General features: G+C 39.0%; 5 protein-coding genes, 2 non-coding genes and 1 pseudogene across 14 annotated transcripts; 5 read left to right on the top strand and 3 right to left on the bottom strand.

Annotated features, from left to right (window-relative positions):
* The first annotated feature begins 4272 nt into the window (after positions 1-4272).
* Positions 4273-125651, top strand: RAB3GAP2 (RAB3 GTPase activating non-catalytic protein subunit 2). Of its 2 annotated transcripts, none has more exons than XM_003807179.5 (35): positions 4273-4546; positions 40269-40333; positions 60280-60403; positions 61314-61395; positions 63281-63328; positions 63407-63482; positions 63794-63895; positions 68273-68372; positions 71893-71991; positions 77869-78017; positions 78892-78971; positions 79102-79191; positions 80898-81037; positions 82984-83200; positions 83746-83889; positions 84120-84202; positions 84499-84563; positions 88579-88669; positions 90168-90295; positions 91394-91607; positions 91971-92068; positions 101571-101676; positions 102264-102424; positions 103193-103421; positions 106645-106818; positions 106921-107027; positions 109522-109588; positions 112037-112107; positions 114889-114924; positions 116436-116510; positions 116824-117042; positions 120264-120353; positions 120917-121138; positions 122561-122719; positions 122919-125651. In XM_003807179.5, the coding sequence occupies exons 1-35, from the start codon at positions 4432-4434 to the stop codon at positions 123072-123074; spliced, it is 4182 nt and encodes a 1393-aa protein (XP_003807227.1). In that variant the 5' UTR covers positions 4273-4431; the 3' UTR covers positions 123075-125651. The 2 variants fall into 2 exon arrangements, with proteins under 2 accessions (XP_003807227.1, XP_063453099.1); XM_063597029.1 differs by having other exon boundaries at positions 4278-4546; positions 60268-60403.
* On the top strand, positions 8788-13677 carry LOC103784190 (aurora kinase A-like; annotated as a pseudogene).
* LOC100991886 (oligosaccharyltransferase complex subunit OSTC) lies at positions 51822-52649 on the bottom strand. The gene has a single exon (XM_063597039.1). It carries the CDS (start codon positions 52598-52600, stop codon positions 52151-52153), a length of 450 nt encoding a protein of 149 aa, XP_063453109.1. The 5' UTR covers positions 52601-52649; the 3' UTR covers positions 51822-52150.
* Positions 73590-73720, top strand: LOC112438466 (small nucleolar RNA SNORA36 family). Its single transcript, XR_003026881.1, has one exon. It is a non-coding gene; the product is annotated as a small nucleolar RNA SNORA36 family (small nucleolar RNA).
* A 247-nt stretch (positions 125652-125898) lies between the features above and the next one.
* IARS2 (isoleucyl-tRNA synthetase 2, mitochondrial) lies at positions 125899-179646 on the bottom strand. Its single transcript, XM_003807180.5, has 23 exons — positions 179164-179646; positions 177426-177548; positions 173058-173217; positions 171424-171572; positions 171289-171338; positions 171097-171206; positions 170924-171014; positions 170139-170254; positions 167637-167806; positions 166543-166633; positions 162763-162914; positions 159552-159712; positions 148573-148675; positions 147040-147133; positions 139407-139515; positions 137029-137131; positions 135895-136020; positions 134798-134929; positions 133648-133754; positions 131976-132121; positions 130790-130980; positions 128274-128418; positions 125899-126444 (listed from the first exon to the last, which is right to left on the bottom strand). The coding sequence occupies exons 1-23, from the start codon at positions 179428-179430 to the stop codon at positions 126302-126304; spliced, it is 3039 nt and encodes a 1012-aa protein (XP_003807228.1). The 5' UTR covers positions 179431-179646; the 3' UTR covers positions 125899-126301.
* Positions 128425-130062, top strand: LOC117977169 (small ribosomal subunit protein uS8-like). Its single transcript, XM_034947165.3, has one exon. It carries the CDS (start codon positions 129591-129593, stop codon positions 129933-129935), a length of 345 nt encoding a protein of 114 aa, XP_034803056.1. The 5' UTR covers positions 128425-129590; the 3' UTR covers positions 129936-130062.
* On the bottom strand, positions 136674-136776 carry LOC112438694 (small nucleolar RNA U13). Its single transcript, XR_003027069.1, has one exon. It is a non-coding gene; the product is annotated as a small nucleolar RNA U13 (small nucleolar RNA).
* Positions 179647-183276: 3630 nt separating the features above from the next.
* On the top strand, positions 183277-217300 carry BPNT1 (3'(2'), 5'-bisphosphate nucleotidase 1). Of its 7 annotated transcripts, none has more exons than XM_008959236.4 (10): positions 183286-184028; positions 193879-194006; positions 199640-199744; positions 202547-202654; positions 205592-205640; positions 207636-207727; positions 208908-208952; positions 212064-212261; positions 215232-215337; positions 216033-217300. In XM_008959236.4, exons 2-10 carry the CDS (start codon positions 193887-193889, stop codon positions 216179-216181), a joined length of 972 nt encoding a protein of 323 aa, XP_008957484.1. In that variant the 5' UTR covers positions 183286-184028; positions 193879-193886; the 3' UTR covers positions 216182-217300. The 7 variants fall into 7 exon arrangements, with proteins under 7 accessions (XP_054963974.1, XP_008957484.1, XP_034803033.1 ...); XM_008959235.4 differs by having other exon boundaries at positions 183287-184018; XM_055107999.2 differs by lacking the exon at positions 202547-202654 and having other exon boundaries at positions 183277-184018.
* Positions 217301-224417: the final 7117 nt, after the last annotated feature.

Below are 224417 nucleotides of genomic sequence, written 5' to 3' on the forward strand. Positions count from 1 at the left end.
TATGGGCATGCACCACCAGGCCCAGACAATTTAATTTTAATTTTAATTTTGTGTGGAAATGGGGTCTCTCTATGTTGCCCAGACTGATCTCGAAATCTTGGCCTCATGCATTCCTCCCACCTCTTCCTTCCAAAGCACAGGGATTACAGGCATGAACCACTGTGCCCAGCCTCATCCTATTCTTGTTTGCCCCGAAGCCATTCCTCCTTTTACATTCTCTATCTTGGTTGCTGACATAACATTGCCACCTTTCCAATTCTTTGGACTGAACACTTGAACATCACCTTGGGTCATATTTTCCCTTCCCACACCTATATATCTAACTGTATACCAAAATTCTATTGATTCAGCCACCAGAGAGGCACTGCCTTTCCAATGTTATTACTTCTCGTTTAGAATATTGCTGTGACATCTAGAGGGGTCTATCTGCCTTCAGTCATCCCACATACTTCTACATCTTCTTCAAAATATCTTCAATTGGTTATACCTTGCACACAGAAAAAGACCAGACCATACTATGGTAACTGCCCAAGGGGTTCACCTTGCCCGCTACCTAGACAGAGCCAATTCATCAAGTCAGGGGAATTGCCAGAGAAAGAGTAATTCACGCAGAGCTGGTTGTGAGGGAGACCGGAGTTTTATTATTACTTAAATCAGTCTCCCTGAGCATTCGGGGAGCAGAATTTTTAAGGATAACTTGGTGGGTGGGGGAAAGCCAATGAGCCAGGAGTGCTGATTGGTCAGGGATGAAATCATAGGGAGTCGAAGCTGCCTTCTTGTGCTGGGTCAGTTCCTGGGTGGGGGCTACAAGGTCAGATGAGCCAGTTTATTGATTTGGGTGGTGCCAGCTGATCCATCAAGTGCAGGGTCTACAAAATAGTTCAAGCATTGATCTTAGGAGCAGTTTAGGGAGGGTCACACTCTCCAGCTGCATGACTCCTAAACCATAATTTTTAATCTTGTGGCTAATGTTAGTCCTACAAAGGCAATCTAGTCCCCGGGCAAGAAGGAGGTCTGCTTTGGGAAAAGGCTGTTACCGTCTTTGTTTAAACTGTAAACTAAGTTTCTCTCAAAGTTAGTTCAACTTATGCCCAAGAATGAACAAGGACAGCTTGGAGGTTAGAAGCAAGATGGAGTCGGTTAAGTAACATCTCTTTCACTGTCTCAGTCATAATTTTGCAAAGGCGGTTTCACTGTTTGGATTTTGAGGTTCTCTATAATCAAGAACCAATTTGTTTAATGCCTTTCCTACCTCTTCCACACTACTTCTTTTCCAAGGGACACCCCTAGGGATCTAAATTAATCTCTCCCTTATTTCTCCCACTGCCCTTTATCCAAAAGCCATCCATGGTACTCATCACACTCTGCTCTTAGAGCGTTTGTGTTTGTCTGCTTTTAAGTAGTGAATCTCTGGATCACTTGTCCTTATTGCCTTACTGTGCTTACTACAGTATCTTTAATGTAAAAAGCACTCCATAAATGTTTGTTGAATAATAATTGTAAATAGCCCTTGCTTCTGCTCACTCAATCTTCAATTCAAGGATGACCCTTAGCACAGCTATGAGGTAAGGCTTCAAGGACTCTCCACGCCCTTGCTATGTTCCCCTTACTTTCCCTTAGAGATGTCCAGTACCCTCACATTTTCTCCTGCTGACCCAAGCTTCTTACTAGGGTGCTTACACAGACCACTCCTTCTAAGCAATTCCAACTCCCAGAACTTGCCATTCCCAGTCTCTTACCAAAACCTACATATCCCTGGGATGAACTTTAGAGCCCAGCCTCTTCATTTTATAAACCAAGAAACTAAGTCCAAAAAAAGTGACATGAATTCCCCAAAGTCATGATTCCAAGTCCATTGCTCTTTCTCTCACATCTGCGTTTAGTGCCCATCCTGCAACTCAACCCCTTCGCTTCAAGCTGCTGCTAAGGATTGGCAAGGGGCTGCTGCTTATCTTCCTCAGTAACACATCTCTCTCTTAACAACAGTCATCTGTGCTCTGACTCACACTAATGGATACTGGAGGAAGTTCACATTGGTACCTGGACTCATCCTGTTGTTATTTTGGTCACAGTGCTTTTCCTACCTCCTGAACCCAGACCTCGGAGAGACACTGTCAATGCTGGGATATGTAAGGCCTGCACATTTTTGCAATGTGCTTTCTTATGACTGTGGAATAAGTGATATTCACTGTCTGATGCAATCCTCCCACATGCCGCAGAAACCATGGTAGCAGAACTCCAGAGGCATCCCCCCCTGTAGCATTACAACTTCCTGGGGGAAGAGTTCAGTTCATGAATGTGTTGTAATTTCTGTGAAGGGTATCTAAAGTCCTTAAAAACATCCATGAATGATCCTTTTCAACAGTACTTGGAAGGAAGTCAGGGACTTCACCATTAAAACTGAGCCAACACAGTAATGAAATTCAATGACCACCACAGGAGACATATGAATGCCTCAGGGAAGAACAAAGGCCAGCAAAATCAGCCAACAGCAGTTACTTCCACAAAATGCATTTACCTGAATAGGAACTTGAATGGTTTTCAAGGAATGACAGTCTCCTTCCAGAAAGTGTCATGTGTTTGTTATTCGTCCAGTAACACTAAGAATCTAAATTTAAATTTTAGTTTAGTTTGGGATTGGTGCTGGATTTTAGGGAATAATCTTATCAGGGCTGGATTATTCTAGTTAGTGATGATCTGAGGAAACACTGCATTTCTTCAGATGGAAGAAGGGAGCACTGGCAGCTTGCCTTTTCTGAAAGCTTTGATTACAGAAGTATAGGTCCCTGATGCTTAAAGGGACCTTACAGCACATCTGATTCAACTGCCTTTTATAGGTGAAGAACTGATTCCTGTTAACCTGATAACATAGAAATTGCCTATCCTATTTTGTGAAAATCATTCTACTCTAGAAGTAGGAAATAATGGAGTAGGAACCTGGGCACTAAATTATAGTTGTTATATTATTAGGACTAAGTGTGTATGTCCACGGGCCTGACAGAAATGAATGCTCTGGACCCCATCCACTTGCCTTCCATCTGTTCCTGTGCCCTTTCTTCGTACAAAGTGGATGGCCTCTTTAGGTTTCCTTTAGGAAATGTGTAAGTGCCTACAGGCCTTTGTGCTCACATTAAAATAATTTTTTTGTTTTTACTTTTTGGAAAAATAACTTAAAGTCTGCTCAGAGACAGCTCAATTTCTTTATTTTAAAAGTGGGATAAGACACACTATTTTTAGATGGCATTTGTGACTATCCAAATGAACAATGTAAAGTACTTTCAAAAATAGTGCTTTGTCAAAGAAACAAGTTATTCTATTTACTTTATGTACGCATTCCATTTATTTCTTCAGCAAATATGTATGAAGCACTTACTAGCATGATCACAATTTCAGTTAAATAGTTAAGTACAGTAGCCCCCCCTTTATCCATGGGTTCATTTTCCACATAATTATTCAATTTAATTATTAGTTATTGTTAATCTTTCACTGTGCCTAATTTATAAATTGAACTTTATCATATATATGTATAGGTAAAAACATAATACACATACATAGGTTTCAGTACTATCCATGGTTTGTGTCATCCACTGGGGATCTTAAAACATATCCCCTTGGATTAAAGGGAAATACTGTAATTAATTGCTTACTGCCTGTATCAGTCACTAGAATTCTAGCTTTCTGGGAAAAGGTACTTCTTCTCTTTTGTTCTCTAATGCTCAGCACCCTGCGTGGCTGGCATTTAAAAGACTAACAAATATTTGTTGAATGGATGGATGAATGCATGAATGAAAAACCAAATGAATAATGAAAACAAAAGTGTATAATACACTATAACACGTACTATATTGGGCTTGCGTAGTACTATGGGAATCTATAGTAGGAGCATTTAAAGCCAGCCTTGACGGGGCTAATCTCCGGAAGAGCAATTAATCTTTTCAAAATCCGACTCTTGCAGGATACGGTCCCCCACTGGCCTGCCACTAGTTTAAAACGAATTATTTTCTGTGAAACATCAGGATCGTGCCAATAGTAGGGCATCAATAAGACTGAATAAGTCAAAGGGCTGCGCGGACAAGTCCAATTAGAACACCTCTGGCTAAAAGCCAGAATGAATGAAAGGGTTCATGCCTCGGCGTAGACACAGAACTGGGACTGAAATATCTGCCCCAAGCCTCCACGTCGACTTTGGCTCCACCTGCAGCGGCGGCGCCGTAGTCACGTGACCCGGGCCCCCGCGCCCTAGGCGCCTGGGCCAGCCTGCGCCTGCGCAGTACTCGGAGACCGCGGACCCGTGTCAGTGACAGCTTCCGGTTTGGTTTCTCCGCCTTCTGCTTGGCTAGAGCTATTGGGGCTCGGTGGCGGCCGCAGTGGGGTGGAGGGGGCAGGGCGTGGTGAGGTAAGGTGAGTGCCGTAGTGGGGTTCCCTGGAGCCATGGCCTGCTCCATTGTCCAGTTCTGCTACTTCCAGGATCTCCAGGCCGCCCGGGACTTCCTCTTTCCTCACCTGCGGGAGGAGATCCTCAGCGGCGCCTTGCGGAGGGACCCCAGTAAGTGCCCCTCTGGCCTCACCCTTCCTTCCCTCGTCACCCGCGGCCTCTGCTCGGCGGGTTCGGGTCTCCTACTCGCTCTGCGCCGCCTGCCTCTGCCCTCTGGACCCCCAGTTCTCCCCGTGCCTCCCCTCCGCTCCGGGATGACACCCTGCCCACCTCGTCCTGAAGCCCCATTTGTGTTGTCTTCCTCTCGACCCAGCTTTTCTCCTTAGGCCCTCTGACCCCTGGCCAAAAACTGCGTCTTGTTTCCTCTCGCCTCTGCCTATCACCGCTTTCTCCCTCCCTCCCCCTACCCCCACACATTCCTAGCTTTCTCTCTGAGTATCTTCTCCGTCTCCCATCTTCAGCCTGGGGTCGTTCCCTGTTTCATGTTGCCTGCTCCGTGATCGCATCCTCCCCGTTCCTTGCCACATGTCAGCGCTCCACTCTGGTATTGCCCCAGCTCCCACTCTCTTCCATCCCGGAGACTGTGGCCTTCTGCCACCTCCCATTCCGAAAGTGTTGATCATCCCCCCACACTCTCCCTTCTTTCATCTGCATTTCCCCCATTCAGATTTTGAGAACAAATGGCTGACAAATGAGTGACTCTTGAGGTAAGACTCTCTCAAAGAAGGAAAATAACCTGTCAGGAAGTGAATGAGAATCTACATTAGGAACTAAAATTACAGTGACATAGCCAGGAAAGGTTAATTTGCTTTATTGGGATGAGAAGCCTTCCACCTATTTTTATCATCAAAGTGTTTAATAAGCCTTTCCCCAAGTAGTATAAAGTTGCAAGGCTGGTTTATTAGATACTATATAGGCTTTCGGAATTTCATACATTTCATTTTGAAAGGGTGTGCCTTGTGTTTTATTTTATTTTATTTTATTTTTGCATTTCCAACATGAAGCACATTTGGCTTTGTAGTACAGCGCTCTCACTTTGTGCTATACCGGAATGGTGATATAAAGCCCACTAAGCTCCTCTCCCTTTTTTAGAAAATTTAGAAGATATCAAATCGAACCCATCTGTGAATGATTGCATACCTTGTGCCAGTCATTGGTGCTACAAACCAAATAAGGTTGGTGGACCCTGCTGTAGGAACTTCTGGTTTACAGACAAATCATTAACTTCCATTCAGTGTGACTGAGATACATGAGGCATTTTCTTGAAGTGGTGATACTTAAGCCTACCTTTGAAGTACTAGTTAGAGGAGTAAAGGAGCAGTAATAGCATGTGCAGAGGAAGGGAGGCCTGAAATGGCATGGTATTTAGAGAACTAAGAAAAGCTGAATGGCTGGAGAGGAGGATGGGAGAGGAAGAGTTGGGGCAATGAGGCAGTAGTAGTAATAAGGAGCTAGACCATGAGAAGCCTTGTGAAAGTTGTGGCGTTTCTCTGAAAGTTTAAGTAGAGAAATGACATTGTCAGATTTGTACTTAATGTAATCAACAACATTTGTTGAAGACCTGTAATGTGCTCTGGTAGCAAAGTGGAGGAGAGATTGGAAGAAGGGAAATGGATTGGGAAGCTCTTCCAGTAATCCAAGCAAGAAATTATGTGAGCTTGAATTAAGAACCTTAGTAGGATGAAGATGAAGGACTAGATTAGAAAGACGTTAAGGAGTTAGAATCTGCAGGACCTTGTGAAGGTCTGGTGATGGGCATTGTAACTAGTAAGTGAGGGGGAGTTTAGGAAGTCTTTGGCTTGTGATTTGGGCAACTATATGTAATAAGAGAATGAAGGATACAGATTTTCAACCTTTTGCATTTTAAATGTTTACGGTATGTCCAAGTAAGGACATCTGGTTGAACACCAGATATAGATAGTCTAAACAGTAGGGAGTACTGGGCCAGAGATGTTAATTGGGGAGCTAACAGCAAAAAGTGTCAGTTCAGTCTCAAGGATTATGTATGTTGTGAAATGCACTGAGTACTAAAGCTGTAAGCTTAGAGGAGCACTGGTGTTTAAAAGTCAAGTAGAGGTTACTGGGAAGAAGACTGAGAAGGAGTAAAAGAAAGAGGAAAATCATGTGAGAGTAAGGCCCTCGGAGCTGAGGAAGGCGAGAACTTGATGAAGGTGAGGAATGGTCAGCAGTTTTGCAAATGCAGCAGGGGTCAGGTAAGAAAAGGATAGAAAAATGCTTATTGGTTTTGGGAAGGTGGAGGTAACTTGGACCTTAGGACAGTTTCAGTAGGATAGTGGAGGCAGAAAGCATAGTTATAGGATAAGGGGTTAAAAAGTGAAATATACTATTTCAAGGAGCTTGGCTGTGAAGGATAGCAGATGCAAGATTGTAGATAGGGAATGTAGAAAAAAGGAACAGATTTTCTTTATCCCTCTACCACTCTCCTGGTCCAGGCCACCATCTTTTCTCAACCTGGGCTATGATATGATATGTCTTCTTCTAGCAATTCTTCCTGCTTTTGCTCTTGGTTTCCTGTAATAATTCTCAACAGTAGTTACAGTGAGCTTTTAAGGCATAATTTAGATCACAACATTGCCTTTTTTTTTGAGATGAAGTCTCACTCTGTTGCCCAAGCTGGAGTGCAGTGGCATGATCTCGGCTTACTACAACCTCCACCTCCTGGGTTCAAGTAATTCTTCTGCCTCAGCCTCCTGAGTAGCTGGGACTACAGGCATGCGCCACCATGCCCGGCTAATGTTTGTATTTTTAGTAGAGATGGGGTTTCACTGTTGGCCAGGCTGGTCTTGAACTCCTGACCTTGCGATCCACCTGCCTTGGCCTCCCAAAGTGCTGGGATTACAGTCATGAGCCACCACACCCAGCCTAACATTGCCCTTTTAATAACACTCTATGGTTTTTGATTGCACTTAACGTAAAATCCAAAGTTCTTAAATGGTGTATAAGGCCCTTGAGACTCTGCTTCCTGCCATTTCTTGGACCTTATACACCTCTCCCCTTATTTCTTATGCTTCAGACGCTCTTTTTTGTTGTTAAACCAGCCAACCACATTTGTGGCTGAGGTTTTTGCCCTCACTGTTGTCTATGCCTTGGATGCTTTTTGCAGATCTTTGCATGCTAGTTGCATCTTGTCATTCAAGTCTCAGCTCAAATGTCAACCCAGGGCAGCCTTTTCTGACCACCTGATCTAGATCTAAAGTAGTCAATACAACCCCCTTGTTCCTACTTGTTATTCTCAATCATATCATCCTGTTTATTTTCATCATTATATTTCTACTGTCCAGTATGGTAACCTCTAGGCACATGTGGTTATTGAGCCTGTGAAATGTGGCCAGTGCAACTGAGGAACTGAATTTTTAAAATTCAAGTTAATTTTAATTAATTTAAATTTAAGTAGCCAAAGTGGCTAATGCCTATAATATAGTATGGCACAGTTATAGGTGCTAAAACTCAGGTACATACAGATTGAATACTTGTCCAAGTTACATAGGCAGTTGGGGATATAAATACACCCCAAACATCTAGATTAATTTGCACTATACCTATAGATTTATAAATATGGTTTAATGTATTTCTTTTCTAAATCAAATTCTTGAGTTTATGTATGTTGATATTATTGTGGCTATGATCATTTCATGTAGAAAATGAACAGAATGGACCTCTTCACCAGTGAGCCCCTTTGTAAAACCTGTACGGATGATCTCAGACTTATGATGGTTTGGCTTCCAATTTTTTAGCTTTACAGTAATGTGAAAGCAATGTGTACTTTGTAGAAACCATACTTCAAATTTTGCACTTTGATCTTTTCCAGAGCTAGTGATACAATGGGTAAGATACTCTTTTGTGATGGTGGGTAGCAGCAGCAAATATGAGAGACTGTACTCTACGGTATTCAAGAAGTACTGTATTCAAGAAATTACATGAGATATTTTCAACCCTTCATGATAAAATAGACTTTGTGTTAGAAGATTTTGCCCAACTATAGGCTAATGTAAGTGTTCTGAGCACTTTTAAGATAGTCTAGGCCAAGCCGTAATATAAAGAGTTTTGAACGTAAACTTTTGTACAGTGAAATTTTACAGAGAAAAAATGACATTAGCAGAGCAGGTAAATAGGACCTGACTTAAACTGCTGATGGTATTTGCCTTTGCTTTTCTTCACTTTGTTTATTAATGTTATAAATGTTTATTGGGAAGCAGAAATCATGAGATCATCTTAAATTTTTTTAGCTGATATAGTTGTAATTTCTTAACCCAGCTCATCTCTAGAGGATATGTAAAAACATAAAACACCTCAATTACTTGTGAATTATAGAGGTGTATCAGTTGGTTTAAAAGTGCTTTTATTGGGCTGAGCTCTTGGAAGACTCAGGTCCTTGGGTCATAGGCATCACGGACCAATCTGAAGAAAACTGCATTTCAGGGCCTGTTGAGGCTACAACTCCAGTTGGAGGTCCAAAACATGTTCTCGTGACTCAGCAATTTCCTTGTCAGAATCCATTACCTGCAAATAGTGGCCAGGCTCAGTGGGTCTTGTGTCCTTCAAATTCTTCCCAGCGTGTTCCTTTGCAAGCACAAAAGCTTGTCTCCAGTCACAAGCCAGTTCAGAATCAGAAGCAGAAGCAATTGCAGGCAACCAGTGTACCTCATCCTGCCTCCAGGCCACTGAATAACACCCAAAAGAGCAAGCAGTCCCCGCTGTCGGCACCTGAAAATAATCCTGAGGAGGAACTGGCATCAAAACAGAAAAATGAAGAATCAAAAAAGAGGCAATGGGCTTTGGAAGACCTTGAAATTGGTCGCCCTCCGGGTAAATGAAAGTTTGGTAATGTTTATTTGGCAAGAGAAAAACAAAGCAAGTTTATTCTGGCTCTTAAAGTGTTATTTAAAGCTCAGCTGGAGAAAGCAGGAGTGGAGCATCAACTCAGAAGAGAAGTAGAAATACAGTCCCACCTCCAACATCCTAATATAATCAGACTGTATGGTTATTTCCATGATGCCACCAGAGTCTACCTAATTCTGGAATATACACCACTTGAAACAAGCAATACAGAACTTCAGAAACTTTCAAAGTTTGATGAGCAGAGAACTGCTACTTATATCACAGAATTGGCAAGTGCCCTGTCTTCTTGTCATTCAAAAACAGTTATTCATAGAGACATTAAGCCAGAGAACTTACTTCTTGGATCAGCTGGAGAGCTTGAAATTGCAAATTTTGGGTGGTCAGAACATGCTCCATCTTCCAGGAGGACCACTCTCTGTGGCACCCTGGACTACCTGCCCCCTGAAATGATTGAAGGTCGGATACATGATGAGAAGGTGGATCTCTGGAGCCTTGGAGTTCTTTGCTGTGAATTTTTAGTTAGGAAGCCTCCTTTTGAGGCAAATACATACCAAGAGACCTACAAAAGAATATCACAGGTTGAGAATTCACATTCCCTGACTTTGTAACAGAGGGAGCCAGGGACCTCATTTCAAGACTGTTGAAGCATGATCCCAGCCAGAGGCCAATGCTCAGAGAAGTACTTGAATACCCCTGGAACACAGCAAATTCATCAAAACCATCAAATTGCCAAAACAAAGAATCAACTAGCAAGTATTCTTAGGAATCGTGCAGGGGGAGAAATCCTTGAGCCAGGGCTGCTGTATAACCTCTCAGGAACATGCTACCGAAATTTATTTTACCATTGACTGCTGCCCTCAATCTAGAACACTACAAGAAATATTTGTTTTACTGAGCAGGTGTGCCTTAACCTCCCTACTCAGAAAGCTCCACATCAATAAACATGACACTCTGAAGTGAAAGTAGCCACGAGAATTGTGCTACTTATACTGGTTCATAATCTGGAGGCAAGGTTCGACTGCAGCCACCCCATCAGTCTGTGCCAGGCATGGTGTCCTCCCAGGAGACAAATCCAGAGTCTGGCTGTGGGGAAAGTGACCACTTTGTCCTGACTCGATCGGTTAAGGAGCTATCCAATAACCTTCCAAGTACCTGAGTGAGTGTGTAACTTATTGGGTTGGCCAAGCCTGGTAAAGCTGTTGGACTGAGTATGTGATTCTTTTTAAGTAGGAAAATAAAGATATTTGTACAGACAAAAAAGTACTTTTATTTTACTGTGGACAGCTGCTAGAGATATAGTGATACCACTCTCTTCTATATTTGAATTATCAAAGTATGACTTTATATTACTTTGTATATTTAATTACAAAAGAAGACTGTCCTCTGTAGCTTTAAAAGATGCTGAACCCTACCCTTTCCCAATGTTTACATTAATGACAACTGTTAAATTTTGTTTTTATAAAGTAAATACTATCTACTTAAGACATGAAGTCTGGTCTTACTGCTTTGTGGCTTTTTTGTTTGTTTTGTTTTTGTTTTTTAGAGACAGGGCCTCACTCTGTCACCCAGGCCAGAGTGCAGTGGCATGATCATAGCTCACTGCAGCCTTAAACTCCTGGATTCAAGGGATCCTCCCACCTCAGTCTCCTGTGTTGCTAGGACTACAAGTATGCAGCACCATGCCCAGATAATTTTTTTGGTTTTTGTTGAGATAGGGTCTTGCTGTGTTGCCCAAGCTGGTCTTGAACTCCTGGGCTTAAGTGATCCTCCCACCTGGACTCTCAAAGTGCTAGAATTATAGGCATGATCCACTCTCCCTGGTTTATTACTTTGAAGTTGCAGGGATGGGTGGAGTATAGGTCCCCACTTTATGGGTCCCCATTTAACCTACAGTGACATAATTTCCAATGCCTAGACCAGAACTTTCTGAAATTTACAGTTGAGTTGGGCAAAAATATAAATAAATACATAAATAAATACATGAATAGAGAGGGAGAGCCAGAATAGTTGGAGATAATTTGGGTATTATAATATTGTGGATTTCTTGATTTACCTAATAGTAAAATAATTTCTTGTTGACATACTAAAAATGTAGAATAGTTTTCCTTCTTGCCTCTTTTACCAACCAGAATATAAAGCATGTAGGGAATTATGTTGAAATAATCAATTCATGTTTTTAAGCAATCTCTGAGAAAAATGTGCTTTATTTAGGATAACCTAAAATCATAGAATCACTTTGCATAATGGGCTATCACAAATGATATAAAATACTCTATTTTTTATATGTAGTAAAAATATTTTCTCTAGTTTGAGATCATACTAGGAGAGAAAATAATCTGAAAATAGAACATTTATAGAGATTTCAGAAAATATATAGAGCTACTGGGTTTCTTTAAAATTGGAAGAGGATCATACAGATAAAATTTTACCAGTGAGGAAATTGAGATTTGAGTGTTCTTCAATTTCTTCATTCAGGTAGTATTTATCGAGCATCTACTATGTTCTAAGCACAAAATGAGTTTAAAGATAAATAAAATAAGTTCCTCAAGCAATTTTCAGCTAATAAAAGAAGACACGTATGTGAAACGATTGTTAGAGGTGTTATGCTATGATATGGCACATGATGGGGGAGAATGAAGGAGTGTTGGTCTAGTCTATACAGGAAACCCAGAAAGTCTTCATATAGGAGGTGATATTTTCACATTAATAGTTTAAAGATGTCCATCAGATGGAGAGAAAATAGACAACAGATGTGAAACAGTATGGGATTCAGAAAGCTGCAAATAGTAAATTGTGGTGGGAGGGTGGGATGTGTTAATTGAAGAGGTTGGTGAAGGAGTTTAGATTTTATTCAGTAGCAGGGTCTTTAGATTGAAGTAAGAGTACCTTGGGATCATGGAAATTTATAAAAGGTTGCTTGGGAACAGATGATTTTAAGTAAATCATTTTCCACATGTACCTGTGAAAGTGCCTACTTTCTCACCCTGCCTTCTCCCACTTTATCTCTGACACGTTTGTAGTCTTATTATAGTAAGTTGCTTCAAGGTGTAAAAAAAACCTCCCCTTTAATCAAAGTGTTGTAAATTCCTCCATTTGTTTTATTATTAGTTTTCCAAATTTTACTTTTTGTTTAATTATCAAGATTTATGATATATTTATGTTGTTTTCCTCACTTATTTACATATAATAATTGTAATAACTCAAGCAAGAAGAAAAATGTTAATACTTAAGAGTCTTATCACAGGAAAATGTTTTCTTAATTCATATCCTTTTTTGCAGAGAAAGTTTTGTACTGATAATAATAAAAATCTGTCTTTATTAGAATAGCATTCTGTGGAGGAAGTAGAATAGACATAAGTATTCAAGGAGAATAAAGGACTTGTAAAAACTGTTGAGAAGGTCAGCATTTTTTTTTAATGGATGTCGGTGGATATCATTTCCCTATAGTGTTTAGAATCCACTAAGTTTTAAAAAGTAATAATAGTTTTATGTTTAAATGTACATGTTTATAGTATAACAGAAATTACACATTTTTTGCAAGAGATACATACTAAAAAATTCTTTTGGGGCATATATGAACAAAAAATTTGAAGGCCATTCTCCTGTAAGACTCAGTGATTCCCAGTCTTGTCTTTTCTTTTTTTTTGTTGGCATAATAGCATACATAAGAAAAATGAGATATGGACCCCAAACAGCTAAAACAATTTTGGAAAAGAAGAAAAAAGTTAGAAGATTCACACTTTCTGATGTCAAAGCATATTGCAAAGCTGTAATAACCCAAACTGTATGATACTGGCATAAAGACAAACAAACCAATGGAATGGAATAGATAGCTGATAAGTAAACCCTCACATATATGGTCAGGATGATCTTCAGCAAGTGTGCCAAGAGCATTCTTTGGGGGAAAAGACAGCTTCTTCAACATATGATGTTAGAGGAAATGGCTATCCATATGCAAAAGAATGAAATTGAATCCTTATCTTATACCATATACAAAAATTAAATAGGTTAAAGACCTAAATGCAGCACCTAACACTGTAAAACTTTAGAAGAAAACATAGGAGAAAAGCTTCATGACATTGGACTTGCATGCTTTTGGATATGACACCAAAAGCATAGGCAGCAGAAGTAAAAGTGGACAAATGGGGCTACACTAAGCTTAAAAACTTTGTGCATCAAAGGACACAATCAACAGTGTGAAAAGGCAGTTTTCAAAATGGGAGAAAATATTTGCAAATCATGTATCTGATATGGGATTAATATCCAGAATATATAAAGAATTCCTGCAACTCAATAACAACAACAAAAAATCAACCCTATTTAAAATGAGCAAAGGACTTAAGTAGACATTTCTTCAAGGATGATATACAGATGACCAAAAAGAATATGAAAAGATGCTCAACATCACTAATCTTCAGAGTGATGCAAACCAAAACATAATGAAATGTTACACCTATTAGAAATGGCTACTATCAAAAAAAAAGTATCAAGATATGGTGAGGATATGGAGAATTATAAACTTTTGTGCACTGTTGGTGGGATGATAAGATGATACAGCCACTATGGAAAAAATAAGAGTTCCTCAAAAAATTTTAAAAAAATTATATGCTCCAGCAATATCACTTCAAGGTGTATATACAGAAGAATTGAAAGCAGGGTCTTGAAGAGATGTTTGCACACCCATGTTCATAGACAGTTCACAGTAGCCAAGAGGTGGAAACAACCCAAATGCCCATCGGTGGATGAATGGATAAACAAAATGTGGTATTATACACACAATGGAATACTGTTTAGCCATTAAAATCCAGGAAATGTCACATGCTATAACATGAATGAACCTTGTTAAATTATGCTAAGTGAAATATTCCAGTCACAAAAAGACAACTACTATATGATTCCACTTACATGAGGAAGCTAAAGTAGTCATTTATAGAAACAAAAAATAGAATGGCGGTTACCAGAGGCTGAGGAAAGGGAGAACGGGAATTGTTTAATGATACAGAGTTTCAGATTTGCAAGATGAAGTTCTGGAGATCTTTTTTTTTTTCACAACAATGTGAGTAAACACTACTGAACTGTCCACTTAGAAATGGTTAAGATGATAAATTTTATGTTTTTTTGTTTGTTTGTTTGTTTGTTTTTTCTTGAGACAGAGTCTTGCTCTGTCGCCCAGGCTGGAGTGCAGTGGTGCGATCTCGGCTTACTGCAAGCTCCACCTCCCGGGTTCACGCCATTCTCCTCCCTCAGCCTCTCGAGTAGCTAGGACTACAGGTGCCTGCCACCATGCCTGGCTAATTTTTTTTTTTGTATTTTTAGTAGAAATGGGGTTTCACCGTGTTAGCCAGGATGGTCTCCATCTCCTGACCACGTGATCTGCCCGCCTTGGCCTCCCAAAGTGCTGGGATTACAGGTGTGAGCCACTGCGCCTGGCCTGTGTGTTTTTTTTTAACCAAAATACAAAATGTCAATCAATTAGATTAATAATAAATAGATTATTTGAAAACGCGACAAAGCTGCTTATGATGGAAAGTGACATAAGTTCCAATAGTTCCAGGCCCTACCTGACTGCTTTTACTGCTAAAAGGATCAATATCTTGGCTCACCTGTAACCCATTTACAGCATACTAAGAATCTCTGCTACGGGCAGAGGGCAGCCATTGATGGTTTTAAGTAAAAGTGTAGCAAAAATATTTTAAGATTTGAGTTTTAAACAGATATATTTGGTAGCTGTAAAGAGAATAGATTGGGCAGTTCAAAGCTAGAGGCAGGTGACCATTAGATAGATAGTTGTAGAAGTCCAAGTTAGAGCCCATAAAGGCAGAACTAAGGTAATAGCAATGGCAGTGGAGTTTGAGACTATTAGAATTTGAGCTGAGAAATAGGATAACCAGACAAATATTTTAGAGACATTTCTTTGTCAGCAAAGAGAAGAATGGATGGGAGTGATGGGTAAAGTGGAAGTGGAGTGACCAGTTAGGAGGCTATTGCAGTATTCCAAAAGAGGAGATTATCTTTTCCTTAGCATGGTTTTCCTAAGAGGTTATTTTATAGTATACACAGTGACAGTCCTGGAAGTATGACAAGTATTTTTGAATGAGTACTATGCTTAATACAATTTGGGACTATTGAGACCTTGAATGAAGAGTAAGTTGTTGAACCTTCCTCATAGAGAAGAATTCTTGAAACTCCTAGGTATCTGCTGTGACCATATCTTGCCTTTAAAAAAGAGACCAGAAATGGTCCCTTGAACATAGATTACTTTTCTTTGTACAATGTGAGTCTAAATCTCACATATAAGTTCCCCAGAAGAGAGAATCTCATCAGGTCAAGAGAGTAGACATTACTTACCACATTGCCCCCCCTTTTTTTTAAGGTATGTAAAATCAGACATAAAAACCACCACCTGGCTACTCATACTCTACCTTTCAGACGTTAAAACCTCAGTACTGTGCTGTCTAACGTGGTAGCCACTAGCCACATATGGCTATTTACATTTAAGTTTAAATCAATAGTAATTAAATTTTAAAAAATTCAGTTCCTCAGTCACAGTGGCTACATTTGAAGTGTTCAAGCCATATGTTGCTAGTGGCTACCATATTGAGCAGCACAGATACAGAATACTTCCATGATTACAGAAAGTCTTAGTAAGACTTTTTTCTTCTTCTTCTTCAACTTTTAAGTTCAGGGATGCATGTGCAGGATGTGCAGGTTTGTTATATATGTAAATGTGTGCCATGGTGGTTTGCTGCACAGATCACCCCATCACCCAGGTATTAAGCCCAGCATCCATTAGCTATTCTTCCTGATGTTCTCCCTCCCCCGACCACCCCAACAGGCCCCTGTGTGTTTTGTTCTCCCCCATGTGTCCATGTGTTCTCATCATTCAGCTCCCACTTATAAGTCAGAACATGTGGTGTCTGTTTTTCTATTCCTGCATTAGTTTGCTGAGGATAATGGCCTCCAACTCCATCCATGTCCCTGCAAAGGACATAATCTTGTTTCTTTTTATGGCTGTGTAGTATTCCATGGTGTATATATACCACATTTTTCCTTATCCAGTCTATCATTGATGGGCATTTAGGTTGATTTTGTGTCTTTACTATTGTATTGTGAATAGTGCTGCAGTGAACATATGTGGGCATGTATCTTTATAAAAGAATTATTTATATTGCTTTGGGTATATACCCAGTAATGGGATTGCTGGGCCAAAAGGTATTTCTGCCTCTACGTCTTTGAGGAATCACCACACTGTCTTCCACAATGGTTGAACTAATTTACACTCCCACCAACAGTGTAAAAGCATTCCTTTTTCTCTGCAACCTTGTCAGAATCTGTTGTTTTTTTGACCTTTTAACAATAGTCATTCTGACTGGCATAAGCATTTCTGTAATGATTAGTGATATTGAGCTTTTTTTCAATATGTTTTTTGGCTGCATGTATGTCTTCTTTTGAGAAGTGTCTGTTCATATCCTTTGCCCAGTTTATAATGTGGTTGCTTGTTTTTTCTTGTAAATTTGTTTAAGTTCCTTGTAGACTCTGGATATTAGACTTTTGTCAGATGGATAGATTGCAATAATTTTCTCCTGTAGATTATCAGTTCACTCTGACAATAGTTTCTTTTGCTGTGCAGAAGCTCTTTTGTTTAATTAGATCCCATTTGTCAATTTTTGCTTTTGTTGCAATTGCTTTTGGCGTTTTCATCATGAAATCTTTGCCCATGCCTATGTCCTGAATGGTATTGCTAGATTTTCTTCTAGGGTTTTTATAGTTTTGGGTTTTACCTTTAAGTCTTTAATCCATCTTGGGTTAAATTTTGTATATGTTGTAAGGAAGGGGTCCAGTTTCGATGATCTGCATATGGCTAGGCAGTAGTCCCATTTATTAAATTTATTAAATAAGGAGTCCTTCCCCCATTACTTGTTTTTGTCAGATTTGTCGAAGATCACATGATTGTAGGTAAGGGCCTTATTTCTGAGTTCTCTGTTCTGTTCCATTGGTGTATGTGTCTGTTCTTCTACCAGTACCATGCTGTTTTGGTTACTATAGCTTGCAGTATAGTTTGAAATAAGGTAGTGTGATGCCTCCAGCTATGTTCTTTTTGCTTAGAATTGTCTTGGCTATTTGGGCTCTTATTTGGTTCCATATGAATTTTAAAATAATTTTTTTTTTCTAATTCTGTGAAGAATGTCAGTGGTAGTTTAATGGGAATAGCATTGAATCCATAAATTACTTTGGGCAGTATGACCATTTTCACAATATTGATTCTTCCTATCCATGAGCATGGAATGTTTTTCCATTTATTTGTGTCCTCTCTGATTTTGAGCAATGGTTTGTAGTTCTCCTTGAAGAGGTCCTTCACTTCCCTTGTTAGCTGTGTTCCTAGGTATTTTATTCTTTTTGTAGCAGTCATGAATGGGAGTTCATTCATAATTTGGCTGCCTGTCTGTCGTAGAGTATAGGAATGCTTGTGATTTTTTGCACATTGATTTTGTATCCTGAGACTTTGCTGAAGTTGCTTATCAGCTTAAGAAGCCTTTGGGCTGAGATGATGGGGTTTTCTAGATATAGGATCATATCCTCTGCAAACAGAGACAATTTGACTCCTCTCTTCCTGTTTGAGAACCCTTTATTTCTTTCTCTTGCCTGATTGCCCTAGCCAGAACTTCCAATACTATGTTGAATAAGAGTGGTGAGAGAGGGCATCCTTGTCTTGTGCTGGTTTTCAAGGGAAATGCTTCCAGCTTTTGCCCATTCAGTATGATATTGGCTGTGGGTTTGTCATACAAGGCTCTTACTATTTTGAGGTATGTTCCTTCAATACCTAGTTTATTGAGAGTTTTTAACATGAAGGGATGTTGAATTTTATCAAAGGCCTTTTCTGCATCTATTAAGGTATTCATGTGGTTTTTTGTCTTTAGTTCTGTTTATGTGATAAATCACATTTATTGATTTGAATATGTTGAACCAACCTTGCATTCTGGGGATGAAGCCACCTTGATTGTGGTAGATAAGCATTTTGAGGTGATGCTGGATTCAATTTGCCGATATTTTATTGAGGATTTTTACATTGATGTTCATCAGGAATATTGGCCTGAAGTCTTTTTCTTTTGTTGTATCTCTGCCGGGTTTTGGTATCAAGATGATGCTGGTCTCATAGAATGAGGGAGGAGTCCCTCCTTTTCAATTTTTTGGAATAGTTTCAGTAGAAATGGTACCAGCTCTTCTTTGTACCTCTGGAAGAATTCCACTGTGAATCCATCTTGTCCTGGGCTTTCTTTTTGGTTGGTAGGGTATTTATTACAATTTCAGAACTCATTATTGGTCTGTTCAGAGATTCAGTTTCTTCCTAGTTGAGTCTTGGGAGGATGTATGTGTCTAGGAATTTATCCATTTTTTCTAGATTTTCTACCTTATTTCTCTGTGTTTATAAACACAGAGGTGTTTATAGTATTCTCTGAGGGTTGTTTGTATTTCTATGGGGTCAGTGGTGATATTCCCCTTATCATTTCATATTGTGTTTATTTGATTCTTCTTTTCTTCTTTATTAGTCTAGCTAGAGTTCTATCTATTTTATTAATTTTTTTAAAAAACCAGCTCGTGAATGCATTGATTTTTTTTGAAGGGCTTTTTGTGCCTCTATCTCCTTCAGTTCAGCTCTGATCTTGGTTATTTCTTGTCTTCTGCAAGCTTTGGGGTTTATTTACTCTTGGTTCTCTAGTTCTTTTTACTTGAGATGTTAGGTTGTTAAGTCGAGATCCTTCTAGCTTTTTGATGTGAGCATTTAGTGCTGTAAGTTTCCCTCTTAACACTGTTTTAGCTGCATCTCAGAGATTCTGGTACAGTGTCTCTTTGTTCTCATTAGATTCAAAGATCTTTTTGATTTCTGCTTTAATTTCATTGTTTACCCAAAAGTCACTCAGGAGCAGGTTGTTCAATTTCCTTCTGGTTGTGTGGTTTTGAGTGAATTTCTTTCTTTCTTTCTTTCTTTTGTTTTTTTTTTGAGATGGAGTCTTGCTCTGTCACCCAGGCTGAAGTGCAGTGGCATGATCTTCACTCACTGCAACCTCCACCTCCCAGGTTCAAGTGATTCTCCTGCCTCAGCCTCCCAAGTAGCTGGGACTACAGGCACATGCCACCACGCCCGGCTAATTTTTTGTATTTTTAGTAGAGACATGGTTTCACCATATTAGCCAGGATGGTCTTGATCTCCTGACCTCGTGATCCGCCCACCTCAGCCTCCCAAAATGCTGGGATTACAGGCATGAGCCACCACGCCCAGCCTTTTGAGTGAATTTCTTAATCTTGAATTCTAATTTGATTGTTCTGTGGTCTGAGAGACTGTTATTTCAGTTCTTTTGCATTTGCTGAGGAGTGTTTTACTTCTGATTATGTGATCAATTTTAGAGTAAGTGTCATGTGGTGGTGAGAAGAATGCATATGCAGTTGAATTTGAGTGGAGATTTCTGTAGATATCTATCAGGTCCACTTGTTTGAGAGCTGAGTTCAGGTCCTGAATATCTTTGTTAGTTTTCTGTCTCCATGATCTAATGTTGTCAGTTGGTGTTAAAATCTCCCACTATTACTGTGTGGGAGTCTAAGTCTCTTTGTAGGTCTCTAAGCACTTGCTTTGCGAATCTCAGTGCTCCTGTATTGGGTGCATATATATTTAAGATAGTTAACTCTTCTTTTTGAATTGAACCCTTTACCATTATGTAATGCCCTTCTTTGTCTTTTTAAATCTTTGTTGGCATGAAGTCTGTTTTGTAAGTCTGTTTTGTCAGAAACTAGGATTGCAACCCCTGCTTTTATTCTGTTTTCCATTTGCTTGGTAAATTTTCCTCCATCCTTTTATTTTGAGCCTATGTGTCTTTGCATGTGAGGTGGGTCCTTGAAGGTTTTGGCTCTTTATCCAGCTTGACATTCTATGTCTTTTAATTGAGGCATTTAGCCCATTTACATTTAAGGTTAGTATTGTTATGTGTGAATTTGATCCTGTCATCATGATGCTCGCTGGTTATTTTGCAGACTTGTTTATATGGTTGCTTCATAGTGTTACTGGTCTGTGTACTTCACTGTGTTTTCGTAGTTGTTGGTAATGGTTTTTTATTTTCATATTTAGTGCTTCCGTCAGGAGCTCTTGCAAGGCAGGCCTGGTGGTGACAAATTTCTTCAGCATTTGCCTATCGGAAAAGGATCTTATTTCTCCTTCATCTATGAAGCTTAGCTTAGCCGGTATGAAATTCTGGCCTGGAAATTCTTTTCTTTAAGAATGTTGAACATTGGCCCCCAGTTGAGAGATTTGCTGTTAGTCTAATGGGTTTCCCTTTGTAGGTGACCTGGCCTTTCTCTCTGGCTGTCCTTAACATTTTTTCTTTCATTTTGACCTTGGAGAATCTGATGATTATGTGTCTTGGGGTTGATCTTCTTGAGGAGTATCTTCCTGAGGCTCTTCGCATTTCCTGAGTTTGAATGTTGTCCTGTCTTGCTAGATTGGGGAAGTTCTCCTGGATGATATCCTGAACTATGTTTTCCAACTTGGTTCTGTTCTCTCCATCTCTTTCAGGTACCCCAATCAGTCATAGATTTGGTCTCTTTATGTGATCTCATATTTTCCAGAGGTTTTGTTCATTCCTTTTCATTTTCTTTCCCTCTATTCTTATCTGACTGTCTTATTTCAGAGAGATAGTCTTCAAGGTCTGAGATTCTTTCCTCCACTTGGTCTATTCTGCTATTGATACTTGTGATTGTATTGTGATCTTCTCATGTTGTATTTTTCAGCTCCATCAGGTCAGTTATCTTCCTCTCTAAACTGGCTGTTCTGGCTATCAGCTCCTGTATTGTTTGTTCATGATTCTTAGCTTCTTTGCATTGGGTTACAACATGCTTCTTTAGCTCACCAAAGTTTGTTGTTATCCACCTTCTGAAGCCAGCTTCTGTCAATTCAGCCATCTCCACCTCAGCCTGGTTCTGTGCGCTTGCTGGAGGGGTGCTGTAGTCATTTAGAGAAGAGGAACTCTGACTTTTTGAGTTTTCAGTGCTTTTGTATTGATTCTTTCTCATCTTTGGGGGCTATCTATCTTCAGTCTTTGAGGTTGCTGACCTCTGAATGAGGTTTTTGTGGGGTCTTTTTTGTTCATGTTGTTGTTGTTGTTTTCTGGTTTTCTTTTAACAGTCTGGCCACTCCACCATAGGGTTGCTGCAGTTTACTGGGGATCTACTCCAGACCCCAGTTGCCTCAGTTTCTCCTGTACCTAGAGGTATCACCAGTGAAGCCACAAAACAGCAAAGATGGCAGCCAGCTCCTTCCTCTGGAAGCTGCATTCTGGTGGAGTACTGACCTGTTGCTGGCCCGCATGTACCTGTAGGAGGTGGCTGGAGACCCCTGTTGGGAGGTCCCACCCAGTGAGGAGGAATGGGATCAGGGTCCCACCCCAAGAAGCAGTCTGGTCACAATCTGACAAGGCAGCTGTTCTGCATTGTTGGGGAACCTTCCTCGTAAACTGTCTATTCTCCACAGCCAGCAGGCTGGAGTGCCTGAGTCTACCGAACCACAAAGATGGTAGCCACCCCTCCGCCCCTGGGAACTTGGACCCATCTCAGGGAGATTCCAATCTGCCACCATTGGCTGGCTGGGATTCCAAGCCAGTGGGTCTTAATTTGTGAGGTGCCGTGGAAGTGGGGCCCACAAAACGATGCTGCTTGGCTCCCTGGAATCAGCCCCCTTCCTAGGGATATATACAGACAGATTTCCTGCCTTGCCAGCGATCGCAGCTGTAGTATGTAAAACTCATGGTTCTCTGTGTGTGCCTGAGTGGCTGCTCTGCCGAGACTCTACACAGCTCTGTGTATCAGACCCAAGGCCCTGGTGGTGTGGGCTCATGAGGAGATCTCCTGATCCATGGAAAGATCTATGCAAAGATCCATGGGAGAAGTGTGGTTTCCCAGGCGGGGTAGCACAATTCCTCACTGCTTCTCTTGGCTGGAGGTGACGGTTTCTTTGGCTCCATGCCCCTTCCAGGTGGGCTATCGCCCCCTCCACTCCCTCGTACTTTTCTTCGTTCTCTTTGGGTCAAGCTGTTTGTCCAGTCAGTCCCAGTGCAAGAACCTGGGTATCTCAGTTGAAGGTTCTGAATTCACTTGCCCCTTTTCATTCCTCTCCATAAGCGCCACAGACCACAGCTGCTTCTAATCGTCCATTTCAGGTCTGAGACTTCTTTCAGACTTTCTGTGCTCAATCAACACACACATACACACAAGCTAATTGGGAATTTTATTTATTTGTAATTTTATATTGTGATCTCATTTTTATAAAATGCATATCTGCAACCTTTGGAGTTTAATTATATATTATATAATATCTATATCTTTCCAAGTCATTTATAGTTTTCAGGTATATATAGCTCTAGCTTGTTTTTTTTCTTCATTTTCTCTTTTTTTTTTTTTTTTCTTTTTTTGAGAGAGGGTCTCAGCCTATCACCTAGGCTGTGCCATCATGGCTCACTGCTGCCTCCACCATCTGGGCTCAGTTGATCCTGCTGCAGCCTCAGCCTCCCCAAATAACTGGGACTACAGACATGTGCCACCATGTCCAGCTATTTTTTCTATTTATTTGTAGAGATGGGGATCTCACTATGTTGCCTAGGCTGGTCTCAAATTTGTGGGCTCAAGCAATCCCACCACCTCGGCTTTCCGTGCTGGGATTACAGGCATGAGCCACCGCACCCAGTCTATAGCATGTTCTTAATGGTTACATAATATTCCACTGAAGACTCCACTAGGCTCTATTTAATAATTGCCTGATCAATGAACATTTTAAAGGTTATTTCTGATATTTTTGCTGTAAGAACAGTGCTCCACTAAGCATCCTTATACATGTGGGTCACAATTGCCAAATTACTCTAAAAATTGGTTTTCAGGTTCAGTCCTATCTATGATAATCAGTGCCTATCTACACATACACTTATTATCATAATATGATCAGTGTCTTTGACTTTTGTTCTTCTAATAAATGAAAAATGGTATATCATGGCTTTAATTCATACGTCTTAAAATTGAGAAAAGTTGAGCATTTTCAATGTGTATCAGTCAAGTAGAGCTTGCTTTGTAAATTAACTGTTCACAGTTTTTGCTGACTTTTTAATTGTATCTTTAAACTTTTTCTATTGTTTTACAAAAGTTTATCATATCCTGTGTTTATATTTTGCAAATATTTATATAATCATATCTCTTAACCTTTGCCTTTTTAGCTTCTGTTTCATATTCTCCTTTGAAAGATCTTTCCAATCTTAAGCTTGTAAAACATTCTACTAGATTTTAATCTAAATCTAAATATCTTAATCTAAATATCACATTTGTGTGCATGTGTGTAAGTGTGAAATCGAAGGTGGAACCCTATCCTTATTTTATTGCAAATGGATATGCAATTGTTTTAACACAATTTATTAACTAATTCATCAACTTCCTACTAATTCGCGATGCTATTTTTACCATGTTAACTAGTCAGAAATACTTGCCTCCTTTTATGGCTTTTCTTCTGTTTCACTGATTTATTTGTCAGTTTCTGTCCATTTTAATGCTTAGTAGAGACAGTTTCTGCCAAAGTACTTGTATTACTCCATTCTCACACTGCTGTAAGGAAATAACCTGAGACTGGTAATTTATTAAAAAAAAGAGGTTTAATTGACTCACACTTCAGCATGCCTGAGGAGGCCTCAGGAAACACAGTCGTGGAGGAAGGGGAAGCAAACACATTCTTCTTCACATAGTGGCAAGAAGGAGAATGAGTGAGAGCAAAGTTGGGGGAGAGCCCCTTATAAAACCATCAGTTCTTGTGAGAACTCACTATCGTGAGAACAGCATGAAGGTAACCACCCCCATGATTCAATTACCTGCCACCAGGTCCCTCCACAACACATGGGGATTATCTGAAGTACAATTCAAGATGAGATTTGGGTGGGGACATGGCCAAACCATATCATTTTACCTGTCTCCTCCCAAATCTCATGTCCTCACATTTCAAAATACAATCATGTCCTTCCAACAGTCCCTCAGAGTCTTAACTTATTTTAGCATTAACTCAAATGTTCAAGTCCAAAGTATCATCTCAGACAAGGCAAGTCCCTTCCACCTATGAGCCTGTAGAATCAAAAGCAAGTTAGTTACTTCCTATATACAATGTGAGTACAGGCATGGGGTAAATACACCTTTTCCAAATGGGAGAAATTGACCAAAACAAAGGGGCTACAGGCCCCCTGTAAGTCCAAAATTCAATGGGGGCAGTCATTAAACCTTAAAGTTCCAAAATGATCTCTTTTGACTCCATGTCTCACGTCCATGTCACACTGATGCAAGAGGTGAGCTCCCAGAGCCTTGAGCAGCTCCCCCCCTGTGGCTTTGCAGGGTACAGCCTTCCTCCAGGCCTCCTTCATGGCTGATGTTGAGTGTCTGTGGCTTTTCCAGGTGCATGGTGCAAGCTGTCGGTGGATGTACTATTCTGGGTTCAGGAGAACAATGGCCCTCTTCTCACAGCTCCACAGTGCCCTAGTGGGGACTCTGTGTGGGGGCTTGCACCCCACATTTCCCTTCCACACTGCCCTAGCAGAGGTTCTCCATTAGGGTTCTGCCCCTGCAGCAAACTTCTGCTTGGACATCCAGGCATCTCCATACATCCTCAGAAATCTAGGCAGAGGTTCCTCAACCTCAGTTCTTGATTTCTATGCACCCACAGGCCCAACATCACATGTAAGCCGCCAAGGCTTGGGGCTTGCACCCTCTGAAGTAATGGCCTAAGCTATATGTTGACCCCTTTTAGCCATGGCTGGGACACAGCGCATCAAGTCCCAAGACTGCACAAAGCAGCAAGGCCCTGGGCCCACAAAACCATTATTTCCTCCTAGGCCTCCGGGCCTATGATGGGAGAGGCTGCCATGAAGATCTCTGACATGCGCTGGTGACATTTTCCCCATTGTCTTGGTGATTAACATTTGGATCCTCATTACTTATGCAAATTTCTGCAGCCTGCTTGAATTTCTCCTCAGGAATGGGTTTTTCTTTTCTATTGTATTGTCGGGCTGCAAATTGTTCAAACTTTTATGCTCTGCTTCCCTTTTAAACACAAGTTCCCATTCCAAACTATCTTTCTCAAGTTTAAAATTCCACCAACCTCTAGGGCAGGGGCAAAATGCTGCCAGTCTTTTTGCTAAAGTATAACAAGAGTGACCTTTTCTCTAGTTCCCAAGAAGTTTGTCATCTCCTTCCGAGAACACCTCAGCTTGGACTTCATTGTCCTTATCACTGTCACCATTTTGGTAAAAGCCATTCAACAAGTCTTTAGGGAGTTCCAAATTTGCCCACCTCTTCCTGTCTTCTGAGCCCCCCAAGTCTCTAGAAAGTTCCAAACTTTCCGACATTTTCCTGTCTTCTTCTGAGCCCTCTAAACTGTTCTAACCTCTGCCTGTTAACCAGTTCCAAAGTTGCTTCCACATTTTCAGGTATCCCTATGGCAGCACCCCACTTCCAGTACCAATTTACTGTATTAGTTTGTTCTCATGCTGCCATCAGGACATACCTGAGACTGGATAATTTATAAAGGAAAGAAGTTTAACTGACTCAGTTGAGCATGGCTGGGGAGGCCTCAGGAAATTACAGTCATGGCAGAAGGGGAAGCAAACATGTCCTTCTTCACATGGTGGCAGGAAGGAGAATGAGTGAGAGCAAAGTGGGGGAAAGCCCTTTACAAAACCATCAGATCTCGTGAGAACTCACTATGATGAGAACCTCCCCCATGATTCAATTACCTCCCACTGGGTCTCTCCCACGGCACATGGGGATTATGGGAACTACGATTCAAGATGAGATTTGGGTGGGGACACAAGCCATATCACTACTCTTCTTTCAAAAAAAGTCTTAGGGTTATTCTTATACATTTTTCTTCCCATTGAACTTTAGAATTTTCCAAAAAAAAAAAAAAAAAAAAAAAACCAAACCAAATTTATACTGGGATTTTAATGAGAATTGTTTTAAGTTTATATATTAATTTGGGAAGGATTGACATTTTCCCAAACTCTAGGTCTATTTCCCCAACCCCTACCCCTACCCCTAGCTTTATTGAAGTGTAATCGACAAATAAAAATGGTACATATTTAAGGTGTGCAACATGATGATTTGATATACATTATGAAATGATTGTTACAATCACCTTACATAGTTAATTTTTTTTTCTTTTGGTTGGGAGAACACTTAAGATCTACTCCCTTAGCTAATTTCAAGTACACAGTACAGTATTATCAGCCATATTTACCATGCTGTACATTAGGTCCTCGTAACTTCATCTTGTAACTGAAAACTTTTACCCTTTGACTGACATCTTATTTCTACTCTCTGCTTCTAGTAGTTTGATTTTTTTAGATTCCACTTATAAGTGAGATCATACAGTATTTGTCTAGATAGTTTTATTCATTTTTTTTGCATCTTTTAGCAAAGTTTTTTGCTTCTCATATAAATCTTACACTTCAATATATATCTGAGTGTCTAGTTACTTTATTAAATTTATGGTTGTGACCTGGATCTCATAACATTTTTATTTAAAATTTATTATTTTATTGGTTTTTGTTTACATTTAGTTCTCTTTATTAAGTCTAATTTTTCAAAGTTTCTAATTAATTTCTATTTTCATCTTTATTCATTTTTTTCATTTGTCTAAGATCTGTAGAAAAGTAATACTAAAAAAATTTCCAAGTGGTTCTTTTTAAAATTTTTTCATTTAGTTATCTTTTTATTGCTGATTGCTGTTTTGCTGTATTGTTATTGGACAGTATAGTCTGTATGTTTTCTGCTTAAAATTTCAACAGTTTGGGGGTACAGGTGATTTTTTTGTTACACGGATGAGTTCTTTAATGGTGAATTCTGAGATTTTTAGTGCACCCATCACCTGAGCAGTGTACACTGTACCCAATATGTAGTCTTTTGTCCCTCACCTCCCTCCCAACCTCCCCTTGTCGAGTCCTCAGAGTTCATTATATCACTCTGTATGTCTTTTTGTCCTTAGCTTCCACTTACAAGGGAGGACATGTGGTTTTTGCTTTTCCATTCCTGAGTTACTTCACTTAGAATAATGGCCTCCAGCTCCATCCAAGGTGCTGCAAAAGACATTATTTCATTCCTTAATATAGCTGAGTGATATTCTGTGGTGTATATATACCACATTTTCTTTATACACTTGTTGGTTGATGGGCACTTAGGTTGGTTCCATATCTTTGTAGTTGTGAATTGTGCTGCTATAAACATGTGTGTGCATGTGTCTTTTTCATATAATGGCTTCTTTTCCTTTGGGAGATACCCAGTAGTGGGACTGCTGGATCACCTGGTAGATCTACTTTTAGTTCTTTGAGGACTCTTCATACAGTTTTCCATAGAGGTTGTACTAATTTACATTCCCACCAGCAGTGTAAGAGTGTCCCTTTTACAACACATCCATGCCAACATCTATTGTTTTTTGACTTTTTAATTATGGTCATTCTTGCAGTAGTAAGGTGGTATTTCTTTGTGGTTTTAATTTGCATTTCCCTCATTATTAGTGATGTTGAGCAATTTTTATGTATTTGTTGGCTGTTTGTATATCTTCTTTAGAGAAATATCTATTCATGTTCTTTGCCCACTTTTTAATGAGTTTTTTTTTTTTTCTTGCTGATTTGTTTGAGTTCCTTGTAGATTCTGGATGCTAGTCCTTTGTCAGATGCATGGTTTTTGAATATTTTCTCCCACTCTGTGGGTTTTCTGTTTACTCTGATGATTATTTCTTTTGCTGTACAGAAGTTTTTTAATTTAAATAGGTCCCATTTATTTATTTTTGTTTTTGCTGCACTTGCTTTTGGGGTCTTAGGAATACTTTGCCTAAGCCAATATCCAGAAGAGTTTTTCCAATGTTATCTTCCGGGATTTTTATGGTTTCAGGTTTTAGATTTAAGTCTTTCATCTATCTTGAGTTGATTTTTTATGAGAGATGGGGATCCATTGTCATTCCGCTTTGCCAAAGATCAGTTGGCAGTAAATGTTTGGCTTTACTTCTGGGTTCTCTATTCTGTTCCAGTGGTCTAAGTGCCTATTTTTACATCAGTACCATGTTGTTTGGGTAACTATAGCCCTGTAGTATAATTTGAAGTCCTGTAATGCGATACCTCCAGATTTGTTCTTTTTGCTTAGTCTTGCTTTGGCTATGCGGGCTCTTTTTTTGTTCCATATGAATTTTAGGATTTTTTTTCTAGTTCTGTGAAAAAATGATGATGGTATTTTGATGGAAATTGCACTGAATGTGTAGATTGCTTTGGGCAGTATGATCATTTTCACAATATTGATTCTTCCCGTCCATGAGCATGGGATGTGTTTCCATTTGTTTGTGTCATCTGTGATTTCTTTCAGCAGCGTTTTGTAGTTTTCCTTGTAGAGATCTTCTGCCTTCTTGGTTAAGTATATTCCTAGGTGTTTTATTTTTTTGCAGCTGTTGTAAAAGTGATTGAGTTGCTGATTTGGTTCTCAGCTTGGTCATTGTTGGTGTATAGCAGTGCTACTGATTTGTGTACATTGATTTGGTAACTGTAGACTTTACTGAATTCACTTATCAGATCCAGGGGCCTTTTGGATGCATCTTTAGGATTTTTTGTACGATCATATCATCAGTGAACAGCAACACTTTTACTTCCTCTTTTCCAATTTGGATGGCCTTTATTTCTTTCTCTTGTCTGATTAGTCTGGTGAGGACTTCCAGTACTATGTTGAATAGAAGTGGTAAAAGTTGCCTTGTTCTAGTTCTCAGGGGAAATGCTTTCAACTTTTCCCATTCAATATGATGTTGGCTGTGGGTTTGTCATATATGGCTTTTATTACTTTAAGGTAGTCCCTTCTGTGCCTGTGTTTTCTGCTTTTGGGATGTTGTATCAAAGTTTGCTTTCTGGGTAGTAACCTAATTAATATTTGTAAATAGACTTTGGGCATAAGAAAAAACTATTTTCTGTAGGGGGCAAAGGTATTTTCTGTATAGCTCTATAGCTTTGATCTCCATAGCAGCACCTCATTGTATTGCTGTTTAACGTGTTATGCTAATAGAGACTGTGAGTGGGCTTAAAACGACCAGTGACAGCATCATACCAGATTCAAAAGACTATCTCAAATAACTGAGATGGCACTGAAGATGATGTACTCTGGAAAACAGTTGACTGAAAAAGTAGATGGAAGATGGCATCTGAGCTAGCCTGCGTGGGTCCGAATCCCAATTCTGCCACTTGTCAGTTGTGTGACCTTGAGCGAGTTATGTAATCTCCATTTGCTTCATAAATTTCATCTTTGAAATGGAAGTAACAGTAGTACATACCTCAGAGGGAAAGCTGTTGTGCTTAGAGCAATGCTTTGCGTGTAGTAAATACATGTGTTTATTATTATTTTTTTTTGCTTTTTTTTTTTTTTTTGAGACGGAGTCTTGCTCTGTCGCCCAGGCTGGAGTGCAGTGGCATGATCTCGGCTTACTGCAAGCTCTGCCTCCCAGGTTCACACCATTCTCCTGCCTCAGCCTCCCTGCCTCAGCCTCAGCTGGGACTACAGGCGCCTGCCACCACACCCGGCTAATTTTTTGTATTTTTAGTAGAGATGGGATTTCACCATGTTAGCCAGGATGGTCTCGATCTCCTGACCTTGTGATCCACCCCCCTTGGCCTCCCAAAGTGCTGGGATTACAGGCGTGAGCCACCGCGCCCAGCCTGTTATATCTTTTTTTTAAAAAAATAAAGGCTGATGTTGAAGGTGCATGTGGAAGGGTTTTGTTTCCTGAAAAATGAAAATGAATAAAAGCAAGAGTTCTAAGTCAGTGTATTTTCTGTCATTGGGATTTTGAACATTTTTATCTCTAAATTAATGTTATATTATGTGTAACAATTAAATGTCACATGTAGGCATTTGATTATGTCATCTAAGTGCCTGCATTTACAATGTATAGTATTCAGATTGCCCAAAAAACTTTGTATTTTTGGATCTTCTGTTTGGAAAAATAGATGATTACCTTATATTTGAAGTCACTTTTTCTCTACTCATTTAAAAAATAATGGTTCGTAAAGTTGTTTAGCAAGGTTGGAAACAGTTTGTAAAGTCAAAAAATCAGTATACAGTTTCATGTTACAAGGAAGTGCTTATAACTGCAAAAAAGTTAAAAACAATACCTGATACTAGAAGGTTGATTAAGTTATGCTACATTGACACAGTGGTATAATACGGAGCTGTGAAAGAATAATGGCTTGTATCTGTATTAATTGCACGGAATACCTTCATTTCAGCGTATGTGGCTAACTTTTTTCCCTAGTTTCCAGGTTTTTTTTTTGGTAATATCAGCCTGGTGTTGCATTTGTCTGTTGATGTCTCTATATTGTGCACTAAATTATACACCACTTTAGGCCAGGGAATGAGTAATATATTTCCTACATCCCCAGCATTGGTACACAGATGATTTGTAGTAGGAACTTAATAATGAACAAATGTCTGTTGTGTGTTGGATTGTGTCTGAGTTGGATGTTTGTCCTTGTTTTAGGAATGCTAACTATGAAATAAAACAATGATAAATATGCTATCTACATTTTTTTCTTTACTATGGAACCAAAATATTCCATGTTATCATGTGATATTGTTAAAATTATTATCAGACTTTCTCTGTGTGTACTTTGAAGAAAAACAGTAATAGCAAAATTAGGCTGGTTTAGGAAGGATTTAATTTAAATATAAGGAGATTTCTCAGGGACAGTACTCAAATAGTAGAGTAGGTTAAGGAAGGAAAATATAGAATTGGTTTCTCTAGAACATGCAGAAATTACCTTTAGTTAGCAATTTTTGCATACCTTTACCTACATTTCATAATGTTGCAACCTTCTTCACCTTTTTAGACATGCTTAACTTTTTCTGTTGCTTTGGATATAAAAAATAAATAATATATAAATATGAAGTTGTTAAAAAACAAAATTATAATAGACATGTACATTTTTAATGTATGTAATATAACCGTTTGGTAAGTGACTAAGTGACTAATATGAAATTTATTTTCAAATTAGTATTTCTTGCTAATATGAAATTTCATGCTAATATGAAATTGATTTTCCTATTTTCCATTTCCCTAGAAATGGAAAAAATTAATAATTCTGATGTATAGGAATATAAGAGGCAGCTTCTCTATTCTTTAGACTTTTCTTTTGTCTTTTAGCTTTGTACTGCTGGGTGATGCTTTTCTTGCCTTGGCCAAGTAGAGCCAAGTAAAATTTGCTGAATCCCCTAAATTATTTACAAGTCATAGCTTGTAGAGGTTCTTACTTTTTATAGAAGCAAGTACATTATCTCTGTTTTTTTCTCATCTCAGAAGAACGGAAATGAATTTACTTCTGTACTAAGATCTTTTATTAGACCACAGAAACGAAATTAAATTTTCCTTTTCCTAACATTTAATGTTTTCAGTTTCTCATTTAGTATTTGAACTTGACATACTCATATTGGAAAAAGCAAATACTGTCAAATCAATTGCCCACTTCTAGAATTCAATTTCCTTTCTAGCTTCAGGTTCTTGTTAAATGAAAAAAACATACACTCAGTTTATGAGGACAGACTGTTCAGAAGCTAATTAGGATAATGTATTTTGGGAATTAAATAGAGCTGTGGAAAGCAGAAGTTGAATTTCTTATTTAAGCTTCTGTTGTTAGAATAATTCATTGATTGGAAATACCCCTAAACAAGACATCTATAATTTTTTTGATGATTGATTAAAATATGTTTTCTGTATGGTTTGAAGGTTTCATTTATCAAATGAGAGACATAACAGGTTTTTCATACTAGTATAATCTAATCTCTTCAAGGAAAAAATTCTCTTCAGAAGGGAATTGTGGTTACATTTTACATTTTGAAGTCATTGGTTTTATTTATTCAGTCAAAACATTTAACTTGGTGAGGGTAAGAACAGGAGTTTATGGTTATGTTACCGATTATTCTAGATATTAATAGTTCAAATAGTCCTGTTCAATGATAGGTATAAAAAAAAAAGTTAAAGATTGAAAAGTCAGGTTACTAATCAATGAGGATGCAGTTGCTTTTTTGTTACTATTATTTGTAACTTTATCTCGCTCCTCTTTATTTCTCTTCATATCATGTAAGTTGGTTGGAGATCAGCTTATTAATCTTATTTAGAGAGAAGGTATGATTCAAGATGTGGTATAAACCAGAGTGAAAGAAAATTTCAGCAACTGAGGTGGACAAACAAAATATTTTAAGACGACAAATTTCTTGAAAGACCCAAATGAAATCTTTAATGCAATCTTTGATTTTCTGTGAATTTTAAGGAAAAAAATGGATGAGAATGTAAACAGAATAAATTTTAAAGGAAGTTCACCCCTTAAGAAGGGATTGAGGAAAAAAAAGATTAAAGATTTAAAACAAAGTAGAAATATCTTATATTCCCAGAAATGCTATTTTATCAAATTTTACAACAAATGAGCTGAGAAAGCTCAGTTACAAACATGAATCTGAAATATTTTCCTTATTGCTGGAATGCTGTCCTGATGTAATACAGTTGTAACATGGCCACTTTAGGAACAACATCTCCTAAACGTCTCCTATGGATGTGAATCGTAGCATGAAAGTAACAAGACCTGAGAAGCATTCTCATCATCTATTTTTAGATTTCTCCAGTAAGCAATATTTGCTATTCTTGAACTGTTTTTAGTGTAACCTGTTTTAGTCACTGTTGGCAAAAAGAATATTTGCATAATAGACTACAGACACAAGAATGATGTGGTGTTCTTTTTTTTTTTTTTTTTTTAAATCTTCAAAATGGCATGGTGTTTATTTGGGAACTCAATGGCTTTTATAATTATTTCTTCTAGCCCTACCATGAAATCAGGTTGTTGAAAGTCCCATGTAATTGAGCAAGTTGGTTTTCCATTATTGATGTAGGATGTTTTGTTAGTAATGATACAAATTTTGTTCTGAAATGTTGAAAAATACATTGTGTGTGCACGTGTGTGTGTGAAATAAAAAAATCCTTTAATGCATATCAAGCCATCTACTCTGAACTAGGTTTTTAGAAGATCTTCAGGTTTAATCAAATTCTGCCTCTTAGACTTGAATTCAAACAAAATACTATACTATTCCTATTATTTCATAATCAAAACTAAAGCTAAGAAATTGTGCTTTTTAATTATTTTTTCTCACTAATTAAAATGGGATGGAATAGAAAAAAATTATTAATATTGTAATGTTACATACAAAAGTTATTTGAAGGCCGGGTGCAGTGGCTCATGTCTGTAATCCCAGCACTTTGGGAGGCAGAGATGGGCAGTTCGCTTGAGCTTACAAGTTCAAGACCAACCTGGTCAACATGGTGAAACCCCGACTCTGCAAAAAATACAAAAATTTGCCGGACATGGTGGCATATGCCTGTAGTCCCAGCTACTTGGGAGGCTGAGGTAAGAGAACTGCTTGCGCCTGGGAGATAGAGCCTGCAGTGGGCCGGGATCACATCATTGCAGTCCACCCTGGGCAATAGAGCTAGACCTTGTCCCTCCCCTGAGCCCCACAAAAAAAAAGTTGTTTGAAAAAGATGGTTTGGATCCTGAATATAAAGTCTGTATATGTAAAGTTTATAAAACATAATCTTTTGTATTTGTTGTATTTCTTTTGAAATGCAAAAGGTTTAGAAACAACCACTGATTTGTTCATTATATTATAAAATGTTAATTTAAATACAGCTGCTTTTATGGGGGTATATGCGGAAGGATTTGAGTAAGAATGTCATTTTCAATTACTATTCATTTAGCAAATATTTATGAAGTACTTATGATACTTTTATGTATGTGTATGTGTGTGCACATACACAGGATACACGTTCTCTGCCCTCTAAGAGCCTAATAGTTGTGTAGACAGGGTGTACATTTATGTTAGATAAGTACATGTTAACTAACAATGCAGCAAATGACCCAAAACAGTATATAATTAAGTTCTGAATAAGAAACACAGTCAAATGCTGTAGTTTCACAAGAGGGAAAGATCATTGGTGGATGCAAGAAAACTTCATAGAGGATTAACCTTAGTTTGAAGAAGTTGGATTTGGAGAGGTAGAGTCACATGGGAAGCATTTAGTTGATGGGTGTAGGATAGGCAAAGGCAGAGAGTAAGAGAGAATGTTGTATTTGGAGAGTGGTAATTATAACAGCTATTAAGGGTGTCTATGTGCCAGGCACTGTAAAAGTGCTTTGCATATTTTAACTATAACAACTCTGTGAGATAGGTGCAGTTTTTAACTCCATTTTTGCTGAAGAGGAAGCCGAGACAGTAAGAAATTAAATAAATTGCCCAAGATCATATAACTCTTTAGAAGGTAAAACTGGGCAACCAATCCAGTGCAACCTGACAACTCAATTAAACCTGAGATTTAGTTGATGTTCTAGACTTGAGCTGTCTTATACTGTAGCCACTAGCCACATATAGTTTTGAGCACTTGGAATGTGACTAGGAAAAACTGAGATGTGCTCTACATGTAAAACACACATCACCAGCCTGGGCAAAATGGCAAGGCTTCATCTCTACAAAAAAAGAGAAAAAAAATTAGCCAGGCTTGGTGATGCACACCTGTAGTCCCAGCTACTTGGGAGGCCAAGGTGGGAGGATCACTTGAGCCTAGGAGATCGAGGCTGCAGTGAGCTATAATTGCACCACTGCACTCCAGTCTGGGTGACAGACCCCTTTTCAAAACTAAACTAAACTAAAAAAACACTCATCAGATTTTGAAGAGTGTATATGAAAAATGAATGTAAAATATCTCACCAATAATTTTGCATTGATTATGCATTGAAACAATATTCTGGTTGTATTCTGATCAACTATATTATTAAGGTTAATTTCACCTGTTGTTTTTTTTTTTTTACTTTTTAATATGGCTATTAGTTAATTTAAAATTACATAGGTAGCTCATGATATATTTCTATTAGACAGTGCTCTTCAAGATTGCATACCAGTGAATGAACAGTCCAACTGGAGTGAAAGAATAGAAGAGTGATGACAGGCAAAGGAAAACAATATTTAGGATTAAATTAGACCAGCACTTAGGTTTATCCTTGAGGTGATCCATGCATGCACCATCTGCCTCAAATTTTTAGGGTGGGAAAAGTTGTTAAATAGAGATTCCTGTATCGATTGCAGACCTCCTGAAACAGAATCTCTGAGAGTAGGGCCATCTCTAAAACTTCAGTCATCCCTAACTCATTATTTTAATTTCTTCATTGTAAAGGTTTTAAGGCCTACCCATCAAGGGGGTCTGCAGGAGAAACTATAACGCTGGTTTTATGAAGACAATTAATGTGAATGCTGTTTTCTTAATTTTCTGACCAATTTTGTTGGATTGGACTACAGTAAAACGAAAGACATAGGCAGTTGATAACAGTGTCATTTAAAGAATTGCTTTTTGGAGATTGGGTGGTTGCTACTTATTTAATAAATAGGGAAAGTAACAATTTAAATTGCCGTATAATTTGTAGTCTAGCCTTTCACGGAAATGAGAGCCACATAGCTCTGGCTATGGGATTTGGTGATTGGCGGAATATTTGGAATCTTTACACTGGATCTAGACTGTCCTAAAGAAGTTGGCTGTCCTGGTGTCCTTAATTCCATGATACCTTTTGTTAAACTGATTTGCCTTTTTAAGTTATACCAGAGCTTAGGGCTTTCAAATTATCCTGTCTTAAAAAAGATATTGATCTATTTATTCTTCTAAGAAACAATCATGGTGAGCCATTTTTAGCTTTTTTTGGAAGTAATTGATAATAAATTAGGCAAATCAGTCTTATTTCTTCATGATGACGTAGAGTTTGTGAACCTCAAGGCCTTATAGTAATATTCCATATTAACCTAAAACAGTGCATAGTTCTCAAAGTTATGTTGAACATTGCTTTGGCTACCTGCATTCTTGACCAATGATCAATTAAAAATTACTAATGATATTGATTAAAGAATACCATCCTTCTTAGAAAGGTTACCAGAAGGAAGTACCGTGCCTGAACAGAATTCTTTACATGAATGGCAATTTTATTAGACATTCATCAGCTATTTTCTCAATATATACCTTTTTTTTTTCTAAAGAATGTGCTTGACCTGCTTGCCTAACCCGAAGGCGTAAGAAATAACTTTGGTAAAGTGCTGGGATTCTAACACTTTTTAATAGCTGAAAATTGCTGTCCACTACCTCCTTGCAAATATTCTCAAATGATTTTCAATAGGACATAGGAGGCCACAAAAATTAAATCACTGGCACTGAGTAGAAATAGCCACAAGGGGCCGAGCGCAGTGGCTCATGCCTATAATCCCAGCACTTTGGGAGGCCGAGGTGGGCGGACCCCGAGTTCAGGAGTTTGAGACCATCCTGGCCAACATGGTGAAACCCCCGTCTCTACTACAAATACAAAAATTAGCTGGGTGTGGTGGCACATATCTGTAATCCCAGCTATTCGGGAAGCTGAGGCAGGAGACTCGCTTGAACCAGGGAGTTGGAGGTTGCAGTGAACCGAGATGGCACCACTGCACTCCAGCCTGGTGACAGAGCAAGACTCCATGTCAAAATAAATAAATAAAATAAAAAATAAAAAGAAATAGCCACAAGGGTATTGCCCCACTGGCAAAACGTTTCCCATTTTTAAGGTGACTATAATTTGGAATGCATTCTCTCATAGGATTATAAATAGGCTCAGTCTTCTAGAGCAACCTACAAAAAATATCTTAAACTTACCTGAATAATAGTGCTGTTTCACCTTCCTTTATCTTGACTTGGTTGGGAAAAATGTATTCCTATGATAATAGAAGATGCCCAATTAAATTCTCTTTCCTTTTTGTTGAAAGAAGCTTTCCAGTCAGGGGCATTGAGAATGGGTAAACCTTCATAAACCTAAATATCTTGTATAAAGTATTTCTCAAGGTCTTTCTTTTCTTGGAGGTTCTGAATTGTGGCATAGAGAGATACTGGATCTCTGCAGGGGTAGGAAATCCAAATTACTGCTGTCTTCTATTTGCTTATATGAGTCATTTGTGAATTGAGTCAGGTACTTTTTATACCAATATGGAGGAGAAATAACACACTTTCTATAGTTTATTTTATACACATTCAACTGAGGTTATGTACAGAAACTAAGCTCTTTGAAGGCTTATTTGCTTTTATATTTCCAGCACTTAGCACAGTTCCCAGAACATAAAAGATGTGTTTGTTGAATGCATGAATGATTACAGCCTTCCTGAAGAGTCTAAATTCTGCATGGTCTTTTCGAGATTGTGGTAATTTGATATATACATTATTTTTATAGCAATTTAAAAATTGAATCATGAACTTTACAGTAATAAGCTCTTTTAGATTCTTTGCTTTCTAATGTAAGAGATAATACATATTCTGAAACTTTAAATGGGATAGCCTTGTTGCCTGCCTTAAACCCACAATAAGACAATTGTTTCTGGTGCAATGGAAAAATTAGCAAAATAAAGAGATTGCTTAATTGAATTAAATTGCCAAAAAACAAACTAATTTTCCAAGTTAAAAATATCTCTAAATTGCAATATCAAGGGAATGTTTCTATTTTTAAATAAGAACCTTCTTACTTTTGGCCTTAACTGTAAACTCCACTTTTCCCTAATCTTACCCTTCATGAGGCATAGTAGGAGTACATATAGTCTAATACTTAGGAGCATGGGTTTTGGAACTCAGACCTGAACTCAAGCTGTACTCTGCCACTTACTCCTGTGTGATTTTGGTCGAACTACTTAAACTCTCCAAGAAATCTGTTTTCTCATTGTAAAATAGGGACAATAAAGGATCCTGTGATGTTTAAATGAACTAATAATGTCTATAAAGCATTTAGGCATACAGAAATGTTTAATACATGTTAGTTGTCATATACATTGCATCTTTCTGCCTCTTTCATTCATGTTGACTTTTTCCCCTAGCCTTTCTAGCTACTTTTTAAGGACTGAGTTTAAGTTAACTATTCATTATATTTTTTTTCCCATCTCTTACTTTCTCATCCAAGTTCCCATTAGTAGTCCATTACTGCACTCACCATATATTATGGTTCCGTGTTTGTCTGCCTTCTACAATAGATCATGAATTCTTCAAGGGCAAGGAGTATGTTTGTACTTTTCTCAGCTCCTACTACAGGATTTGCCACATGGTGTTTAATAGAGTATTTGTTAAATTGCTAATTGACTTGTATATGGAACTCTTCTATAAATTGTGCAATGTTAATCAGATGATAGTGCTATTTTAGGACTTAATATATACCTATTAGGAAGTAATTATTTGGCATTTAAGTACAGAAGATTAGACTGTTACTACAAAGCTAATTGAACAATGACTCCAAGTACTAGACTATAACAAATTCTTTAATCATCTGTATGTAATTGATTTCAGCAACCTTTAAAACCTTGTATATAAGTGAATCTATATGCTTCCTGCTGTAAGCCATCAGGATCAGTCCCATCTTTTAAACTGATTTCCCCCCAGAATTTTAAAGCTGATTGCTTAAATATAATATTTTATTTAGCTAAACCTTGACCAGCATTGAGAACTTGGTATGTGTCAGGCACTGAGGACTTTAGTATGCTATCTGGTGTAAGTCCTTACAACAACCCTACCAGATAGAGGTAGTCATGTTTTCCATGCCTTTATGATTAAAAACTAAAGTTTAGATGGGTAATTTGCACTAGGTCACAGAGACAGTAAGTGCTAGATCAGGATTTGAACAAGCATTCAATACTTTATACGTATTACCTCAAGGCCGGGCGTGGCGATCCACGCCTGTAATCCCAACACTTTGGGAGGCCAAGGTGGGTGGATCACTTGAGGTCAGGAGTTCAAGACCAGCCTGGCCAATATGGTGAAACCCTGTCTCTGATAAAAATACAAAAATCAGCCGGGCGTGGTGGCAGGTGCCTGTAGTCCCAGCTACTCCAGAGACTGAGGCAGGAGAATGGCTTGAAGGCGGGAGGCAGAGGTTGCAGTGAGCCAAGATTGCGCTATTGTACTCTAGCCTGGACAGCAGAGTGAGACTCCATCTCGAAAAAAACCAAAAAACAAAAAAAACACATACACTTTATATGTATTGCCTCAAATTAAATTTTTAAAGATGATAAAGTTCAAATAAAACTTAGGCAGCGTGATTCTGGGGCCTAAAGTTTTATTTGTACTTTATTAATGCATACAAAGTATCTCATGCTTGTCTCAGAGTAGTTGTTCAAAAATGATAGCTTTTTCTCTTCTGATAAATTAAAAGATGATTATGTAAAAACCAGTCACCTGGACCTTGTAAGGGAACATACTGTCCAAACCTATCTGGGCTTTTACATTCCTTGTTGCATTGTTGTTGACCGTCTTATTTTCCTCTGAGAGGACGATCCAACATATAAGAAATCATAGAATATCAGAAAAGGGTGCAGAATAGTAGGTTTGTCTTGTTTCAAAATTCAGTTTTATTTTCCATTGATGATTAGTCTTATCAAAAAGCAAGTTACTTTTTTAAGACATCTGTGAAATTTTAGGTGTTTTTTTTTATCACTGTGTATATTTGTCCAGTATCTTGAGTAATAAACATTTGTCATTTTTAGATTTTTAAAACGTCACCTTTGCAGCTTGATTTGAATGTGAATTAACTTGATGTCCAATATCTTAAGATCCAGATAACTCACACACAATTTTACTAATAACTTGCACACAATTTTGCTAATATATAAATTTAGAAATTCAGTAGGTCAAATATTTTCTGATTGTTATTACATATAGCAAAATCCTGGTATAACACAGTTTACCCTTATTTTCTTTCTTAATATCAGCATTATACAGGGGTCGGTTCTATGATGTTTAGAAAAAGTGCTTTAAAGATATTTAAAGCCCTGTATTTCATGCAAGCATTGTTCATCTTTTTAAAAACAGGTAAATCAACAGACTGGGAAGATGATGGTTGGGGAGCATGGGAAGAAAATGAACCACAAGAACCTGTAAGTCTTTACAAATATATGCATGTTTTTTGATAGTGGCATTTTCCTTTTGTAATGATGGTGACATATTTCAGTGTCAAGCTGACATTTTAAATTCGATGTCAAGAATATTTTTGTGCTTACTTATTAGTACTTAACTAGATACCTCTTCTTAAGGAACTTAATGACATTGTAGCTAAAGCGGGTGTCTTCGTTCACTTGGTGTTGCTATAACAGAATACCTGAGACTGGGTAGTTCATAATGAACAGAAATTGATTGGCTCACAGTTCTGGATGTTGGGAAGTCCAGGATCAGGGGCCAGCATCTGGCAAGAGCCTTCTTGCTGCATCATAATACGGTGAAGGTGATAGGACCAGAGGCTGGTGGAGAGGGTGGGAGGGAAGAAAACATGGGCCAATACTCCTCTTTTTATAACAAATTCACTCCCACAATAAGGAACCTACTCCCTCATTAACGTCCTTAATCTATTCACTCTGCTCTCATGATCTAATTACCTCTCATTAGGCCCCATTTCCCAACACTGTTGCATTGGGGATTAAACTTTCAACACATGTTTTTTGGGGGCACATTCAAACCATAGCAGTGGGCTAAATGGAGAATAATTGTTTTAGGATTCTTTATCTTTCATAAATTATTCTTTTATATTCTTTCACTATTCACTCAAATATTTGCTGTACCTACCATATTCTACGCATTTTTCCAGATGCTGGGAGTATAGCAAGGAACAAGGCAGACAAAGTTCCTATATATGTTAGTATATTTTCACATATGAGTAATAAAAAAATCTAACTTTAATTGGCTTAAATATGAAGAAAATTTATTCGCTTACATAGAAGGAAGTCCAAAGATAGAATGGAATCCTGGGTTGGTTGATCAGGCAATTCAAATATGTCAAGTTCTTTCATTCTGTCTACTTTGTATATGCAGTGTTGGCTTCATCCTAATGCCTGTTTCATTCACAGATGTAGTGTGGACAACATGTTTCTTCATTAACGGGTAGAGGGAGAAAAAGACTTGGGCTTTTCATGACTCTTTCAGGAATTAGGGAGCTACTTTCTTAGACGTCTCTAGCAAACTTTTCCTTATATCTTCTTGGCCAGGATTGGGCCACATGCTCATTTCTGAACTAATCACTGGCAAGGGATATGAGATATTCATTGTTGAATCATATTATTCCCTGGAGTTAGAGGATAAGAGGGTCAGCTTCTCCTGAGGCCCATGGCCACACGGAAGGAGTTGATACCTGAACAAAATCAGGATTTTTTTTTTTTAAGAAAGAAGAATGAATATTAGATAGGTCTTCTTACAGTCCTATTTCTAGGAGCTTACACTCTATGAGAGGGAGACATAAAAAAGAAAGATGGATGAAAAATAATTCAAATGGTAATGTGATAGCAAGTGACTGCTATAGATTGGGTGGTTAAGGAAGTCTTTTCAGAGGCTGTGACAGTTAAACTGAGATCTAAAAGGCAACAGGGAGTCAACAACATGAGAATCTGACAGGATTCTAGGCCAGGGCAGCAACTCATGCAAAGTCTCAAGGCAGGAATGGGCTTGAGAGTTTGAAGGGACATAAAGAAGGCCAGTGTGATGTAGCAGGACTGAGACTGTTCCAAGATGGGGCAGAGAAGAAAGCAGGCCAGATGTCAAGCTTTGTGAATTTGGTGTTTATTCTAAATGCAATGGAAAACCACACTTACCTGATTTCTGACTTTGACAGCTCACCTTGGCTGCTCTATGGAATAGGTTGAAATAGGGAGCAAAAGTAGAAGCAGGAAGACCAATTACAAGGCTGTTGCAGTAGCTTAGTTGAGAGATGATTGTGGCTTTGATTAAGGTGGTATTAGTGAAAATGAGAAATGGATGAATTCTGGATAATTTTCAGAGGTAATGATAAGACTTTCCAGTGAGCTGGTTATGAAGGATGAGAGGAAAGTGATAAATCAATAATAAATTCTTTGATCTGGGGTGTGGTGTGAAATAGATAAAACACGATTGTTGAAAGGTTGATATTCTCAAAAGGTGAGTAATAGATGCCATTCTCTTTACTTTTGTTAATATTTTTAAATATCCATAATAAGAAGTTTTTAAAAAACCCTGCCAGATATTTGGCTTGAATAACTGGAGGGATGTTGTGTCACACCCAGTTGGGGAGGATGAGGAAAAGAACAGCTTTGGCGGAGAAATCAGAGAGCATCATGTGCTAAGAAGTAGAGATATGCTCATGTAATAGAGATGTATGGAAAAACTCCATGAGGAGATTAAGAACAGGAAACCATTTCAGAAGACCTCTAGGAGAATTAGGATGTGTTGAATAGGATAAAATGCAGCTCAGGGAATTTGGTTACTGCAGCACCTCCGCGAACAACACCTGGTCCTCTTTCTAATGCTATGTCAAAATGGAGCCTCAGCTACTCTGCTTTTCCTAAGACTGACTGGTTGCTGCTTACTCAGGATTTAAACTATTGCATGGCTTTTGCTATGTCTCTTGTTTGTGGTTGTCTTAGATTATTTCTCCTTCTTTGTTTCACATTCAGAGCTCATGTGAAGATTTTACTGAGTCTGTGGATTACAACCTAATATAGGATATTTGGGGAGGGGGACATACTGTTTACACCAGGCCACTTCATGGGACATCAGCAGCTGTATTATTGCTGCCTCCTGGTCAGGCATTCATCAGCAGTTTAATTCGCTATGGCAAGAATGAGGAGGGGAGGGAAGGAAAGGAGGGGGTTTGTGTAAACAAGCTTGGAGATTCTTCATGATTCTAGGAAAGTAACCTTTCAGAAAGGGATGTGCTTGGAGAATTTCCCAGAAAGAGATAGTGTAAATGGCACTTACCTTACATGTGCTATTTGGTACACTTTTAGTATTTGCTTTCTGAAATCATGTAGCTAAGTTACCACTGTGAATAACGTAAGAGACTTCCAAGTAAGTTTGAGGTTTTCTGGAATAAACCTCACAGGCATTGCATACTAAAGTGGACACATGCATTTATAATTTCAGAAGAGGTTCCAGTGTGACAGTTATTATTACATATATAAAATAGTGCTGGTGCTGAGCTATAGTATAATATTTCAGACCCAGATGGCCACATCTTAATGAGCCCACTGATACATACTTGGCTTTTTCTGTAATGGATTTTTGTTAATATTTGTGAATGACATAGGCATTTGTGTGTGAGGCAAGTTGTCCTTAAAGATATCTACTAATTCTTCCCTGATAGTATTAATTGGGTTAGTTTAGTCATAATGTGCCACAGACTTGCTTTTTGGCTCATCTAAAATGTGCCTTCCTAAGGGTGTGCCGCTTTATGGCATTATAACCTAATGAGTAGAAAAGAAGGAAAATGTGCTATGCAATGGGGTCAGATAAGCAAGTAGGCCTGATATAAGGCTTTATAAATTTGGAATTTATTCTAAATATGATCAGAAACCACATTATCTGATTTCTGGTTTTTCAAGCTCACCTTGGCTGCTCTGTGGAATAGATGTAGTTAGTTTTCCTTGTATTTTTTTCTTAATTAGCTATATTATTCTTTTATTTTCTTCTTAATTAGCTGTATTTCTTATACTCATGAGGGTCGTGTGCCTCTTTATTTTGCAGTATTTCATTTTGATGTGCCACTGTTGCAGCTGATTCTGAGTGACGTGGACAATGATAGCATAGTTAGAATGCATAAGTGTTAACACATTTCCTTTATATCTGACCTGTAAAGCATGTCTTCTTTTTTCAGCAAGGATATACTAAATCTAGGGATAACCTAAATCGAGGGATCTCCAGGGATAAATGTAAGGATCTTTTAACCAATGTAGTTAAAAGCTGAAAGATGCTTCTACTCATTCTAAAAACACATAAAAATACTGACATGTAGAACATTTCTTCATTTGGATAAAATCGGAATATTTACAAATGGCCCTAATGGATGAGAGTAGCTTGGTGTTCTTTGTCTTGATAGATTTGCTCATACTGTGACTTGACAAACACAGCAAGTGAAAATTGTTGATAGACCTCATTCACAACCATTTTGGGTGTACCAATTATTTCTAGCTGTTCTTATTATCCATCTTTGAACCCCTGTACCTTGTCATGGGTCATGTGTACATGGTGAGGGAAAATGCATTTGGGTGACAGTAAAGGTAGGCAGGTACAATGAAGTTCAGAGGTTATCTAGTTGTTCAAGTTATCCTGGTTGTTCAACAGAGCCTCTTTGAATTTGGATCCTTTCCTTAAAAGACATCTTTGCTAAAGGAGACTGGTGGGTGGGAACAAAAACGGCACTATGGCCAGGGTAAGGACTGTGACCTCTCCCTTGAACAGCAGCATCAACCAGAACTTTCCATATATAGCACTATTATGAAGTTTTGCTGAGCAAAATGTTTTATACCAGGACTATTAGAAATCTACTCAGCTGAAGTAAGAGACTCTTATTTCTACTACCATCTATGATTATGAACAACTCCAGAACTGTAACCAGCTCCAGAGGCAAGAATTAGAATAAATTTGGGCAGATGTGTGAAATGTAAAAGTATATGCTCTAGTTGCCTAGTTAGAATGTAAAGGAGTGGAAAGAGAACCTTTTACTCTCTCTTATTAGGAACAGATACCAAGCTCAAAACCTACCTCCTCTGAGAGTCTGAGTCTTATCCACATTAAAGAAGGAACCAGGTTTGGAAGAAGTGGAATGTCTTGAAGTCAACTTACAGTGTGTCAAGGCATTATAATTATAAAAACAATTATAGAGGCCAGGCGCGGTGGCTCACGCCTGTAATCCCAGCACTTTGGAAGGCTGAGGCGGGCAGATCACTTGAGGTCAGGAGTACGAGACCAGCCTGGCCAACGTGGCAAAACCCTGTCTCTAACTAAAAATACAAAAATTAGCCAGGTGTGTTGGCACATGCCTGTAATCCCAGCTACTTTGGAGACTAAGGGAGGAGAACTGCTTGAACCCGGGAGGCGGATGTTGCAGTGAGCCGAGATTACACCACTGCACTCCAGCCTGAGCAACAGAGTAAGACTCTGTCTCCAAACAAACAGACAAACAAACAAAAAACAATTATAGGATTCTCCACCAGTTGCCATTGGTTTGAGGTTATTATAACCAGAAGAGGGTAAACTTTTCTTCTGCGTTAGTCGGGCGTTACAGAGATGGTGTGTTTTGCTCTTCAGGAGTGCTGCAGTAGTGTGTAGATAAGCCACAGGAGGGGAAGCAAAGAGGAAAGGAGCAGCAGCCACTGCCACAGAATGCTGACATGGAGGCCAACTGGCTGCTACTGAGTTCGGCAAAAACACTAAAAACTCCACAGTGCTTTTTATCTCCACGAGTGTGTTAGCTCTTTGAGAGTAGTTTCTTATTTTTATGGCAGAAAATGACTTTTATGTTCAGAGTGACAGTACTGGGATCTGGACAAGGCTTTTTTAGGAAAGGAGAAAGCCTCTTTTTTTCTGACTCTAGGTTGATTCTGATTCTGATTTATAGGTGTTAGCTATAATAATGGCTTAGTGAAGAAAGCATATTTTAATATACACTATCGGCCGTAGCCAACTATGTCCAAGGAAGTGTACATCTATGACACTGGTAGGCTTAGGAGCTTTAATAGTTTCTGTGACAGAAGACAAACATGTTTCTGTGACAGAAGACAAACATCTTTCTGCTATAGCTATTTCATGTCTGTATTCATCTGCTCAGGCTGCCATAACAGTGTACCACACGCTAGGTGACTTAAACAACAAAAAACTTATTTTTTCGCAGTTCTGGAGACTAGAAGTCTAAGATCAAGGTGCCATCGGGGCTGATTTCTGGTGAGACCTTTCTTCCTGGCTTGCAGACAACTGCTTTCTTGCTGTGTCCTCATTTGGCCTTTCTTCTATGTACACATGCTGGGAGGGAAAGAGTGAGTTCTGGTGTCTCTTCCTCTTATGAGGACACCAGTCCTATCCAACTCTTATGAGCTCATTTGCATTTAACCTAAATTACCTCCTTAAAGGCCCTATGTCCAACCAAGTACAGTCACTTTAGGGTTAAGGCATCAACATATGAATTGGGGTGGGGGCAAGGGGACACAAGTCAGTACATTGGCAAGTGTACTGAATTGGGCAAGTGACAAAAGTAAGGTTAAGGAATTTCAACTTCCCTATAAGTAAATACAATAAGAGACTGAAAAGGCAAGCAGAACAAGCTTTTAAAATGGATTGGGATAGAAGAAAGATGGATTGGGATAGAAGAAAGATGGATTGGGATAGAAGAAAGATGGATTGGGATAGAAGAAAAGGTAAAACAAAGATCTTCCTCTATACTAACTTGATTTTAAGTGACATGATGACAAGATAGTGGCTGGCTTGGGGACATTGGAAAAGAAGGTAGATCCATCTACTGACTGATGATCCTATAACAAATAGTAAATAGCTTTGCTGGTTGTTTTTTTTAAGAGTATTATAAAGGCTTTTAGTTGGTATCACAATTTTTTTTTTTGCTATGAGAAAGAAGTAATTAGAGGAGAATATTTTGTTCAGCCTTATGCTGTAAAGGGAATTGAGGCAGTTTGGGAAGAAGCTTGAAAGGCTTAATTTAATTTCATGGCAAGGCTGATTTAATGGACTTTCCTTCATTGGTGTATTAAGGCCAATGGTAGGAAGTATAGACTTGGGGATTTGCTCAATAGTAAATAGGTAGTGGTTAATAGGTGGTAAATGGGTAGTGGTTACTGGATCAGGAATCACAAGAAGGTTCTGGGTCAAGGTCTTCAGTTAAGGTAGGCAGCATGGAAAATTTCCATTCAAAAGAGTCTTTGAAATGTGCTCCATCTGTTTTACAGACACTGTTATAACAGTTTAGAGAAGCAATTATGATTTAGCCGATTAACAGGGAATAAAAGCATGCTGGTCAGATGGAGGCCCCAGAGAATTGTTTGTTTACAGGCTGAGAAGTGGAATATAGCACGACCTGATTGGAGATTCCTAGAACATTAATAATCTGGGATGATACTGGAAAATGTTTTGCCTTATTTCGTTATTTTCAGTAGACTCTCATGCCACCTGCCACACAGGGGACATGAGCATCAGACTGGCCAGAGGCGGAAGGAGAACACTTACACCATAAGGATATGCCCTAGGTTATCCTCTGAGGCTGGGCAAGGGTCTCCTCATTAGGCTGTTTCTTATTAGGACTTTGGACTTTGGATTGTTAGAAACACTCATTTTGCCGAAGATCTTCCTCTCTACATTAATACAAGCTTGGTCTAGCCTAGTGATTCTCAACCATGGGTGATTTTTGCCTCCTCAGTGGATATTTAGCAATGATTTGGCATCATCTAGAGACATTTTTGGCTTTCACAGCTTGAGGGAGGTGCATCTAGTGAGTAGAGGCCAATAATTCTGCTAAGCATCTTTCAATGCACAGAACAAAGGATTTTCTGGCCCCAGATGTCAATAGCACTGATATTGAGAGACCTTGGTTTATTTAGCCCATGGCTCTTAATGTAACCCTCCCAGTCTGTCTTTTTTGCCTTTTCCCCATTTTGTTCTCCAAAACTTCTTGACCTTCAGAGCATTTGATCTATAAGATCATTAATTTAATTTTAGTAGAGTTTGGTGAAGTGATTTGCTGTTGTGAAAAGTGCAGCTAAGTAATTGCCAGGAAACAAAAGTTAATTTAAGTTCTTCTTGGATCTTTGGCCAGAGCAACAAGTTGTCTAGGCTTGGTCTCTGTGGCATTATTTATGCCTAAATGCTTAAGCTCCATGTAGTCAGCTGCACCTTTTCCTTTCTCTTGTTTATAACTGTTAATTTTAGTTCAAATCTGCGCTCCTTAGGCATTCCTACAGAGTAGCTTCTGTTAAGTGAGTTTTGGTTTGGTGATTGGGGCCTCTGGTCTTCTACCAGGGATCTGGCTGGGTGGAGTGGGGAAAGGGAGCCTGGGACCTGACTACTGGTTAAACACACTTGCAACCAAGCCCCCTGCTTTTAGCCCCATCCATACCTTTACTTCTAGGGGGACCTGGTGCCAATTCCTAAGGCTGCTGGTGATTTTGCAATGCAACTAGGGCAGCTTCTCAGCTTTCTTCTCCATCAGTTTAGGAGTTAGCTTTCTAGGAACTGTAAACTCAGTGACCACCTGTTCCTTTGTTTTCTAGCTCTCACATTTTGTGCCTTTTCTCCTTGATTTTGTTCATTTGCTTTTTGGAGGAAAGTTTTTTTGTCCTTACTGGTTTTGCCTTTAAAAAAAATTCTTTTACTGTTGTTCTTAGTGGTGCTAGGGAGACTGAGAGTAAAATTCATGTGTTTAATTTACCCTGTTTACCTAGAGACCAAATATACTTTAATTTTACACATTATTCTACTCCTTGCTTTTTCTATTGAATGTAATTTGGAGGTTTTTCCATATATGTAAATTATTTCATTCTTTTCAAGGAATACTATTTTATTGTATAGCTGTACTGTGATTCATTTAATCACGCTTCTGCTGAAGGGCATCTAGTTTTCCTTTGCTCTTTTTCATTTCTTTTTTCCTATAATGAGCAATGCTGCAATAAGTACCTTTATGTCTGCCATTCATCTTTGGTTTCATGTTGGCACATAGTGTCATAATTGAGAGTCCGACTGCCTAAATTTCTGTCCCAACTCTGCCACTTACTAATTATGAAACCCTGGGCAAGTTATTTAACTTTTCTAAGTTCAGTTACCTCATTTCTAAAGTGATATTGATAACAATACCAAACTCATAGTATTGCCATGAGGATTAAATGATATATGCTTAGAATAGTACCTGGAGCATAGTAAGTGCTCAATAAATGTTAGCTAGCCTTATTCCATCAGAATAAATTCAAAAGATATATACATTTTCCTCTTTTTTTTTTTTTTTTTTTGAGATAGGGTCTTGCTTTGTCACCCAGGTTGGAGTGCAGTGGCACGATCATGGCTCACTTCAGCCTTGACCTCCCAGGCCTCTAATTTTTCAGTTTTTTTTTTTTTTACAGATGGGGTCTTACCATGTTGCACAGGCTGAATTTTACATTTTGACAGAAATTGTTGCATGGTGCTTCTAAAGGGCTACCCGATTTGTATTCCAAATAGCAGTGTATGAGAGTACCTTTCTTTACTTGTTGTTTACAGAAGTAAAAACAGCTCTGAGCCAGTTGCTTATTATCATTGGCTGTGTGCTATTGTTTTTTTTTTAAGTGAAATATTTCTCTCCACCCATGTTTTTAACAAATATTGTATTGGGAAACAAGACTGTGAGAGATGAATGCGCTTTTCTCTTGCTGTTCTCAGGTATTTGAAATTGTTGACTCCTAGTATGTTATCATACTTTAGTCTTTGCTAAACCAGATCAACGTAAAATGCCATTTCAGTGTTTTAATCTATATTTTAAATTCATGGGTAAAGTTTGTCATTCTTTCATATGTTTTTCACTTATAATTCTTTTGGGGAATGCATACCATTATCTTATTTTTTTTCTAAACTCCAATAGCAGTTTAAGGTTCATTGCACTTACTTTAGCTATTAAATCTATTCTGATTTATATTGAGTGAGAGTTATTTCTTATTTACTAGTATTGTTTATCCAACTAGATGATAGTTTCTGAGCAGGAATTTTTTTGTCACTTTCTTTTACTCCATGACACCTAGATTTAGTATGTAGTATTAAACAGCTGTGGTCAGACAAAGTGACATGTGCCTGCCTATAGTCCCACCTACTCAGGGGCTGAGGTGGGAGGATTGCTTGAGCCCAGGAGGTAGAGGCTGCAGTGAGCTGTGATTGCACCATTGCACTGCACTCCAGCCTGGGCGTCAGAGCGAGACCCTGACTCAAAAAAACAAAAACAAAACAAAGCAAATAAACAGTTGTTCAGGCAATAGAGAAGTATACTTTTTAGTTTTGGAGTTCCATTGTAATTGTTTATGAAATGAATTTTGTATGAGTAATAAAATGTATTTGACACATGTTTATTATAGAAAATTCAAGTATTACAGAAAAATACAAATAATAAAATAACCCATCCCTAACATCTAAAAATGATCATCATTATTAACTTTCAGGGGTTCTGCATGGCTCTACACAAATAAAGGGGTTTTTGGGGGTTTTTCTTTGGCACTATATGAATAGAAGGTTGAGTGGGCAGATGAATGGGCACAAAGAACATTTTATGAAAATGAGATCATATTATATATACAATTGAAGAATAAATGGCAGAATTAATCCTACTTGAATTGACAGTTGAAGTAAATAAGAGTTACTGAGTTAGAGTTAAGTTCCTCTAATGCTAGAAAGGTAATTTTTAAAATTGAGATTGAAGTTATAGTTTTTTTGTGATTAATTTATTTGTGAGAATTTTCCTTTGGGCCCCTTCAAATCAAATTTAGAAAGAGTTCATGCCTTTCCTTATGTTGAAAAGATCTCAAGATCTTTCATTTGAGAATTTTAGTCTCTGATCTGAAATGTGGCCTAGACTAGTACTTTTCATGCTATGTGTGAGAGAGCTCTAGGGTTCTACAGAGGTGCTGTGTAGCTTCCTCATTCGTGCTTTTATCTATTTCATATATTGAAATTTTGTAAAAAATTTTGTTTGGGAATACAAAGTTCTGCTATCTAAAAAAAGAAAGTTTGAAAAATATTGAGCATTTTATAGTTAGTAGCAGAATAGAAAAAAAAAGAAAAAATCCTTAGTAACTAGTAATATAGTGATGTTTACTTTCTTTTTGTGTTTCAAAATTGCTGAAGCACTATGTGTCTTGCTTTAAAAGTATAGATGAGTATTTTATTTCTATGGCTTAGGCAGTAAGCTGCTGAGAATTACAGAGAATGCTGACAGCCCTTAGATTACACTGGATCTTACTGGTACCACTAAAATGTGTAAATATCTGTGAAAGTTAGCACAATGACAGTAACAACATAAATTGCAAATGATGGACTTATCGTACTAAAGTTGAAAGCTTTGAAAAACTACTCCTGGCTACTTCAGTGACTACGTAAGTACTACAATAGCTGAAAAACCAAAAAACACTGGCCACTGTGTTTACCCAGTAATTACCAGTCCCTATAATGCCAGCTATAGTTGAAAGACTGATTTAATTACTACAGTTTTATTGTCTGCCTGCATTGTGTGCTTAAAATCAAAAGAAAGAAAATTTTTAAAGTAAAATATGCTCTATCCCATATAGAGTTGTTTAGAAAGAATTCCTTTTCATAATGCACATTAGTGGCTTCTGTATTTTTGTAGATTAAGAAAACTTTTTTACTGGTCTTTTTTTTTTTTTTTTTTTATTAGAAAAAGTATTTATTTCTGCTCCGTTCATACATCTTATTGTTCAGGAAACAGTTTTACATACATATCTGAAATAATCTACCATCACACACTCTAGTTAAAGGCAAAGCACCATAGGTAAAGCTGATCAGCTGTCCAGAGTTCTCAGCTGATGGAATCTTGCTTCTGGATTTTATGTTAATTTCTGAAAACCAGAAATGTCATCTCCAAAAAAGTTAAGAGGGTTGTAAAAAATAATCACTTTATTTGATATTATAGTTGTAGATATGGAATATATTTTAAGAAATGAAAAACTAAAAAGAAAATGCCACTCAACATCATTGGTATAGCAATAGGCCAGCAGGAAAAAAAATTCTGTGATAAACTTGTCTCTTTAATACCAAGAAGAAATTCTAGTCCAAGCTTCAATACGCTTCCTGTTTTTTCACTAGATATTTCTTTTACTGCTGCTCTTCATTCTTTTCCACATTTCATATTAGAGGATTGGTACAGCCTTTAAAACTTCATTGACAGGAGCAAATCCAGTATCCACTGATTTCATCTCAAAGGCACTCTAACCCATCAGATAGCCCGGCAGTTTCATTCTCATGAATACTCTAGCCATGAAAAAACTCAATAGGACACAGACGAATCCAATGAACAGAAGAAGGAATCTATTGAGTTTTGGGATATTTGGTGCATTCGATCGGTCCAGGATTATGAAACCTAAACCTCCCATTGTAAATAGGAAGCTGGATGCAAGTCCTTCCATAATATATTGTCCATTTACTCTGTAGGCCAAGAAAGCTACTGGCCTCTGATGTCCATGTTCATCAGTCATAGAACCGACACTTGGAGGTTCAACAATAACATCATAAATTATTCCTCCGGTGATGAGGAAGTAAGACACCACCACCAGAGCATACACAGTCATGGCCGACGGCATGTGCAACCAGGGCGGCTTCTTCAGCTTCAGGTTGGGACATTCGAGCACTAAGAACGGGACACGGTACAAAGTCTCCATGTTGGTAGCAGCAAGGGCCGTTCTCGGCCTCTACTGGTCTTAATTCAAAAAAAATTCTTGAAGTTTAGGCCATACTAAAATATAATTATAGATTCCCTCCCCTCAACAACTAGGATTATGTTTTATAGGTGCATTCATTCATTCATTCATTTTTGCCTTTATAAAAGCAAGTTTTATTGTTATTTACCATAGTAGTGTCAGAAAGAGGAATAGATTAGCTCAGTCCAACATGATTGGCAGCTGGCAAAATCTAGCGAAGCAGGTGTTCTGATTGCTTTAATTTGGGGGATTTAATTTGGTTGCTTTTAATACTTAGCCATCTAACACTTCAAACATAATGCAGAATAAATATTTCATCTCCTTCCTTTTTACTTTAATACCATACCCACCTCACTTCAATATGGAAATATCTTCATTAAATATGATTTCCAAAAGAACAAGTTCCCTGGAGAATATAGCCATGAGGACAGTGCATAAAAAGAAAAACTCAAAATAAAACTCTGTATGATAATTTTCTATTCTAAGGAAACAAAAGTTTCCAGTATATGAAGAAATAAACCCAGTCTCAGATGCACTAATATGTCTGTGAGAAGCGGTTGTGGTATAATAACTGAAAACTGCCAGCTATTTTCAAGATACTCAAGTGGTAATGGTGCACCTAGCCCAGCAGCAGCCCTCAGAAGAAGCCAGGGTGCTCTCTCCACGTAGGCCAGTGTGTTAGTCCATTTTCATGCTGCTGATAAAGACGTACCTGAGACTGGGCAATTTACAAAAGAAAGAGGTTTATTGGACTTACACTTCCACATGGCTGGGGAAGCCTCACAATCATGGTGGAAGGTGAAAGCCATGTCTCACATGGCAACAGACAAGAGAGGAGAGCTTGTGCAGGGAAACTCCCCTTTTTAAAACCATCGGAACTTATGAGACTCATTCACTATGAGAACAGGGCAGGAGAGACCCACCTCCATAATTCAGTTACCTCCCACCGGCTTCTTCCCACAACACGTGGGAATTGTGGGAATTACAATTCAAAATGAAATTTGAGTGGGGACACAGCCAAACCATATCAGCCAGGTACAAAAAATCCATCTTCAGCTTTTGCCTCCTTCTAAAGCTGTCCCATGGTTGGGCTGCACTGTCTTATCCACAAACGGGACAGAGGCCTTTTCAGCAGCAAGCTGGATCCTACTCGTGATGATGCACATGGACTGAGCCACTGGAATACCAGGTGGCACCAAGGACTTCTACCTATCAGTGTCAGCGGTCTGAGAGCCTGGACTTTTTCATAATTGCTGGAACTGGCCGGGCTATTTTGTGTGGATCTTCGGGGACTCCACTCACCTGTGTTCCAGGAGCGAGACTCTCTGAACACCCACTTCACAGTGGCAGGGAAGGGACGGGCTGGCTTTCAGAGCCATGGAGCTTAGCGCAGCCACCACGACGACGACGATGGGGGAGACTGCAGGCAAATTCAGTGTCAACTTTAGTAACAGGGTGGGGGAGGCAAGTTTTTGTGGAAAACCCAAGGTCCCTGGTGGAGCAACTTTAAGCAGTGAGGTGCTTTTTTTGTTTTACATTTCAGGCGTGCCTTGGGAAATTACCTTGTCAAATGATATTATTTTTGGATCACTAGCTTCAAGGGGGCAGTGTTAGAGGCTGTGGGCCCCATTATTGCTGGGGAAGTTTTCCAAAACCCTAATTAGTAGGCAAATGCCCTTATGACACAAAACAAAATGATGAGCTTGCATCTTGTCGGCCACTGAATGTGTGCCGATGCTCTATTAGGCTTCCCAGAACATTGTTATTTACAGCCCTATTTCTTGCCTGAGCTTTCTGGAACTGGCACTGGAAATCATATTTTGTTGTAAAACCTAATACTAGCTCATTGTGATCCAGCCTAGAGAGGGCATTTCCTAATCTCCACTATACCAATATTTTCATCAAGTTATTTGTGCTTAGACTTGAGACTTCCCTGAAAAATCTGGCACTGGAGTCACTTCAGATGGACTCACACTCTTTATTCTTGGTTTGTATTTCTGCAGCCCTTCTGGAGCAATACTGTGGCAGTGTTGTACAGGATACATTAAAGCAGAGAGAGAGAGATATGAGAACATCGAGGGTCTAGTCATTCTCATGGATTCTGACCCACAGGCCATTTCCTCATTCTTCCTCAGACCCCTGATTTTAGAAGTGAAGGACCAGAGTTCCTCTGTAAATTGTCCAGGGACTGTGTGAATGTATGTTGCTTTAAATGTATTATCTATAGTATTGGCATGGTTAGTGAAAATCCACTTATTCTTTCTAGAGCTTGATTTCTTTTCTGGAAAATGAGGAATTTCACTCAAATGATCCCTGTAGTTCCTTCTGTTTCTGTTTAAGATTGAATCATCCTGTCAGTTGGCTTCAAGAGGATTATGACATGTGTAAGAAGGAGATTGTTGATCTGTACAGACAAGCAGTTCTAGGATCTTTGCTTACATTGTCTTGCACTTAGTACTACAGTTTCTTAATTTGTAGATTTATTAAAAGAAATTTGATTTACCTGAGGATTTCTCCCATCCACACCTCCAGCAGTTTTCTGTTTTGAATTTGCTTCATAATATGGTAAAATTTACTCTGGCTGGGGGCAAAATATTATAGCTAAGCTTGTGGAGAAACAATACATTTTTACCTCTTTATAATTTTAAGGATATTATTTGGTTTGGATTATTGTCATTAGAGGCTTTTTGTCCTTGTATTGAATCTGATATGTTGAATACTGTGCCTTAGTCACAAAGAAGTTACTTTAGAATTACATGTGACCAGGAGCTTGCAGTTGCAATAGGTATACAGCTGCTCCCCCGTGTGGTTGTGGATCCAAAGAGCTTGTGGAGCTTGTGTTAAGAGCACAACACCATTGCATTTTGTGACAAGTTAGCATCATTCTTTTTTTTTTTTAATTATACTTTAAGTTCTAGGGTACATGTGCACCACGTGCAGGTTTGTTACATATGTATACATGTGCCATTTTGGTGTGCTGCACCCATTAACTCGTCATTTACATTAGATATATCTCCTAACGCTATCCCTCCCCTGACTCCACACCCCACGACAGGCCCCAGTGTGTGATGTTCCCCACCCTGTGTCCAAGTGTTCTCATTGTTCAATTCCCACCTATGAGTGAGAATGTGCGGTGTTTGGTTTTCTGTCCTTGCGATAGTTTGCTCAGAATGATGTGACAAGTTAGCATCATTCTTGAGAAGCACAACTAAAAGTTTAGATCTAGAATTTTATGGCACATCAAACTCTAATGATGATATAATAATATTATCGTATTTTCTAACCTATTTTTATAATATGTAATGCTCAGTTGTACATATCCAACTTTACCATGGCAAACTGGGAGGATATATTTTTAGTACCACAGTAACAGAGAAAGTTGGAGAAGTAGAAAGGACATAGAAAATAAACTGCAGTAAAGAATGATGGAAGATTTTGGCTTTTTGCTTCTTTATTCCCCCGTCTTCAGTGGATGAAACCGGAGTAAAACTTAATCCACATCAAGTTTTATTCTCAAGTTTCATGTAAATAAAAATGTACCTGTATAAGATGGCTAAGCAGGTTAGGGATATCATAATTGATTATGGAATCATTTTTCTGAATTTGCTTCCAAGCAAGTGACATCTATTTCCAATGCTTTTGTCATGGGTAGTCCTTTTGGGACAAAATTCATGTTTGCTTCTGAGATCACTTATAGTCCATTTGTTGGGGTAGCAGCAGCTTGATCATAATCTGACACCGAGTTTTAGGCCCAACTAAGAAGACTATGATACAGTGGTATTCTGTTCTTATATCTCTTTAACTTGTACTTACCATGAATATGTCAGCCAGAATCTTGAACTATTAAATCTTAGTATTACTTAAGAAAAAACATTACTAAGGACTGAATATACTAGCTTTAGGTTGATTGCTCATTGTTATACAGTTTCAGGTGTAAGAATAGATAATATATTATTTAAGAGATAGGGAATACTGTTATTTACTCCTATATTCTATTAGTGGACTGTGCTACATGTGGAGGTGAAAAGTAATATAAGCCGTAGGCTTTGCCAACCAGAGGGCATCTCATCTAGTGTGGGAGAAATGCAGTCACAGAATAAACAGGTAGCAGGGAGTAGTAAGACTTTTAATTGCAGTAAGTTTGAAAGAAGGTTAGGAGTCAGGATAGGATGGGTTTGCCACAGGAACTGGAACTTCTGATGGAAAAACAGAAAGGAGAGGGAAAGTATTTTTAAAGGAGTTCTTGAAGAAATACCTCAAGAATACTCTGGCTCACATATTCAAATACAGTGGTCATCTTGTAGCTCTAAATCGACTCAAAGAACTACAGAAAGATTAGGCCGGAATAAAGTGACAATACAGTAGTTCTTTTGGAGAAAAGGGTTTTCATTGAATATGATACTAGAGTCAAATCTCAAGTAAAGACAAGCTTCCAAAGAGCTAGTACAGCTACCCACAGAGATGAGCAGGGTGATAGAGTGGAAAGACCACCTGAATTAAGAATTAGGAAGCCTAGATTTTAGTTTGGGCTCTGACACTAATTCTATGGCTGGAACACATCCCTTAACCTCTCCGAGACTCCATTTTCTTTATTATAAAATTAGAATTTGGACCAGTTGGCCTCTAAATGTCTTCCATCTTTGACTCTTTGTCTTTTCTGTGCACATAAACATCAGATCTAATCCTTGTTAGTGGCATTATTTTGAAAATATGGGACGGAAACATAGGAACAATATTCTTTATGAAAAAAAAAGAAAAGCAACTTTTATAATATTTTTAGGATTTACTGATTAAACATAGTTTTGGAAGTGTGATAAGAGGAAGGAATCTATTTGTATAGATGCTCAATTATTAAAACAAATTTTTTTGAGAACATGCCCAAATAAGGGCTGTATTCCTTTCCTGAAGCATTATATTGATTCTTTTTTATTGCATTGAGATGGAGATTTTAGGATAAGAGTCAGAGACCAATCAAAGAGTTTTGGACCCTCCTAATTTCTTGTCAAAAGCAATGCCTAAATAATATTCCTATATAAGCTGTCCTCTTCTAAGCTCCTACCTGAAAGTGGATCTCTAATCACTTAGAAGGTCCTGTGCCTCACAGTTGGTATAATTGGAGTCTCAGTTGTTGGAGGAAACCATAGGGTAATGTTGTCCTCAGCTTACAGCAAGCCATCATGAGGAGTGATGTGTTGGGTAAACAAAGACTATCCTACAGCAGAAGTTGTGGAACCAGGGAAAAATTTAATTACAACTAAGTTTTACCTTCATAACTTTTATCTTTGGGGGATAATTTTCTAATTTATCTGTAGAAAAACAAACATTAAAAACAACAAGCTAGATACAGAATTCCTTAAGAAAAGTAGAGCTTTAATAAAATGAGATTTTGCCAATGTTATGTTCTCCCTATCTTTCGGGAGATGGTGCAGCCTCCTTAGCTTATTTTGCTTGAGAAAAAAGTTCCAAATCTGTTTGTTTCCTAATATCCCATTGCAAAAGAAAAATAATTGCTTGACTGTCCCAGACGTTTCAGGCTCATTTTGGGGTATTTCTAAAGATTCCCTGTAACCCATATTTTATTTGTGTTTTAAACATTTCTTTGATGGTATCCCAGCAAGAAATAATTTATTCCTGGAAATATAATACTACTGTAACATTTCTGACTAGGATGATTTTCTGTTTCTAAAATCTTTTAAATTTTATAATGCTTGTAATTATTACAAGTTTTTAAAAAGCATGAAATTATAATTTTTTTATAAAAGGAAATTAACCTGCATAGCTTTCCCCTCCCTTTCCCTCCCCTTTTGAATAATTGAATCTAAAAGACATTAGGTAGGGCTGAGTAAGGTAGGAGTCTACATGACATCAAACCCAGAAGCTGTAAGAGAATAGATGGATAATTTAGCCACATGACAATAAAAAATTTCTACATGGAAAAACTTAAGCCATCACAAATAGGAAAAACTATTTGCATCACTTATGTTCAAAGGGCCAATTTTGTTTTTCTTTTTGTATGTAAAGAGTGTATACAAAGCAATTAGAAAAAGAGCATCAACCCAACAGGAAATCTACAAAGGAAGGGAACAAACTATTCATAGAAAATTATGCAGTTTGTTCCTTTCCTTTATATAAAAATGAGAAATTTTCTTAAGTATATGAGAAAATGCCTAAATTCTCATTAATAAGAAAAATGTAGTTTAAAAGTATATTGAGATACTACATTTTACCTATTAAATTGACACAGAGATCCACCATTAAAATATTTTTTGAAATGCCTGTGAAAAAGCAAGCACTTTCAAAAATTGCTGATGGAATTACAAATTAATAAAACATGTGTGGGGCACAGTTTGGGAATATTCAGCAAATTTACTAATACACATTCCCTTTGACCCAGCAATTTTACTTCTGGGAATTTAGCTTACTGATACACTTCCACACAAACAGAGGAATTTATAAACATATTTATTGCAGCATAGTTGGTAACAGCAAAAGATGGTAAGCAATACAAATGTCCACACATATCGGGAACTGGTTAAATAAATTATAGTGCATCCATAAAATGGAATACTATGCAGACATTAAAAACAATAAAGAAACTTCATGTGGAAGTGGAATGAAGTCTAATGAATATGTTAAGAGAAAAAAGCAAAGTATAGAAGTATATATATATATAATGCTACTATTCTTGTAAGAAAAAGGGAGGAAAAGGGTAGTAAATGTGCATAAAGTATCTCTGGAAATACACATAAGAACTGATTGCATTGTCTCTAGAGTTAACAACTAGATGGCCAGAGTACAGGAGTATAAGAGATTTTTCAAAGAACACCTTTTTATAGCTGTTGAATTTTTAACCATGGGGATTTACCTATACAATACATAAACGTCTAATGAAAAAGAGAAAACACCTGTAGGCCAAATAAAAAGAAAGAAGCATAACATTATATCAGATGCTTTTATAGATCCTATAACCATAATAAACATCACATTTTTTTTCTTTGCTGTCTAGCTATCTCTTTGTAAATAGGATTATTCACTAAATTTCCTAATGCTGAATTCCCGGAGTGATTCCTATGTGACATTTTTTTTTTCTTCCTGAGACAGAGTCTCACTCTGTCGCCCAAGCTGGATTGTAGTGGTGCCATCTCAGCTCACTGTAACCTCTACCTCCTGGGTTCAAGTGATTCTCCTGCCTCAGCCTCCCGAGTAGCTGGGATTACAGGCACGCGCCGCCACACCTGGCTAATTTTTGTATTATTAGTAGAGATGGGATTTCACCATGTTGGCCAGGCTGGCCTCAAACTCCTGACCTCCTGTCCTCGGCTCTCCAAAGTGCTGGGATTACAGGTGTGCGCCACCATGCCTGGCCACTATGTGACATTCTTTTAATGCCTTGCTAGTTTATATTTGTTTATATTTAAATTTTTTGCATTAATATTCAAAACTGAAGATTTGTTTATAGTGGGTATTTTGTTTGTCAGCCATCTTTGGCATGTTTTGATAAGGAATATTATGAAACTGTATGAGAATTGGAAATATTTCCTTTTCTTTTTTTTCTTCCCTCTCACCCCTTGAGGCAGGCAAGCTGAGTTTGAATACTCTTGGTATTTTTGCATATGCAGTAATTGTAGTTTTACCCACAGGAAGAAGAAGGAAATACTTGCAAAACACAAAAAACTTCCTGGCTCCAAGATTGTGTTTTATCCTTATCTCCAACCAATGATCTTATGGTGATAGCTCGAGAGCAAAAAGCTGTATTTCTAGTGCGTGAGTATCCTATTATTTTCAGCGACCTTTATTTTGATACATTGGATAGAAGAGAAAATGGATTAGGTGAAAAGAATATAATGCTTTTTATTTATTTATTTATTTCTCTCTCTCTCTCTCTCTCTCTCTCTCTCCCTCTCCCCCCCAACTCCTCCTCCGCCCCCTCCCTCCCTCCCTCTCCATTTCCCTCTTTCTCCCCCTTCCATTCTGTTTGTTTTCTCCCTTTTTTCTTTCTTGGCTGTAGCTACCTTAGTGCTCTCCATATGGTACCTCAGGGGCAGTACTGTGCATTGCTCAATTCTTGCAAGTGACAGTCAGAGCTAAAAAGGTCATTGACCTTTTCTTAGTAACAATGTGAATGAGGTGATTTTCAACTCTAATTTGAAAACTCATAATATTATAGATTTCTGTTTGGGGCATAGCATTTTAACTCATAATTTTTTGTTGAAGATTAAAATTGAGGTTTTTTTCATATCTTATAGATCTCCAAACCTTACTGATCAAAGTAAGATTATGTGTAAAATGTGTCTAGAATGGTCTTACAAAGCAAAGTTACCCTCAAGTAGCAAAGATCTAGTAGAAAAATTTTCTCCGTCATCTGATGATAAAAGTAGTCTTAAACTAGGCAGGGTGGGCATAGGAGTTAATAACTTTATTCTACAAGAACTATGACAACATTATACAGGTTGAATTGGGGGAAGGAGAGGCTGAAGGCCAGGAGACTAGGTGTATTATAAGAATCTTATAAACATGTTTATCTTATATTTACCTATAAAAAAGACCCAAGTCAGTTAATACACAACTGTTAAATTTTGTAATCATATTCTAAGGGGAAAGAGCAAAATTTATAAATTACTCTTTTAGTGTATTATAGCTAAAATTATTTTATATGATATCTTAATTCTTACAGCAAAATGGAAATATAGTGATAAAGGAAAGGAAGAAATGCAATTTGCTGTTGGCTGGAGTGGTTCCTTAAATGTCGAAGAAGGGTAGGTGCCAGTTAATTTTTGTTTCTCTGTGTGTTACATGTATGTATGAAATTATTTGACTTGTAGGTGAATCTATTAAAAAGTTTCATTATTTGATTGGGTGCAGTGGTTCACATCTGTAATCCTAGCACTTTGGGAAGCCAAGGCAGGAAGATCATTTGAGCCCAGGAGTTCGAGACCACCCTGGGCAACATAGTAAGACTCTGTCTCTACAAAATTTTAAAAATTAGCTGGATGTGATGCGCACACCTGTAGTCCCAGCTACTCGGGAGGCTGAGGCAGGAGGATTGCTTGAACCCAGGAGTTTGAGGCTGCAGTGAGCTATGATCATGCCCTGCATTCCAGCCAGTGCAACAGAGTGACACCCTGTCTCTTAAAAAAAAATAATTTTTTAAAATAAGAAAGAAATTTCATTATTTGAAATGTTTAGTAAATGTATATGTATCCTAACTTTATAGGTTGTAGAGAATGATACAATCAGCAAATTTTATGTATCGTGTAATTATGTTTTTAAAAAATTCTGTTGGAAGATTTAAGGAAGAATTCAAAAAGAATCTCATAAAATCCTTTTTACATTTTGTCTTTTCCCTCTGTTCTCCATTACTAATTTTATTCATTGAAAAAGTCAAGGGCAATCATTGTCTTCTCTGCTTTGCTGATATTGGGCTTATACTTGAAGGGTACAGTACTACATTAATTCTTAAAACTCATAAACACTTAAGAAATGCAAGTTGGTACATTAGTTTCCTGCTGACCCAGTAAAGCTTTTGTAACCATGATATCCAGTATGGTGACATGATGGAGCTGCTAGCTTAGAACCTTGAGCCCAAAACTGGTTTTCAATTAAATCTTTATGACTCAAAACTGTCTGATCAGAATGAGTAAGAAAATCCTTCATACTTTGAATTCAGATAAAAGACAACCAAGTGGAAGTGCCTAGAACATGCCTGGAACATTGTAGATATTTGAAATATTCTCTATCATCAAAATAAATGGTAATATTTCTCCTTACACCATTTAGTCTAAGTGTTTTAAAGACATTTGATCTCTGTCAGAAATGCAAAGCAAACATAATACTTTAAAAACAGTGAACAAACACGAAGATGAATTTTGTTCATTGATTACCTAGTATGATGTATGGCATGGAAGTGTTTATAGTTTCTTGGATAAGCTGGTGATGATCCTCAGGTTTGACAGATTTAACAAAAGTCAGTGGGTAGGAGTTGTTTTGATTTTGAGACTTAGTTTCTGAGCTCCTGACAAATATTTCAAGTCTACATGTCAGAAAAAAAATATATCTTTTTTATATAACATCACACCTAACATGTGCTTAGAAATAGATGATCAGAGCAGTTTCTGCAAAATAGAAAAGAAAACCCAGTAAGTTGAAATACATAAGTTCCTAAGATAATGTACCCTGCAGAAATACAGTTTGCATGTAACGTGACTGGCAGTTCCTCAACCATTTGCCCAGCTCCTGATCTCAAACAAGAGGCAGGCTGAAGTTCTTAGCTGAAGCAGAGGAGAGAGAGAGAGATAGTAGGAAATGGCTGCGTGGGGATCATTTGAGCTTTGCTCAGTTGTGTATACAGTCAGTTGTGTAAGTAAAGTTTTGCTTTCTGTACTTTCATGCTTTTCATGACAATACAGAGTGAAAAATTCTGTTTTTTATTAACCTCAAATGCATGTGGCATTACATTTTGTGTGAATGAATTTTATGGACCTTACCAGTGGTGGAGTTTTACTGTATTTTTACTTATGCATCAAATAAAACTGGTTCACAGAAGTCATCTTCCAGTTATTATCCTTTAACATCCAATTATAGAGAAATAAAAGTAATTGGTAAGTTCAGTGGGTAAGCATATGATTTTGTTTTTGTTTTTAGGGAATGTGTAACCAGTGCTCTGTGTATCCCACTAGCAAGCCAAAAGAGGTAAGGATAAATAAGAGTTATCTGTTTTCTTTGCTTTGATTTATGAGTTGTTAAGATAATAAATTTTGTTTGTAACAGGAGTTCCACTGGGCGTCCTGACTGGACCTGCATTGTGGTGGGTTTTACTTCAGGTTATGTACGCTTCTACACTGAGGTGAGTTGAGTTTTCAACAGCTAGAAAACACTAGTTGACTGCAATATCTGGTTATGCATCACCTTTATACTGTTTGTGACTTTATTACCTGCTGCCTGAAAATGTGTAGTTGATTCTTTATGGGGGTAGAGGCCGGGATAGGCCGTGGCAAGTTCTGGTAGAAGATACAGAGAAGAGGAGCTGTATTCTGAAAAGAGTGTACCTGGTATCTCTGGAAAACTGTTGGGGAAATGGTACTCTTTGCCTGGCCATACCTGCTAAGGTATATTGGTAAGAAAACAAGCAGGGCCCTTCTCTGTGCTTCCTCCTAGAATGGTGTGCTCTTGCTTGCACAGCTTTTGAATGAGGACCCAGTACTTCAACTTAAATGCAGAACCTATGAAATACCACGACATCCCGGCGTGACTGAGCAGGTAGTGTAAAAAATTGTGTTCCAACAGTAACAGTGGCATTATTTTGAAGCAGTTTCTCTCCTCTTTTTTAGGTAGAAACTTAAAAGAGATCTTTGTCTTGTGGCACAGTTAGTTAGCTCTGCTATCATAGTCTAGAAATATAATCTATTTGTAGCTGAGTAAAGAATACCAGTCTTGCTTTTACTTATTTAATGAAATATTATATGTTTCATTCTACAACAAAGTAAAACTCTTTAGTTAGAAGCCAAGAAAATTTCTTATTTTTAGAATTTAATAATGGCAAGGCAAAAATATGATATTTTATAACCTTATATCTTGTTTTATTTGGATTTAGGTGCCAAAATTACCCAGAGTAAAAGAAAAAAAATTTGGCCTTCTTGTTACTAGTGATACTACCTTGTACTTAACTGTTTCTCAGAAAAGGGATTACTAAGCTTTTGTTCATAGTGGAAAATACATATATTCATTGAAGATTTCAACTGAGAAAATAATGCTGTTTAGTATCTAAGGCTCTAACTTCTTAGGTGCCTTGTAACATTTTGGTTGTCTTAGTCAAAAAATAATTGTAGGGCCATTTAAACCAATATGCTTTTATTTGTTTTGCAGAGTGCATAGTCAAAACTATGTAATATGCCTTCCCTTTGTTGTACTACTTGGCCTCCAAAAGATTTCAAGTGAACAGATGTATATACTGTATGCATTTGTTAATTTAATTTGCATGGGAGATGGACTGGAGCTGTGAAAGAATCTTAACTATCTAGTAAGAGAGACTAGGATTAAAATCTAATAATATCTATGGATGAATTAATCAGTAATATAAAGCAATACCTAATTTATTGGTAATTTATTTGGACAGAATACAGTCTGTACAAGCTTAGAGAAAGAGGAGTTCAATTTGGACCAGGAAAATAAGAAAATTTCATTGATGAGGCGAGATTTGCATTAAGCCTTGAATAATGGGTATAGAATTTAGGTAATAGAAAAGAGGGGAAAATGTTTCAGGTAATCAGGAGAAAATTTGAGAGAAGATTCGAATGTTGAACTATATATGCAACAACAAAGAAACTTATGTTATAAAGTAATGAGAAACTGTCAAATAAGCAGAGTGGCCAAATTTTGCATAAATTCAAAAGCCAAGTGAAAAATGAGAATTGATTCAGGAAATGAGAGAAACTCCTAAAGATTTATGAGAAGGAAGTGAAATAATCAAAGGAATATTGAAGATTTCTTTCTTCAGGATAAACTGGAATTAGGGAGGCTAGTTATCTGGTTTTTTAAGTCATCTGTAACAGATGTGGAGTGCTGGGAGCCAGGACTAATATGGTGTCTGGGAAGAGAGAAAGGACCAGTACAAAAATTGTTTTGGGGCCGGGCGCGGTGGCTGACACCTGTAATCCCAGCACTTTAGGAGCCCGAGGTGGGCGGATTGCCTGAGCTCAGGAGTTTGAGACCAGCCTGGGTAACACGGTGAAACCCTGTCTCTACTAAAATACAAAAAATTAGCCGGGCATGGCGGCATGCGCCTGTAGTCCCAGCAACTTGGAAGGCCGAGGCAGGAGAATTGCTTGAACCCGGGAGGCGGAGGTTGCAGTGAGCTAAGATCTTGCCACTACACTCCAGCCTGGGCGACAGAGCGAGACTCCGTCTCAAAAAAAAAAAAATTGTTTTGAAGAAGAAATTAATAGGACCTGGTTATTGTGTAGAGATGTACAATTTTTTTAAAATGAGCTAAAGATGTCTCTAAGATACTTATCCTGAGGAATGCCATTGTCAAAGTTGGAATAGGGGACTACATTGGCAGTAAATGTTATTAAATGAGGTTTTGCACATGTTGAGTTTGAGGCGATGGTAGGAAATAAAATCAAGTTACTGATATCATGTAATGATACAAAACTGTTGTATAGGCACAGAGACTAGATTGGACACGATGGTTGAAGTCATAGATAACGAATGAATTCTTTCAAGTAAAGAGTGTAGGAAAATAAAACTGCAGGCTGAAGACTTAAGTCTTAGTAACTAATAATACTCATCGTAAGGAGATAGGAGAAATTGAACTATTAAAGGAAACAAGGAACAGCTGGAAATCAAAGAAGATAATCTGTGAACTGAAAATAACTTTCCAGAGATGTTTTTCATTTTTCTAAAAATTGACTGGATGACGAAGCTTTTTAAAATACGTTAAATTTGGTCATGTCTGTAATACTCTTTTTTAGAACTGGTGGAAAAATATAACTAACATTTAAATATTTCCTTGCTATTTGCTGTACAAAGCAAGAAAATCATCTCAAAATTTTTATCAAGAAGGAAGTCTTTGTTGTTACTCTGTATGCTACGTTAAACAGCTCTGGATCTGACACGTCAATTTATATATCAAAAATATCTTCTATTTGCTTCTTTTTAATATACTCCCAGATTTGTCAGAGATCACAGAAGCACATTTCCTCTAATTCAGCTCTAGGAGCAATGAGTGTAGTACGGGTGACAGCAGGTCATTCGTTTCAGGAGAGGATTCGAAAGAGAGGAAAAATCTCCTGGAATTTCAAAGACATTTCTTTTGTATAATAGCTTCTGTAAAAAGATCTTCTCTGTCATCTAGCACAGTGTCTACAGATTTGGGGCCAATGGTGTTTGGATTAGTGTTTTCTTCAGGAAGACTACCTGGTTTTGGAGAAACTAACTTGCTAGTGATTAGGTCTTTTCTGTTTTCTAGCTCCCCAAAGTCAGTGAGGAGGCTCTCTCCCTGCTGCTGTGATCACTGGGCCATGCATGCTTAGTCTTGTGAACTTGTCATGTGAGAACACATGCCATGCCCCTTCCCCACTGGTTTATGCCCCTGTGGCCCTGAAGTCTTCTTTAAAAAGAGAAACAGCCTGACAGTCCAGTAGAAAAAGGAGCAAAGCAGATTTCAAGAGAAGAAATTGGCCCAAAAGCATATAAGAAAATTTTGAGCCTTAATAATAATCTAAGAACTATAAGAAAATACAATGAGATAACTTTTCACCTTTTGGATTGGCAAAGATAAAGATTAACAAACTTTTGATGACAATATAGAGAAACAGTCACTCTCATGTATTATTGGTGGAAATATAAGTTGATAGGTACTCTTTGAGGCAACTTAATATATATGAGAATGAAAATTGTGAATACTGTATGACCCAACAGACCCACTTGAAGGAATTTACACTAAAGTAATATCTTACTAACACGAAAAGATACAGACAGAAGAATGTTTATTGCAGTGATGTCTATAATGATGAAAATATGTTAATTCATAAATATTCTTTACTGCCTGTTATTTGCCCAGTTCATTTCTAATCCCTGAGGATTCATTGGTGTAACAGGCATACAAGGTTCCTGCTTTCATGGGGCTAACAGTTTGGGGATGGTGGAGGGAAACCAACAGTAAGCAGCTAGAGATATCAAGGTGATTCCAATCTCTGATAGGTGCTGTTAAGGAAGTCATGTTGATAAGATAGTAATGTGCTAAGAGAATAGGTATATTGTTTGAGATGGAGGTTCAGGAGCAGCCTCTCTGGGTAACTAACATTTGAACTGAAACCTGAATGACAGGAACAATTAGGCAGGTGAAGATCTGAGAGGAGAAGATCCAAGCACATGCAAAGGTCTGAGGGTAATGATGACCGCTCATATTTGCCAGATGTTGCAGCCATGGTTAATGAGTTCAGGTTTTATTCTAAATGCAGAAGAGAGTCATTGAAGAGTTTTAATCAGGAGATTGGTTTGATCTGCTATGTCTCACCAAGAGCACACTGGGTGTGTGGAGCATGGATTGTAGAGAGCAAGAGTGGAAGCAGGAGGCCAAACTGAATGTCCGTCAATATGAACTGGTTAAGTAAAATCGGGTACATATAATGAAAGACTGTGCAGCCACAACAAAAAATGATTTGTTCACTTATTGAAATGGAAAAATATCGCTGACATACTATTGAGTAGTAAAAAACATGTTAGGATACTATATGTGGTATAGCCTTATGCAAATGTGTATGAATATATTTGGGGATGTGTATTGAGACGTGTCTGGGATTTCAGGTGAGTTTTCTTCTGTTTTTACATACTGTTTGTATCTGTGCAATGAGTATATTTACTTTTTATGAAATTGTAATTCTTTATTTACTCTCAGCATCTTTGAGATAATTATTCACCATACACAAAAGGTTATATTTGAAAAGAATTTTAGGTATTTGGCAAAAAGGCACTCTGAAATTAATTTTTTATCTATTTTTACTGTTCTTCTGCCTGATATTGCTTTGGGTGTTGGGTGGTTATTTTACATTATTCGTGAAATTCAGTATGATAAAAAGTAGATACGCTTATTTGATTTATCTATTCAAGAACTTTTTTTTATTTCTTAAATAGAATGAAGAGTTGAGTATCTTATATCCAGCTGCCATTGTGACTATTGATGGATTTAGCCTTTTTCAATCTCTTCGTGCTTGTCGAAATCAGGTAGCAAAAGGTAATATTTTGGCAAGAAATATTTAACCTCTGTTAATGTTTGTTTTATTTAATTTCACCTGCTTATGGAATTAAGTATGTCTTCTAAATAAAAAAGGCCTTCGGAACTAGATTTATGGGAAAAACCTGCCTTCTGTAGAGAAAGGGGAGCATGTTGAGTAGATTGCTTAGTAAGGTAGAGACGAGCTAAAACATAAACACTCTTCACACATTGCCTTTGGAGAGTGTGGTCAGCACAGGAACACCGGGCTTTCTTCACGAATTCAGCAGTATGTCTTAGCTAGCTAGATTTGCAACCAACATTGACAACCAACCCTAGTATTGACAACCAACAATGGGGTAAAGAATTTAGTTGCATGTGGCTGAGGTACCAGATTTTCACTAGATCAGCAGCTGATCAAGGCCAGCATCCTAAAATCTGATGACTCTACATTGCTTCCATCCTCCCTGAGAATTAAGCTATGACTGTGTGCAAGGGAAATGCAAGATCCTACAGATATCACTGTAGGCAGGACCCAGCAGGGAGTCAACATGAGCTGCTTTTTGCTAACTCAGAACACTCAGAATGGAGAAAAGGTAGAGGCCTAAACTTAATATATATATGGGCAATGACATTATTTTGTGACTTAGGGATGAAAACTGCCCAAATAATCAAGAATTCTTACTTTTACTACCTATAGTTTACATTCTGATGTTGTTACATCTTTTGGAAGAGATATTTCATCAAATTCAACATGCCATTGATTGTAAGATACACTATTATTTTATGTACCACTAAGAAGAAAAACTATTGCCAGTGAAAGACACACCATCAATTTTCAGATCTCAATTTCAGAGTTGTGAAAATATGGAAGAGTCTTAAAATCAGTGAAAATACAATAGCAAAGACTTGGAACCAACCCAAATGTCCAACAACGATAGACTGGATTAAGAAAATATGGCACATACACACCATGGAATACTATGCAGCCATAAAAAATGATGAGTTCATGCCCTTTGTAGGGACATGGATGAAACTGGAAACCATCATTCTCAGCAAACTATCGCAAGGACAAAAAACCAAACACTGCATGTTCTCACTCATAGGTGGGAATTGAACAATGAGAACACATGGACACAGGAAGGGGAACATCACACTCTGGGGACTGTTGTGGGGTGGGGGGAGGGGGGAGGGATAGTATTAGGAGATATACCTAATGCTAAATGATTAGGTTAATGGGTGCAGCACACCAATATGGCACATGTATACATATGTAACAATCCTGCACATTGTGCACATGTACCCTAAAACTTAAAATATAATAAAAAAAAAAATCAGTGAAAATATTAGTAGCACTAACTTCCCCTTTTCTTCTGGGTTTGAGTAGAGGAGTCTTAATGGTCCCAAAACAAAGTTTAACTTTGGTGAAAAATTAAATGGCTGATAATACCAAATATAAAATAATTGTCTATTTCTAGTTTATTGAATTAATGGACTTCTTACCTACGGAAAATTGCCTTTTGATATATAGATTAATGAGTATTTTAAATGTTCTCAAGATAATGAAGCTTATGGTTGGCTAAATTTAAATAATTTAAAAGATTCTGAAAATAGGTATAAAAATTTAAACAAATTCTGACCTAGTAAAAAAGCATTTACTAGAAAAGAACCACATAGCCAAGACATCAGAATTTTTGCCAATCATACCAACCTGCTAAAAAAGACAGAGAAAAATTTTTGATTGCAATATGAGATGCTGGATTTAGACTAGGTTTAGAAACAATTTTATGAAGCAGTAAACATATCCTAATTAGCCTATGTTTTCAGGAAACCGTCTCAACCGTTTAGGAGTTAAACTTTGTTTTGGGGCCACTAAGTCTCTTCTACTCAATCCCAGAAGAAAAGGGGAAGTCAGCGCCACTACTCATATTTTCACTGATTATAAGACTTTTCCATATTTTAACAACTCTAAAATTGGGATCTGAAATTATTTCTAAATCTAGTTTAAATGCAGCATCTTATATTGCAATAAAAATTTTTTTCTGTCTTTGTTAGCAGGTTGATATGATTGGTAAAATAAGGAAGTCTTGGCTATGTGGTTCTTTTTTTACAATTGATTTAAATTTTTATACCTATTTTCATAATCTTTTAAATTATTTAAATTTAACCCACCATAAGCTTCATTATCTTGAGAACATTTAAAATACTCACCATTAATATATATGCCAAAAGGCAATTTCCTGTGGGTAAGAAGTTTATTAATAAACTAGAAATAGACAATAATTTTATAATTGGTATCATCAGCCATTTAATTTTTCACCATTTTTGAATTTCTGTTTGTTTGTTGTGTATAAGACCATAAAGCCATTTGTCTCCTAGGAAGTAAGGAATTAAGCCACTTAGTGCCCTTGGGTTGTAAGTTGCTATGAAAAGAGTTCTGGTTACTTAGCCATAAATTGTGATGTTTATTTCAGCATATAAGAAAATTATCTTTTCTTGGCCGTACTATCAATCTGCAATATTTAGAGGTTATATTTTTCCTTTATTATTATTTTTCACTTTCCTGAATAAACAGCCAGAACTCAGCAATATTCTAATATGTAGCATGGGAGTTTACTGATTTCATGGGATGTACATGAATCTATGGCAAGAGGTGTAACTGTTGCTTTTCCTTTTCTTACTCACTAGGTGAAGGGACTGAGGTTAAAGATTGGCATTTCATTCATTTTTTTTGACAGTGCTGTTGCTTTTTACATATCTTTCTATCAAGTCTGGCCTCAGTTACCTAGGTTAGAGACCTTGCTGTATGTGTGCTCTGCCAAGTATATCAGGTTTTTAGTTTTTCGATCAGTAAAGCACTGATTCCTATCCCTAGGATTTTATCTACTTTGTCAAGAGGGAGAAATTGCTTACTTGGCATCACATGCAGTTTGAATTCACTTTGTTTTTGTTTTGTTTTCTTTTGTTGTTTTCGAGACGGAGTCTCCCTCTCTTACCCGGGCTGGAGTGCAGTGGCGTGATCTCAGCTTACTGCAACCTCCACCTCCCAGGTTCAAGTGATTTTCCTGCCTCAGCCTCCTGAGTAGCTGGTACTGCAGGCATGTACCACCACGCCTGGCTCATTTTTGTATTTTTACTAGAAACGGGGTTTCACCATGTTGGCCAGGCTGATCTCAAACTCCTGACCTCAAGCGATCTGCCTGCCTCGGCCTCCCAAAGTGCTGGGATTACAGGCATGAGCCACCATGCCCGGCCTGAATTCCCTTTGACTTTTAGTAGTAGTCTAGGATTTTTAATAGTCTTCTTTAATTACTGGAGTGTTCCAGAGTCTTTTGTGACAGCCAACTTAGTCTTTTAAATGTTTGCATTTTACGTGCATTGTCTTGGTGTGAATAAATCTCACCTTATGCCTTGTTTTCATTACTTTGTGTCATTATTAGCTGAAATTTTAGAATAACAAATTAGTATGGTTTTAATGTTTTTTTGTAAAACTTCATTTTATCCATAATAAGTTTGGATTGTCTTATTTTATCTTTGGTAGCTGCAGCATCAGGCAATGAGAACATACAACCACCACCATTAGCTTATAAGAAATGGGGTCTACAAGATATTGACACTATTATTGATCATGCTAGTGTTGGTAAGTATTACTAATTCAAATTCTCTTGGAATTTACTTCTTATACTTTTTATTGAAGTATCTCATTTATTAGAAATGGACATTTATTCTTTATTTATTATTATTATTTTTTAAGATGGAGCTTTGCTCTGTCACCCAGGCAGGAGTGCAGTGGCATGATCTCAGCTCACTGCAACCTCCACCTTCCAGGATCAAGTGATCCTCCCACCTCAGCCTCCCAAGTAGCTGAGATTACAAGCATGCGCCACCCCGCCTGGCTAATTTTTGTATTTTTAATAGAGACGGGATTTCATCATGTTGGCTGGGTTGGTCTTGAACTCCTGACCTCACCCGCCTCAGCCTCCCAGAGTGCTGAGATTACAGGCGTGAGCCACTGCACCCGGCCAAAATTTATTCTTATGTGAAAAAATGCATTGCCTTTAGTGAGACATCTGGAAGTTAGTTCAGATTCAGATCATCATAGGTATATATCTTTAAAGCTGGGCATGATGGCTAACACCTGTAATCCCAGCACTTTGGGAGGCCAAGGTGGGTGGATCACATGAGGCCAGAAGTTCAAGATTAGCCCGACCCACATAGTGAAACCCCGTCTCTACTAAAAATACAAAAATTAGCCAGGTGTGGTGGTGCACACCTGTATTCCCAGCTACTTAGGAGGCTGAGGCAGGAGAATTGCCTGAACCCGGGAGGTGGAGGTTGCAGTGAGCCAAGATCACGCCACTGCACTCCAGCCTGGGTGACAGAGCGAGAATCTGTCTCAAGAAAGCAAAACAAAAACAAAAAGAAATGGTAGCAGTTTTAATAAAGATTTAATTATGCCCTCAGCCACAGTATTGTACAGTTTTAAGTCACTCACTGTTTGACTAATTTTTCTACAGACAAATTTGGTCTATATAATGACCATATAAATCAGTCTTAAAAATGTAACCTTGGTCAGGTGTGGTGGCTTGCACCTGTAATCTCAGCTACTCAGAAGGCTGAGGTAGGAGGATCTCTTGAGCCCAAGAGTTCAAGACCAACCTGGGCAATATAGCGAGACCCCATCGCTTAAAAAAAAAAGTAACCTTTAAACTAGTAAAATATAGATAAAAGCAGATTTCTTCTTGCAGCCACTATAAGAGAGCTTACTGTGTTAGGTACTGAGGGTATAGAGATGTAAAGACATGCTTCTCTGTTGTCTGAAAGTGTGAGTCTAGGAGCCTGGTTAGAAAAACACATGAGAATGGCTACAATACTACAACATAGTAATTGTAACAGACAAGGGGACCAGCTGTAGTGGGAGCAGAGGAGGACACACTTATTGTTTCTCCAGCACACCATACACTTTTATCCCTAGATCTATGTGCATGTGGGCTAGAATGCCTCCTCTGTGTTTGTTCACTTGGTCAAGTTCTACTCATTCTATGCAAACTGGACACTGGGAGAGAAAGAGCAAGGAGAAAAGGAAGGAGAGTGACTCTAAAGAGGCTAAGGATATCTGACACACAGGCCATCTTTCTATTTACTGCATAGCTCTTACATGGAATACTCTGTAATAAAAACCTATTGGTAAACATTTCAGTGTGTCTACTTTTTTGCTAGCATAAAAATGCTGCAAAATTCCAAAGTGTTAAGTTCAGTTCAGGGTAGCTTCCCTGCTCTGTTAATTAAACTTTGGAACATTGAAACTGGCTAGGGAAAATGATTGGATAGAAACTATTATTCTATTCATTTATCCCCAGCCTACAAAATGAAAAAAGTTACAATAAACTTTATTGTATGTACATCTTTATGTAGAGGTCTGGTTAATTTATTCAACAAATAAATGAGTACCTATTAATATTTGTGCTAGAAATACAAGATAGGACCCCACCCTGATAAAGCTTACGTTTTGGTGATGGGGAGACAAACAATAAACTAAATGAATGTCAAACTCTTAGTGGGCATCATGAAGAAAATAAGTAGGTTATGGTAGAGAGTAAAGGAAGAGGGTGCTTTAGGTAGACTAGTGAGGAAAGGCCTCTCCAAGGACATGACATTCAGACTGAGACTTGAAGGATGAGAAGGAGCCAGCTATGGAAAGAGGTGTAGGAAGAGCATTCTAGGTAGAGGAGCATCAGGGATATAGGCCTGGGAGCCTTGAAGACCTCAGAGTGTTCAAGAAACAGAAAGGGGGTTGGTGTGACTTGACTGTAAAGAGTGAGGGGAAAACAGGACAAGGTTAGGTTGGAGATGCAGACTGGGGTTAGATCACGTAGGGATAAGGAGATCCGATTTTATTCTAAATGCAGTGGATGTCACTGATGGATTCTAAGTAGGGGATTACATTTAAACATATCTCCCTGTTTGCTGGGTAGAGAGATGCTTGTAGAAGAAAGCAAGGAGACCAGTTATTGCAATAATTCACATAAGAGAGAATGATGGCTTTATGGTGGAGGCAGTGGAGTTGGAAGGAAGTAGACAGATTTGAGATACCTTTTGTACTTGCTCAGGGATGGTTTTGAGAAACAAGAGGAAGGAAAGAATTAAGGGTTTCTTAATTTTTAAGTTTGAGCAACGGGCTGGATGATGAGACTGTTTACTGAAATGAGACTAAGGAGGAGGAGAGGAAGAGATTTAAGGTAGGCAAATAAAGAGTTACGTTTTTACAGGTTAACTTCTGACACAGTTAAACATTCAAGTAGAGGTATCAAGTATACGAATTGGACATGAGAGTCAGAAGTTCAGGGAGGAAGCTGGGAATGTACATATAAATTTGAGAGGGAGTGGTTTACTGTGGAATGTTTCGTAGAGTTCAAGAAAAGAAGAAGGTCCATTGGATTTGACAACATGGAGTTATTTACTTACTGACTTTTGATATGAAAGTTACAGTAGAATGGTGAGGATGAAAGCCAAATTAATATAGTCTTAAGAATAAATATTTTCACCCCCTGCTGTCTAAAATCACAAACAAGGAGCATAAGAAATAGATTCCCAGTATCTCCATTTTTATGGAGTCCTGACCTCTTCCTGAAGCCTCATACTCATTTCTCCAGCTCCCTACTGAATAATTTATACCTAGATGTCAAACTTAACATATCCAAAATCGAATTCTTAATTTCCTCCTGTCAAACTTGCTCCTCCTTTTTTTTTCTACATCATCTTTCTTCTTCTGGTTGCTCCTTACCGTGACATTCAAGGCCCAACTTTATCTGGCTTATGGTACCTCTGACGCTGTCTCCTGTAGGGTTCCCCTCCCTGTTCATTGTGTTTCATCACGTAGATCTCCTTTGTGTTCCTCAGACACAGCAAGCATATTCCTACTCTAGAGCATTTAGAATTACTGCTCCCTCTGCCTGGAAAACTTTAGCTAGTCACATGGCTTTCTCCCTCTCTTCACTCAGGTCTCCTTATATATCACATTGTCAAAGAGGCCTTCTTTAGTCACTCTACTAGGCCTAGAAAATTATCCAATGAGTTTGACTTTATGGAAACTTATATTGAGAGGGACTTTGATGTCTTTCAAAGTGTGGGAAGGCCTCAGACGCTCAGGGAAAATTCTAAATGACAAGGTAATAATAACTCCAGAAAAAAAAGAATGCACAGCCAAGGAAATGTAATTACAGTAAGTAGCATGTCTCAGCAGTGAGTAATGCTTATATCATTCCTAATAATAAAAACAGTGAATTTAATAAAACGTTGAGATACAAATATTTTGGAAGGATATAGGGCGAGAAAGAGAGATGTAAATAAGCCATACCACCTTAAGTTAATGAAAAATAGTGCTAAAATCAGTGACTCGAAAGATAAAAGCCCCCTAAATTCAGTACCAATGTGTAGCAATATAAAGGGCAGAAAAACACTTTAAATACTACTATAGGAATGTGGTCAGCTGTAGACTGTGGGAAATTAGTCTCAAACAGCCTTGTTGCTTCAACAAATAGATTTCAAAGGATCGAGGATGGGAAGGAAGGGTTGAGGAGGTCAGAAGGATTTTGGACCAAGCTTTATGTCCATTTGTTTGTGGTTCTTACTTTGAAACCCACAGGTATTGTTTTTCTTAGCAATGATCAGCTATTTTGCTTCAAGAGCAGAGAATGCAGAAAGTTTAGGTCAACCAAGATTAAGATTTAGCCAGAGGAGTATGTGTGTAGGGGGAAACGAGTGTAGGGAGGTTGTGGATATTTGCAAGAAAGTGATGATGATGGAACACAAAGCTAAGCTGGATGGAAAGGGAAGTGATCCCAAGAGGTACTTGATAAATAGTGGAAAAAATAGTAGGATTAATTAGTTTAAACTCGAAATTGTGAAATTACTGCAGGGAGTTTCTGGAGTAATTGAGATGGAAAGCTAGGAGGTGGTGGTCTAAGTGTGGTAAGCTTGAAATCAAAATTACAAAGAATCTACAGTTGCTGATGACAGGATCTAAAGTGTGACATTGAAAATAGATGATTTAAGTTATAGGAAGGAAAACATCATTGGTAGCAAGGGTGGAAAGGACTGATCAGCCATTTCCTTACAATAAATTAGAATCCTTTAAAAAAATTGCATATCTATTGCAAAATTGTCCTCTGGATTACTGTGTAGTAATTTATACTCCCATGTATATTGCATGGGAGTTTAAAAAGAAGCTGTTTTAAAACTTAAATTTCAATTTATGTGCCATACAATTTGCCCTTTGATCGTGTTTTGGTGGAGTCAGGCAAAACTTAAGCAAATTTTGTAATGTAGTGAAAACATTTTGTATACTGAATCATGGATTCATTCATGACTATGAGACAGGTGTTCTGATCTTTTATAATGGTCTAGGAGGTGGGAGGGGAGTTTAAAAAATAGTCCAAGGATTTGTTTGATCACTTTAATTCCTATAAAGCCAGTGAATGGCTTGCATATGAACTCACTCAAAGAATTTCCTTTCCTAGGACACGTCTTAAGGACGAATGCATTTTTTGACAGTTTTCAGGCAAAGGGGAGGCAATACATGTATATGAAAATTAGTAAGGTCAGGCACAGCAGCACACGCCTATATTGGCTGGGCACAGTGGCTCACACCGGTAATCCCAGCACTTTGGGAGGCTGAGGCTGGAGGATCACCTGAGGTCAGGAGTTTGAGACCAGCCTGGCCAACATGGCAAAACTTCGTCTCTACTAAAAATACAAAAATTAGCTGGGCATGGTGGTGTGCGTCTGTAATCCCAGCCATTCGGGGAGGCTGAGGCAAGAGAATCGCTTGAACCTGGGAGGCAGAGGTTGCAGTGAGCTGAGATTGCACCATTGCACTCCAGCCTGGGCGACAGGGTGAGACGCCATCTCAAAAACTAAAAAAAAAAGAAGTGAATTGGTATTTGGGGATATAAGTGGACTGTATACTTCTGGTACCTCTGAGTTTCATATCTGTTCAAAAAATTAAATTTTGTTTTTATGATATTCTATAGATTATGGAAATTATAGATGGAAATTTTAATATTTATTATTATTATTTTTTTTTGAGATGGGGTCTCGCCCTGTTGCCCAGGCTGGAGTGCAGTTGGTGCGATCTCAGCTTACTGCAACCTCCACCTCCCAGGTTCAAGCAATTCTCCTGCCCCAGCCTCCCAAGTAGCTAAGATTACAGGCACCCACCACCATGCATGGCTAATTTTTGTATATTTAGTAGAGGCGGGGTTTCACCATGTTGGCCAGGCTGATTTCAGACTCTTGACCTCAAGTGATCCAACTGCCTTGGCTTCCGGAGTGCTGGGATTATAGGAGTGAGCCACCATGCCTGGCAGAATATTTTCTGATGTTGACTTTGTAGCTTTTAAAATGACTTTTGGTTATTAAATAAAACTAAACATTTAGCATCTTAGAATGGAACTGAAGTAAAAATGTAATGACCGAAATAACATTGTACATTCAAATCACTTTTTTTTTTTATTAGGTATTATGACTCTGTCCCCCTTTGATCAAATGAAGACTGCCTCCAATATAGGTGGATTTAATGCAGCAATTAAAAATAGTCCACCTGCCATGTCTCAGTATATCACTGTAGGGTCCAATCCATTTACTGGCTTCTTCTATGCTTTAGAGGTATGAGTTTTATCAATGATCATGAGTAAGGCTGCTCTTGATTTTACAATTTGTCTACAAATTGGATATGGTAACTTGCTTAGCCTTAGAAGATTAAGCAGTTTACATTTCTAAATTTCAATTGAAACTAAAATTAATCTCAACTAGCTTTCTTCTAAATTCTTTAGATTAACTGAAAAGGTACTACCATCAGTATAAAAGGAAATTCTTTGTTTCTGAAGCCCTGAGTTCTTTGATAGCTGAGATGTCTTTAAATATTGGTGCAATAGTCAGGAGCTCAGGCTTGTTAATGATGCCAGCCCACTAGGGATTTGAGTAAATGAGGAATTGTAAAGACAGAACAAGCTGCCAACTATACTTGTTATAAGTGGTGAAAATTGCTTCCTAAAATAGTGGAAAGTTGAGTGTTAGATTTGGCAGCTCTTGTTTCTCACTTAAAAAGCATGCTTCTCAGAATTGTCCAAAATATCTTTTTACTTTTATAAAAATGTGTGTGTGTATATGTGTGTGCATATATATATATATTTAAAGAGAGAAAGGAGCCAGTTATGTGTAGATGTGAAATCCGTAGTCCAGCTAGAATAATGTAATCTTAATGTCCTAGTTTAAAATTTATTTGAATGAAATTACAATTTAAAGAGAGAAATTCTAATGGTAAAATAGACTAATTGTGATTTTATTTTTAAACTATAGAGTTAAAACTTTTTCTCATATTACGCCTAAAATAAACTTTTTACTGTACTCTGAAAGAAGCTGAGTTGCTAGTCCAGCCTTTACAACTTTTCAAAGCATTTTAAAGTAAGCTTTATTTAGGAAGTATGTTTGTTTCTTTGTAAGCTACTAAGTTTTCTCTTTCAAATGTTCTGTTTTTCAGGGAAGCACACAACCATTATTATCCCATGTTGCACTAGCAGTTGCAAGTAAACTCACTTCTGCTTTATTTAATGCTGCCAGGTAATTACTTAACAATTAAAATAACAAATATCTCATTTGTATCTAGCTTGCTTTTAACTTATATTTTGATAGTTTGCACTTTAAAACCCTGGAAGCTCAGTTTTATATTCTAAGTTTTCTTTCTTTTCAGTGGTTGGCTTGGTTGGAAAAGTAAGCACGAAGAAGAAGCTGTCCAAAAGCAAAAGCCGAAGGTTGAGCCAGCTACCCCATTAGCTGTAAGGCAAGTCTGTCATGCTTCCCAAATTTTAGTCCTTTTAGAAAGGTACTGTTAAATGTATGGTCTTTCCGTGTGCTTGGTTGATTTGCTGATCTTGTCTTTGGAACTTCTGAAAGCCATTACAGTGGAATTTCTTTTCCCACTAGAATGTAAAACTCCATGTGAAGAGTGATTCTTACCTGTTTTGTTCACAGCTTTATCCCTGTTATATACTAGGTATTCAAGATGTATTTCTTGAGTGTGCTTTTTAACAAATAAACTTAGCTTAGTTGTAGGAGAATTAATTTAGTGATAGCTGTTAAATTTCTTTTAAAAGTTTAGATAGTTTGTTACTAAGTTGTATAAACTTTAAAAGTACTTAGTGATTTCTTTTTAAAAAAGTCATCCTAGTGGATTGCGGTGGCTCACGCCTGTAATCCTAGCACTTTGGGAGGCCTAGGTAGGCGGATCACTTGAGGTCAGGAGTTTGACACCAGCCTGCTCAACATGGTGAAACCTTGTCTCTACTAAAAATACAAAAATTAGTCAGGCATGATGGCATGTGCCTGTAATCCCAGCTACTCCGGTGGCTGAGGCAGGAGAATTGCTCAAACCCGGGAGGCAGAGGTTGCAGTGAGCCGAGATTGCACTGTTGCACTCCAGAGTGGGGGACAAGAGTGAAAAACTCCATCTCAAAAAAAAAAAAGTAAAAGCAGGAGTCCTGTATTCAGGCACTCTTTAAACAGACTCCTGTCCTGTGCTTCCTTGTTTACTTCAGTAGTGCTTTAGAATGTGTTAGTATATTGGTGAGTTTTTTTTGGTGGAGGGAGCATGATTTTTGTTGCTTTTTTTTTTCATTATTATTTTTTAGATAGAAGCATGTTTTCTAATGTTTGGTTTTGTTTTAAAATCATTTTTTATTACCTAATATAAAGTACCACCATGAAGGGAAATAGAACACCTCCTCTTTATGGATGTTCTTCACCTAAGAAGAGCCAACTAATTATTAAAATTTATCGAAGTATAGCTTCTAAGTTTTTTTTCATCTTTTTAAAAAATACATTGTAACATATCACGTTTCCTAATATCAAGAGTCAATAAATTAGTCACATGGCCCTGTGCCCTGTGCGTCTCTAATAGATGTAACAAAGGTTGGGCACCTTTGTTTCAGGGACTTTTCTCTAAATGAGCTTTCCTAGTTCTCTTTTAGTACTTCTTTACTTTTATTTTACTCACAATTCTAATGAGGTTGATTATAGAACAACAGAAGTTTAGAGATAACTATTTAGAAAAAGGAAGGTTTTTGCTTCAGGCAGATTGGTGTCAGCAGGATGTCATATCTTGCAAAAAAGAGAAAGATTAAGAAGAAGAATTTAAAATAGACAAAAGATGCCTGTGTGGGAGCATATTCTAAAATTTAGTTGATGGTGAGGACATTGTTTTCTGTGACATGCCTTTTAATCAAATATAGTTATACTTTATATTCTCTAAAGGTATAGGGTTGTGGGTATCTATTGAAAACCTACATAGGACTGTGGTTTTATTTCTTTTATGTATTTTATATTACAAATGTCAGTTGTGATTAATAAATTAACTATTAATCCAGGTAAAATTCATATTTCTTTATATAAAAACAGATTCAGCCTATTTCATTTATGCATTTCGTTATTCTGTTATATGTTTCTGAACTGGAATGTGATTTGAGCATTTTATTTGCTTTTAAATATCAGATTTGGACTTCCAGATTCTAGACGCCATGGTGAAAGCATATGTCTGTCTCCATGTAACACACTGGCAGCAGTAACAGATGATTTCGGCAGAGTTATTTTATTGGATGTAGCTAGAGGAATTGCAATACGCATGTGGAAAGGTACTTCTTACAAAAATCCAGAAAAACAATTAATTCACTTTTTACCCCAATAGTTGAGCAATGTTATCATCCTTCAGCTTCTGGTTGATAACTCTGTTTAATTCTTTATGTTTACATTTTCTTTTTTTGACATGAACTCAGATCAGCAACCACTTGATCCAGTAGTCAGTTGATACATCTTTTAGGTTTGATCACCTCATAGCCATGTTTAACCTTTGCCTTTTGCACTTTCTTTCAATTCTCACTGTTATTGTCAATTTCTGAGTTCAGTTTCTTGCCCCTGCTACATTTATTCCCCTTCACAAAGCCATTCTTGAGCCAAATGTTCTCCCCAAATCTATAATGCCAAGTCTTTCAGATTTAAGATAGCAAAACCCATCTTCACTGACTTGACTTTTATATCCATATGCTTGGGTCAATCCACCTGGTGTGTCAATAAGTATGTCACTTAGGAGTTTCCTTCAACTATTATTAACAGACCCGAGTAACAGACCACAGTATCTTCAGGAACCCAGTCTTCTTCCTTGTAGCTTCCCCACTCAAGGTTCTCATAGGCAGCCCTCTTATCTGCATTCCGGGAAGGAAGCAGAAAGGAAGAAGGCTTCTCCTGGCAACTGAGTCAATCTACTTTGAAGATATTCCCCGAAGTCCCTTCAACCATTATCTACATTAGCCAGGACTTAGTGACATGGCCTCATCTAACTATAAGGGAGACTTGAAAATATCTTTTCACTAGGCACATTGTGAATAATATCTCCCTGACTAAGAAAGAAGGGATGATTACATTATTTAGAATCATCTGGAATAGTAACATGTCAGCATAGACCACAATTTATGGTGCAATCTTGTCTATCCTGTAAAATGTGAGGAATAATGGATTGAGGTCATTCAATTACTCTGGACCAGATTGAAGCCACTATCACCTTCTTGCCAAAGAACTCCTGCAGTGATAGATAGAGGCAGTCTTTACCTACTACATGTCTCAGTATCTGTAGAAATAGTTTTAATACTGCAGATACATCATTTCTCCTTGGTGTTTGTCTTCTGAAACAATATCAAAGGTATGTTCTCAGCAAGACTTTTCTAAAATACGAAGACGAAGCTGTACTGACTGCTCCAAATCCACTATGGCAATCTTATTCCTTGCATCATTGCCTGTCTGCAGCTAGTACAGCCAGTTTTTCTTTCCATTGTGTCCTTGGAAAGAAGGATCAATTGCCTATGTGAGGGACCACCCTAAAATGGAAAATAGCATCAGCTACGTCTCCCATGCAAGAGCTTCCTCCCATCGTCCTGTAACCCATATTTTCTATCGGCATGTCACCAAAAGGCTTGTGTGGGAAGGGAAGGGAATGAGAGCAGGAGGGGTAATCAGGTGGCTTCAATTATATCTATAATATTTTCTCTTTTTTTTTTTTTTTAGAGAGTTTCGCTCTTGTTGCCCAGGCTGGAGTTCAATGGTGCGATCTGGGCTCACTGCAACCTCCACCTCCTGGGTTCAACTGATTCTCCTGCCTCAGCCTCCCAAGTAGCTGGGATTACAGGCATGCGCCGCCATGCCTAGCTAATTTTTTGTATTTAGTAGAGACAGGGTCTTACCATGTTGGTCAGGCTGGTCTCGAACTCCTGACCTCAGGTGATCCACCCGCCTCAGCTTCCCAAAGTGCTGGAATTACAGGCATGACCCACTGTGCCCAGCCAATATTTTCTTTTTAAAGAGAAAAACTGATCAGAAGTAAATATAGCAAAATACTAAGATTTGATAAGGCTGGGTGATAGACTGGTTATTATTTATTATCATTTTTTATTTAAGATATTCCACAATAAAAAATATACTTTTATAGCTTTTCTTACCCCACCCCCACCCCCACTATTCCAGAGTACTTCAGGAGGCTACTATGGAACCTAGATTAAGTAATTAACTTCCCTTTACCTCTGTCTCTAAGGGTACCGCGATGCACAAATTGGATGGATTCAAATTGTAGAGGACCTCCATGAAAGAGTGCCAGAAAAGGCGGATTTTTCCTCCTTTGGAAATTCTCAGGGTCCAAGTCGAGTAGCTCAATTCCTTGTGATCTATGCGCCAAGAAGGGGAATTTTAGAAGTGTGGAGCACACAGCAGGGACCTAGAGTAGGAGCTTTCAATGTGGGGAAGCACTGCAGGTAAGCTGCAAATGCTGGCATTGTGCTGGTTACAAAATGAAATATAGGAATGCTTTTATTAAAATAAAGCTTTTACTAAAGCTGCTTATTAGATTACAAGTTTGAGAATTACAATATTCTTTATTGTGGTTTTTCCGGTGAGTGCCTGGCATGTACTTAAGTATTTAATAACAAAAAAAAATTAAAAATGCCATGATAGACTGCTGAATTAAAGTTAGCTTGTTGCTAATGTTTGTCCCTTACTTATGCTGGGAAGGCTCAAAAGGAAAGGTTCCTTTTGCCCTAGTCATAAGTGAGGTGAATGCTTTGTTTGCCATTGAAACAGGGGCCTGATTGTGTTCATTTAATTTTTTAGAATCTTTCAACAAGGCAGAACTCTGCTGGTTGAGCCCTGCTTTACTTATGTATTTGCTATCAGTATTTAGTTGCCTTATTAATGCTCCTAAATTGATAATAATGTTGGGTTTCCTAGCTATAATAAAAGCACCTTTTGGCATTTCTCCTTGTTCTAATATTTTTACCATATTGGTATGTGATTTCTTTAGGCTGCTGTATCCTGGCTATAAAATAATGGGTTTAAATAATGTTACCAGTCAGAGTTGGCAGCCACAGACTTATCAGATCTGTCTGGTTGATCCAGTGTCTGGAAGTGTGAAAACAGTGAACGTTCCCTTCCATTTAGCACTGAGGTAAGGTGTGTCCAGTGTTGCTGATTGACGCTCCTCTGCTAACTTTTCCTAGTTCCTAGGTTTGTTGTACTCTCTTTTGTAGTTGCTATTTTGTTGTTTCCTTTGTCTTTAGACTGATATCTTTAAAGTTAAATAGGAAACATATAAAGGAAAAAAAAGTTGGAGTGTGTCAGAATTAGAAAGAAAATAATTTCACATTCTGTAATAATTTGTTATATTTATTGGTTTAGTGATAAGAAGAGTGAACGAGCCAAGGATATGCACCTAGTGAAGAAACTAGCAGCCTTACTGAAAACAAAATCTCCCAATCTTGGTAGGTATTCTCTCATACAAATAATAAAGCATGTTGTTCTATCATCTTTTAAATCAATAAAATATTCTGAATGGAGCAATCAAAATAATGCATGGATGAGCTTATTGGAATTGCTCTGTAAGGCTGAAGTGTGCCATCTAGAGGGTGTTATAATTCATAACAAGAAAACATTAATGTGAGAGAACCCAAAAATCCTTTAGACTCACTGATAGTACAGATATGTTCATTTTCTTTCAGAATAATGTTTCACTGTTATAAAAATTAAAATGTTACTTTGATCATTTTTTTCTTTATAGATTTGGTTGAAACAGAAATAAAGGAATTAATTCTTGATATTAAATACCCTGCAACCAAAAAACAAGTAAGTGTATATAATACACGAACTTTCCTGCTAGTAGCTATAATACATCCTTCTTAAGAAAATCTTTATTTTCCTATTTCCCCCAAACATGAGAGGCTGAAGTCTTCTTTTCACATTTTTATTGTTTATCCCTTTCTTTATTTTCAGGTAGAAGTTCCTGTTGTCTCTTTAAAAAAAAAAAAAAAAAAAAATTAATATTCATGCCTGTAACTGTAATCCTAGCACTTTGGGAGGCCGAGGCAGGGGGATCATGAGGTCAGTAGTTCGAGACCAGCCTGGCCAACATGGTGAAACCCCGTCTCTACTAAAAATACAAAAAAATTAGTTGGGTCAGTATTGGCGGGCGCCTATAATCCCAGCTACTCAGGAGCTGAGGCAGGAGAATCATTTGAACCTGGAAGGCGGAGGTTGCAGTGAGCTGAGATTGCACCATTGTACTCCAGCCTGGGCGACAGGGCGAGACTCTGTCTCAAAAAAAAAAAAAAAAAGTAATATTACCATACATCTGAGTGTGTTTTATATACACATACCTACACATCCCTACATTATATATATTATATATATATAATATATATAAAATAGTAAATATGTGTGTATGACCACCTACCTTAGGAAATAAAATCTTACCAGGAACTCTAAAGAGCCCTGAGTGTCCCCCCTCAGTCCCATTCCCTTCTCCCATCCCTAAGGTAACCGTAATTTAGAATTTTGTGGTTCTTTCTTTTTCTTTGCTTTATAGTTACGTCATTCCTGTGTGGCTCCTTTGAAACCTGTTGATGCATTTCCTGCCTTTTCAAACTTTATATAAATGCAGTCATGCCCTATGTCTTCTGTGACTTTAGTTTTTCCTTCAGGATTATGTTTCTGTGTCATTCATATTGGTGTATGTAGTTATAGTTATAATTGATTCATTTACTACGCCATACAAATTCTGCTCACTGACTAGAATTTATTTACACTCCTGTCAGTGAACAGTTAGGTTGTTTCCAGATTTTTGACATTACAAATGATGCTATGCTTATCCATGTACATATTTCCTCATTCACATATGCAAGAGTCTCTCTGGCGTTTATACCTAAGAGTGGAATTGCTAGGGTGTGAGCTTCTTCAACTGTGCTAGTTGATGGCAAATTGTTTCCCAAAATAGTTGTACTAATTTATATTCCCACCTGTTCTGTATGAGTCCCTGTTACTCCACAGCCTCAATATTCCATGGTATTGCCAGACCTTTACTTTTTGCCAGGCTCATGGTTATAATATGGTCACCACTGGTGATTTCTTTCACTCCCACTCCTCCTATCCAAACCCCTCATAATGCTATTCAAGTCCTAACTCCACAAATTCTTACATAATGCTTCGATCCCCATGGATAACTCTGAACTCCTACTCTACTTTCAATCAAAACTGGATAGTTAATGACTACTTATTTTCTAATTATTTCATGTATGTTAATCATAGCTCCCCTGACTTTTTTTTCTTTAGGTCTTTTAAGCTCCTTCAAGTAGGAACCTTACCAAATACTTGATTTTTATAATTCACAGCATCTAAAATAATGCTACTGTGAAAATGTAAGAAAAAACTGTATCACAGGTTTTTTCTTTTCTCTTACACAGTCACTCGACACTTCTGCCACTAGATGTAGGGGTTTTTTTTTTCCCACACACCAATCAATTTCTTTGGCAGATTCTCCAGCTAACACCAGCTGGTTATTCTCTAATTCAGTTCGATTCTGACACCATCTACCTGGAGATGGCATGAGATCATCACGACAGGTTAAGAGCTCAGTCCCACAAGACTTCTACCTACTTCAGGTACCAGTCACAAGTAGTTGGTTGTCAGCTATATTTCTGACTGACTAGCTATAAATTAGGGTTACTATGACCCCCTCTTTGCGGTTGATGAATTTGCTAGACCAGCTCACAGAACTCAGGGAAACATTTTACTTGAACGTTTACCCATTTATTATAAAGGATATTACAGAGGGTAGAGATCAACAGCCAAGTGGAAGAGATGCATAGAGTAAATGATATGGGAAGGGTTGCAGAGCTTCCATTCCCTCTCCTGGCAAGCCACTATTCAGGAACCTCTACACGTTCAGCTATCCAGAAGCTCTTCCAACCCTTGTCCTTTTGGGTGTTGATGGAAGCTTCATTATATAAGCATGATTGATTACATCATTGGCCATTGGTGATCAACTCAGTCTTCCAGCTCCTCTTGGCTCCCCAGAGGTCAGGGGTTGGGCTAAAAGTTTCAATCCTCAAATACATGGTTGGTTCCACTGGTAACCACCCCCTTATTCTGAAGCTCTCCAGGAGCCTGCCATGAGTGGCCTCATTAGAAAAAAAGAAGCTTCTATCACCCAGGAAATTACAGAGGTCTTAGAAGCTCCCCATCAGAAATGGGGGTCAAAGACCAAATGTTAGAACAAAAGGTTCTCCTAGCACCTCTGTCTACAAAGGGATTAAGAGCTCTGACTGATGAACTAGGACAGAGACCAAACACTAGAACAAAAGAAACTCCTAGCACCCCCATTGTTCAAGAAATTATAGGAACTCTGTGTCAGGTACTGGGGCCATAGACCAATATGTATATTTCTTATTATTTTATAGCTACATACATGGGAGAATTCAGTGAATAGTGATACATGGGAGAATTTAGTGAATAGTGATTTCTGTTGCAGTCCGTTTTTAAAACACTTTTTATTGAGTTATTGTAGAACAGAAAAGCCTTTGTGACTTTTAATTGTGTCTTCCATTCTACTGACAATGCTAATTGGCTCTCATTTTCCTCAGGGTGAAGTCTCCGTTATTAGAGATGACGTGATGATGACAAAGTGGGCATCTAGAGAGGCAGTTGAGAAATCTGTAGTAGAAAGGGTCATAACCCACACAGTTCTTCTCATTTTGATGCCATCTTTCTTCTTATCCTAAATCATAGAACAACAAAATTGGGAAACCAGCATAATGCAAAATGTCTTCTTGATTTTCTTTTTTTTTAATGGTACTTCTGAATCATGTATGAAGCTGTGAATTTTATTAAAAATGCTAGAAAACCCAGTAACAAAAGTTATAGGTCTTACAGGACTGACTAAAGGGAAGGAAGAAACCAGTTCAGGCTTTGGGAGACTGAATAATGGGGAAGAAAACAAGCTAGCTGCTAGCCTGTGTAATCATAGGCAGAACTGGAGCAGGTTACGCTTGTCCTGGGTTCTGGCCTCTTACAGTCACTTTCTTTATTGTTTCCTGGTAGTTACTTCATTATAGGCCTGACCAACATCTTGAGCCACCCTCTAAGCCCATTTCTCTTCCACAAACACACAGAGGTTATTGTGTTATGATCGGATATTTGTCTTATCCCACATTCTCAGCCTACTTTTTGAACTATTTAATCTCATTAATTAAAACCCAACTTAATGTGCTAATATGAAAGGATAAATATGACCTTTAACTTCTGATAGTTGCTACTTTAGGCATGAAGAGATATTTTGGGACTGGTTATGAAGAATCTTAAATATCTATGGGGGTGGGGAGAGGAGGTAGGGAAGGGTGGGTACTGTATTCATCTAGCAGGGCCTATAGATTCTGCCTGCCATGCACAAATGCAATAATTAAGGTATAACTAAGTTTTTGGCAGCTTTTGTTATTGACATGACAATAACCTCTGCTTTTCATTTATGCCTATATAGTATAGGCATATTCAAACTCTTCTTATTGGTAAATAGCTTTATCTTTGTTTCTGTTTTGATTTGGCTATTCTGTTAAGTAGCAGTTGCCTTCTAGTTGTTTTATTCTCAGCCTGGATTTTTGTCATTTATGTCATATTTGGCATGACATGAAGTTGATTGTATATTACTTAACAATGCAACTTGAGATTTAATATATGTACACTAAAACATCTTAAATATAGAGCTTCCCTTTGAAATTTGGGGTAGTGAAAGTTTGGGCATAAATATAAGATTTTAAAAACAAAATCACTGCCTTATAATTACTAGAACTGTTCAATATCTTTCTCCTAGGCTTTGGAAACCATTTTGGCAAGTGAACGTTTACCATTTTCTTGCCTTAGAAACATCACTCAGACTTTAATGGACACTTTAAAAAGTCAAGGTAATAGGGTTTGTACTGATTGGAGGTTATGTTCTTAACTCAAATTTTGTAACTCTGATTATAGAAAGCTATTGACTTTGTGATACCATCATGTTACTTTAATGTGGAAGTAATATAGATATAAGAAATGAAGAATCTTATTTATTCCCTATTTAATATATGTAGTTGATCTTCATCTAAGCTGTCTTTGAATGTATTGACTGTTATTGGGAAGTTGTTTTTAATTGTGAGGAAAGATGTCAGGATAGAATGATAAGTGGTTATTCTGATATAGCTTTGTATTAATGTTCTATCAGTGTATCAGTTTCCTATCAGTTTCCCTCATGAACAGAGTTAAGGACTTCCAGAATCACAATCAACAATCAGATTATTATTTCTGAATTTTCTGGTCATTTTTTGAAATTCAAAATTTGTCTGTACTATCACATTGTTCTTTAAAATCCATCAGTCCATCAAAATGTATTTGTCTGAAAAAGGATTACACTTGAAACTTGAAACTGTGGGGTTATAACACCATATTCCATCCAACTGAACTAGTAAAAATTCACTTTATTCTGAATTCCTAACATCAGTTAAATTGTGTGCAGTGGACTGATGTCATCTAGTTGTGACTTTTGTTTGTCATATTAATTATGTAAAACCAGCTTTGTGTTTTAGCTGTGTGTAAGCCAGCTTAAAGTAGCTTAATACACAAATTATAATTTGTTCTTTCAGGACTTCAAACATGCTAATTTTGAGACTCTTTTTCAACCTTTTTTTTTTAACAGATACATAAAACTGACATTGGCAAATAGTGAACTCCTTTAGCGTACACCACTTGTCAGAAATAAATCCCTCTTTTAAAAAGTGTGGTATACTTACAAAGCCCTCCCACCCCTCAAGGCGTTCACAACATCCCAAAATTTATTAAATGAAAAGTTATCTTCCACTGGCCTGGTAGTAAACCAAACACCATTGTTGGAGTTCCATAAAATCATCAGTTTCAAGTTCTACATAAACATAAGATTCCTAAAAACTTTAATCATTTTGTGTGGTCAGTTTTATTATGGCTATAAGAACTTGAACAATATTCCATGATACTGTATTTCAAATAAGATTTTGAGGGGATTATCAGTGTCTCCCTTTTTAAAGAATAAATATTTCTTTTATATTAGATATAAATATTCATACAGTATATGAATTATGTAGTCAGGGAAAATATTTTCAAAGGTATTTCCAGATAATTTCTTTAAATTTTAAGTATTAGATGAAGATATTTCCGCTTTCTTTTTTATCTCCCTACTTTTAGAGCATCTTATTTTATTTAAAAAGTTAGACATTTTGTCGTGACAGAAAAATTATTTTTGCTTTCAAAACCTGGTATAGCTTAAGCATCTCAGTATTTAATACATCAGAGCATCAGGGAATTATGTAATATTGAGAGATTTAATGAAAGAAAAGCCTGTTTATGAGTCTGTTAAATATATCTCATATATATACTTTTCCTTCTGCCTTTTAGAACTTGAGTCTGTTGATGAAGGATTGCTACAGTTTTGTGCCAATAAACTAAAACTGCTGCAACTCTATGAGTCTGTCAGTCAATTAAATTCCCTTGATTTTCATTTAGACACACCATTCTCTGATAATGTGAGTAATCCCACATTTTATATTATATAAAATAATCTCTCTGATTAGTTTTACTTTTTAAAATTAGTAGTAAAGAAGTAGAAAATTAAGAATTTTTTTAAAGCTTTAAAGGTATATTTTCCTTACCAAGCCCCCTACTAGCTCTCTGTGCTTTGCTGCTGTATTTATATTATTTATACAAGTGCTGAGATTATAGGCATAAGCCACTATGCCCAGCCATGATATGTTTTTGTACATATAGTATATAAAAATAGTTTGAAAGCCTAGCAGGTTGTATCCCTGAGAGCCACATACAGGACTTATATGTAGATACAATGAGAATATTTTTCTATGTTTTTATTTTATAGTGTTTATGCTGCTTTATAATTAAGCATTTCAATTCAATATTTAGTTTCCTCAGAATAGTAAGAGTTGCATTTGACACCCTTTTAAATTTTTTTCTGATTATACAGTAATACATGTTTATTAAAATTCTAGCATTTGCCAAGGCATAGTGGCTTGCACCTGTAACCTCAACACTTTGGGAAGCTGAGGTGCGAGGATCACTTGAGCCCAGGAGTTCAAGAGCAGCCTGGGCAACATAGTGGGACCCTGTCTCTAAAAAAAAAAAAATTTTAATTAGCTGGATGTGGTGGTGCACACTTGTGGTCCCGGCTACTCAGGTGGCTGAGGCAGGAGGATTGCTTGAGCCCAAGAAGTCAAGGCTGCAGTGAACCATGATTGTGCCAAGGCACTCTAGCCTGGGTAACAAAGTGAGACCCTGTCTTAAAAAAAAAAAATGCTAACATTCTAGAAGATAATAAAGTACCCTCAAGAAATATGCTAAAATGGTACTTTTAATACCATTTCTTTTAGTACCTACCTCTAGTACCATGTTTGGTTTGGTACCAAACATGCAGTGTTTCAAAATTATAGTTTACTTTATTTAAATAACCTCCTACTCATGAAACGTGATTTGTAAGTAAAGTTTTAAGCAGAATACATGATAGGTATTATATTAATTAAAAAGTCGACTTTTGCTTACAGCCTTGAATTTCAGTTCAGATAATGTGGGTGATAGATGTGGAATGTTGTTTTGTTTTGTTTTCTATTTTAAAGGACTTGGCTCTGTTACTAAGGCTTGATGAAAAAGAACTGCTTAAGCTCCAGGCATTACTAGAGAAATATAAGCAAGAGAACACCAGGACAAATGTTCGATTTTCTGATGATAAAGATGGTGTGTTGCCTGTAAAAACATTCTTGGAATATTTAGAATATGAAAAGGATGTGCTCAACATAAAGAAAATAAGTGAAGAGGAATATGTGGCTTTAGGTAGGTAAAATAATACGCTGGTCTTTGTATGCCTCTTCTTTTAGAAGAAAACATGGTAGGAATATATAGCATCTCAGAGATTCCATTTGTTTTGAAATTTAAATAATGAAAGGATTTAATGTACTGTATTTTTTGGCCAACAAAAGATACTCTGGTCAACAGGTTATATTAATGAGTATACTAAAGAGACAATATTGGATCATGATTTGCTTTCTGCTTTAATAAATCAAGCAAATTGAACCATTAATTTCTCTTCCTTCATAATGTTTTGTTTCTCTGGAATTCCAGATTGTGATTCAATAAGATTGTTAGTCCAAATGGTAAGTAGTCATTGATTAATGTGCTTTGTTTTTGTTCTACCAGGTAGTTTCTTTTTTTGGAAGTGTTTGCATGGAGAAAGCTCCACTGAGGATATGTGTCACACTTTGGAGTCAGCTGGTCTTAGCCCTCAGCTGTTGTTGGTAAGGTTTTTTTGGTTGCTGGATGCTGTTCTTCCTTGTGAATGTCACCCAGAAGTGTCAGTCTTCTTTTTTTTTTTAACTATTGTCTTTTAGGATATCACAGAATGTCCATGAAAACTTTCTAAAAATGATCAAAGAAAATTTTAATCACCATATTTAATAGAGTAATATTATTTATTTTTCTTATACCCTGTAATTTTTTTTTTTCTTTTACTTTGAGAGAGAGAGTCTTGCTCTGTCACCCAGGCTGGAGTACAGTGGTGTGATCATTGTTCACTGTGGCCCCAACCTCCTGGGCTCAAGCCATCCTCCCATCTCAGCCTCCTGAGTAGCTGAGACTGCTGGGCAATTTTTTTTTTTTACTTTTGTGGAGATGGGGGTCTCGCTATGTTGCCCAGCCTGTCTCAAACTCCTGGCCTGAAGCAATCCTCCCTGCATGACCGCTCAAAGCTTTTGGATTACAGACAAGAACCACCATGCCTGGCCAATTTTCTGTAAATGTTAACAAGCATATCGTATAGTTGGCCTAAAATAAGTTTAGAATCTGTATGCACCCATCTATATGCATGCATTTACAGTAGAATTGGATCATCAGTAAAAAATTGTCATGTTACAATGAAAAATATCTTAAAAACAAAATAAACTTCCCATAAAGCAATGTGGAATTGTTACCGAACATTTTCAGACTTTGAATATATATTATAATGTAATCTCTAATATACGAAATATAAAACAAAAGAATCATCCAAGGAGGAAATACAGCACTAAATTTTTGCCCTTTCTGAAAAAAACGAGGAAAGTTACCCCATCTTCCTTGTTCTTCTTTGTTATTACCTATCCCCTACACATGCATGCATACACAGTTCTCCCTCAGCACCCATGGAAGATTGGTTCCAGGAACCTCCCCCTCCATTACCAAAACCATGGATACAGAAGTTCCTGATAAAAAATGGTGTAATAAAAAATTAGCCAGGCATGGTGGCATGTCCCTGTATTCCCAGCTACTCAAGAGGCTGAGGCATGAGGATCCCTTGAATCAGGGAGGTCAAGGATGTGCTGATTGCACCTCTGCACTCCAGCCTAGGTGACAGAGTGAGACCCTGTCTCTAAAAAGCAAAAAAGTTAAAATGGTGTGGTATTTGCATGTAACCTATGCACATCTCCTGTATACCTTAAATCATATCTAGGTTACTTATAATACTTTCTGCAATGTAAATGTGTAAATTGTTAAAACTGTACCGTTGAGGGAATAATGACAAGAAAAAAGCCTGTACATGTTCAGTATAGATGGAACCGTCCATCTTTTTTTTTCTGAATATTTTTGACTCACAGTTGATTAAATCCACAGATGTGGAATGCATGGATACAGAGGGCCAACTGCATACTCTTTCACACACCCCCATTTACATGTTATATTTTGGCCAGGATTTGGGCATCCTACCTCTGTGAGCTTGTTGATGGTTTAATGTGTTGTTTTTATTATGTATGTGTCTGGTTTTGGTATCTGGGTAATGCTGGCCTCATAGAATGAGTTTGGAAGTATTCCCTCCTCTCCAATGTTGTGAAATAGTTTGAGTATAATTGATATTAGTTTTTCTTTGAATGTTTGAAAGAATTCAGCAGGAAATTCATCAGATCTGGGCTTTTCTGTGATGGGAGACTTTTTATGACTGCTTCCATCTCGTTACCCATTACTGGTTTGTTGAGGTTTTCTGTTTCTCTACTGCTGTTGGCATAAAGCTGTTCATAATAGTCTCTAATGATCCTTTGTATTTCTATGGTATCAATTGTAATGTTTTCTTTTTTGTCTCTGATTTTATTTATTTGAGTCTTTTCTCTTTGCTTCTTAGTCTAACTAAAGGTTTGTTGATTTTGTTTATCTTTTTTAATAAAAACTTTTTTTGTTGATCTTGTGTAATTTTTTTATTCTCAATTTCATTTATTTCTGCTTGATCTTTATTACTTCTTTTACTAATTTTTAGGTTGGTTCTTGCTTTTCTAGTTTCTTGAGGTGCATCGTTAGATTGTTTATTTGGAGTCTTTTTATTGCGGTGTTTATTACTATAGACTTCCCTCTTTTCTTTTTTTTTGAGACGGAGTCTCACTCTGTCACCAGGCTGGAGTGCAGTGGTGCGATCTCGGCTCACTGCAACTTCCGCCTCCTGGGTTCAAGCGATTCTCCTGCCTCAGCCTCCTGAGTAGCTGGGACTACAGGCATGCACCACCACACCCAGCTAATTTTTGTATTTTTAGTAGAGACGGGGTTTCACAATGTTGGCCAAGATGGTCTCGATCTCTTGACCTCGTGATCTGCCTGTCTCGGCCTCCCAAAGTGCTGGGATTACAGGCGTGAGCCACCGCACCCAGCCGACTTCCCTCTTAGCACTCCTTTTGCTGCATCCCATTGTTCTAGTATGTTGTATTTCCATTTTTATTTTTTCAAGAAATTTTTAAATTTTATTTTTAGTTGCTTCCTTGCCTCACTGGTTGTTCAGTAGCATGTCGTTTAATATCTGTATTTGTGCAGTTTCCAAAGTTCCTCTTGTTACTGATTTCTACTTTTATTCTGTTGTCAGATAAATACTTCATATGATTTTGACTTTTTAAAATTTGTTGAGAATTGTTTTGTGGCTAACATATGGTCTGTCCTGGAGAATGTTTTATGTGCTGATGAAAAGAATGTGTATTCTGCAGCAGCAAGTGAAATGTTCTATAAATGTCTATTAGGTCCATATTGTCTAGTATGTAGTTTAACTCTGATCTTTCTTTGTTGATGTTCTACCTGGAAGATCTGTCCATTCCTGAAAGTGAGGTTGAAGACCTCTGTTATTACTGTATTGAAGTCTGTCTCTCCCTTTAGATCTATTAATATTTGCTTTATATATTTGAGTGCTCCATTGTTGGGTGCATATATACTTACTATTGTTAGATCCTCTTGCTGAATTGACTCTTTTTTCATTGTATAATTACCATCTTTGTCTTCTTTTTTTTTTTTTTTTTTTTGAGACAGTCTCACTGTCGCCCAGGCGGGAGTGCAGTGTCATGATCTCGGCTCACTGCAACCTCTACCTCCCAGGTTCAAGTTATTCTCCTGCCTCAGCCTCCCCTTTATCTCTTTTTATAGTTTTCAACTTAAAGTCTATTCTGTCTGATATAGGTACAGCTTCTCCTGCTCTTTTTTGGTTTTCATTTTTATGGAATATCTTTTTCCATTCCTTCACTTTCAGTCTATGTTAGCCTTTATAGGTGAAGTGAGTTTCTTGTATGCAGTATACACTTTTATGTTGTTGAGTCACTCTATGTCTTTTTTTTATTATTATTATTCCTGGGCCTAAGCTATTATCTCCTCTCAGCCTTCCAGTCAGCCAGGACTATAGGTGCATATCACTGTGCCCAGCTCACTCTGTGTCTTTTAATTGGAGAATTTAGCCCACTTACATTCAGTGTTATTATTGATTGGTAAGGTCCTACTACTGCCATTTTGTTACTTGTTTATTAGTTGCTGTGTAACTCCTCCCTTTTTTCTGTCTTTTTTTTTTATAGTTAAGTGATTTTCTCTTGTAGTATGTTTCAATTCGCTGCTTTTGATTTTTGTGTATCTATTGTAGGCTTTGCACTGTGATTACCATGAGGCTTACAAAAAAAATCTAGTTACAACAAGTATTTAAAACTGATACCAACTTAACTTTGATCACAAAACAGCAAAACCAACAAACCATAAAAAGAAAACCTATACGCATTAACTCTCTTCTCCCCCCATTTTAGCATTTTTGATGTCATCATTTTATGTTATTGTCTCTTAACAAATTGTCAGTTTTTTGATAGTTTTTCTTTTAGTCTTCTTACTAAAGATATATGTGGTTTAAACACCGCGATTAGAATATTAGTATGACAATCACATTAGCATCATTTTCTTTCAGTTTGGAGAACTCCCTTTAGTGTCTAAGAAATCACACATTTCTTATAGGATAGGTCTGATAGCAGTAAATTCCCTCAGCTTTCGTTTGTCTCGGGAAATCTTTTATTTCCCTTTTTCATTTCTAAGGAATAACTTTGCCACGTACAGTATTTTTAGGTGGCAGTTTTTTTCCTTTAACACTCTGAACATACTGCCCCGCTCCCTCTTGGCCTGTAAGGTTTCTGCTGAGAAATCTGCTACCAAGCATATTGGATCTATCTTATATGTTATTTGCTTCTATTCTCCTGCTGTTTTCTAAATTCTCTCTTTGTCTTTGACCCTTATGAGTTTGTAAATTGGAGTATTCTTGTCTGAGTTAACTCGGATTGGTGACCCTTGACCTTCCTGTACCTGTATATTCTGGTTTGGAAAGTTTTCTGTTATTACTTATTTGAGTAAACGTTCTACTCCTTTGTCTTTCTCAGTTCTCTCTTTAACTCCAGTAACGCCAATATTTGCTCTTTTGATGTTCTTTTATAGATCCTATAGACCTTGTTCATTCCTTTTCATTCATTTCATTTCTTTCTTCTCCTCTGACTATGTATTTTCAAATAGTCTATCAACGAATTCACTGATTCTTTCTTCTGTTTGATCAATTCTGCTATTGATGCTCTATATTGCATTTTTAATTTTATTTATTTTTCAGCTCCGAGGTTTCTATTTGATTTTTTTCATTAGTATTTCAACCTTTTAAAAATTTCTCTGATAAATTTTTGAATAGATTGTGTGGGTTTTCTTAAAGTTTGTTGAGCTTCCATTTTGAATTCTTTGTCTGAGAGATCACACATCTCCCTCACTTTAGATTCTGTCTCTGGTGCCTTACTTTGTCCATTTGGTGAGGTCGTGTTTCCCTGAATGTTCTCGATGCTTGTGGTAGTACAATGGTATTGTGCATTGATATATTAGGTATGTACTTTAGTCTTCACAGTCTGGCTTTGTTTGTACTTGACCTTCCTCAGAGGGCCTTCCAGGGATTCTAAGCTGACTGACTTTCATGTTCCCTGAGCTTGTGACCACTGCAACACTTGACATCACTCTAAGCCCAGGCTTGCTGCAGGTCTCTCAAGAGCTCTGAAGTTTATGTGGCTTTCTATCCTTCATGGACTGCGGGAAGACCCAAGGAGGGTACTGAGGCTATTTGGGAATGCTGGCCAGGGACCTGGGTCCAGAAGACTGTCCTGGTGGCCCTGACAGGTATGCATCCCAGCAGGTCTCTGCACAGGTGGATGGGTCCCCAGCTGCAGTTAGAGGGGGTAGAAGTGAGACTGGACCTCTTTAGGATCTGTGTGAAAAGGAGGCTGGGGGGCCTGTTTTGTTGGCTCAGATGGTTATGTGTGTCGCCCAGCAGGTTCCTGCACAAGTGAGGTAATTCCTCAACTGCAACAGGAGGGGCTTGAGCTGAGACTGGGCCCTCTTGGGATCAGCTGTGGGAATGGAGGCTGGTGTGTCTCATGTTGGCTCAGAGAGGCATGTGTCTTCAGCAAGTTCCTGCACAGATAGGATAGTTCTCCAGCTGCAGTGAGGGGGCCCTGAGGGGGATCTGCTGTGAGATAGAGGTTGGTGAGCCTGTCAGGGAGGCTCTGAGTCCTGGGCTGAGAGATATGGGTGAGTCTGCCTCTGGGTCCTTATGCAAGCAACTCTGAGCTGGGACCTCAGCTAAGGAAGGTGAGGGCAGCACCACAAGGCTACTTTCCAGCCCACTGCTGAGACCAGTGCTAGCGGGCAGACTAGCCTTTCTGCCAGAACACTAGTGTGTACAGTTCCTTCTGGACCCCATGGCAAATGGTTTTGGTGGCAGGATCATGGGCAAACAGGGAAGTAGCCAAGCCCCTTGTGGGGACTGGGCTGTTTCTGGGCTTCAATCTGGAAGTCAGTTCAGGTGGACAGATCAACCACCTTATTGTGAGAGAATATAAGTAGGTTGCCTTCTATTCCGCCATCTTGGTGACCTCAAGGTTTCTGTTACTCAAAATCTATTATTTAGACATCATCTGGTTATATGTCAATATACAACATATTTATATGTGAGATAATGGTTAATATTTTAATATGTGAATTCATAATATAAATATCATATTATGAATAATGTAATGTGGCATTCTTTGTTGTGACTGTTAGAATATCTTATTTTGTATTTACTAGTTATGGAGGTAGTTACCTTTATACACTAGACTCTTCTCCTGTTATATGTGTCCATATATGTGTTTCTATGTGGTAACTTAATTTATCTCTGTATTCACTTCTTTATTTTTCTTCTTTCATCTTAATGTTTCCTGCAATTTAAAATATCTTTATATTGCTTATAAGTGATTCTACAATTATATCATTATGTTCTGATAGTTTCTTTGGCATCCTCTATTTTATACTGATCTCCTATATACAAACAAAAGCTTGACTGTTTGGAATTTTTAATGTTTATAGAAAACAGGAAAAACACACTCTAGGTTATAAACAGAGACTACCTGTAGGGTGGGAAATAGAAGGAGGTAACCTAGGGAGAAATAAGAAGCAAAGTTAAGCAGAGCAGGTTTTTTGTTTGTTTCAGAATTTTATTACAAGTGATGGTGGGTAGAGGAGAGGTTGGTTGGAGAGAAAAGTAGAATTCATAGTGTGAAGAGAGGTCCAAGGCATGGCATTTAATTTTTTTGGCTGCCTTAATATGAAATAACCTTCTGGCTGCCAATTTTGATGAGCATTTTGAAACTTTGTTGTTGATGGGGAAATGAACCAAGCTTTAAGAGACATTAAATCTATAGGTATGTTTAGAAATCTGGTATACCGGCCGGGCGCAGTGGCTCACGCCTGTAGTCCCAGCACTTTGGGAGGCCAAGGCGGGCTAATCACGAGGTCAGCAGTTCGAGACCAGCCTGACCAACATAGTGAAACCCGTCTCCACCTAAAAATACAAAAATTAGCCGGGCATGGTGGCTCGCGCCTGTAGTCCAAGCTACTCGAGAGGCTGAGGCACTTTGAACCTGGGAGGCGGAGGTTGTCGTGAGCCAAGATTGCACCACTGCACTCCAACCTAAATAACAGAGTGAGACTCCGTCTCAAAAAAAAACAAAAAAAGAAAAGAAAAGAAATCTGATGCACTTTAATAACAGGCCCAGGTCATACATTTTTGTATGTAAAATTTATCAAAGTGAATCTAGTGGCAATTTAACAGTGAGCCTAAAATATAAAATAAATTCTGCTCTCCCCCAAGATTTCTTTTTGGTTTGCTTCCCAGTATACATGCACATAAAACAGCGAGACAGAGTTATTTTTGATTGAGTATAGAATGTCTTTGTTAACTGTATAGGCAACCAATTTTTTCAGCCTACCTAGTGGTGAAAAGCATCAGGTTATGGAGGTTAAGGGGAAGTCTAGAAGAGAGGAAATTCCCCTGATAAATAAACTAAGGTCATTCTGAATTTTGTTGGTTAAACAGGATATTGGGTTGCAAGTGGAAGGAATGTGGTGTAATTATGATCCCATTGTTGTGACAGTGACTCCCCCTTATCCTCCCTCAAAAGTACGATATATGTATCTATACATATAAAGCTGTTAATGGCTTGGAGCATAGTAACCTTTATATAGCCATTAGCATTTATTGTTGTTAACATTGTCATTATTTATGAGCATGGAAGATATATTTGTTTTTTAAAAAAGGTTTCTAATGGGTACAAAAAATAGAATAAGACCTTCTATTTGATAGCACAACAGGGTGACTAGAGTCAGTAATAACTGTGCATCTTAAAATAGCTTAAAGAATGTAATTGGATTGTTTGCAACTCAATGGGTAAATGCTTGAGGGGATGGACACTCCATTCTTCATGATGTGCTTATTTCATGTTGCATGCCTGTATCAAAACATATCAAGTACCACATACAAATATACACCTACCTACTATGTACCCACAAAAAGTTTTTTAAAGGGTGTCTTTATGGGATGAGGTAAAAAGGGAGCTGGTATGAGGAGGCCCTTGGAAGGGAAATTAGACCAAAAAAGGAAAAAAAATAGAAGGCATTAAAGAGTGTGCGTGTGTGTGTGTGTATATATATATGTGGTTTCATAAGTGTAAAAATTAAGTGCATATATAAATTTATATGTACATGTATATATCCTCATACACATGTGAACATTTTTAAAGGGGGAGAAGAGAAAATACGCATGTTATTAATAGAATCAGGCAGGTTTATTTTCAAATTTTAGTTCTTTTTTTTAAATTTATTTGAGATCTGATAAACATGGATCCAATTTTAGTTCTTTTCTTTTCTTTTTTTTGAGACAGAGTCTCGCTCTGTAGCCCAGGCCAGAGTTCAGTGGCATGATCTCAGCTCACTGCAACCTCCGCCTCCTGGGTTCAAGTGATTCTCCTGCCTCAGCCTCCCAAGTAGCTGGGACTATAGGCACCTGCCACCCCGCCCGGCTAATTTTTTGTATTTTTAGTAGAGATGGGGTTTCACCACGTTAGCCAGGATGGTCTCAATCTCCTGACCTCGTGATCCGCCCGCCTCGGCCTCCCAAAGTGCTGGGATTACAGGCGTGTTAATTTTAGTTCTAACTCATTAACTGTAGTGCTGGACACGTTAGCTTTCCCGTATGAGCTTATTTCATCATTTCTGAAATCTGGATCATCATCCCTGCCACAGAAGTTATTAGGATAAAATGAGGTGATGTGCATGTCACGTACTTATCACAGCTCCTGGCCCTAAGTCGTCCTCATAAATTCACTTCTTTCATGTGCTTCTTCTCCTTCAACTCTTTACCCTCCTTAATTTTTGAAAACTATTTGAAATAATTCATTTAAACTAACAATCAGTCTTTTAACTTAGAGCTATCTTTCACATAAAAGTATTGCAGTATTATAATTAATCAAGGCCTTTCAGAGATACCAGTACTTACAGATGTAACACCATTTCATTAAACTTCATTATCCCAGAATTATCTGTGAACCAATTTTATAAATTTAAAAAAAATTTCAGCTTCAAGTAGGTATGCTGGTTTACAGCCATTTTAAAAGTCACTTATGTTGACTTAAGTTTTTTGGTTTAAAGTCTGTTTTTTCATAACTTATTAGTGATTTAAAAATTGGAGTTTGATACTTTTATGTACTTGCTCCTCACTGCCACGTCTGCAATACCTTTGTGCAGCCAAGGCAAGGCTAAGATCCACAGCTCCAGATCCTACCTCTCTCTCCAGTCAAAACCTACAGCCAAGTGGCACCTCGTTCATCAACAGCAAATCTATGCTCACATAGTAGTAACTCCTGTCTGGTAATATGCTCCTTAATAGAGATTTGGATTGGAAGGCAATGCTTAACCCAAAGAAGGTTTGGAAACAGTGAAGTTTAAATATACAACAGGTTATAGAGAATCTCCTAGGTAGACAAGGTACCTCATATTCCCTCTCAGATTACATGATACAGCAAGAAACCACTAATTTTTTCACCTCAAGAAGCTGCATCATCCATATGCATGCATCTGCTGTCTAGGAAAGTGTAAGATTTTGTCTATGCTAAATTTTTTTTTAGACTGAAAAAGATTTAAATTTGATTTCAGTCTCTGCTCCTGAGTGTTTGGCTTTCAAAGGAAAAGGATATTTTGGATAAACCACAGTCAATCTGCTGTCTTCATACCATGCTGTCCCTCCTGAGCAAGATGAAAGGTAAACAAAGTTTGTTGCTCTCATCAACAAAGTTTCATGTTTGAAATGTCACAAAAAGATGGGAGAGTGGATAGGATCCCTTAACAAAAGGAGTCTGTAGTGTACAAAACATTTCACCGTAGAGATTCTTTTATGTATTAATAGAATACTCTTAATGCATTTGACTTATGCTTTAATTTATGAAATTTTTTATTTTGTATAATCATAAAAAAATAACATGATTTGAACAATACATCTTAACTCAGTAAGGCAAATGGAATGGTCTTCAGGGAAGGCAATGTTTTTCTTGTTATTTTTTGTATGATTATCAGAACATTAATCTGTTAAAATATTCAACAGTTTTCAGTAATGATGAAATATTCCAAATAAGGATTTATAGTGATTCAGAACAAAGATGACTAAAAGAGCATAAATAAATGGAATAGAAATGTTCTGAATAAAATAGATTGTTAGACTTCCACTTCATTGAGAAATACAAAAACACATCAGTAGGGAACTTAGTTTTAACATTATGTTTAACATAAATGGTTAGTCCAAAAAATTGACAGGGTAACAGTTTATTTTTCTGTTTTCTCCTATCCCTATAGTGGCCATCGATGAGACCTGGGATTCTCAGTCTGTGTCCCCATGGTGGCAGCAGATGCGCACAGCCTGTATTCAGTCTGAGAACAATGGAGCCGCTCTGTTGTCTGCACATGTTGGGCATTCTGTTGCTGCACAGATATCAAACAACATGACAGAGAAAAAAGTAAGTGGGTAAAGGTATGGCTTTGATGTGTACACATCCAGTAGGCTAAGGGGATGCTTTCCTTTTCTGGGGTTTTTTGGGGGGTTTTTTGGAGTGGGGAGAGGGATGAGAGGTGCTCCCCTTAATTTGTTTATTGAGAATGATGCCGTGGATACTTGAATTTAGCAGTTGCCACATGGCAGTATCCTACTGTGTTTTTTTCTCATCTCTTGAGGACTCACATTTCCTTTACAGCTCATGGTGGATCAAATAATTTTTCCCAGGGGGTGTTAACGTTAATTTGGATGAGACACCTAAATAGGTCTGTGGAGATTCACTTAACATTGTCAGCCACTGTTGTTTATAGGCTAAATTTAATATTGCCTGCTTGAAATGTTCATTATGATGGAGAGAGATGAAATTTCAGATTGTTTTTTAGGTTGAAGAGTGCATTCTGAAGAAATATAAGTATTTTGATGGTACTGATAGACAAAACTTGGCCCTTGCCAAAGATGGCCCAGAAAACTTTGAAATGTATACTGGTTGAGTCAGGGCCATTAGTGCAGGACTCCTTATAAATATCTGAACTCACCATCCTTGCCCATGAGTCTCCAATCTACTCCTGACCCTCATGTTTCATCCAGCCAAGTAGTAATATTTGTGAAATAGCATGTATGTGTTGCTTTGTGATGTATCCTCAGTATCCATCAGCTTTCAAGTTAAAAGCTCATTCAAGTTAATATTGATTCAGAATCTTTGGCAGAGAATCACCAGTGCATTTTTTATTAGTTTTCCCAAACAGTTTTGGGTGCTGATTCAGAGGCCCTCACTGATTCCTGGGAGGCACTTTCTCTTGACACTGAGTACTGGAAACTCCTTCTGAAACAGCTGGAGGATTGTCTCATACTTCAGACTCTGCTTCACAGCAAAGGGAACACTCAGACCTCCAAAGTGTCATCACTGCAGGCTGAGCCACTTCCAAGGCTTTCTGTTAAAAAGTTATTAGAAGGAGGAAAAGGTAAGCTGAAGTTTATTTGAGCATTTGCATCCATTTTTTTTATGTTACGAGGGTTTCTTTTAATAGAAATGACGGAAAGAATAGAGAAAGAAAAATACACTCAGATTTAAAAATAACAATAACCTTCTATATACTACCTTTAAATTAATTTTCTCTAAAGTCTCATTTGGTCAGTTCCATGCTCAGGAACTGCTAGGTGCTTCCCTCTGCCTAAGAAAATTGGCAGTGATTCTCAAAGAGTGGTCAGAGGACCTCAGGAGTCCTCCTTTTTTCACCTACATGTCTATATGAGACCAGATTTTCCTCTTATACTTCAACCAAAACACAGAGCACAATAGATTGAATGTCAAAACTGATTGGAGAATCCAGATATAAACCAGGCATTACAGAGATTTGCAAATATGTAAAGTAGTGCCATGTTTCTCACCAAATATCCTTTTTTTTTTGCATTGGGAAATATAATTACTTTTTTTATTATTATACTTTAAGTTATGGGATACATATGCAGAACATGCAGGTTTGTTACATAGGTATACACATGCCATGGTGGTTTGCTGCACCCATCAACCTGTCATCTACATTAGGTATTTCTCCTAATGCTATCCCTTCCCTAGCCCCGCAATCCCCCACAGGCCCCAGTATGTGATGTTCCCCTCCCTGTGTCCATGTGTTCTCATTTTCAACTCCCACTTATGAGTGAGAACATGGGGTGTTTGGTTTTCTGTTCCTGTGTTAGTTTGCTGAGAATGACGGTTTCCAGCTTCATCCATGTCTCTGCAAAGGACATGAACTCATCTTTTTTTATGGCTGCATAGTATTCCATTGTGTATCTGTGCCACATTTTCTTTATCTGGTCTATCATTGATGGGCATTTGGGTTGGTTCCAAGTCTTTGCTATTATGAATAGTGCTGCAGTAAACATATGTGTGCATGTGTCTTTATAGAAGAATGATTTATAATCCTTCGGGTATATACCCAGTAATGGGATTGCTGGGTCAAATGTAATTATTTTCATAAAATACTAGCATGTAATCAGTTTATTTTAATTTCAAAATGGACTAATAAAATATTTTTTAATTTATCAGTTTTAATTTTTAGTACCATAAAGATTGACAGCTATAACTCATAAACCAAAGTTCTGTGGGGTTGCCAGTAATTTTAAGGGGATCATGAGACTAGTAAGTTCAAGAATTGCCTGAACAAAGCATAAACTCTTAAGCTTGCTCTCCAATAACTTTTGACTTTGAATCCAACTGATTTTTCTATTTCTTTCTCATTTGCTTCCTAGATTTTAGTTAAAATGAAGCATCCATGTGCTTCCCGTCTTAGATCTGGACCTATCCTCTTCCCTTTCCCTGCCTCTCTCACTCATGGATATCGAAATCTTACTTATCTTTCAAGGTCCAGCTCAAATGCTTCTCCTCCAGGAAACCTTTCATGATTCACTAACTGCAAATTTTCTCTTCTTCCTCCTAATATCCACAGAACGTTATTCCTCTGTTGTGAAGCATCACTTTCTACTGTCCTGGAATCATTTGGGTTCCTGTGCTTATATCTTGCAGGAACATAAACATCTTACATTTTTAGTTGTCTTTGGGGGCTCACACTTTTTATCAGCAGCTCTTTTAGGCATTTGATACTGGAAGGACTGTATATGAGGTTTATAAATACCCACATGTTTATAGATTTTTAGTTTACTTCTTTTCTCATTCTTTATAAAACTTGTGACCTTTTTCTTATTGTAAACTCACCACACTTCATGTTGCCACCTAGTGAAAGGGTAAGGATGCCATTTGAATATTAACCTAAGCAATGGAATCAGGGGCTTAATTCTGGAATGAGAATTTTCCAGTTATTTAGAAGCCAAACATAAGAAATTAGATCACCCAGCACACTGCTCACATTTATTTTCACTGATAATTGTGAATTTACTGTGAAGCATTCTTTTTGTGGAAAGGTTTTTATTTGAATCAAAAGATGAGGAAAGACTGAGAAAGTTTTGGTAAACAATAGAGTATAATTTGTTTTCGATAATAAACAGGACTTGTTAAATATCTGGAACGTTTTTCAGCATGTGTTTACAATTTTTTGTACTATATTGATGACTGAGACATGATATAATGCTGTTGATTAGCTATAGCTAAATTTGGCCCATAAATATTTCATATAGGCAAATTCGTTGATTATTAAAAGTAATAGGGCTGGGCATGGTGGCACATGCCTGTAATCCCAGCATTTTGGGACGCTGAGGCAGGTGGATCACCTGATGTCAAGAGTTTGCGACCAGCCTGACTAACATGGTGAAACCCTGTCTCTACTAAATACAAAAATTTAGCCGGGCATGGTGGCACATGCATGTAATCCAAGCTACTTGGGAGCCTGAGACAGGATAATCCCTTGTACCTGGGAGGCAGAGGGTGCAGTGAGCCAAGATTGCACCATTGCACCCCAGCCTGGACAATAGGAGCGAAACTCTGTCTCAAAAAAAAAAAAAAAAAAGGAATATTTACTGGTCACAGTGGCTCACGCCTGTAATCCTAGCACTTTGGGGGGCTGAGGCAGGCAGATCACCTGAGGTCAGGAGTTCGAGACCAGCCTCGCCAACATGGCGAAACCCCATCTCTACTAAAAATATAAAAAAATTACCTGGGTGTGGTGGGCGCCTGTAATCTCAGTTGCTCGGGAGGCTGAGGCAGGAAAATCACTTGAACCTGGGAGGCGGAGGTTGCAGTGAGCTGAGATCGCACCACCACACTCCAGCCTAAGCAACAAAGCATGACTCTGTCTCAAAAACAAACAAACAAAAAAGTAATATTATATTGGCCTTAGGAGCCTAGACAAATGTCATACTAACCAATCTATTTTCATTTATAATTTAAGTAAAAGTGTTTTAAGTATATATTAATTTTTTTTGTCTCTGGTAAAGTGTATTTTGAACTTAGAAAGCATATGGTTTATAGACATATGCATGTGCATTTATATTTATCTAATATTTTCTGAGAGTATAAGGATGCCCTGACATCGTAAATATCCCACTTGTTGCCCTCACAAGTTGCGTGGTAGGTAGGAACACTGCTGTAAATCTCATGGCTTTTTCGGGTCAGCTTCAGGCTGAGAAATGAATGTGGCACTTAGATCTCTTCGTAAGGAAATTGGCTCCCATTGGCAAACACTGCCCTGTGTGTTGTAAATTTTTATTTTCTTTCTTGTCTCCAAACTATAGGTGGCATTGCAGACAGTGTAGCCAAGTGGATATTTAAACAGGACTTCAGCCCTGAAGTATTAAAACTGGCTAATGAAGAAAGAGATGCAGAAAACCCAGATGAACCCAAAGAAGGTGTTAACAGAAGTTTCCTTGAGGTATCAGAGATGGAGATGGACTTAGGAGCCATACCAGGTGATACACAAATAATGAGAAATATGAAATCCAAATTGGAAAGATGTGGCCAAGTGTTCATTAAGGAAAAAAATAACATCACTGCTTTCTTCTGACTTTCAGACTTACTGCATTTAGCCTATGAGCAGTTTCCTTGTAGCCTTGAGCTCGATGTCTTGCATGCACATTGCTGCTGGGAGTATGTTGTTCAGTGGAATAAAGATCCAGAGGTAAGATTCTCGTTACCTCTTTCATGTTATTTCTGCTTCTGTGTTCATGCTATTCATATGTGGGGACTGTCTAATTAAATAGCTTATTATAAACACTGGCTTTTTCCCCGTTGTAATGCCTCTGTACTAACTAGGGTAGACCTTTTTCACATATTTCCTCTTACAGTCCTCCCAGTAAACCTGTGAAGTATAGATACTGTCAGTATCCCCACTCTAAAGAAGAAAATACTAGGGCTCAGAGAAGTTAAGTTTCTTCCCTGCAGACACACAGCTAAGTAAGTGTCAGGATTTAAGCATATGGTTCTCTTTATCTAAAACCAGTGTGCTTTGCCCTACTCCCTAGTTAGGTTGTGACAAGTATATTGTTTATTTCCTTCTGAATTCCTGCATGAAATGGCCCCAACCGAACACAATATTCTTAATATTATAGTCATCGTGATAAAAGTCAAGAGTGAAGGTCCTGAGATGAACCTAGTGTCTGATTGTTCAAATATGTATTTGTCTGTTACTTCTGTTTGCCTCAGAAGAACAAAGAGGCAGATCGTGCCCAGGTTTGACTGTAGTCCAAGGTTAGCCTTGCTGCCCTCTCAGCTCTCTGCTCAGGCTTCATTTTCTATTGCTTTTGGTAGCCACTGTTTCTACCAGGGCATTCACAGTCTAGAAGCAGCATATGGGGAAGGCCCCAAGCCTGGAGGAAGAAGGCAGTGATTTGGATCCCAGCTGAATTGCTGACAAGCTTCTGGCTCAAGAGAGCCACTGAATCTCTGGCCTGTTATTTTCTACCTCCTTCCACCTCCTTTTTAAAATGAAGGTGCCGTGATCAAATAAGATATAAAAACATATTGTAAATATTCCCCTTTGCCAATCAGTCCTTCACTTAGACCTCCTTAGTCAGTTCCCTGGTAAATTATTCCTCTCAAATCAAAATTCTTACCTTTATCGTCCTTATATGAGGTTGCACTATTGTAGAGAACTCTCACAGATGAACTAATTCATGCTAATATATTAATGGAAACGATACTCTTCCTTCCTCCAAAAAAACTGTAATCACTTAGATAGTAAAGGAAGACATTATGAAAGTAAGTGATTTAAATAAAGGAATAGTCTTTGATCAATTAAACCTTGACCAAAAAATGATTTTAGGACAGAGGAGTCCTCTTAATGCCCTTCAAATCACCCTCTTCAGTTGACTACAGCCTGAATGGCGATCATATTTAGGCTCTCTACTTAAATGTGTTACTTTTCCATTTTATTAAAAGGGAATGTTATGTCTAGAATGAGAAAATAATAATTTCTAAAATCTGAATTAATTTCAAATTCAAGTCTAAAAAAGTGGCATTTAAGAAGAAAATTCTGCTTTATAGTATTTGTTTATAAACCAAAGGCAGCTTGCAGAGGGGACATAGACAAAGCTGATGTCAAGCCCCATGGTTGCTGCATAGAGCTTGTAATCCTCATAGCACATGGTTTCTGAACTCTTCGTTTCAACGTTCTCCTAAAATGAGGGCTGTAATAGTAGTTATCTTGAAAGGTTATTGCATATTTTGAGAAAATGAATGCATAGTGCCTAACATTTTGACTAGTGTTATCAGTATCATTAGTATTGCTTACATTTAAAATAAGTTGTTGTTTTACTTGTTTGTTTTTCCCGTTAAGTATTCATCTTGCCCCATCCAACCAGTCTCAGCTCCACCATTTGACACACACAATTTTATAAGGCTCAAAACAATAAAATTACCTTCAGAGAAATTTCAACACAGTGTGTATTGGCAATGATGATATGTTTGATGATGATGTACAAGCTACAAAATTATTTAGCAGATATCTGAATTATTTAATCAGTGTTGTATACTGTATTTGAGTTTTAATATGTAAACTTCTTTGATTAGAAAGAGTTGAATTTCAAACATCCCATCTAATATTTCATATTTCCTTCCTGCTTTAATGTTTTTCTCTTTGGCACTTACCATTAACATACTAAATATAATATATTAACTTATCATGTTTATTGTATAGGTCCCTCACTAGAATTTAAACTCAGTGAAGGCAAGACTTGGGGTCTGTTTTGTTCATTATGGAATGCATCGTGCTTCAAATAGGGCTTGGTGCATACTAGATACTCAATAAATATTTGTTGAATGATGAATGAATGAATAGTATCTACAAAAGTAAGCTTATTGTTTTTAAATCTGTATGAAATTCAAGTATTTATTGGAGAGAACATTGCTATGATGTTCAAACCACAGCAAATTTGAATCCAGATGTTAGCCCATATGACCGAGGAGCTTCTGGGAATTAATTATTGTATAGGTAATGTGAGTTGAAGAGGGACAGTTTATCAAAAGTTATTTCTTACCCAATAATTTCATGTTATTATTGCAACATTCTTAGGTGGTTTTATGCAGAAATTTATGTAAGAAGTCTCCACTGATAATGGTAAAACCTATTAAATGATACCTCTTTTTCTTTCTCGTTTTTTCTCCCTGTATGTAAGGAAGCACGTTTTTTTGTTAGGTCAATAGAACACTTGAAGCACATATTTAATGCACATGTTCAAAATGGTAAGTAAACAGATGTTAGAAACATCACTGGTTGATCTAAAAGAGGCTTCCTGATTTAACAGGATGTGAATTTAAAGATTTACAACCTATTAAATTTTTATTTGATTATCCTGCAGCCTAACATATTACTGTGTATTGGCTGAGGTGCAAGGGTCTCTTGATCCCAGTAGTTCAAGGCTGCAGTGAGCTATGATCACACCACTGCATCCAGCCTGGGTGACAGAGTGAGACCCTGTCTCTAAAAAAAAAAAAAAAAAAAACAAAATACAAAACAAAAAAAAAAAACAGTACTGGCCATTTTAACTACTTGGAAAAGTGCTATTTATAAAGGGGCAAAACAACTGATAGTAATCACCACTTCTGTTCCCCAAGCTGACTACTATCCCTGAGTGTAATGAAGGCAGCTGTTCTGCATCTAGCTTTCCAAGGAAAGAGGGAATCAATGATAGATGCAGAACAGCTGCCTTCATTACACCCTTCACAGATAGTGAAGAGGGATGGATTTCTCAGGACTGTAATTCTTAATAGAAAATCTTGGTAGCCAAAAGCCTAGTAAGATTAGACTGTAGCAACTATCTTGTGCGTCTTATAATGGATGTGAATATTCTCCATTAGCTGCCTTGGCAACTACTGATGCCTCCTTGAAAAAATATTGAACTTGTAAACAGATTCCATTTAATAGATAGATGGGTTTCATTATAGGAATTGAGGATATCAGCACTAAGCTAGTTAGTAACCTTAGTAAATGATGAGACTTGGTGTTAGGCTGGGTAAGAGGAGCTATCACCTTATGTCTCTGTAATAAATTCTAGAGAAGCTATGTATTTTTCACCTCTATCACATGCTTGCAGGTGACACGAAATCCAGTTGCAGAAATTGTAAAATATCCCATTTTACTTGAAGAGAACTTGAAAATTACTTATTCATCTCTTAGATCCTACCTTCATCCAAAATATATATATACATGTATTTATATATTTACCTTGACTGATTTAGAAAATATCATGTTTAGATTATTCTATCTTTATTGATAAAATTAAGTTACTGCCGGGCGCAGTGGCTCACGCCTGTAATCCCAACACTTTGGGAGGCCGAGGCGGGCAGATCACGAGGTCAGGAGATCGAGACCATCCTGGCTAACATGGTGAAACCCTGTCTCTACTAAAAATATAAAAAATTAGCCAGGCGTGGTGGCAGGTGCCTGTAGTCCCAGCTACTCGGGAGGCTGAGGCAGGAGAATGGCCTGAACCCGGGAGGCGGAGCTTGCAGTGAGCAGAGATCGCTCCACTGCACTCCAGCCTGGGAGAGAGAGTGAGACTCCGTCTCAAAAAAAAAAAAAAAAAATTAAGTTACTAACTGACTTCAGACTAGTATTTCTTCAAGTCAGGCCTTTACCTATTTGTACCTTTACCCATCGAGTAGGGTTCCTGGCTTCTCATAGCCTGTGAGGGGCCTTACTCATAGACAGACTCAGCTACAAGGGTAGTAATAATAGCATGTGAAATGCCATGTTTACATTGCCTAATTGACAACTGTTTCAGAAATTTAATGTTAATGCCACAGCTCAATGAGTAGTGACAGGGTCTTGCTTTATTACCCCAGTTGGAGTATAGTGGCACACATAGCTCACAATAATCTTGAACTCCTGAGCTCAAGCTATGCTATCACCTCAGCCTCCGAGTGCGACTATAGCCATGTGCCACCATGCCTAATTTTTTAAACATTTTTTCATAGGGATGGGTTCTGGCCATGTTGCCCAGCCTGGTTTGTTTGTTTGTTTGTTTGTTTGTTATATATTTTGTTTTTAATACTTTTTTATATAACTACATACTTTAGTTTGTAGTTATATGTGAAAAAAATCAATTGGCAGACATTGGGATTGTTTCTAGTGTTTGGCTGTTGGGAATAAAACTGTTCCCAACAATCTTATACATATGTTCTGTATTCATTTCTCTAGTGTATATACTCAGCAGAATTGTCGGGTGATAGAGCAGACACATGTTTAGCTTCAGTAGCTACCACCCAGCAGTTTTCCCTGTGGTTTTACCAAATTATTATACCACCAGTAATGCATGAGTGTTCCATTTGTTCCATATCCTCACTAATACTTGGTATTATAATTTAAAAATTGTTCTTAGCCTTTTTGGTGGTTATGTAATGCTGTCTCACTGTGACATTGTATTTCTCTCATAACTAATGATGTGACTCTTTTCTTCATGCTTAGTGGCAATTTAGACATACTCTTATACAGCCTAGTTCTGATTTTTATTAAATCAGATTTTAAATGAAATTAAAGATTTCATGAACTTTATAAATATTACACAAGATATAAAAAATGAAATCAAAATAGACTATATAGTTTAATAAGCTTAAGAAAGACAGTAATTTATATGTAATAAAAGTGAGACTATATAAGCATTCTATTTACTACTTTTACTTGCTATCTAGGCATTGCACTGATGATGTGGAATACGTTCTTAGTTAAAAGATTTTCTGCTGCTACATACTTGATGGATAAGGTAAGGTAGTTTCATGTATTGACTTCTTATTTATTTGGTTCTCTTAATTGACTAATATTAGAAAGATTGTTCACATTAGGCTTTGTTAGACTATTTTTTAATTTGATAATTAGATTTTACTCATACTCGGTTAAATGTAATGCCCAGTACTGGCATTTTAATGACATAAAGAAGGACTCTAAATCCTCATAAAGAGACTAATACATTATAAAAGCCTCTTAACTAAAGAGATTAGGACTGGTAGTTGATTCAAGCAAGGATTTGCATTTTATTTTAAATTAAAGTGTACAAATTTACACTTACCAATCTTTGATGTAAGGCCAAGATATTTTCTTTGAATGGAGTTGATTGCATTCTCCTTTGGTTTTCTTGTGTAAACCTCACCCATAATGTATTGCCTATCATGGCTAGATCTTATTTTTTTAAAGTTGTTATGTAATCTGAGTCCAAAACCTTTAGATTTCTATAATTTTTATAGTTGTTACCTCTGTATCTAATCCAGAAGACCTAGGAGTTATTCTCCTCCATAAATCTTTGCAAAGCATTCAACATAGCATTCATGTGAATAACTCCCCCTTTTTTCTCATTCATATTTCATCAGTTATGGAATTAAGTTACATAATTACAGTGACATCTACAACCAGCATGAGTAGCTTTGGGAACAAGCATAACATATAAGCATAGAACTCAACTGGTGGGAGCAGAAGCTGCTAGCATGCCGACAGTACCAGCCTAGCCTCCAGCTGAGTGGCCAGGGGCACTAGTTAGTGTGTTTTACAGGCCACTCAACAATGTAGATTAGTGTAGCATCAGATGAGTGGATGCTAAGAGAATTACCACTGTAAAGATAACATATTCTTTTAAATGTATAGTCACAGTCATTCCTGCATCATGAATAGCACCACAGCCAAGACCCAACTTTAGGCCACTGCTCCCCTTGAAATTACTCTGTTTGATGTTATTGATAACATTTTTCTAGTTAAATCTAACCATTCTTTCCTCTGTGCTCATCTTCCTTGACTGAATAGCTTCTTTCTTGGAACTTGCATCTTTTGGCCTTTATGATGTTGTTCTCCTATTCAACTTCACCTCTTACCCCCTTGTCTTTCGAGAGAATAACAGTAAAATGTAATTTATGTGTGTTACAATTTGTAGTTTCACAGCATTCTCACATCCACAATCACTTTTGATCTTCACTACTTTGGGGCGAAAGCAGTCCTAAACCAGGAAGTAGGAAATTTGTGATTGGATAAGTCTTTATTATAATGTGTTATCTCTCATGTGCCAAGACTATGCTAGGTTCTGTGGTTGAACCAATGGAAGTTATGGTCCTGGCCCTCACCAGTTTGAACACCAGGTAAACAGACAATAGGGAGTGTTTGGAGCTCAGAAGAGGAGGAAATAAATAACAAAACAAGGGGAAGGCTTCTGACTTAAATTTTGGTGGATGCCTATATATATACCAGTAAAAAGTAGGTGAGAGGAAAGTGTATCCCAGCAGTCCTGGAGATATGAGGCAACTTGTTGGATTCAGAGAACTAGAAGTAGCTTAGGCTGGCTGGAACATAGGCTATATTAGAAGAAAAGAAAAGCTAAGATGAAGACATTCCTGTGCAGGCTGTGAATTTGGATTTTCTAGTAGTATGTGTAAGCTTAGCACAGGGTCTGGCACATGTGGTAAGGGCTCAGTAAATGGTAGCTATTATTTTATATTGAAGACACTGGGGCAGTTTTAAGCAGAGGAATTATATATTCAAATTTGTGTTTAAAAAGATGATTCTGGCAACAGACAAAATATCTTGGGACTGGGGTCAGCTGATCTTGGTTGTTCCAAGGCTGTTGCAGTAATCCCAGCAAGTGGTAGTGAGGTGACATTTTTCTCCAGTGTCTCCTGTGAGTTTACTCTCTTATCAAGTAGTATTTCTGAGGGCAGAACTTTTACCTCCCACTTATTACACTGTAGACATATACAGTAGAATCTTAATAAGTACTTATTGCGTAAGGAAATTTTTCTGGGCTAGGAATATAACTCCCATGTGCTTTAGAGTGGTTTTCCTTTCTTTCTATTTCAAACAATTGTGTCTTTATCAACACGCTGAATTCTTAGGTGTTCTTGATTAGTAGCCCTGAATTAGGCTCTGGGTTTTTTTTTTTAGTTTTTCTTTGGTAGGAGTGGGATGGAGTCTCACTCTGTTGCCCGGGCTGGAGTGCAGTGGCACAATCTTGGCTCACCGCAACCTCCACCTCCTGAGTTCAAGTGATTCCCCTGCCTCAGCCTCCCGAGTAACTAGGACTACAGGTGCATGCCACCATGCCCAGCTAATTTTGGTATTTTTAGTAGAGATGGGGTTTCACCATGTTGGCGAGGCTGGTCTCAAACTCCTGACCTCAAGTGGTCGGCCCACCTTGGCCTCCCAAGTGCTAGGATTACAGGCATGAACTACCACACCTGGCCCAGGCTCTGGGTTTTTAGGCAACACAGTTATTTGACTGTACAAAGTGAGGGCCAGATTTTTAGAGTTTTTACTTATTTAATAGTTCAGAAATATGTAATTTATATTTGAAAAGGATTATTCTTGAACCCAGTGTGAGATTAAGTTTCACCACCAATTTAGTTGCATCTACTGTTGGTAGAGCCAACAGCTAATTAATGAGGCTGTCGCATTTATTTATAGCTCCATTTACGGTTTTTAAATTCAGTTACTTTTTATTATTTGTGCCATAGTAATGTCTTTTTATTTAAATTATTAAATGTTACAACATTTTATCTTTTTATTTTAGGTTGGAAAATCACCAAAGGATAGGTTATGCCGAAGGGTAAGTGAATCTCCCATAGCTAGAATTATGGTTGTTAATTCCACACTTTTATGTAGTACTTTATTAACTGTATAGGTGAACTTTGCCTTTTATCATTGTGATGACGTATCAGAAGGAGATAAGAAAAATGAAAAGAGAATACTGCATTAAGGAAACTGGTCATGAACTATGGCCAATTTTAATTTACTTTTCCAGATTGTTAGATAGCATATTAAACTAGGTTTTTATAAGATGTTGTTCAGCTTTGAACTGTGAACAGGTTAACATGCTACCATTGCTGCATATTCCGATTAGACATTTATAATAGAAGCATCCAACATCAAATTGAAGCAGGTTCAAATGAAGTAGTTAATTTGATCTACCTATATATATGATATATATAATAACATAAGTATACAAATACAACATTAGTCTTAACTAATATTCTAATCCATGGATATGGGACTTGTATTTGACCCAAGAAATTAATAGTACTAGCTTCCATTGTTGAAGACTTTTTCTGATGTGTTCTTGAGAATGGTTGTATGACTAGAGTGTGTACGTGTGTGTGCATGCATGTGTGTGTGCATGTACCCACAAACACTGAATTATTTGCTTTGGGGATGTGAGGAAATTATAGATTGTTGGTTTTAAAAAGATTATATGGCAGGGCGCGGTGGCTCACGCCTGTAATCCTAGCACTTTGGAAAGGCGAGGCCGGTGGATCACCTGAGGTCAGGAGTTTGAGACCAGCCTGACCAATAAGGTGAAACCCCATCTCTACTAAAAATAGAAAAACTAGCCAGGCATGGTGGTGGGCGCCTGTAATCCCAGCTACTCAGAAGGCTGAGGCAGGATAATCGCTTGAACCTGGGAGGTGGAGGTTGCAGTGAGCCGAGATCGTGCCACTGTACTCCAGCCTGGGCAACAAGAATGAAACTCTGTCTCAAAAAAAAAAAAAAAAGATTATACACAAATGCAGTGGTCCCTTGGACAAGCCCTTTAAAGGAGTCATTGAGAATCGTCTCTTGCTCACAGCATCAATCTGGTATTTAGTTCTCAAGCTTGAGGATTCTAGTTTTGCTCAGAGGGTCGGGTTCAGTCTCTAAAAGACGCTCTGAAAGCAGACCAGGCTGTTTTCTTGGAGCTTTTCAGGTTAGATTCTCATGTGTGTATCTTCCATCTACCACGATTATTTGGCTACCAGATGCCTTAGCAAGCTGAACAGTGAGCTCAGAAGTGCCACCATCTATAGTAACTAATGAGGCTGTTTCTTTACAATACACAAAGAACACTACTTTTTAAAAGTCAATATTTATACCACTTTGTAAAGCTTGACTTTAAAATTGGTTGACAGTAAATCTAAAAGAAGGAACTTAAATATGCTAATGCCTTGACTTTCAAATTCTTGCCTGTCTATTCAGTGTGGAAAGTCAGCTGAACCAGTGTATTGTATCCTGGTTCTTGTTTGGCTGATAGTAACTATAGCAGTTTTCCTGCAGGGCCTAATTACGTTCCTTTTTAAAAAACAGGATGTGGGAATGAGTGACACAGCAATGACATCTTTCCTCGGCTCCTGTTTGGATCTTCTTCAGATCTTAATGGAGGTAAAACAGGTGTATTTTTCATTCTGAACTGCTCCTAAGATATTACATATTCTGCAAACCATTGCATTTAATAAACGACTATTTTAATGAGGTTGTTTTTCATTCATTCATTTCTAAATTTTGACTTGAGCCCAGCAGGTAGTGATGTTTTCTTATTAAATTCTTATTGAAATTAGACTTTGTGTTTTTTTATTACAATTTGGGACAGTGTGCAATATGAATTTGCACTCTGCTGCTAATAAACTCATTGGGATATTTGTAAGCTATTATTTTTCCATTACTGAACACAGTCCTCCATTCTCAAAACCCTTAGGCAGATGTTAGCAGGGATGAAATACAGGTGCCTGTGCTGGATACTGAGGATGCGTGGCTCTCCGTGGAAGGACCAATCTCCATAGTGGAACTGGCCCTGGAACAGAAGCACATCCACTACCCGCTGGTGGAGCACCACTCCATCCTGTGCTCCATCTTGTATGCAGTCATGAGGTTTTCTCTGAAGACCGTGAAGCCACTTTCACTTTTTGACAGTAAGGTAAGTACCTCACAGGATTTCAGAGCTATTTTGGAGTTGCAGGCTTAGCAGACACATGGATTTTCATATTTAATAGAAGCTGTCCAGTACTTTTGTGACTGGTATAATTTGGTGTGAGGTTCCAACTCCCTCATTCCCTGCTTGATTCCGTTCTTTTTATTTACCTTCTGTACTGCTCCCCTTGGAGTTTTGCCCTCTCAGCTGTCTGATCTTCTCATTCTCCATATTATTCCTGGACAGACTCATTTTCTCCCTCTTATATATCTCTAGGCCTGACCAATCCCTAGAGTTTGAGGCATTCATTTCTATTGAACTTCTCTCTTTGAGTGTCTTATAGGACTTCAGACACCTCATATCTAAAATATATCTGCAAACCAATACCCACATCCTGCCCCTAACCTAAATTTGCTGTTCCTTCTGAATTCCCTGACTTGGTTATTTTATTAACGATGTCATCATTTTTGCCCTGGCAAAAACTAGAAACTTTGAAGTTATCTCACCAATTCCTTACTTCAAGCCAATTTTCTTCATTGTAAATTCATTCTTGTAAATTCTGCCATAGATCATGCCTGTCCATTTCTCTCCATGACTATAACCCTAGTTCAGGCATAATCATCTTTCCCTCGGCTATTACAACAGCCCTTTCTTAATCACCCTGCCTCCAGTTTCTCTCTCTCCAGTCCCATGCTGCAAGAGCTGTCTTCCTAAGAGACAGGTTTAATTGTATTAGTTCTATACCTAAGATTTTTTTTGGCTCCTCTGCAGGATCAAGTCCAAAATTGTGAGTAGAATATGTTTTTACATATTCTATTGTAACCTTCACAGTCTAGCTGCAGTGGATAGTAAAATCCTTTCCTTCCCCATGCAGGTGTCAAATTTTGAGAGACAGGACAAACTGTTGGAGATAAAAACGTCAACATTATTACTTAGCTTTTTACTGATAGAAGCTGGGTTAGAGAACACAGCTTAGGCTTGTGGGAAAGTGGGTTTATTATTTCACCCTTAAATGAGAGACTCCCGGACAGTCGTGGTGGCTCACACCTGTAATCCCAGCACTTTGGGAAGCCAAGGTGGGCAGATCACTTGAGGTCAGGAGTTTGAGACCAGCCTGGCCAACATGGTGAAACCCTGTCACTAGTAAAAACACAAAAACTAGCCAGGCGTGGTGGTGTGTGCCTGTAGTTCCAGCTACTTGGGAGGCTGAGGCAGGATAATCGCTTGAACCTGGGAGGCAGAGGTTGCAGTGAGCCAAGATCACACCACTGCACTTCAGCCTGGGCCACAGAGTGAGACTCTGTCTCAAAAAAAAAAAAAAAGTATAGATTTTGAATGAGTTAGTATATCTTTGAGAATATAAGCGATAAGAGTACTTAAAAGTTAAAAAAGAGAAAGAAATACCAAAATAAAGTGCCCAGCTCAGTATTCCCATCAGAAAAGGCCTTTGTGAAACCAGAACACATCCAGAATTGGATTAGCACAATAATGTTTAGTTTCAACCCATGTCATGCCAAGACTACCTGAGACAGCTGGGTGACACTCATCTGCAGAGAGCTAGTATGGTTGAGTAGCTAGTGAAAACAATCCCGGTGCTACCATTTGCTAACTAGAATTATTTAGATTTTCTTACTCTCAGTTTTCTCATTCAGAAAGTAGCAGTGACTCTAGCGCCAGCCTCATGGTTGTTGTAAGGGTTCCTTGTATTCAACATGAAGTACTTAGCAGCATCTGGAATGTAGTAAATAATAAGTGGTGCTATTATAGATGCTATAGCTAGGACCACCAGGTGGGAACTATCGAGTAACAGATTGTGAGTGTATGCTAAATCTTTAAATACTTCTCTCAGTGATGTCCAAAATGTCATGGGTTGCCCTGGAAGTCCGGTTTTTCTTATCACTAAAGGATGAGTAGCTTTAATCTGCTTGGCAGTCACAACAGATGACCTAGAATCACAGATGATTAGGTATGGAAGGCACATTGGAAGATACCTAGGATGACCTGCTTGCAGAAGAAGAAACGGTAACCCAAGATTGTGGGTCATTTACCCAAGGCAACCTGGATGGAAGTGGTGAGCCTCGGACTAGACCCAGGTCTTTCAACTTAAAGGCCAATGTTCTTTGCTCTGTATTACATTTCCTTCCAAGGAACTTCTAAAATCCTGTTTCCTGATATTTTGTTTTTACTCTTTAGACACACATCTGTTCTTTTAAATAAGATGTTTTTAAACAATTCAACAAGTGTTTTTAAAAGGATTCAGAGGCTGGGCGCGGTGGCTCATGCCTGTAATCCCCAGCACTTTGGGAGGCTGAGGCGGGCAGATCACCTGAGGTCAGGAGTTTGAGACCTGTCTGGCCAATATGGTGAAAACCCTGTCTCTACTAAAAATACAAAAAAATTAGCCTTGGCGTGATAGTACGCGCCTGTAGTCCCAGCTACTTGGGAGGCTGAGGTGGGAGAATCGCTTGAACCAGGAAGGTGGAGGCTGCAGTGAGCTGAGATCACGCCACTGTACTCCAGCCTAGGCAACAGAGTGAGACTCTGTCTCAAAAAAAAAAAAAAAAAGGATTCAGGGTACATATATGTATTACTTAGCTATTACTGCAGAGTAAATCATCCCAAAACTTGGCTGAAAATAACAAATATTTATTATCTCACAGTTGTTGTGGGTCAGTAATCTGTGTTCTCCTTATCTAGGTGCCTCTGGCTTAGTCTCTCATGAGGCTGTAGTTAAGGTGCTGCATCTGAAAGCTCAACTGGGATGGGGACAGGGTGATTCACTTCTAAGCACAATTGTTGGCAAGATTCAGTTATGCCACATGTGCCTCTCCATACAGCAGCTCACAACACGGAACCTGGCTTCCTGCAGAACAAGTGAGAGTGAATATGAGTGCCTCAAGGCAGAAGAAGCAGTCTTTTGGAACGTGGTCTTGGAAGTAACATGTGTCACCTCTACCTGCTTCTGTTGCTAGAAGCAAGTCATCAGCCTCCATGCAAGGAGAGGAGACTATAGGAAACACGAATACCAGGAGGAGGGGATCACTGGGGTTCATCTTAAAGGCTGTCTACTAGATAATTGTTATAAAAATTAAATAATTCTAAAATCTTACTGTTCAAGGAGAAATAAAAATCAACCATAAGTTATTATTAAGTTTTAAACAAATCTTTCTCCCTCTCCCCCCTTAATAATCCACACTCATCAGTTTTCTTGCTCTCTTTCTTTTTAGGGAAAAAATGCATTTTTCAAAGACCTAACTTCAATTCAGTTATTACCTAGTGGGGAAATGGATCCAAATTTTATTTCTGTACGACAACAGGTAAATTATAGCTATTGGATTTTGTTTTTGTTTCTTGGAAAAAAAAAACATAAGGGAAAAATCTAGCTGGCTTTTGAAAAGAATGACCACTTTCTATCGCAAGGACAGAAAACCAAACAGCACATGTTCTCACTCATAGGTGGGAGTTGAACAATGAGAACACTTGGACACAGGGTGGGGAACATCACACACCAGGGCCTGTCATGGGGTGGGGGGAAGGGGGAGGGATAGCATTAGGAGATATACGTAATGTAAATGATGACTTAATGGGTGCAGCACACCAACATGGCACATGTATACATATGTAACAAACCTACACGTTGTGCACATGTACCCTAGAACTTAAAGTATAATAATAAAAAATAATAATAATATTTTAAAAAGACCAATTTCAAAGTATTCTTGAGAGCTAGTTGTTTAAATGATGTGTTCCTTTTTTGATAACTAAACAATTTAATGGAAAAGCCACTATAAGTGACAGAAAAGCTAACAATACTTTGGTTTAGGTATTTTAAAATGAAACAGTAACAATGCATTGCTCTATCTCTTTCTCCATTTTCAAGTTCTTATTGAAAGTTGTCAGTGCAGCTGTCCAGGCCCAACATTCAGCCACAAAGGTCAAAGATCCCACAGAAGAGGCCACACCCACTCCTTTTGGGAAAGACCAAGATTGGCCAGCTCTAGCTGTGGATTTAGCCCATCACCTTCAAGTTAGTGAAGATGTTGTTAGAAGGCATTATGTGGGGGAACTATACAACTATGGAGTTGACCACTTAGGAGAAGAGGTAATCATGACCCTTTGAATGTTAATTGGGCTCAAGTTATAAAATTGATAGTTGGAATAAAGAATCAGTTAAGTTTCCAATGAAGCCTTTTGCTCTTCCTTTTGTTAGAACATCTAGGTATAAAAATAGAACAATAGAATATTTTTTAAAACATAAAATTATAATCAAATAATTCCTACAGTGTGCCAGGCCTGCCCTACGCACAGGGATATAGCAGTAAACAAAACAGACAAGGTTCCTTCATCATGGACTTGATAGTCTGCTGGTAGGAGCAGAAAAGCATGCTAAATTTTGCATTGAATGATAGGTGCTATGAAGAAAATAAAGAGGGCCGGGTGTCGTGGCTCACACGTGTAATCCCAGCACTTTGGAAGGCTCAGGCGGCAGATCACTTGAGCCCAGAAGCTCGAGACCAATCTGGGCAATATAGCGAGACCCCGTCTCTAAAAAGGAAAAAAATATTTATTTTTAAATTGAAAAAAAAAATGAAACAGGATCATATGAATAAACAGGAGCCACTACAGTAGAGTGGTCAGAGAAGGTGACATTTGAACCGAGCCCCCAAGGAGAAGCAGCAGCCAGCTACTCAGAAACTGGGGGAACAGTGCTTGAGACAAGAATTACAAAGGCCCTGAGGTGGGGACTAGAATGACTAGGTCCAGGACTAGAAAGGCCGGTATGGCTGACCAAACATAGTAAGCAAGGAATAAAGAAGTATGGCATGAGGCAGGGAGGCTGGCCTGGGCCATGGCCCTATCCTAGGTCTCGGAGCCCATGGTTATTCTAAGTGTATTCAGAAGCCATTAGAGGGGCTGGGCGTGGTGGCTCACGCCTGTAATCCTAGCACTTTGGGAGGCCAAGGTGGGTGGATCACTTGAGGTCAGGAGTTCAAGACCAGCCTGGGCAACATGGTGAAACCCTGTCTCTACTGAAAATACAAAAAATTAGCTGGGCGTGGTGGCATGTGCCTGTAATCTCAGCTACTTGAGAGGCTGAAGCAGGAGAATCGCTTGAACCCAGGAGGTGGAGGCTGCAGTAAGCTGAGATTGCACCACTGCACTCCAGCTTGGGTGGCAGAGTGAGACTCCATCTCAAAAAACAACAAAAAAAAGCCATTAGAGGGTTTCAAATAGACATGACATGAAACTCCTTTTATTTGCCAAAAGTTTGAAAACAGCACACTGAGTAGCCACATTGAATTGAAAGATTAGGTGATGAGAGAAAAAAAAATTAACCAAGGAACAGAAATTTGGGTTTAAATGCTAAGTTTGATTTGGATTTATCTTTGATTGTATACAATCAAAAGATAAATGGCCACAGTTCAAAAATCAACTAGAATCTCTTCACTGGCAACCCCTTTCCTATAGAATAAACAAATCTGCTCACTCTGACTGTATTATTTCTCCATGTTCCTATCTTCAGGCCATTCTACAGGTTCATGACAAAGAGGTCCTTGCCTCTCAGCTGCTGGTGCTCACGGGGCAAAGGCTGGCTCATGCGCTTCTCCACACCCAGACAAAAGAAGGAATGGAGCTGCTTGCCAGACTTCCACCCACACTGTGTACTTGGCTGAAAGCAATGGTCAGTACAATAGAACGAGATCAGGCAAAAGGTCATTGGATGTTTTCTTGAGTGCCTGGTTAATAACAGTTATGAAGAAAATTTGACAAGTTTAATTCACCTAGTTACAAAGAAAAGCATTTTTATGTAATAACTCTTAAGTCAATAACAATTATTGTTTAGTTGTCTATAATAGGTTATTTTTGTGTCCCATTTGCAGGACCCCCAGGACCTTCAAAACACTGAAGTGCCAATTGCAACAACAGCTAAACTAGTAAATAAAGTAATTGAGCTTTTACCAGAAAAACATGGGCAATATGGTCTAGCCTTACACCTCATTGAAGCTGTGGAAGCCATATCTCTTCCTTCTTTATGACACTTACCTACTGGAAATAGTCTAAAATTATGATTATAACATGAAGTAGTGCATGGTTATTTTACATAGTAAGACCTGGAATTTTATGGGAAAAGTATGCCTTTTTTTTTCCTTTTGTAAAATAAATAAACGTATATACAACTTTTAAAAAGTGCAACCCTGGCTAAATTCCACTCCTTTGGTTAATACTGAAGATAAAATATAAACAAATGTCAACTCTGTTATAATTAATACAGATGTTTTACTGTTTATTTCTAATTCAAACACTTAAGTAGCTTTATTGTTAAACTTTGCTATTTAAAATTGGTTATAATTTAGATTATGTTCTTATAAGATTCTATATTTCCTATCTAAAATGTTGTTGTAATTCAATTTAAATGTGTTCATGTACAGTCTCCATCAGTAGCGTATAGAACACCCCACTCTCCTTTAGTAAATGTTGAGAAAATGCCTTTGTTGTCATGCTCCAAATCCCACACTGGGCTGCCACCTGGGAGTTCTGGATACCGAAAGGTTCCTTTCCCAGAGGTTCTGCTGTTGCCATCAGAGGAGGATGACCGTGCTTGAGGAGGAAGAATGGGTTCAAGATCATCATATTCATCAGAAGGGGACACTAAATAGAACCCTTAACCTGTTGTACTTGCCAAAATTGAGAATCAGAGATGTGTAAAATGCAGCAAATTAATTATAATATAAGTTAAGATTTGCTTTTTGCCAAGTTGCAAAGTTGTGTCCACATCAGGTCACTGTAAAAATGTATTATCTTGTAAAACTTATGTAAAAAAAAAAAAAAGGCAAAGATACTAAAAATTTTAAGTCCGACTTTATTTTTCCTACAAGTGTTTAGAAATGCTTCTGGGATTTGCTAATATTATCTGTCCTTGGGAACAGTATTGAAAAAACTGCTTAGTGGTATTACAGCTTTAGCAAACCTACCTCACAGCTGGGATGAGAGGATAAAATACAACTAATTTTGTACCCTATAGTGCCTAGAGCAGTCCAAGTGCTAAATAAATATTTACTGATTAAAACCAAACTATAGCTACTCGGGAGGCTGGAGGAGGATCGCTTGAGCCCAGGAGTTTGAGGCCATTCTGGGCAATATAGCAAGACCCTGTCTCGAAAAAAAAAAAAGAAAAAACCAAACTAACCAAAACTCTGTAAAAGAGTGCTTTGAGCTCTACAAATACCAAGTATTTATTATGGTATATTTTTAGAATGTAGCCATACAGTGTAATTATGGGTATCTGTCATGGATCACAATTATTATTCATAGTAAGTCATTGTGATACAGAAGTTTATTTCTTCACTTCCCCTTAAGAAGCCAACTATAGTAATCATGCAAAGTTGAGGAGTATGTCCTTCAGGGATATAAAAAGAAAAATCTGTTTTTAGAGCTAAAAGAGCACATCCAAACAAGAATTTAACTGGCTAAAATTTAGTAATTACTGTTAAGTAACTATCAAACTTGAAATCTTACAAGATAAATGGTTAAGATGTCTTGAGTATTTGGGATGGGGGCCTGTGAGTCTGATTGAGACATACATTTTACAGAGTAGCAGCACTGGAAAGGGCTAGTCCAACCTCCCAGCCTCTGCTTGGGTCTCCGCTGCCCCAGCCACACACATCCTAGAATTCTTGTAAACATATCTGGCTCTGTGTTAACAGTCACTTGTTATATGTGTTCTAAGAGATTAGTTCTTCCTGTGATTGTTCCAAGTACGCTGAAAGTAGTAGTATGAACTTAAGGAGGCTAGTCAAAGAAACTTGGAGTTATAGGTATTTTTAAAGAATAAATCCTCAATTCCATCATCACTTGGCGGGGAGGGGGCACTTATTAAGCATTTTAGATAATAAAACTGGTTAAGCTTACTCTGGTAGAACAGACAATCAAATCTGGGGATTGCTGAGAACAATAATAAGCTGAAGTATGGCTCACAGAATCCTAACACAATCATTAAGTCTCTAGTTAGATTTGTTATCCTAAAATTTTTCATAGAATTTTAAAATCGAATTCTGACTTGTACATTACAGGTTCTGTTTAGATGTAGAACTAGAGGGGCCAGGGTAAATGTAGATAAAGAGATGTATAGCACCATGCTTCTTAATGCTTCATACTTTTGCAAACAGAAAAAAAAGTTTTATTATAAAACTTCATCTATGGTCAAAGTAAACACTGTTACATTTAAATTGCTTTTTAAAAACAATTGCGATCTAAAAAGTCAAAAATCTGAAATTTAATAATATGAGACTTACACTGAATATAATGTTCATTTAGAAGTTGCTGTGGTCCACTTCATTTATAAGGAACAAATATTTTTACAGTACACTATAGCAACAGCAAAAGCCCTCTCTCACCCTGATAGGAATGGGTTTGCTGGGTGTCTAGAAGTTAGATTCCTGCTGAATAGAATTAGCCATCCTTAAAAGATTTTAATCCAATACTGAACTGTTTATAAAATGCTTTCTCTGTTGTAATGTACTGTAAGTAGTGAAATTCTGTATATACTGCTATTTTCTGTCTGTTCATTGTTGTGAACTTCTTATGTAATTAGTGAAATAAATTTTCAGCTTTCATGTTGTTTCCTAAACATTCATAAGTATAACTATTAAGAGATTTCTTCCTTTCTTGAGTAACAAATTTGGTGATTATATTCTTTCTAATCCAACCCCAAAAACTAGCTATTCTGAAAAGGTTGATGTTCACTAATGGGAAGAATGAAATGACCCTTCACCTCTTAAGGGAAACAGGCCTCCGCCATTCCCTTTCAAAACTATACTTCTTTTACTTGATACTCAAAACTTCTGCACCAAAATCAGTCAGTATTTTTCCAGAATGCCTTTATTTTCAGTATCATAGAATTTAAATACAGAGTCAAAAGGTTTATAAAATATAAAACATTTTCTGCTTGGCCGTATTTGAAGACAAGCTGAATACATATCTATGTTCTGAATAAGTCCACTATGGATATATATAGGAAGAGATATACATATATCCATCCACAGATACACACACACATATATATTTCTGCATGTATATATACATAATTCTTTCTATAGTTACAGGAAATACTTCTTCTATAATTCTGATTTTGACTCCCATCCTCCACCATTTACTTATCCACTCATTACCTAAATCTTGGCTTTCTTTCCTATATTGTAAATAATCCATCCAAACTTCTAGCCAGTACTGTCAGGAGGGTTCTTGCTCGAGTGAGCTGTTAATACTATTTTCCACTGACAACTTCTGCACATCGAGGACACAGTGTATCTGAAGACTCCGCTGTATACTTCCAACAACGAGGGCATTTTTCTTTCGTAGTCGGCATGACAATTACTTTATAGGAAGACTCTTCACGAATATCACCACCTATAAAAAAATACATGAAGAGTATTTCTGATAGGCATTCAACTTGTAACACTGTTTCTTAATTGGTTTAGCAGAGGCTTCTTTTTCAGTCTTTTGTCCTGCCAGACACTTCCCCGTTTGTCCCATTACATATATAGCCAAGATAATGGGATCATACAACTCAACAACTGAAGGGAGCTGAGGAATTAGAGACCCCGTGACTCTGAGATTAACTGACATCTCCCAAGTCACCGAGTTCTACATCTACTCAGGCAGAGCAGACTTTCTAGCTGTTAAATCTGGGTATAGTTCTGATGAATGACACTGCCTCTCCAGCTACATACTTGACTAAGAATTTTTAAAAGTCAAATTATAGTGACAACTACAGTGTCCTCACTCAAAATATCTCGTGGGACAAAAGGAACCAAAAATATCTCCACAGTTAATACTCTTAGACCTCAGATTGATAAAAATATAAAAGTAAATTATTTTCTAGTCATTGTACAAAGAGTATGTGAACATTACATGGCTGGGCATGGTGGCTCACGCCTGTAATCCCAGCATTTTGGGATGCCGAGGCGGGTGGATCACCTGAGGTCAGGAGTTCAAGACCAGCCTGGCCAACATGGTGAAACCCCATCTCTACTAGAAATACAAAAATTGGCCGGGTGTGGTGGCAGGCGCCTGTAATCCCAGCCACTTGGGAGGCTGAGGCAGGAGAATTGCTTGAATCTGGGAGGCAGAGGTTGCGGTAAACCAAGATTACGCCATTGCACTCCAGCCTGGGTGACAAGCGAAATTCCGTCTGAAAGAAAAAATTACACAAAGTAAATTAAGCCAGAACTTTTACTACACGGTCTATGCTGCCAAGCCGAAATTTGAACTGATGCCTGTAAGTTAGCTTCCCATCTCCTGGTACCCAAAAGCTATGAAAAACACAAGCAGCATAACCTTTGCCAAGATACCTGCTTTTTTTTTTTTTTTTGAGACGGAGTCTTGCTCTGTCGCCCAGGCTGGAGTGCAGTGGTGTGATCTCAGCTCACTGCAAGCTCCGCCTCCGGGGTTCACGCCATTCTCCCACCCCAGCCTCCCCAGCAGATGGGACTACAGGCACACGCCGCCACGCCTGGCTAATTTTTTTTTGTATTTTTAGTAGATTCGGGGTTTCACCGTGTTAGCCAGGATGGTCTCAATCTCCTGACCTCAGGATCCGCCCGCCTCGGCCTCCCAAAATGCTGGGATTACAGGCATGAGCCACCGTGCCCAGCCTATTTTTCTTTATTAATGCAACTCTACCGCTACCAATGAAGATGAACCAGATTGACTTTTAAAATCTTCTATAAAACAAGTATCGACAAAATGCTTGCTTATGAGATACCATTGTTAGAATGAGCTCAATAAAACTTCCTCCTTAACCCCTCGCAGGAATGGCTAAATATTTTAATCCGGGGTATACATAATAGGAAATTTTAGAATCAATACTGGGGAACAGTGGGCAGGACTGGGCCAGTACTGGGGTACTAAGTATCAAAGCAGGGGGACACAAAAGAGAAATGGGAGCAAGTCAGCCTAACATAAACTTCATATACAGTGACCATTATTTATTCAAAGGACAGAAAGAAAATCTCTCTCCCTCTTCTGTCCCTAGCCCTCAGTTCCCAAGATCATCAGGTAAGATAGTTTTAAGAGCGGGCTTAGAAACTTGGCAATTGTTTGTATTATTTCCATAGAAAGATGTATTCCAAGTATATATCTACCTTTAGAATAAACCCAGTCCACTGGAAAGTTGGAGATGACCTATAATTATTCAATTCTCCAGATGTTACTTGTTACTTTCACCTCCTTCTTACCTTCTAAGTTGATGAGGAATTTCCCTTTAAGCTCGATTACATCTGCAGTCATCTCTCGTGGTTCCTGAGCCAGTAAAGTTGACTCAGAAGCCATCATTAATTCATTCAACTGAGAGGTGCTGGAAGTCTCTTCAGACTGCAGCATCTGGAAGGAAGCATGTGAAAGTTACAGTTTATGTTAAATTTGTACCATAAACTGAGGTTATAAAAAGAAACACTATAAAATCTCACGTTTAGAGAGGAACCTTCTGGTATACCATTGCATCCTGAGCAAACATCACTAAATGTATCAATCCTAATTAGCATAAAAGGTTTTAACTAAATATTTCCATCAACAGTATTTATTGAGAATGCCAGGCACTTCACTTTGCTAGATCCTAAGATGTCTCTTATTTCTAATTGTCACATACATACACACACAAAAAACCTATATGGTGTTTATTATCCTCACTTTACAAATGAAGAAACAAGCAAAGAGAGGTTAACTTGCCCAAGATTCTCAACCCATAAGTGGTGGAACTGCAGGTCAAGCCCAGGTCTGTCAGCCTCAAAGCCTTTTTTTTTTTTTTTTTTTTCATGTATCATTGGGTGAGGGGCTAAAATACTATCTCAACAGGTACCTGCTTTTAGTAATGTATACTGATAGTGGCAATCTGAACAATACGCAGAACACTTATGAAGTAGACTGAATTTGTCTGATGAGCACATTTTTCTCTGTAATTTTGATCTTCAAAGTGAGTTTGTAAGCTAACCAACATAGACATTCCTTTAAAAATTAAAGCCCATGAGAAATAAGACACTCAAAGAGATTAATTTGGTTTTAACAAGTTTATGCAATTAGTAATGGATAGAACCAGGACTCCATCTTACAGCTACTTGGTATGATTCCTAAGAAAAATACATTCATGTTTTTGAAAATCCCAAAGTATTTTTTCCAATAAAATTGATCCAAACAAGCTGTTCTTCTTTTCAGTTCATTACTTAGAAAGACTGAAGTCAAAGGAAACACAGTATGTAGGAAAAAAGGCCAGGACTAGGCTGTGTTACCCTGGCTAGGTCACAGCTTCAGCAGTCCTCACTTCCTCACTTGTAAAATGAACAGCTTCCCAAGTTTTAAATTTTAAAATGGGAACATCTCATCTATTATACCTACTAGCTATTTCAAGCTCAAATCTTAATCATGCTAATTACATCATTAAAAATTTAAATTGAGCTTACCATACAAAATAAGATGGATGTCTTTTAGAAAACTGACACCAATAAAACTTTTAAAAAATAGCTCTTCCACCGTCTTTCTGCACCGCCACAGTGGTGCGCATGAATGTCCTGGCTGATGCTCTCAAGAGCATCAACAATGCCAAAAAGAGAGGCAAAAGCCAGGTGCTTATTAGGCCGTGCTCCAAAGTCATCGTCCGGTTTCTCACCGTGATGATGAAGCATGGTTACATTGGCAAATTTGAAATCACTGATGATCACAGAGCTGGGAAAATTGTTGTGAACCTCACAGGCAGGCTAAACAAGTGTGGAGAGATCAGCCCCAGATTTGATGTGCAACGCAAAGATCTAGAAAAATGGCAAAATAATCTGCTTCCATCCCGCCAGTTTGGTTTCATTGTACTGACAACCTCAGCTGGCATCATGGACCATGAAGAAGCAAGATGAAAACACACAGGAGGGAAAACCCTGGGATTCTTTTTCTAGGGATGTAATACATATATTTACAAATAAAATGCCTCGTGGAAAAAAAATTATATTCATTGCCAATTCTCTTCTTAAGCATTTAGACTGGAGAAAAATCACATCATTATGTTAAGCTATAAGCCAATCTGGCCAATCAACCCCTAAAAATCCCAAGCATAAAACTCTGATGGCCCTTCTAGAAATAAAAATAGGATAAATGCTTTGAAATATATGTGGTAACTTGCTGGAGAAAATGAATTTTCTCCAGATTTCACAAAATAAAAATGGAAACTCTTTTTGGGTTTGTTTTGAATCTGGTCCAGATGGATGAAATTCTCAGGAAACCTGACCCTTAATACAAAACTCCCATTTTTGATACATTCAAAGACGATTGCGATCAATTTATATGTCCCCTGTCTTCTAAATAGTCCTGAGGCCTTTTGTTTGAAACAGAACTTTATCTATTCCTTCCCTATCCCTACACAGTAACATGTACGTGTTACATGCACAGAACATGTTTTACAAGACATAGAAAAGAATATGGTGAAATAGGAAACAAAGAATCAGTGATGATATCAGGATTAGAAGACGGAAACCCTAATTTCTAAATTAATTTTTTTAGACACTTTTTTTTAAATGTGCATGACTTTGCTTAATTTATTAAAAGATATTTAAAAGTGAAAAAGTATGTGAAAAGGAACATAATAGAATAATTGCATAGTAAAGTTACACATAACCCAATGTTATTTGATTAATTTAGACACATTTTAAAAGCAAATTTCAGGCAAAACTCTATGATACTAACACCATTTCAAAAGGTACGTATTGCTGCATACCTCTATTATCTCAAAAAGCAGTCCAGGTTCTATCACAATGATAACCTTGTACTCAGCTGCATTTTTGCCAGGGATGCTTCTGAGAAATGAGTCTCGCATTGCACACGCACTCTCCACAGCTTCTTCCAACCCGGGCTTTTTCCAGATAGAACTAGTACTAATCCACCCAGTACGGAAAACACTCTTGGGCTCTTCAGAAGAACAAAAATAGTAAACTGCTTTATAAACATCCTAAACTGTATATGAAGCTCTAACCATTAAATAGTTACCATTAATGGGAAATAAGAATTGTTATTTATGGTAATCAAGTGATGAAATATTATGGATCCATCCTAATTATTTACAAAACATTTATATCAGCATTGGAAAATCTTTGTTACATTTAAACAAAAGAGAAAATATATAATAAGATCTCAAAGAAAAAAAGGATGCTTAGAAAAAAATATATAGAAATATCCCAATATTAACAGCTATCAGTAGTAACATTATAAGTGACTTCCCCCTCTTCCTACACTTCTATAGTTTCTAATTTTTATAAACTTAATACAATCAGAAGAAAACAACTAACATAAAACTCACTAAAAGCACTATATTTTGTTTTAATACAACCTAAAATATATTTCAGAACATTTTTTTTGAGAGTCTTGCTCTGTCACCCAGGCCGAAGTACAGTAGCATGATCTTGGCTCACTGCAACTTCCACCTCCCGAGTTCAAGCAATTCTCCTGCCTTAGCCTCCCAAGTAGCTGGGACTACAGGCACCCGCCACCACCATGCCCCGCTAATTTTTATATTTTTAGTAGAGATGGGGTTTCGCCATGTTGGCCTGGCTAATTTTGAACTCCTGACCTCAAGTGATCTGCCCACCTCAGCCTCCCAAAGTGCTGGGATTACAGGTGTGAGCCACCATGCCAGCCATTTCAGAACAGTTATAAAGGTATTTAAGAAAAAAGGTGATTTCTCGACACTGTCAAGCTGCTAATACATTTCAGAAAGCACAGAATTCTGAAATTTACCCTACTCCTCTACAAATAGGTGCAGAAACAAATACATGACCAAGACACACTGTGTCACACAGCAGTCACCGTAAATGGATAAGTGCCCCTTTTATGAAGCAGATAAAAGTAGAAGTTGCACCTTGATCAGGGATATTTCTCATTAAGAGAATAAATGAAGTATTCCTTACCTTTAATATAAGGTATGTGCTGGAACACCTCTTCAGCCAGGTGAGGAAGAATGGGAGCAAAAGAACGAACCATTACATCCAAAATTTCAACTAATGCAGTCTGACAAGAGCGTCGTTTGGGGTCATTTTCCTTTTCACAATAGAGCCTGAACAAGAACAACTTATTCAGCAGTTGACAATACTTTATACATTATGGTCACCTAGATGGGACCTGCCTCAGGTTGAGTTTATTCCTAGTGGCTAATCCTATGGCTCTAATCATCTTCTACTTAAAGAATACAATACACTCTCCTACAATTTTACTCCGTCCAGGTGTACCCACCTCCTTGAAAGCACTCATGGCTACGCTATCTCATTCTGTTTTTCAGGTGGATGACAACTAGAGTCTAGACTGCTGTATTAAAGGACTATGAATAAGTTAGTTGATGGTATTTAACATGTGGCTCCCACCCACTACGATGCTATTAGTGTTTTAAGGGAAGGAGTAGGAGTTATAATCCCTATGTGCAAGGTCCTTGGGGTGCTGACAGGCTGAGGATAACGCCTCAGACTGGACTCATTACCATAAAGGTAGGACCGTCACCTGCACACTGGAGCAACAGATGAAGACTTGGCATCAAGCCCTCTTCTACAAGGATACTGCTAATATTATACACTGTTACCATATAATTGCACATAAATATCTCTCTCTTCCCCTCAGGATTTGAGAACTCCTGAGAACAAGCATTATGTTCATCGTCTGATATTAGTAGTGATGATTTTTTGAACACTTTATCAAGCACAGCTTTAAGCACATTATTGCTTTTCCTTCTCAATCACGAGGTAAGTATTATTATACCCATTTTACAGATGAAGAAACAGATTACAGAATAAGCTGCCCCAAATCAGAAAGCTAGTAAGCGGGAGAGCAAACCTTTATACTCAGACTTGACTCCGGAACCCAATCTTTTTTTTTTTTTTTTTTTTTTTTTGAGACAGAGTATTGCTCTGTCGCCCAGGCTGAAGTGCAGTGGCACGATCTCAGCTCACTGCAAGCTCCGCCTCCCAGGTTCACGCCATTCTCCTGCCTCAGCCTCCCGAGTAGCTGGAACTACAGGCACCCGCCACCACGCCCAGCTAATTTTTTGTATTTTTAGTAGAGACGGGGTTTCACTGTGTTAGCCAGGATGGTCTCGATCTCCTGACCTCATGATCCACCCACCTCGGCCTCCCAAAGTGCTGGGATTACAGGCGTGAGCCACCGCGCCCGGCCCGGAACCCAATCTTAATAAATGCACAACACTGCCCATCTTGCTCATCACTGTATCCCTGACGGTTGCCAAACACAAGTAGACACTCAAAAAATACTTGTTGAGGTTTTGTTGTTGTTGTTTTTTGAGACGAGATCTTGCTCTGTCGCCCAGGCTGGAGTGCAGCAGCACAATCTCCGCTCATTGCAACCTCTGCCTCCCAAGTTCAAGCGATTCTCATGCCTCAGTCTCCTGAGTGACTCAGATTACAGGCATGTACCACCATGCCCGGCTAATTTTTGTATTTTGTATTTTGCCATACTGGTCTCAAACTCCTGGCCTCACGTCATCCACCCGCCTCGGCCTCCCAAAGTGCTGGGATTACAGGCGTGAGTCACCACACCTGGCCATTGTTAAGCATTTTAATATTTAGTCATACATACCTATCTTTGATTATACTGAAATAAAAGTTAGAGAGCTCTCTGGTATAAAACGTCCGTAACAGCCGAACAACTTTTCCAAAATCATATTGCTTGTATAATTCGGTAATCTAGGGAACAAAGCCAAAATAAATTTGGAAGCTGAGACAGGCAAATGAAAATGTAAGTCATCACAAGCAAAATATGCTCCTTTCAAAAATATGTTTCAATGAGACAAATACAAAACAGGCAATATGCAAGAACTCCTGGGAATCTTCCAAATGTCATTTCTGGATAACACATTTGACTACACTCAGAAAATACTATTTTACTCTGAGAACTACGAAAGGACATTAATTAAGGAAAGAATGAGATTGTAAATAACAAAATCACACCATTTTAACAACAGCAAACAGTGGACGTTACCAACAATTCATTAGTGTTCCTTCGTTTATGCCTCATTTATTTTTGATTTGGGCAAAATTGGTATGTACACCTCTGACTTAAGGATACACTAATGCAAACACATTTCCAATTATGAGAAAACACAATTTTTTTTTTTTAACACAGGGTCTCACTCTGTCAACCAGGCTGGAGTGCAGTGGCACAATCACAGCTCACTGCAGCCTCAAAACCATGGGCTCAAGCGATTCTCCTGCCTCAGCCTCCCAAGGAGCTGGGACTACATGCATTGGCTAACACGCCCGGCTAATTTTTAAAATTTTTCTAGAGATAGGTTCCTGCTCTGTTGCCCAGGCTGGTCTTGAACACCTGGCCTCAAGCAATCCTCCCACCTCGGCCTCCCAAAGTGGTAGGATTTATAGGTGTGAGTTTCCACGCCCAGCCACAAAACAGAAATTATTTAAGTCTATATGAAAATGAGTAAGTATCTTATGAGACAAATAGGATAGTCCATTTTGGTTATTTCTGTACTTTATTATGAGGAGCACGTGTGCAGATAAAGTATAACTCCACTTTATTCCTTCTTGTTAGAAAAATAGAACTAATCATGAGAGAAAAATCTGGTCCGAGGGGAAGTCTGGACATATTTCTCTTCAAGAGTGCTATAGTTACTATTTCCAGCAAGGTCTGTTCCACTCAGATAAAACTAAAATTTTAACCTACAATAGTGCTGATATTTCTAGTTTCCAAAAGTTTATTAATTTACATTTACCTTGTTTGCCAAATCCTGCAGTAAGTGTAGCATGTACTGGTCTATGACATACATATCGTTAACAGGGATGGAATCTGTTTCTGGGTTGAAATCAGCCACATTTCCCAAAAGAAAGCGAAGTGTATTCCTAAGCTATTCATAGGAAGAAAAAATATGCAGTTAAAAAAATCTAATGGTGCCTTCAATTTTCACTGAAAAGTTATTTTATTACTAACTCTTGTCATTTTCTTAGTGGGGTATTTTTATTATCATTCCAAGTAAGACTACAAATGTAAAAAAAATAAAAAACAAAAAGTACACAACAAACTCTTATTCCAATAGCCCAGTTATAGGAACAACCACTGGATTTTACGCCTAATGACTGAATTTTCATTATATTTCTTTATTACGTTGGGGCAAATCACCTTTCAGTAGCCCAGTTTATTCATGTGTGTGGGTCAGAATAATGTTATTTCACTTGCTTCACAATGAAATAAAGATACATGGAAAAATGTGAAAGGTTATTGAGTACATAAAAGTATACAAAATTAATATAATCTATACTATGCTATATTACATTTTATATATTAATAAAATATAAAGGATATTATATACAAATTATATAAAATTACTGGTATTACTACCAATGTTTTGAAACAAATAAATTTACACAGGAGTTTTTTGGTTTTTTTGAGACAAGGTCTTGCTCTGTCGCCAGGCTGGAGTCCAGTGGCACGATCTCGGCTCACTGCAACCTCCGCCTCCTGGGTTCAAGTGATTCTCCTGCCTCAGCCTCCCGAGTAGCTGGGACTACAGGCGCATGCCACCATGCCCAGCTAATTTTTATATTTTTAGTAGAGACGGGGTTTCACTATGTTGGCCAGGCTAGTCTCAAACTCCTGACCTCGTGATCCACCTGCCTCTGCCTCCAAAAGTGCTGGGATTACAGGCATGAGCCACCATGCCTGGCCAACACAGGAGATTCTTAAAATCTCACAATAAATGAAGAACTCGTTTTCATTCAGTTTTTTTCAGTTCCAAACAAAATGTGTCTCATTTTTTAAAACAATGATTTGACAAACTTGTCCTTTAGAAATAGGAAGAATAATAGTTCTAACCTTGCTAATATCATCTCTGGCAGCATTGAGCACGGATGGGCCAATTGCAACTTCGGTGAAGACATTGGAATCAGCTACCCACCAGCGAAGGACATCAGCACCATACGGAGGCTCTTTGCTTTGATCCTTTTCATTGAGAAAAAAATATATAAACACAATGGCTTTCAATTCCAATTAGCCAAACATATGTTTTAGGTAAAGCTCCTATTCAGATATTTTTGAGCACAATGTAAGTACAAACTATACTAGCACTGTAATGAAATGCGGGCTAACAATCTCAAATTAGACTGTTATCTAAAAACAAAACTGGAAAAAGAAAGAGCGTGCTCTGCAATCTTGTTCAATGCACAAATGCTCATACCTAATCTCTTCCCTGGTCATGTCTGTTTCCTCTATTACAGCTGGCGGTTAGACACACAGCAGTGCCAGGGAGGTCTCTATAATAAGGGAGGGGAAGAGGAAGGACTGCTTTTCCTTTCACTATTTCCTAGCAACTCTGTACACAAAACAATGAATGGTTACAGGATGTTAGGCGGGCAATAAAAAGCTACAGGAGTTAAAAAATAGAAAAAAACAGACAAATGATTTAATTCACAAAAGCAGCTCCAAAACCCCCCCCCAAATTATCAGCAACCTCAGATTTGATGTACATTTAGGACCTGCTTTAAAGTGTATAATTTTCAACAATATAATAATGAAATGCGCATTTTGAAGTTGCAATCTCATTTTTCATCATTTCCATTTAACTACACAATTACACTTTACACATTTTTTTTTCACTTCAGACAGCAATGTGCCAACACTGTAACAAGGTTAGAGGGAGGCACACCTCACACAATAGTGCGAAAACCCAATCATCACGCTTACGAATCACAAAAGGATCTACACATTTTAAAGGCTCTCAGACAATTAAAAAAGAAACAGCGTGGTTTGGGACCTAACTGGAGAGTCAGGCCTGAAATAAGTTAAAAGGACCACAATCCCAGCCTCTGCCTTCTTCATTACAATCATGTGTTATTTGAGAGTATAAAAGATAGTTTTTATTTTTACATTGAAGTAACTATATTAAGGGCTTTGGCTGCCAATTTAAGATCCTTAAAACGAAAATAAAATACATTTTAGAGAATCACCTACTTGTCCTCCATTAACGACAACATCAGGATGAATGACATTCCCAAGAGACTTGGACATCTTTTCTCCCTTTTCTCCAAGGGTAAATCCATGAACAATCACTGTCCTAAAGGGACAAATCAGCTATTTTAATGATAAACACAATTATAATTATCTTTTTGAAGATTAGGTAGAGCTTAAAAAGAGTATCTAAGTTTGACACAAAAATATGATTTTTCTTGACTGATTATGAATAAAACCTTTTCTTTTCTTTTCTTTTTTTTTTTTTGAGATGGAGTCTCACTCTTGTTGCCCAGGCTGCAGTGCAGTGGCATGATGTCGGCTCACTGCAACCTCCGCCTTCCAGGTTCAAGGGATTCTCCTACCTACGCCTGACCTCAGGGGATCCACCTAACTCGGCCTCCCAAAGTGCTGGAATTACAGGTATGAGCCACCCCGCCCGGCCGAAACCTTTCCTTAAAAGTCAAATTCGGCTGGGTGCAGTGGCTCACGCCTGTAATCCCAACACTCTGGGAGGCCAAGGCAGGCAGATCACTTGAGGCCAGAAGCTCGAGGCCAGCCTGGCCAACATGGTGAAACCCTGTCTCCACTAAAAATACAAAAATTAGCCGGGTATAGTGGCGTGTGCCAGTAGTCCCAGATACTTGGGAGGCTGAGGCATGAGAATCACTTGAACCCAGGAGGCGGAGATTGCAGTGAGCTGAGATCGTCCCACTGCACTCCAGCCTGGGCGACAGAGTAAGACTCCATCTCAAACAAAAAAAGTCATTCTTAGCTCATGTATCACAATAGTCAAACAGTTAACTCTCGACTTACACAAAGGAAAACTTTAGATATTTGCATCACTAAACAGATTATTTTCTGAGCTTCTGCTATGTACTGATTTTATCATTAAAACTAACCAGGTTAGAAAGAGCAAACTACAGAGACAGCAAGGAGATCAGTGGTTGCCAGGGGCCCTGGGGTGGGAGTGGAGATTAGCCACAAATAGGCATAAGAAAACTTTTTAGTGTGTTGGAAATGTTATAAAACCTATTGTGGTGATAGCGGAAAAACTATATAATTCACTAAAAAACAAAAATTTTTTTTTAATGAAAAAATAAAACCAGGAAAAAGTATGTCTTAAAAAGAGCAGATTATCATCTCAAAATTATTTTCAAAAGACAATTTGAAAAAAATAGGATCTGCCCTTTTACTGGTCTTTAAAACACATGTTAAGAAACAAAAACATGTAAAAGGGCCAGGAATGGGGGCTCACGCCTGTAATCCCAGCACTTTGGGAGGCTCAGGAGGGTGAATCCCTTGAGAGCAGGAGTTTGAGACCAGCCTCGCCAACATGGTGAAACCCCGTCTCTATTAAAAGTACAAAAATCAGCCGGGCATGGTGGCATGCGCCGTAATTCCAGCTACTTGAGAGGCTGAGGCAGGAGAATCGCTTGAACCCGGGAGGCAGAGGCTGCAGTGAGTCAAGATCACGCCACTGCACTCCAGCCTAGGCAATAGAGCAAGACTCCATCTCAAAAAAAAAGAAACATGTAAAATGTTCTGGGATGGGTTTTTATCCTAAGAGAGCCACAATCTTATGCTAAGCTATTTAGGAATCTTTCTGATTAGTACTTTCACCCACACGTTTGAAAAAGTAATTATGTGTACTAAATGAGAATACCTAATTTAATAAAATTCATGAAAGCAATGTTTCAGTTCACTAGCCACTGTGGATATTACAAATATAAAGGACATCTGCACTCAGGCTGTCTTCTCTCAACCTTGAATATCCTTCCCTACATTCCTCCTAGTCAAGTTTTACCATAGATCAAGATCTAGTTCTAGGCCAGGCATGGTGGCTCACGCCTATAATCCTACCACTTTGGGAGGCCAAGGCAGGAGGACTGCTTCAGGCCAGGAGTTTGGGACCAGCATGGGCAATGGGAGGAGAACGCATCTCTAAAAAAAATTAAAAATTAGCCAGGTGTGGTGGTGCATGTTTGTAGTCCCAGCTACTCAGGAGGCTGAAGCAGGAGGATTGCTTGAGCCAAGGGGACGGAGGCTGCAGCAAGCTCTGACCACACCATTGCACTCCAGCCTGGGTGACTGAATGAGATCCTTTCTCAAAAAAAAAAAAAAAACAACAAAAAAGAACTACATAAGTTCCCCCAACTACTCCAGTCAATGCTGACTTTTTCTTCAAAGAGTTATGATCTGCATCACACTCACAAGACACCTTGGTGTTGTCTCCTTTTTCCTTTCTCTTTTTTTACTTCAAATTCTTACAGGACACTGTAAGCAATCAAGAGTGGTGCCTTATCATCTCTGTAGTACTCAGCATAGTGCGTCACACACTGGCAGGTACTCAGCAGGTTGGTTCAGGCATAAATACTTACTTATAAGGTGCTCTCTTCCTTGCTGCCACACTTGTTAATAAGGATGACTGAAACCAACCCCCGAGCTGGTCTTTTCCTTCCAAGTACAAATCTGCTCTTTGGTCAGGACCTCAAAATTAAGTATTAAAAGAAAAAAAACCCAGAAATTTAAGTTAATTAAAATAGAAAAAGAAGATACTTATTAATAACAATTAGTGGGGAGGAAGGGAAGTAACTACAATAGAGAAAACTGACAGATGCCACCTTAACCAAGAAAGTGACCAAAGTTACACATCACCAGTAGTAATGGGACAGAGATGTATCACGTGACTTCTGAAATGATGTACTGAAATAAACACAGTATCCTTTCTGTGATATTCCTACCTAAAATGCATAACGTGGATCTAATCATGACAATGCATCCCACAAACTCAGAGAGACCATCTACAAAACAAACCTGTACTGCATGAATGTCAAGCAATGTCATGAAATGTCATGAAAGACACAGAACAAGAACTAGAGAGACATGACAGTTAAATGTGACATGTGATCTCAGATTAGATCTTGGGTCCTTTTTTTTTTTTCCTCTTTCCACCTAGGAATAAGTTCTATAGACAGTTAACAGTATGGAATCAATGTTAATTCCCTAATTTTGATATCTGTGTTGGTTATGTTAAGAGACTATCCATGTTTCGGGGAAATATATACTAAAATATTGAGATAAAAGATGCATCTTTTCCTCTACATATATATACATAGGATATATAAAGCAAATGTAGCAAAATGTTAATGTTAATGTTGGGAAATCTAGATGAAGAGCATGCTGTAATTCTTTATAATACTTTATGACTTTTCAAAATAAAAGGGTTTTCAAAAGAAAGTAACATGAGGTCGTTGATAAAGATTACATCTATATTTTAAATCTAAACTCACAACTCTCAAAGCCCCCATAATCCCTTTTATTTGTAAAATTATGATTTGTCCTTATGTCCTAAGACTGAAGATTTAGTGTTGTAATCTTCATGTAAGAAAGATCAACTGAGTGGAGGTGGGGAAACAAAATTTAAATAACTGAATCAAACCAGTTCAATTGCACCAATATTACTGAGCACTTGTTATATAGCAGGCATTGTGTTAGACCCTGGGGAAATCTGGACTCTGCCTTCTTGGAGCTGACACCTAGTAGGGTAGATTTTATGTTAAGCAAGAAATAACTGTGATGGGGCCGGGTGTAGTGTCTCATGCCTGTAATCCCAGCCCTTTGGGAGGTGGAGGCTGGCAAATCCTGAGGTCAGGAGTTCGAGACCAGCTTGACCAACATGGCGAAACCCCATCTCTAAAAACACGAAAATTATCTGGGCACGGTGGCGGGCACCTGTAATCCCAGCTACTTGGGAGGCTGAAGCAGGAGAATCACTTGAACCCAGGAGGTGGAGGTTACAGTGAGCAGAGATTGTGCCACTGCACTCTAGCCTGGGCGACAGAGTAAGAATCTGTCTCAAAAAAAAAAAGAAAAGAAATAACTATGATGGGTGTTACCAAGGGGAAAATAAAGAGTTTAATCTAGTCTGTGCAACCAGGAAAGTCTGAGATAATGTAAGAAGGTAAATGCATATGCAGTGAAAACAAATCTTTAGCTAGACTAAGAAAATAGAAAAGAAGATCCAAATAAACAAAATCAGAAATGAAAAAGGAGACATGGGGCTGGGCGCGGTGGCTCACGCCTGTAATCCCAGAACTTTGGGAGGCAGAGGCGGGTGGATCACGAGGTCAGGAGTTCAAGACCAGCCTGGCCAAGATGGTGAAACCCCATCTCTACTAAAAACGCAAACATTAGCCAGGCATGGTGGCGGGCACCTGTAACCCCAGCTACTTGGGAGGAAGGAGGCAGAGAACTGCTTGAACCTGGGAGGTGGAGTTTGCAGTGAGATGAGATCAGGCCACTGCACTCCAGTCTGGGCAACAGAGCAAGACTCCATCTCAAAAAAAAAAAAAGAGAGAGAGAGAAAGGTGACATACAACAGACAACAGAGAAATACAAAGGATCATCACAGACTACTATAAACAAATGTACACTAACACATAGGAAAACCTGGAGGAAATGGATAAACCCCTGGACACACACAACCTACCAAGATTAAACCGGGAAGAAATAGAACAGTAAGGAGTAACCGGACGGAATAAGTAACAAAAAATCTCCCAACAAAGAAAAGTCTAGGACCAGATGGCTTTACTGCTGAATTCTACCAAATATATAAAGAACAATAATTCTGCTCAAACTACTCCAGAGCATCGAAGAGGAGGAAACTCTTCTTAAATCACTGTACAAAGCCAGCATTACCCTGATACCAAAACCAGGCAAAGACACAACAAAAAAGAAAACTACAGGCCAGTATCTCTGTTGAACAAAGACACAAAAATCCTCAACAGGCCACTTGTGGTAGCTCATGCCTGTAATACCAACACTTTGGGAGGCCAAGGCAGGTGGATCATGAGGTCAGGAGATCGAGACCATCCTGGCTAACATGGTGAAACCCGTCTCTACTAAAAATACAAAAAATCAGCCAGGCGTGGTGGTGGATGCCTGTAGTCGCAGCTACTTGGGAGGCTGAGGCAGAAGAATTGCTTGAACCTAGGAGGCGGGGGTTGCAGTGAGCCGAGATCGTGCCATTGCACTCCAGCCTAGGCAACAGAGTGAGACTCCATCTCAAAAAAAAAAAAAAAAAAAAAATCAACGTGGCCAGGCATCGTGGCTCATGCCTGTAATCCCAGCACTTTGGGAGGCTGAGCAGCGCTGATCCCTTGAGGTCAGGAGTTCGAGACCAGCCTGGCCAACATGGTGAAACCCCCATCTCTATTAAAAATATAAAAATTGCTGGGCAGAGTGGCTCACGCCTGTAATCCCAGAACTTTGGGAGGCTTAGGCGGACAGATCGCCTGAGGTGGGGAGTTCGATTCCAGCCTGACCAACATGGAGAAACCCCGTCTCTACTAAAAATACAAAATTAGCTGGGCGTGATGGCACATGCCTGAAGTCACAGCTACTTGGGAAGCTGAGGCAGGAGAATCGCTTGAACCCGGGAGGTAGAGGTTGCAATGAGCCCAGGTCACGCCATTGCACTCCAGCCTGGGCAATAAGAGTGAAACTCTGTCTCAAAAAAATAAATAAATAAATAAAAATTAACCGGGTGTGGTGGCACATGACTATAATCCCAGTTACTCTGGAGGCTCAGGCAGGAGAATCACTAGAACTCGGGAGGCGGAGGTTGCAGTGAGCCGAGACTGTGCCACTTCACTACAGCAAGACTCTGTCTCAAATAAATAAATAAATAAATAAAGATTCAATGCAATTCCATGCAAAATACCAATGATATTCTTCACAGAAACAGAAAAATTCATATGGAAAATTCATAAGGCAACACAAAAGCCTCCCAAATAGTCAAAGCAATACTGAGCAAAAAGCACAAAGCTGGAGGCATCACACTGCCCAACTTCAAAATATACTGCAAAGTTACAGTAAAAACGCATGGTGTTGGTATAAAAACAGACACTTAGACCAATGGGACAGAATAGAGAACCCAGAAATAAATCTACCAGTTTATTGCCAACTGATTTCCAACAAAGGCACCAGGAACATACAGTGGGAAAAGGACACCCTCTTTAAGAAATGGTGCTGGAAAAACTGGCTATCCACGTGCAGAAGAATGAAAATAAACCCCTACCCCATCCCGGCTAACATGGTGAAACCTCGTCTCTACTAAAAATACAAAAAATTAGCCAGGCGTGGTGGTGGGTGCCTGTAGTCCCAGCTACTCGGGAGGCTGAGGCAGGAGAATGGTGTGAACCCAGGAGGCGGAGCTTGCAGTGAGCCAAGATCGTGCCACTGCACTCCAGCCTGGGCGACAGAGCGAGACTCTGTCTCAAAAAAAGAAAGAAAGAAAATAGACCCCTACCTCTCACCATATACAAAAATCAACTCAAAAGAGAGACTTAAATCTAAGGCCCCCAACTATGAAACTACTAGAGGAAAACACAGGAGAAATCCTCCAGGACATCGGTCTAGGCAAAAATATTATGGCTAAGACTTCAAAAGCACAAGTAAAGGAGCAAAAATAGACAAATGGAACTATATTAAGAAAAAGCTGCAGCACACAAAGGAAACAACACAGTGAAGAGACAACCTGTAGAATGGAAGAAAATCTTTGCAAACTATTTGTCTGACAAGAAACTGATATTCAGATTATAAAGGAATTCAAATAAAGAAACAGCAAAAACAAGAAACAACAAAAAAAATCTCATTACATAGTGGGCAAAGGGTCTGAACAGACATTTCTCAAAGGATGTCATATGAATGGACAACAGGTATATGAAAAAATGTTCAACATCACTAATCATCAGGGAAGTGCAAATCAAAACCACAGTGATATATCATCTTACCCCAGTTAGCCCAGAATGGCTATTATCAAAAAGAAAGTAACAAATGATGGCAAGGATGTGGAGAGAATGGAACTATTATACACTGTTGGTGGGAATGTAAATTAGTACAGACATTATAAAAAACATTATGGAGGTTTCTTTTCAAAAAACTAAAAACAGAACTACCATATGAGCCAGCAATCCCACTACTAGATATTTATGCAAAGGAAATAAAATCAGCGTATCCACAGGATACCTGCACTACTCACAATAGCCAAGATATGGAACCAGTCTAACTATCCATCAAAGATGAATGGATTAAAAAAATGTGATAAATATACACAATGGAATACTATTCAGCCATAAAAACGAATGAAATTCTGTCATCAGCAGCAACATGGATGGAACTGGAGGTCATGATGGTAAATGAAATAAGTCAAGCATAGAAAGACAAATACTCCATATTTTCACTCATATGTGGGAGCTAAAAAAGTTGATCTTATGGAGGTAGAAAGTAGAATGACAGTTACCAGACGCTGGGAAGGGTGAGAGGGAGGGATGAAGAGAGTTTGGTTAATGAGGATAGAAAAGGAGTTACATATACGGGATAAATTCTAGTGTTTAATACAGTAGGGTAAATATAGTAACCATTTATTGCATATTTCAAAATAACTAGAAGAGAAGACATAAAATGTTCCCACCACAAAGAAATGGTCAATGTTTGGGATGATAGATATCTTAAATACCCTCATTTGATCATTACATATTAAATGCACCTATCAAAACACTACACGTACTCAATAATATGTACAATTATTATGAATTAATTTAAAATTTTTCTGTTGCAGTGAAAAATATTTGGTTAAGAATATCACACTCTGGACGGGTGCGGTGGCTCACATCTGTAATCCTAGCACTTTGGGAGCTGAGGCAGATGGATTACTTGAGGCCAGGAGTTTGAGACCAGCCTGGCCAACACGGTGAAACCCCTTCTCTACTAAAAACACAAAAATTAGCTGGGCATGGTGGCACATGCCTGTAATCCCAGCTACTCAGGAGGCAGAGGCAGGAGAGTCACTTGAACTCAAGAGGCGGAGGCTGCAGTGAGCTGAGATCGCACCACTGCACTCCATCCTGGGCAACAGAGTGAGACACTGTCTCAAAAAAAAAAAAAAATCACACTCTAGAAATATTATGACTAAACTCTATCAGATAGATTTTAATGCCAGTTTTCATGGATTTTAACCCACTTGACAGCGCCAAATATAACGTGCACTTAACTGCACTGTAAAACCATTTCAGAAATTGAAAAGCAACAATGGTTGTAGCATTAATTCTCACAAAGCCTAAAGCAGTGAATACACTTTGAAATACACTATACCTCACTGTTTCACAATTGGCATACTCTTTTCTGAAATTCAGAATGCTGCCCAAAATGTGCCAGCAGGAAACCCTTCTTCCTACTACCTTAAGTAGTGGTATTGACCTGCATTTTCAATACATAGTCATGCATTGCTTAATAGAGATATGCTCTGAGAAATGTGTCCTTAGGTGATTTCATCATTGTGTGAACATCATAGAGTGTACTTACACAAACCTCAATGGGATAGCCTACTCTACACCTAGCCAACATGGCATAGTGTTTTTGCTTCTAGGCTACAAACCTGCACAGCATGTTACTATACTGAATACTGCAGGCAATGTCAGCACATGGTACGTATTTGTGTATCTAAACATATCTAAACACAGAAAAGGTACAGTAAAAATACAGTAGTCATCCCTTGATATATGCAGAGGATTGGTTCTAGGACCCACCAACCCCCCAGCCCCCCACCCCCATATGTACCAAAATCTGTGAATACTCAAGCCCCACAGTTGGCCCTGCTGAAACTGCATTTATGAAAAGTCGGCCCTCCCTTTCTATATGTGGGTTTCAAATCCAGAGAATACTGTATTTTCCATCTGCATTTCATTGAAAAAAATTGCATATAAGTAGACCTGTGCAGTCAGAACCCTGTTGTTCAGGAGTCGGATGTATTATCATCTTGTGGGGCCATCATCATGTATGCAGTCTGCTACTGACTGGAGTGTCATTATATAACACATGACTGTAATTTAGGGAAACCAAGTACCTAAACTTGCAGTATTTTCTCTCAAATATGCTGGGAGAAAAATTATGAAATACTAATTCTGAAAATCACTACAAAAAAATTATAAAAATATGTAACTTATATTTGGCCATTATTATTATGCACATTTTACTTGTAATAGAGAGTAAACATGAATTTATATGCATTTTGTTTTTCAAACTTCCTAAGCTGAAAGAAAGGCTTAAATGAAGGAAATAGATCCACCTACTAGGAATCCTGTTGTGCGATTCATAGACAAGCTACTTTTCCCACATACCCTTACTCCAGAAAGCAAACAGGGTCTCTCAGGCCAAAGCTGGCCCTTAGTAGGAGTGTGAGGAACTGTGTGATCCATCACTGCCTCCGTGACATCTCATTCCTGTCTCCAACTTCACAGTGATAACAAGCCTTGTTCTTCATTTGAACTCTATCTTTTCACTTAGTTGCCTTAAAAATATTTCTTCTGAAGCATCTAAACACATCCTCTAATATGTGCCTTCTCCTACTACTCCTTTCTAATTCCTGCCCAACGTCTCTCCTTTCTCTTTATCCAATCAGTCAAAAACATTCGCTAATTATCAGTAAGTATAAAGTTAGTCAGCTGTTTGTACAGAGAGGAGAAAAAGCCACAAAAAGCAATGTAGTATAGAAGATGAGAACTGAAAATCAGGGTACTTGCGTTCTAGTTTGACACTACTAAGCTATGTGACCATCACCTAATTTGGCTCTAAGTCAATTTCATTTTCTCTTCTGAAAAATGATGGGGTCAGACTATTTCAGTGACTTCCAAACTTTGTTTTACAAAACTGGGTGCCTTGGGGTTGCCAAGTGGCCAAGGAGAATGAACTGGTTGAAAGGAGGAAAAATATTCCCATTTTAAACTATTTTCTGTATTATAAATTCTAAATGAAATTTCATCTAGAAAAACAGAAAAAGGTTTAGAAATCATTGGATTAAGTAAACTCTTAAGGGTCCTTCGAGGTCTAAAATATAGCAGATCTCTAAATAAAGCACACACAGAAAAAGAGTTTGATTATAGATCCCTTCTAAATACCAATTCCATATTTTCAAAACTTCTTGATCGGCATGTATGTATTTTTAAGAATTACCTGGAAGAACATAAGACCATGAAGTTCCACTATCAAACCAGATGTCCAAAATATCCTGACCTGGCACATATTCCAAGGCATCAGGGCCACCAACCTAGTAAGATAACGCAAAAGCATGTCAGGTACACAAAGATCACAATATAGACAACAAATACTGTACCCCAAAAGTCTTCAGAAAATGAAATGCAACCATGAAGTTCACATTTTTAGATGAAATTTACAGTATTTTTAAGCATTTCACAGTTAACTTCAACTCCCTCCATTCACATTTAAAAGTATCTGTGGCCACTGAATTACATATTTACCAATGTAATATGAATTGGTTTTTATTTCCTTGAAATTAACTTTAAATTTGGATATTTTAATGTGTGATACAATCAGCTAACTCTACTACAGATCCTACAAAGGCCTGATGTACCATTAGGCACTGTTCTCTCACAGTAAATTACATGAGCTTAGTCAACCAAATCAGTCAACATCAATCAATCCCGGCCCTCAATGAGACAACAATTGACCCTCACATTCCACTACTTTATTAAATACTACACTTTTTGTTTTGTTTTGTTTTTGAGACAGAGTCTTACTCTGTTGCCCAGCCTGGAGTGCAATGGCGCGATCTCGGCTCACTGCAACCTCCGTCTCCTGGGTTCAAGTGATTCTCCTGCCTCGGCCTCCTGAGTAGCTGGGACTAAAGGCATGTTGTGTGGCTAACTTTTTCTTTTTCTTTTTCTTTTTTTTTTTTTTGAGACAGAGTTTCACTCTGTTGCCCAGGCTAGAGTGCAGTGGTGCGATCTCGGCTCACTGCAAGCTCCGCCTCCTGGGTTCAGGCCATTCTCCTGCCTCAGTCTCCCGAGTAGCTGGGACTACAGACGCCCACCATCGCACCCAGCTAATTTTTTGTATTTTTAGTAGAGGCGGGGTTTCACTGTATTAGCCAGGATGGTCCCGATCTCCTGACCTTGTGATCTGCCCGCCTCGGCCTCCCAAAGTGCTGGGATTACAGGTGTGCACCACTGCGCCCGACCTAATAATACCTTTGTTTTGCAGGGATGGGCTCTCACTCTGTCACCCAGGCTGCAGTGTAACTGGTGCAGTCTTGGCTCGCTGCAACCTGTCTTCCAGGCTCAAGCCATCCTCCCACCACAACCTCCCAAGTAGCTGGGACTACAGGCGCATGCCACAATGCTCTGCTAATTTTTATATTTTTTTTGTAGAGACAGGGTTTTGCCATATTGACCAGGCTGGTCTCAAACTCATGGACTCAAGCTATCTGCCTGCCTCAGCCTTTCAAAGTGCTAGGATTACAGGTGTAATCCATCACCTTACAGGTGTAAGGCCATCACGCCCAGCCTTAAATACTACACTTCTATAGTTAAACAAAATGTCTACTTTCACACTGCATTAGCTTCTAATTTACAGTAAATAAATTTGTTAACTTTACATAAGATAATTTTTTAACTCTCAAGAATTTCTCATGTTGTCATTAAGTCCTGTAATACATACAAAGGCTGTTAAATACAAACAGAAATTTACCTCAGATAAGACTTCTTTTGGAAGAAGTTGCTCAGGGGGAAGAGTCCACCAGATATCACTGCCGTGTTGTTCCACTAGTTTAACAATATGCTCAATGGTTTGGCTATTTCAGGGGGGAACATGGCAGAATTATTCAATTAACTATTGTGATGAATAACAAACATTTTAAAATTAAGAAATAGTGATTTATTTTCCTTTTTCCTCAAACCTTAGTTTGAAGAAAAAGCTGCTATCATTTTAAATTCAATATAAATAAAAAATTGATTATACATATCCTTAAAAAGAAAAAAAAAAAGGGCTTCTTCTGACTGCCCTGTTTCCGTTACTGATTTACCTATTTCTTACTAATCTATTTTCTATCCAGGTACTTATACTCAAAACCTTCTAATTATCTTTCCTCTTCTGATTTCTGCCTAAATTAAGCCAACACATTCTCTCAGTTCTACCTTTGAAAGATTACAGTGGTTCCCACTGACACTGTATCAGTCCAACCTCATTCCCTCAAAACTAAACTGATGCAATCAATGGTCTGAGAGTACTTCCTCCTACCCTCATCCCTTTACTTTACAAAACAGACCTTGAAATAGATGCATTCCTAAACTGCTTTTATCACACGAATTCTCTGCTTGAAAACTTTCCAGGACTCCCTCCCTGCTTACAGGCATCTGCACAAGATGCAATGCCACATTAGAGCAGAGACTGTGATGACAGATATCCAGGCTTATATTCTGACTGTCACTTTGTATTTATATGACCATGCACAAGTACTAAAACTTCTTTAAGACCTAGCTTTCCCTTCTGTTAAGAACAATCTAATTCATTGTTCAGAAACTATTGAACACCTCCTGTGTCCTGGGCACAGGCACTAGAGATACAGCAATTGGCAAAATACACAAGATCCCTCCCCTGGTGAAACTTAACATTGTAGTAATCCTAGACACTTCCCTCAGAACAACTACAAACTAAATGAGACTATACATGTAAAACTTAGTACAGCACCTAACACATGACAGAAAGCCAATCAACCCCTATCAAATAAATAACAGAACTGGTCGTATCTTTAGGAAGATATACAGTAATAAATTATTTAAAAATTAAACTCAGGGAAAAAAACTCATACTATAGTTTCTCACAAAAATAAAATATTTTTGATTTATTAGAATATTGAATTTATTATTGTAGCTTTGTTGCTATTACAGCTTCCTCTAGTTGCTTTTCATTTAGTCACAGTACATATAATGGCCAAGAGCATGGATCCTGCCAGCAGGGGGCTTTAGCTTAATTTCTGGCTCCACCACTTGAACCTGGGCAAGGCACTTAACATTTCTGTGCCTGTTTCCTCATTTGTAAAACACAAATAGTAACAGCATCATGAAGAGACTTCCTATGAATATTAACTGAGTTAATAAATATAAAACACATAGAACAATACCTGGCACATTTGAATAAATACTATGTAAGCATTATTCAAACTGATTATTTGACGTCAGGTCTGGGCCTGATAATTCACAGATAAATGAAGTGTTTACCAAAAATTGTTGTGGAAAGCAAAATCAAATGAGTATAAATTAAATATGCTCTACAGGCCAGGAGCAGTGGCTCACGCCTGTAATCCCAGCACTTTGGGAGGCCGAGGCGGGCGGATCACGAGGTCAGGAGATCGAGACCATCCTGGCTAACACGGTGAAACCCCATCTCTACTAAAAAAAATACAAAAAAATTAGCCGGGCATGGTGGCAGGCGCCTGTAGTCCCAGCTACCTGGGAGGCTGAGGCAGGAGAATGGCGTGAACCCGGGAGGCAGAGCTTGCAGTGAGCTGAGATCGCGCCACTGCACTCCAGCCTGGGTGACAGAGGGAGACTCCGTCTCAAAAAAAATAATAAATAAATAAATATGCTCTACAAATTTAAATTTGAAATACCTTATAAAAGCTGGATATCACTAAGTTGGTATTCTATGAAGGATAGATTTTAAAAGTATAATGTTACCATCATGTACTTTGAAGAACTTATAATGAGAAAGGAAAATGGGCATAAATGCATGTTTCTAAGACAGTGAATCATTTTAGATGGACTTTAACAGTAAAGATAAACTTTTATGTTATCAGACCATAAAAACCTTATGTAATAACTACCTAGTTATATGACAATAGTATTTAGTTACATATTACTATTTTATATAGTTTGTCCAGAACATTTTCAGTTAAGAAAATATGAATATGGTATAATAGAAAAATCTGAATAAATCTAAAGACCAAAAGAAAAAAAAAAACAAAAAGATTACAACCATAAAAGAGAGATACTAGTAAAGTACATTTACATGGACACATACGCACAATTACGGTTGATAACACTGTTCATACTAATGAAATTCTCATTAAAAAAGAATAATTCTAAAAATGGGTGTCATTTTGCCTTTTTTTTTTTTACAATGTTATCATTAGACTGGCAAGTTTAGGTAAAGAGTAAAATAAAACAGTAAAACAGCTTTAAATGTATTGGAAAAAGACATAAAAATAATATCGAAGTAAAAGTAAATGTCTCAAATTTCATATTAATTTAGCAAATACGGTAGAAATGTTAGGATAAAGAGTATTTTATGTATTTGTATGTATAAAAGATAAAGAGTATGTGTATGTATACAAAACCATGTATACATATACCACATATCTTTTTCGAAGCACTTTACAAGCACTTGCTAATTGGATTCACAGAAATACACAGTGGGTCTTGAGAAATGATTTGTTCTGCACCTTAGGGTTCCTTAAATTATGAGGCTAAGCAAGTAACAGTTAAAACCAGGGCTTGAATTTGTGTTTCCTAAATCATACATAGTTTGGTGTGCTGTTTTTACTTCTTTATTCTGCCTCTCTAACTCATCTATAAAGACAACACTGTAACTGAATTCACACTCTTACTCTCTGGAGTTTGCTAAGCAATGGCAGAAAGGCTCTTTTACCCAGGCATAGAGTGAAGACTGCGTATCAGAGATGAAGTGAGGAACTAGGCAGTCTCAGGAGATTAGTGTGTTGACACAGCAAGCACTAAGTCCAAAGACCAGACTCTAACTGTGACTTACTGGAAAATGACAGGAATAAATCATATTATTTTTTGAGTTTCAGTTTCTATAAACATTGGAAAAAGTGACGAAGAAGACTAGGCGAAAATTTTTATTCTTAAAAGTCCTAATAACTAAAGAAAGTGAGTAGCCTTATGACTATAGATGAAACATATCCATTTTATTTTATTTTAATTAATTAATTTTTTTGAGACAAGGTGTCACTCTGTGGCCCAAGCTGGATTGCAGTGGCATGATCATAGCTCACTTGAAGCCTTGAACTCCTGCATCAAGTAATCCTCCCGCCTCAGCCTCCTGAGTAGCTGGGACTACAGGCCCATGCCAACATGCCCTGCTTTTTTCCCCCCCCTCTAGAGATGGGAATCTTGCTTTGTTGCTCAGGCTGGTCTCAAACGCCTGGCCTCATGCAGTCCTCCAGCCTTAGCCTCCCAAAATGCTGAGATTATGGGTTGTGAGCCACCACACTCAGCTCCACATCCATATTTTAGAATCCTAAATTCAACTTTAATAAAACTAAGCTCTTTTTCATATTCTTGGCCTGTCACAGTGGCTCATGACTATAATCCTAGCACTTTGGGAGGCCAAGGCAGGAGGATCACTTGAGCCCAAGAGTTCAAGACCAGCCTGGGCAACATAGTAAAGACCCCACATCTATTTAAAAAAAAATAAAAATAACTTCTTTTTCATATTCCTAAATATCAGAAAATTCAATGACATTTTAAATGTTATTTAACTATATTCAAGTAACCTACTGAGCATATAACTAAAAGCATTAAGAAAGAAAGATTCCAATTTTGCTGTTGGCATGTTATTAAAGCAACCGTAAAATCCCACCAAGTTTAGTCAGACACCTCTAGTCTAAAATTCATTTTAATTGCTACATTTTTTATAACAACATTAGTAATTTACTTAGATATAGCACATATTTTAATATAAGAAATGCAATTTTGTGTTTTATACATACTTTATTTGCAAATTTAAAAAACTTTTTAAAAAACTGACAAATGTCTCTTAGTGAGGAGGAAAGGTTTTTTGTTTTTCTTTTAGCTTACCTAATTACACTTAGGAGAAACAACGTAACTACACATTAGCTACATCAATGAAAAGCAATCCTGCAATTATTTTTAAAAATCCAATTTCAAAAAGGCTATTGTAAATAAAACAACATACTTCAGATTTTTTTCCTTGTTACATAAGTATATGAATCAGAACAAAAGAAAAATTTGTTCAATGTATCCAAAAGAAACATGAAACATTTTTAAGGGAAGAAGCTTTATCTCAGTAAGAGAGCAAGTCTCACTAATATTTAGAGAGCAAGACTTCCTTCCTTACTTTATATTGTGAATTATGAAAACATCATGTTCTAAATAAAGTCTACTAAATGTACTTTAGTAAGCATTATGTTCTATAATTCAGTTCTATTATGAGATTCTAGATAAATTATTTGTATTTTTAAAACAATAAAGTTAATTTTAAAATGAGAGAGTAAAGAAAAACCCAACAAATACATGTTAATTAGCTAGATTTAGCCATTCCACAGTGCATACATATTTCAAAACATGTTGTACATAATATAAGCAATTTTTGTCAATTGAATAAATTAATTTTGGGCAGGCACGGTGGCTCACACCTGTAATCCTAGCACTTTGGAAGGCTGAGATAGGTGGATCATTTGAGCTAAGGACTTCAAGACCAGACTGGGCAACATGGCAAAACCTGGTCTCTACAAAAATACAAAAATTAGCCAGGTATGGTGGTGCATGACTATAGTCTCAGCTACTTGGGGGGTGCTGAGGCAGGAGGATCACTTGAACCCAGGAGGCAGAGGATGCAGTGAGCCGAGATTGCACCACTGCACTCCAGCCTGGCAACAGAGTGAGACTCCGTGAAAAAAGAAAAAAAAAAAGGCCGGGCGCAGTGGTTCACGCCTGTAATCCCAGCACTTTGGGAGGCCGAGGCGGGCGGATCACCTGAGGTGGGGAGTTCGAGACCAGCCTGACCTACATGAAGAAACCCCATCTCTACTAAATATACAAAAATCAGCCAGGCATAGTGGCGCAAGCCTGTAATCCCAGCTACTTGGGAGGCTGAAGAAGGAGAATCACTTGAACCTGGGAGGCAGAGGTTGCAGTTAGCCAAGATCCCACCATTGCACTCCAGCCTGGGGAACAAAAGCAAGACTCCATCTCAAAAAAAAAAAAAAAAAGTGTGACAGAGAGCTTTGAAAACAAAAATTGCAATAAAAATAAACAGACACATAGCCCACAAACTTGAGCTAGGTATAATGATGATAAAAACAAAGATAAATTTAATGTTCAAACAAAATCTAAAAAGATAATTTGAAAAAAGTATATAAAGTTAACTGTGAACAAGTGCTCAAAAGATACTCATTATAGAGATGTGACAAACATCTAACAAAATCCGAACATTGGATAAGTTATGTTCATTTGATTTTCATACACAAGGAACTAGGCAACCATTAAGAGCTAAGCTGACATTTTTAACAGGTGCATATTCATTCTTCTATAACTAATTAAATTACATCTTCTTTTGTATATCATTATGTTCCTTTATAAACAACTGTATTGGACATCTTATATACATATCTTCACACAAGACGTATTAGTCCTATTTCCTTTGGGTAAATACTTAGAAGTGGAATTTTTTTATAATGAAACCAAGATAATACTTAAAAGATTTTTTAAATAATTTTCTGTTTCCTAAAAAAATTTTTAAACAATTTTCTAACTATTTCCTTGTGATATTTAATATTCTTCAGAAAAAAATGCAGGAAAATTCCTAATTTGTCTGAAATTTAAGAATTCTACCTTCATTTCTTTAATATTGTATACTTAACACAAACTCATAGTTAACCTATAACCCAAAGATCAGTATAAATGACTGCTGATAAAAGTGGGTGAAACCACTTACCAGTATGTAATCTATATGCTTCCATCTTAATGCTTTATTTCATAAAGCAATAAATCCATCATAAAACCTTGTACTTTACTCAAAGGCCTTATCTCAACACATGCATTACGTGTCCCTTCTTAGGTTTCAATCAGTGAAAATCCACTAGGTAGCATGAGCAACTATGACATCAGCCAATCATTCTGAACTTCGATATCAACTGGAATAAGGCTTATTTAGCGTGTTATGGACATTAAGCAGCATTAAGATTACTAAAGCAACAAAGAAACGACTGCTGTCATCCCACTGCCTTCTGTGTTTTGCCTTTATAAGCAAAAATATTGAAGATTATTAAGACAACTTTTCTTCTGTAACTTACTGGAAGAAGAATGAGGTAAGAGGCTAAATGTTACACATTTGTTTACTAAATTTAATTCTAGAACAAAGTGAAATTTGGGAGGGGAAATTCTATTTTTAATTTAATCCTAGATTTATGTTTTAAAGCTGACAGAAAACCATTTTGAAGAAATTTTTCTTTATTTAATGAACATAAATTTTTTGAACAAAAGGTTTATTATTGTTAATTGAGAAAAAATTTGAGGTAGCTAAAGTTAACACTCAAATTATATTGGAAATTTCTTGGCTATTTTTACTAAATTTCTCATAATTTCCAGAAGTTAGGGGCTAAGTTTCACTATGTTAACTATAGCATTAATAGCATGAAAGTGATTATAACTGTTTGAAATGATGAAAGAAATTTAACCAACTTCTTTTCCTTCCCAGGTAGCCAGTGTTTCTAAATTTTATCTTTTTTATGCTAAAAATTATTTATTCTGTTTTTATTGACTAGTAACAGATTTCAACCTAAATTCTAATGGCATTATCTCACAGATTCAAAAAATGACCAATGACAGTAAAGTCAGAAATGGAATTATTTCTTGAGAAAATACAAATATGATCTAAAATGCAAATGACACTATTAATTCAAATCAAAATAAAACATCAGTGCTTCAAATCTACCAGTCCCTAAACTTATTTAGAACATGAATAAATCGAGACTTTCTTCTGTGAAACAAGTATACTTAAGAGATATCGTACAGCTCCCATGATGAGCAAAAGGAATCTCCTTATATGTTTAATGGTGTTATCAAGTGTAACAGCAACTCCATGTGGACTGTGTACCAATTTCCAGTGGAGATGCTGTTACTTTTGATGGTTACCAACTTGCTACAATATAAAGGTATAATAAAGAAAGACAGAAAATTGTGGTCACTTGGACTCTCATTTGATTCCAGCAGAAAAAAAGACTTTCAGCCTGTTTTATAAAATTAACAAATGATTAAGAATTAATATCAATTTTCTTAAATTCAAGTTTTGCAACACCAAAAAGATCCAATAATGGAAGAGGATTAAAGTCATCATTCAGAAATGGTATACGGGAAAATGACCTATGAATTGACAGACAATATAGCTGAGTTTGTCTGTCATTTCTTTAGGCCAATATTCTGTATGACTGTGCTACTTCAATATCAGAAATCGACTAACACCACGCAACCAACGCAATGGCAGGTACACAGAAGATAATCTGTAACACTACCATGTCAATGTATTGAGTAAATAAAACATAAATATACCTAATGAAAACTTGTTTGTGTTTTTCTGACAAAGCTCATATTTATTTAACCTAACTTACTGACTAGTCAACCTATGTACCATTTAATTATCAGGATGTATCAATTAAACCAGTTTGCTATATTTACTAATACAGACATATGATCCACCTCAGAGTCCAGAGGGCTATTCCACCAAGGAATCCCCACCCACCTCAATCACTTCAGTGAAATTCCCTAGACATCTTGCTCTCTAAATAATGAAAAGAAGAGTAGCTGGGCACAGTGGCTCACGCCTTTAATCCCAGCTCTTTGGGAGGATGAGGCGGGCGGATCACTTGAGGTCGGGAGTTTGAGACCAGCCTGACCAACATGGAGAAACCCCGTCTCTACTAAAAAATATATATATATATATAAAATTAGCCGGGTGTGGTGGCACATGCCTCTAATCCCAACTACTCAGGAGGCTGAGGCAGGAGAATCACTTGAACCTGGGAGGCGGAGATTGCAGTGAGCTGAGATCGTGCCACTACACTCCAGCCTAGGAAACAAGAGTGAAACTCCATCTCAAAAAAAAGAAGAAGAAGAAGAGGAGATAATGACATGGCTTATAAAACTTTCCAAAAAAAAAAAAAAAAAACAACTTTCCAGTGTGAAATTTTAAACAAATGTTTGTGGAAACTCGTCTCAGCTATAATCATTTTAATTCTTTTTCTTTTAAACTAAGTCTGAGGCTGGGCATGGTAGCTCATGCCTGTAATCTCAGCACTCTGGGAGGCAGAGGCAGATGGATCCTTTGTGGCCAGGAGTTCGAGACCAGCCTCGTCAACGTGGCAAGAGCCCATCTCTACTAAAAATACAAGAATTAGCCAGGTCAGTGGCACGTGCCTGTAGTCCCAGCTACTCAGGAGGCTGAGGAGTGAGAATCACTTGAACCTGGGAAGTGGAGGTTGTAGTGAGCCAAGATCACACCACTGCACTCCAGCCTGGGTGACAGAGTGAGACTGTATCAAAAATAAAATAAAATAAAATAAAATAACCTGAACTGGACAGAATTTACATTAATTCTTAATGTAAGTATTAAGATATTAGTAGTTTACATCTGACCAAGCTCTGTAAGAACAACACAGCAACAATATTTAGATTATTCCTAAAGTCTTACCTCAGCTCCAACTTATAATAATATTGAAATAGCTTTCCAATGACTTTCCAGTCTCTAGCCCCTCTACTTTCTTTTCCTAAAACATACTCTTACTCCTCAAGTCTACTTAAAAGTTTAAACTTCTTAATAGCATAATTTAGAAAAAATTCCATTCACCAAATTAAAAGAAATTGCTCAAAGAAAATGAAAATCTAGAATGTGTTCCTAAAAGCAATTATTAACATTCCCCTCTCCACATCTGTGAAAAACAGCAACAACACTCAAAGCCTCCCTAATATTACTAGAAGATAAACTAGCTAGACTATTATCTCATTAAAAACAGGGGCCATGTCAGTCTTGTTCACTGTAGCAACTAGCAGTTCCTAGCACTGACACGTACTAAGTGCTTAACAATGTGTTCTGTTTTGTTTCGTTCTGAAGAGACAGTGTCTTGCTCTGTCATCCAGGCTGGAGTGCATTGGCATGATCATAGCTCACTATAACCTCAAACTCCTGGACTTGAGCGATCCTCTTGCCTTAGCCTCCCAAGTCGCTGGGACTACAGGCCCACACTACCACACCAGCTAATTTTTAAATTTTTCTGTAGAGATGGGGTCTCACTGTAATCTTGAATGGCTGGCTTCAAGCAATCCTGCTGCCTTGGCCTCCCAAAGTGCTGGGATTACAGGCATGAGCCACTGTGCCCACATAACAATGTTTCTTAAGTGAATACATGAATAGCTCATCATCTATGGAATACTGTGCTTTACACCAAGTAGTTTGCATTTATTATTTAGTATTCATAACAGTCTACCTGCAACCATTGCTTTTCCTATTTTATAGAGGAGCCAGAGGCTAAGTAAATTCCTCAGTCTCACACACAGTGAATGGCAAAGCCTGGGTTCAAATTCAGTTGCCATTCTCCAAAGCTCACAGATTTCCAAGCAACTTGTCTTTTGAAAAGCACAAAAGGGAGCTGTTCGGGATAAAAGAATTATTCTAAGACACAATTATGATAGCGGCTGTAAAACTGAATAAATTTACTATAAATCACTTATAATAAATGAATTTTTCTTTTTTAATTTTTTTGAGATAAGAGTCTCGCTCTGTCACCCAGGCTGGAGTCCAGTGGCGCGATCTTGGCTCACTGCAACCTCTGCCTCCCAGGTTCAAGCAGTTCTCTGCCTGAGCCTTCGGAGTAGCTGAGATTACAGGCCCGCGCCACCATGCCTGGCTAATTTTTGTATTTTCGGTAGAGATGGGGTTTCACCATCTTGGCCAGGCTGGTCTTGAACTCCTTACCTCATGATCCACCAGCCTCGGCCTCCCAAAGGGCTGGGATTACAGGCGTGAGCCACCGCACCTGGCCATGAATTTTATAGTATGTAAAGTATGCCTTAATAAAGCTTAAGAATGAGGCTGATCTATTTGTAGTGATTTGGAATAAACCATAACACATAAAGTGAAAAAAATCTAGGCACAGAGCAGAAGATAGAGATACTCCCTTTTGTATAAACATATGTATGTGCTGACAGAGCAGAAGATAGAGATACTCCCTTTTGTATAAACATATGTATGTGCTGACAGAAGAATTCATTTTTTCTGGAAAGATTCAGAAACAGCTGTAAACAATGACTGCCTCAAAAAAAGGTTCTGGATACCTGGAGTAGGAAAAAGCCTACTTTTCAGTGTACAAGCTTTTCTACTATGAGTTGTTCACTATGTCCATCTATTACCTTTCCAACTCAAAAAAAAAAAAAAGGAAAAAACAAGAAAAACTGGGAATATAATGATCAGTGTAATCATGTGCATTTAACTATAATTTCTTAAATTTTAAGTATCTACACAATTACATAATCCCATTTCCACTGAAAAGGAAAGCAGACTCAGAATGTGAGAGTGATTCTCTTCATTCCTTTAGAAAAAATACATTTCAGGCTCCCCTGCTAAACACTGTCCATCTTTGGATCCATGATACCTTAATACAGCCCAATAAATTCTCATAGAAAAAAAGTCAGAGCCTTTACTTCTAAGTGTCAATATTTAAGAAAATCTAGTTTTTAATATTTTAACTGTATGATAGAATTGTTTTGAACTTATATTTTAGTCCCCAAAAAGACTATTTTAGCATATTTTATTTAACATATATAAACGGTTCTTAATCATCCACATTATTTTTCAATTTTTGAAGAAAAAATAATTCACTTTAAAACATTAAAAAATTTTAGAAAGCATTCTACCTGTTGATCAAGTATTCATCCTTTGTCTTATGATGAAACACAGGAATTGGAACACCCCAAACTCTTTGCCTTGATATACACCAATATGGCCGTTTGTCCATCATTTCAACCATGCCATTCAGTGCTGATCCAGGAATAAATTTCACCTTTTTTAACAATTCCTGCAATTAATTCATAAATCAAGTCTTGTGAGAGAAAGCAGAACAAGTATTCTAGAACAGTCAATTTTCCAAATGCATTTCTTTCTTTTGGATGTTTGTAGCCATTCACATACCTCCCTTACCCTCCCCTCAAAGAAACAACTAAAGAACTAAAAGATTTCAGAGCAAATAAGGCAAAGTAAAAATGGAGCCGCAAATAACTTAATAAATAATTCAGGAGCAGTGATAATATCAGGAGCATTGTTGCATTTTTTAACAATGTTACAAAAGATTTCATACCAATTTCTAATTTACACCAACCCTAGATCAAAACTGGTAATAAAAGCTTTCATAGAACTATTATACTTCACTAAACTATAGTTAAAATCAATTCAAACTTGATTTCCACCATTTTTTAAAATGCTTAAAAAATAAATTACTATCGTAGACTGCCAAAAAAAGATTGCGATATACCTAATTTTACATAATATAGTTTACAATATAGAAAACACTTTCTCAAAATAAGCCCAAGTATGTGATTCAAACCTGTAATCCCAGCATTTTGGGAGGCTGAGGTGGGAGGATCACTTGAGCCCAAGAGTTCAAGGTTGCAGTGAGCTATAAGCATGGCAGTGCACTCCAACTTGGGCGACAGAGCAAGAGCCTGTCTCTAAAATAAATCTCTCTCTCTCTCTCTCTCTCTCTATATATATATATATCGACAAATGGATAACAGTTACTTCCTCTCAAGAAAGCTCCCTTCCTCCATTCCCAAAATAAGGTTGAAAACTGCTACCATTTGATTTGTCAACTAGCAAAAGATTAATTGTATAGCAAAAATGTTTACTAATAGTCTCCAAAAAGGTCAAAATGTTAACTTCATTTTAAAAAATCTTTCTATCCATTAATAAAAGCATTTTTACATTTTCAAAGAAGGTTTAAATGGTTTCCTCACTCACCGTAACTACCAGAAGTCCCCTCCCCCAAAGCTCTCTGTAGCACCACCTATTGGCAGAATGGCAAAATCTCTACAAATCAATTTGATTAATACTATACTTGGTTTAAAAGTCTAAGAAATGTGAATATTGAATAGATATTTGATTTTGCTAAGGAATAACCATTACTTTTTAAAGGTGGTGATAATGGCATGGGAATTATGCTTTAAAGAGTTTGGCCGAGCGTGGTGGCTCACGTCTGTAATCCCAGCACTTTGGGAGGCCAAGGAGGGCGGATCACCTGAGCTCGGGAGTTCAAGACCAGCCTGGCCAACATGGAGAAACCCGTCTCTACCAAAAATACAAAAAAATTAGCCGGGCATGGTGGTGCATGCCTATAATCCCAGCTAATCAGAAGGCTTAGGCAGGGAATTGCTTGAACCCGGGAGGTGGAGGTTGCTGTGAGCCGAGATTGCATCATTGCACTCCAGCCTGGACAACGAGAGTGAAACTCCATCTCAAAAAAATAAATAAATAAATAAATACAGAGTTTATCTTTGGCTCACACCTGTAATCCCAGCACTCTGCGAGGCCAAAGCAGGCAGACTGCTTGAGCTCAGGAGTTCGACACCAACCGGGGCAATTTGACAAAACCCTATCTCTAGAAAAAATACAAAAATTAGCCAGATGTGGTGGCACAGGCCTGTAGTCCCAGTTACTCAGGAGGCTGACGTGGGAGGATAGGTTGAGTCCAGGAGGTGGAGGTTGCAGTGAGCTGAGATCACACCACTGCACTCCAGTCTGGGTGACAGAGCAAGACCCTGTTTCAAAAAAAAAAAAGGAGTTTATCTTTCAAATATATGTGCTAAAATATTGCCGGGACAATATATAATATGGAAGAAATAATGCCTGGAGTTTGCTTCAAAATAATCCAGTTGTTAAGGGGTAAAAATTGGGTGGTCGGAGGGGTGTAGATAAAAACAAAATTAACCAAAAGTTGATTATTGTTGAAACTGAGTGATGGGAATACGACAATACATTATCCTATTCTCACTACTTCTGCAAAGAACAATTTTTAACTTTACAAAAAAGTTAAAAAAAAAAAAACTTGGCTTAAATATATTGCGTCAGACTTAGACGTTCTACAACCAAAAATCGGTGCAGAGCTGCAATTTACAAATTTTAACATTGACAAATAAGGAAGAGAGGCTTTAAATGAAGAAAAAAACAAAATGCACTATATAATACAGTTGTCCACATTACACAAGTATAGAAAGTATAAACTGCTATAAAAAGCTTTGGCAAGGACCCCAAATTGCCAGGCCAATAAATGAACCAGCTAAATACAGTAGTATCTTTCAAACTGTAAAGCAAAATATCTATATATTCAACCTGGTTAACACATATATATTTAAGCTCTTTCATTAAATAGAATCAAGTTATGAGAGATGTTTACACACACACACACACACACTCACATATATATATATATATACACCCATATAGAAAGATACATATTAAATGAAAGGGCTCAAATATATATTAAGTATTTAAATACCAATTATAAGTATTTGTTAGCTCCAAAGCAACAACTTTGTATATTTTTCATATTGTTAGTTTTTCTTTTTAATATGCTTCCTTTGTAACCAGAACAGTAACTTTTTTAATTGATTGTAATTTCAATCTTAAGGAAGCAAAGGGTTTAAAAAAGTTTTACTGACTGCTTATTATGTATCAGACCATATTCTGGAAACTCGTATTTCCTTACTCCATGAGATACGCATTATTACCACTTTATACAGATGAGGAAACAGAGGCAGTGGCAGGTTAAACTAGGTAACACAGTTCTGTCCAAATTCTATGCAACTTTGACTACACTGGGCAAGAAAGTCTATCTACTAACAGTGTGATTTGGACAAATCACTCAACCTCTTTATGCCTCATTTCTCACACATGTATAATGAAAAAATGGAAGTCCAAGGTCCTTCCAGATCTAAAATTCTACAATGTTATGAAACTAAATCATAATAGCAGCAATCCTTATTACTCCTGAAACCCCACCTCAACCTCACATGCAGCCCCTTTATACTGAGGGAATGATATGCCCGACCCATTAAAACAGGATGCTTTTTATACCTTGGCTGCAGTCTTAATATCTGTGATGTTTATAAACCACTGCTTGCTGGCACGAATAACCACAGGTTTCTTGGTCCTCCAGTCATACGGATAGCTATGCACCAATTTCTCCTCTTTCAACAAATTCTTTGCAGTCTGAAGCATCTTTATAACTTTAAAAAAAAAAAACACCAAATTAGACATAATTAAAAAGTACTGTGAAAATCCTAAAAATGCTCTAAACTTCCAGAAAATACTAAATCTGCAGCAACAGGTGGCAATAAGAGTAGTCACCTTGCCAGCCACAGTGGCTCACACCTGTAATCCCAGCACTTTGGGAGGCCGAGGCGGGCAGATCACGAGGTCGGGAGTTCGAGACCAGTCTGACCAACATGGTGAAACCTCGTCTCTACTAAAAATACAAAAATCAGCCGCGCATGCTGGTGTGTGCCCATAATCCCAGCTACTCAGGAGGCTGAGGCAGGAGAATCGCTTGAACCTGGGAGGCAGAGGTTGCAGTGAGCCGAGATCGTGCCACTGCACTCCAGCCTGGGTGACAGAGCGAGACTCCGTCTCAAAAAATAAAATAGTCAACTTGGCTGGGCGTGGTTGCTCACGCCTGTAATCCCAACAGTTTGGGAGGCAGAGACGAGAGGATCACTTGAGGTCAGGAATTCAAGACCAGCCTGGCCTGCATGGTGAAACCCCATCTCTATTAAAAATACAAAAAAATTAGCAGGGCATAGTGGCGTGTGCCTGTAATCCCAGCTACTTGGGAGGCTGAGGTGGGAGAATCATTTGAACCTAAACTAAAGCGGAGGCTGCAGTGAACCGAGATTGCAGTGAACCGAGATTGCGCCACTGCACTCCAGCCTGGGCAACAAAGCGAGACTCTGTCTCACAAAAAAAAATAAAATAAAAAAGAGTAGTCACCTTCCAGGTATCAAAGGCATGCTCTGGGATTCTCCTGGCAAAAAAAAGCAGGGACTGTAAAATCTTAATCAGACTCCAAATTATGCCACTTCTACCTCTTTTCACGTCAAAGAAAAGATGAACAGATTCTATCTAGAATTCTACATTTGAAGTTTAGATCCATAATCTTTCATGCCATGAATCTTAAAATGGTCTCCAGGTAATCTGGAGGAAACCAGGTGTAGTGGGTTGAACTGTGTCCCCAAGAAGATCTAACCCCCAGCACTAGTGAATGTGACCTTACTTGGGAATCAGGCCTCTGCAGACGTAATCAAGTTTAGATGAGGCCACACTGCATGAGGGAGCACTGGTGTTCTTAGAGGAGGATAGAAAGAAGATTATGTTTTTGCCACTGATTCAGCCATGTGAAACTCATCCCATTACCCTTTTCTGGGTTTGAAGCTGCTGTCTCTAAAAGTGCCATCTCATTGTGCTTAGTATCAGTCAATGCTAGAGAAATCTTGAATAGCTTATGTACAAAACTTTTTAAAATTTTTGTATTATTTTGAAACTTTGCTTCTTTGGGTGGCACCCTGGCCACCCAATTTGACTGTGACAGCCCTCTACAGTCTGTGAGCCGGCAGATTTTTTTTTTTTTTGAGATGGAGTCTCGCTCTGTTGCCCAGGATGGAGTGCAATGGTGCAGTCTCAGCTCACTGCAACCTCTGTCTCCCAGGTTCAAGTGATTCTCTTGCCTCACCCTCCAGAGTAGCTGGGATTACAGGCACCTACCACCACACCTGGCTAATTTTTTGTATTTTTAGTAGAGACAGGGTTTCACCATGTTGGCCAGGCAGGTCTCGAACTCCTGACCTCGTGATCTGTCCGCTTCAGCCTCCCAAAGCGCTGGGATTACAGGGGTGAGCCACCGTGCCTGGCCGGGCTGGCAGTTTGCTGATCTTTTAAAGTTTCTTTCCCTACCCAATCCCCACTTTCCAATAAGGTTTCTGTAAAGTCTGTCAGGTGTACATCCTGCAGCATACTGGCTTAAAACGTACTGTCCTTTGATATAGTCTCTTTGGGGCCGATTGGGAGAAACAGAAATCAATAGTCCACCTGCTTTGATACTGAATATTGACAAGTGTCTTTTTGAAATAAAGAACCAGTCCCTCCAATAAAAAAAAAAAAAGAGGATTCACAGAGAGACATTTAAGACCTAAAGAAGGTGGCTGGGTACGGTGGCTCACACCTATAATCCCAACACTTTGGGAGGCCTAGGCAGGTGGATCACTTGGGGCTGGGAGTTTGAGACCAGCCTGGCCAACATGGTGAAACCCTGTCTCTATTAAAAATAAAAAATAGGCCGGGTGCGGTGGCTCATGCCTGTAAACCCAGCATTTTGGGAGGCCAAGGCAGGTGGATCACGAGGTCAGGAGATCGAGACCGTCCTGGCTAATATGGTGAAACCCCATCTCTACTAAAAATACAAAAAATTAGCTGGGCATGGTGGCAGGTGCCTGTAGTCCCAGCTACTCGAGAGACTGAGGCAGGAGAATGCATGAACCCGGGAGGCAGAGCTTGCAGTGAGCCAAGATCGTGCCACTGTACTCCAGCCTGGGCAACAGAGCGAGACTCCGTCTCAAAAAAAAAATAAAAATAAAAAATAAAAAAATTATGGCCTGACACAGTGAGGGCTCACGCCTGTAATTCCAGCACTTTGGGAGGCCAAGGTGGGCAGATCACCTGAGGTCAGGAGTTCAAGACCAGCCTGGCCAACATGGTGAAACCCCATCTCTACTAAAAATACAAAAATTAGCCAGGAGTAGTGGTGTGTATCCAGTAATCCCAGCTACTTGGGAGGCTGAGGCAAGAGAATTGCTTGAACCCAGGAGGCAGAGGTTGCAGTGAGCTGAGATCACACCACTGCACTCCAGCCTGGGCAACAAAGTGAGACTGTGTCTCAAAAAAAAAAAAATTAGCTGGGTGTGGTGGTGTATGCCTGTAATCCCATCTGCTCAGGAGGCTAAGGCACAAGAATCACTTGAACCCAGGACACAGAGGTGGCAGTGAGCTGAAAGCATGCCACTGCACATCAACCTGAGTGAGAAAGTGAGACTGTCTCGAAAAAACAAGTAAGATCTAAAGAAGGCCATGTGACAAGACAGGCAGAGAGTGGAGTAACGCAGTTATAAACCAAGGAATGCCAAGGATTTCCAGGAGCCACCAAAAGCTAGAAAGAGGCAAGTAAGGATTCTCCCATAAAACCTTCAGGAAAACATGGTCCTGCCAGTACGATGAATTTAGACTTCTAGCTTCCAGCACTTGAGAGAATAAATTTCTGTTGTTTCAAACCACCAAGTTTACGGTGATTTTTTACAGTAGCCCTAGAAAAGTAATATATCAGGTCTAATTAGCCTTAGTCTTAGTGTGGGCAAAGAAAGGTTTTCATAGCACCTGGTCTCTGAATCTGTAAAGAAAGACAGAAAGACAATTCAAGGCTGGAGGATTCCCAAGATTCTAATACATAAATCATGCCATATAGGTCAGTTATTTACAAGGGTTAAAAAGTGAGTAGGGAATGTGTAATTTACAGTCAACATCCAGCCCTGATCTTGATTGTATCCTTCCACAAAAGTAATACTGCTGATTATTATCTCCATAGCCCTAAAATAACTTCACTCCCTGTTGACTGCCCTGACTTGCTTAAATAAAGCAGCTTCAAAGCAAAAGATGAAAAAGTCCCAAACTCCATTTTAAAACATATGGCAAAACAAGACATAATTTATTTTTTTGTTTCTGTTAAAGTATAAGGAGGGAAAATAGGTAGCAAAGGTTACTGCTACCTACTTTTCAGAAAACATGTATGATATCAACAGATATGATGCTCACCCACATCAGTTCCCTCTTCAAGGACAGCCTTGTTTTGAAGTTCAGGACCTGCAACATCTGTGAAAACTCCATCTTCGTCCACTAAACAATCCTATAAAGTATCATTTTGAACAATTAAAATATCAAGACATTTTCTCTTATGACAATATCTGGCAAAACAATATATATAAAAACATCTCAGTATAGCCTGGTCTTTTTCTACATTGAAACTCTAGGTACTTGGCCGGGCGCGGCACTCAGGCCTATAATCCCAGCACTTTGGGAGGTCGAGGTGGGCAGATCACTTGAGGTCAGGAATTTGAGACTAGCCTGGCCAACATGGTGAAACCCACTTCCACTAAAAATACAAAAATTAGCCAGGCATGGTGGTGTGCACCTGTAGTCCCAGCTACTCGGGAGGCTGAGGCAGGAGAATCGCTTGAACCCTGGAGGTAGAGGTTGCAGTGAGCCGAGATCATACCACACCACTGCACTCCAGCCTGGGCGACAGAGCAAGACTCCCTCTCAAAAAAAAAAAAAGAAAAGAAAAGAAAAGAAAAGAAAAGGAAATAGGAATTTGTGAATTTTATACATTTAAATCACCAAAGCCAAAATGTGTTATTGAAGCATATACATAAACTTTAATAACAAAAGTAACAAAATATATTAAAACTTCTTTGAGTGGTCTCTATTGTTTCCAAATCTATGCCTATATACACAGTTGTTCCCTTTCTGACGCACCTTTTAACTAAACGGAAATACTTGCTAAGTAACTGAAGTATGTAAAGTAAATGTAGAAAGGACTGTTTAGCTAAAACAAACAGGCTTTTTCAGGGAATAAAAGTAATTTGTCTATGTGACTTGATACTAGAAAAAAAGTATTTTAAAAGTGCCCCATGATATATATTCTTCAATTCTAAAGTGCTAATTTTCTATTAATTCTGGGAAATCTTTTTCAATTAGTACGAATTAATGAAACTTTACTACACAAACCTGAGCATTTCACAATTATGATGACAAAAGTCATCATTTTTAAAAAATGAAGATGTTGGTTAGAATTTATCATTTCCTTTTATTAAGATGAATAATTAAAAATGATAAAAGAGGAACAGTACCATGGGGAGGTTGTGCTGAGACGCTACACCGTAGTCTTCCATACCATGAGCTGGGGCTGTGTGAACCAATCCTGTTCCTTTTGCCATGGTCACATGATTTGCAGGTAAAAGAGGAGAGGCTTTATCAGGAATTAATGGATGACTGCAAGTACCATTTTCCAAATCTATACCTGTGGGGAAAGAAAACCACTATTAAGAATCATTTTATATGGCAAATCTATCTCCTTAAGCTTAGCAATAGAGTATCAGGTTAAATGTGCAGAATCTAGAACAATACTGGCTAGGCTTAAATTCCAGCTTCCCCTTTAACTTGTTCTCTGACCTTCTATAATCTATAAAATGCAGATAATTATGGTTCCCACCTCAGAGGGTTTCTGTGAGAATAAACAGAGTTAATGTAGTTTAAGTGTTTTGATACTTACTGCATCTACCACTTAATATTCTCCCTCACCACCCTCTCAAAATGATCTCTAAGTAATTGATAAGAAATAATTCATTTTTTTCCGGAAAGAAAACCTACCCCATACAAATTACTTCATTTTTAGCTCTTCAACATTCCTACTACTTTAATAAGTAGTAGCTACGTGACACCAGCTTATTTTGACACGGATAATATATATACTCCTCCACAATATGGTGACTCAAATAGCAACTCAATAATTATCTGATAGTAAGAATTTGAAACAATTATGCTATCTAGACAAAAGATCTTTAAATTCAACCTTAACACTTTCAAAAATCTTGTGATTTTTAGCTTCTATGATAACGTATAACTTGACAATGAAGTCTTTAATATCCTCTGCATTTATAAAAGAGCAGGGGGCTGGGTGCAGTAGCTCATGTCTGTAATTGCAGCACTTTGGGAGGCTGAGGCAGGAAGATTGCTTGAGCCCAGGAGTTTGAAACAAGCCTGGGCAACACAGTGAGAGAGGGTGTGAAGTAAATTATTATCTTGGTTTTTATTTTTATTACCCTATTGCACCAAAGAGGACCAAATGGTCTTCAAAATTCTTAACTCCTTTCCTGCCTCTGACATAAAAATCTTTTTATTTTTGTTAAGGTTGTTTAAACTTCTCATTGGCTTGTATCTGAACTGATTAATTTAGAGGGCTTTCCTATTTAGCTAGGCAGTCTTTCTAGGCAGTTTTTGTATCTTTATTCATGTGATAGATTTTTTAGCAAGAAATTAAAAGATATATCATACCTAAGGATCAAAGATAATTTTAGCCCAGGCATGGTGGCTCACGTCTATAATCCTACCACTTCGGGAGGCAGAGGCAGGAGGAACACTTGAGCTCAGGAGTTCAAGATCTGCCTGGGCAACATAGTGAGACCTCATCTCTTTAAAAATAAAATAAAATAAAATAAAATAGAATTTTAGTCCAGGCACAGTGGCTCATGCCCGTAATCCCAGCACTTTGGAAGACCAAAGCAGGAGGATCACTTGAGGCCAGGAGTTCAAGACCAGCCTGGGCAATGTAGCAAGACCTCATCTCTACCAAAAAAATTAAAAATTATCCCAGCATGGTGGCACACACTTGTAGTCCCAGCTACTCAAGAGGCTGAGGCAGGAAGATCACTTGAGCCTAGGATCCAGAGGCTACAGTGAGCCAAGATGGCACCACTGCACTCCAGCCTGGGCAACAGAGCAAGACCACGTCTCAAAACAAAATGAAGAACAACAACAACAAAAAGCTAATTTTAAACTCCCCTAGACTTCCATAATTATATTTCAAAGCAGTCACTACCTCAAAAGTCCCAAATTATAGCTCACAAAGAATTATTTTGGGCTAGGCACAGTGGCTTACGCCTTTAATCCCAGCACTTTGGCAGGCCAAGGCAGGCAGATAACTTGAGCCCAGGAATTCCAGACCAGTCTGGGCTACACAACAAGAATTCATCTCTGTAAAATATTTTTTCAAAATTAGCTGGATGCAGTGGCATGTGCCTATAGTCCCAGCTACTTGGGTGGCCAGGGCAGGAAGATTGCTTGAGCCCGGGAGTTTGAGGCTGCAATGAGCTGACTGGACCACTGCATTCCAGCAATGGGCAACAGCATGAGACCCTGTCTCTTTAAAAAATAAAATAAAATAAAATTCCTTTGATAGAAGAACTGCTTTCTGAATAATTTTCAGAACTTATTCAATCCTTTATTAAAATTATGTATCGAAAAATAAGTATATGCATTTCCTTTCTTGCTACTTTTATTAAAACAGATAAAAACAATTTTAAAAATTAATTTTGCATAAAATTTTACCAAGTAACTACTGGATATTGCCAGAAATTAGTTTTATCTGTTGTACATTTATCAATATTCATATTTTTCTATACTCCTATCATGCTTAATGTATATTCTCCTTTAGTGTAATCAATGTAAAATGTATTCTAGAAAGGTAGAGGCTATATCTGTTTCAATTCAAAATATGCAGTTCAGCAAAGTAGTAAATTCAAGTCAGCCCAATACTTTGATGACTATGTTGTCAGATATCTAAAAATCTTCACCTGAAAGTGTTGAAATAGTCTCAAATGTTGTTTCCAAAGTAGAAGCAGCAGATGCTACTTTATCTGCCGCCAGTACGTAGAGGTCTCCAGACTTAGAACATTTCACGACAGCATACCTAACATAAAATTTTAGGAGAAATTACTAATAATGAAACAAGAAAAGCCACAGATATCATTTTAATTTTTAAATAATCATTTTAGAAAAAACTGACTTCAGGCCAGCGCGGTGGCTCATGTCTATAATCCCAGCACTTTGGGAGGCCAAGGCAGGTGGATCACCTGAGGTTGGGAGTTTGCAACCAGCCTCACCAACATAGAGAAACCCCATCTCTACTAAAAATACAAAATTAGCCTGGCGTGGTGGCGCATGCCTGTAATCCCATAATCCCAGCTACTCGGGAGGCTGAAGCAGGAAAATTGCTTGAACCCGGGAGGTGGAGGTTGTGGTGAGCCAAGATCATGCCACTGCACTCCAGCCTGGGCAACAAAAGGCAAAACTCGGTCTCCAAAAAAAAAAAGAAAAAAGAAAAAACTGACTTCAAGATCAAACTGTACTATTTTCAAAACACTTCGTAACTTATACTTCTATTTCATTTTCCCGAAAAGCTGGATAAGGTCATAAAAAGGATCACCTAAAGGTTAATAAAATCTATATGAATATAATAACTAAGTTATAATTCATTAAATTTTAAAATAATAAACAGGATAAAATAAATTCAAAATAATGTTAATAATGGAATAGATTCTATTTGTGTATAAAACAAAAAATGCAATAATATACCCACTTTGATTCAGGCATATAGCAAACAGCTTCATTGGCTGGAATCGTCCAAGGTTGTGTGGTCCAGACCAAAATACTAACAGGAGATGAACCATCTGTGAAAATACAATTGTAAATACGTTAGCAAATGGGATAATTCTATAACTTTGGTACACTCAAGCTATGAATAAATCTTACCTATAAGAGATGCCAATTTTGGAGAAGGCTTTAAGAGAGGAAATTTTACATATATTGAACGACTGACATGCTCAGGATTATATTCAAGTTCTGCTTCAGCCAATGCAGTCCTAAGGGTTAAAAATATTAAACATAAATACTTGGAAGCCTCACAAATTTCTCCCTTTTAATTACCGAAAAATGCATATATACCTAGATGACGGAGACCAAAACACAGGTTTGTAAGATCGATAAACCAAGCCCTATAAAAGACAAAAATATGATGTTAAAAGTAGAATCTTGTAACGCATACTAAAACCTACTCAAAGAGAAAAAATACTTCTTTACCTTATCATACATTTGGTAAAAAGTTCTCAACTGTTTGGCTTCATACTTCCCATCAAATGTATAGTAGCAATTATTCCAATCTGCCATTATTCCCCAACGAATAAATGCTGATTTCTGTTTCTCAATGGCTGCTTTAGCAAATGATCTAGCTAAAAAAAAGACGAAAAAAAGATTTAAAAAAACCAATGAATTTGAATTCTTAAACATGGTTTAGCACGTATCTCTCTAAATGCAAATGCTACAGACAGTTTAGAATGCAAATTTTTTTTTTTTTTTTGAGACACAGTCTCGCTGTCGCCCAGGCTAGAGTGCAGTGGCGCGAGTGGCACGATCTCGGCTCACTGCAAGCCTCTGCCTCCCGGGTTCATGCCATTCTCCTGCCTCAGCCTCCTGAGTAGCTCGGACTACAGGCGCCCGCCACCACGCCCAGCTAATTTTTTTGTAGTTTTAGTAGAGACGGGGTTTCACTGTGCTAGCCAGGATGGTCTGGATCTCCTGACCTCGTGATCTACCCGCCTCAGCCTCCCAAAGTGCTGGGATTACAGGCGTGAGCCACCGCGCCCGAGCACAAAATTTTTTTTTTTGAGATGGAGTCTTGCTCTGTTGCCCAGGCTGGAGTGCAGTGGCGGATCTCAGCTCACTGTAACCTCTGCCACACAGGTTCAAGCAATTCTCGTGCCTCAGCCTCCCAAGTAGCTGGGACTACAGGCGTGAGCCACCACACCTGGCTAATTATTTGGTATTTTTAGTAGAAACGGGGTTTTGCCATGTTGGCCAGGCTGGTCTCAAACTCCTGACCTTAGGTGATCGATCCACCTCCCTCAGCCTCCCAAAGTGCTAGGATTACAGGCGTGAGCCACTGTGCCCAGCCTATAAAAATTTTTTAATAGAAAAATAATTTGAAGGTCAACAGTGTTCAGAAGATACCTACAACAAATTCTAAAATTAACTGGAATTGCAAAAGTTAAAATTTTATTACTGTCTTCTGTATTTTCCAGACTTTATACAATGACCTCACATTTAGGACAAATAAACTGGAAAAATTATTCCTTATTGTTTCTTAATTTAAGAAAAGGTCAGATAACAATTTTCATTTCATTATACACAAAAAATTAATCAGAATATCAAATCTAAGCCAATGATAATACGTTTCACAAGGAAGTAAAAAAATCTTCACAGTTACATCCAAATGTACAATAGTATAACATATAAGAAAAAGAGAATCCTCCCTGGCCCAGTTGACTGAAGAAAAAGGATCAAATAAAAGATTAATGTAAAATATATGTATTTTAGAATTGAATTTTGGCTTTACACCTAAAATCAGTCAACAAGCCCCCTTGAGGAAAGTAGAAAAAAGAATTTACCAAAAAATAGTTTTATAAAATATGAACATTAAGAAACTGAGAATGCAATCAGAAATGCTCACAAAGTCTTTCCTTCAATATCCAAACATAAGTTCTTACAAAAATCAATGAAATAAAATCTGAATTTTCTGTGACAGAAAGGCGTTTCCAATAGATCTTATTATAAGCAAACCAAACCCAAACAAAAGGTTCCTTTGGTAAAGTTCTGACTATTCCAAGGACCTGAGTGTTTACAAATATCATTTTAAAACAGAAATACAGATTATTTACCTTTCTTTCTAATTTCCATAGCTGAAAGATTCTGAGCTTCTCTACCAAGTTCTGATAATACTTTTATTTCAATGGGCAACCCATGACAATCCCAGCCGGGCACAAAATGTATTTTGGAGCCATTCATCATATGGAATCGATTGGCTATGTCTTTCAAAATCTGCAAAGATAAAATGATAATTATCATTCATATATAAAACATTTGGCCTACAATTTATGTTCTTTTTTTTAAACTTAATACCATTTTTAAAACTGCAATTTGAAAGGAAACATATAAATTAACTCATAAAAAAACTATTGATACAAATAGTCTAATATTATTTATATTGAGCTAAGAAATATCATCAAACCATTGCAGAACTTACAGTGTACTCAGAGAATGGAATATTGTGGTTAACTCTGTCATTGACAAACCCTTACTAAAACAGTAGACCTCTTCATTAGGTATAGTTCTAGAATCAATTTACCTTTTTAAATTCATTTTAGATACTAGAGGGCAGCAGAGCCTTTTAAAAAATATATTACTATAGTTGAATGGGGGAATCAAAGGCAAAGGATAGATTTGGCTCCAAGCTCAATTTCCTTCTTCCCAAGAGGAAACAGTGCTCTGACCACTAGCCCAGTAGTCCAGAAAACAATTTCCTCCTTTCCATGCCTATCAAAAGTAGAAAAGATATTATTATATTCTCCTCCCATCCCTTCCCCCCTTTAAAAACTCTAATTTCAAACTGTTTACTAATGAACAGGAAGGAGCCTTGTGATCTGAGTGGTTGTCACATTAAAAAAAATTCATCTAGCTATACATACTTAAGACTGGTACACTTTACTCTGGGTATATTATTTAAACCAATCATCATATAAATAACCTCCTTTCTACTTATCTCTTTGGAAATTGTTTACTTATTTTTTTGTCTCTTCCCTGTAAAACTTAAACTCCATGAAATCAGAGAGCCCATCTGTCCTCTTCACCCATGAATTCCAGCCTTTCAAATGGTTTCTGGCACTAGTCTATAAATATTTATCAAATACATGAATACATGGATGCATATATGCTCTAAACAATGGTATCTTATATAGTAGCCACTGGCCACATGTGATTTTTGGTGCTAGTCCGAATTCAGATGTAATATAAATTATAAAATATATACCTGATTTCAAACATGTGTTACGAAAATGTGATATATCTCAAAAATGTTTTACATTGACTGTATGTTGAAATGATACTTTAGATATGTTGAGTTAAATGTAATATTAAAATTAATTTCACTTGTTTCTTTTCATTATTTTCTGGGGCCACTAGAAAAATTTTAACTTACCTATGTGGCACAAATTTATAGCTTGCATTATATTTCTTATATTTCTTTTTTTTTTTTTTTTTTTTTTTTTGAGACAGAGTCTTGCTCTGTCGCCCAAGCTGGAGAACAGTGGTGCAATCTCGGCTCACTGCAACCTCTGCCTCCCAGGTTCAAGTGATTCTCCTGCCTCAGCCTCCCAAGTTTACAGGCACATGCCACCGTGCCCAGCTAATTTTTTTGTATTTTCAGTAGAGAGGGGGTTTCACCATGTTGGTCAGGCTGGTCTCGAACTCCTGACCTGATGATCTGCCCGCCTCAGCCTCCCAAAGTGCTGGGATTACAGGCGTGACCCACCACGCCCAGCCGCTTGCATTGTATTTCTACTGAATAGTGTTGCTTTCAGTCATATGAACAGGATGAAATCAATCACTGGAACTAATAATTAACAGTGTACCTAATAAGGATTCTTTAATAATAAAATATAATATATGAAGCCTCTAGTGAAAAGAATAGTAGCAATATAATAGGAATATTTTATTAACTCCTCAGTATCAAACACCACCCTCCTTCTCCCCAAAAAAAAGTTCCTCCATACTTTTAAGAGTCATTTATCTCTGTTCCTTTCATTTTTCTAATATTCATGCATTGCTTTGTTTGAGGGATAAATATCTGAATGCCTACTATATGTCAAGAATTTTTCTAGGAACCTAGAATATGGTAGTAAACAAAAACGACAAGGTCTTTTTTCTTATGGAGGAACACAGAATGTATACCAATATATCACACACTATGGAGAAAAAAGCAAATTATAGGGTTAGAAAATGACATTTAGGGGCTGGGGGTGGTACCATTTTAGAGGGAAGTCAGGAGAGCCTGGTAAGATGACATTTGAACAGAATCTGAAAGAAATGAGGAGGTGATCCATGTGAATATTCTGGTTATGCATTCTAGGAAGAGGAGAAAGCAAGCAAGACTATAATTAGCATGTGTGAGGAAGAGCAAGAATTGGTCCTTCCCTAGTTCCAAAGTGCCCATGCTCTTTGCTAAGGGCTTCAAGAAGGTTTCTCTTCATGTGAGAGATAGTTTTGTAAGATGCCACTGTTTTGGCCGGGTGCAGTGGCTCACGCCTGTAATCCCAGCACTTTGGGAGGCCAAGGCGGGTGGATCATGAGGTCAGGAGATGGAGACCATCCTGGCTAACACGGTGAAACCACATCCCTACTAAAAAATAATACTAATAATACAAAAAATTAGCTGGGCATGGTGGCAGGCACCTGTGGTCCCAGCTACTCGGGAGGCTGAGGCAGGAGAATGGCGTGAACCCGGGAGACGGAGCTTGCAGTAAGCCGAGACTGCGCCACTGCACTCCAGCCTGGGTGACAGCGTGAGACTCTGTCTCAAAGAACAACAACAACAAAAGATGCCACTGTTTTTTAGGCAATTATTCCTTTGTCCTCAATCCACATGGAGCTGGCTCCCTCTGCTGCAGCTCCAAGAGTGAACACGTGATCCACTGTAGCCATTAACATATTCTATCCCCAAGTCTGCAATGACTGATTCAGAAATAGATGTGCGACCCAAATCAGGCCAATGAGATTCAATTCCAGGACTTTTATAAGAATTATTGGGGGCCAGATGTGGTGGCTCACGCCTGTAATCCCAGCACTTTGGGAGGCAGAGGCAGGCAGATCACGAGGTCAGGAGATCGAGACCATCCTGGCTAACACAGTGAAACCCCCTCTCTACTAAAAATACAAAAAATTAGCCGGGCGTGGTGGCAGGCCCCTGTAGTCCCACCTACTTGGGAGGCTGAGGCAGGAGAATCGCTTGAACCCGGGAAGCAGAGATTGCAGTGAGCCAAGATTGCACCACTGCACTCCAGTCCAGGCGACAGTACAAGACTCTGTCTCAAAAAAAAAAAAAAAAGAAAAAGAAAAAAGAACTGTTGGGAAAGAGAAGGTGGAATTATGTAAGCCTGAAACTACTGGGAAATGTGCTGGGGGTCTGGGGTGGGGCAGTCACTAAAGTAGCAAAGAGTGAGAGACAGAAACCAATTCTTAATTTTATGTGAATTCCTGATCCAGCTATGCAGGTGGCTAAAACTATCTGGACTCTACAGTAAAAAAGCCAGTAAATTCTCTCTCTTTGCTTAATCCAGTTAATGTTGGCTCTTCCATTCCTTGCAAAAGGGTTTGAAATAATAGAGTTTTATTCTGTATTTATATCATAAAACATGATTTTTTTTTTTTTTTGAGACGGAGTCTTGCTCTGTTGCCCAGGCTGGAGTGCAGTGGCGCAATCTCGGCTCACTGCAAGCTCCGCCTCCCGGGTTCACGCCATTCTCCTGCCTCAGCCTCCCGAGTAGCTGGGACTATAGGCTCCCGCCACCATGCGTGGCTAATTTTTTGTATTTTTAGTACAGACGGGGTTTCACCGTGTTAGCCAGGATGGTCTCTATCTCCTGACCTCGTGATCCGCCCGCCTCGGCCTCCCAAAGTGCTGGGATTACAGGCATGAGCCACTGCGCCTGGTCTCTTTAATAGCACTATTGACCCATTCAGTGACCAAATTCCTGGTTTTGAAACTACAGATGCCTAAGCCCACTTCCTCCCCAAAATTTCCACTGAAATCTACAAAAAATAAAGAACTGAAAAATGAGTGAACAGATTGTAGTATTAACATATTCTCTCAATGAAATTCTACTAAGCATTTTAAAAATAATGAATTATTGATATCTGTGGGCCAAGCACTGATTACAGGCATGAGCCATACCGCCCGGCCAAGACATACCTTTTTTTTGTCCACTGCTATTCCCAGATTCTAGAACAATGCCTCGCCCGATAATTATGCACTGAATAAGATGATGTTTACTAATATAACGTTAAGCTCAAAGCAAACAGCAGCAATGTTTTTTTCATGCAGTACTAAAATTGTATATTGCTTTCTATGAAAATGTTTTAGTTTTATGTGCAAATCTAAATTTACATAATTATCATATAATTAGAATACACATTTATAAAGAGTATTTACATAAACACTTTCTTTCAAGTGTCATAACCTAAATTATAGTTACCTTATTTAAAGCATGTCCAACATGAGGGTCACCGTTTGCATAAGGAGGTCCATCATGAAGGCAAAATTCTGTCTTTACTTTTCTTTCTCTTTGCCATGAATAAAGTTCTGAAAATCCACATTTCTGTTTAAAAAAAAAAAAGATATCTAAACATCATATAAATACATACTCCTGAGTCTAACCATAAATAACAGCCAACACTTGCTTATTTCCATTCCAATTCCATTCCAATCTATTCCATTCCAATCTACTCAACTCTGAAATACAAGGTGAGGTTTCTGAAATGCTTGTCAAAGTACGCATCTCTTAAAATCTTTCAGTAATGTCCCCATACACCTCAGATTGAAGTCTAAACTCTTTATATGATATGCAGCACCCTACAAAGGTTTAGTACCACTAAGTTCTCGGGCATTCTTTCATCACTCCCCATGCTTCACTCCTCACCCCCGACATGTTGAAGGACCTGCAGATTCCCGACACACATATTCTTGCTATTCTTTGGCGGCAATGCTTGCCATTCCCCAACTCTGGGAACAACATGCATGGCAGTCTCACTTCCCTTCCCTCACTTGCTGTATGATTTTGTCCAGGTTACTGTGCACTTATGGGCCTGCTTTCTTATCTGAAAAAAAAAAGTGTTAATATCCATCTTACAGGGCTGGTGTGAAGATTAAACGAGGAAACATTTGAAACTGTCACTCTTTCTGGCATACAGAAGGTATTGACTAAAAAACCTTTAAAAAATTAGATGAACTCTTATAACTGTCAGAATATTTAGGCTAAGTATATTTACTTAACCAATATTCCAAGAATATCAGGGATTTTTAAAGACTAGAATTACAGAAGCTAACGAGGAATCTCTGCTCTTAGAAAGTTCAGACTAGGCTGGGCGTAGTGGCTCAGGCCTGTAATCCCAGCACTTTGGGAGGCCGAGGCGGGAAGATCACTTGAGGTCAGGAGTTAGAGACCACCCTGGCCAACATGGTGAAACTCCATCTCTACTAAAAATATAAAAATTAGCCGGGCGTGGTGGTGCGCACCTGTAATCCCAGCGACTCGGGAGGCTAAGGCAGGAGAATTGCCTGAGCCCGGGAGGCGGAGGTTGTAGTGAGCTGAGATCGCGCCATTGCACTCCAGCCTGGGCGAGTTCAAACGAGTCATAATTCCAACTAGGGATCTAAAAGATCCAAGAAGTGGGCTTCAACTTCCCCTTCATTCATCATAATTGAGGTTTTTAAGGTTTTTTTTAAGGACGGGGGGGTGGGGGTGACTAGCCAATATGGTCTCGAACTCTTGGCTCAAGCGATTCTCCCGCCTTGGCCTTTCAAAGTTCTGGGATTACAGGCGTGAGCCACTGCGCCCAGCCTGGGTTTTTATTTACATGTGGACATGTGAATTTACTTTTTACAAGGCATTGGAAAAGTGCCCAAAGTCTATCTGTTTTGCCTACGGTAGACATGGGACATACGTGCGATACATGCTGGTAACTGGGCATCGCTAGTGACCCCTTAATGTCCCGCTCCAGAACCTGGTACAAAGGAGGGGCTCATCTAGAGATTTCTTCACTTAGGTTTTCAGCCCACAAAATCTGTGCGAAGCAGACGAATTCCACCAATCTGGTCACACCCCCGCCCACCCGCACCGGCGTGGAGCCTAGAGGTGTGGCGCCTGCGAGCGCCCGGTGCCCGCGGCCGGATCGGGCCTCTCTGGAGGCCCCGCGCCGAGGCGGGGCCCGTACCTGCTGGATCTCCAGCTCCGTGTCCGGCTGCTGGCGGCCCAGCAGCTTCATGGGGAAGCTCGTCTGCGGCAGCAGCACCGTGTCCCGGTATCTGCCACTATTCGAGTTCGGCTGGTGGTTACTGGCCCCGGAGACCGACCGCACCAGAAGCCTCTTCGTCGCCCCTTGCCATCCCGGGCTGCAGGGAAGGCGGGGCGTCCCCCACAAACTTCGGGCAGTGGCCAGGGCGGCCGCGCCCGGCCCGCGAGGGCGCAGCCCCCAACGCATGGTCGGGCAACCCCTGAGAGCGGGGTCCTCCGCTCCCGCCCCAGCTTGAAGGGGCAGGACCCCAGGAAACCAAGGGGAGCCGAGTAAGAGGGCGCACGCGCTCCGGGAGCGGAAGGGGCGGGGAGGGAGCGGCGGGTAGTGGGGGCGGGGCGGTGGGCACCGCCTTCCCGGAGTCCGCGGAGACTGAGCCACCTCCGGGTCCTCCCTGCAGCCACCGGGGGGCGGGCTCAGATTCACGGGGGCGGGGAAAGGTGGGGCTCATAGTCCAATCGCTGTGCCCTGCTTTTTAAATATATATATATATATATTTTTTTTTAATTTAACACAACATAGCTATGATTGTATCACTTTAACATGTAGCCAATAAAAAGTAAGATATTTTACATATTCTCTTCATACGAAGCCTTTGAAATTTGACATGTACTTTGCACATACTGCACATCTCAATCTGGGCTAAACTCATGGCAAGGCCTCAACAGGCACACTTGGGTAATGACTACCACTGTGGGCAGCACAAATTCAGTGAAAATATTGTAAAATAATAAAATTTCAGCAAATCGAGTTTTAAAGATCTAATTGGCTATTATTAAATATTCCTAAACCTTTCTACAAAATAGAAAGGATCTCTGATGAGCTGTGGGGGCAGGGTGAGGTTTATAGGCAGAAAAGGTTGAAGAAGGCAGAAACAGGGAACGAAAAGCAGACGCCATTTGGCTTAATGGATTTGGCTATCATCTCTCCTGATTTCCTGGAACGCAGACCTTACAAGTAAACAGCCTAGTGCAGGAGCTCAGTCCAAATCAATGACTTCCCATAGATTTTAACAATATTATAAAACAATCTAACCTTTTTTTAAGATTCTCTTAAATCCCTGTTATATCCCACTCATAGAATAGTATGGTATATATAGCAACTTCTGCTCGTGTTTCTGACAGATTCTGCTCTATTTGGTTGTCCAGTTCATAATAGTTCACAATTGTTACCATTTCATTGTTGAGTATACAACTTGGGAATAGCCTTCCTAATCATAAAACACAACATCCAGAACATTTAGTTCACATAAATAAGAAGGACAGATTTTCTACAAGTATGAAAATATGTATATACCAAAAAAAGATACCGGAAAGTGAGAAACCAAGTGACAAACAGAAAGCACTCAATGTCAGCCTTTCACCAGTCAATGACTCCAGCTCTGTACCTGAATTAATTCACTTAATCTTCAAAACCAGATGAGGTGAAGACACAGCATACCAAAAAAACCTGTGAGATAGGAACTATGAGTATTTCCATTTCACAGCTAATGAAACTGAGGCACATAGAGTTATGTAACTTGCTCAAGATGATACAACTAAGTAGCACAGCTGGAATTCAAACCCAGGCAGTTAGATTCCAGTGTGTGCATAGCCACCATGTTATGTTGTCTTCCCTACACTATACTGTGGAAGAAAACATTTGCTACACATTAAAAAATAATAATACACAAAATGCATAAAGAGCTGCTACAGATCAAAAAAAACAAATGTAAACAACCCAATTTAAAAAGAAAAAAAGGATAAAAGAAGCTGGACACAGTAGCTCATGCCTATAATCCCAGCACCTTAGGAGGCTGAAGTGGAAATATCACTTGAGCCCAGGAGTTTGAGACAACCCTGGGCAACATAGGGAGACCCCTATCTCTGAAATAATTTTTAAAATTAGCTGGATGTAGTGGCATGTGCTTGTGGTCCCAGCTGCTTTGGAGGCTGTGGTGGGAGGATCACTTTAGCCCAGGAAGTCAAGGCTGCAAGTGGGCCATGATTACACCACTACACTCCTGCCTGGGCAACACAGTGAGAGCCTGTCTCAAAATAATAATAATAATAATAATAATAATAAGGCAAAAGAAATGAACAGTCAACTCAGAGACACAGAAGTGGAAACAGCCAATAAACATAAAAAGATCCTCAACTTTAGGAGTCATGGGAATAGACAGTTAAAATACCATTTTCTTTCCAGCAGATTAAAGCAAAAATAAAGAAGTTTGATAACAGGGCTTGGGAGAATGTGTGAAAGTGGACTGCTGATGGTAGTGTTAAATAGGTACTGTCGGCCAGGTGCGGTGGCTCATGCCTATAATCCCAGCACTTCGGGAGGCCAAGGTGGGTGGATCACCGGAGGTCGGGAGTTCAAGACCAGCCTGACCAACATGGAGAAACCCCATCTCTACTAAAAATACAAAATTAGCGGGGTGTGATGGCGCATGCCTGTAGTCCCAGCTACTCGGGAAGCTGAGGCAGGAGATTTTCGAAAGGCAATTTAGCAATATCCATCACCATTTAAAATGCGCTTCAGCTGGGCGCGGTGGCTCACGCCTGTAACCACAGCACTTTGGGAGGCTGAGGCAAGTGGATCACCTGAGTTCAGGAGTTCGAGACCAGCCTGGCAAACCTGGCCAACATGGTGAAATCCCGTCTCTACTAAAAATACAAAAAATTAGCCGGGAGTGGTGGCGGGCGCCTGTAATCCCAGCTACTCTGGAGGCTGAGGCAGAAGAATCGCTTGAACTCAGGAGGCAGAGGTTGCAGTGAGAAATCAGGCCACTGCACACCAGCCTGGGCGACAGAGCGAGACTCCATCTCCAAAAAATAAAATAAAATGCACTTCATCTTTGACCCACGGTTTCACATCTGGGATCTATCACAGCTATAGTCTTCCAGGAGCACAAAGATATATTTACATAGAAACTCTCCTAACCAACCTCTACATAACTTGCTGAATTCAACTATGCCGTTTTCTCGTAAAACCTATGAGAGGATACAATGAACACTTGGGAGATGGCTACTCTTTAGGATGACTGCAGATTTCTATTCTCACTTGTTGAGCTTACCTTGCATTATGTTTGTCTTTATTTAAGCCATTTGTACTTGTCATGTAATTATACAATTTAATTATAAAAACCAAAGTATGGCCAGGTGCAGTGGCTCACGCCTGTAATCTCAGCATTTTGGGAGGCCGAGGCGGGCGGATCATGAGGTCAGGAGTTCGAGACCAGCCTGGCCAACATGGTGAAACCCCGTCTTTACTAAAAAAAAAAAAAAAAAATGCAAAAACTAGCTGGGCTGGGTGGTGCACGCCTGTAGTCCCAGTTACTCGGGAGGCTGAAGCAGGAGAATAGCTTGAACCCTGGGAGGCAGAGGTTGCAGTGAGCCGAGATCAAGCCATTGCACTCCAGCCTGGGCGACAGAGTAAGACGCCGTCTCAAAAAAATATATATATGTATATATGTGTGTGTATACGTATATATATATGTATATATATACACATATATATACATATATATGTGTATATATATACATATATATGTGTATATATATACATATATATATATGGTTAAAGTAATATAATTTAAGTTATGTATATTTTTCCACTTCCCAAAAAGGGTCTACTTAACTCACAGAGTTATTGTGAAAATCAAATGAAGAAGTAAAAGCCTTTTTAAGCTGGGCGCAGTGGCTCACACCTGTAATCCCAGCACTTTGGGAGGCCGAGGTGAGCAGATCACCTGGGGTCAGGAGTTCAAGACCAGCCTGGCCAATATGATGAAACCCCGTCTCTACTTAAAAAACAAACAAAATTAGCCCGGCGTGGTGGCGCGCCTGTAGTCCTAGCTGCTTGGGAGGCTAAGGAGGAAGGATCGCTTGAACCCAGGAGGAGGAGGTTGTAGTGAACCTAGATTGCGCCACTGCACTCCAGCCTGGGCGACAGGATGAGACACTGCCCCCCCCCAACCACGCCCCCCAGTAAAAGATCCCATCTGTACACAAAAAATATTTTGATTAGCTGGGTGTGGTGGCGCGCACCTCCACCAGTAGTCCCAGCTACACGGAAGGCTGAGGCGGGAGGATGGCTTGAGCCTAGAAGTGGGAAGGCAGCAGTGAGCCGTAATCGACTCTGGGCGACAGAGCAAGCTATCTATCGCTTAAAAAAAAAAAAAAAAAAAAAAAAAAAAACGGTAAGCAAGCATCTTTGACACAATTCTGCATAAAGTTGCTGTGTTATTGCGTGGGGAGTGGGAGGTGGAGGTGTGTGTGGTGGACCTGCTGAAGCCTGTCCACGGACCGCTGGGGTTCGAAGTTAAATAGCCGCAGAGTGGTATCACTAATCCAATGAACATTTTAAAACAGTGAACTCTACGAAGTGGGCTGGAAGACAGCTGAAACCAAAACCAACCTTTTTTTTTTTTCAACACACTGTTGCTGGCTTAATGTGTTCTTTCCTTCTTTTTCTTTTTTTAGCCAATCTTTGAAAGTTGACACATCTTTCGCTTTTATTTAATGCAACAGGTGACTTGCACCTACGGAGAGCTTGGAGAAAACACGGACAAGTGGAATTTTCCCGCGGATCAGGAGTCTAAAGAGGCAGTGTGAAATCGCTGTTGTGCGCTTGCGCGCAGTTTCCCGCATGCTCAGTAGCTGAGGTAGGGATGCCATCCATCTCAAAAGACTTATTGACAGTGCCAAAGCTCGGTACTGGACACAACGAGGGACCTGGGTCTACGATAACGCGCTTTTGCTCCTCCTGAAGTGTCTTTGGTCCAACGTTGTTCCAGGTTTGTCACCGTAAGTTTCTCTCCTGCCGGTCAGGGCAAGAGCCAGGTAGATAGGATTTATGTTAAAAAATAAAATAAAAAGAAAAAGGTTTATGTGAATCAGATTCCTTCTCCAGATATTCTAATTTCCGACTTGGACTCTTGAGTGTCGATATTTTAATTGTTTATCTGTGCTTTTATTTTCGTGATCCGGAAGGTTTTTATAGCCATATACTGTAGAAACAACAAGACAAACCTAGACATTGAGTTTGTTGATGCACCCAAATTTAGAAACTGCTTGGCACCTAAAATTAAATTTCTTTAAACAGCAAATATTCTTCCAACTGCCATTTCTACATATTTGTAGGTTTGCGTGATTTATTTGGATTTCTCTGTAAATATAACTGCTGGTTCAAAAGATACGTACTTTATACTTTTATTAAGGTTCTCAAAACTCTCCTAAGAGGGTTCACCGCTTTGCCGACAATGCTCAGGAACATGTTCCCTCACAGCCTTGCAAACTGGACAAAGGACAAACTCTTCTTCTTCTTTCTTCTTCTTCTTCCTCCTTCTTCTCCTTTCCTTTTTTTTTTTTTTTTTTTTTGAGACGGAGTCTCCCTCTGTCGCCCAGGCTTGAGTGCAGTGGTGCAATCTCGGCTCACTGCAAGCTCCACCTCCCAGGTTCACGCTATTCTCCTGCCTCAGCCTCCCGAGTAGCTGGGACTACAGGCGCCCACCACCAAGCCCGGCTAATTTTTTGTATTTTTAGTGGAGACGGGGTTTCACCGTGTTAGTCAGGATGGTTTCAATCTCCTGACCTCGTGATCTGCCCGTCTCGGCCTCCCAAAGTGCTGGGATTACAGGCGTGAGCCACCGCGCCCAGCCTTTTTTTTTTTTTTTAAGACAGGGTCTAGCTCTGTCCCCCAGGCTGGAGTACAGTGGTGCCATTATGTCTCACTGCAAACTTGACCTCCCAGGGTCTGGTGATTCTCCCACCTCAGCCTCCCGAGCAGCTGGGACTACAGGCATGTGCCCCCACACCATCTAATTTTTGCATTTTTTTGTAGAGACGAGGTTTTGCCATGTTGCCCAGGCTGGTCTCGAACTCCTGAACTTAAGCAATACACCAGCCTTGGCCTCCCAAAAAGTTCTAGGATTACAGGTGTGAGCCACTGCATTCAGCGACAATTTTTTTTTTTTTTTTTTTTTTTTTGAGTCGGAGTCTCTGTCGCCCAGGCTGGACTGCAGTGGCGCGATCTCGGCTCACCACAACCTCTGCCTCCTATGTTCAAGCAATTTTCCTGCCTCAGCCTCCTGAGTAGCTGAGATTATAGGTGCACACCACTGTGCCTGGTTAATTTTTGTATTTTTAGTAGAGATGGGGTTTCACCATGTTGGCCAGGCTAGTCTTGAACTCCTAACTTCAGGTGATTCACCTGCCTTGGCCTCCCAAAGTGCTGGGATTACAGAAGTGAGCCACTGTGCCCTGCCAAATTTTCTTTTCTATGCCAATCTTAAAAATAAACAATCATGGCCCGGCGCGGTGGCTCACGCCTGTAATCCTAGCACTTTGGGAGGCTTAGGCAGGCCATGAGGTCGGAAGTTCGAGACCAGCCTGACCAACATGGAGAAACCCTGTCTCTACTAAAAATACAAAATTAGCCAGGTGTGGAGATGCTTGCCTGTAATCCCAGCTACTCGGGAGGCTGAGGCAGGAGAATCGCTTAAACCCGGAAGGCAGAGGTTGCAGTGAGCCGAGATCTCGCCATTGCACTCCAGCCTGGGCAACAAGAGCGAAAACTCTGTCTCAAAAAATAGACAAATAAATAAATTAATTAAAAATAAAATAATCATTTCTCATTGTTTTAGTTTGCATTTCTTTCATAATTAGTGAAGCTGAGTATTTATGTATTTAATGGCCAGTGCTTTTCTCTTTGTAGGTATTGCCCGTTCTTGTTTATTTGCTCATTTTTCTATTGGATTATTCAGCTTTTATATACTGATCTTTTACAAATTAAGTCATTTGTCTGGTATGTGATACAATATTTTTTTCTCATTTTGTCAAGTACCTGTTTATTTAGTTTATGGTATTTTGGCCATGTAGAAGTTTTAATTTTATTTTTATTGATTGATTGATTGATTTTGAGACGGAATCTCGCTCTGTCGCCCAGGCTGGAGTGCAATGGTGTGAATGATCTCAGCTCACTGCAACTTCTACCTCCCAGGTTCAAGCAATTCTCCTGCCTCAGCCTCCTGAGTAGCTGGGATTACAGGCGCGTGCCACCCAACCCGGCTAATTTTTGTATTTTTAGTAGAGACAGGGTTTCACCAAGTTGGTCAGACTGGTCTTGAACTCCTGACCTCGTCATCCACCCGACTTGGCCTCCCGAAGTGCTGGGATTACAGGCCACCGCGCCCAGCAACTTTTAGTTTTATAGAGTCAAATTTATCAATAGAATATTTTATGGATTCTTGGTTTTATGCTTAAAGGGCATTTACCAAGCTTATGAAGTTTATAATTTTTATTTCCATGCTTTTATGGTTTCTTTTTTTACTTTTATAAACCATGCATTGAAATGTATTTATATCAAAATGTATTTATATCAAAATATCAAAAGAATGCAAAAAGGACTCAACTTTTTTTTTTTTTTTTTGAGACGGAGTCTTGCTCTGTCGCCCAGGCTGGAGTGCAGTGGCACCATCTCGGCTCACTGCAACCTCTGCCTCCCAAGTTTGAGCAATTCTCCTGCCTCAGCCTCCCAAGTAGCTGGGGTTACAGGCGCCCGCCAATACGCCCGGCTCATTTTTTTTTTTTAAGTTTAGCAACTCAGGCCGGGCGGAGTGGCTCACACCTGTAATCTCAGCACTTTGGGAGGCAGGCGGATCACAAGGTCAGGAGTTCAAGACCAGCCTGGCCAACATGGTGAAACCCCATCTCTATTAAAAGTACAAAAATTAGCCTGGCATGGTGGCTTGTGCCTGTAGTCCCAGCTACTCAAGAGGCTGAGGCAGGAGAATCGGCTGAACCCGGGAGGCGGAGGTTGCAGTGAGCCGTGATCTCGCCACTGCACTCCAGCCTGGACAACAGAGTGAGAGTCTCAGAAAAACTAGCAACTCAGACCAGGCATGGTGGCTCATGCCTGTAATCCCAGCACCTTGGGAGGCCGAGGAGGGTGGATCACTTGAGGTCAGGTGTTCGAGACCAGCCTGGCCAATGTGGTGAAACCCCATCTCTACTAAAAATATAAAAAAATTAGCCAGGCGTGGTGATGCGTGCCTGTAGTTCCAGCTACTCAGCCATATGAGGCAGGAGAATTGCTTGAACTCTAGGGGGCGGAAGTTGCAGTGAGCCGAGATCAGGCCACTGCACTTTAGCCTGGGCGACAGAGCGAGACTACATATCAAAAAAAAGAAAAATTATTTAAAAGTTTAGTGACTGCCCTGCCATTTATGCAAAATTGAATTTCCCCCATGATTTGAAACACTACCTTTAGTGTGTTCGGTTCTATTTCTGCAATTTATTTCCTTAATTTGTCTCACTAGCCAAACTTTTATATCATATGTTGATTAAATCATATTTTATCATATTTTGATAATTGATAAGGGGAGTACCTCTGTTCATAGTTCTTTTTCCAGAATTTGCTCCATTATGCTTACATTTTTATTTTTTCAGATGACCTTGAACATTATCATCAGGCCAAGTTCCGAAATATAAATAATTTTAGTATTTTGACTTGGAACTCATCATTTTTAGATCCTAATCCTCATATGGTCACAATCGTTATATGAGAAGAAACTAATGTTTGATTCCTGTTGTTTTTTCCATCCTTCTGAACTAGCCCTTTGGCAGTTGTAAAGACTTCTCAAATGGATAGGTATTAGGTTGATGGCCTTAAGTGTTATACAGCTTTTTTTCTTGTCTACTCTCCAAGCCTCAAGCTCAGAATGTTATGAAGAAAAGCCTGAACTATACTCTGATTGAGGGTCATGTTGATTATCATTTTGTATTCTCAAGGTCAGAATACTGTTGGAGAAGCTACAGGAACTTTTTGCCCTTAACACTGCCCTAATGTCCCTGCAAAATAACCGAAATAAGGACAATCATAATAATGGTTAGCCAGTATTATTTGGTGTTTACCTTGTGCCAGGTAAAGCGCTTTCTTTACACGTGTTACTCATTTAATAATTACAGCAGCCCTATACTATGAGTACTATTGTCTCCATTTTACAGATTGGGGCACAGAGAATTTAAGTGGTTTTCTCAAGGTCCACAGCTGAGCCAGGATTTGAACACAGGTAGTGGGCTGCGGAGCCTGTGCCCTTAAGCACTGTGCTGTTTTAGATTAGGCTTTCAGAAAGACACCTTCACAAGAGTGTTTTAAGGCCCAGAAGATGTAAAACTGGTAGAGGAAGAAGTACAATGGTGTTATTTGAACTGCTTTAAGAAAGTTAACTTGCCTGTAGCTAGTTTGGGCCTTGCTCTTAATCTACCTGTATCATCAAAAGGTAAATCTCACTGTAGTATAGGAGGGCGCATAATGAAAAAGGCTAAAAGGGACCTCTTGTATAGATTTTTTGTTTTGATAATATGACTATGTATTTTTTCTTTTTTTTTTTTTAACCAAGAACCAACATTGTATTCATCTGTTTAAAAAATAGGTAAGAAAACGATTAACGCTAGGGCATAGTACTATTTCATTACTAATTCAGTTTGGACCAGAGAAGTACTTCAAAGAAGAATGGTAAAAATATTTCCCTATCTGCCAATTAAAAGTGATTTGTGGAATCTCTTTATAAATCATTGTGTGCTTTACATCAACATTATTTTTCCCATTTTTATTTTCTTCTATTTCTTATTTTTCCCATTCTTATGTTTTATAAGCTGATGTCAGCTTTAACTGGTGGTTAATAAATATAATATCATTTTGTGAGGAAATTAGTAGACAGACAATGCCTGAAAGTTTTTCCATGGAAGAAAACACCATGGACTTGGCAAATACAAGGGGAAGTAGTTGAGTCATTTATGAAGCCTGACAAGGGTCAAATTGTTGCTTAACTGGTTCAAAGGTAAATGATATCTACGAAAAGTTATAACAACACCATACAGTGAGGGAAGGTGATCTTCCTATTACAAAAGAATTCTTATATAACATGGGAATTGAAGGAGCATACGAACACATAATTAAAATATGGTCAAGACATCTGGGTAGAACAAATCAGTTGCCCAAAGACCACATTTCCAGTGCAGAATAAATCAGATATATGTCTGGATATGGATATAAAGGAATAGAAGTAAGACCAACAAAGTGTTTACTAAATTATTTCTGTTTCCTTTTCTTTTTCTTTTTCTTTTTTTTTTTTTTTTTTGAGACAGAGCCTCGCTATGTTGCCCAGGGTGGAGTGTAGTGGCCGCGATCTCAGCTCACTGCAACCTCCGCCTCCCGGGTTCATGCCATTCTCCTGCCTCAGCCTCCCGAGTAGCTGGGACTACAGGTGCCCACCACCACGCCCGACTAATTTTTTGTATTTTTAGTAGAGACTGGGTTTCACTGTGTTAGCCAGGATGGTCTCGATCTCCTGACCTCATGATCCACCCACCTCGGCCTCCCATAGCGCTGGGATTACATGCGTGAGCCACTGCGCCCGGCCCTATTTCTCTGTTTTCTATCTGAAGTGCTCCTGAATTAGTAGTAATTGTAACTGGTTTATTCCACATGTAACTCCTAGTATGCCAAGAAAATTAATCTAGCCTGATTATGATATCATAAAACAAACACTTTATATAGAGTTATCCCTCAGTATATGAGGGAGATTGATTCCAGGAACCCCTGAGAATACTTAAATCTGCACATACTCAAGTCCCACAGTTGGCCCTGCAAAACACTCATAGATGAAAACTCAGTTTTAACAGATCACAAACTCTCTTGAAACTAAAATAAAAATATATTTTAAAAAGTCAGGCTTTCCTGTCTACAGATTTTACATACCTTTTCTATCCGCATTTGGTTGGAAAAAATCCACAAAGTGGACCGGTGCAGTTCGAGGTCGTGTTGTTCAAGTGTCAGCTGCACTTAGAAACCCGTTTTATTGGCCGGGCGCCGTGGCTCACTCCTGTAATCCCAGCACTTTGCGAGGCCGAGGCGAGTGGATCATGAGGTTAGATCGAGACCATCCTGGCTAACATGGTGAAACCCCATCTGTACTAAAAATACAAAAAATTAGCCGGGCGCAGTGGCGGGTGCCTGTAGTCCCAGCTACTCGGGAGGCTGAAGCAGGAGAATGGTGTGAACCCGGGAGGCGGAGTTTGCAGTGAGCCGAGATCGCGCCAGCCTGGGCGATAGAGCGAGACTCCATCTCAAAAAAATAAAAAAGAAACCCGTTTAATTTTCATCTTAATTTCCAGACAGCTATTGGTCACAGTACGGTATTCATTACCTTACATAAATTTCTTCTTTTTTTTTTTTGGGGGGGGGGGATGGAGTCTTGCTCTGTCGCCCAGGCTGGAGTGCACTGGCACGATCTCGGCCCACTGCAATCTACACCTCCTGGGTTCATGTGATTCTCCTGCCTCAGCCTCCTGAGTAGCTGGGATTACAGGTGCATGCCACCACGCCCGGCTAATTTTTGTATTTTTAGTAGACACGGGGTTTCACCATGTTAGTCTGGCTGGTCTCAAACTCCTGACCTCGTGATCCACCCACCTCGGCCTCCCAAAGTGCTGGGATTACAGGCGTGAGCCACTGTGCCCAGCCATAAATTTCAATTCCATCTTCCTTTTGAAGAGTTTCAAACACTTCACTTATTGTTCCAGTTAGGTTCATAATTCCTGTCAATAGAATGTGGATGATAGAAACAAGATGTAAAGGAGGCTGGGCAGGTGGATCTTCTGAGGTCAGGAGTTCAAGACCAGCCTGGCCAACATGGTGAATCCCCGTCTCTACTAACAATACAAAAATTAGCTGGGCGTGGTGTCAGTTGCCTGTGATCTCAGCTACTCGGGAGGCTGAGGCACAAGAATCACTTGAGCCTGGGAGGCAGAGGTTGCAGCGAGCCAAGATTGTGCCACTGCACTCCAGCCTGGGTGACAGAGTGAGACTACGTCTCAGAAAAAAAAAAAGAAAAAAGATGTTAAAGGGGTTAAAACATCAAATCAAATATTCAGTCAGAAAGTCATGGTAGAACAATGACTATTGCTGAATGGAGGTTTATAATGTTCTCTATAGTCCCAGGGCTGAGCGTGGTGGCTCAGGCATGTAATCCCAGCACTTTGGGAGGCCAAGGTGGGTGGATCACTTGAGGTCAGGAATTCGAAACCAGCCTGGCCAACATGGTGAAACCCCGTCTCTACTAAAAATACAAAAATTAGCTGAGTGTGGTAGCAGGCACCTATAATCCCAGCTACTCAGGAGGCTGAGGCAGGAGAATCGCTTGAACCCAGGAGGCAGAGTTTGCAGTGAGCTGAGATTGCGCCACTGCACTCCAGCCTGGGCAACAGAGCAAGACTCTGTCTCAAAAAATATATATATATATAAAATACAAAATATATATAAAATACATATATATTATATATATTATATATATATATACACACGCTCTCTCTCTCTCTCTCTCTCTCTGTGTGTGTGTATATATATATATATATAAATAGTCCTTGGAACAATCATGTGTTCCCTTATTGCGATGAAATAATGTTGATTTGATTTAGAGGTGGGAAGTTTTTGTCACAGGTTAATTCCCCATAAAACTCTAAGACAGAGATAAAGTGGAAGAGGTTTCTTAGGGAGTGCTTTCGGAATCATTTGTGGAAGGGAAGGGGAGGAAGGGAAGAAAGTAGGAGAAGGTATCTTGGGCTGTGATGCAGTCTCAGCTAAGGCCTCAGTTGACCCCATAGGGTATTCTGGAAGCTAGATGGCCCTTCAGTGCTGGGGTGGTAGACCACTTGGGGTAGGAAATGGCCTTTAAATCTCCCTATTGTGACGTTTCAGGTGAAGTGATCCTTCTCAGCAGATATACTCCCAAAGAAAGATGGCAGCTGAAAGCCATCTTTTGACAGCTGTCTCAGCAAGTGGGGAAATAAGCTCTTCAGTTCTGAAGGGAATGTGGGTGGTACATCCAGGACAGTCACGAAAATTTCGGGATTTGAATTCATATTTTCTTTTTCTTTTTGAGACGGACTCTCGCTCTATCGCCCAGGCTAGAGTGCAGTGGTGCGATCTCGGCTCACTGCAGCCTCTGCCTCCCAGGTTCAAGCGATTCTCCTGCCTTAGCCTCCCGAGTAGCGGGGATTATAGGTGTGCGACACCATGCCCAACTAATTTTTGTATTTTTAGTAGAGATGAGGTTTCACCATGTTCGTCAGGCTGGTCTCAAACTCCTGACCTCAGGTGAGCTGCCCACCTCGGCCTCCCAAAATGCTGGGATTACAGGCGTTAGTCACCGTGCCCGGCCTGAATTCATCTTTTCAAAGGAATGTACAGGCCAGACACAGTGGCTCACGCCTGTAATCCCAGCACTTGGGAGGCCGAGGCAGGTGGATCACGAGGTCAGGAGTTCAAGACCAGCCTGGCCAAGATGATGCAACCCCGTGTCCACTAAAAATAAAAATTAGCCGAGCGTGGTGGTGGGCGCCTGTAATCCCAGCTACTTGGGAGGCTGAGGCAGAGAACTGGTTGAACCCAGGAGGCAGAGGTTGCAGTGAGCCAAGATGGCGCCACTGCAATCCAGCCTGGGCGACAGAGCGAGACTCCGTCTCAAAAAAAAAAAAAAGGCAATGTACTTGATTCTAAAGGCTGTTTTTTCCGTTTATTTCGTTGGAGCTAGAGACTTCTGACACTCCTTACTTTTCCAAGTGACTGGTCTTCATTATAATTTGTTAGGTTGCTTGTTCTCTTTATTTGGCTACTGACGAAGATGGAGGTAAATAATAGCAGAGAATATTCATTGATTTTCAGAAAATAATTGTAGTTATATGCAATCCCTCTGATGTGGTGAGGCTTTGTTTCCCCACCCAAATCTCATCTTAAATTGTAATCCTCATAATCCCCATGTGTCAAGGGAGAGACCAGGTGGAGGTAACTGAATCATGGGGGCAGTGATAGTGAGTAAGTTCTCATGAGATCTAATGGTTTTTAAGGGACTCTCCCCCTTCGCTTGGCACTTCTAACTGCCACCTTGTGAAGAAGGTGTCTTGCTTCCCCCTTTGTCTTCTGCCATGATTGTTAAGTTTCCTTAGGCCTCCCCACCCATGCTGAACTGTGAGTCAATTCAACCTCTTTCCTTTATATTAGGTTGGTGCAGAAGTAATTGCGGTTCTTGCCATTGGAAATAATAAATTACCCAGTCTTGGGTCATTCTTTATAGCCGTATGAAAATGGACTAATACACCCTCCCTTTTTAATTACACCCTACACACCTACATCCCTTATACTATTCATACCTCTTTTGGCGCTGCCTAGTTTTATGTTATAGACGTTAGGTTACATTATTTTATCTACAACTCACCAAAATATTAGCTCCTCAAACACAAATCTTACATCTCATATTTTTAGCCTCCAAAGCACCTTCCACATACTTTACACATCACCCACGACCTCATACACAAACTTTTTCACATGCTCAGCATCCTGGGCCAGTTTCTTCTATGCTTTGACATGTCCCATCTGCAGAGAGACATAAAAAATACAGAATTTATTGAGAGAGTTAATGCCCAAATCGAGTTTTTTCCGAGTCTCTTTTAGTAAATATATATTAAAGAATTTACTCAGTTAATGGGAGCAATCCCAAGTTAGCACTCAATTAATATGTGTTGAGTTGGATTTAAGTAAATAAAACCAGTAGTTGGCTTTGAAACTAACAAGACATTTTTCTTGATCTCTTTTTAGAGTGTACCATGGCTTCCAGTAACACTGTGTTGATGCGGTTGGTAGCCTCTGCATATTCTATTGCTCAAAAGGCAGGAATGATAGTCAGACGTGTTATTGCTGAAGGAGACCTGGGTATTGTGGAGAAGGTACTCAAACTCTCATATCATTTCATACCAACTTGATTTTTGTTCTTGAGGTTTAGCTAAATGATGTAAAAATGTGGACAGACTTTATCAGTTAAAATAATTGATGGCTCCCTTAGGGAGACTGCAAGACGCTTGGTTCTAAAGGGTTCCATCTCTGCTTTGAAAATGATTCCAAGGCCGGGCGTGGTGGCTCATGCCTGTAATCCCAGTACTTTGGGAGACCCAGGCAGGCGGATGATGAGGTCAGGAGTTTGAGAACAGCCTGGCCAACATGGTGAAATCCCATCTCTACTAAAGATACAAAAAATTAGCCAGGCGTGGTGGCGAGCGCCTGTAATCCCAGCTACTTGGGAGGCTGAGGCAGGAGAATCGCTTGAACCCGGGAGGCAGAGGTTGCAGTGAGCCGAGATTGCGCCATTGCACTCCAGCCTGGGCAACAGGGAGAGACTCCACCTCAAAAAAAAAAAAAAAAAAGACTCCAGACTTTCTACGTCCAAGATCTTTATTTATATGTCTGAGTCTTCCGAACCATATCTATCCCCAAGGCATTGTAACCAAGCTTCAAATCCTAGAGTAATCTATTACATGCAATGCCATGCAATCCTTAGTGAACTCAACATGTTTGGTAAAATCTGGCATTTACATAAATATTTGTTATAATCAAAGTGATACATTTTTTTCTTCCTCATGGAAAAGAAACTCAAAGCAAGGGTGTTTTTCCCAGTATAGTAATTACAAACTTAAATAGATTATCAAAAAGTTTATAGTGATAGTCAATTCTTAAAAGAAATACCACCATGTTTGTGTTCCAGTTTAAAGCACAATTTGACTGGGTGCGGTGGCTCACGCCTTAATCCCAGCACTTTGGGAGGCCAAGGCGGGCAGATCACGAGGTCAGGAGTTCAAGACCAGCCTGACCAACATGATGAAACCCCATCTCCACTAAAAATACAAAAATTAGCTGGGCATGGTGGTGCACACCTATACTCACAGCTACTCAGGAGGCTGAGGCAGGAGAATTACTTGAATCTGGGAGACCAAGGTTGCAGTGAGCTGAGATCACGCCATTGCACTCCAGCCTGGGCAACAAAAGCAAGACTCCATCTCAAAAAAAAAAAAAAAATATATATATATATATATGTGTGTGTGTTATTATATACATATATTATATATTATATATAATTATGTATAATATAATATAATTATATATAATTATATTATATAAAATATAAATTATTATTAATTATTATAAATTATTATTTATATATAACTATAATTATTATATATAATTATTGTTTATTATTTATTATTTGTATATAATTATAATAATTCTATATAATTAATAATTATATTTATTATTATAAATTATTATTAATAATTATATATAATATGTTATATATTATATATATATAAATCTTCCTTGGGATTTGGTTATTACCTCACATTACAAATTTTACACATAAGTTTTCATATATTGACTTTTAATCCTTAAATTCTTTATTATAATCTTTTTTTTTTTTTTTTTTTAAAGAGACAAGGTCTCATTGTCGCCCAAGGCTGGAGTGCAGTGGCACAGTCCTACTGATAGCTTGTTGCAGCCTCAAGCTCTGGGCTCAAAGGACCCTCTTGGCTTAGCCTCCTGAGTAGTTAGGACTACAGGCAAGCGCCACGACACCCAGCTAATGTTTTTATTTTGTGGAGATGGGGTTTCAGTATATTGCCCAGGCTGGTCTCAAACTCCTGGCTTCAAGTGATCCACCCACCTTAGACTCCCAAGGTGCTGAGATTATGGGTGTGAGTACAGGTATGAGCCATTACACTTTGCCTAAATATTTCTTTATTATAGCCTTTAAGGAAAAGTGTATTGTAATTTCTTCCAAGTGAGAACATTAATAGGATATGATTTATCATTAGCACTTTAATGATTTAAAATAGAGTGAGTTAAGTCACTCACTTATGAGTGAGATATCTATCTAGGGTTGTTACCATAAGAAAAAATGAGATATATGAGTAAAAAACAACTTAGAAAAAAGTTGACGTGTGTTCACTTTTGGAACTCACGTTCAAAAGTTGAATGTAAAACATTCAATGTAATTGCTTTTAAAAAGTTAACGTAAAAATCAGCCTGGGCAACATAGCAAGACCCCATCTGACATGGTGGGACATGCTTGTAGTCCTAGCTTGGGAAGCTGAAGTGGGATAATTGCTTGAGCCCAGGAGTTTGAGGCTGCAGTGACCTGTGATCCCACCACTGTACTCCAGCCTGGGCAACAGAGTAAAACCCTGTCTCTAAAATAAATAAATAAATAATATTTAAAAAAAAAACTCATAAGAACAAATGAAATAAATCTCATTTCCTTTTTTGATAGATTTATGGGCCTGCTCCTAGAGGAAATAGAGGGTATCTTGATGTAAGCAAAACATTTGTTATAGTCTGTCATTTTCTATTTAAGAAAATATTCAAGTTATTTTTAGTTATTTAGATGACATCTCCCATCCTGAGCCATGATTAGGTGCATTCATAACTGGATGAATAACATTATCCACAAATTTAAATTCATGAGTCATTTTCATCCTGGAAAAGGATCACTGTTGGCTGATCACAGGACTCTGCTCCTGACATTGTACTGTTCTCTTTAATCATTAAATAACATACAGTTTTAAAAAATATAGAATGTGTTAGCTGAAGTGGAAGATGATATAGAAAACATGCTTATCAAATTTGTCAATAAGAGAAAGCTGAGCGGGCTAGTTAATGCATTTGATCACAGAATAAGTATTCAAAATAGTTGCAACCTCTGAGAAAAGTGGACCAAATCCAACAGGATATTATAACAGGAATAACACAAAGCGCTGTATTCATGTTCAAGTTATGTAAGATAAATCTGATTCAAATTTGTTTGAAAAAGAGATTTTAGTTGACTACAGACATGCTTGGTAATAACCAACGAAATAATACTGCTGCTTTCAGAGGGCTACTAATATTATTATTATTTATTTTATTTATTTTTTTTTTTTTAAGAAGGAGTTTCACTCTTGTTGCCCAGGCTGGAGTGCAATGGCGTTATCTCAGCTCACCGCAGCCTCTGCCTCCCGGGTTCAAGCAATTCTCCTGCCTCAGCCTCCTGGGTAGCTGGGATTACAGGCATGCGCCACCACACCCAGCTAATTTTGTATTTTGTTGCCTTTTTTTTTTTTTTTGAGATGGAGTCTTGCTCTGTCGCCCAGGCTGGAGTACAGTGGCACGATCTTGGCTCACTACAAGCTCTGCCTCCCGGGTTCATGCCGTTTTCCTGCCTCAGCCTCCCGAGTAGCTGGGACTACAGGTGCCCGCCACCACACCCGGCTAATTTTTTTGTATTTTTAGTAGAGATAGGGTTTCACCATGTTAGCCAGATGGTCTCGAACTCCTGACCTCAGCATCCGCCCGCCTCAGCCTCCCAAAGTGCTGGGATTACAGGCATGAGCCACCACACCTGGGCTAATTTTGTATTTTTAGTAGAGGCAGGGTTTCTCCATGTTGGTCAGGCTGGTCTCGAACTCCTGACCTTGTGATCTACCTGCCTCAACCTCCCAAAGTGCTCGGATTACAGGCATGAGCCACTGTGCCCAGCCCCTAATCTCATTTTTTATAAAGTTTTTTCTATTATGAAAAGTAGGAAATGTAGAAAAATGCCAAAAAGTAAACAAAAATCATCCATCATGCCACCATTGCCAATATTTTGAATTATTTCCTTTCAGATCCTTTTCCTTAACATCACTTATTTTAAGTTGATCTTATGTTGAGGTTATATTAGACATACAATTTTGAAACCCAGGTAGCTAAAAAGGAACAGAGATATAATGCTAAGTCGGGAAAAAAGGTAACATTCTCATTGTCTTCTGTAGTGCTCAGGCATTTCTAGTACTTTATATCCTTCCGTTGATACCTTATTTTTAAAAAAACAGCAAAATCAGTTTATCACACAAGGTTCCAATGATGAGGTCTGGAACTATGTTGATAGAATAGGAAATATTTATCTTAGAGAGGAAAAGAGAATTGATTTCCTCAGATAGTGGAATGGCTTTCAATGTGTCTTTTTTTTCTCTACCGCAGTGGTCTACAAACTTGATTGATATTTAACTAATCTTCAAACTCAACAATTCTTTTGAGTAGGTTCATTCAAAAGATACTTATAGAGCACCTACTGTGTGCTAGACATAGTTCTTTAGGGAATAAAATCCTTTTGTGGAGCTTACATTCTAGCAGAATAGTACTTTGCATTGAGATATACAGCAAATCTCAGTGAGGCATAAAACAGTTGCTTTTCATAATGACTTCTTATCTCATTGCAAAGTATTGTTAAAATTCTACTAAGATGAGGCCGGGTGCACTGGCTCACACCTGTAATCCCAGCACTTTGGGAGCCCGAGGTGGGTGGATCATGAGGTCAGGAGTTTGAGACCAGCCTGGCCAATATGGTGAAACCCCATCTCTACTAAAAATACAAAAATTAGCCAGGCATGGTGGGGGACGCCTGCAGTCCCAGCTACTCAGGAGGCTGAGGCAGGAGAATTGCTTGAAGCGGAGAGGCAAAGGTTGCAGTGAGCTGAGATCGCGCCACTGCACTCCAGCCTGGGCGACAGAGTGAGACTCCGTCTCAAAACAAACAAACAAACAAACAAATTCTACTAAGATGATATAATCTGTAAATCTACTTAACCAGGCATATATAAATTGCAACATATCATAAGGCTCTGAAAGCAAACTAACAAAGGAGGTTGTGGTTGTCACTTGCAAAACTTTTCTCTTTCACTAGCATGATTATCTGACATATTGATTGAGTGAGGGTGCCATAGGTGAGCTATATGTTAAATATTACAGCAGTTCATATTCATGTTTTTTAGATTTTTAGAAACAGGATTTCTTAGGCCGGGCACGGTGGCTCATGCCTGTAATCTCAGCATTTTGGGAGGTCAAGGCGGGTGGATCACAAGATCAGGAGATCAAGACCATCCTGGCCAACATGGTGAATCCCCGTCTCTACTAAGATACAAAAAATTAGCCGGGCATGGTGGCACGTGCCTGTAGTCCCAGCTACCTAGGAGGCTGAGGCAGGGGAATTGCTTGAACCCAGGAGGCAGAGTTTGCAGTGAGCTAAGATCGTGCCACCGTACTCCAGCCCAGTGACAGAGCAAGACTCTGTCTCAAAAAAAAAAAACAAATAGGATTTCTTACTCTGTACCTGTGAATCAACTTGAGGACCTGTTGAATTATTATGATTAGGATTAGTGTGGAAGTTATAGAAAGATCCACGGAACACTTTTCTAATAACTATTAACTTTGCCTTGAAAAGTTATACATTTCCTATCTCTTAACCTATTTAAGCAAAAGGTTGATGTCTAGAGATAAGGAATTTCTAAACTAGGGAAGAAAATGTTCTGGATTATTTAAAAGCTCCTTTCCAAACTTTACCCACTATTAATCCTTTGAGAAAAACCAAGGCAAGAAACCAGTTAACTCATTTGGTGTTAAGTTCTATGACTCTAAAAACTGACAGTGTAATCTAAATTATGTAGGCACTTATGCACAAGGAATCAGAGGACAACTTATTTTTCATTAGCTCTGCTAAAATTTGCATTCTTTATTACAGACCTGTGCAACAGACCTGCAGACCAAAGCTGACCGATTGGCACAGATGAGCATATGTTCTTCATTGGCCCGGAAATTCCCCAAACTCACAATTATAGGGGAAGAGGTAAGCGTCGTCAGAGACATTTTTTTAAAATCCCTGTTTACCAAATGGATTTATAACTGACACTTTAATGATTTATATACCACTATTATGATTTTAAGCATTATATTTATTGTTTTAAACACAAAAGTAATTATTGTATTCCTTGGACTTGGGGAAAATATCTGATTTTAAGACATTTTGGTCTATTTCTAAGCCAGATGTCTTAATTATTGACCATAGAAGATATGGTTACTGTTATACCCAGCATACAAACTGTAAGATGGGCAGAGATCTAGAACTTTGGAATAAAATGGGTTTCGTTGTTGTTTGTTTTTAAAATTAGGCTTATTTGCATACTTATCCAAAGACGATAACACTTTGAAAGTGAGGGAATTAGGCCAGGCGCAGTGGCTCACGCCTGTAATACCAGCACTTTGGGAGGCTGAGGCGGGCGAATCACGAGGTCAGGAGTTCAAGACCAGCCTGACCAACATGGTGAAACTGAACCCTGTCTCTACTAAAAATAGAAAAATTAGCCAGGCGTGGTGGTGAATGCCTGTAATCCCAGCTACTCAGGAGGCTGAGGAAGGAGAACTGCTTGACCCCAGGATGGGGAGGTTGCAGTGAGCTGAGATGGTGTCCCTGCACTCCAGCCTGGGCAACAGAGCAAGACTCCGTCTCAAAAAATAAAAATAAAAAAAGAAAGTGAGGGAACTGACATCTCATGTAATACAAGGGAACTATCTGCTGTCAGAGACACTTGTTTAAATGAGTGTATAATACATAAAAATCTTTTTATTTTTATTTTTATTTTTATTGATTATTCTTGGGTGTTTCTCACAGAGGGGGATTTGGCAGGGTCATAGGACAATAGTGGAGGGAAGGTCAGCAGTTAAACAAGTGAACAAAGGTCTCTAGTTTTCCTAGGCAGAGGACCCTGCGGCCTTCCGCAGTGTTTGTGTCCCTGGGTACTTGAGATTAGGGAGTGGTGATGACTCTTACCGAGCATGCTGCCTTCAAGCATCTGTTTAACAAAGCACATCTTGCACCGCCCTTAATCCATTTAACCCTGAGTGGACACAGCACATGATTCAGAGAGCACAGGGTTGGGGGTAAGGTCACAGATCAACAGGATAAGAATTTTTCTTAGTACAGAACAAAATGAAAAGTCTCCCATGTCTACCTCTTTCTACACAGACACAGCAACCATGCGATTTCTCAATCTTTTCCCCACCTTTCCCCCCTTTCTATTCCACAAAACCGCCATTGTCATCATGGCCCGTTCTCAGTGAGCTGTTGGGTACACCTCCCAGACGGGGTGGTGGCCGGGCAGAGGGGCTCCTCACTTCCCAGTAGGGGCGGCCGGGCAGAGGCCCCCCTCGCCTCCCGGGTGGCGGGCTGACCCCCTCACCTGCCTCCCGGACGGAGCGGCTGGCCGGGCAGGGGGCTGACCCCCCCACCTCCCTCCTGGATGGGGCGGCTGGCCGGGCGGGGGGCTGACCCCCCCACCTCCCTCCTGGACGGGGCGGCTGGCCGGGCAGAGGGGCTCCTCACTTCCCAGTAGAGGCGGCAGGGCAGAGGCGCCCCTCACCTCCCGGACGGGGCGGCTGGCTGGGCGGGGGGCTGACCCCCCCACCTCCCTCTCGGACGGGGCAGCTGGCCTGGCGGGGGCTGACCCCCACCTCCCTCCCGGACGGGGTGGCTGCTGGGCGGAGACGCTCCTCACTTCCCAGACGGGGTGACTGCTGGGCGGAGGGGCTCCTCACTTCTCAGACGGGCGGTTGCCAGGCGGAGGGTCTCCTCATTTCTCAGACGGGGCGGCCGGGCAGAGACGCTCCTCACCTCCCAGACGGGGTCACGGCCGGGTAGAGGCGCTCCTCACATCCCAGGCGGGGCGGCGGGGCAGAGGCTCTCCCCACATCTCAGACGATGGGCGGCCGGGCAGAGACGCTCCTCACTTCCTAGATGGGATGGCGACCGGGAAGAGGCGCTCGTCACTTCCTAGATGGGATGGCGGCCGGGCAGAGACGCTCCTCACTTTCCCGACTGGGCAGCCAGGCAGAGGGACTCCTCACGTCCCAGACGATGGGCGGCCAGGCAAGAGACGCTCCTCACTTCCCAGACGGGGTGGCGGCCAGGCAGAGGCTGCAATCTCGGCACTTTGGGAGGCCAAGGCAGGCGGCTGGGAGGTGGAGGTTGTAGCGAGCCGAGATCACGCCACTGCACTCCAGCCTGGGCACCATTGAGCACTGAGTGAACCAGACTCCGTCTGCAATCCCGGCACCCCGGGAGGCCGAGGCTGGCGGATCACTCGCGGCTAGGAGCTGGAGACCAGCCTGGCCAACACAGCGAAACCCCGTCTCCACCAAAAAAATATGAAAACCAGTCAGGCGTGGCGTCGCGCGCCTGCAATTGCAGGCACTGGGCAGGCTGAGGCAGGAGAATCAGGCAGGGAGGTTGCAGTGAGCCGAGATGGCAGCAGTACAGTCCAACTTCGGCTCGGCATCAGAGGGAGACCGTGGAAAGAGAGGGAGACCGTGGGGAGAGGAAGGGGGAGGGGGAGGGGGAGGGAGGGGGAGAGGGAGAGCTTCTTTTTGAACTCTCTTCAGTATAATGACACTGGAACCATTTAGTCAATTTTGATGAGCCACATATGGTTGTTTTTGCAAATTTTTAAGGTTTGCTTTAAAAGCTCTAAATATAAATGGTAAACCAGAAGAACTAGTGAAAACTGTGATGCTGTATTTCTTCTGTTAATGAGACAAAGCATACTCTGTAAACACTAAACAGCTTCAGTAACCATTAGGGTTATCTCTGCTTTAGGATCTGCCTTCTGAGGAAGTGGATCAAGAGCTGATTGAAGACAGTCAGTGGGAAGAAATACTGAAGCAACCATGCCCATCGCAGTACAGTGCTATTAAAGAAGAAGATGTATGACCCATATTTATACTCAACTCTCTATTAACCTGGGCTTTTTGCCATAGTAAAGGAAATAATATTTGCCTGTAAGATGAAAAATTGGTAGTTATAAAATAGGGGCAACCAGAAACTTGATATCTTTCAGAGCCAACATGGAAGTATCAGGCAACCATATGGATTTAGAGTTCAGTTTCTCATCCTATGGGTTTCCTTTGCACTCTAAAACCATTATTTAAAATACTTTTAGGGCCAGGCATGGTGGCTCACACCTGTAATCCCAGCACTCTGGGAGGCCGAGGTGGTTGGATTGCTTGAGTCTAGGAGTTCGAGACCAGACTCGGCAACATAGTGAAACTCTGTCTCAACAAAAAATACAAAAATTAGCCAGGTATGGTGGTGCACACTTATAGTCTCAGCTACTTGGGAGGTTGAGATGGGAGGATCACCTGAGCCCATGGAGGTTGAGGCTGCAACCAGCACCATCTCTTTTTTTTTTTTTTCTGAGACGGAGTCTCGCTCTGTCACCAGGCTGGAGTACAGGGCCGCAATCTTGGCTCACCACAACCTCCACCTCCTGGGTTCAGGCGATTCTCCTGCCTCAGCCTCCCAAGTAGCTAGGACTACAGGCACGCACCACCATGCCCAGCTAATTTTTTTGTATTTTTAGTAGAGATGGGGTTTCACCATGTTGGCCAGAATGGCCTTGATCTCTTGACCTCGTGATCCGCCTACCTCAGCCTCCCAAAGTGCTGGGATTACAGGCTTGAGCCACCTTACCTGGCCCCAGCACCATCTCTTAAAGAGATTATTTTTTCCCCAGTTGAATGGCCCTGGCACACTTGTGAAAAATCAGCACGCCATAGATGTATAGGTTTCACGCTGGTCATGGTGGCTCACGCCTATAATCCCAGCACTTTGGGAGGCCGAGGCGGGCAGATCACCTGAGGTCGAGAGTTCAAGACCAGCCTGACCAACATGGAGAATCCCCGTCTCTACTAAAAATACAAAATTAGCTGGGCGTGGTGGCACATGCCTGTAATCCCAGTTACTCAGGAGGCTGAGGCAGGAGAATTGCTTGAACCTGGGAGGCGGAGGTTGCAATGAGCCGAGATTGCGCCATTGCACTCCAGTCTGGGCGACAAGAGCAAAACTTAGTCTCAAAAAAAAAAAAAAAAAAGAAGAAGAAAAAAAAGAAAAGAAATAGATGTGTGGGTTTCATTATGGACTCTCAGTTATATTCTGTTGGTCTATATGTCTATCCTTATGCCAGTACCACACTTTCTTGCTTTGCATTAAGTTTTGCAATTGGGAAGTGTAAGTTGTCCTACTTTGTTCCTACCTTGTGCAGTTTTACACATACCCTACAGTCTGGACAGCAGAGTGAGACCCTGTCTCATTAAATACATAAATAAATACTTTTAGGAAGAAAATCTAATTTGTTATTTAGTAGATATTTAGTAGATTTGATAGTAAGACATTCATTGGTAATTGGGGATAGAAGGCTATGAAACAGGTTGCTACCTTATATTTTTAGAAGACCATAAATGTCATCCTGCTTGCTTTTTATAGTTGCTTAAGTTAAATCTGTGACTTCAGATAGCCACCATAATGTCTTAGTTTTCCAATTTTTAATTATTTAAGGCATATTCATTGGAGACTTACTATGAATAAGACACTTTGCTCTGTGGTATGGAGGAAACAAAGAAAATGAGACATGGTGGGGCTGGGCGTGGTGGCTCACGCCTGTAATCTCAGCACTTTAGGAGGCCGAGGCAGGCGGATCACGAGGTCAGGAGATCGAGACCATCCTGGCTAACACGGTGAAACCCTATCTCTACTAAAAATACAAAAAATTAGCTGGGTGTGGTGGCAGGCGCCTGTAGTCTCAGCTACTTGGGAGGCTGAGGCAGGAGAATGGCATGAACCCGGGAGGCAGAGGTTGCAGTGAGCCGAGATCGCGCCACTGCACTCCAGCCTGGGTGACAGAGTGAGACTCTGTCTCAAAAAAAAATAAAAAAAGAAAAAAGAAAAAAAGAAAAGAAAGCGAGACATGGTGTCCTCCATCAGAAACATGCCCTCACTCAGAAATTCACATAATGTTATCATTGTAGTGGTTAAAGGCAGCATATCCTGAATCATATTAAATGTCCTAAACAGAAGGAATTTTCCTTTTAAATCTGCTGCCAGTTTTATTATTCATTTTTCTTTGGATTGTATGGACTGTGTCCTTAAGATAATCAGACTTGTTTTTTTAAAATCAGCACTTATATATAAAAATGAGTAGCAACTGTGCTTGTTCAAAACATTTTTTTGCCACTTTACAAGTTTTTCCTGTACCATGATCTAGAGATCAGTATATTCATTGTGCTTAGTGTTCAAATGACAACAAACTTTTATCAGTTAAGCATTTCATGTTGAAAATCATTTTTTTGTATTTTTTTTTTTTTGAGATGGAGTTTTGCTCTTGTCGTCCAGGCTGGAGTGCAATGGCACGATCTCTGCTCACTGCTACCTCCGCCTCCTGAGTTCAAGTGATTCTCCTGCCTCAGCCTACTGAGTAGCTGGGATTACAGCCACCCACCACCATGCCCGGCTAATTTTTGTATTTTTAGTAGAGATGGGGTTTCACCACTTTGGCCGGGCTGGTCTCGAACTCCTGACTTCAGGTGATCCATCCGCCTCGGCCTCTAAAAGTGCGGGATTACAGGTGTGAGCCACCGTGCCTGGCCTGAAAATTCTTAAATCAGACTTTTTTCTTATACAAATGGACTTTTTCCATGATTACAAAAGAATAAGCTTTTTGTACTATCTCAAAACAGATGACATTAATTTAAGCCATCCATAATACAATTTCAAAGGAAAAAAAGAGTAATTTTAATCTATTTAAATCTATTTTTAGAATTTTGTGTGCTTGATTTAGATATTTTCCTTCTCTCTTTTTAATTTTAGCTCGTGGTCTGGGTTGATCCTCTGGATGGAACCAAGGAATATACCGAAGGTTGATATCTCTTTTGTATTCATATTTGACAGTAGTGGGACAAGGATATGATGTTAGTTGTAAATATTTGATATTTTGTATGTTGTATGGAAAGCTACTATCATGTGTTATGTTTACCCCTAAAGCTATATTTGTGCTCATGGTTATCATACATCGTTGATTGTTAAGACAGGAGAATAAAATTCATCTCCTTCAAATACCAACCCCCACATACTCCACCAGCCCCACACTTCTAATGTCTCCCAGATGAGAATAACATATTAAACCAGTGTTACCAAAATGACTATACTGAACCCCCAGCTTTATTGGGGTAGAAAAACGATAACGAGTACAACTGTGTAGCTCTTGCTCTGCCACCACCACCATCCCATGCCCTCCCCATTCACTCTCCCCTAATCTGTGAACTGCTTTCACATTTCATAGCCTCACCTTCTAAAGGTGGGTTTTGAAACACGGTACAATATTTCTCCTTATCTAAGATGAGAACAATTAGAGAGCAACAAATTAAAATAAAATTGGCCATATAAATGTAGGAATGAACAAGCTCAGAGCCAGAGTTTTAGGTTTTTTTTTTTTATTAGACAGTCTTGCTCATTGCCCAGGCTAGAGTGCAGTGGCACCATCTCGGCTCATTGCAACCTCTGCCTCCCAGGTTCAAGCTGTTCTCCTGCCTCACCTCCCAAGTAGCTGGGATTACAGGCACCTGCCACCACGCCCAGCTAATTTTTGTATTTTTAGGAGAGATGGTGTTTCACCATGTTGGTCAGGCTGGTCTTGAACTCCTGACCTCAGGTGATCCACTCACCTGGGCCTCCCAAAGTGCTGGGATTACAGGTGTGAGCCACCGCACCTGGCAGGTTTTAGGTTTTAAGCTTAGAGTTTTATTTTTAAAATTAAGATCTAGGCCAGGCGTGGTGGCTCATGCCTGTAATCCCAGCACTTTGGGAGGCCGAGGTGGGCAGATAATTAGGTCAGAAGTTCAAGACCAGCCTGGCCAACATGGTGAAACACCTTCTCTCCTAAAAATACAAAAATTAGCTGGGCCTGGTGGCACACGTCTGTAATCCCAGCTACTTGTGGGGCTGAGGCAGGAGAATTGCTTGAACCCAGAAGACAGAGGTTGCAGTGAGCTGAGATCATGCCACTGCACTCCAGCCTGGGTGACAGAGCAAGACTCTGTTTCAAAAAAAGAAAATAAGAATAATAATGATGATGATGATGATAAAATTAAATTAAGGTCTACATAAATTTTCTTGTATTGGCTCTCAGGACATGGCTTAAAAAATTTATCATAATTACTAGAAAAAAACTATTTTACTGTTCTTGAATGAGACATCGCTATAATGGGTGAATCACAGTGTGTGTATACATGTGTATATATGTGTGTGTGCTGAAAACATCTGTAGAACCCATTGTGAAATAAGGAAGCTCTAGACAACTTTAATGTGTATAAAAGCACCTAGAAAGCTTATTTAGGTCTTGTCCCCCACTCCCAGATTTTGATTCACTAGTTCTGGGAAGGAGCCTGAGAAGATCTGTATTATAAAAAGTACATCAGTTAATTCTAATGCTGCTTGATAGTCCTTGGGCCTCCCTTTGAGAAACTCTGTTTTAAAGGCTTGAAATACAAGTCTAGAGTGTAATCCAGGAATATAAAGTGATTCGGCAGGTAAGGATGAGTTGGATGATGGTGGAAGAGGCATAGAGGAATCTGATGATGATGGCTGCAGAATTATGGCTGCTTTATTTAGTTGGTTTACACATTGTACTAATGAGACCATGATAGCCAATTCAATTAAGTGGCCATAGATCCTATGGCTGTTTCTGGCCAGCTTGCTTATCATTTATGCCTTTTGCTATAAATAGGATTGATCACGGATGAATCATTGCAAATTCCATACCTTAACTGCAAAACTAACTTGGAGCAAGTGATGTAGTAATGATGAGTCATAATATGAGCAAGTTATATAACTGATATTTATTTCTTCTTTGCAGGTCTTCTTGACAATGTAACAGTTCTTATTGGAATTGCTTATGAAGGAAAAGCCATAGCAGGAGTTATTAACCAGCCATATTACAACTATGAGGTATTACTATAAATGATACAAAGTAATTTCATTAGATAAATAATTATAGTGTTATCTGATTCTTTATGTTACCTAAGCAAGTGGTTTTTAGCTTGGTTGCATATGCAATCATCTGGGGAACTTTTCAGTTTTAAAATTTTATTTATTTATTTATTTTTAACTTTTTTTTTAGCTATGCTATTAACTGATGAGAAACCTTCAAAAATATGGATTCCCAGGCCATACCCCAGACCTATTGAATCAAAATCGCTGGGGGCATTGGTACTGGGTATGTATATATATGCATGTGTATGTACACAGACACACTAAATGCATTATATATTTTTTAATTTATTCCTTATGATTCAAATATAAATGTTGAGAGAATTACTGATAGGGTTCTTGATTAGCTTGGGCATCAAGACACCTGATTTATGATTGGTTCCTGAAGCACATTCAAGAAATGAACCATTTCAACTAAGAAAAGATGCTAGGCCTGTTGTTTTCCAGGTAACGCTGTATAGCACGTAAGTTACAGTCAGTGTTGGTAACAGAACGCACTATGCTCTTGCATTCTTTTTTCTTGTCTCTTCTAATCTGCTTTGATTTTCTATTATACATCAGATAAATTGCCTTCCATAGAAGCAAGGGACTAGTGTAATTTCAAAGCAAGAATGTACCATTAAATTGCATTAAATTGTATAGGAAATTGTTGAGATAAAGTAGTTAAGGTATTTATATTAATGTGACCTTGATAGAACTTTAGAGAAACAAAGTAATCAGAGTGGGCAATACTACTTCTGAATTTCCACTCTGAGTTAAAAGCAAGGTTAAGCTTTATTTCTAATATAAATTTGTTTTTTCCTGCTGTTCGTATGATTATAAATTATATTAAGAATCGTGTTTCTTAGGATTTACCAAAATAGTTATATGTTATTGAGAAAGTCTCTGGGGTTAAATTGCTTGTGTCTATTAATTCTTTAAATATGATTTTAATGTTGATACTGTTATATACAGACACAAGTTTGTGGTTTTTATGTAAACTTTAAGTTAATACTATTACTTTCAAAAGGGGCATTTAATTCATATAAAGCATTGTAATGCATGGTACCTTTCATCAAGAAAAAATCTAAGTGCTTAGGAGTTAATAATTTTCACCACTTCTTTCTGAGATTAGAAAAATTGTATTCATTTTCCACAGAACAATGAAAAGCAGCAGTTAAGGGAACACAGGAATGAAGCAAAGGTGAGAAAAATAGCTAGGGTTTTGGCTCCACTAGTAGGTAGAAAAGAAGCAGGCAACTTGTGGTACCCCAGGTGGTCATTGTACATCCCACATACCAGTTCATTTTCTCCAGTTCTGCTTCTCTTCATTACCTCTCTCTGTACCACTTCCCTTCTGGACACTCTGTTTATCCTTTCTCTTGCTTCTCTTGCTTATGCCTTAAAATTCATTACCACAAATGGAAGTAGAAAAGTTGCTCAGCTGTGTTGTTGGTATTCAGGCTAAAGATTCAATTTTAAATAATCATCATCATCACCATAATAGCTAAAATTTATTAAGAGTTTACTGTATGCTGCCAGGTTCAAGGGTTTCAAATGTATCCTTTCATTGAATACAAACCACAGCCCTTTAAATAAACTATTATCCCCATTTTAAAGAGGAAACTGAGGCAATTAACTTTCCTGTGGTCACCCAGCTGGTAAATGGCAGAACTGAGATTCAAACTCAAATCCAAACCTTGCTACTGTATTACTTTTTATTGCCCTCCTGAGCCAGAGAAAAGACTTAGCAATTCAAACTTTATTATTGCTTCCAACATATACTGAAACTAGTAGACACTTAAAGGAAATAGCATGAAGAAACTCAGTCTATCTTCATACTGAAGCCAGTTTCTTAACCATTGAAGCTTAATTGTCAGAAAAATTTCGCCTTTATTACCCTCCCAAAATTGGTGTGGAGCCTTTGAGAGAGACAATGCCAGAGTCTGAGAGTCAGGAGCACAGAAGAAGGCAAGCCAGCTGCATCATGGGATTGCATTTACCACACCAAGACACCAGAGTCCTTGATCCCATCCTTTTTGCCTAGATGTTCATTTACAGAGGGAATATGACCTTGTAGGGCCCAAAATATTCGTGTCCACTGTTTTCTTTCCTTTATTTTTTTCCAGAATAACTGGAGAGCTGCATTAATAAATAGGTTTCTTGGCTGGGCGTGGTGGCTCACGCCTGTAATCCCAGCACTTTGGGAGGCCAAGGCAGGTGGATCACAAGGTCAGGAGTTCGAGGCCAGCCTGACCAACATGGTGAAACCCCTGTCTCTACTAAAAAAATACAAAATTAGCCGGACATGGTGGCATGCACCTATAATCCCAGCTACACAGGAGGCTGAGGCAAGAGAATTGCTTGAACCCAGGAGGCAGAGTTTGCAGTGAGCCGAGATCGCACCACTGCACTCCAGCCTAGGCGACACAGTAAGACTCTGTCTCAAAAAAATAAAAATAAAAAAATAAATAGCTTCCTTAGATTCCAAGCCTCTCCTGTAGTGTAAACTCAGATGGGAACAGAGGAAGCACATTAACATATACTGAGCACCCAGTGCTTGTTCTTTGGCTCCTTTGTTGCCCCATATGCCATCAGACTCTTCTGGGATTGCCCTACCAATGGAGAGCTGTCTCACCTAGGACCACACCTCTTCCCAATGCAGTCCATTTCCAGTGACTGATTATTGCAGGAGTTTAAAGACCTGACATCTCATCCCAATTTGGGACTACCCTGAAAGGCTATTGTAGCTCCAGACTCCCCGCATAGGAACAGCTCCCTGTAGGGTCAGCTCTTGCTGTACCTGCATCACAGCTTATTTCTTCCCTCTGCCCACACCCTCCTCCTCCTTCCACAGGTGTTGATACCAAGCGCACTTCCTAACAAACATACCACCTCCCTCAGAGTCTGCTTCCCAGGGAACCCAACCTGCGACCTAAGTATATTTCACAATAACAACACCCAGGGTACTGCTCTAGGACAAATAAGATGATGTGTGTGAAAACATTTGACAGGTAAACATAGGCAGTCTAATTTAGTGTTTAAGAATATCATCTTTGAAGACAGATGAGCCAATCTTTGGTTATGAACTTCTTAGAACCTTTAGTCAGGTTACTTAATGGTTCCACATTTCATTTTTCTAATCTTTAAATTAAGGATGAGAATACCTACTTCATGGGGGTGCTTTGAGGATTGAAAGAGAGATAATACATGTAAAGCACTTAGAATGGTGCCTGGTACATGTTTGGTGTTCAGTACAATATGTATATCTCTATAATATATGTCTACTATATTAATATAATTGTATTTTGATGACTTTGCATCAATCATTTTATGTATCAGTTTTACTTTCCATGAAATACAGATTTTTTTTCTATATCAAGTGTATAGTTATAACAATGTAGTTGAAATTGAGTTCTGCAAAGGAAAATATAGATTCTAAGATTGCATTATCATTGTCATTTTGCTATTAAAATTGTCAGCAAAATCTTAACTCTGATCCCATTATCCATGGCTACTCTTCAGTATTGTATTGGCCTATTCAGTTGCCCTATCTCCATAGCAGCCAAATACATTGTCATCATTACCTATTCCTGTAGCAACATGATTTTTAATATTTCTTGGATAATGAAAAGTAGTTATCAATACATGGTATTTCATTTCCTGGGGATCTTAGTACCTTCTGAAAATGGCCATTTTCAAATACAACAAAGAGATCATTAGATAATTCAGAGAAACAGTAATCAGTTTATGATGTTTCAGCACATTATAAACAGAAATCAGTTTATAAGGATTCCAGGGAATAACCAAAAGTTCTTTGAAACTGTTAACCAGAACAGTAATGATAATAATCAGCAGATTCTCTCAGGAAAAGTTCTTTGCCAGTGATATTGTTCTTGTACTTTATAACATTATCATGTTTTTTGAGACGGAGTCTTGCCCTGTCGCCCAGACTGGAGTGCAGTGGCGTGATCTTGGCTCACTGCAACCTCCGCCTCCCAGGTTCACGCCATTCTCCTGCCTCAGCCTCCCAAGTAGCTGGGACTACAGGCACCCACCACCATGCCCGGCTAATTTTTTGTATTTTTATTAGAGACGGGGTTTCACCGTGTTAGCCAGGATGGTTTAGATATCCTGACCTCGTGATCCGCCCGCCTCGGCCTCCCAAAGTGCTGGGATTACAGGCATGAGCCACCGTGCCCGGCTATCATGTTTTTATTTTTTAAATCATGATGCTAATATAACTGAATATTCCATTTATGGGCTAACGTTCTTCTCCAAATAACCACAAGTCTTGTTTCACTCGTTTACACAGGCAGGACCAGATGCTGTGTTGGGGAGGACAATCTGGGGAGTTTTAGGTTTAGGCGCCTTTGGGTTTCAGCTGAAAGAAGTCCCTGCTGGGAAACACATTATCACAACTACTCGATCCCATAGCAACAAGTTGGTTACTGACTGTGTTGCTGCTATGAACCCCGATGCTGTGCTGCGAGTAGGAGGAGCAGGAAATAAGGTATGAAAAATGTCTGTCATCTGCTCTGAAGTGCAAGTGAATCATTGAAATACTCAACTTCTAAAAACATGAAATAAGAGTTTAGCCATCCCATTACTGGGTATATACCCAAAGGACTATAAATCATGCTGCTATAAAGACACATGCACACGTATGTTTATTGTGGCACTATTCACAATAGCAAAGACTTGGAACCAACCCAAATGTCCAACAATGATAGACTGGATTAGGAAAATGTGGCACATATACACCATGGAATACTATGCAGCCATAAAAAATGATGAGTTCATGTCCTTTGTAAGGACGTGGATGAAATTGGAAATCATCATTCTCAGTAAACTCGCAAGGACAAAAAACCAAACACCGCATGTTCTCACTCATAAATGGGAATTGAACAATGAGAACACATGGACACAGGAAGGGGAATGTCACACTCTGGGGACTGTTGTGGGGTGGGGGGAGGGGGGAGGGATAGCATTGGGAGATATACCTAATGCTAGATGACGAGTTAATGGGTGCAGCACACCAGCATGGCACATGTATACATATGTAACCTGCACATTGTGCACATGTACCCTAAAACTTAAAGTATAATTAAAAAAAAAAAGAAATAAGCGTTTAAAGAGATGGGAGTAAAGACTATAATTTGTACATTTCAGCAGCATTTAAATTTTAAAAATAAATTTAAGAATCAAGTTTTTTTTTTTTTTTTTATCTGAGAGAGTTCAATGTTAATGAAAGTCATCAGGATGACTCCATGCTTCTTGCCAAAGACCTTATTTTCCCAAGGACCCTCTTAGATTATTTCCTAGACCTTCTACAGACTCTAAGATCTGGCCTGCCTGCCCACTTCCTATCTATTTCCCCCATTCTTTCATCCAGGTTTCCAACCTGCTGAGAGAATTATGAAACGGGACACAATTTGATCTACATCCCTAGCCCTGATCTCTTCTCATCTGATTGTCCCCTAGATATCATTATGATGACATCCCTCAGGTATCTCAAATTCAGCGTGTCCAATTTGAGTTCATCCTCTTTCTACCCACCTCTGGATGTGTTTCTCTCCCTGTTTTACTATCCCACTAATGGCACCACCATTTTTCTAACTGATCCAGCCAAACACCTGAAAGTCATCCTAGACTCCTTCCTTCCTCACATCCTATCACTCTGGTCCTACTTATGTATCTTCTGAATAGTTTTTTGTTTTTTTTTTTGTTTTTTTTTGAGACGGAGTCTTACTCTGTTGCCCAGGCTGGAGTGCAATGGCACAATCTCGGCTCACTGCAATCTCCACCTCCCGGGTTCAAGCGATTCTCCTGCCTCAGCTTCCTGAGTAGCTGGGATTACAGGCGCCTGCCACCACACCTGGCTAATTTTTGTATTTCTAGTAGAGTCTGAGTTTTATAATAATAATTATTTTACACTATAACCAAAAAAAGTCAATTGACTAGTGAAAGTTTGATAGCAGGTTACCATTTAGAGTCATGCAAGTTCTAGCAGTGATCTCAGTTGTGTATCAGTATTAGAGGAATTGTTAGGATGACTCTATAAAAGTTTGTATTTTGTGGCGCTGCAAAGCTGTTCTTTGTGGGGAAAAATCTGCATCTGTAAAGCATCTCTATTAACATAGCTAGCTCTTTTTCTTTCAGACCCTCCAAATCCTAAAGAGATTAACTAAAATCTGATTAGGAAACATTTGTCACCTATTGTATCTAAGGACAGCCACTATAAGACTTCAAAGGAATTTTGGTCTCAACAATCTTTATCTTAATCTGAACATTCTCTTTCTATAGATCCCAGGTGTTTAGACAAACCCAATCAATTGTCAATCAGAAAATACTTAATTTCACCTATATCCTGGAAGCCTCCCCACCCCCACCGCTTTGAGTTGTTCCACCTTTCTGGACCAAATCAATGTATTTCCTAAATGTATTTGATTGATGTCTCATGCCTCTCTAAAATATATACAACCAAGCTGCTCCCCACTGCCTTGGGCACATGTTCTCAGGACTTCCTGAGGGCTGTGTCATGGGCCATGGTCACTCATATTGGGCTTAGAATAAATCTCTTCAAATATTTAAAAAAAAAAAAAAGTTTGTATTTTGGTAGTGAAATGGCAATACGTGTGATCCCAAGACTTATGAAAGTATTTGTTAGACTAGTCACATTGCACATCTGTTAGGATCTATTACAATTTATACATTATGGTACTGCTTGATACTTCTCTGTCCTTTATTTAATAATGGTCAGGGTTTTTTTTTGAGGGGAGTGCTGTTTGTTTGTTTGAGACAGAGTCTCGCTCTGTCACCCAGGCTGGAGTGAAGTGGTGCAGTCTTGGCTCACTACAACCTCCACCTCCCATGTTCAAACGATTCTCGTGCCTCAGCCTCCCAAGTAGCTAGGATTACAGACATGCAACACAATACCCAGCTAATTTTTTGTATTTTTAGTAGAGATGGGTTTTGCTATGTTGGCCAGGCTGGTCTCAAACTCCTGACTGCAAGTGATCCACCTGTCTCAGCCTCCCAAAGTGCTGGCATTACAGGAGTGAGCCACCATGCGCAGCCCTCTAATAAATGGTCAATTTTTTAGATGTTGAAAAAAACTTGAATTAATTCTGCTGTAAATGTATATTGCTTTTACACTAAAAAAGAAAAACAACGTGAATAAAAGGAACATGTTACTTTATGTAACTTGGAATATGGAGACAGTTCAGATATCCTCTTTGTAGCTTTTTTGACCATTATTTTTTCTTCGTATCACTATATTATTATGCATTTATTCTATGTATTTCTTCATAATACTGGTATAATTTAAACCTGCTAAAAGCTTTAACTAAGTTTAACAGAGGAACTGATTAAATATCCTTGATAGAAACAAGCAGTTTTTCTTATCTGTACCTCAATCTTTTCATGACTTTCAATTATTCTTTCTATTATCAAAGGATAATTCTTATTTTTACCCTTACAGATTATTCAGCTGATTGAAGGCAAAGCCTCTGCTTATGTATTTGCAAGTCCTGGTTGTAAGAAGTGGGATACTTGTGCTCCAGAAGTTATTTTACATGCTGTGGGAGGTTAGTCTGTTTTATTTTAGGAAATTCATAGTTTTTCTACAATTATATCATGCTAAGACATAATATCTCAGTAATATTATTTTACTTAGACTGTTATGATATAAAAGCTAGAAGGCAGCTTAGAGATTATCCAGTCCAAACCCCTCATATGATAGATGGATGAGAGAGTAGATTTTCAGCAAGTTTTACTTTAGTTATAGTCTCTTTTTTTTTGAACTTTGATCTGCATACAGTTAATTTAATTTATCCCTTATTTATAGCCTTTTTTTTTTTTTGACACAGGGTCTCTATTGTCTAGGCTGGAATGCAGTGGCGCAATCATGGCTCACTGCACCCTTGAACTCCTGGGCTTGTGGTGAACCGAGGTTGTAGTAACTGAGATTGTGCCATTGCACTCCAGCCTGGGCAAGACTCCATCTCAAAAAAAAAAAAAAAAAAAAAGAAAATGCTAAATAAAATTAATTTTAATCAGAGAAAAAATAATTTTGTATCCTTTAGTTAGTTAAAATTGTTCTGTAGTCTTAAATTTCAAGTGAATTAAAACTGAACCTTTATGGACACTCATTATTTTATCCAGAATTTATTGGCTACTATTGGATAAGGAAGCAAAAGGCACTTAAAAATAACTAGAAAAACCACAATCCAATTAGCCACTAACTTGATTGATTAATTGATTGATTGATGTTTTTCTATAGGCAAGTTAACCGATATCCATGGGAATGTTCTTCAGTACCACAAGGATGTGAAGCATATGAACTCTGCAGGAGTCCTGGCCACACTGAGGAATTATGACTACTATGCAAGCCGAGTTCCAGAATCTATTAAAAATGCACTTGTTCCTTAAAGGAAAGTTTCATTTGGCCGGGCGCGGTGGCTCACGCCTGTAATCCCAGCACTTTGGGAGGCCAAGGCAGGTGGATCACTTGAGCTCAGGAGTTTGAGACCAGCCTGGGCAATATCGTGAGACCCCATCTCTACAAAAATACAAATTAACTGGGCATCCTGTCATGCGCCTGTCATCCCAGCTACTTGAGAGGCTGAAGCAGAAGAATCTCTTGAGTCCGGAAGGCGGAGGTTGCAGTGAACTGAGATCGTGCCACTGCACTCCAGCCTGAGTGACAGGAGTTAAGCCCTGTCTCAGAAAAAAAAAAAAAAAAACACCCAAAAAGTACTTAAAGTTTCATTTACTTAGCTAGGAGAAAGACTTGGTTCTCAAAATAATACATTTTAAGATTAATTGGGTAGAATTAGAGTTCCACCTTTATTCATTGTTGAGCAGTGATTTATATTTAGTTATTATATTTAGGAATAGAAAATAGAATTAAATAATTTAACTTGATTAATCAACCAGACCAATTTTGACGTCTGGAGAACTTATAAACTCAATATGTTATATTTGTTTTCCTGTATTTAGGTGGAGAAATGAGAAAAAGCTTTAGTTCCAATTGACAGTTCAGGTCAGTGTTCAATCAACATTCCTATCTTCTAAACCAGATTTCTCTTTTTTTTTCCTGAGACGGAGTCTCGCTCTGTAGCCTAGGCTAGAATATAGTGGCATGATCTCGGCTCACTGCAAGCTCCGCTTCCCGGGTTCATGCCATTCTCCTGCGTCAGCCTCCTGAGTAGCTGCTACTGCAGGCACACGCCACCACGCCTGGCTAATTTTTTGTATTTTTAGTAGAGATAGGGTTTCACCGTGTTAGCCAGGATGGTCTTGATCTCCTGACATTGTGAACTGTCCGCCTCGGCCTCCCAAAGTGCTGGGATTACAGGTGTGAGCCAACGCACCTGGCCTACACCAGATTTCTTTAGGGCACAATTGTTTCTGGAATCTCACTCTTGTTTTTCACAGTAATTTTAAAAACGTTTCTACTCCAATTAAGAATATATATGATGTTATTATATATGCTTATGAAACAGATTTATGAGAAAAGTTTTTTTTTTAATAAATTATTTAATCCTAGCTCTTTGTTATTCACCAGCTTTTTAAAAAAGTATTTGAAAATTATACATTCTCGACTTTGGGGATTAGTTTATTCTTGTGGCATCATTATAAGGCTTAATTGTGGAAAGCTAAGTACTTGCTTCTGTTCCTTCCAATGAGAGATTATAACATAAACTATCAAAATTATTCTGCTAATATACGTAGATTTTTATTTTTAGGTCTCTGTCCATTGCTTTTAATTAAAATTATCTGTTTTCAAATCAAACAAGTGGTTTAAATTAACAGTTCCCAAACTCAACTGCATATCAGAATCACCTAGGAAGATTCTTTTAAAATGCAGATTCACAGGCCAGGCGCAGTGGCTCATGCCTGTAACCACAGCACTTTGGGAGGCCGAGGCGGGTGGATCACCTGAGGTCAGGAGTTCGAGACCAGCCTGGCCAACATGGCGAAACCCTGTCTCTCCTAAAAATACAAAAATTAGCTGGGCATGGTGGTGCGTGCCTGTAATCCCAGCTACTGGGGGGCTGAGGCAGGAGGATCACTTGAACCCAGGAGGCGGAGGTTGCAGTGAGCTGAGATCGTGCCACTGCACTCCAGCCTGGGCAACAAAGCGAGATTCTGTCTCAAACAATAAAAATAAAAATTCACAGGGTTTATCCCAACAATTTTGCTTGTGTGTGTGTGTGTGTGTGTATTTACTTATTTATTTATTTATTTTGAGACAGAGTCACTCTCTGTCACCCAGGCCAGAGTGCAGTGGTGCAATCTCGGCTCACTGCAACCTCCACCTCCCGGGCTCAAGCGATTCTCCTGCCTCAGCCTCCCGAGTAGCTGGGACTACAGGCACGTGCCACCACTCCTGGCTAATTTTTTGTATTTTTAGTAGAGACGGGGTTTCGCTGTGTTAGCCAGGATGGTCTCGATCTCCTGACCTCATGATCTGCCCACCTTGGCCTCCCAAAGTCCTGGGATGACAAATATGAGCCACCATGCTCAGCCTGCTTCTGTATATTTTAAGAAATTCAGGGACTGATAATCATTTAACACTAGGACTCACTAGATAAAGTAATATAGTATTATTTTATAGAAGTGTCATAATCTAGCAGGAAGAGGTCTCTGTGGTCTTGACACCTTTGAGCCCTCCCCCCTGTAACTCTCTTCTCATTGTCCTGGCTTTCTTTTTTCACCTAGCCACTCCTACTCAGTCTCCTTTATTGCTTTCTCTTTGTCTTCCTTCCCTTAAATGTCACTGTTTACCAAGATTCTGTTCTAGTCTCTCTCCTTTCTTTTTTTTCTTTTTTTGGTAGAGATGGGGTCTTGCTATACAGCCCAGGCTGGTCTTGAACTCCTAGCCTCAAGCAATCCTCCTGCCTCTGTCTCCCAATGTGCTGGGATTATAGGTGTGAGCCACTGCACCTGGCCTATGCTTTCTCTCCTTTCTCACCAGAGGATCTAATCCACCTGTGTGACTTTTGTGGTGCTTTTGCTCATTAATCCAAAATCTTTAGCTTAGAACTCTCAAACTCTAGATCTATATACCCCAAAACCTACCTAGATGCCTTACAGAGATGTCTGAATGATTATGTCTAAACAGTTCTTCACTCTTGCCCCGACCCCTCCAGAAATTATTTTACAAACCCATGAGGTGATCTTGATAATTGGCCAAGTTAGAAAATCATCACCTGAATCCATCTGCTTCCCTCTACGAATGGAGTTCTCTATCTGTAAATAGTGGACTAAACCTAATTTTTTAAAAATCTAAGTGTAACAAGAGAATAACTTTATTTTTATTTATTTATATATTTCTTAATACGGAGTCTCGCTCTGTCGCCAGGCTGGAGTGCAGGGGCGCAATCTTGGCTCACTGCAACCTCCACCTCACGGGTTCAAGCGATTCTCCTGCCTCAGCCTCCTGAGTAGCTGGGATTACAGGCATGTGCCACCACGCCCAGCTAATTTTTGTATTTTTAGTAAAGATGGGGTTTCACCATGTTGGCCAGGCTGGTCTCGAACTCCTGACCTCAGGTGATCCGCCTGCCTTGGCCTCCCAAAGTGTTGGGATTACAGGTGTGAGCCACTGTGCCCAGCCCTAAGATAATAACTTTTTTTTTTTTTTTTTTTGAGATGGACTCTCACTCTGTCACCCAGGCTGGAGTGCAATGGCATGATTTCAGCTCACTACAACCTCTGCCTCCCAGGTTCAAGAGGTTCTCCTGCTTCAGCCTCCCGAGTAGCAGGGGCGCACCACCACACCTGGCTAATTTTTTGTATCTTTAGTAGAGACAGGGGTTTCACCATGTTGGCCAGGCTGGTCTTGAACTCCTGACCTCAGGTGATCCACCTTCCTTGGCCTCCCAAAGTGCTGGGATTACAGGTGTGAGCCACCACACCCAGCCGAAAATAACTTTGAAGGTATTTTCTTCAGGTTCCTATATGAAAACCCAATTTATGTAAGTGAGATATGTAGGAGTCTAAATCCTCTCTCCATTACTCTTGCCTCTACATTAATTACATTAATTTATACCCTCATACCCCGTTATTTCTTCCCTAGATCCCTGCAGTGTCTTGACTAATCTTTCTGCCTACACTGTAACCCATCTATCTCTCTCTCATCCATTTATCACGTCATCTCCAGAGTGATTTTTTTGTTTTGTTCTGTTTTGTTTTTGAGACAGGGTCTCACTCTGTCACCCAGGCTGGAGTGCAGTGGTGTGCTTATAGCTCACTGCAGCCTTGACCTCCTGGGCTTAAGCAATTCTCCTGCCTCAGCACCCCCCAAGTAGCTGAGACTACAGGTTTGCGCAATAACGCCTGGCTAAGCGGGGCGTGGTGGCTCACGCCTGTAATCCCAGCACTTTGGGAGGCTGAGGTGGGTGGATTGCTTGAGGTCAGGAGTTCAAGACCAGCCTGACCAATATGGTGAAACCCTGTCTCTACTAAAAATACAAAAATTAGCCAGGCATGGTGGCACATGCCTGTAATCCCAGCTACTTGGGAGGCTGAGGCAGGAGAATTGCATGAACCCAGGAGATGGAGGTTGCAGTGAGCCAAGATCATGCCACTGCACTCCAACCTGGGTGACAAAGCAAGACTCCATCTCAAAAAAAAAAAAAAAAAAAAAAAGCTTGACTCATTTTTGTATATTTTTTATAGAGATGGGGTTTCACCATGTTGCACAAGCTGGTCTCAAAATCCTGGTCTCAAGGGATTCGCCCACCTCAGCTTCCCAAAACGCTGTGATTTTACAAGCCTGAGTTACCACACTGGGCCCAAAGTGATTTTTAAAAATCAAATGTAATGCCATTCCCCTTACTCAAAATATTTTATGGCTTTCCTTTGCCTTCAGGATAAAATGCAAACTCCTTATAATGATATATGAAGCTCTTAATGGCTTCTTCCTTCTCCAGCATCAACTCTGACCCTAACCTATACTGTAGTCATGCTCAACCATTTAAAGTTCCCCTAAAATACTATCTTTTCTCTTACCATGGCCTCCATTCATTGAACAAATATTTATGGAGCACCTACTATGTGTTAGGCACTGAACATAGGTACTGAACATTCTTTTTTTTTTTTTTGAGACAGAGTTTCACTCTTGTTGCCCAGGCTCACTGCAACTTCTGCCTCCCAGGTTCAAGCGATTCTCCTGCCTCAGCCTCCCGAGTAGCTGGGATTACAGGTGCCCGCCACAACGCCTGGCTAATTTTTTGAATTTTTAGTAGAGTTGGGGTTCCACCATGTTGGCCAGGCTGGTCTCGAACTCCTGACCTCAGGTGATCCACCCGCCTCGGCCTCCCAAAGTGCTGGGATTACAGGTGTGATCCACCTTGCCCAGCCAGGTACTGAACATTCAAAAGTGGATGTAACAGTGACCATAAGTCTGTTCCTTTGTTGAGCATGTGTTCTTGTGAAACAAGACAGATAATAAGTAAATAAAATTTTAGATTGTGGTAAATGCTATAAATGAAATCAGGAAGATGAGCTAGGAAGCAACTGGGGTAGGGTTGGAGGGTTGAAAGAGGATCTTCTGTACATAAAAATAGGAGTATGTTTTCCGTGGAGATGATGTCTGGTCAGGCACACTAAGAGCTGAGATCTCTAGTGTATATAGCAAGCAAACAACATCTCTGAGAAGACAAAGAAAAAGAACTTAAAGGAAGCCACAGTGGCTGAAGTAAAATGAACAAGGGGCAGAGTGTTATAAAATGAGGTTGGGACAGATCCTGAAGCAGAACTTGGGTATTAAAAATTATAAAAAAGAAATGAGATTGGGGATGCAGGTAGGGGTCAAGTCATCTACATCCTTAAACATTTTTTAAAAATATTTCAAGGGTTGAGGGGAAATGGGAAGTGACTGCCAAAGGGTACAAAGTTTCTTTAGGATATGATAAAATGTTCTAGAAGTAATTGTGGTGATGATTGAACTCTGAATTATACACTTTAAATAGGTGAACTTTATGGTATGTGAATTATATCTCAATGACGCTGTTAGAAAAAATAAAATGAGGCCAGCCATGGTGGCTCACGCCTGTAATCCCAGCACTTTGGGAGGCCAAGGCAGGTGGATCACCTGAGGTCAGGAGTTCAAGACCAGCCTGGCCAACATGGTGAAATCCCGTCTCTACTAAAATACAAAAATTAGCTGGGTGTGGTGGTGTGTGCCTTTAATCCCAGCTACTAAGAAGGCTGAAAGGCTGAGGCAGGAGAATCGCTTGAACCCGGGAGGCGGAGGTTGCAGTGTGCTGGGATTGCGCCACTGCACTCCAGCCTGGGCGACAGAGTGAGACTCCATCTCAAAAAAAAAGAAAAAGAAAAAAGAAAATGGTCGTATGTGTCTAGTGCCTACCACACTGTATAGCATAGCTCTGTATCTTCTTCTCCAGGCTTATCTCATCCATTTTAATAAGTACTCACACCTTCAGCAAAACATTTCAACTGAGCCCCAGATTTTATTATATTATTATAATCTGCAATTTGTAAAGGATATTTTCACCTACATATCTTACAGACATCTCAAAAAATCAGTCTAGAACCAAATAATTTGCCAACTCTGTTTCCTCTCGTCTTCCCTCTTTTGATAATGACATAACCATCCACCCATTTATCCAGCTGAAATCTAGGAATAAACCTAGGCAAATTTGCTTCTCGGCCGGGTGCAGTGTAATCCCAGCAATTTGGGAGGCCGAGGATGGTGGATCACTTGAGGCCAAGAGTTTGAGACCAGCTTGGCCAACATGGCAAAACCCCATCTCTACCAAAAATACAGAAAAATTCGCTGGATGTGGTGGCACACGCCTGTAATCCCAGCTACTTGGGAGGCTGAGGGATGAGAAGTGCTTGAACCTGGGAGGCGGAGGTTGCAGCAAGCTGAGATTGTGCCTCTGCACTTCAGCCTGGGTGACAGAGGGAGACTGTATCAAAAAGAAAAAAAAATTTAAAAATTGCTTCTTTCACCATTACCTCCCCAAACATCTCGTCTGTCATTACTGATTTTACCTCCTAAATATATCTGAAACTTGTTCTCTATTCTCAGATCTTATTCCACTGCCTTAGTTCAGGCCATCATCTTTTATTTTCTCTCATATGGACTGTTGTAATAACATCTTAACTGGTTTCCCTAATGCCAGTTCTGCGCACTCCAAGTCATCTCCTATATTATTGTCGAAATCATCCTTGTAAAATATGATCCTAATCACATCTCCTGCTCCTGCCTAAAACTTTTCACCGACTTTCTATCATAAGATAAAATCTTGCTCCTCAGCATGATATATAGAACTCTTCCTAATTTAGTCTGCCTACATTCCAGCCTTTTGGTCCCTTACTTCCAAAAGATTTTATATTCTGGCAATAACGAACCGGTCAGAGTTTTCCAAGTACACACAGCTTCATGACTTCAGGTTTTAGCTCATATTTTTCTTTTACCCCCTTTTTTTCCCCACCCCTTAAATATACTTTTTTTGAGGTGGGGGGGACAGGGTCTTGCTCTGTTGCCAAGGATTGAATACAATGGCATGATCATAGCTCACTGCAACCTTAAACTCCTCAAGTGGACTCAAGTGACCCTCCTGCCTCAATCTCCCACGTAGCAGGGACTACAGGCTTAAACCACCACACCCAACTAATTTTTTTTTTCTTTGTGGAGACAGGGCCTTGCTATGTTACCTAGGCTGATCTCAAACTTCTGGCCTCAAGTGATCCTCCCACCTCGGTTTCCCACAGTGCTAGGATTACAGGTGTAATTACAGGCATACAGGATTATAGGTATATTACTGTGCCCAGCCAAATATGCCATCTTTTAGCCAAAGCTTTCCTTTACCATTCTGTCTGTCCTTCCTCACTCAACATGGATAATCATCTTCCATCTTCTGAGCTATCTTTGTGCTTTCTGCAAACTTTATTATTTTTACTCTCATTTCAATTTTTTTTTTTTTTTTTTAGACAGAGTCTCACATCTCACTCTGTCACCCAGGCTGGAGTGTAGTGATGCGATATCGGCTCACTGCAACCTCTGCCTCCTGGGCTCAAGCAATTCTCCTGCCTCAGCCTCCAGAGTAGCTGGGATTACAGGCATGTGCCACCAAGCCCAGCTAATTTTTGTATTTTTTGTAGAGATGGGGTTTCACCATATTAGCCAGGCTGGTCTCAAACTCCTGACCTCAAGTGACCCACCCGCCTCAGCCTCCCAAAGTGCTGGGATTACAGGTGTGAGTTACTGCACCCCGGCCCCAAAATGTTTTTAATATGAACATATTTCTATTGCTACATATATCTCACTGTGTAGCAATTTTTATTTACCTTGTGTTTTTGTTTTGTTTTGTTTTGTTTTTTAGACACAGTCTTGCTCTGTTGCCCAGGCTGGAGTGCAGTGGCGCAATCTCAGCTCACTGCAACCTCCACCTCCTGAGTTCAAGTGATTCTCCTGCCTCAGCCTCCCCAGTAGCTGGAATTACAGGTGGGTGCCACCATGCCCGCCAGGCTAATTTTTCTATTTTTAGTAGAGACAGGATTTCACCATGTTGGCCAGGCTGGTCTCCAACTCCCAACCTCAGGTGATCCACCCACCTTGGCCTCCCAAAGTCTGTAGCCTTCTTGGTCAGGCACGGTGGCTCATGCCTGTAATCCCACTACTTTG

The sequence above is a fragment of the Pan paniscus genome, chromosome 1, assembly GCF_029289425.2.
Source record: "Pan paniscus chromosome 1, NHGRI_mPanPan1-v2.0_pri, whole genome shotgun sequence".
Taxonomy (NCBI): Eukaryota; Metazoa; Chordata; class Mammalia; order Primates; family Hominidae; genus Pan; species Pan paniscus.

Coding starts and splice junctions, on each gene's coding strand:
- LOC100991886 (XM_063597039.1), bottom strand. CDS start 52,600: ATGGAGACTTTGTACCGTGTCCCGTTCTTAGTGCTCGAATGTCCCAAC.
- RAB3GAP2 (XM_063597029.1), top strand. CDS start 4,432: ATGGCCTGCTCCATTGTCCAGTTCTGCTACTTCCAGGATCTCCAGGCC. Junction 107,028..109,521: donor AGTGGAATAAAGATCCAGAG/GTAAGATTCTCG, acceptor CCTGTATGTAAG/GAAGCACGTTTTTTTGTTAG. Junction 116,511..116,823: donor TTCTTCAGATCTTAATGGAG/GTAAAACAGGTG, acceptor CAAAACCCTTAG/GCAGATGTTAGCAGGGATGA.
- LOC117977169 (XM_034947165.3), top strand. CDS start 129,591: ATGAATGTCCTGGCTGATGCTCTCAAGAGCATCAACAATGCCAAAAAG.
- BPNT1 (XM_008959236.4), top strand. CDS start 193,887: ATGGCTTCCAGTAACACTGTGTTGATGCGGTTGGTAGCCTCTGCATAT. Junction 194,007..199,639: donor ACCTGGGTATTGTGGAGAAG/GTACTCAAACTC, acceptor TCTTTATTACAG/ACCTGTGCAACAGACCTGCA. Junction 202,655..205,591: donor GTGCTATTAAAGAAGAAGAT/GTATGACCCATA, acceptor TTTTAATTTTAG/CTCGTGGTCTGGGTTGATCC.
- IARS2 (XM_003807180.5), bottom strand. CDS start 179,430: ATGCGTTGGGGGCTGCGCCCTCGCGGGCCGGGCGCGGCCGCCCTGGCC. Junction 139,516..147,039: donor ATGGTCTTATGTTCTTCCAG/GTAATTCTTAAA, acceptor CTTAATTTTGAG/GTCCTGACCAAAGAGCAGAT. Junction 130,981..131,975: donor GCACATACCTTATATTAAAG/GTAAGGAATACT, acceptor GTTCTTCTGAAG/AGCCCAAGAGTGTTTTCCGT.